This window comes from Homo sapiens, chromosome 5 (assembly GCF_000001405.40).
Source record: "Homo sapiens chromosome 5, GRCh38.p14 Primary Assembly".
NCBI lineage: Eukaryota > Metazoa > Chordata > Mammalia > Primates > Hominidae > Homo > Homo sapiens.
This window is the reverse complement of record NC_000005.10, coordinates 21,137,458-21,425,815: the sequence shown is the minus strand read 5'-3', so window position 1 is coordinate 21,425,815 and position 288,358 is coordinate 21,137,458. Positions and strand designations below refer to the sequence as shown.

General features: G+C 35.2%; 3 long non-coding RNA genes across 5 annotated transcripts, besides 2 other annotated features; 2 read left to right on the top strand and 1 right to left on the bottom strand.

Annotated features, from left to right (window-relative positions):
- The first annotated feature begins 84,139 nt into the window (after positions 1–84,139).
- LOC124900950 (uncharacterized) lies at positions 84,140–237,580 on the top strand. The gene is made up of 5 exons (XR_007058710.1): positions 84,140–84,631; positions 96,186–96,250; positions 154,037–154,101; positions 235,772–235,839; positions 237,261–237,580. It is a non-coding gene; the product is annotated as an uncharacterized LOC124900950 (long non-coding RNA).
- Positions 100,073–100,646: an enhancer, noted in NCBI's record as "OCT4-NANOG hESC enhancer chr5:21325279-21325852 (GRCh37/hg19 assembly coordinates)". NCBI's record gives its function as "activates a minimal SCP1, AML or CMV promoter by ChIP-STARR-seq in primed H9 embryonic stem cells {active_cell/tissue: H9 hESC(primed)}" and the evidence as "EXISTENCE:reporter gene assay evidence [ECO:0000049][PMID:30033119]".
- LOC124900951 (uncharacterized) lies at positions 143,137–150,146 on the bottom strand. 2 transcript variants are annotated; one of them, XR_007058712.1, is made up of 3 exons: positions 150,100–150,146; positions 143,285–143,380; positions 143,137–143,188 (listed from the first exon to the last, which is right to left on the bottom strand). It is a non-coding gene; the product is annotated as an uncharacterized LOC124900951 (long non-coding RNA). The 2 variants fall into 2 exon arrangements; XR_007058711.1 differs by having other exon boundaries at positions 143,285–143,390; positions 150,100–150,144.
- Positions 199,919–200,119: a silencer, noted in NCBI's record as "peak5181 fragment used in MPRA reporter construct". NCBI's record gives its function as "represses an SCP1 promoter by STARR-seq MPRAs in K562 erythroleukemia cells {active_cell/tissue: K562}" and the evidence as "EXISTENCE:reporter gene assay evidence [ECO:0000049][PMID:32103011]".
- An 11,879-nt stretch (positions 237,581–249,459) lies between the features above and the next one.
- On the top strand, positions 249,460–287,724 carry LOC102723561 (uncharacterized). Of its 2 annotated transcripts, XR_001742404.1 has the most exons (4): positions 249,460–249,546; positions 253,212–253,293; positions 286,599–286,734; positions 286,929–287,724. It is a non-coding gene; the product is annotated as an uncharacterized LOC102723561 (long non-coding RNA). The 2 variants fall into 2 exon arrangements; XR_001742405.1 differs by lacking the exons at positions 286,599–286,734; positions 286,929–287,724 and adding an exon at positions 256,842–257,282.
- Positions 287,725–288,358: the final 634 nt, after the last annotated feature.

The following is a 288,358-nucleotide window of genomic DNA, read 5'->3' as shown; positions in this document are numbered from 1 at the left end:
TCAAGGACAATGCAAAATAAATCAATAAATATAATTTAATTATTTTAAAAAATGAGTTCTAAAACCCTAGTATTTAAACCTTATTTATAAGAACACATCACATTTGTGGCGACCAAAACATTACTTTACCTCTTACCTCTGTGTAACATCAACTTTAAAAATCCCTGTGTGTGTGTGTGTGTGTGTGTGTGTGTGTGTGTTATTGCCTTAGACTTATGTGGTGTAAGACAATTAAAAGGTATAAGGATTTAGAAAGAAAATGAATGATATTTCCGGTTTGAAACTTGTACATGTAGATTTTTTTCTAAGTTCTTTAAAACCTACCTCCAAATCTCAGCGGTTTCACATGATATAATATATATTTAATGCTAAAAAGTTTAACATTGATTCTCCAGGCCAACTGTCTCACAACCAATGACTTAGTGATCCATGTTGTTTTGAATTTGCGGCTGTATCATCACAACAAAATAAATCTTCTGCAGTTACCACACTGCAAGTAGAGAAATATGGATGGTCTTTCACTATACTTTATTCTTTAGTGCCTGTATGAAACACATCCCTGCCAGGCACAGCTCCTCAGTGAGAATTAGCAACACGGCCCCACTCAACTGCAAGGCATAAGAAAATGTTATTCTCTTGTCTGCTCAGAAGGAGAGGAGAACCACAGATAGTGAGCAACTGAAGTTCTTTTCTCACCAAATTTTTCAAGTGGCTATTTCCTGTTTAATATGAATGAGCTCAGTGAAATTCTGTAGATTAAACAAATTACATAACCTTGAAACTGCAGTTGTCTAAGCATCTTTCCTCCAGAATTTGATAAAATGGATAGTGTTGAAGACCCCTTTGTTCACTTTCAAAGCTGTATATCTGTATTTTCTAGTTTAGAATAAATCATTCTAATATACTGTGTCACATGTCACAAATTCATGAATTATCAGAAAGTTGTGTTTCTAATTATATCTATAGAGAGAGTTGATCAGAAAAATGCTTGGGCCCGAAGGCGGTAAACTATTATCACATGTCTTTTTTCAGTAAGAAAAGCTCACTTGTTTGGTGACTGTTACTGGTGCTAACTATGTACTGGGCACTGAATAGGGTGGTAGGAAATTCCTGATTGCTATAATGTCTTTTATTGCTATGAACTGTTTTGAGAATTTTCCAACTTTAGTCCACTACTTCTACCTTCTATGCAAAATTCTAAATCAATATCAATATTTTAGCTTAATTTAAACAGTCGTGTGCATTTGAAATCCTATTATGATAGGGTTTTCTACACATTCAAAATTTTTATTTTCTTGAGACAGGGTGTTGGTCTATTGCCCAAGCTAGAGTGCAGTGGTGGATGTCAACTCACTGCAGCCTCCACTCCCCAGGCTCAAGCAATCCTCCTGCCTCAGCCTCCTGAGTAGCTGCAACTACAAGTATACACCACCACACTTGGCTATTTTTTAAAATTTATTTGTAGACATGAGGTCTCACTATATTGCTCAGGCTGGTCCTGAACTCCTGGGCTCAAGCAATCCTCCTGCCTTGGCCTCCCAAAATGCTGGGATTACAGGCATCACCCACCACGCCAGACTCTACACATTCTAAATTCACCTGCTACTTGGATGTGACTGAACTAAACATGTGCTGTTATCACTTAGGACTAGGCTCAGCTGTTTTCACTGAAGACCTAAAGCCCCAGGCATTTATAGGCTTATAATTTTATTCTTTTTAATAAAAGCCATCCGGAGGGAGGCTGTCTAGGACATGCATGGAAGCTCCAAAAATTCATTAGGTGTTTTTGCAGCTTCTGCCTCTCCGCACTTTCCTCCTTAAAGGGTAAACTCCACCTTCAGGGGCCAAGATGGCAATTGACAGTCTGACCATGGTATTTGAATTCTAGGTCAATCTTTAGAAAAAGATAAGGATTTACTCTCTCCCTTTAATGAAACTTACATCTCATTTGTTGTAACTTAGTCATATGGACATAATCCTTGTCATGGAATGCTGGGAAATATAGTCATTTAACTTGTTGGCAATGCATACACAAGAATATTGAGTTTCTCTTACTGAAAAAGCAATGGAGAATAGACATTTTGGTAGGCAACCGGAAATCACTACAGTCAACACCAATTAGAAGTTATGAAGTCTTTTTTGCAGTATTTTTTCTTCTTTTAGTGATTTAGAATACTGAAAATAGTATTTCACAATTTTAAATAATCATGCTTTTTGTAGTATTCTAAGAAAAGTAACAGATTTATATAAGTAAACAAAATCATAGTGCTCCATACAGATCATATCAGAGATCCATATATGGTGTTATCTACCTTTCTTTTAGTTCCAAATAGCAATTTAATCTGCATTACTTTTACAAACTAGAACAACTCATTGACCATGTGCTATGCAGGATAACTGAAATATATTAATAGATTACATATAAATAAAGAATATATGAATATATTAATATATTTTCCAAGCATGTAGATATTCAGGTTGTTTTTTTTTTTTTTTTTTTTGAGACAGAGTCTCGCTCTGTCGCTAGGCTGGAGTGCAGTGGCACGATCTCAGCTCACTGCAACCTCTGCCTCCCGGGTTCAAGAGATTCCCCTGCCTCAGCCTCCCGAGTAGCTGGGACTGCAGGCGCTTGCACCACGCCCAGCTAATTTTTTTGTGTGTGAGTATTTTAGTAGAGATGGGGTTTCTCCATGTTGGTCAGGCTGGTCTTGAACTCCCGACCTCAGGTAATCCGCCTGCCTCATCCTCCCAAAGTGCTGGGATTACAGGCATGAGCCACTATGCACAGCCAATATTCAGATATATATTATATAATATATATAATACATATTATCTGAATATAATATATATAATATACATTATTTTGAAGGATATATATATCCTTCCTCATCATGTAAAGGTATAAATATACTTCGAATAATTGTTTGGAGTGATTTTCTTGCACAAATCTGTTCTAAATATATCATGCTGTGCAATGGAATAAATGGAGTTTGAATTCGTTAGTAAATGATTGATATATAAGCCTTCAAAACACTATCTTTAGATACATATTCTCTTCCTTGTTAAAAAATGTGTTTCTGAAAACAGATCACATAAGAATTAATGAATAATATATTTGTATACAAAGTTAACCCTGATATAATGTCTACCTTAAATATTTTAATATACTTTTCATTTTTTAGTCTCTACAAAATTAAAAAGAAATAGCCGGGTGTTGTGGTGCATGCCTGTAGTCCGAGCAGCTTGGGACGATGAAGCAGGAAGATCACCTGAGCCCAAGAGGCTGAGGCCACAGTGAGCTATGATCACATCACTACACTCTAGCCTGGGCAATAGAGTGAGATCCTGTCTCAAAAAAATTTTTTTTTAAATAAATATGACCACTCTTGGGTATCATATTCATTACTGCCACCTGCCTTCACTATGTCATTCACACATTAAATCTCATTTACCCTATTCTGTATTTTCTTTTACATAGCACTTATTTCCTATTATACTAGATTATTACTCATTTATTGTTTTAATGATTATTGTATATTTGCCAATAAATGTAAGTCCCATGAGGATGCAAAGCTTTGTCTTCTTATTTTTCTTCTGGTATAAATCTAGAAGAGCACCACTATGGATAGAATGCTCGGGCCAATGCAAGTTTGCTAATGTTTGTGCAAAGAGCACCACTGCTCTTCACCATATGTTGAAAACCTACCTCCTGATGCAATGACATTGGGAGGTGGGGTCTTTGGAGTTAATTAGGATGTAAGGACATGAGGGTGAAGCCCTGCTGAATGAGATTTTAAAAGTCATGGGAGAGTTTTCCTCTTCTCTTCACCATGTGAGAACTTAGCAAGAAGGCACCATCTATGAACTAGGTTGCAACCTGTCACCAGACACTGAATCTTCTGGTACTTTGATCTTGGACTTCCCAGCCTTCAGAACTGTGTGAAATAAGTGTTTTCTCTTTAAGACCCTCTATTTGTGCTATTTTATTATAGCAGTTCAAACCGACAAGCACTAATTAGGTGTTCAATAAAAGTCAATTTAATGAAAGGTGTATATCTTTGCCCACCCCATTATAACTCTCTAAGGGGTTATAAAAAAATTTATAATGTTGTTTCCCTTTAATTCTCCAAATTCATCTGCCCTTAAGCTCCTACAACAATCCTATGCCTCATCCATAGCAAATTTGATCCACAAAATGTTTTTTTGTTCCTGCTCAGGCAAACTGATAATGGTTTGAGCAATTTCCTTTTGAGTCAAAGGTTGGGCAGCAAAGTGAGCTGTCACTTAGACCTGGTGCCTATTAACCAATAAAAAAAGTGCTACTGTTTGTGCGGACTGGTGTGTATATTTCCTCATATATACAGGAAGAGTTTGGTGATTCCTCCTCCGTATTTTGTGCTTCTTCTATTATTGCATTTATCATATCATCAAATTGTTTACTTACTTTTATATCTCCAGAACCAGAGTGTAAGTTCTTTGAAGAGAGGAGTTTTCTTTTATTATTTTGGTACTGCCTCCATCACCTGGACGGCATGATGCATATAAAATACTCTTTAAATATTTACAAAATTTACAAAAGTTGCCTTCAGGCAAACTCTTCTTTCCTCTCATATGGTAATACCTAAGAATCTTAAAATATAGCTTACCAATATTCACTGGAACCTATTCTAGGCTCAGGTCTTCACCAGTCCACTTTAACTGACTTGTATAACTTGACATGACATGCCAAATTACAGGTGCACTGTGTTCTTAGTTCCTTTAAAAGAAATTATGATCTCCGTGAAACTATTTAGGAAGGCAAATATCTATGTTAATTTAGTCTTAAATCATCATGTACGGCAACAAAAGGAACGATTTTCTTACTGGAGATAGTAGAATTAGAGGGACTAAATAAAGCAAAGTGAAATTTAGAAGTTACAAAATAGATTAGACACATTCACAAAAAAGTGATGCATTTAATAATAAATTTCTGATTTCTGCAGTTAACTAAAGTACACCTTTTTAAGGATTTGTATTAAGCACATATATTTCAAATATGTTTTAATTTAAATAATGTAAAGTAAATGGAACTATACCCTGTGATTTTGTGAATATCTTAGAAGGCATTTCACTCTGGCTTTTTACTTTTGATAACAATAGTATAATTATTGTTGAAAATTAAATATATATTGAATATGCAGTTAGATATGAACTCATCTAAAATAATGTTGAACAAATACGTGGATTTTATGAGATATGTATGCATAACAGATGCTAGTGTTAGCCTAACAAACTAGAATTAGCACTCAGTAAAGAGCTAATCAATTAAGTGTAATCACTTCAATCCATATTTTTTAATTTATATGCTAAGCAGATGAACTGAATGAATTGTTATTTCCCAACAAAGGACTCCTTACTACTAAAGTTTTTTCTGGATTTCAGATGGTTGTTCATGGCATCTAATCCATTGTTCTTAACTAGGCAAATGCTAGCTTTAAATATGCAGTATAAAAATCTAATAAAAAGCATACCATATATCACAAAATTTATGGAGTGATTACATCGGAATAATAGTATATTAGCTCAAGTCCTTTTAATATTTACTGTGGAATGCAGTTAGAAACTCTAAAATAAATGATATGTATTAATATAAGAATATAAACTGGAAAGTAACTTTTAGTGTTGATGGTATAAAATAAATTATTAGTCTATAATAACAGGTTATTTTAAGTGTAGTGTTTAGTATAGTTTTAGCTCCATCTTATCATAAACTATGCAAATAGGGAGACATTCGCTAGAAATATCTGTGTTGATTTAAAAAAAAAGAACAGAGAACAAACAATTATGGAGAAGCTTAAGACATGTTCAGCATGATTTTCAATATAGGTAGTAGCTATAGACAGAATTAACATATCAAATTGAAGTTTAACTAAATTCTCATTGTTTGAGTTTTACACCATGAGATTTTTGAAATGAATCACCAAAAATACATCTGTTTAGTTTTCTGCACACATTTATTCCCTAATTTTCCATTTCATCTTTTTAAATATTGGAAATAAATTAGGGCACTAATTTGACTAAATTCATTGTCAACCAATACCCCACTTACAATATTAGGCTAAAGGGTTGTGAGGCTTCAAATGCTCTTATATATGGCAATACAAGCTGAAACTTCAGTAAACTAGAGTTTCTTGCTCATACTTTGTCATCAATGACTAGTTTGTCCATATATCTTCTAAGTTCTCTTCCCCTAGTGGTCACAAAATGAGGTTTTCTCCCATAAACCTTTCCCAAACTTGCATTAAACACAGTGATAAAACAATATGCTGATGCCCTACCTGGCATTTAAACAGGTATTTTTTTTTTTCTGTTTTTTTGTTAGCTTTATCATGGAAAACAAAAACTTAACCTGAGGTCATGGCAAGAAATAAAGCCACTGTGAAATTGTTGTATTGTGATCAATGAAACAATAAATAGATAATTCTCACATATAATCTTTTTTTGTTTGCTTGTTTGTTTGTTTGCTTGTTTTGAAACGGAGTCTCGCTCTGTCCCCCAGGCTGGAGTGCAATGGCATGATCTCGGCTCACTGCAAGCTCCGCTTCCCGGGTTCATGCCATTCTCCTGTCTCAGCCTCCCTAGTAGCTGGGACTACAGGCGCCCACCACCACACCCGGCTAATTTTTTGTATCTTTAGTGGAGACGGGGTTTCACCGTGTTAGCCAAGATGGTCTCGATCTCCTGACCTCATGATCTGCCCGCCTTGTCCTCCCAAAGTGCTGGGACTACAGGTGTGACCCACCGTGCCCCGCCTATATTCTCTTTTGTATACCCAACTGCCTCCTTAATGTTTCTATCTGGAAATCTGTTAGGCAACCCAAACTGATCAGTTTCAAAACTCATTTCTCCACTGTGCTCCTAAATGTACCTTCTGCACATTCTCTCATTTCAGGAAGTGCAGTCACATTTTTCTAGTTACCAAATATTCATCTTTTATTTATTTTCTGTCACATCCTATCCCCAATTCATCAGTAAATCTATTAGCTCTACCTTCAAACTACACTGACACAACCATCAGATAGATCACACGGAATTCCCCTTTATTTCCTCATATTTCCTGTTCTTCAGTCTTTAAAAAGAGTAAACTAGAAATTGGCACTTCACTTAAATTTTTAAATGGTTTCACACTTCACTCACAATAAAAGATAAAGTTGTTAACAAGCCCTATAAAGCCCCTCACACTGTCTGCATCAGTTTCTTTGCTGTCCTTGAACTGGCCAAAGACACTCTCACCACACCACGCTCTTCCCCCTGTTTACAGAGCTCTCTTTCCACATATTTTCAAGCTTCTGTGTCCCTAACTGTGCTTTTCTTTTCATTGAACATATTGCCATCTAAGATGTAAATTTATATATATATCTGTATCTATAATCTATAGTCTATATATATATATAGACTACATAGACAATAGGGGTAGATATCTATAGGCTAAACATATAGTCTATATATAGATTTTATATATATTTATACAGATAGATTATATATAATTTATATAAATCTATATATTTATATATAACATAGATTATATATAAATTATATATAAATTATATATAATCTAAATACATAGTCTATATATAGATTATATATTTAATACATAATATATAATATATATACCTTTTAGAAAGTATATGTGTATACTTTCGAAAGTACAAACTTATTTGCATAAATGTATATCTACTAATTTACGTATCATAATGTAAATATGTGATGTAAACTTATCATTCATAAAGTCAATGATGAATTGCATATTTTCGCCAAAAACAGCTTGATATTTATCTCACAGTAAATTTCACAAATAGACATAAACAATTAAAAATATGTTTGAACATCTTAATGATTCTAAACAATGATCTAGAGACTGTTAATAATTGTAAATTGAACAGATAATGAATAGTTTCCCAGATATTTTAGCTTTGGTGTTTGAGATATAGAAATGGATCTCTGCTGTGTGATTTGCTATAGCCAAGATGTGAATTATATTTACTATGGTCTTATAGAATACTGCACAATAAATGCTTGGCAACTTTTATATCAATCAATTACAAATTTCAATAATCACTGGATGAATTTTATCAGGACTTGATTTAATGATAAGGCCAAAATTTTGGGTTAGATTTTTATAAATTTTGTCATCTTTACCGTGCATGAAAGTTAATGAAGATATAGATAATGTTTGCTTTTTTATATGGAATGTCCCATTTGGTCAAGACAGAAGTTAAAAACACAAATGTTTCATTGAGTAGTATTGCTGCAGTGAAACGCAGCCATAAACCACAAATCTAATTTTAGTGATTTCAAGGTGCATTTTGTCACTACACACCCTTCCTTCAGAGTCTGTGTTGTCTTTTATCACCTCCAAAATGACACTGAGGACATTGGATCAAGCTAAGGAGATATATGGGCATTCAGAAAGCAATGAATGAATGGATTTAGAAGTCAAAGCACAAAGATATATGTGACATGATTAGAGATGGGTTCAGTACTATGAATGACGTGAAAAGCATGAGATATCAAAGACTGAGATGATATTCCTTAGAAATATCAACTCTGCCATGGCCAGCCTGATGTCAAAATGCATTAAAGACTCCTTGCAATCTAGAGTATTTATCCAACTAGGAATATAACATTTGCTTAGATTTCAAATCTTATGTTTAATACACGATAATCATGGGTAATAAATTTTTCACAAATTAGATTTCACTTGACAGCTGGGATGATTTATTAGGCTCATGGATTCATTTAAAATTCAATACCTTTGGGTGCTGCATCATCACTGAACGTACTAAGCCAAATTCTCCCACTGAGTAAGTTGCTTTTCAAGCTCCTAGGGTCCTATTAAATTAAGTTCTTCAGTAGAGTAAATGCTTCCCTGGTGTTTCAATGAGTTAACATATCCTACACTGGGGAAGTACATAAGAGTAACATAAAAAATAGTAGCACATCATTTTTTTAAAAAAATTAAATAGTGCTCTACTTGCTCGATTATAGTCTCATTCTGTAATAAGGGACATAGCAGTATATTCAGGCAACCAAAATAGGTGACTTGTTTTCGTTCTATCATTCATTAAGAAGCCTTTTAACAAACATTATTCCCTATTTTATTTTTATTTCCATCCTTGCTATTATTAGGCTAATGTTGCCACCAGAAGAGTTGTAGAATCAGATGAATGCAAAATTAAGACTAAGTTCTAATTGTTTCCTGGAAATGCAGGTTAAGTAAAGGGTGGTGACTCCCAACTAGTTTCTTTCCGTGTGTGTGTGTGTGTGTGTGTGTGTGTGTGTGTGTGTGTGTGTGTGTGTCAGAGTCTCTCTCTGTCACCCAGGCTGGAGTGCAGTGCCGCGATCTTGGCTCACTGGAACCTCTGCCTCCCGGGTTCAAGTGATTCTTGTGCCTCAGCCTCCAGAGTGGCTGGGACTACAGGCACCTGCCACCATGCCTGGCTAATTCTTGTATTTTTGGTAGAGACAGGGTTTTACCATGTTGGCCAGGCTGTTCTCAAACTGAGCTCAAGTGATCCCCCCACCTCAGTCTCCCAAAGTGCTGGATTAGAGGTGTGAGCCACAGTGTCCAGCAGAAAACTCATAATGTTTTAAGAAAATTTACCATTTGTGTTGGGCTGCATTCAAAGCCGTCCTTGGCTGCAGGTTGTAGAAGTTCGCTTTAGATAGTGAAGAAGTGCTGCTGTGTAACTTTGGAGCAAAGGAAGGGAATGGAATGGCCTATGTTTTCCTTTGGGTCGGTTTAGGTTAGTTTTAGCTTGCTTCCAAAAAAAGATTTATTGTGAAGTGGTTTTGAGGGGGTGGTATCTAGGTTAGATTTTTGCATTTTCTGAATGGATCCTCATAGATCCCTGTTAGTCTTTTTAAATTAAGTTAAATTTGTTTAGAGATGGGGTATTGCCCTGTTGCCTAGGCTGGTCTCAAACTACTGGCCTCAAGTAAGCCAAAAGCTTTGTTGATTTTTTTTTTTTTTTTTCTGAGACAGAGTTTTGCTCTTGTCATGCACGCTGGAGTGCAAAGGTGCAATCTCTGCTCACTGCAACCTTCTCTGCCTCCTGGGTTCAAGAGATTCTTCTGCCTCAGCCTCCCACGTAGCTAGGACTACTGGCACCCACCACCGTGGCATGCTCATTTTTGTATTTTTAGTAGAGATGGGGTTTCACCATGTTGGCCAGGCTGGTCTCAAACTCCTGAACTCAAGCAATCCACCCACCTCGGCAACCCAAAGTGCTGGGATCACAGGCATGAGCTACCGTGTTTTGTGTCTAGCCTCCCCAGTAGTTTCTATTTGTAAACACTTTGTCAATTGGTGGGACAGAGGGTTAATAGTAACTAATGCTATTTGTTGCTTATATTCACATAATTTTGCCATATTAGAAAACAGAAGCAATAGACTAGTTTCACCTTGCCTAAAATTGTATACTGTTTAACATTGTTACACATATAAAAAATAAATGACACATTTGGTACCTCTACTATACTTTACTTGGATAAGAAATATTTATTCACACAGTATTTAATGAACCTTAGGAAATGAAAAGTGAAGAAATAAACAAGTAAACCCTCCTACTTATAGCCTATTCATACACACACACACACACACACACACACAACTCTTTGAACAGAGTTACATGCATATATGTTACAGATATTATGGCCACTAGGAAAGAAGTAGAAACATAATATGATATCATTTACTATAAACAGTAGGGCTATTATATTATTATACTACCTTGCAAAGATGTATAGTACATATATATTCTTGAATATTGTTGTATAAATTTAGTGAGATGTTCTGAATTATGAGTAATATATTCAAGAACTTCTAAAACTGTTTCAGTTTAGTGTGTTTCTTATATACATTTATTGAAGGAAGAATATTTTCCACTTTTAGTATTCTTTTTTAAAGGCAAATGTGACAGTGTCATTTTCCTTTCCAAAATGCCCTCTTTCTCCTTAGTCTAGAATAACTCTTTTTAATATTTTATATCTCAGTTTAAAGTTCATTTTCTTAAAGAAAGAGGTCTTTCTATGCCCCTAAACTAATTAGGTTCTTCTTTTATTTCCCCTCATTCCAATCAATTATAAAACTTAACAATACTTTAGGTGAATATGTTTTTAGTAATATATTTCCACCCTGATCACCCTGTGATCTACATGAAAACAGATGCTAACAAATAATCACTACTCTGTATTGGCACTGTATAGGTGAGTAATTTAAATTTTCATAACAAGCCATGCCTTAGAGTAGTACCCTTATGACAAAACAGCAGAATTAGTGAACTATCCAATATTTTAAGTATAACAAATTGATTTTATTTAGATTATTTTCTCTTTTTTTTTTTTTTTTGAGATGAAGTCTCTTTCCGTCGCCCAGGCTGGAGTGCAGTGGTGCCATTTTGGCTCACTGCAACCTCCACCTCCTGGGTTCAAGCAATTCTCCTGCCTCAGCCCCCCTAGTAGCTGGGACTACAGGCACATGCTGCCACGCCCGGCTAATTTTTTGTATTTTAGTAGAGACGGGGTTTCACTGTGTTGACCAGGCTGGTCTCGAACTGCTGAGTTCAAGCAATCTGCCCGCCTTGGCCTCCCAAAGTGCTGGGATTACAGGCATGAGCCATGGTGCCCGGCCTAGATTCTTTTTTTACTTTCAATCGATGTTAGAATTTGGTTAAGTGCAGTGGGTCTTTGGCCAATGTTAATTAAACTAAGCAATTTATTATTTTATTTTTAGACATTTCCTGAGTTTTATGTACTTACACTTTTTAATGTTATTCTTATACTTTTCTTCAAAAAACAGTATATGTTCACAGTAGAAAAACAAATTAAGTAAAAAAGAATGCATTGTATTATTAGTCCTCAGAATTAATTGCTGTTAATATCCTGGTATATGGTCCTTCAATTCTTTTTCTATTTATAAGTTTGCATGTAAAGAGCAGATTTCCTTTTGAGCTTAAATTTTTAAGCATTTATGAGCATGAAAAATAAGTTGGTATATGGTGGGGCAGGTATTTATGTCCACTAGTTAGTTTACAGCAGATATAAGACAGGGTGTGAGCTGAAGACAGCATGACACAATTTGCATGTTGTCATTTTTCTGCTGGGAATAATAAACTTGAGTCTAAAATCTATATTGAGTGGTTGCAAGAAGCAGACATCAAAGAGAGTGACAATAATGAAAGACGCTAGAAGAGTTTCTCATTGAAGAGGTGGAAGATGAATTTTCATATTATACAACAGGCAAAGCAATTCAATAAAATTTCAATATTTCATTTCGTGTAACTTGATTTTTATCTGCAATCTGGCGAATACGCATTCATGTATTACCACATGCATATATGCTTCATACAGTAGTTACTGTTTTAAAACATGCATTTTTTATTTACCATTTTCCATGCCAATATTTCCTACTATATTTCCGTTTCATTTTTAATGCCTGAGTTGAATTCTTTATCAGTATGCCTTTTTAAACATTTTCAATCAAACAGTTCTGTACAAATTCACAAACTGCAATGTTACAGCAACTTAGGAACTTGAAGTGCCTGAAAATGTGTCTATGTTTTTAAGTACAATTCAACAGGGCCAGAGATTAATCTTCTATTGAACATATTCTGCATTCTAAATTTAACCTCCAAGAATTCTATTTAAATATCGTCCTATGTAACCTTATGAAATACAAGGTTTTCTTTTAAATGGGAAGTTGGTATTCCCTCATTAAATGAAACCAAATATAGTTTGACATTATTATTGTCTACAATGGCAAGCTTTTATAACACATGTTGCATATAATATAGATTGAGCCTAATTTATTTTCCCCATGAAAGATGGAAGAAATTCAAGGAAAAGAAAAAAAAAGGCTTTGCTTCAGGTTTAATAATGAAGCAGTACACACAGCTTATGATAAAAGCTTCATCTATTACCAGAAATAAATGTTACATAATTACAGATTACAAACGTGACATCTTAAACCTTCCTAGTCAGAAAGAAAGCTAATGGACTAAAACTATAAAAGAAGTGTGAAAAATTAAGCAGAACAGTATTCACATTATGCTGCAGGTATTTATCTGATGGTCAGTTTCCTAATAGAATGAAGGTAGGTGCCTAGAATTTCACTGTTGTATTTGCTGAATAGACACAGTGTCTGTCATTCAGAAGTATTCAATAAAAATGTGTGGAAAGGCCAGGCACGGTGGTTCACGTCTGTAATCCCAGCACTTTGGGAGGCCAAGGCGGGTGGATCACCTGAGGTCAGGAGTTCGAGACAAGCCTGGCCAACATGGTAAAACTCCGTCTCTACTAAATATACAAAAATCAGCTGGGTGTGGTGGTGGGCACCTGTAATCCCAGCTACTCGAGCAGCTAAGGGTGGAGAATCGCTTGAACCTGGGAGGTGGAAGTTGCAGTGAGCTGAGATCGCACCACTGCACCCCAGCCTGAACAACAGAGCAAGACTCCATCTCAAAAAAAAAAAAATGTGGAAAGAAGGGAGTGAAAGAAGAGAGAATGGAAAAAGAATGGGTAAAAAGGAGAAGGATAAAGGCAAGCAATAGAGAAGTAACTAAAGAGGAGAAGAAGAAAATATTCTAAAGTGAGGTAATTTGGAAATAAACTCTATTTTTTAAAAACTCTGTACTATAAAGTTTTTCAGATGCATATCTATAGTAGTTAATATTTTATAGTTTTGAATTAGAAGGCTAAGGTTGTTTATTTTAATAATGCTAAATTTAAGATAAGATATTTTTATCTCATAAAAAAAGATGGTTAAAACTGTATGATTCCACAAACATTTACAGGGTTATTAAAATAGGAGAACAATTTCTTTATATTAGTTCATATGGTATTGGAATAGTTAAGGAAGATTATATTAAGAATCTGAGTTTACTTTAATGCTATTTACAAATTATTAAGTGACAGACTGGAAAAGAAAAATACTTCTAATGTATGACTCATACAATTATAAAAGTAAACAATTTACAAATATTTGTTTTCTGTTTAAAGCTTATTCTATGGATTCTTTGAACCAATAACATTTTCTTGAATATACTATTTAGTAATTAGGAAGAACAACTGAACAGGAAACATTTTATTGCATGTTTATTTATATTCGACCTTGAAAACAGGCATATTATAGTATAAATTATTCTAAACATATTGAAAATGTTGATGTCAGATAAATTTTTAGAATGCAATTCACCTTAAATTGGAATTTCTTCCACAATCAAACATATTCTACCCTTAGTCCACCCCATGGCTGAAGTCTTGGGGTAGCAGAAAACTCACTATGTCCAAAATTAGCCTTAAAAACCTTTAGCTGTAAATCATGATTTAAATGCTGCTTCTTCAGCTTAACCTGAATTTCCCTTTCTGCACTCCATAACTTGAAAGTTTCTCTTCCTGGTAATGAGCTCTTCTCTAAAAATATGTGAGAGAGTCCGGAACACAAAAAAGGAGCTTGATGCAAAAGTATTCTTCTGAAGTGAGATATGCTTAATCCCAGTTCAGGACTCAAAACACAGACACTGAAGAGCAAAGAGACTCAATCAAGAGCTGTTTGTTGGTTGATTTGTTTTTAAACTATCATGGGTGATCTGAAGAAATATCAGAAACTCACAATCTGGAAATAAACTGTAGAAGATAAAAAAAGATATAGATTTACTGGGTCAAAAATATTATTTTACAAGAATCATCACCCATCTAATTTATCTTATTATACCATACTTTCTTATGCCTTGCCGTGCTAAGGATGCTTTCTTAAACTGCCGTAACTCTTTAGGTACACTTCAAAATTTTGAGCAAGCTCAACATTTTATAAACAATACTTTATATATCTTGAGCTTTCACACTCTATCACCAATATATATTTTATACTTTTTCTTTCAAGAATATCACTTTAAGGAAAAAGACAGCTTTTTCGACAATTTGTTTTTCTCAAGATCAGTTGTGTAATCAAATACATTTCCTTAGCTTATTTATATTCCTAATGGGGATTGACTACTGTTAAAATGGCAAGCAACTCAAGCATTGCTATACACAATTATTTGTAACACCAAAGAAGCCTGCTTTGGGCAATACTTGACAGTATCATGCAAGACCAGCTCTAGCTTGGCATAAAAATTAATAGGGAATCAGAAAATAATAGGGAATTGAGTGAAAATCTCTAATTGGCCTTTGTCATTTTGTGACGTGCTATCTCTGTTTAATTCTAATTAAATAATTAAAGTTTGGGTAGTCTGTGAGATGTGAAATATACCTAAGTTTGGCTTACTCCAAATAAATAAAAACAAAACAATCCATATTTTTTATGAAGATGTTGGAGTATGATCAGAGTTGGCATGTAACTTCTGCAAATACAGGATAATTTTAGAATATTGTGAAAAGGGAAAATCATAATTACATAGTGAAAGTGAAAAATCAGATGAAATGCCTTGAAAACACATACACATGTACACACACACACACACACACACACACACACACACAAACACAGAGTTTAGACTGTAACTTAAGATATGGAATCCAGGACTTCTAACACCAAGGCCACGAATGATGGCCATTAGGTTGCCTTCTACAACAGAACAGGGACTAAAATTTCTCCATATCTGTCACTACTTGGGACCAGGGTTATTACTTGAGTAAGTACAGAATTTCTGAAGAACTTGGTTTAAGACTTGAGCCATAAAACTTGTATCCAGTGAATGTATCTCTAATAATCCAACCTGTGTTCAGGGAGAAGAAATTTGAAGTACACTACCAGATCTTGTGTTCTAAGAAGTTGTGCAGGAGTTTGTATGGACAACTTTGAAATAATTTTACAAGAAGGGTGTAGGAGATTAGTCAAAGTGGTGGGAGAAACTACAGGGAAAGGAGCATGCCTTCTGAAAGATCAGAAGGCTCTGCATAGCTTCAGGGGAGAATAGTTGAAGGCAGCTGTTCTCTGACCCTGAGGTAGAGGGCAAGGATTAGGTACAAGGAAGGGTAGGGGAATTTATCTTAAACAGCTTGTTTTTTTATGTTGACCTTGATCAGAAACCGACCTTTGATCATCCATGTGCATGACTGCTCCCTGAAAGGGAGAACAATAATGTTAATTACTCACAGATTGTGTTGTCTCCAGGCTTTCCGCATTATGTCTGTACTGAATAAAAGCAAGCGGCTTCAGCTGTTTGAGGCTGCTCACTACGGCTGCTAAGTGCGGGGCAGTCCCCTAGCTGCTCTTACATTGCATACCTGTGTCTGAATACTCCTTTCATCTGTCACTGAGCCAGGGTCTGTGGAATGGACCCGGCAGAAAGGATGGAAACAGAGTGAGAAAGAAGCAAACCCTAAACACACACTGTTTCCACTCCAAATGAGCCTACACATATACATTCTTCAGTATGAAAATAGACTACAGAAAATAACCATCAACATCAACGAGAGGATTGTGAATTTATACTAGTTGAATTTGCTTTTTAATTTTATTTTAGTTTAGTTTAGTTTCAGGATACAAGTGCCAAACATGTAGGTTTGTTACATAAGTATTAATGTGCCATGGTGGTTTGCTGCACCTATCAACCTGTCATTTAGGTTTTAGGTCCCTCATGCATTAGCTATTTGTCCTAATGCTCTCCCTACCCTCACACCCCACCCCCCGACTGACCCCGGTGTGTGATGTTCCCCTCCCTGTATCCATGTGTTCTCATTGTTCAACTCCCAGTTATGAGTGAGAACATGCAGTGTTTGTTTTTCTGTTCCTGGGTTAGTTTGCTGAGGATGCTGGCTTTCAGCTTCATCGATGTCCCTGCAAAGGACATGATCACATTCCTTTTCATGGCTGCATAGTCCTCTATTGTGTATATATACCACATTTTCTTTATGCAGTCTATCAATGATGGGTATTTGGGTTGGTTCCATGTCTTTGCTATTGTAAATAGTGCTACAATAAACATACGTGTGCATGTGTCTTTAGAGTAGAATGATTTATATTCCTTTGGGTATATACCCAGTAATGGGATTGCTGGGTCAAATGGTATGTCTGGTTCTAGATCCTTGAGAAATCGCCACCTTTCTTCTACAATGGTTGAACTAATTTACACTCCCACCAACAGTGTAAAAGTGTTCCTATTTCTCCACATCCTCTCCAGCATCTGTTGTTTCTTGACTTTTTAATAATCACCATTCTGACTGGTGTGAGATGTGTCTCACTGTGGTTGTGATTCACATTTCTCTAATGATCAGTGATGTTGAGCTTTTTTCCATATGTTTTTTGGACGCAAAAATGTATTCTTCTGAGAAGTGTCTGTTCATATCCTTTGCCCACTTTTTGATGGGGTTATTCTGCTGTTTGTTTGGTTTTGTAAATTTGTTGAAGTTCCTTATAGATTCTGGATATTAGACCTTTGTCAGACATGTAGATTGCAAAAATTTTCTCCCATTCTGTAGATTGCCTATTCACTTTGATGATAGTTTCTTTTGCTGTGCAGAAGCTCTTTAGTTTAATTAGATCCCATTTGTCAATTTTGGCTTTTGTTGCCATTGCTTTTGGTATTTTCATCATGAAGTCTTTGCCCATACCTATATCCTGAATGATGTTGCCTAGGTTTTCTTCTAGGATTTTTATGGTTTGGGGTTTTACATTTAAGTCTTTAATCCATCTTGAATTAATTTTTGTATAAGGTGTAAGGAAGGAGTCCAGTTTCAGTTTTCTGCATATGGATAGCCAGTTTTCCCAACAACATTTATTAAATAGAGAATTCTTTCTTCATTGCTCCTCTTTCTCAGGTTTGTCAAAGATCTGATGGTTGTAGATGCGTGGTGTTATTTCTGAGGTATCTGTTGTGTTCCATTGGTCTGTCTGTTTTTGTACAGTACCAAAACAGTACCATGCTGTTTTCGTTACTGTAGCCTTGTAGTATAGTTTGAAGTCAGGTAGATGAAATAATATGACTTTAAAGTAAGCATATTTGGAATGCTCAAGAAGAAAGACATTATTAAAATTACAAACAAAAACAAAATTATAAAATATATGCCCATGCAAAATAAGAAAACATGACATGTAAAATCTAACTAAAATGTTAAAATTTAAATTTAATAAATTTAATTTTGAAAATTTGAAAATTTAATACATTTAATTTTGAAAATTTGAAAATTTAATACATTTAATTTTGAAAATTAAATGTATTAATTTAGAAAAATTCTGTATTATGCACAATTCAAAATGAAATAGTGAAAAGAAGGGAATAGAAAAGGTTTCAGCAGTATACCCTTTCAAGCAAACAGAGTTAAAATATGAACTACAAATGTAAGGATTAGGAGGAGTGATTGAGAGGCTCTAACATGTATCTGATAGGAATTTCAGAAGGAGACAATAAAGAAATTGGTTTTTGGAAGACAGTTCTCCATGGAATTTCTGGATGTCTTTTATCAGTATTTGTTTCAGACTCTATTTTTAAGGATGTTGTATAGCAAAAAGCCTTCGAAGGTAGACTTCTTTCTGGGAAAGAAGGCACATTTCTTTTCTCATGCTGATAGTAAAGATAATGTTCTCTCTGGAGATATAGTTGGACAGATTTGCTTATAGCCTTCTTTATAAGATTGAGGATTTTCCAAATGCAGGGTTGCTCAGCTCTGTCACAAGCCCACTGTGTTCACAGCATCAACCTGACAGTTTAGCATGGTCCCCATGGAATTGCGGGGCACAGAGAATGAATCTAAACCTCAAGCTTATGCTGCCTGCTGTTGTGTGAGTGATAAAAGTTTTTTTGACTCTTACCCAAAATTGCATTTACAAAACTGTGGCAGGTTCATCCTTAGCTTGAAAGTTGGGTAAAATCTGAGACCTTGCTCAGTTCTTTATTATTATAGGAATAATAATATTTGGAAGAGGAAGGAAGTTAATAATTTTCCATCAAAAGAAAAATAGTACTATCTCTATATAAAGAAAGATGCGAAATACATTCTCCTGTGTAATGAGATGAGAGTGAAAATGCTGTGAGCATGTCTCAGGAATTGTCATAATATGGGGAAAGAATGTCTTTCTTCACCTACTTCTTCTTTCCTCTTGTTGAAATGAAAGAGACAATTCAACTGAGGGGCATAAAGCAGATAGGAAGACAGGAAGAAAAATAGCTAAAGTAGCCATATTGAATTACCAGGAAAAATTATGTATTTCAGATGGTAGCAAAATATATAATAGGAACAGCCTTGATCTCTGATGACTGGGGACCCTCATAACAGCCCTGATTGTTCCTCCAGACTTTGTTTCTGTTGGTTTCTCTCTTTGTTAGTTTACTTTTATTATTTAGTTTTTTGTTATCATAACTAAACCTATTTTATATTCAGCAGAATATAGAGAATAAAGACACATTTCTTAAACATTACCACAGAAAACATGAAGATTACCTACAACAAAATGACATTTAGAATATTAACAGATACCTCATCAGAAATAAGAAATGTTACAACAAAATGGAGTAACACTGTCTTCAAGGGGAATATGAAGATTCAAACAAGAACGTTATACCAGCTAAGCTATAAGTAAAGAGAGAATGATGAAAATATTATCAGGCATAAAACCATTCACACATTAGCACATAAAAGGCTTTGCTAAATAAATGATCAGTTACTTCACCCAAAGAAAAAAATTAGATCATAAGAAAATCAAGTGGTAAAAGAAAAAACAGGGGCTGGAAAACTTCAATAAAATATGCTGGTGGATTTTACAATTACCAGAAAAATTACAACAATATATGCTTTAAATTTTTAAAAGAAGTGAAATTGGCATTTTAGACAACGTTAGAAGGATGGGTGTGAGGTGAGTGTTTAATTTTAAAGCTTGCAAAGGTCCATTTTTGTGTTCGTGATGAGATTAATTTTGACTTTGTTGAAAAAATGTACAATTTAATATGTAGATTTAACATCATGTAAGTGGAAAAATAGTTATGAAGTTTTAGTGATTTTATGATTTGAAAAAACTTCAGATAATTTAAAGGTATGCATGTGAATCGTCATACTGTTACTGGTGGAAGACATTGTTACCTGGTGTTGCTGGTGACTGTATTCACGCAGGTCTGCAGCAACTTCAGTCCTTGACACCTCAGAAGACAGAATTCCACTGAGGGGCATAAAGCAGAAAAACAGACTGAGAAAAGGTTCAGAGCAGGAGTGGAAGTTTTATTTAAAAGGCTTCAGAACAGGAAAGAAAGGAAAGTTCACTTGGAAGAGATCCAAGAGGGTGTCTGAAGGTCAAAAAGAGAAGGGAGTGTTTAACCTTGACCCTAGGGTTTTATAGGCTAACCTCTTTCCCATGATTCTTCCCTTAGGGTGGGCTTCCCACACGCCGGTGCTCTCCTCACCCTGGGAATTGAGTACGTGCAGTGCAGTGTGTTTCGGAAGTTGTACGCATGCCCATGTGAGGCTTTCTTCCCTTTCCAGTGGAGTGCACCTGGCAGGTCATAGTTTGCCATTTTGTCTCTTAGTGCGCATGCCCAGGAAGTTTTTTCTTCCTGGCATCTGCATTCAATTAGCACTTTAATATTAATAGTTGTGGATCATCAGGAAATGGCCTCTCCCTGTTGCCCTGGGTGGGCTGCTGAATTATCATTTTTAGAGAGGCAGTGTGATAATTGTGAAACCATCACCTGATATTCCTAGTGGTTGGGGAAAGATCCCGCTTCTGCCCTGGTCATGTCTATCTAACTAGTTGGAACAATACTGTATGGACATTGTAAATACATAGTAAGATGCCATTGTAAACTCAATGTGGAAAAAAATATTTCTTTAAAAACACTCAAGGAAGCACTGACAAAAATATTTAATAAATTTGACAACTTTATCATGAAAATCATTGGTCTAAAAATCACCACCACCAACAGCGATAAAAGCAACAGAGAGAAAATATTGGCAAATTAACTGTGATTATATTTGTACTGTTCTATTTAGTAAATATTTCCACTTCTCCTATCAGACATGTGATAGGATTGACTTTCCTTGCCTATTGCCTACTTAGAACTTGTGAGACTTGACTTGCTTTAATCAATGAAATCTGAATCAAAGTGGCATGTGTGAGAGTGCAATTTCAGGGTCAGAGCTTTAAAAGCAAATTTTCAATTTATTTTCTTTTTTCTTTTCTTGCCTTTGATGGCTAGAAGTGTCCTAGACCAGACAGCAGCTGCTCTAGCCGTTGGGACCCCAAGTGAGGATGAGGTAAAACCTAGATCCAGCTGCCTCACAGTGAATTTGTATCATGAGTGAGATATAAACTTGTTGGTTTATTTCTGCTTTTTTTATCGTAACATAATTTAACCCATTTTAATATTCATTAGAATCCACATTAATATAAAGAACACCCAAAGCTTTTTTTTAAATTGGCAAGTTAACATAAAAATCCAATCTAAATATGAACAAACTATACACAGAAAAGCAAGCTCAAGGGGCTCATCAATATGTAAAACTACAGGAAAACACTCAGACTTTCCTGGTGGACCTCACTCAGTTTCAGTACCCAGGGTCACAGACCCTACAGGTGTTTCAGACAAACCTGGGCAACAAAATGAGATTCAGTCTCTACAGAAAAAAAAAAAAATTAGCTAGGTGTGGTGGTGCATATCTGTAGTCCCAGCTCCTCAGGAGGCTGAAGCAGGAGGATTGCTTGGGCCCAGGAAGTGGAGGCTGCTGTGAGCAATGATTATGCCACTGCAACTCCAGCCTGGACAATAGAGCACTACCCTATCTCTTTAAAAAATAAACAAATAAATAAATACTTTGTTAGATGTATTTTATAGAACATGTAACATTTCCTCTATAGGCTTCTCTGGAATATACACTGACCCCGTCATAAAAACTTCTTACAATATTTATAATGGTCTACTTAATATTTAGAAAAGATCTGCTTAGAAATAGCTTGCTCATGTATAGATAACATGTTTTCAACGAACTGTTATTTTTTTAACTCTACTGGCAATGAACAACAATGACAATAGACAATGTTTTTAAGAGTTGACTGTATGCCTTTTGCATGCATTATTTTATTTAATCCTAAGTGAAAGATATAATTATGTTCCATAATCTGCATCTGTGAAAAGTAATGATTATGACATAGCAAACTTAACAAGCTTAGGTGGTTAGAAACAGGTAGAGTTGGGGATTGAAATGCTGCCCTTCTTACTGCAGAAACCTAACTTCTAACTACTTGCCTCTACTCTCACTCAGTAGACCGATGGTGGGAAAAATGCTAAACATACACATGCTTGATTATTCTCCTTGAATATTTTGGTGCAGAATCTAATAATCTACAGTTTTATAAGTTTATCATGTGATTCTGTAAGTGCAAGGTATTAAACCTCTGATTTATGAGATTTAAACTTTCTAGTTGGAGTTCTCTGATGATCCTGCATTTCTAGGTTATTGAAAGCTCAGTCACATTGGAATTTATGATTTTTCACCATTCTCATCTGTCATATTTTAATATTATAAATCTATTTCAAATATTGCATAGAAACAATCCCCGTTCTCAAGCTCTGACACAGACAATTCTTTTAAAAGTTGGTAAAATGTTGCTGTTAGTGACACATCTATCATCAAAAAGGCCACATTTTCAAACAGTGTTGGGGGTTAGTCTGGAGAGCTTTAGCTGAAATACTGCTCTCCAGTTAATAGAGGCAGGGCTGTCACTGATAGGACAGAAAAACTGATCTGTTATTCTTTGACTTTCATGGTGGCTACAGATGCCAAAATGGACATTTGCTCACATATTGGAGCACGTTCTCAAAAATCTTTACTTTGGTCTTTAGAGTCTAGTAGAAGTACATGAGAAACTTAAAATACAATCTTAAGGACATTAGTATGATTTGTTAGAAAGCAGAAAATACAGTGATGACAGGGCTATCTTTAGGGGTGGTGGTGGTAATTAGTGTATTGGATCCTGAATTTAACATGAGGTTAAGTAGGAGTGAACAGTAATGGCAGTTTACTTTCCTTATTGATCAATTTTCTGACTCAAGAAAATATAAGTTGATGACAAACATCTTTTTGAGATTTCTGAATTTATATGACAGAAGGGCATGACATATATAAAAATTTCATTCCTTTCCTTCATTTCGTATTTAATTTAAGCATGCATGAGGGTAAAACTAAATGACTTGAGGATACTCCAAAAATTGGAAAGCACTAGGAGATGACTTGAGGAAGAGAATAAGAAGATACCCCAGGTATAGTTTCATAGTTTTATACTTATCGAAATTGTATATACCCCACAGCATGACACACAGTAAGATCAAAAAATGTTTTAGAATAATGGAATCATAAATCCTCTGTAAAATTACTGCCTACTTAAAAACAATGATTCTCATTTTCTCACAATTGCACTTTCCTCTCCTTCTTTTTCTTTTTTTCTCCAAAATTACCTTTCTTTATTTTGAACATATTTCCTTTTATAAAACTTTTGTGGATATGGGAAAGTCCAAACTGCATAACTTGATCTGGTTCCCTTAGCTTATTTATTTATTTATTTATTTATTTATTTATTTATTTATTCATTCATTCATTCATTCATTCTTGAGACAGAGTCTCTCTTTGTTGCCAGGCTGGAGTGCAGTGGCACTATCTTGGCTCACTGCAACCTTCACCTCCCAAGTTCAAGTGATTCTCCTGCCTCAACCTCCTGAGCAGCTAAGACTACAGGCATGCACCACCACTCCCAGCTAATTTTTTTATTTTTAGTAGAGATGAGGTTTCAACAAGATGGTCTCGATCTCTTGACCTCATGGTCTGCCTGCCTTGGCCCCCTGAAGTGCTGGGATTACAAGCGTGAGCCACCGTGCCTGGCCTACCTTAACTTTTTATCAAAAGTCGTAGGTGATGTTTCAGCTACTATGATGATAGATGATAAATCTTGGCAAGAAGTCTTTAGCCATTAGTCAGTATTTAATATCAGCATGGTAAACAAATTTGTTTGATAGATGACTTATTTATACCTTGGATATTTCAAATATTCTTTTATATAAGTGTCAGATGCTACTGTCAGTTGTTCCTCTGAAACATGAAGGTTGAAATACTGATTCCTCAGTTCTTGCACACCACATAGGTCATTGTTACTTGGTACCAACTATGTGTCTTTCATTGTACTAAGTGTTTTACATATATTATTTCATTTTCTCTGTAATGCTCACTACCTTGGTAATAAGCTATCATTTTTGTATTATAAAAATACTGATTTTAAAAAAGCCTTATTAACTTGGGTATGGTCTTGAGAAATTGACAGAAAAGGGAATGATCACGTCTAGTTTCAAACTAGATCAAATCTAGTTTCAGAGTTCACTTGTTTATACTGCACTGTACAAAAGCCATATGATCTACTTTACTATCTGGACAGAGCATCAACTTCAGAAATGAATATGCAGGCTGCAAATATAATACAATTTTAAATTAAAAGCAACAAAATTTAAAATATCTTGCAATCTTTTGATTAAACTATGCAAAGCAGATATTTTTAATATGAAACAAAATCAGTTATTCATAAATTTTTTTCTAGGTATTTATGTGTATTTTACATGAAAGAAACTCCGTATTTGTTTCCTTCTTTTAAATCCAATTTTCAAACTGTTCCCACCACTAAAACAATGAGATAGTAACAATGAGATAACAATGAGATAATAAGTACCTCATCTAAAAGCTTCTGAATGTAATGCATCAAGATAGAAAAATAATTTTCCATAAAACATATTTTTCTGTGGTTTTATGTCTTCTCATTGCTTAACTATCCTATTTCTCTGAAAAGTTGACTCCTTTTTGGGTTGAGCTTTTAGAATGAAATGGGATGTCAAATGCTCTGCTTCTGGTTCACCTGCTTCTCTTCTTTTTCCTTTGAAGAAGAGCACTGATCTGCTTTAAAGACAGCACTGTATCTCTAAAAGCTTTCACTAAGATTTTAGTTTATTTTCTATTCTTTGGAGATAGACTAGAAACAGATTTTAGTTTTCATCTTCCACGACACTTAAAATAATATTTTTTTCTGAACAAAACAACAATCAAATTTCAGGAATGGAAATAAAGATGGCATATGCTTTTTTTTTTTCTGGAAGAGAAAAAGAATGTGATTTTTGGCTTGAATAATTTGTCCTTTGGGGCAGCAAGTGATAAAATTAGATTATTGAGTAATATATGTGGTTACATTTATTAGACACAATCTTCTGATGCCTAAAATAATTAATGGAATTAGACTCAATGTTGATATGCAGACATTGTCATAGCTTTCTTCCTTTTAAGTTATGCTAGAATGCGGCTGAATGAGTGCTTGCTGCAAGAGAGAGCTCTCTGGAATAGACAGCTAAATGGATGCCCTGGAGGTGGAACACTATCCTTGTGTTGTAAAGATAAGGTATCCTTGTGTATAGCTTTAGTAAATGTGAACTTATAAATTCCCTGCATTTTCTTATAAATCATAGGTCAAAATATATTTAGTGTTTTTGGACATAAGGTAAAGACACAGAGCTACTTACATAGTTGAAAAAATATATTTACCTCAAATAATGAATCAATATTTATGGATGTTTGTATTTTTGTAATAATTATTAATTCTTATAAATTTAAATTTTAATATTGGGCTAGATTGTAGCTATGTAACTCCTCAAGCTTGTTTGATCAATGACAAAAATGATCTCTCAATAAGAGTCAGTATATACCTTCAGGATTTATTTGCACATTGTTATTCTCATAGAATCAAAAATAAAATTTATTTTATTCAAAATTTGTATAGTGTAATGATGTTCAACAAATTATTTTCTTTCAGAGTTACATATTTATATATATTTGAAATGATATAATTGATTCTGTATTAAAAGTAAAATGTTTTTGAAAAATATTGACATGGGTTGATCTATATCCTTTCTTCATTTGTTGATAAATTGAAATAAAAGCATACATCATTTGGAACAACCTGAAGGACATTATAGTAAGTGAAATAAGCTGGGCACAGAAAGACAGATGCCACATGATCTCACTTACATGTGAAAGCTAAAAAAGGTGAACTCATAGACGTAGAGAGTGAAATGGTGGTTTTCAAGGGCTTGCGCAGTGGGAGGTTGGGAAGACGTCTATCAAAGCATAGAAAATTCCGTTTACATAAGAGAAACATGTTCAAGAGACCTATGGTACAAAATGATGACTATAGTATAGTTAATTATGTTATATCATATTCTTGAAAATTGTTGAGTAGATTTTTAAGTGTTTTAACCACAAAAAATACATATGTGAAGTAATGCACATGTTAATATATGCTATGCAACCATCAACAATGTGTACATATTTTAAAACAAAATATTGTACAACATAAATGCACAGAACATTGTAAAGAACAATTATTATTTCTCAATTAAAAAATAAATTTTAAAAAGTTAAGAAAATAAAATACAATAAAAATACCCTGGCCGGGAACAGTGGCTTATGCCTGTAATCCCAGCATTTTGGGAGGCCAAGGTGGGCAGATCATTTGAGGCCAGGAGTTCAAGACCAGCCTGGCCAACGTGGTTGAAACCCTGTCTTCATTAAAAATACAAAAATTAGTTGGGAGTGGTGGTGCGCACCTGTAATCCCAGCTACTCAGGAAGCTGAGGTAGGAGAATTGATTTAACCCGGGAAGCAGAGGTTGCAATGAGCCAAGATCGCAACACTACACTCCAGCCTGGGTGACAGAACAAGACTCGTCTTAAAAAAAAAAAAAAAAAAAAAAAAAAAAAAAAAAAAAAAAAAAAGTACCCTTAATGTGCCAAGCTTTGATAATGGAAGAAAATGCTGAAATAAAGGTAACCAATCTCCACTTTGGAGTTATCTTGTAATTTTTCTAAATATTGATCTTACTTTATTCAATTTAGAATCACTAAGACTTTGAGTCTATACATCTTGCTATTTGGAAAATTCATTGTTTTATGATATGCAGACATTGTCATAACTTTCTTTTAGGTTATGCTAGAATGAGGCTGAATGAGTGCTTGCTGCAAGACAGAGCTCTCTGGAATAGACAGCTTGGATGCCCTGGAGGTGGAAGGGTATCCTCGTGTTGTGAGTCTCAAGTTACACAGAACTGTCTGCTTGCTGCACTTCAAGTGCGTGCAGCAAACAATTGAGGGGAAGTGCTGGGCACTAGAGTCATCTTCTAAAAGGTCATGACCTAATGCTCCAGACACGTGCTTGGAAGGCTGGACTTGGTAGAGATGTCAAAAATGTAATTATCTGAGGAAACTGTGTATTAGTTAGGGTTCTCTACAGGGGCAGAACTAACAGGGTAGATGCATATAGGAAGGGGAGTTTATTAAGGATTATTGACTCACAGATCACAAGGTGAAGTCCCACGGTAGCAATCTGCAAGCTGAGGAGCAAGGAAGACAGTCCAAGTCCCAAAACCTCAAAAGCAAGAAAACCGACAGTGTAGCCTTCAATCTGTGGCCGAAGGCTTGAGAGCCCCTGGCAAAACGCTGGTGTAAGTCCAAGAGTCCAAAAGCTAAAGAACTTGGAGTCTAATGTTCAAGGGCAGGAAGCATCCAGCACTGGAGAAAGATGAAGGCCAGAAGACTCAGCAAGTCAGCTCCTTCCACCTTCTTCTGCCTGCTTTATTCTAGCCATGCTGGCAGCTGATTGCACGGTGCCCACCCAGATTGAGGGTGAGTCTGCCTTTCCCAGTCCACTAACTCAAATGTTAGTCTTTGGCAACACCCTTACAGACACACTCAGAACAATACTTTGCATCTTTCAATCCAATCAAGTTGGCACTCAATATTAACCATGGCAAACTCTATACACTTTTTTATAGTGGTGGTACTAATTTACATTCCCGCCAACAGTATACAAGGGCTGCTTTTTGTCCACATCCTCTCCAACACTTGTTTATCTTTCATGTTCTTGGTATTAGCAATTCTTGGTAATAGCAGTTCTAAAAGGTCTGAGTTGACATCTCATTGTGGTTTTGATTTGCATTTCCATGATCATTAGTGAAGCTGAGCATTGACACGCAACTTTAGTTAAGAGGAATAAGTTCAGGTAATCTGTTTCCATCATTGTGACTGCAGTTAACAGCAATATATTGTATATTTGAAAATTGCTAACAGAATTTTTTTTGAGTGTGGTTGTTATTTTATTAGTACCTTGACCGGGTAAGTTATACTTCTGGAAAACACATGCAAGCTACAAGAGTGGAAGGGAAATCATAGTGGGAAATCATGCTTTCTTTCTTTCTTTTGTTTTCTTTCTCTCTTTCTCTGTCTTCTTAAATGAATGTTCTATTTTAAACTAATTTTAGACTTAGAGAAAAATTATAAAAAGAGTATAAACTGTTATTTTATATCCCTTATCTCATTTCTCCTAAAGTTAACAATATTAACATCTTACTGACTGTAACGCAATTATCAAAATCAGAAAATTTATATTGGTACAATATTATTAACTAAATTATATTTCTTTCAAAATTCACCAATTCTCTTTCTTCTTCTCCGCCTCCTCGTCCTCCTCCTTCTTCGTTTTCCTCTTCAAGGCAAGGTCTTGTTCTGTTGAACAGGCTACAGTGTAATGGCATGATTATAGCTCACTTTAATTTCAAACTCCTGGGCTCAATCTTCTTGCTTCAGCCTCAGGAGTAACTGGGATTACAGGTGCAAGCTGCTCCTGGTAATTTTTTTTTTTAATATACCAATTCAAGATCCTACATTGCATCTAGTTGTTATTTCTCCTTAGTCACCTTCAGTCTGTAACAGTTCCTTAGTCTTTCCTTGTCTTTCACGACCTTGACACTTCTGAAGAGTAATGATCAGTAAGAGAATAAATTTTAAATGTTCTTAACACAGAAATGTATATAAGGTTATACATATGTCAAGTAGCTTGTTTCAGTCTTTCCACAATATATATATACATCATAATATCATGTGGCATATCATCAGCATATATAATTTTTACTTGTAAATTTAAAACTAAAAAATTAAATAAATAATATACAACTTTTTGAAGCTTGTTTTATTGGGGGGTAAATGATATGTATGTTGTAAGGGCAAATACAAATTAAAAATTAGGAGTTTAATTCTCCCCATTAAACCCATTGAAAAGAGAAGAGACAATCTTCTTTTACTTAAAACATTTACTTTAGGGAATTTGTAATGGTTGATTACTTGTCTCTTTGAAATGTATGTACTTTTTTTTACAGGCGAAGTAAGACTCTTGCCAGCTTTACAATCCAGCAATGTCTTTCTAAAGGATTTTGGAGCCTCTCTTTGGAATGGAAATATCAAGGGAGATAATGTCCATATTTCCCAGTTTTTGTGGGAGGATAGGAGCCTACCTTCTGTGGGATAACTCCACTGAGTTGTCAAACTATCTCCTGAAATAAAGATGTGAAAGGTTTATTTTTCCTTTGGGTAAAGTCAATTAGCTAACACAGATGGTTATCTCAATTACCTAGTAAATTTTGATGAACTATAATGTGACAAATGGTACTGCTTTAGGGGCAAAGGGAAAACTTTCCACTTGTCCTCTGAAAATCAACTGGTAAAAGGCAGACTAGCAGGAGAAAGAGCCTAAAAAATTTTATTTTAATGTGCATAGGACAGAGGGATCGCATGAGATTATTCAATAACACAACAGGGTACAGATGTTTAATGCCCTTCTTCTTAGGGGAGGGGAGAGGGGAGAAATGTGGCAATTTGGGGGATAGTAAATAATTTTTAGGGAAAATGAGTGGACTTACAGAACATGCAGTGGCTTGGGACAAAGTCTGTTGGACCCACAGAGGTGTCAATGGTTTGTAACAAAAATCTGTCCGAGTTTGTTCAAACACTATAGTCTTTTTCCTGCTATATGAGATAAATTTATGAAAAATCAGGAAAGAGACAAGAGGTTTTTTTTTTCTTTGGTGGCTCTGGACTCAAGCGAGATCAGGGAATTTCAGAAAATAACTTCATCCTGCGCTTTGAAAGAGACAGAGGATTGACAGACAGGAGGGAACGAAGTCGAAGACCCTGAGGCTGCTGCTTGTGTACAGCATGTCAAGGTACCATATTTCGGAGGATGGATTTCTGATTTCCAACAATGACAATTCCTATACTTGAGGACTAATCATGGTTTATCTTAAGAATATAGATGCGATAGGTTATATCTGCTCGGTTATATAGAGTTTTTTTCTGTCTTTATTATCTCTTAAGTGCATTGTCTGTGATCCACATCACATATTTGTTTGAGGCTTATTCACTAATAAAACCATTTTCTTTCTTTTCTTCCTTAGCTGGGAGCTTTGTTGAGCTTGCAGAATACTTTAATTTAATTATATTTCTCCAGCAATGTACAATCTGTTATTAAATAATTATTTGCAGATGAATTATCCCCAGAATACTCAGAATCAGCTTCGTTTCTCTCACTGGGTAAATTGAGAATCACAATGGTAAGAAATACTGATCAGATGTAAGCATATGTAGGTAGATCCTGGTAGCTCATTTCCTGTTTCAGAGAAAAGTCAGAGTTGATACTGCAAACTGAGGATCGGAAAATTTGTGACAGCAAAGCAACTGTATTTTTTGGTGTCTTCAGCTTCTAGGAAATAGGTGCACTTGTTCAGATTAGTTGCCAGTTGCATTTCTCTCTCTTTTTTTTTTTTTTTGGTGTGGTACTCCCTGTTTATTTGTCAGTTGCCAAAACAAAGTAGGATGTGGTGTGAATATTTAACATATAAAGTTTAGATTGAAAAAGGAGGCAGGTAGATGCTTTGAGCAGTCTTGCAGTCTTCAGTGACAGTGTTGCCTTCAGCAGGCGATACTGATCATGAAACAGCCAAGAAATGGTATCAGAGGTGATTAGTGTTGGAAAAGATGAGTAATTGGAATACCAGATGGATAGAAGGGTCTTGGGTTACCCTTTACAGCTTGACCTATAGAATGTCAAAAAGAGAGGTCTGCTTTCATTTGCATTGAACTCTAAGATTTAATTCCTGTGTAGAAACCCAGAATTTGTTACTTCGACTTTATCAACCGGAAAATGTCACAGAAAGGGGACGAGGAGAATTCTTGACCCTCTTTTATAACCTCTCCAATAATTTATTTTACCCTAAAATTTATTTTATCAGCCTTGAGAATGAACAAGAGGAGTACAGAGAACTAGAGAAGCAATTGTTTGAAAGAGGCTAGGGAAATCTTCAGAGGAGGGGACATGTACCCTGATGAATAGAAGCTTATGATTTATGTGTTTCTGTGTTATTTGCTTGTCAAAGTATGCAAACACACCATATTTCTTTAAAAAGTGCCCAGTTCCCATTCTTGTAAATTACAGTGAAATATATAATATAGTTTAGGAACACACAAAAAAATGAAATAGTAACTAAATCAAGGTATACTGAGCTAGTAAATAATCCAGAGTTTATAAAAATCTGGCCTGTTTTTTCTCAGTGATTTTCTTAGACATGATATCTAGCTACCTATTTGTGGTAACCTTGATTCATTATTTTTTAAATTTCTGAATATTTTAGTGTTTAAAATTCTACTTTAGGTTTTCCTCTCCTTTTTCTGTCTTTTATTCCTACATTTTTTCCCCTAAAAAATTTTTCTTCATCAGATTTCCATGAAAATGCAAATACCAGTGTTTGAGGGTTGCAGTTAAGGTAAAGCAACATAATCCCTCATGAAGTTGGTATTTATCTAAAAAGCTAATGAACACCTGGCTTAGAAAAAAAAATATTTTACACTGGCTGATCCTGATCATTTCTTTGTTTTAATTTCTCTATAAACATACAATACAATTCTACCACGATATTTTCCTGTCTCGCATTCCTTAAGACAATCTTTTCTAGGAACTGAATATTTTCACTCCAGCTCTCTAATTACCTAATGAGAAGCCAACTCAGATACTTCTTGTGTTTTGTCTCATATATCCTTTATAGTCCCAAAATACAAATGTGCAACTTTTCGTACACTGACCAATATCTCTCTCTTACATATTTTCATTCCTCATGGCCCAGTGAGTTCATCCCAGCTATTCAACTTTTACTGAACCTCAGCACCTGGCTGCTCATAAATCCCAAATTCCATAATTCTCAGTGTGCTCCCTGAGAATTTCATATTTAGAGCATTCCTGTATGCTATGAAACTTGGCCCAGGCGTTTTCTCTACCTCCAGGACTGAAGAGTCTTCCTGCTCACCCAGAGATGCACCAGTAGTATAGTATCCCTCAATTTAGGAAAGCTGGACCATGCCCTCTGTCCTTCATTATCATTATTATTATTATTATTATTATTATTATTATTATTATTATTTTCATGTCACTGGTTCTCACAACCTCTTTAAAAACAAATAATAACACAAAGAAACAAAATATACAAGAAGAAAAATCCAGAAAGCTCAGAACAGTCAACTATTATCATCAGCTTCACCTTCATTTCTGCAATCCAAGGAAATCTGAGTTAATCTCTCCACTTCATAGGAGACTTTGGCTCCTGTCTCCAGGCCTTGTTCTACACTTCAAGTCTTTTTCTTTTTTTCTTGAGATGGAGTCTTGCTCTGTCGCCCTGGATGGAGTGCAGTGGTGCAATCTTGCTCACTGCAACCTTCGCCTCCTGGGTTCAAGTGATTCTCCTGCCTCAGGCTCCTCAGTAGCTGAGACTACAGGCATGCGCCACCACGACTGGCTAATTTTTGTATTTTTAGTAGAGACAGGGTTTCCCCATGTTGGCCAGGCTGGTCTTGAACTCCCCACCTCAGGTGATCCGCCCACCTCAGCCTCCCAAAGTGCTGGGATTTTAGGCATGAGCCACCACGCTCGGCCTACTTCAAGACTTTTTAACCCTGTAGTCAGTTTCAAGGTCAGTGAGAATGACTGGTGCAAGACTGTAGTCTTTTAGTTTCTTCACTACCTCAAATCTATTGAGATTCTCCTATGCCAACTTTAACCACGCATGTCTACAGTCATACATTTTCCGTTTTCATTTCAAGTGACTACTGGTTTAATTAAAGTGTTCTCCTCTTTGCACCTACAGCCTCTCATTCTAATATGTTATGAAATTTCTAGATTTGTTCTTCATTTCATCAATAATTTCAGTTACATTTTTGCCAATGCTCTAAGTTCATTTGTCCATATCCTGTATCTCACTTGCTTTGAAACAGCTTAACTCTAGGAGAACATGATAGAACATACTGGAACTACCATAAATCCATAAATAGCAAATTCACAGAGGATTTTAACACTATCTGACTATTCTCTTGCTAACTCAGTCACTTGACTTGTCTGCCTAATTGTCTCTCTTCACATATCAGAAATCCATAACCTATGATCCCACATCATAACTACCCCAGTATGTGATATAATCCTTTCCCTAATGGATCCCTTTCCCTACTACCTTCTCAGAAACCGCACAGTCTATTGCTCCTTATCACTTTTAGATGGTTAAACTCTTCCTCTGACACAGAGACTTACTATCTGTTTTTAAGCATGTTCAGGTGGCAAGGACAAAGCTGTGACTGTATTTTTATTTCTCATCTCATCTCAACAACAAAACTTATCAAAGAGTTCTATGCATTTATTGATTCCATTTCCACAATTCTTATCTAGTGTCCATAGATATTGGGCCATCATAACAAATTTTGTGGAGAGTAATAACTATAACATAAATGGATGTGGGAAGGGGTGGTGTTTTGTTTTCGTTTTTTTTTTTTTCTTATTTGACCTTTGCCATTATTCATTAATATTCAACATACACTCTAACATGAAGCATTCCTTTCCTTTTTTCTTTGTTGCTAAGATGTCATCTTCATCGTGTGTCCCTCCTACTCCTTAGATCATTCCCTCTCTGTCTCCTTTGTAGAGTCACTCTTCTTCTGTGCACAGTCATTGAATGCTCACTTCTTTGCCCTCTCCCTTGCCACTCAATGTAACCAACAGGCAATCTCAAACACAGAGCTTCACTGTTAATCTATATTATGTGACTCACAAAATTAAATTTCCTGTATATCTTAGGCCTCTCTTTAAAACCTCAGGCCCACATATACAATTTATTTTGTGACAGTTTCCCTTAGAAATCTGCAAGTCATCTTAAGCTCACCAGGAGATAATTAAATCCACAGTGCTCCCATTTGTAACAAGTCCCTTTTCAGTGTTTCTTATTCCACCAGGTGGCACCCTATGTATCCCTTTATGAAAACCAATATTTCAGATTATTCTTGATACCAATCTCCCTCCCTCTTATTCCATATTCAATCTACCCTTATTTCTTGCTGATTTTTTTCTATGTATTATACAAATATGTCCACTTATCATCTTCTCCACTCACCGTTCAGGTCAAAGCTGCATTTGTAGATGAACTATTAATATTTCATTAGCTTGATAACTAATCTCCCAATTCCTCATTGAACTTTTCCATTCTAAATTACATGCTGTAACCTGGGTAATAATTATGAAATTCAAGTCTGCCCTTCACCTAAGTATTAAATCATTTCAATGACCTCTCTTTGCCCAAAGGAAAAGATCACAATTCTTAATAAAGTCTGGTAGAGACCTACCCTGCTAGCTTCATTTTAAACTTGGGCTAAGCTACCTAATATCAAATGCAATTATTTCTGTTCTGCCCTAATGACCCCAGGTGGGGTTTGGAACATTACATGAGACTGGCTCTTCCCACACACCCTAAAACAGAAGAAAAACACAAACTGCGTTTTCTTTACAGACTGTGGTTTAAAAGTTTTTGTCCACAGTGACAGGAAGAAAGCCAATGGCTCTGATATATCACCTCTTACCGCTCTTTCCCTCATTTCACTTTCTGTCTCCCAAAACTAATTACTTTTTTTATTTTTCTTCAAGATACTTACACGAGAACATTTATTCCTCCATCTTTAATTTGCACAGACTTTCATCCTCCTAGAAATATGGTAATATTTCTAGGAAAAAAGGATAAAATAAACCTAATTTTCAGGAAGCAAAATAAAAAAGGAGTCAATGTTTTTTAATATATTATATGAATTACTTCTACCTTTCCAATATTCAAGCTGTATTTGTTTAAGTCTATTAATATAATATAATGTCATATGTACAGAAAGCATTTTGTTTTACTCAGGACTTAAATAGTGAAATCAACTAAGAGGCATCTTTTAGACTGACAAAGCTGATTACTGAAGCTCTCACTAAATTGTAGAAGCAATATTTTAATGGAGTTTTTATGGTCAATCAATGGTAAATATTATTGCCATTAGATTTTTCTATTAATTATAGTTTTACCTATCCTCATGTATTTTTCTATTTAAAAATTACCCTAAAACTTAATGGCTTAAAATAATAAATATGTATGACACAATTTATAGAAGTCAGGAAAATGATGGATTTGGGTAGGTGGTTCTGACTCGAGGTCTGTCATGAGTAAAGGTTGCTGTCATGTTGTTGACCCAGGCAGCATCCCCTAAAGCCTTTAACTTGTGTTGGAAGGTCCATGTCTTAGTTTGTTTGCACTGTCACTACAGAATACCATAGACAGGGTAGCTTATAAACAACAGAAATGTTTCTAATGGTACCGGAGGCTGGATGGTGCAAAATCAAGGTGCTTGAGGATTTGGTGTCTGGTCAGAGCCCACTTTTTAGTTCATAGATTGCTGTCCTCTAGCTCACATGGCAGAAGGGGCAAGGATGCTTTTTGGGGTCTCTTTTATAAGGGCACTAATCCCCGGCTGGGCACGGTGGCTCACGTCTGTAATCCTAGTACTTTGGGAGGCTGAGCCAGGCAGATCACGAGGTCAGGAGTTCCAGACCAGCCTGGCCAGTATGGTGAAACCCCGTCTCTACTAAAAATACAAAAATTAGCCAGGTGTGGTGGTGCGTACCTGTAGTCTCAGCTACTCAGGAGGCTGAGGCAGAAGAAACACTTGAACCCAGGAGGCAGAGGTTGCAGTGAGCTGACACGGCGCCACTGCACTCCAGCCTGGGTAACAGAGCAAAACTCTGTCTCAAAAATAAATAAATAAATAAAAATAAAAAATAATAATCAAGGCACTAATCCCGAACATGAAGACAGACTATCATCTACCAAAAGCTCCACCTCCTACTATCATTACATTGGGGGTTAGGATTTCACAAATTCAGTGCATCATAGTCTGCTTCTAGAATGTTTAATCATTTGGCTGGATATCAAATAGGATGCCTTGGTTCTTTATGTGAGCTTTCCAGAAAAGAGAGTTTGGAATTATTTGCATGGTGGCTGGGCTCGTAAAGAGTTGAAGGAGAGAAAGAGAGAGAAACACCAGTAAGGAGCAAATTAGTTCACTCAAAATTAAAACCCTAGCCTTTGTGACCTTGTCTCAGAAGGTAACATTCCAATCCTGTGGTGTTTTATTTCTTAGATGGGAGTCACTCAGCTTAGCCTGCCTTCAAGGGGAGGAGTATGAAGCTCCACTTCTTAAACTGAGGAGAATCAACAAATATGTAGACATATATTTTTTAATAGTATTACAGCTCATGAACCCATTTAAACCCATTTTAGAACTTTAAGGTAATATTTTAAAACGGAATTTTCAATTAAGCAGAAGAAATTCCCAGCTGTGGAACAGTGAACTTTATTGCTGAAATCACACACATATACACACACACACAGTGCAAACTCATACATGATCAAATCTATAACCTTATTACACAAAGTTTTGTGAGAGGAAAAATGCTTGACTTTTCAAAAGGGCTCATTTATTAAAAATAAAATTACCTTTGTGTTCATTTTAGCTGCAACCTTTAAGCAATCAATGACTATATACTTGCTGTAATCATCCTTTAAAATTAGAATTATTGAAAAGCTTTATGATCACTGATGAATGAAAGAAAGTAAAGTAATATTGATTTGTGGCCAAGAGAGATAATCTCAGGCAACAAACAGGTGCAGTCTTTGAAGGAATCATTTTATTTTACTACTTTCTGACATTATTGAAGCCAATTTTAAATAAATTCATCATGTTTTTAAATTTAATCACATATTATTTTATCATACATTAGGTAAAGTTTCAATCTAAGTAACTCCTGGATAAAAAATGAAGTATATCAATTTACAATTACAAATACCCAAATTGTACAGGCATGCATTTTTCAATGACATTTATAAATTGTGTTTTGTTGTTTGTGCCTTGTGTTTGTTTTATTAATCAAATTAATTTATATAGATATATGTATGGAAATGAGACAGATATAACCAGTTCTCTATAAGTAAGCACTATTTAATGGAGTCTTTCCTTTCACTAATGATCATCAGGACAGCTAGGGAAGTGAGTTGAAATTTTCAGACCATTAGGTTAATAGTTCCAGTAATTCTAGTAATGTGTCGACAGTCATAATATAAATGATACTATGTGGCTTGAATTAATGCATTTTCTTATGTAACAAATAATAAGACAATTTTTAAAAGTGGTAATTACTATTTTTAAATATGACAATTAAAAATAATGAAAGAAAAGAGGTTGTACATTGAGTAGCCATAACATTATCTTTAAACATATTTATTCTTCATTTCCTAACTTTTCCCACCTTTTGGCTAAATCGTATGTTCTTTCTCTAACCTCACTTCTGTTTTATTACTCTCTGGGAAAGATTTTTATATAAAACGTCTAAGCAATCAAACCTAACACAGGATGAATTTCTATACATTGCTATACCCTCTGGTCACTATTTTTTTCTTCTCTTTATTGCCCATTTCCCTGTTCCTGAAACATTCCAATTATTTGCCTTCCATGACATTCTACTCTTACTTTTACTTTTCTGTCTCTGATTACTCATTTCCAGTTCCCTTTGTCATCTCCTTGTCTTCCTACACCTGCCAATTAAATTTGAATTTCCTCTGCATTTCATCTTATGTCTCCTTTTCTTCTGCCAAATTCTCTCCTTAGACAAATACAGTCATTCCCATGGTTTTATATCCCACTTATATTCAGGGGCTCTAGAATGTATAGCGCCAGGCCAAATCTATCTTAAGAACTTACTTTACTTAACCAATTACATCTGCATCTGCTCAGGATCATGTAACCCAGATCAGCATTTGGCTCTTTTGTAGACCCATTTTTTCTTTTCCTGGAAGTCTATTTTGACACCTACTTTCTGTCACTACCCACATTTTAGCATTTAGCCTTGTCAATTTACTCTCATCCATATGTAACTCTATCCATTTTCTTCTCTCTATTATGAACAGCAGTTTGAGCCATCATGACCAATTTTGCAGTATCTTCTTAAATTAGCCTCCTGTTTTGCATTGGACATTTTCACCCCCCAGCAATTCCACCGATTTCATTCTCGGAAAAATATAAATGAAGAGTTACATTTTTCAATAGCCATAATCATTAAATTTCCATGCGTAAGAAAATGTTCAGAACAGTATCAGTGCATTTATAATAAAATTTTAAAAATTGACCCGCAAATCTCTACTTGTTCTTCTAGTTTTATTTCATTTGTCTCTCGTCAATCTCTACATTCTGATCACCACAATCTTTTAATTCATCTGAAAGCTAAGCTCTTTCTTAATTTAGATTCTCTATACTTGCAATTTTGTCTACCTAGAAGTGTTTTCTTCCATCTTTGGATTGTTATTGCAAATCCATTGAATAGTTCTCATCTGAATTGTTTCTTCCTTGGGATGACTTATAAACACCTCATCCTACAGCCAAATCAGAAGACCAATATCAAAATCTTTCATCACATCCTAAATTTGCTTATATGTAATTATATGGCAAGAATCTCTTTGTCTTTATAATCATTATTCACTTATCTATGGTTTTTAAAAACTCTTTTATGTGGTGATGCTAAGCTCCGTAATGTTGGGCTTGTTACCTGTCTCAACTATCTTCCACACCTACCACAGTACCTGCTACATAGATGTATTCAATATATATTTTTAGAATTAGTAAATGATGAGCAAGCGTGTACTTTTGTTCTCTTTCATTACAGTGTTAGAAATGCTATTACAGCATTACAAAAGATAATCAGAAAATTTAATAGATCATCAGAAAAAATCCCAAGATTTTTAGGCAAATGAGCCTATAAACACAGGTGGAATGGACTTGCAATTTACCAAGAAATAGGTTTGTCATACTTAGAAACCAACTGTATAAACATGTTTTTATCTATTAATAACTTCATTTTCCAAAACGCTCTACTTTATATGAGACAATTCTTGATGGAAATACCATTTGCTTCTAGGCTCGTTGCTTAAACATAAAGTTAAAAATCTTTGTATGACACATAAAATTGTGGTGACTGCTTAACTTTGCAACTATAGTGCTCCTGAAATGCTCATCTAACCAGTCTGTGTTCCAGACCTACAAAACTTAGATGGTGCTAAAATTGCGCAAAAATTGTGTATTTCTTCTACAACTAACTTCTGATAAAAAGGGGGCAGAGAAGGTTAACTCTCTCCCCCTTTAGCTTTATTTGCTTAGTGAATTTCTACAAAACATAATTTAAGTGCTATATTTTTCCAAGGTTTTAATAAGGAAATAAAAACTGCAATAGGTATCTTAAGCAGAAAGTGCATTTCATACATATACAATAGGAAGAGCTAAAATAACTAAAGTAGCTGTGGCATGGAGGAAGGTTTTGAGTTATTGAATTCAAAGGCACGCAATCATTTCTGCAATCCTGGGTCAAAAAGATGCTCCTACTATTAAAACTTTAAGCTTCTTATGCCCATGAAACTGGGGATTAGGCACAAGGATATTGAATCCTACCACTTCCACTACTTCTGAACTATTGTCTCCATGATTTCACTTGCCAGAATCAACAATAGCAAGACAGGCTTTGATCTTTTCCATTTTTCTAAGTCTGATTCATATGCAAACAATGGGTAAGTGGTCTAAGCTGCATTCATAAAACTGGCTCAAGGGAAGCTGCATTGCTTGTTTTGTTTTGTTTTAATTTTCTAACCTCTTCAAAGAGTGGAACGAAGGTTGAGGAAACCTGTCCACACAGTCTACCACACACCTTCCATGAAAGGTTCCCCAACACCTCCAACAAAATAATGTAAACACATGCTGGAACCTATATTACGCTCGCACCATAACACTTCCCACAATACTTTTTCTCTTCATGGGAATATCCTTCCAAAACATGCTGATATCTCCTAAGCATTATTCATCTGTCGAATTTTCCCACCTATTGTAAGGTCTTCCAATTGTTAGGTTCTTAATAAATATATTTTAAATTATTAGAATTCTGAACTAATGGGTAATCAACTGTACAACCCGAATTGCTGATTTGCATACAGCTGAAGTCCCTCCTCAAAACTTCTGTAATACATGTAACTTAGGCAAATGGTTGGGTCATTACCATATATTACTTTATATTTTTATTTATCAGTATATGTGATTACAGTTATGCTTATGTTAATTGATATGTATATGTTAACTTTTATACATATGTACATTGTATTATTTTGTTACATAGCACAGCGTTTTGTACTCAAAAAGTGACCAATAATAATAAGCTGCCTACTTTGGGAAGCATTGCAGGCTAGTCATACAGTTTCTTTTTTTTTTCCCCCTGCAGCCTGACAACCTCTTTAGTCATTCACTAAACCTCTCTCAGCTTCAGTTTCTTCATCTGCAACATATAGCAAATAATAAAACTTAACTCAGATGGTTCTAGTGTGAAATAATACAGAGTAAATGTGCCACCAAATACAAACCAATGGCTTGACTGACATAACTCATTGCTAATTTTCTTGAAATGATTCAAAGTATTTTCCAGACAAGCACACACTGAGGGAATTCGTCACCACTAAACGAGTCCTATGAGAAATACTCAAAGGTGTCCCAAACACAAAAATGAAAGGTCAACATTTATCATCATCAAAACACATGAAAGTAGCAAACTCATAGGTCTTGTAAAACAGTCACACAAAGTAGGAAGAGAAATCAAATAGCAACACAACAGATTTCCACCAAACCACAAAGACAAAGAGATAGAAAGAAAAACAAAAAACAACAACAAAATAACCCCAAAGAACTTATAAAACAAGTAGAAAACAAATAGCAATATGGCAGAAAGAAAACCTCATGTATTAATATTAACCTTGAATGTAAATGAATTAAACATTCCACTTAAAATATATAGATTGATGTTGGGCCAGGTGCAGTTGCTCACACCTGTAATCCCAGCACTTTGGGAGGCCAAGGTGGGTGGATCACGAGGTCAGGAGTTCGAGGCCAGCCTGGCCAACATAGTGAAACCCTATCTCCATTAAAAATACAAAAATTAGCCAGGCGTGGTGGCTGGCACCTGTAATCCCAGCTGCTTGGGAGGCTGAAGCAGGAGAATCGCTTGAACCTGCAAGACGGAGTTTGCAGTGAGCTAAGATTGCGCCACTGCACTCCAATCTGGATGACAGAGTGAAACTCCATCTAAAAATAAAAAAAAAAGAAAGGTAGATTGATGGAACGAACTAAAAAATGATCCAAAAATATTATGCTTACAAGAAACATATAGACACATACAGACTGAAAGTAAAGACACATACAGATTTAAAGTAAATGGGTGAAAAAAGATACTCCATGTAATGGAGACTAAAAGCAAGCAGGAATAGCTATACTTATATCAAGTAAAACAGAACTTAACATATACTTATACTTACATAGCATAAAATATAAGTATAACATACACTTATATCTAAAACAGTATAACAATGACAAAGGAGGTCATTACATAATGATAAAAGGATCAATTCAGCAAGAGGATATAACAATTCTAAACACATATGCATCCAACACTAGACCACCAAGATTCATAAAATAAATATTACTAGACATAAAAAAGGAATAGATAGCAATACGATAATAGTGGGGGACTTTACCATCTCACTCACAGCATTAAATGTTATCATCAAGACAGAAAACAAATAAACATAAGACTTAAATTCAACCTTAGATGAAATAGACCTAACTGACATTTACAGAAAATTCTACCCAGCAACTACAGAATATACATTCTTAATAAAACCGCAGTTTCACCCAACAATCCCACTACTGGAGATCTACCCAAAGGAGAACAGATAATTATATGAAAAAGGTATCTGCACCCATATGTTTATCACAGCACTATTCACAATAGCAATGTGTCCCTCACTGGATGATTAGATTAATAAACCTGGCATATATGCCCTATAGAATACTATTCAGCTATACAAAAGAATAAAATCATGTCTTTTGCAACAACATGGATGTAACTGGTCATTATTTTAAGTGAAACAAATCAGACACAGAAAGACAAATACTGCATGTTCTCACTTATAACTGGAAGCTAAATAATGTATACACATGGACATAGAATGTGGAATGATAGACAACAGAGACTTGGAAATTTCAGGAGGGTGGGAGGAGGGGATGATGAGAAATTATGTAATGAGTACAATGTACATTTTTCAGGTGACATATATTCTAAAACCCTTTCCTCAACACTATGTACTTTATGGAGGTAACAAAATTATATTTGCATCCCATAAATTTACACAAATAAAAAATTGCCTTCTGTACTTACTTTAGCCAAGTTATTGTTAGGTTCAACATTCAGCACTTAAATTTTCTATAGCTTTCTGGACCTTTTTTTGATATTTATATATAGTAGTGTGGCACAGAAGTGCTAATATTTACCAAAAATAAAAGTTATATTTTTAATAAAAAATTAATTAAAAGGTTGTAGAATCTCAGGATGGAATGCAGACTGTTACAAATTTATCTAGCTCTATTATGAACCATACAAAATAACTTCAGTGAGGGACTTAAGGGAAAGGGTGCTGGTCAAAGTGATATTGAAAATGAGTGCAGACTCTTACGATGAAAGGCAAACGAAACTTGTACAAAGGCATTTAATTTAGTTGATAAAGACGTTCTTCTACCAAGGGCAGGTTATCAATTCTGGTACAGCTATACACATATACTGGAAGTGAACAATTAACTAAATAGATGTCAGATAGTGAGAGTCAGGATTTTTATTGTTGGAGTGGGGGTTTAGAGATACAGGAAGGCATTGATGCTTGTGGGACTAGGTTAGAGGTAGTGACATCAGTAAGAACCCATGTTTAGCTTAATATAGACATAGATGGTGATATGGTTTACATTTTTGTCCCCTCTCAAACCTCTTGTCCAATTGTAATCCCCAGTGTTGAAGGAGGAGTCTAGTGGGAGGGGATTGGATTATGGGGGCAGATTTCCTCCTTGCTATTCTTGTGATAATGAGTGAGTTCTCACACAATCTGGTTGTTTAAAAGTGTGTAGCATCTCCCCCTTAGTTCTCTCCGTCGTTCTCCAGCCATGTAAGATGTGCCTGCTTCCTCTTTGCCTTCTGCTATGATTGTACGTTTTCTGAGGCTTCCCCATTCTTGCTTCCTGTACAGCCTGTGGAACTGTGAGGCAATTAAAGCTCTTTTCTTTATAAATTACCTAGGATCAGGTAGTTCTTTATAACAATGGGATAATGGACTAATATAGATGTTTACATATAGAAATATTTAAAGATATGTGTCTACATATGTGTAAGAATATACACATTGTTTCTTTGCTCTCTCATCTTAGAGAGCTATGAAAAAATTGATACTCCCTTAGCTACAGGCACAGCTAGCACTTAAATATTGATTTGTTATATAGAAAGCAGGGCATCTTTTAAAGTGGCTGATTCTAAGAATGGGGAAGAAAATACACAAGATGAGCCTGGGACATCCTCTAGTGCCAGAAATTATGAAAATACTAACAAAAATCTATTTGTGAGATATGTCAAACAAGCACAGGGGCCAAGTGAAAGGTCTTTCAATTTCTAGAATAATTTTAGCAACACAATAAATTAATTGGTATATTTGGATTATACCCAAAAATGTAATTTTCCTTAGTCCATATTGATATCAATAAATGATTGAATAAACAAGTGAATGAGATAAAAGAGGCAAATCTCCTCTGCAAATAATTTACATATGTATTCCAACTAAAGGAAGTGGCTCAGCTCTTAAAGACATCTTAAGCAATACTACAACTGAATTAACTTTCCAAAGATACTGTCACAATTCATCTATTCCAAGACCCATACATTTCATATTTTAATATCTCCTGAAAATATAATGCATTTTACAATTCAGTGGTATGTCTTAGTTTAATTAGCCATAATGCAAATTACTTGCTTAACGGGACATAAAATAGTGCATTATACAATCTATGGGCTCTTGGACTCAAGAAAATACGATAGAAAGGAGTTTATGTTAGAGTCTGCACACTGACTAAAAATCACAGCAGAAAGCAGATTCTAGGAACAGTCACATTTGTGGTAGTCACTGGTCTCGGCATGCAACAAAATTCAAAGTAAATAGTGGTAAGGTGGGAAATGGACAAAGCTATGTAGCTAGAATCAGAAGTCTTTGAAATCAAAACATCAAGATTCAAACTATTTAAGGGCAGTGGGGCTGACGTGGTGACCGTGGACCTGATCAGATAAAACCATTACAAAGAAACAGTAGCTCTCAGACTCACCTCCTGAGACAGAGTTGTTCTGAGGGGAAAATGAGTAAGTTTCTACAGTAACATACAGTACTTAAACATACAGTAAGATACAGTACTTAAAGTCCTGACCTGTCCAGTTCGCAACACATCTTTCTTGATGGGCATCTAAATGTCATCTTTTGGTTTTATTTTTGTGTTTTTCTCATCTAAGCTCTGAGAGCAAAGCCTGACAGGGTGAGCCCCCAAAGTGTGTTTATGTCTTAAGAGTGTCCAGAAGCCACATAGGGAGTGTGCAAGTTTTTCATTTTCATGCCAGGGACAATGTCTCTCTTTATTGAGCTAATGGCAAGGTATGGGCCTCAGAATATGTACAGTTTGAACATATTTGCATCTTCCCTTTAATTAACTGTGAAATCTGTGAGGCTAATGAGAAGAAAATTGATGGGTAGTCGGTGGAAGAATTTTTTTTCATTTTCATATCTTCAACTTTCCTGGGGTATAATAAGAGATGCACAGTCAATTCAGTATACTTGAAACGTGTGATGTGGTCAAATTTGAGATATATATATATATGTATATACTTTTGGAAATATCACTACATTCACAACCATCATTATGAAAAGTTTTCTTGTGCACCTCAGTAATCAGTCTCTCCCTCCATGCTGTCTCCAGGCAGCCATTTGATTTTCCATCAGGTAACATGAGTGAGAAGAAAATGTTTGTTGCAAGCTATTGAAATTTTGTGGTTGTTCACTTTTTAGAAACTCTTTGGAATTTTCTTTCTCATATCTTTATTAACATATAACGTGTATGTTTGGCATACTTTCAGATAATGTAAATAATATACTCAGCAATTGTTTTGTGCTGGGCTTCCATTTAATCTTTCAAGATCATATGGATTTTTATAGCTTTATATGTTGTGTTTGGCATCTTAAGCTCACTATCTACCTACTGACTCTTAAATCCCAAACTCCAAAGAGGTTCTGAAGATTCCAAACAATGGCTTGATAGCTTAAAGTAAAAAAAGCTCAGGATAACTCAAATTTTGTGACTTAGCATGCTTGAGAAAGTTTTTTTTTTTTTTTTTTGAGACAGAGTCTCGCTCTGTCGCCCAGGCTGGAGTGCAGTGGTGCCATCTCGGCTCACTGCAAACTCCGCCTCCCGGGTTCACGCCATTCTCCTGCCTCAGCCTTCCGAGTAGATGGGACTACAGGCACCCGCCACCGTGCTCGGCTAATTTTTTTTTGTATTTTTTAGTAGAGACGGGGTTTCACCGTGTTACCCACGATGGTCTCGATCACCTGACCTCGTGATCCGCCCACCTTGGCCTCCCAAAGGTCTGGGATTACAGGCGTGAGCCACCTCGTCCGACCTTGAGAAAGTGCTTTTAAGCTCCTTCCTAAATGAATGATTATTTAGTCTTGCAGTGTCCATAATTTCTTTAGGTCACTTACAGAAGTCTCAAACTTGTCTGTAACACCTGATAATAACTTCCAGTACTATTCTAAAATGTAGATTTACTTTATCACATTTTCTTCTAACTTCTACTTGCCCCTGTTATAACAATCTTCATTCTTCTTTTGTACTTATATTTTCTCCTTTTAAAACTCAATATCTAGCTCCTCTCTTATAATTGTGCTTAAAATTCATCCTGCAGTAGTGTTAGAGCAGGGTTTCTCAAAGTCATTGTGGGGAACTATCGTGTACATTGTAAGATGATTAGCAACATCCCTAGCCTCGACCACCAGATGCCAGTAGCACATCCTCTCTTTCAGTTTTTTTTTTTAAATCAGAAATATCTGTACACATTGACAAATGTCCACCAGATGGGAAGAAGAATGTGGGGTGTAAAACTCCCATTTTTGAGACCCACTTGCTTAGAATGTATTAAAGACCTATAATTGAAAATACCTTGGCAAAATCTCCCAAAATTGTCTCTCAAAATAACAGTATATACAGTGTAACATACACAATATCCTAAGTTATGCTAATGAAAAAATCCAAGAAAAACTCTATATGATGATATTTAGATATTAAAGTCACTATATTAACTATTAGGATAATGTGCCACTAATTCCAATCGTCACTGCTTTCATGTAGTGCTTGCTCCATATTGTCTTAATGTTAATCCTTAATATACACGGCCTAACATATTTATTGATGTGAAAGTTTTTGTTTTATTTTCAACAACACGGTCTCAACCAGGGGTGATTTTCACTACCAGGGACCATTTGTCAATGTTTAGAGACAATTTTAGTTTTTACTGCTGTAGGTAGTGGAGTGTGCTATTCACACCCGGTAAGTTTAGGGCAGGAAAACTGGTAAACCTCCTATAATACGAGGCTAGAGCCCACAACAAAATTATCAGGTCCAAAAGTGTCAATAGTATTGAAGGTGAGACAATTTCTAGGGAGATACTATACCTTGGTATTCTCATTTAATATGCTGGTAATGTAATCCAGCATTTTTCCGAAAATGAGAATAGCCTGGTGGCCTTAAATGTCATTGTTTTACTCTTACTTACATTGGACTAAAGAATGAGATCAAATGCAGCTGAATAATTTGGATATTTAAAGCAATAACATTTTTCACTAACGCGCATACGCTTAATGCCTGGGTGACAAAATAATCTGTATGCCTATTTGCCTATAGGTTTACCTATATAACAAACCTGCACATATACCCCTGAACTGAAAATAAAAGTTAATAAAGTAATTACATTTGTTTAGAAATAAAATAAATTTAGAAATGGAAAATATTGTTGAAAATATTCTAAGAATTTTAAATTTATACATTAAAATAAAAATAATCTGAATATTATTACTGATAGAAAATCTTTGTCTTAATCTCAAATTCCAAGTAGAATATCTTTAGACTATCTCTAGCAATAGCTAACAGAATAAGATTTACAAACCTTGATAGATCATTTTTCATGCCTGTGTCATTTTAAAATAAATTGATGGCTGTTAAAACTTAATTTAGTTTGAGTATCTTCTGGATCATATATATAGTTTTACAGATAGCCATGTTCAATGAAATTATAACATGTAATACAAGAAATATGCCAGATTTAAAGTAAGAATCTCTTTTAAATGCTCTGATATTCAAAAATCTTTATCAGTTTTGCTAAACTAAGGATTTTAAACAAAACCTTTTAGTTAAGAAAGCATTGGTCTCAATAGTAAATCTGCCAATATGAATTGCTGCATTTTATTTTTGAATTTTCTAAAGGACATCTGCCAGAGTAATTAGATATAAAATCCTGCATGCAATCTAATATTAGATGAAAAGTTTAAACTACCAATGATACAATATTGATGCACAGAGGAATGAATTGATTTTTTATGTTATTCTCAAATTGAAAGTCGATCTTTTTGTAAAATAAATTAAATTTATAAATAAATCCAAATAGTGATATTTTAGCTCACTTTTGACAGTAGGTTTTCAGTTTCTGATGTTAACAATGGCATAATTATGATTTGTTGAATGACTTTAAAGTGATCAGATAAGGAAATAATTAGGGTCTGCAGTAGCTGGAGAAAGAAAAAGAAGAAATATTTTGATATTGCATACTCAATATGGCACATTCTATGTCATAGGCTTTAATATCAGTTGACTACTCTCGGAGTACGGTTTGACCTAGACCAGTTTATTTATTTATTCATTTTTGTAATAATTTTTCCTCATTCTCTTTGACACATTGGTTAACCTAAAATTACTGTGTTACTTAGGACATTGACTAAAAATCGTAGTCTTTCAGTTTGTGGCTGCTCACAGGATTTTCTTTTTTTTTTGCTTTGGCTTACTAAATAATCTTTTATTGGAGTTAAAACAACAAAGCTAGTAAAGATATATAAATCAATGCCAAAAAAAAGGAGACAGGCCTACTTATATGCCATTATCTTCTGTTATTGCCATTGGATAGAAGACAGATATTATCATTTTTAATCAATTGTATACTTCATAAATATGATACAACAGATATTTTTACTTCCAAGATTATACACAGAGTTTTTATGATTCCTTTGTGAGTGTGAACTATATAGCTGTCCCTAAAACATAATTCAGAACAGAAAGGTTTTATTTTTAATTATATAATTTTCTTGCCCAAGTTATATGGATTCATAGGTTATAGAATGTATAACAATATACATGTTTTACATTTTTAAATTTACTACATATTTGTGAAACCAAATTTGATATACAACTATGTAAACCATTAAATATGATTTGGATTAAAATAATCTTAACAGACAAATCCAAAAACACTACATTTTATTATTTCTATTTCTAATGTTACCTCCAGGTTTAACCTCCCCTAAGTAATTGACTCTACCTATTATGTTTGTGTTTTGAAACATCACTCTATATTGTAACAAAATGAAAAATGACACAATTAGTTTCATATATGTACACAAAAATTTTCAGTTTTAAAGAAGGAAATATAAAGTTTTGAAATTTAAAAAAGTAAATATTATAATATTTTCTCAAATAATTTACTACTCATATTCCCATTGCTTAGTTTCATTAATTTTTACAATCACATTTTACATATACAAGATATATTTCCAGGTTTATTTTCTGAATGAACTGCTAGGATCTTAGATGAGTTTATTATTTTGTACAAGGCGCCACTGCTTGATAATTGATTGTGTGTATACCCCATTCTTTTTTTTTTTTCATACTTTAAGTTTTAGGGTACATGTGCACAATGTGCAGGTTAGTTACACATGTATACATGTGCCATGCTGGTGTGCTGGACCCATTAACTTGTCATTTAGCATTAGGTATATCTCCCAATGCTATCCCTCCCCCCTCCCCCCACCCACAACAGTCCCCAGAGTGTGATGTTCCCTTTCCTGTGTCCATGTGTTCTCATTGTTCAGTTCCCACCTATGAGTGAGAACATGCGGTGTTTGGTTTTTTGTCCTTGCGATAGTTTACTGAGAATGATGATTTCCAATTTCATCCATATCCCTACAAAGGACATGAACTCATCATTTTTTATGGCTGCATAGTATTGCATGGTGTATATGTGCCACATTTTCTTAATCCAGTCTATCATTCTTGGACATTTGGATTGGTTCCAAGTCTTTGCTGCCCAAGGTAATTTATAGATTCAATGCCATCCCCATCAAGCTACCAATGACTTTCTTCACAGAATTGGAAACAACTACTTTAAAGTTCATATGGAACCAAAAAAGAGCCCACATCGCCAAGTCAATCCTAAGCCAAAAGAACAAAGCTGGAGGCATCACGCTACCTCACTTCAAACTATATTACAAGGCTACAGTCACCAAAACAGCATGGTACTGGTACCAAAACAGACATATAGATCAATGGAACAGAACAGAGCCTTCAGAAATAATGCCGCATATCTACAACTATCTGATCTTTGACAAACCTGAGAAAAACAAGCAATGGCGAAAGGATTCCCTATTTAATAAATGGTGCTGGGAAAACTGGCTAGCCATATGGAGAAAGCTGAAACTGGATCCCTTCCTTACACCTTATACAAAAATCAATTCAAGATCGATTAAAGACTTAAACGTTAGACCTAAAACCATAAAAACCCTAGAAGAAAACCTAGGCATTACCATTCAGGACATAGGCATGGGCAAGGACTTCATGTCTAAAACACCAAAAGCAATGGCAACAAAAGACAAAATTGACAAATGGGGTCTAATTAAACTAAAGAACTTCTGCACAGCAAAAGAAACTACCCTCAGAGTGAACAGGCAACCCACAAAATGGGAGAAAATTTTCGCAACCTACTCATCTGACAAAGGGCTAATATCCAGAATCTACAATGAACTCAAACACATTTACAAGAAAAAAACAAACAACCCCATCAAAAAGTGAGGGAAGGACATGAACAGACACTTCTCAAAAGAAGACATTTATGCAGCCAAAAAACACATGAAAAAATGCTCACCATCACTGGCCATCAGAGAAATGCAAATCAAAACCACAATGAGATACCATCTCGCACCAGTTAGAATGGCAATCATTAAAATGTCAGGAAACAACAGGTGCTGGAGAGGATGTGGAGAAATAGGAACACTTTTACACTGTTGGTGTGACTGTAAACTAGTTTAACCATTGTGGAAGTCAGTGTGGCGATTCCTCAGGGATCTAGAACTAGAAATACCATTTGACCCAGCCATCCCATTACTGGGTATACACCCAAAGGACTATAAATCATGCTGCTATAAAGACACGTGCACATGTATGTTTATTGTGGCACTATTCACAATAACCCATTCTTTAGACTTTTAAAATCAATACCCACTCTTCCCCATGAAAAAGAGAAAGTAAAAACAACTAAGAATGGATTTCTATATCACGATGACTCATTTTCAATAGAACACTACCATAGGTCAAATGGATGAATGCATAAATAATGAATGGATTAATATCTTTTATATAATCATGTGCCACATAACAACGTTTACATCAATAAGAGACAGCATGTAAAACAATGGCTCATTAAGATTATAATGAGGTTGAAAAATTTCTACCACCCTTATAGATTGATCACTCTATGAAGTTTGCACAGTAACAAAGTCACCTAACCACACACTTCTCAGAACATATCCTCATTGCTAAGTGACACAAGGCTATATTTTATTTAATGATTGCGTAAATATTTGTTGAGAAAAATCTGCACTCTAAGTACCAGGATAAAAGAGATTAATAATAAATTAATGATTAAATGAACCATGATCAATCTTATCATTGAGGTCTATATGCTACATTTGGATTACATCATAAAGGCAGAGGTTAATCATCGCAACTTGCACAACAGGATACAGAGTGGATCAGCAGATAACTACATAATAGAATACAGTTTGTAACCTGCAAGATGCATTAGAATTAATTAGAATCAAACCATATGTGTGACTTTGGTTTAAATGTGCAAAACCTATTAATATAGATATAGCCAGGACATTTGTATTGTCTATATATATATACTTTTTTTTTTTTTTTTTTTTTTTTTTTTTTGTGATGGAGTTTTGCTCTTGTTGCCCAGGCTGGAGTGCAATGGCATGGTTTCAGCTCACTGCAACCTCCGCTTCCAAGGTTCAAGCAATTCTCCCACCTCAGCCTCCCAAGTAGCTGGAATTACAGGGGCCAACCACCACACCAGGCCTATCTTTGTATTTTTAGTAGAAACTGCTTTCACCATGTTGGCCAGGCTGGTCTCGAACTCCTGACCTCAAGTGATCTGCCCCCCTCAGCCTCCCAAAGTGCTGGGATTACAGGTGTGAGTCACTGCACCCAGTTTGTCTTTATAAATCTTATAGAAATATTTAACTTTTAAAATCAACCACATACAATTAAGACTTTTATAAAAGTAATTAAGAAGTAAAGCAACGGAAAAAGCAATTTTTAAAAACATATATGAATGATTGAAAGCCAGGAGTAAAATTAAGAATTGTATTAAAATATCAGTATTAAAATTAGCTATATAAATATTTAATTAATGCAGCTAAATTGTTAACAAAATTTACAGAAAAAAAGTATGTTAACATTACTGAATCATCTTAAAATCTTATTAAAACTTAAAGTTCTTCTAAACTGAAATTATATCACAGAAAAAAATAATGTCACCTTAAAAAGTTTAGGATTAGAAATACATAATTATTTTTAAATATAGTCTTTATATATTAATTATATTTCATTAATGTCTTATTATTTCTTGAATAAACTTTTTTCATGATGCTATTTAAGTGCCACATTCTACAATAATATGGAAAACAATTCTACAAAATGTGGCATACAGTAATTTATAGGTAGTATAGCACATCTTTTATCTCTTTATAGCAAAAACATAATGTGTAAATTAATATAACACTAAGTCCCATATTGTCACTTTTTGTCAAAGAACTATCTCCTTGAAAACCATCATCCTCAGATGCATCTCTAACTTAAAAAGACCTTAGAAACTGTAACAATTGTAAATGCATTATAACTTAAAGAGATATTATCTTCACATTAGAGGCTAACAGGCTTATACCTACTGATAGCAGACAAGTATTACAGGAATCCTGGCAGGCAAATTGTTGCATAAAAATTATGTAATTTACTAACTGTAAAATAACCTTTAGAGTTTAGAATCAGTCAAATAAGTAGAACAGACAATTGTTATCAAAGCCATATAAATGTCTATTAAAATTATTTTTTGCTACCCTCATTTTATCTCTGAAGAGACATCTTGTTAAAAAATGAGTAATAGACACATATAAATACCTAATTACAAGCAGAGTTAAGATTAAAATTCAGCCTCATTAGGGGTGGGATAGAAATCAGTACCGTAAAGAATATTTTGGTGCAGGTAGTTTGTTTCAAATGATTCAACCTTCAACATTACTTCACTTAAATTTTAGCAAACTTTCTGCTAAAATTTAAGCATACATACATATGACACTAGACATATGTCCTGTGTAAGCCTGGGCTAGGGGAGCTCTATTAAATACTTATATAAACCCCAAAGATGTCCTAAGAAACACAATTTGGAAAAACTTTGATGTGCTACAGCACAGATTTTCTCATACAGCAACAGAGCAGACACTTGAATGTAGTTATACTCCTGCTTTCCACCTCCCTGTCAAAACACTGCTCATGCTGTGTGACCTTCATGTCCCATATGCCTAGACTGTAAATATGCTTTCTGAATTTTAAAAGAATTAGTATACTATGCTTACATTAAGCAAAAAAGTACCCTTATTATGCAGGATCAAGTAACACTCTAAAGATTCATGTTTATGAAAAAACACTGATGATTCTATTTTATTATGTGTCTTCTAAAGAGAAAAATACTTGTGCTCTGCAGCATAATTTTACAATGTGCTATTCTAAATACTTTCATTTAAACAAGATCATTATGAAAACGTTTTGCACACAGAAATATATTTTGAATACTTTTTTAAAAAGATCACAAAATATATGGTCTCTGTACGTGTTCAATTATTTTAATGCTTTCACTATAACAGGAATTCTTAAAGAGGATATGTATTTGCATAATGCTGATAATCCTTTCTCATTTCTGTTTGTGCTTTGGCTGTTGTTATAACCACTGAAAGTAGTAATTATATGAGTGTATTATCCATGATTATCTTTAGATATATGTGCATTTTCTTTAATTAAACTATAAACTCTAAATGAAAAATAAAAAAGAAGTCACCTCCTGTCTCTTTGTACAATATTAAAATTTTTTTCTTATATCCAGAGTTTCCCAAATGCCTGTTGCAAAATTTTACTTAGGGAGTAGAAAGTGGAGAATCAATATGGTAAAAAAAACTGTGTTACAGGGAAGGAGACACAGGGTAAGCATTTTCCTTATCTTCTCTCCTGTATGTACGTGCTGCACAAGCATAAATGATAGCAGTCACATGAACGAGTACTTTTCAAGAACGTAGAATATTGTGATGGAAAAAAAACCCGCTTTGAAACATCGAATAATATAAAGGCCAGCACTACTACAACTATTTTTTACATCCATAGAAGGTAAACTATTTTTAGATATAAAATTCCTTCTAACAGTGGTCCTGATCATTTAACCAATATTTTGATAAAAGAAGGGAAAAATGGACATTCAGTCCAAAGATGGGCATGTATTCCCATGCCCAGTCAGGCAAAACTTGTGGATGCTCTTTAAAATAACAATTCATTCAACAAATAATTTTTAAATGGCTACTGAATACCTGGAAAGGTTCTAGACACAGGGGCTATACTAATAAACAAGAAGGAACTAATTGACAAGAATGTGCTCACTGACAATGAAACATCTCCTCATGGAGCTTGAGTTCTATTTGAAAAGACAGAGAACAAAAAAATATTATTGCACAGAGTGTTAGTTATGTGTGAATTAAAAGACTAGTCAGTACTTGAAGGAGAAGGAGTGACAACAAATCTCACTTCCAGTTCTATTTACCTGAACAGATTAATTCTATTTTGTTTCAATGCAACAATAGTCCTACTTTAACAAGATCCACTACACAAAGCAAACAACTTATAAAATGCATTTTTTCCTTATATTGCAAATCAATTTTAAGTGGATCTACAAATATACAATAAATAATATAAATTAGGGATCGTTTGTTTCTAAGGTAATAAGTAGATTTGTTAATTTCACATAAATAATTTCAGAAGGAGAGCAAATGTAAAAATGTGTTTTAGACAGTGGAGATGCTATTTTATTGTAAGACTATTTATAATCAAAGGTCAAAGTAATGAGCTTTCTATGTCAATGATCATCCTTCTCTATTTCACCCAGTTCCAGACAAACCCAAGTCTTCCAAGTCTCTTCATACATCTGATCCAATAAAATCTACAATGAGTTCAGTTAGCATACACACACACACACACACACCACACACACACAAGCATACACACACACACACGACTGCATTGAAATATTTGCCCTAAGGAAGGAACATAGTGTATATGCAACTTGTGTACTTTCTAAGTATGGGAAGACTAATCCTTTAACAACTGCATTTACTTTCTTTCACTTCTATCGTTGCTATCTACTCCTCAGAAATCTACTTAAACAACCAATAAATATATATGATGTTGTTATGAGAGTTTTGGAAATAATTCCTAAAAATTTACATGGCTGCCTCTTTATATTTGGCAGCTTCATTAAGTATCACCCACGGGAACAACCCCTGCAGAATGATCAGAATATAAAGCATGTGAGCCCTGGGTTTCTCAGGCACTGGAAGGACCTGTCAGAATCCTCCCAGATGGGTCAAAATGGCCGGGCTTTATACCTCATCTCCATTCATGTTTGCATGTCTGGTGCTCCAGGATGACCTAACATTGAGCCAGACAATGGTTACAGCTGAGGCAAACTTTGAAGGAGCTGAGAGCTGAAGGCTGCTTTGTAATATCGCTCCTAGCAGCCAAGGGGGAAAGAAATCTTTTCTTGAAGAGCGATCTGTGTCCATCGCAAAATGTTTCTTTCCTAGCTCTTGTAAAATAGAAATTGTTTGCTTTTGAATTTTTTTAAATGATTCCTTTAAGATTCTTAATACCAAGATATCACAAGGTCAAGGAATTTTATAAAGAAGTATTTCTATTTATGTAATTTCCTAAATTTATCTATACATAAATCAGCACTAAAACATGCCTTTGATACTAACAACTTGATTGGTTTGTGAACCAAAACTGTCATGCAAATACATACGGCTGTTTTTAGATAAATTCTAAAGGTATTACCAAATAATTTAATTTTATTGTGTATCTCAATATTCTGGTTGATGTATAAGTTTAAATAGAACAAACTATTTGACATTGAAATGTTCTTTATCAAAGGAGAAGGAATACAATTTTAAAGCCACAACGAGTGACACATAGTTCTGAATGATTTATTGGCTGTCTGCCATTCTGAAATGGCTGCCAGTCAATGTTACATGTGACATCTTTCAGATAGTGTGAACTCTTTTATGCAAGTACCTTTCACTATAAAATTACAGCTGAAGATCATGAAGAGAAAAGTGTGGTGTTTATCTTAATGGGCTGAAAGACCTATTTCAACAGTTACAATAATTCAGAAAAATAGTCTCAAGTCTAGTATTTCAATAATGTTATTTTCATAGATTTTAGTCTCTAAAGACAATGCTTCAGTTTTGTAGAAAATGACTTTTCTAATCATCCTGGATTTCAAAATTCTTTCCATTACTTAATATTTAAATCACTGGCAGAACTTGGCATGAGGACTAGAGAGCTGTCACCAAGCAGCCAGTCATTTTTCTTGGCTTCCAATATGCCATGGCCAGCAATAGAGCATTTCTTAGGGGCTGAGGAATAGCAGCAGTGCTAAACACAGAGATGACATTAACAGGAATGAGAGGGTCCAAGCTGTTTTCCTAGACTAATTCTCATTCAGCCTGAATCAAAGCATTTTCTTATCATTATTATAGATATTTCGCTTGTGGTATTATCTATCTTTTGGCAATGTTGATTTTTTTCTGATTATCCAAATAAGTAATGTTAATGGAAAAAATCAGATACTAGGGGAAAAAAAACTCTAGAAATAAATGTTAACCCAAGACAGTAACAATTCAATTAATTTATATGATACCTTAGGGATTGTGTCAATTATTTTTTAAATGAAATTCTAAAAATTCAACACCTGTGTTTTCTCCTATGATTACATATTCAACTAGGGCACAATTGTAAATGGTTGTATTTGGTTGAATTTTTAGACTGTTTATAAGTTTTACTCTTGCAGACAATAATAATGGAGTTTCTTTGAAAATAAATTTAGTTGTTCTATAACCAAGGCATAAATATTCAATTCAATAAAATTAGCAAAAATATTAAATGAAAAGTATATTATATATAAAATGCATAAATAAAATAAAATATCCTGCACTGATCATTTTATGTCTATGGTTACCCTATTGATTCTGTGCACATTTGCATATGGGTATATATGCAATTTTATAAAATGAAGTATTCATAGTGTACATTAATTTAGTAATTATTTTACCCCTTAAAAGTATATGCAATGAGTTTCATTTATATATAAATTTTGTTAACCTGGAAGAAGAATGTTAGTCAAAAAAACTACGAATTTAACCATATTCTGGTTAATTCAAAGGGCTTTCCAAAAATGTCTTTTAAAATTTAATTTCATTTATTTTCTCATAGCACAATATGAGAATGAATCTTTTTTGCTGCAAATTGGCTAGCAATAAATTTTTATTTTTATTATTTTAATTCTGTGAATTTGGGGAATGGAGTCTCATTCTGTATAAATATTATAATACTAATGAGATTGACTCCCTCCTTCTTATTAACAGTGTGCATTTTTACCCTCAGTGATTCAGTGCATGGTGTAGTGCTATAATTAAAAATGAACATTTCGGTTAGTTACATATGTATACATGTGCCATGCTGGTGTGCTGGACCCATTAACTCGTCATTTAGCATTAGGTATATCTCCTAATGCTATCCCTCCCCCCTCCCTCTACCCCACCACAGTCCCCAGAGTGTGGTGTTCCCCTTCCTGTGTCCATGTGTTCTCATTGTTCAAATCCCACCTATGAGTGAGAATATGCGGTGTTTGGTTTTTTGTCCTTGTGATAGTTTACTGAGAATGATGATTTCCAATTTCATCCATGTCCCTACAAAGGACATGAACTCATCATTTTTTATGGCTGCATAGTATTCCATGGTGTATATGTGCCACATTTTCTTAATCCAGTCTATCATTATTGGACATTTGGGTTGGTTCCAAGTCTTTGCTATTGTGAATAGTGCTGCAATAAACATACGTGTGCATGTGTCTTTATAGCAGCATGATTTATAGTCCTTTGGGTATATACCCAGTAATGGGATGGCTGGGTCAAATGGTATTTCTAGTTCTAGATCCCTGAGGAATCGCCACACTGACTTCCACAATGGTCGAACTAGTTTACAGTCCCACCAACAGTGTAAAAGTGTTCCTATTTCTCCACATCCTCTCCAGCACCTGTTGTTTCCTGACTTTTTAATGATTGCCATTCTAACTGGTGTGAGATGGAATCTCATTGCGGTTTTGATTTGTCCTCTCTCACCACTCCTATTCAACATAGTGTTGGAAGTTCTGGCCAGGGCAATTAGGCAGGAGAAGGAAATAAAGGGTATTCAAGTAGGAAAAGAGGAAGTCAAATTGTCCCTGTTTACAGATGACATGATTGTATATCTAGAAAACCCCATCGTCTCAGCCCAAAATCTCCTTAAGCTGATAAGCAACTTCAGCAAAGTCTCAGGTTACAAAATCAATGTACAAAAATCACAAGCATTCTTATACACCAATAACAGACAAACAGAGAGCCAAATCATGAGTGAACTCCCATTCGCAATTGCTTCAAAGAGAATAAAATACCTAGGAATCCAACTTAAAAGGGATGGGAAGGACCTCTTCAAGGAAAACTACAAACCACTGCTCAAGGAAATAAAAGAGGATACAAAGAAATAGAAGAACATTCCATGCTCACGGGTAGGAAGAATCAATATCGTGAAAATGGCCATACTGCCCAAGGTAATTTATAGATTCAATGCCATCCCCATCAAGCTACCAATGACTTTCTTCACAGAATTGGAAACAACTACTTTAAAGTTCATATGGAACCAAAAAAGAGCCCACATTGCCAAGTCAATCCTAAGCCAAAAGAACAAAGCTGGAGGCATCACGCTACCTGACTTCAAACTATACTACAAGGCTACAGTCACCAAAACAGCATGGTACTGGTACCAAAACAGAGATATAGATCAATGGAACAGAATGGAGACCTCAGAAATAACGCCGCATATCTACAACTATCTCATCTTTGACAAACCTGAGAAAAATAAGCAATGGGGAAAGGATTCCCTATTTAATAAATGGTGCTGGGAAAACTGGCTAGCCATATGGAGAAAGCTGAAACTGAATCCCTTCCTTACACCTTATACAAAAATTAATTCAAGATGGATTAAAGACTTAAACATTAGACCTAAAACCATAAAAGCCTAGAAGAAAACCTAGGCATTACCATTCAGGACATAGGCGTGGGCAAGGACTTCATGTCTAAAACACCAAAAGCAACAACAACAAAAGACAAAATTGACAAATGGGATCTAATTAAACTAAAGAGCTTCTGCACAGCAAAAGAAACTACCATCAGAGTGAACAGGCAGCCTACAAAATGGGAGAAAATTTTCACAACCTACTCTTCTGACAAAGGGCTAATATCCAGAATCTACAAGGAACTCAGACACATTTACAAGAAAAAAACAAACAACCCCATCAAAAAGTGGGCGAAGGACATGAACAGACACTTCTCAAAAGAAGATATTTATGCAGCCAAAAAATACATGAAAAAATGCTCACCATCACTGGCCATCAGAGAAAAATGAACATTTCAAAGACAGATTATGTGCTTCCAAATGCCAAATCATCACTAAATAGCTCTGTGGCATAGAGGAAATTTCACAATCTTTTAGTGCCCCAATTTTGTGGAAGAATGGTTAGGAGGCTGTTGCAATAACAAAAGAAAAGTTGAATAGCTGTATCCAACATGAAAAAATTGCTAGTAGAATTAAATGATTTACTATAGGTAAAACAATCAAGGAAGTAATTAAAGAGAATCTGCACTAACATTGTTTTATTAATTTAAAATATCTGTACACAATCCTTTGATTCATTTGGAATCAGTTTTAGTGTATTTTAGAAAATAAGGTTTATTTTTTATTTTCTCCCAAAACAATTCTTCAAGACAACTTTTCGAACAGTAAATTCCTTCTTTGTTTATAATATGTATTTTAATAAAGTGACTTATCTTCATGATTTCTAGGACATCTGTTCTATCTAATTTATTGTTCAGCATTCGTCTGAGTATATTCTGGGCAGCAATTAACCCCTGTGTACCTCTGAGTGCCCACATTTCCTTGATCCATTTCACCTTGCTGATCAATCCTTCTTTACTCATAGTCTAAATTTTTTTTTTAGAAATTCTGAGAGTGCCCCAAACCTTGGTCTTGGGTCTTCCTTCAATCTTATTTGTCTTTCCACCTGATCTTAATTATTTACATCACATCATACCCTATCTTTATGGTGACAAATCTCAAAATTATCTCTCTGACCTAAACTTATCATTAAAGATTTGGTTGCAACTTATTAAGAAGTCAGGTTCAATGTAATACATGCATTGTTGATTTAATATGCTCATCAAAATATTTAAAATTTTATTTGAATGCAAAAAAATAAAGCTCTTAATTTTATCTCCTATATAATAATTTTGACAAAAACATTATACCAATCATTACTAATTATTGCTGGGTTTTAAAATATTATCTGATTAAATATTTTTGACTTTGAAAAATGGTAACAAATGCTTCTCTCTTTCTTGTCCCCTTGAACCATACTTGATATTGCTTTTTCCAAATCCGGGCCCCAAGTTCAGAATATAACCTGTTAAAATATCTTCTGTGTATAAACTATCTTTAAATTTTCTTGAGAGAATACTGAGTAACCAAAAGCATTGCTCCTTCACCCTATGAAAGAGAGAAAAATTTAAAAATCCCATTAATTTGTTATTTTAAATGGTAATTAAAGCTATTGTGAGGGCTCTTTTATCGGCCAAACTTGTGAACAAAAAACAGCTCAAATTTATGTGTAAATAAAATATATTGAGATGAAGCCTTTCATTCAATGTGTGATTTTCAGTTCAAAAAAACACACTGATGTTCAAGAACAAAGACCGGTACAATAACTATCTACAAAATGCTTTTGTTACTAGATTTTAATTCCTTCATCAAACAGACACAGTCAAAGTTGATAGTGTCACTAGATCTAGAGGTCTATGAATATCCTTCCCAGGATTTAATATGTTCTTAATCTCAGGGAAATTCTAAATCATATTCTTCTCAATTGTACAGTTGACTCCTGAACAACACAAGGTTTAGGGGCATCAAACCTCCCTAACCCCTCCCCACCACCCCAGCACAGTCAAAAATTCACATATAACTTTGGACTCCCCAAAACTAAACTAAGAGCCTACTGTTGACTGGAAAATCCTTAACACATATTTCATATGCTGTATTTTACACTGTAGTTTTACAATGAAGCTAGTTACAGAAAAGAGTTATTAAGAAAATTATAAGGAAGAAAAAATACATTTACAGTACTACAGTATATTTATTTCTCTCATAAGTTTACAATCCTGTGTTTACAAGATGGAGCCTTCTTCTGAAATGGCGGCACACACAGCTGCAGACCTCAATCTAGGGTACCTATCAAGCAATTCATTTTTTTCCTGTAATGTCAGGACCCTTCTCTGTTTCCTGGAAGAACTTTCAGCATCACTAGCAGCACTTTTTACAGGTCTGAAGGTGTTATTCAAGGTTTATGGTATTGCACTAGACATCATGAATAATACAGGAGAAACATGAGAGATCACTTTTTACTGTGTTAATTTACTGGAGAGACAAGCTACTCACAAGATGATGATTAGCATTATGTGGCATTTTAAGTGAATACTCACAACACCTGAGTTCACTGCAAGAACAACAGGTGGAGGCTAGGAAATTATCCCAGTAGTACAGTATGTACTACAGTTAATTTTGTGCAGTTATGATTTACTTATGTATATTTTTGTTTTACTTTTCTCTCAACTTCAATTGGCTGCATGTATGCTCTGTGTGTGCCTACGTCTTGATAAATTTTAACTTTTTATAATAGATGCATATATATTTCATTGTATTAAATGATCGCTAGTATCTACATATAATCTATGCATTCATGACAACATTTTCTTAGTTTTTTAATATTTCTTGTGTAGATGGGTCACCTGTTATCTTTTTCAATTTTTCATAAATCTCCAAAAATTTTCTAATATATTTATAGGAAAAAATCTACATATGAGCAGACCTGCATAGTTCAAACCTGTGTTGTTGAGGAGTCAACTATATATTATAATTTAAGAGAGGATTCAACTCTTTCATTCTACTGGCAATGGATTAACATAAACTTTAGTCAGAACTGCTGAGCTTTTCTGGCACAATGAGGACAAATTGACCAATGTATTTAACCAATAGCTGGGGGAAAATTTTGTTAAAATTGGTAAGTATATCTTTATATAACTATACCCTTATAACTTGTCTCAACCTTCGTCAGATTAATCCTAGCAAAACTGTAAAATGTCTCAGTAAAAATCTAAATGAATTTTTCATAACAAGTGCTGGCAATAGATTTTAAATATGTTCTGATCATTATTTGTCTCTTGTTGGCATGGAGAAAATCCTTTTTTTTTTTTCAGCCTGGGGAATCCCAAACTATATCTCTAGTAACAAGGAAACCATTTTACTGGAATTTTTATTAACTAACGTGGCAAAGTTTTGTCAATTAATCAGACTTCACTGTCCATATCAGTTTCAACCTTTTGGGAAGGTAGGAAGATGGAATTCTGAAACTAAAGTTGGTAAAGTTCACAGAGATGGTCAAACTTGCATGGTCTAAGGTATTTCTTCTTTCTGTGGTTCATCTGTGGTTCATGAGTTAGTAACAGCTAAACCAAGTGTCTAGGAATATTAGCTCTGATTCTAGAAATCTACACTTATTTAACTAAATGCTGTAAGGACTCAGGAAATCCATTCTTTCAACAAAAGTTACTGAAGACTTTCCCCATTAGTATCCTAAACAATGTCTGCAAAATTGGTTTTCATACCTGGATACCTTGTCTTCTAAGAGACACGGCAGAGAAAGATCATAGGAAAAAAGTCAGTATCAGGCACAGCTAACAACTAGCAAACCCATAGTCTTTAAAAGACTGATCCTTTGATTCCTATCTCTCAAGTAAAGAGGTTTAGGTCATCTTCATATTACAGGAAAGTATCCCTACCAAAAACTTCTAACTAATGACTCTTAGGATTCTTCCAAAAGCAAATAGTCTTTGGGAGAAGACAGCTTCCATCAAATGCCTTTGGATCAAGTGAATCACTATATGAGATATCGGTATCTGCAAACCAAGATCCACATAAAAAGATCCATTGTTTGTCATATTTAATCTGTATATCTTGAGTTTTCATTTTCCTAGTTAACTTTTTTTATCTTTTTATGCTTAAGGTTACATTTAATTACTTTACCTATAAAGCTACTATTCCTAATTCCTCTATGCTGTCCTTAGTCACTCTCTAGAAGAGTCCGGAAGCTGGCTGTAATTTGTTCACAATTTGGCTAAACATGCAGTTGAATCAGTGCTAAGCTGCACACATTTTCCTTAGGATGCCAATTAGTTTTTTTTTTTTAACATCGATTCCTAAATATGAAACATCTGGGTTTATCAATAATTGGACTCACTATTTATTGTTATTTTATCTGACAAACAGCAGAGTATTAGATAAATAGAAATCTTAAATCCTAACATGCTGCACCCAGGAAAGAAAGCTTATGCCTACAGCAGAACAGCACTTAGGAATCTTTAATAGAATGCAACTTCTGTCACTAAACCTTTAGAAAGAAATGTCTTAAGAGAACAAATGGCACATACTTAATTCATTTCTCACATTTACATATCATAAAAAATTCTTATTACAAATTCAAGCTCCTATCACATCTACCTCTTCCTCTATGTGATAAGGTCTTCATTTTATATCCCCAAAAGTGATTAATAGCAAAATGGAGCTGAAAGCAATCAATAAACTCAATCAACCTTAATGACTGCTACTGGATTTGTGGTACCAGAACCTATTGATTATTACAGCAATCTTGACATAAACTAACATATTGATGTGGTAGTCAGAATAATGGCTCTTCAGAGATGATGGGGTCCTAATCCAGATAATTTATAAATTTGTTAGCTTACCTGGCAGGACAGAGTTTGCAAATGCAATTAAAGTTAAGGATTTTGAAATGGAGAGACTATCATAGATTTTTAGATGGCCAAATGCAATCATAAGATTCTTTACATGTAGAAGAGGGAGATATAAAAGGAGAATGTGAAGACTTGCTCCTTCATTTGTAGCTTTGAAGGCGAAGGAAAGGAACTGTTATGAACTGAATATTTGTGTCTCCCTAAAATTAATCTATTGAAGATGATTGGCATTGTTCAAATATTAATAGATTATTTTCAATAATCTATTAATTGGCAGTGTGATAGTATCTGGAGATGGAGCTTTTGGGAGGAACCTAGGTTGAAATAATGTCATAAGTGTGGTGTTCTCAGGATAATGTTAGTGTTCTTATAAGAAAAGGTGGAGATACTAGACCACCTCCCACCCAACCACCCTTCTTTTTCTCTCTCCATAAACATGTATCCAGGAAAGGCCATGTGAACACAGAGAGAAGGTGGCCATCTACTAACCAGAGAGGGAGTGGGCCCTCACCATGAACCAAATATACCAGCACCTTAATCTTGGACTTCCCAACTTTCAGAACTCTGAGAAATAAATGTCTGTTGTTTAAGTCACCTGGTCTATGGTATTTTCTTACAGTATTCCAAGCTGCCCAAGACAGGGAACATGCATCAAAGAATGCAGCTGGATTCTAAAGCCTGGGAAAGGCCAGGTCATGGATTATTCCACAGAGACTATAGAAGGAATGCAGTCTTCCAATGCTTTGATTTTAACTCAGTAAGACCTGTGTTGAACTTCTAACCTGGAATACTGCTAGACAATAAATTTATGTTGTTTTAAACTACTAGGCGTATTGTAATTTTTATAACAGCCACAGGAAAATAATACATTTGGCAAATCAGTGCATGTTTCATGATGGTCAATGATATGCCCCAGGGTCCATCTTAGCCATGATTTCTATCCCTTCAAAAACCAAAACAAAATAAAAAAGTAAAACAAAAAGACCAATTTTACTATATAACTTGATTTTTAAAAATATTTTATATTTATTTAATCCAGTATATCCAAAATATTGTCATCTCAGCATAAAACAATATTAAAATTATTCAGTTTTACATTTTTAAACTAAATCTAGTTTGTATTTTACATATAGCATAAATCAATTCAAATTCACCATATTTCAAGTGTTCAATATCTACATGTCACTAGTAATGACTGTAGTGGACAGAATTGATCCAGATTTCCAAGTGTACTGGTATAAAACTAACCATATTTTTATCTTATTAAAACAAAACAAAACTCCTCCATAACTATGTCTATGTTCCTTTTGCTTTTATTAACATTGAACATATTCTTGTTTTTAATCTAATTTTGTCTGTATTTAGGTCTATTTTTTGGTGTTGTTATTTCTTGTATGCTTGGCATCAACTTTTTTTGCAATTTCTTAGACTATCTAAACTATTATGCTCTAAGTTTAGCTCAATTTCAATCAGCTACTCACTTTGAAAAACTCATTTAACTCTCTTAAGCCATTCTCCACAAACATGAAAAATCTTCCTCTCACTCTTCCCTGCTGAAACACTGCAAAAATATGTCAAAATGGTGTACTTTCTTGGCACAGGGTTTCGATAAACTTAGTTTTGCTTTAATAACAAATTATCTGAATATATTTCAGGGAGTTCAACTGGTAAAAGCATAAAATAATGTTAGTTCAGGTCATCTTTTGTAAAGTTATGATTGTGCCATAGTATCAATTCTTGTCAAAATTTATGACTTCAAAATCAACTTAATATGCATCAACATAGATATTTTTTAGTAATTCTAGACTCCAGGTGCTCATTTAAATAATATGGGTACAAGACTGAACAAAAACAGTTGCTATTGAATGTACATTCTAGAGAAATACTTCATACACAGCTGTGTTTTGTTAAATAAGGAACTTGATGACATAATCAATATCATGGCAGCATACAACTGTTTGGTTAGTATGTCTCTTTAAACAAGCACATACGCTCATTCATGGAGTGTGTATTTGTATCTGTGTCTGTGTCTGTGTGGTGAAGCAGCAAGCAATAATTGGATGTCTTCATTATCTAACAGGAAAAAACACCTAAATAATCAAAAGAAATTTTGATTTATTTATTAGTTCGACTGAGCTTTTCTCTTGAATGTAACACAGATGGTCCCAGATTTACAACGGTACAACTTTACAGCTTTATCATGGTACAAAAGTGATAAACATTCAGTAGAAACAATACTTTTATTACCCATATACCCATTCTGTTTTTCACATTCAGTATTTAATAATTTACATGTGATATTCAACACTTTATTTAAAAATAGGCTTTAGGTTAGATATTTTTTTCGGACTGGCTAATGTAAGTGTTCTGAGCACATTTCTTAAGTGTATTTTTTTTTAATACTTTAAGTTCTAGGGCACATGTGCACAACTTGCAGGTTTGTTACATATGTATACATGTGCCATGTTGGTTTGCTGCACCCATTAACTCATTATCTACATTAGGTATTTCTCCTAATGCTATCCCTACCCCATCCCCCCACCCCACAATAGGCCCCAGCATGTGATGTTACCCACTCTGTGTCCAAGTGTTCTCATTGTTCAATTCCCACCTATGAGTGAGAACACACGGTGTTTGGTTCTCTGTTCTTGCGAAGGTTTGCTCAGAATGATGGTTTCCAGCTTCATCCATGTCACTACAAAGGACGTGAACTCATCCTTTTTTATGCCAGCATAGTATTCCATGGTGTATATATGCCACATTTTCTTAATCCAGTCTATCATTGATGGACATTTGAGTTGGTTCCAAGTCTTTGCTATTGTGAATAGTGCCGCAATAAACATACATGTGCATGTGTCTTTGTAACAGCATGATTTATAATGCTTTGGGTATATACCCAGTAATGGGATCACTGGGTCAAATGGTATTTCTAGTTCTAGATACTTGAGGAATTGCCATACTGACTTCCACAATGGTTGAACTAGTTTACACTCCCAACAGTGTAAAAGCATTCCTATTTCTCCACATCCTCTCCAGCACCTGTTGTTTCCTTTTTAATGATCGCCATTCTAACTGGTGTGAGATGCTATCTCATTGTGGTTTTGATTTGCATTTCTCTGATGACCAGTGATGATGAGCATGTTTTCATGTGTCTGTTGGCTGCATAAATGTCTTCTTTTGAAAAGTGTCTGTTCATATCCTTTGTCCACTTTTTGATGGGTTTGATTTTTTCTTGTAAATTTGTTTAAGTTCTTTGTAGATTCTGGATATTAGCCCTTTGTCAAATGGGTAGATTGCAAAAATTTTCTCCCATTCTGTAGGTTGCCTGTTCACTCTGATGGTAGTTTCTTTTGCTGTGCAGAAGCTCTTTAGTTTAATAAGACCCCATTTGTCTATTTTGGCTTTTGTTGCCATTGCTTTTGATGTTTTATTCATGACGTCCTTGCCCATACCTATGTCCTGAATGGTATTGCCTAGGTTTTCTTCTAGGGTTTTTATGGTTTTAGGTCTAACATTTAAGTCTTTAATCCATCTTGAATTAATTTTTCTATAAGGTGAAGGAAGGGATCCAGTTTCAGCTTTCTACATATGGCTAGCCAGTACCATTTATTAAATAGGGAATCCTTTTCCCATTTCTTGTTTTTTCAGGTTTGTCAAACATCAGATGGTTGTAGATGTTTAGTGTTATTTCTGAGGCCTCTGTTCCATTCCACTGGTCTATATCGCTGTTTTGGTACCAGTAAAATGCTGTTTTTGTTACTGTAGCCTTGTAGTATAGTTTGAAGTCAGGTACCATGATGCCTCCAGCTTTGTTCTTTTTGCTTAGGATTGTCTTGGCAATATGGGCTCTTTTTTTGATTCCATATGAACTTTAAAGTAGTTTTTTCCAATTCTGTGAAGAAAGTCATTGGTAGCTTGATGGGGATGGCATTGAATCTATAAATTACCTTGGGCAGTATGGCCACTTTCACGATATTGATTCTTCCTACCCATGAGCATGGAATCTTCTTCCATTTGTTTGTGTCCTCTTTTATTTCGTTGAGCAGTGGTTTGTAGTTTTCCTTAAAGAGGTCCTTCACATCCCTTGTAAGTTGGATTCCTAGGTATTTTATTCTCTTTGTAGCAATTGTGAATGGGAGTTCACTCATGATTTGGCTCTCTGTTTGTCTGTTATTGGTGTATAAGAATGCTTGTGATTTTTGCACATTGATTTTGTAACCTGAGACTTTGCTGAAGTTGCTCATCAGCTTAAGGAGATTTTGGGCTGAGATGATGGGGTTTTCTAAATATACAATCATATCATCTGTAAACAGGGACAATTTGACTTCCTCTTTTCCTAATAGAATACCCTTTATTTCTTTCTCTTGCCTGATTGCCCTGGCCAGAACTTCCAACACTATGCTGAATAGGAGTGGTGAGAGAGGGCATCACTGTCTTGTGCTAGTTTTCAAAGGGAATGCTTTCAGTTTTTGCCTATTCAGTATGATACTGGCTGCGGGTTTGTCATATATAGCTCTTATTATTTTGAGATATGTTCCATCAATACCTAGTTTATTGAGAGTTTTTAGCATGAAGGGCTATTGAATTTTGTCAAAGACCTTTTCTGCATCTATTGAGATAATCATGTGGTTTTTGTCTTTGGTTCTCTTTATGTTATGGATTACATTTATTGATTTGCGTATGTTGAACCAGTCTTGCATCCCATGGATGAAGCCAACTTGATCTTGGTGGATAAGCTTTTTGATGTGCTGCTGGACTCGGTTTGCCAGTATTTTTGTTAAATGTACTAAATGCATTTTTTACCTAAAATATTTTCAACTTATGAGTATATCCAGATCCATCATAACACATCTTGGCCTGTGGTTATCAGGATGTAACTCATTATAAGTCGAGGTAGATTTGTATTATATCCCATGTACACACACACACACACACACACACACACACACACACACACACAATCTGTTTACAGAAATAAAAGGAATAAAATACCGTTTCTATTATACACCAACACTAGCCATCTTGATAGATACTTCACTCTGAAAAATAACATTTTATAGCTACTTTACAGATTAGTATAATAATTTGGTGTTTCTGTTTCAGAGATTCGATTTCACATTTCAATAAGTAGGCCGCTCCCTCTGCTAAGCCTGGGAATGTAATTCTTTTGAAAAATTATCTGTGCTGTAAAATTACATGTCATATCAGGAAAAGGACAATCGCAAACAGTAGTCACACATAAAATCAAGCAACACAGACATCCTTTTCACATACAGTGAAGACCCTTGTCAATTTTGAGATTACACAGGAAAACAGAATGGGGGACAAGTGTCTCTGACACACAGAAAATCCCTTGAAGAAGAACTCAGCTAACACAATCAAAACATACACAAAAACTGAAAGAAACAAGGTGAGTGCTTTTTATATTAGTTCAGCTGTCAAGAAAGTGTAAAATAAACCTAACATTTTTTTACTAAGTGAGTATTGTCTTTTTTGAAACATCATCATTTATATTTATCCAGTTTGCAACTTCATCAGCTGAATCTCAGGATGTGTTCCATGACACTGAAGGACAATTAAATCATATCCATGACAATATATGAGAAGCTGACAGGAGAACATGGTGGCATTTGAATTAATGTCTATCATTAGACAGAATTTCTGATCACATAATTTAAGTTGTAGTTTTCCATACAATTTAATCAAGATAAGCACTTATTAGGTTAGTGATATAGTTTGGCTCTGTGTCCCCACACAAATCTCATGTTGAATCGTAATCCCCACGTGTCAGGGGAGGGGTCTGGTAGGAGGTGATTTGATCATGGGGGTGGATTTCCCATACTGTTCTCATGACAGTCAGTGAGTTCTCACAAGATCTGATGGTTTAAAAGTGTGTGGAACTTCCCCCCGGCTCTTCTCTCTACTGACACCATGTGAAGAAGGCGCCTGCTCCCCCTTTACCTTCTGCCATGATTGTTAGTTTCCTGAGGCCTCCCAGCCATGCTTCCTGTTAAGCTTGCAGAACTGTGAGTCAATTAAACCTCTTTTCCTCATAAATTACCCAGTCGTTCTTTATAGCAGTTTGAGAAGAGATAAATACAGAAAATTGGTACCAGAGAAGTGGGGCATTGCTATAAAAATACCTGAAAATATGGAAGTAACTTTGGAACTGGGTAACAGGCAGAGGTAGGAAACAGTTTGGAGGACTCAGAAGAAGACAGGGAGATGTGGGAAAGTTTAAATCTTCCTAGAGACCTGTTGAATGGTTGTGAACAAAATGCTGATAATGATTTGGATAATGAAGTCCAGGCTGAGGGGGTCTCAGATGGAGATGAGGAACTCATTGAGAACTGAAGAAAAAGTTACTCTTGCTATGCTTTAGCAAAGAGACTGATAGCATTTTGACCTGGCCCTAGAGATCTGTGTAATGTTGAACTTGAGAGAGATGATTTAGGGTACCTGGTGAAATAAATTTCTAAGCAACAGACCCTCCAACATGTGGCCTGGCTGCTTCTAAAAGTTTATGCTCATGTCCATGAAGAAAGAGATGGCTTGAAACTAAAACGTATATTTAAAAGGATAGCAGAGCATAAAAGTTTGGAAAATTTGCAGCCTAACCATATAGTAAAAAAGAAAATCCCACTTGGGAGAAATTCAAGCAAAAATTTGCATAAGTAAAGAAGAGCCAAATGTTAATAGCAAAGACAATGTGGAATATGTCTCCAGTACATTTCAGAGATCTTTGAGGCAGCCCCTCCCATTATAAGCCTGGAGGCCTAGGAGGGAGAAATTGTTTAGTGGGCTGGGCCCAGGGCCCTGCTGCTCTGGGCAGCCTCGGGACATGGTGCCCAGTGTTCCAGCTGCTCAGCTCCAACTATGGCTAAAAGGGTCCAAGGCACTACTCAGGCCATTGCTTCAGAGAATACAAGCCTCAAGCTTTGGTGGCTTCCACATGAGGTTGGGCCTGTGGTTGTGCAGAAGGGAAGAGTTGAGGTTTGGGAACCTCCATCTAGATTTCAGAGGATGTATGGAAATGCCTGGATGTCTAGGCAAAAGTCTGCTGCAGAAGTGGAGCCCTTATGGAGAACCTCTACTAGGGCAGTGCAGAGGGAAAATGTGGGGTTGGAGCCCCCACACCGAGTCCCCACTGGGGCACTCCCTACTGGAGCTTTGAGAAGAGGGTCATAGTGCTTCAGACCCCAGAATGGTAGATCCACTGACAGCTTGCACAGTGTGCCTGGAAAAGTCACAGGCACTCAATCCTAGCCTGTGAAAGCAGCTGTGGGGGCTGTGCCTTGTAGAGCCACAGAGGCAGAGCTGTCAAAGCTCATGGGAGCCCAGATATTGCATCAGTATGCTCTGGATGTCAGAGATGAGGTGAAAGAAGATTGTTTCAGAGCCTTAAGATTTAATGACTGCCTTGTCGGGTTTTGGACTTGCATGGGGCCTGCAGACCCTTTGTTTTGGCTAATTTCTCCCTTATGGTATTGGAGTGTTTACCTGATCCCTGTACTCCCATTGTATCTTGAAATTAACTAACTTGTTTTTGATTTTACAGGCTTATAGGCAGAAGGGATTTGCCTTGTCTCAGATGAAACTTTGGACATGGACTTTTGAGTTAATGCTGGAATAAGTTAAGACTTTCAGTCTGTTGGGAAGCCATGATTGGTTTTGAAATGTGAGAAGGACATGATACTTGGGAGGGGCCAGAGGAGGAATAATATGGCTTGGCCCTCTGTCCCCACCCAAATCTCATCTCAAATTGTAATCCCCTCATGTCAAGACAGGGGCCTGGGTGGAGGTGACTGGATCACGGGAGCAGATTTCCGCATGCTATTCTCATGACAGTGAGTGAGTTCCAAGAGATCTGATGGTTTAAAAGTGTGTGGCACTTCCCTCCTTGTGCTCTCTCTCTCCTGGTGCCATGTCAAGAAGAACCTTGTTTCCCCTTTGCCTTCCACCATGATTTTCTGAGTTTCCTGAGTCCTCCCATTCATGCTTCCTGTAAAGCCTGAAGAACTATGAATCAATTAAATCTCTTTTCTTCATAAATTACTCAGTCTCAAGTCATTCTTTATATCACTGTGAAAATTGACTACTACGGTTAGCAATTTTAAAGAACACTTGTGACTTTGAGAATCAGGCACATATTTTTTTAATAATCGGACTGCTTATAATTGTTTAACTCCTTGCAACTTATAGTTAATGCCTAAAACTTTGATGACTTTCATTACATTTCAATGGCTCTGTTCCCTTATAGCAAACTACCATTTTTACTGTACTTACTGTAACTACAGTGCATTTATTTTCAGCCCAAATAGTATTCAGTAATAAGCATTTCTTCCCACATAAGAATAAGTTATATTCCTATTCACTATATTCTAGAATTTCTATTTTCCTTCCACAGTGCCAGCTAAAATTAAAGTGGAATAATCTATTGGGGCCCTGTGTATTTAATGTTTGTTTTCTTAGTATATTATAAACACTGTGAAGGAAGGAAATTCTTGCCTCTTGTTTATACTTTTATCTCCATTATAGAAACACTCTGCATTATTTTCTTACTGCTGCTGTAGCAAATTACTACAAAGTTAGTGGTTTAAAATAGCACAAATATAGTGTCAAACAACTGTGTTTGTCAGATGTCTGACATGCATCTTATGAGGCTAAAATCAAAGAGTGAGAACTGTTGTGTTCCTTTCTGAAGGTTTTAGGGGAAAATCAGTTTCCTTGACTTTTCCAGCCTCTAGAGGCTGTCCTGATTTGTTAGCTTGTGGTCTTTCATTTGTTCAAACCAGAAATGCTGTATCTCTCTGACCATTCTTTTGAAATCATATCACCTTATGTTTCTAGCCAAGAATGTTTCCCTATTTTAAACCCATTTGATTACACTGAACTCAAAAGGATACTTTTTCATCTTACCATCCTTAACATTATAATACTTGCAAAGCCCCTTTTACCAGATAAAGTTAACATATTCACAGGTTCCAGAAATCAGGACATGCGTTTTTTTTTGTTTGTTTGTTTGTTTGTTTGTTTCGTAAACCATTATTTTGCCTACTATACTGTCTTAATTGGAGGAAGCAACTTCTTCGAATAGGTAAATTAATTTCAAATTGATAATGTGGTGATTCTGAATGAACATTAAAGAAATCAACTATTACACCAAACATTACTTTATTGAGCTAAACAAATATTAACTGACTATATAAAATTCATTACACATTTGGAGATAGAATTTTGTACTTTTTAATAAGACTTTTTACATTTTTTGCAATCCTTTTTCTTATGTAAAAAATCAGTATTGTATTAGTACCCACAATATAAGTTTGTTCTAAGAATCAAATGAGATAAACATTTCAAACACCTATCATAGTATCAAGTTCATATCGTAAGCCTAAAATATCAGATGACTTTTATTATTTTCAGAATGTAGTCAAAATCAACATAAAATTACATTAACACTTGGTTTACTGTATTATAATGCTAGCTTTGTGTCATATCTATCTAGAGAGTAAACTGAATGGCTTAAACCAAGTAGAAGGTGATTTCTTGCTTACATATCAGTTTACCATAAGTAATTTTGGCTAAAGACGCATCTTTCCTGCAAAAAATAATTCAAGTTAATGAAGGATCTACTATTATCAAATTGTATCTTCCCAGATTACTTTGTATATATCACCATTCCAGAAGACAAAAGACTACTCATGAAATACAATTTGCACACTTCTTTATATATGAAAAATTCACTTCTCTTCACTCTGTAAACAACTTAAAGTTTTGCCCAGTTACTGCCTACAACTTAGAGTTCAGGATGTTTCATGACATGCAGTTCTCTCCCTTAGGCCACTATATGACTTAACGAGGACTAGTGTCCTATAAAGTCAAAAGACAAATTATCTGTAAAATCTAAGTTACCATGGTGAAGCTCCTATCAGAAGACAAAGAAGTCTGCATAGCACTGACAAAAATATTTCTGAGCAGTACAAATATTTATTTGATGAAACCATAAACATGTCCTGTGGAAGTAACTTTAAGGTCCATTGTCCCTGTGGCTCATAGATTTACTTTCTGAGGTAATTTACATTTTCTCTTATTCTCCATGCCTCCATCTTAAATTAGAACAATGAGTGTTTTCTCAGCATGACTAATCAATTGCACTGATTAGTGCAATTTGGGATGCTTGAGGATATTTTAAGCCTTAATTTTTTTCTCACAATAGGCTTATTATACCTTTACCAAGTAGTTATGTGGAAAACATTTATTTATTTATTGGATCTAGTTTATAACCAAACATACAGTTCTTTCCTAGGTATAATTCTAAAGTCTGCCTCATTTCCTTGTTTTTTCTCCTCCCCAACACACATATGCTTCTCTGACTGTAAAGATGACCACTTTAAGGTCATTTGAAATCATAGACTTGAAAGAGAAAACAACTTCCCTGATTAGTTCTTTGCTTCAGGGCTGGGTTCCTTGTTTTTTATGAACACAGTAGGATTTAATTTCTGAGCAGCTTTTTCAACCTAATCAGAAAAACCTGAGCTTTTCTGTCACTGTATAATTCCACCATTACTGGACTTTTTGTTTACAAGTGGTTTCCAACAAGGAATGATTTTGTTTCCAAAGAACACTTGTCAGTGTCTGGAGACATTTTGAATTATAATGATTAGGTGGTGATGCTACTGGTATGTAGTGGTATGGCCTAGAGATACTATTAATATCCTACAATGCAAAGAATAACCTCCCACCGAATGCAGGAGTATCAGGCATAAAATGTCAATAATGCTAAGGTTTAGCAACTCAACTCTATCCACTTTCTTTCCACTCTAAAAACAGGATATTTCTTTCTTTTTTTTTTTTTTTTTTTTTTTTGCCTGTGTTTATCTATTTCTTAGATTATGGAACAGAACAAACATGAACACATTACCTTTTGCCTTTCCTCATTTCCCACACTCTTTCCTTGAGTTAATATTAAGCTTCCAATTAATTTTAGATGGTAGTTTCAATAATTTTTTTTCACTGGGTATTACAAGTCTTCATTTCAACCCTCTGAGTTTGGTTTACTTGTCCATTTAATACTAATTTAGTGGATATGTTTTAGGTGCTGTTATGGCAGACCCAACTCAAGCTGATGATTTCTATATTACTTGGAATAGTGCTAGTTGCTTTGACAACTACACTCAACAACATATAATATCTTAAACAGAACAGAAGTTTCATTCATATAAACTGTTTTTTTTAAGATAGGAAAAGCATTGCTCCTTTATGTCCACATTCAAGAACATAGGCTACTAAGGTATTTAATCTGCAGTATGTTGCTTCCAAGACTACTGTAGAATTGGCCATTCCAGTCAAGCATACTGAAAAATGTATATAGAAGAGTACATGTTGGGATTTTGGAGACTAAATTGGATATAAAATATGTTATTTCTACTAATTTTCCACTATTTTGACTTTAATCTCATGCCCTAATATAAAGTATATAAGAATGAGAAATATAGTTTATGTATCTATCAAAATGGAACAGAAATGTTTGTGAACATTTGAATCTGTCAGCTTCTCTTGTTCATGTGCCTGTAGTGCCTGTACTCGGGATGCTGAGGCAGGAGAATCGCTTGAACCCAGGAGGTGGAGGTTGCAGTGAGCTGAGGTCACACCACTGCACTCCAGCCTGGGCAACAGAGCGAGACTCCATCTCAAAAAAAAAAAAAAAAAAGAAGAAAAAGAAGTGACTCAACTGATTGACGTGTAAAACCTCATTGTAAAATAATGTTTTATAAATGAGACATTAATACAGTTAAATTTTTGGATTAAAAAAGTCTGCCACTTTGTGAATATGTTTATTTAGGCTTGATTTAGTTAATTTTCTTTTTTCTTTTTCTTTTTTTTTTTTTTTTTTTTGAGGAGTTTCACTCTTGCTGCCCAGGCTGTAGCGCAGTGGTGGGATCTCGGTTCACTGCATCCTCCACCCCGCCAGGTTCAAGTGATTCTCCTGCCTTAGACTCCTGAGTAGCTGGGATTACAGGCACCCACCACCACACCCGGCCAATTTTTTGTGTTTTTAGTACACATGGGGTTTCACCATGTTGGCCGGGATGGTCTCGAACTTCAGACCTCAGGTGATCCGCCCACCTTGGCCTCCCAAAGTGCTGGGATTACAGGCATGAGCCACCGCACCCAGCCAGTTAATTTTTCTATTAACTAAGACCTAATTAAGATTGAGGCAGAAGAAATGGGTCCTTGGGATTTGAAAATTAGTATTCAATTTGGAAGTTTAATTTGCAACATAGATTGTTATTAAATTACTAGATATAATATCACAAAGGCGGAAAGAAAGGTTGCTTAGTTAAAGATCTAAGTTACTAGTCATGGTGTCAGATGTAGAGAATGATTGAAGGTTATTAGAGTCACACACCAGATGAGTAAATTGTTGTTTTCAAGGAAGAGGTTACATAAAGGTAAGCGGAGTAATATTTTAGCATTTTTGTTAATTAAAAATTTGTAAAGTTATTTCCATTTCAAGGAACTTACTCTCAGTAATTTTACGGGTAAAAAGACAAATTCCAAGTTTAATTTTCACATGTAACACCCTCCTTGAGCACTTATTTTTATAAAGCTATTAGTCTATTTTGGTCTCAATTTACGTTTCTTTAAAGAGATTTTAAAATTTTCTGAAAGAAGTTGGGATCTGGAAGTGTAGCTGTTCTATTTTTCAATTTTTAATTACATATTTAATTATCCTTTAATTACTTAAGGTTATTCTCAAAAGTGAAGAGATAGCTGGGATCACACTGCGTAAGATTTTACTCCTGAATGTAATATTCAAAAATGTTACAAAGTCTATCAAAGAGGTTTTCATTCTGCGACAATAGATGGTCAATTTGACATGGTCAGGAAGCACCACCCCCACTGACAGATACCAAATTATGGAGTAAACCACCGTAATTTAGGCAGATCTTGAGAGAGAAAATGCTGAGTGGATGGAGAGGCAGCAATGAAGCTGAGTTGAAGAGGGAGGAAGCCTGTGCAGGGAACCCAAACACTACAGCTAGTTCCCCAGAATGGCTCCTAGGAAATGGCCTCTGCCTGAGAGAGACCTGTGGCCTAGAACACCTAACACAAGAAACACAGTGATTGCAGGAGACTCCCCCAGGGCCCAGGAGCAGATCTGGTGATAGAGGCATCTCTCCCACCCCCACTATAGAGCACACCTGCAAACAAAAGGAAGTATAAAACAGCCATGCCACTGGGTATTAGGCTAGCCACTGGCCATTACTCTTAAGCACCATGCATTGGATCACATCCCAAACTACAACATCAAAATTTATCCTGCTACATATACATAACCTGTGAAACCAAACACAAGAATTACTCATACATAAAAATCCTGGACAGAGAAAGCCCTGGCACTTTGAAAGCATCCAGAAACAAAACCAATTGCCTATACTCAACATACACTACAGTTAATGGAACACTAACCCTACCAGAAGAGAAAAAATCAGTGCAAGAACTCTGGCAATTCAAAAAGCTAGAGTGTCCTCTTACCTCAAAATTAGCCCACTAGCTACCAAGAAATGGTTCTTAATCAGTCTAAAATAATTGCAACAGACATAGAATACAGAACCTCGATGGCAGGGAAGCTCATGAACATTAAGGAGAAAGTTGAAACCCAATCCAAGTAATCCACTAAAGCAATCTAAGTAAGTGCTGAAAGATGAAATTGCCATTTTAAAAAATAGCCACAGTGAATTTCTAGAGCAGAAAAAATTCAGTATAAGAATTTTATAATACAATAAGAAATATTAACAGAAGGTAGGCCAAGCTAAGGAAAGAATCTCAGAGCCCAAAGACTGGTTCGTTGAATCAACTGAGTCAAAAGAAAATTTTAAAAAAGAATTAAAAAAAGAAAATGAACCAAAGCTTTAAGAAATATGGAATTATATAAAGAGACCAAATCTACGACTCATTGTCATTCCTAGAAGAGAAAGAAAGAGAAAAGGCAACTTGGAAAATAGATTTGAGAATAGAGTCTATGAAAATTTTCCTAACCTCGCCAGAGAGAGTGACATGTAAATCCAAAAAATACAGCAAACCCAGCTAGGTACTATACAAGGTGACTATCCCTAAGGCACATAGTCATCATATTCACCAAAGTAAATACAAAAGAAAAAAAAAATCTTAAAGGCAGCTAGAGAGAAAGGTCATGTTTTCATACAGCAAGAACTCCACTAGGCTAGTAGTAAATATCTCAGCAAAAACCTTACAAGCCAGAAGAGATTAAGGGCCTATGTCCAACATCATTAATGAAAATAAATTCCAGGCAAGAATTTTATATTTCACTAAACTAAACTTCCTAAGTGAAGAAGAAACAAACTTCTTCTCAGATAATCAAATACTGAGGGAATCGATTTCAACTTGACCAGCCTTATGAAAGGTCCTTAAGGGAGTGCTATACATTGAGTAAAAAGAATGACACCTGCTACCACAAAAACTCACTTAAGTACATAGCTCACAGGCACTATAAAGTATCTACACAATCAAGTCTACCTAAAAACCAGGTACAAACATGATGATAGGATCAAAATCTCATGTATCAACATTAACCATAAATGTATATAGGCTAAACACCCCACTTAAACGACGTACAATGGCAAACTGGACAAAAATGCAAGGCTCACCATCTGTAGTCTTCAAGAGACCCATCTCATATGTAATGACAGCCACTGGCCCAAAATAAGGGGATAGAGAAAATCTGCCATGCAAATGATAACAAAAAAGCAGGAGTAACTATTCTTATATCAGATAAAACAGACTTTCATCAAAATTAAAAAGAACAATTGAAGAATGAAGAACATTATGTCATGAGAAAGTATATGATCAAACAAGAATACTTAAGTACCCTAAATATAAATGCACCCAACATGGAGCACCCAGATTCATAAAACAAGTTCTTTTTGGACTACAAAAAGACAGACGACCACCCAATAATTGTAGGAGACTTCAACACCCCCGCTGGCAGCATTAGATAATCAAAGCAGATAACTAAGAAAGAAACTGTGTACTTAAACTTCACACTTGACCATTTGGACCTAATAAGACATCTACAGAACACTCCACTCAATAACCACAGAATATACATTCTTCTCATCTGCACAGGGAACATATTTTAACATTGACCACATGCTTGGTCATAAAGCAAGTCTGGATAAATTTTAAAAAATGAAATAATATCAAGCACACTCTTAGATCTCAATGTAATCAAAATATAAATAAATATCAACATCTCTCAAAACTACACAAATAGATGAAAATTAAACAACTTTCTCCTGACTAACTTCTGTGTGAAAATCAAAATTAAGGGAGAAATTTTAAGAAAGTGAAATTAATGAAAATGGGAACACAAATTACCAAAATCTCTGGGATGCAGCTAAATCAGTGTTAAGAGGAACGTTTAAATGCCTTTATCATAAAGTTAGAAATATTTCAAATTAACAATCTAACACTACACCTAAAGGAACTAGGAAAAAAAAAAAGAACAACCCTACATCAACGCTAGGAATGAAAAGAAACAACTAAAATAGAGAAGATCTGAATGAAATTGAGATGCAAAAATCCATACAAAAGATTAATGAAACCAAGAGTTGATTTAAAAAAAGAGATTGATAGACCTTTAGCTAGATAAACAAAGAAAAAAAAGAGAAGATCTAAATATATAAATCAGAATGACAAAAACGACATTAAAAATGGTCCCACAGACATACAAAATAATCCTCAGAGAATACTAGGAATAACTCTAGACACAAAAATTAGAAAATCTAGAGGAAATGGATAAATTTCTGAAAACAGGCAATCTTCCAAGATTGAATCAGAAAGATACTGAAATACTGAAGAGACCAATATGAAGCTCTGAAATTGAATAAGTAATAAAAAATCTACCAAGCCAAAAAGCCCTGGACTATATGGATTCATAGCAAAATTCTACCGGAAGTATAAAGAAGAACTAGTACAATTCTACTGAAACTATTCCAAAAAAGTTGAAGAGAACGTACTCCTTCCTAACTCATTCTGTGAAGCCAGAATCAGCTTAATACCAAAACCTGGCAGAGACGCAAAAAAAAAGAACATTCAGGTGACCACTGTTGATGAACATAGACTCAAAAATTCTCAACAAAGTACTAACAAACTGAATCCATCAGCAGCATATCAAAAAATTAATCTACTATGACAATACAGGCTTTATTCCTGGGATGCATGGCTGGTTCAACATATGCAAATCAATAAATGTGATTCACCAGATAAACAGAATTAAATCAAAAACCATATGATCATCTCAATGGATGCCGGAAAAGCTTTCAATTAAATCCAGTGTCCCTTCATGAAAAAACAAAACAAAAAAAAACCCTCAACAGTTGAGGCTTCAAATAAGCATACTTCAAAATAAAAAGGAGCTATCTACAACAAACCCACAGCCAATATAATACTCAATGGGCAAAAGCTGAAAGCATTCTCCTTTAGAAATGAAACAAGCCAAGGACATCCACTCTTACCACTCCTATTCAACATAGTACCAGAAATCCTAGTCAGAGCAATCTCGCAACAGAAAAAGAGAAAAGCACCCAAATAGGAAGTAAAGATTAAGGCAAACTATCTGTCTTAACCCAACAATATCATTCTACACCTAAAAAACCTTAAAGACTTCAACAAAAGTCTACTAGAAATGATAAAGGATTTTAGCAAGGTTTCAGGATACAAAATCAATGTACAACAATTAGTAGCATTTCTATACAACAACAACATCCAGGTTGAGAGTTAAATTAAGAACACAATCATATTTACAACACCTAGGATGAAAATAAAATCCCTGCAAATACAACTAACCTAAGATGTGAAAGATCTCCACAAGGAGAATTACAAAACACAGCTGAAATCTGAAGCTGGATGCAGTGGTTCATGCCTTTGGGAGGCCGAGGCAGGTATATCGCTTGAACCCAGGAGTTTGAGACCAACCTGGGCAACATAGTGGAACCTCATCTATACAAATTTTTTTTTTTTTTTAAATAGTGAGGCATGGTGGCACATGCCTGTAGTCCTAACTACCCTGACGGCTTGAGGCCAGGAGTTCAAGCCTGCAGTGAGCTATAATAACTCCACTGCATTCCAGCCTGGGTGAAAGGGTGAGACCCTGTCTCAAAAAAGGAAGGAAATAAGAAAAGGAAGGAAGGATGGAAGGAAGGGAGGGAGGAAGGGAGGGAGGAAGGGAGGGAGGGAAGGAAGGAAAGAAGGAAAGAAGGAAGGAAGGAAAGAAGGAAGGAAGGAAGGAAAGGAAGGAAGGAAGGGAAGGAAGGAAAGAAGGAAAGAAGGAAGGAAGGAAAGAAGGAAGGAAGGAAGGAAAGGAAGGAAGGAAGGAAGGAAAGGAAGGAAGGAAGGAAGGAAAGGAAGGAAGGAAGGAAGGAAGGAAGGAAATTTTGATAACACAAATAAATGGAATAACATTCCATGTTTACAGATTAAAAGAACCAATATTGTTAAAATGGCCATACTGCCCAAAGCAATTTGTAGATTCAAGGCTATCTCCATGAAACTACCAACATCATTCTTCACAGAATTAGAAAAAACTATTCTAAATTTATACGGAACACCCCCAAAAGCCAGAATGGCCAAAGCAATTCTGAGCAAAAATAATAAAGCCAGAGAGGCATCATACTACCCAATTTCCAGCTATACTATAAGTGTACACTAACCATGATACTGTTACAAAAGCAGACACTTAAGCCAATGGAACAGAACACTCAAAACTAAAGCTGCACACTTACCACCATCTGATCTTGGACAAGGCCAACAAAAACAAACAATGGGGAAAAGGCACCCTATTCAATAAATGGTGCTGGGATAATTCGCTAGCCATAAGCAGAAGAGTGAAACTGGATGCTTACCTTCCACCATACACACAAATTAATTCAAGATGGATTAAAGGTTAAAATGTAAGACTTCAAGTTATGAAAACTCTAAAACAAAACCTAGGAAATATTTTTCTCGACGTTGGCCTTGGCAAATAATTTTTGGCTAAGTTTCTAAAAACAACTGCAACAAAAACGAAATTGACAAGTGAGAGTCAATCAAACTAAAAAGCTTCTGCACAGCAATAGAAACTATCCACAGAGTAAACAGACAACTTACAGAATGGGAGAAAATATTTGCAAACTATGAATCTGATAAAGATCTAATATAACAAATCCATAAGGAAGAAAAAATGACAAGCATAAAACAACCCCAGTTAAAAAGGGCAAAGCTAATACAGGAGCAGAAAATCAAACTCCGCATCTTCTCACTTATAAGTGGGAGCTGAACAATGGGAACACATGGACACAGGGAGGGGAACAACACACAATGGGGAACAACACACAACACACACTATAATTTTCTGTAGGGGGTTGAGGAGAGGGAGAGCATCAGGAAAAATAGCTACTGCATGCTGGGTTTAATACCTAGGTGATGGGTTGATAGGTGCAGCAAACCACCACCACACACGTTTATCTATGTAACAAAACTGCGCTTCCTGCACATGTACCCCAGAACTTAAAATTTAAATCAAGAAAAGGCAAAGGACATGAACAGATATTTTCTCAAAAGAAGACACTCAAGTATATGAAAAAACACTCATCCTCACTAATCATCAAATAAATAAATGCAAGCAAAAACCACAGTAAGATGCCAACTCACATCAGTCACAATAGCTATAATTAAAAAGTCAAAAAATTAGATGTTGGCCAGGCTGCAGAGTAAAGGGAATGCTTATACACTACTGTTGGTGGAAATGTAAACTGGTTCAGGTACTGTGGAAAGTATTTTGGAGATTTCTCTAAGAACTTAAAACAGAGATACCCTTCCACCCAGCATTCCCATTACTGGGTATATATTCAAAGGAAAATAAATTATTCTACCAGAAAAATATATATGCACTCGTATGTTCATCAGCATGTTATTCACAATAGCAGAGACATGGAATGAACCTAGGTGCCCATCAACGGTGGATTGGATAAAGAAAATGTGGTACATATACACTATGGAATACTATGCCTCCATAAAAAAGAATGAAATTATGTCCTTTGCAGCAACATGGATAGAGCTAAGGACATAATCCTAAGCAAATTAGTGCTGGAAAAGAAAACCAGATACCACACATTCTCACTTATAAGTGGAACCTAAACATTGAACACACAGGAACATTAACATGGGAACAAGACATGCTGCAGGCTATGGGGGTGGGGGAGAGAGGGGAGCATGGGCTGAATAATTACCTACTGGGTACTATGCTCACTACCAGGGTGCACTGTACAAAAGTAACAAATCTGCATATGCACTATCTGTGTCTGAAAAAAACTGAAATTATAAAAACCAAGAGAATATGTTTCTAATGAATGTAGACTTTATTTGATGGACTGGATTAGAATATAATATTTTTTTAAGGGGAAAGGCATTGGGGGATGCACAATGTCTACAGGTTTCTAAATCTCTCTGGTTTCTCACCTAATTCATAGTCTCTTATGTCATTCTCATAGTTTTCATATTCTGCCTTTCCACCTCTTCTTTTTAACAAGTAAAATTCCTCATAGCATACAAAAAACCAATTTTATAAAAAACCCATATTATAGATCAGGGACCTGTGGATTATATGCTATTAGAACTATACAAAATGTCTCTATATAGTTTTCTGTATCTTTGGAATATCTTTGGGTGAAGCTGCAGACCTTCTTGGTGAGTGTTACAGCTCTGTGCAGAGCCAAACAGTGAGCAGCAGCAAGATTGCAAAGAGCAAAAGAACAAAGCCTCCACACTGTGGAAAGGGACCCTAGCACGTTGCTGTTGCTGGCTGTGGCAGCCGCTTTTATTCCCTTATCTCACCCCACCCACATCCTGATGATTGGTCCATTTCATAGAGAGCTGATTGGTCTGTTTACAATCCTTTAGCTAGACACAAAAGTTCTCCAAGTCCCCACCAGATTAGCTAGACACAGAGCACTGATTGGTGCGTTCACATACCTTGAGCTAGACACAGCATGCTGATTGGTGCATTTACAATCCTCCAGCTAGACGTAGTAAGTTCTCCAAGTACCCACCGGACTCAGGAGCCCAGCTGGCTTTGCCTAGTGCATCCCGGCCGCGGGCGGAGCTGCCCGCCAGTCTCTGGCGCGCTCCCGCACTCCTCAGCCGTTGGGCGGTTGACGGGACCGGGTGCCGCGTAGCAGGAGGTGGCGCCCGTCCCCTCGGGGTGGCGCGCGGGAGCCCGCGGTTGGGGGGCGGGGGGCAGGGGACGGGGGCGGGGGGCAGGGTGAGGGCTCCAGCATGGCAGGCTGCAGGTCCCGAGCCCTGCCCCCTTGCCCCGCGGGGAGGTGGCTGAGGCCCAGCGAAAATTCGAGCGCGGCGCCGGCGGGCCATCACTGTTGGAGGACCCAGTGCACCCTCCGCAGCTGTTGGCCCGGGTGCTAAGCCTCTCACTGCCCAGGGCCGGCGGCGCCAGCCGACCGCTCAGAATGCGGGGCGCGCCGAGCCCGCGCCCACCCGGAAGTCGCGCTGGACCTGCGAGCACCGCAGGCAGCCCAGGTTCCGGCCCGCGCCTCTCCCTCCACACCTCCCCGCCAGCAGAGGGAGCCCGCTCAGGCCTCAGCCAGCACAGGGAGGGGCTCCCACGGTGCAGCTGCGGGCTGAAGGGCTCCTCAAGCGCGGCCAGAGTGGGCTGAGGCCGAGGAGGCGCGGAGAGCCAGCGAGGGATGCCAGCAAGCTGTCACCTCTCAGAAATACAGGAAGAACATCAATAATGTTCGAAGTTATAAAGTAGGTTTCTATCAAGAATAAAACATAAACGATCAAAGAATTCCTTATAAAAACATTTTTTATTTCTAGGAATCAAAACATAAATATAAAATTTGAGAGTCCACCAAAAAAAATTAGATGCCAGATTTCACTATAATTATCAGGGAAGCGCCCAAACGGGTTGTTTACGGCGCCTCGGGGAAACTTTCTGTTTCGTGTTAAGGGTCTTGAACCATGATGTTTAGAAAACCATGGGCTGATGCTTTCAGAACCTCTGTGATTGTTGCCTCTGACACTGCATCCAATAGACTAGCATGTTGATTAGGGAAAGCTAAATTCAATAAAATACGACTGTTAAGTGGGGTCACCACCTTGAGGGGTTATGTTAGAAAAGTAGATGATAAGGTGGTATTGATAGAGTATTGAAGTCTGGGCTCAAATGGTTGCCCGGGGCCTTTCAAGACCAATGACTGATAAGAATAGGTAATGTTCAGGACATAGAGTTTAGGATTGGGGGACACTGTGAGTTAAGGGCCATGACAGAAGTCTTCATAAGTAAACTGTTATTGACACAAGCTGCTACCTGCCCAGGTGAGCAATCTGTTGGCCCAGAGGAGAGTTGCTTACTGACATAAATTGATTTGCAGAAATTTCCTGAAGCAAACAATAAGTTATTTATTGGTTTGCAGCCTTACTTTCCTGAAAAATAATTTTCTGGAATGAATTGTGAAATCGTGTTGACACAGATGGCCTCAGGTTTCAGTTCGGATAATTAAGCTGTGTAAATATAGAAAGTCTAAGGTTTCTGTGTGCTGTTGAGTCACAGTATGCAACAATGATCATATTACTTTTATTTACTATGAGCTTCAGCTGAAAGTCCAAAAGAAACTTTAATTTCAGATATTTAATGAAATCATTATAGCTGTGGTAATTTCCTTTAGCTGGGTGTGAGTGTGTGATGTGAGCGTGTGATGCGTGTGTGTGTGTGTGTGTGTACTCTGGCAGCATATTCCAAATAATTTCTGTAAAATTTCAGTTTGAAATTAATAGAAGACATATTAAATTGTTTAAACTCTTTGTTATTTAAATTCTATATTACTTTAGTTGATTACTCTGTATTATTACGGCAAAGCTTTGATATGTTGCCCTGAATTTAAATGAAAAGGCTGTTCGGCATAAAAACAGGAATATTTTATTACCAAAAAGAATTAACTACCATATGTCATTTACAGAAAAGAGTAAATTCTTCAGGGCATAGAAAATACACATTTCCTTCTGTTTGTGTGGAAATAAGCAAAATACCTGTTATAATAGATTCCTCACAGAATTTTGTAAAGCTTCAGGTAAACTTGAAAGAGAAAAATTAAAATGCTAGAGTTTCATAATTACAAATTGGGATATAAAAATAGAATAATTATTTGAATTTTGTATTTCTCTCCAGGGGATCAAAAGTAATATATAAACTTTTAATAAATATTGATATAGCTTCACGTTGACTCCATATGTGAGCAATTTGCTTTCTGTTAAATTCACAATTGCATAATTTTTTTCAGGCTGGAATGCACTTGGATACCAGAGATTTTGATTTCTTAATGTGAAATAAGGTGATAATACATTCCAAAGTATATATTTTTTCAACTTTGAATATATCTGGTGTATTTGGAGTAATATCTGAGTAAATACACTTATATGTAAGAGAATCAAAGGAATAAGATATTATTTTATATCCAAGGAAATTAAAACACTTAGAACATAAATACGTATTGCATTACTTCATATTAAAGAAATGTTTTACAAAAGAAAATAAAGGAGCTTATTTTATAGCCCCATTTCCACAAATAATAGCAAAGGTACATACACATATCTAATGTTTTACACACTCATTATTGTTTCTCTTAAAATTTGTTGCTTATACTATTTTAAAAAGCAAGCCTATAGATTGTTGTGTGTATATACATATACACACAACATATATATATGAGTATATATATATATATATATATATATATATATATATATATATAGCAGCAAGCAAGAGAATGAGCCTCTTCCTACTGAGGTTTAACATTTGCATGTATACGTATATTTTGATTCACATAGACTTATTGTTCTTTAATTATATGAACAGTGATTCCTGGTTACATTATTGGAAAATGGAAGCAATGCTCAAAGAGCATCACCTAAATTTCCATCATATTTTGCTCTCAATATATTTTGTACATCCAAATATATTGTGATTAATCTGCATACATTTTTGCTGTTCTAGGTGATGCTGATATGAGGCTAGGTAATACACGACCTTAGTCTGCATGTTGTACTTGTGTAACACACATAATTTTACAGTGCTAACAGGTGCTATAATAACTAACTATAGTTAATGATGAATGAAAGAAGGAAGATGTTAAGATGTTAGGGAAGGACTCAAAAGATGCAGTGCTTGAGTTAGAATTTTAAGGGAGATTATGCAAAAGCAGTCACTTAAGGTGGGTTGGGGTAATCTAGAATGTGGGAATGAGGTATGCAAAGTCACACAGGAGAGATACAGCATGCATGTTTAGAAAATTGTTAATTACATATGGAAAGTTTGCAGGACTTGCATCCTAGAATGTCAGGATTTTAAGCTAAGTAGGGTTCAAATTAAATTTTTCACATACTTCGCTGCATTATAATAACTAGTTTATGTTTAACTCATCCACTAAACTAAGTTATTTGAAAAGAGATGCCAGTGTTCACTCAATCTAGTTGTCTGTCATTAATAATTTAAAAATAGGCCGGGCGCGGTGGCTCACGCCTGTAATCCCAGCACTTTGGGAGGCCGAGGCGGGCGGATCACGAGGTCAGGAGATCGAGACCATCCCGGCTAAAACGGTGAAACCCCGTCTCTACTAAAAATACAAAAAATTAGCCGGGCGTAGTGGCGGGCGCCTGTAGTCCCAGCTACTTGGGAGGCTGAGGCAGGAGAATGGCGTGAACCCGGGAGGCGGAGCTTGCAGTGAGCCGAGATCCCGCCACTGCACTCCAGCCTGGGCGACAGAGCGAGACTCCGTCTCAAAAAAAAAAAAAATAATAATAATTTAAAAATAATTGAGATTTTAATTTTGGTCTGCTAAGCCTGTTTAATTAAAATTTGACATTAAATAAGATTTTACAGGCTTCTAATTTTTTTTTCAGTCATCACAGTTTGAATATTAAACATTACTACTTTTATCTCCCTCAGTCAGCATAAAACATACTACTTATGGTTTTAATAACCAAATTCAATGAGCACCAACAAAATTTGATGTAACTATTAACTTTGAAATTTTATTGAAATAGAACTATGCCTTGGGTATCATTCAAAGCATTTAATTGTTGCAATAAAAAACTTTGAGATAAATTGAAATGATGGACAATATGGGTCGAAAGCAACATTGGCTTGAGGGAAAAGGCTAATGTTTGAGAACGGAATTGTTAATGACAAGATTGGATGTTTATATTATTTTAGGAAAGATACACTCTAATGGAGTTTAATTCTAAAATGTTTAATATTATGAAAATATTATATATTATATGATCATTATAGAAAATTAAAAATATAAGAACATCAGAAGCAAAATAGTCAAAGTCTACCTAAACCCAATTAGAAGTGAATACTATTAATCTTGATTTGCATGTTTCTAATCTTATTATTATCAAATTAATAAACAGCTTTCAGATATTCTGCTTCCCCCTGTTACTAGATCAGGATAATGTCATTTAAGTACAGGCATCTCCTGCTTACTCAGTTCAGCATTGATCAATAAATATTTTAGACTTCCATTCAAAACACTTCCATTTTTCTTTTGCCCATATTCTTTTTATTCAGTGCTACCTATTTTCAAATACACAACACTTTGTCAAACAAATTCCAACATTAGATTGGATATAGTTGGTATCAAAGTAGTAATACACATTGCCATTCCTAATCCTCAATGCATTGATCCTGAAAATTATTTGTAAGAATAGAAAAATACTGGATATTTCAAAATAAGTCTCATTTTGTTGCTTACACATGAAAGACTGGAATTAACCGACATAACCATTACAAGGTGATTGAGCAAATGAACAGATGGAAAATATTATAGAAACTTTACTGCAGTTCATCAACCATTGTGGTCATTAGGCCATAGGAAAATACAGTGTGATAGTACCCCTGTCTTCTTTTCCATTTGTTAAGTCTCATATCCAAGTAACAGTGGATAGACCTTATGAGAATACAAAGTGAGATAAAAATAATTTTTGGCTTTTCAATGTATCTTATTTGATCTAAGAGGTATTTCCCCGACTTTGATGCAATAATTATTGTCACAAAATTTGACTTTATTAAAGACCATTTTAAGGATCTTTGCAGCTGACAGCAGTGACTTTTTTACCTCCTACAAAGTTTCAACTGACAGTCTTATTGTCTCTGACTTTCCCAAATTAATGACATAATTAGTCACCAGGGCTTTGGCTGCTCAATAGGGATTTAGTAAGCAACGAGTCATATGTTGGGGAACACTTCAACAAACAAAATATTGGCAGAGAAAGATGTATGAATCAGCTAGGAAGAAACACTATTCTATCATTGAGGATCTTTCTAATATTAGATATCACAGAAAAATTTTCATATAGATTACCATATGAATGAGCCAAAATCTCTAGGAACAAAAAAGCTGAGTATAATTATAACTCCTTGCCATGATTTAACTTAAAATTTCTTTACTTATTTAGCAATTCTATAAACAAGAATCATTTCTGTTAAGGATACTAAGGAGAGTGTTCCTATTGAATCAGAACATTTAAAAGAAATAATTGAGGAACTCACCATGTAAAACGTCATTAACCAAACTAAAATAAAATGTGAGGGCATAAACTTAACCAGAAATGTTTAAAACCTATATATAAAAAAACTAGAAAACACTTCTGAATGGCACACATTTGGACTTGAGCACGGGGAAAGAAATTCCATGCTCTTGAAAAAGCCTTAAAATCATAAATGTGCCAGTTCTTTAAATAAACTTATATCTTCTATGTCATAACAAAACAATATTTTCTAGAATTTCTTTTTCCAGATTCAGAAAAATAGACAAATTTACTTGGAGGAATAAAGAAGCAAGAATAGCTAGAAATATCCTATAAAATCAATGGAATTTGGAGTCAATACAAAATATTAAGCAATTCTTAAAGCTTCTATGATTAAAATGAGTTATAAATACAGATAGATGAAGATCATATAGAAAATCAAGACATTGACAGATATGGAAAGGTGGTATATAATGAAAACATTTCAGATCAATGAGGGGGAAATGTTAACTGGAAAAGAATATTAAAAAGGCAATGAACTCAATAAGACAACAAGAAGCAAACCACAGAAAAATAACTGGACAGGATTAAAAAGAAAATATTTTAGACACTTCAAAAATAAAATATTCAAATAACCAATGAACTTATTAAAAGGTTTTTATTTATATTGGTTATCTGAAAAAATAATTCAAACCACAATGAGATGTAAGTACTTGTCATTCAGAATCCTGAATTTGAAAGGAATATTTTAGAATTCTAAGTTGAAGAGAAAATGCAAAGTATTGATGAGAATGTTGACTAATTAGAACACTCAAATTGATGTTATTGGCATAACTTAGTTCAAATAATTTGGATAAAGATATGTATTAGGCCCCAAAATTCTGTTTGTAAAGATGTTTCTCCAGAAATGCATGCATATATATAGCTAAAAAAAAATGTGTACTCATGAAAACACTTTTCAGAATAACACCAAAATAACCCCAAACTGTGGGCCAAAAGTAGACTAAAATACTTATAAAGAGTACAGTAAACAAATAAGTTGTAATATGATCACCTAATAAAATATTAGAGGAATAAATGTAAATAGTTTCATTTGCAGGTCATATAATCAATTAGTCTCACAAATAAAATATTAAGCAAAAAAATGTGGTTCAAAACACTACTCACACTATTTGATTCCTTACTGGTAAAAGTTAGAATAGTGTTATGTTAGGAGGGATGGGTGGAAATCAGGTGTGTGACTATTACATTTTCTTATTCTGGATGATCATAGTATTTTAAAACTCACTAAGCTTTAAACTTATGTGCATTTACCCATGTGTATACAATACTTTAATAGAAGCTTCAAATCAATGAGAAAATATAAAACTGTCTGATGGAAAAATAGCTTGAGGAAATGAACAGGTATAGCAGAAAAGAAGGGCTGCATATAGTTTAAAAACTTGAAGAGATGTTTAATCTCTTTGCAAATAGAAAAACATACGCATTTAAATTGAAATACCATTTTCATTTTCCAAAGTTAAAATTATTGGAAATATGATGGTATACAGTGATGGTAATATGGGAGAAAGGAAACATCCTAGGCAATTTGGCTAAGCTTTTCTGAGAAAGATTTAGGCAATATGCCATTAAGATTTAATGTCAACAAATGGGAAATTTGCCCACATAAATAAATGGAAAGATACTCTATTTTTCAAAATTTAATCTGAAAATACCTAAGCCCCTGATATTTTTCTAAAAACTGGAATGTCCCTTTGGTCATTGGGTTTTAGAGACATAATTTTCACTGTGATGTTCATAATTTTAAAAGGTTGCATCATCCATTTTTAGTTAACATATATTGTACTAACATCACATATCTATGTAATAGAAAAATAGAGTCAATTCATGTAGGGACAGACATGAAAATGACAAATACATATAGAGATAGAAAGGTATCTTGTGCATTATACTGAGAAAGACAATAGAAATAAACAATTTACATGGGTTGATTTAATTAAGATATATAAGTGGTTAGATAAATGTTAAATAGGTCAGTATGTAATTACAGAAAATGACAAATTGTTATGTATGGTACATTTGCAGGCATAACACAGACATTACATTTTGGAAAATTGTGTTCTATGCAACAGTGCCAAGTCTAATGAAAGTAAGAGGAAGAGGAATTCAGCCAAAGTACCAACCCCTGTTATCCATTCCTTAAGAAAGGAACTTCTTTATACACTCAAAAGAGGGGATTCTTTTTAAATTTGTTTCCAGAGGGGCATCTGCATACACATACACATGCACACACACACACATTTACATTATATTTAAATGTGTGTGCATGATATATACATGTATTTATTTATTTAATATATATGTGTTATCCAGGTCCTATATAGGAACACACACACACACACATTTTGAATCAAACACTCTTTCGTATAATTTTGGTGACAAATGTATGCAATAAATGAGAATACTTTAACTTTCCAAAAAGCTATTCAAAAGTATAATTTTCAAATAAAATATATGTTTGTATGACAACAAATGATTTTTTATAAATAATATATTCTGCATTATCAATCTGCCACTGGTTTTTATTAAATAAAAAAACCCATAAGTTTGTATGCTCCTAAAATACATATAACATTTGTAAGAATAGTTTTTATGTAAAAATGATTATAGTTCACTATAACTATGTTAAAAATAGACATAGCCAGGCAAGTCGCTCATGCCTGTAACCCAGCACTTTGGTAGGCTGAGGCGGGCAGATCACTTGAGGCCAGGAGTTCAAGACCAGTCTGGCCAACATAGCGAAACCCCATCTCTAATAAAAATACAAAAATTAGCCGGGCATGGTGGCCCATACCTTGTAATCCCAGCTACTCAGGAAGCTGTGGCAGGAAGATTGCTGGAACCCGGGAGGCGGAGTCTGCAGTGAGACAAGATCATGCCACTGCACTCCAACCTGGGTAACAGAGTGAGACTCTGTCTCAAAAAAAAAAAAGAAAGAAAAGAAAAAAATAGACACAGATGAAGGGTGTCTTTGATTATGCAAATAGATTACCCATCTTGTACTCACTGTGTTTATTTCAATAAATGATCCACAGAATATGCTACTTTTGATTTATAGTTTTCTTCTCCTTCACCACTGTGGACTGGGAAAATATTTCTTATTATTTCTGCTGCAGAGTAGCAAAAAATTATGAGCCAGAAGGAAGACCACTACAACAAGCAAAATCTCTGAGTAATCATAAAATGAAGAACTATTTCCTGTTGGGATTCATTGTGACGAATTTGATTTTAAACTCTTGGTGTTGGCATTTTATTTTTAAAATTTAGCTTTCTTGCCTATTCTGAAATTGTCAAAAATTCAGAAAAGCAATCATGATCATTTGCTTGCTGATCAATGGAGACCTAATGATTTTTTAGGCTGTGAGTCTACAGTAATAAATGAATAAATAAAAAAGTTGATACTTCCTTCTATCGAGGGAAATTGAGCATTTTTCTCATAGTCCTAAATCACCAGATCAAGGGATATATGTAATGCTTGAGTGTTGACATTTTATTAATTTTTATATTTAACTAGAGCTGTAAAGTTGAAACAAATGGGTCAATGCAATAGCCCATAAAATATTTTAAAAACACAAAAAAGAAATATCACTAAAATTTAAACATAAAAAAAATACAAAAAAACCCTGAGCTATAGGAAGGGAAGTATCCTCTAAATGCCCAAGTTGAAGGTAGTCCTCTTAGAAAGGCAGAGTAAGAAGCAGTGTTTGATGGGAACGTGATTTTTCAAGTATTTTGAATTTTCAAACTCACCACATTAACTGAGTAAAATGAAAAAAATATATAAACTTCCTCTGAGGCAGAAAAAACATTTGGCATTTTCAAGATAGAATTATAATAAAAATATCTCGCCCCAATAGAATACAAAGAAGCATCCTTAAGCAAATAGAAGGCATCTATGGAAATATCACACTGAAGTTTGAACTAATAAATTATTCATTTAAGATCCAGAAGAAGACAAAGTGTCCTCTTTCACTATTGTTCTCTCTACTGTATGGGAGGAATTAACCAGTGAGACAAATCAAATAAATAAGTAAAACATACACAGTTAAGAAATGAAAAATACAATTCTAAATTTTTAAACAACTCCATTACCTATACATAAACTTCTAGTGACTGTAAAAATCAGCTGCTGGAATAAACTAGTAATTTTAGCCACATCATAGAAAAAATAAGTCAACCCATTAACTTATTTCTATATATTTCCAATGAGCAATTAATGATAAAAATCAAATCCATGTAAAATACTAATAAAAATAAAATATGTATATATGATTTTAACAAATTACATGCAAGATCTCTCTAAATAGGAAACTAGCAAAAGTGTTGGGAGATGTAGGAAAGTTCTAAATAAATGGAGTCACATACAATAATTGATGGTTTTGATGTGTGTCCCTGCCCAAATCTGATATGATGTAATCTCCAATGTTAGAGGTGAGGCCTGGTGGGAGGTGATTGGATCATGGGGTGGATTTCTCATGAGTGGTTCAGCATCATCCCTCTTGATATTGTTCTCATAATAGTGAGTGAGTGAGTTCTCATGAGATCTGGTCATTTAAAAGTGTGTAGCACCTTCCCCTTTCACTCTCTTGCTGTTCTGGCCATGTGGCGTGCCTGTCCCCCTTTGCTTTCTGCCATGATTGTACATTTCCTGAGTCTTCCCAGAAGCTAAGTAGATGCCAGCATCATCCTTCCTGTATAGCCTGCAGAACAGTGGGGCAATTAAACCTCTTTTCTTCATAAATTGTTGAGTCTTCTGTATTTCTCTATAGCAATGCCAGAACAAACTAATACAATAATCATGGCTTGAAAGTTCAGTGAATTTTAGTGTGTAAAAGGTTTTGGTTTTTCCAAATTAATCATTCTAGAAATCCTCACCATAATCACAAAAGATATTTTTATATAAATTGACACACTGATTTAAAAATGTACATCAAGAGAGCAAAAACAAATGATAAAAAGCTGAAAAAAAAGTTGGAATACTCACACTTCCTAACACCATGCAATAACTTAAAGCTATAGTCATCAAGAGAATGTGTTATTAGTATATGGATAAACAATTAGAGTAATGGAATGGAATAGAGTTCACAAATAGATCCATGCTTATATGAATAATATAATATCAAAGATACTGCAGTTATTCAAAGGGGAAAGATAATTTTATTTAACAAAGTGTGCAGAACTATGAGATAAATGTGAAGAAAACAAACCTCAAGTCCTTCCTCACAACAAAAGCATGAATGAGTTCAAAATTAAATGAGTCCAAAATATATTATGGAACAATATGTAAAAGTGAAAGCATAGGCTTCAAATATAAAGCACAGAAAATGTCTTAGTAAACTACATGAAAGCATTTCTTTTTATCCAAACTGTGGAGAAATTTGTTTTTATTCAGAAAGCAATAATTATATAATGATAAACTACAGAAATGTATAAATATATTTATATTTTAATGTTTATTTTTAATTACACAATTATATATACTATTTATTATGAATAAGAGCAAGAATGTATAAATATAATGTACAACATGGAAACAAGAGAACTATAAAAACTAACAGATGCTACACAAAAATGATATAATAGCAAATAAGCAAATGAAAAATTTCTTAATATCATTAGTAATAAAAAATAAAATGAGATAATTATACACATCTACTAGAAAAGCTACTATTTTAAAAATTGTGTTACCAATATTTGGCATAGATGTCAAGAAACCACAATCTAGAGTTTGCATACATTGACGGTGGGAGTGTAACACAGTATAGCTACTTTGGATAACTAAATCTACCTTACATGTACCAATTCTACCCCTAGGCATTTATCCTAGGGGGGAGAAAAGCATAAGTCTATAAAAAGGCTTGCACAAGTACCTTTATTCGTTATTGTCAAAAACAGACACCATGCAACTGTCCACCAAGAGCGGCGTTCTCAAGTTCAGCACTATTAGCTGTTGAAGTGGCTTAATTCTTTGTTGTGCGGAGCTATCCTTTGTGGAACCCTGGCCTGTGCACACTCCATCCCCTCCTCCACAAACCTCTGATAACCAAAAGTGTCCCCAAACATTGGAAATGTCCCCTGGCAGGTAAAATGTCCCTCATTTGAGACCCTCTGGTCAAGAGTTTAGTAAATAAATTATAGTGGTATGTCTATGAAATGAAATAATATGTAACAAAAAAAAAGTGCTACTTAAACATGCAAGAAATTGTTGAATCTCAAAAATATTATGCTTAAGGAAAAAAGACAAAAATAATTCATACTCTATAATTCTACTGATACATAATTGTAGAAAATAAAAGCTAATATATGGTAATAAAACCAGATTAGTACTGGATTGACAATGTGTTGAAAGTCAAAAGAAGAGGCTTGAGATCTCTCTATAGTGTGATAGTTTTACAAGTATATACATATGTTAATGTTTAAAAATTTCACACCTCAAAAAAGTGCAGTATACCAGATGTTAATTATATCTCATAAAGCTATTAAAATTTTATCTCAAAATTATAGCTTTATTGCATTTAAGGCATTAGCCAATTTTGAATCTAATCCAGTTATCATAGCTTAATGCAGTATTATGAAAATAATGCCTATAAAGGTCCAGTTCCTCAAACACCCTTGGAGCCAGTTTTGTCATCTATATTAGTTACCTTGGGCTGCTATAATAAAGTACCACAAGCTGTGTGTCTTTAAGCAACAGAAATTTCTTCTCTCACAGTTGCGGAGGTCAGAAGTCAGAAAACAAGGTGTCTGCAGGACCAACCTCTCCTCTGGATGCTCTAGGTGAGAATCTTTTCCATGCCTTTCTCTTAGCTTCTGATGTTGCCATCAGAACTTCAGATGGTGTTCCTTGGCTTCTGTTAATATTAATACATAAATCCTTTTCAGTCTCAGCTTCTGTCTTCACATGGTCCTCTCCATATCCTATCTGTTTCTGTTCCCTCTTCTTATAAAGATAACCCATGTTGTTTTAAGTCCCACCTAAAGACCTAATTTTAGCTTGATTACATCTGCAAAAACTTTGTGTCCAAATAAGGTTTCATTTACCTTGTGTGTATAACTAGGGGTTAGGGCTTGAACATACGGGTTTGGGGAGGGGAACACAATTCAGACCATGACACTCATTGTTTCACTCATTAATGAGTTAAGGGTGCTTTGATATTATTACATTTGAATGAGAGTGGTTTTTAAAATTACATTTTGTCGCGTAGTTTGTTCCACCCTGATGCTTAAAGGGAGTCACCTGCCTCAGCCAATTAAACTGTGTTGTCTCTGCAGTGCGTTTTATCACAAGAACATGACCTTTAAGCACAAGAACACCTTGTATTCCACCACTAAAAACAGAAATGACATCTACCTTCACTGCTTCCCTATTTCTCTCCATCTTTACTGACTTGGTATTTTGTTGTTGCTGTCATTTCTGGTTGTTGGTCAATTTTCATTTCTATTCTTATTTTGCTGATAATTCTTATAAATCAGTGCTGAATTTTGTCAAATTATTTTTCTGCATCTCTACAGATGATCATTTTATGTTTTTGTCTCTGTGATAATTTGGTGAATGTCATTGATCAATTTTTAAATAATGAATATCTTTGCATTTAAGATAATATTTTTCACTATTAATGTTATCTCTGAAATGAAAGCTAAACCTAGTCAATAGATATTAGAGGTGCATGATTTTTAAAATTGTATAAAATTAGATAAAAAATACAAAGAAATATATATAATTTTAAAACCATGTAAAAATGTAAATGCCAAATGATAGAGCATTAAATGAAGCTTGTAATATTAAATACAATCTTTAGAAACTCTTTTGCAGTGCAGGAAAAAAATAGAACTGAAAACAAACCAGAAGAAATCACAGATATAAAATTAAAGAGGATAGAATTAAGCACCTGAGTTCCCACATCTAAAGTGAAAATCTAAGAATTTAAATATCATTCAAATACAGACTAAAATACAATATAAAATAAAATTTCCTGAGCTAATTTTTAAAATACTGCTTAATTTGTAGCTAAAAATGCAGACTAATTTTCTGACTATATTACTATAAAAACCTTCTACAAATATTTTTTAACTAAAATTATAAGAAAAACATCCACCATAAACACGTAAGATTAATATTTTCATTTCTGAAGTATAAAATGTCTGGATAGACTTGAGCTTGTTGCTTTAGTTTTATATGTGAAGACTGGAAAAATTCTGTTTTGTTTTGGAAAATATTTTGAGCTAGAAATGTTGTATTCCACATTTGTTAGGAATGGAAGTCTTTAAAATATGAAATATTTCCAACTGAAGAAAAATAGTGAAAATGAACTTTATCTGAATAAGATTAATGAAAATTATATGTTGAAAAAGTAAAATAGTTATGTGTACTAACAGTGACTACTAACCCAACAATATAAAATTAAGTAAAAATATTATTACCATGTTAAATACAAATTAAAATTAATTATAAGAAAGTTAAGATCTATGATTAAAGTATTAAAATAAAATGAGACTTCACAAATTTAAAAGCAAATTGGTGAATGACATATTTTTTGAAATAATAAATTCTTTGGCATATTTTATATTTTTTATTATAAATGAAAATTATTTATTTGAAATATTTAAAGGAACAAAATATTTGCAGCTCTATTTTATTGAGAAAGTAATTACAAAACAAAAACAAGGAGTTTTTGTAATTACAAAAGAATATATTAATAATATTATTTAGAAGCACAAAACCAGAAAAGCTTTATATTATTTCTAACAATAAGTGTAAACCATCTAATTTTCTGAAAAGGGGTGGAAATAAATATTTAACAAAGAAGATGTTATTCTTAAATTGTAATATGTACATTGCCTAAAAATAAAAAGGTAGTTGAAGATATATTGTGAACAACAAAAAATGAAGAGCTGATAATATTAATGTGCGAAGGAAACTCATAACATATTGTACTAATTATAAATCAGTGTATTGACAAAACCTAAGTCCTCAATTATTATTGACTGTTATTGACATATTAATGATAGAATATTAAATATAGAATATAATAAAGTGATTTAGAATAAAAAAGAGAAAGCGATAGACATGAATAGAAACAAAATGCAACTGTTCAATATTAAAAGCCTTTCTAAATTGCTTGTGTTTTTCTAGTGACCTGTTTCGCTATGCAGTGTAGGCTCAGGTGTCTAGATTTTAGTTGCAGATAAACACAGGTAGTATTTTCCAGATCTCAGAATGACCAGTTACATAAAAATAGGCCATAAACCATATATTTCATTCTTATGGTTGACAAACCTCTAATTCACCTGAAAATATTAAAAAGAAAGAAGACAGACGTGACAGTGGTTGGAAGTTGAGGATAAGAAGAAGTTGGCAGAAATAAGCTTTCTTCTTTTGGACAGCAATGCATGATAAAAAAATTAAACTAAATTCAGTTCATTTCCACTAACTGGGACTTATTTAGAAACTTTAAGGAAGTCTTTGAAGAATTTCAATTGAGGAGTAAATAAGGGCCAATTTATTTCATAGTATGGACTCTCAAGACAATATACAGCAGTGCTTCTCAAAGTTAAACAGTATATGAGTGACCTGGAAATGAAGATGCAGATTTAACAGGGCTGGAGAGAAGTCTGAGATTCTAAATTTCCAATGAATTAAATTACAAAGAGGAGAAAATAAGGTTATTGCTTACTTTATATACATTCACAAACACAGGATAATCAAATAATTGTTTAAAGTATTGCTCTGATAAGAATTAAATTACATATTTCATAGGAAACATTTTCTTTACATTCGGGTTTTATCTATTATTAGAATAATAATAGAATCTTGACTTTATGTAACTCTATATTCCAAACAACTAGAAACTTTTCGATAGCAATTGTTCACCATTTAATAACATTTTTCCAAGATATCTAATGCACTCAAGGACAAAATAGCTGCCTTCCAGTGATTTCCAATTTATTCAATTTTCAGGCAATCTGTCTGCCCACACAATGACAGATTGTAGTTACATTCTTGCCACGCTCCAAACAGCTAAGCCAATTGTTTTCAATCTTTTTTCTTCAGCAACTCCATCTCTTAAAGTACTTCAGAGTAGTTCATGAAAGGATTCCTCTTTAGTTAAATGGCTATACAGCTCTCCCATCATCCAAAATAATCAGTGGAGAGATAGCAATATTTTTCATTACATTAGGCCAAGTTCCATTGCTTCCTTCATGTTGTAATCTGATCAGAAACACCACTATAGATTCAATAATTGAGTTTAGAGTTTCAGAGAATTTGGGGTCACAGAACATCTATGTCTATTTTGTAAAGATTATTGCATATTACTGAAATAGCTTGTCAAACACTGCAGTCTGCTTAAAGTATCAAAATAGAAATGTTGAATGCTGTGTCTGCACAGAGTTCATTTAAGCAAAGAATCTACTAGGCTCTTAAGTCTGTTAATGCAAATTCCTGAATACAATTGACCCTCCATAACCCCATTGTGGGTGGATTTAACTAACATGAATCAAACATATTTGTTAAAAGAAATACCAAAAATAATTTTTAAAAAGAAATACAACAATAAAACAATGCAAATAAAAAACAATCCTTATAACAATTATGTGCATAGCATTTATATTGTATTCAGTATTATTAATGTAGGTAATCTGGAAATGATATAAAGTATACAAGAGGGTGTGTGTAAGTTATATGCAAATACTAGGCCATTTTATATAAGAAACTTGAGCATCTCTGGCTTTTGCTATGAAGGGATGATGGTGGTAGGATTGGTGGTGGTCCTGGAACAAATCCCCAGCAGGTACCAAGGGGGACTGTAGACCCCAAAGCTGTTAGGAATGGGTCACAGCAGCAGGATTGAGGTAGGAATGCTCCCCACAGAAAACATCAACCACCTGTTGATTTGTGAATCTGCTCTTCTCAGGCATGCCTTCAAATGCTATAACCTGGAGATTCAACTCATTTTCATGCTGCTAAGTAGGAATAGGTGATTCAATTCCCCAAGAAAGTGACAGAGGTCCCTGAAATATAGATTTAAAGTTACATAGTGTCAAATGCTAGTCATTTTCTCTTTGCTCGATGGTATCCTCTCAGAAAAACCTTTCATAATATTTCTAATTCATTTACCAGATTTATAGAATCATCAAATTATCTATCAATGTGTTTTTCAAATATTTTGTGAAGTGCCTAGGGTAACAACCTATTGTTCGAACATATTTTGTGAAGTGGCTAGGGTAACAACATAATGTTAGAACTTATGTTCGTATTTAAATACAAATGTATTTTGGTTGAGTGATTACTCAAGGTCACTGAGGAGTCCACAAGGTTAACGTCCTGACTCTAGAACCATTGTTATATAGAGATATATAAATAGCTGATTTAATATTATAGGCTTAGCAAAATATTTAATAAATAAGGTCTTAGTAAAACAACACACATGTATTTATCCACTTATTTAATTTTGTTTTTCCATTTCTTCTGAACATAAGTTCCTGAGGACACGGGCCTTTTTTCACAGTTCATTTTTGGATTCCAACATCTAGCCAGTACTTTGCAAAGAGCACTGAATTTGAAATAAATTTCTCAGTTAATGATTTGAATCATATAAAATATTTAGTAAATTTGAAAACTAGTAACCGTGTAAAGTGATTAAAACAAACATACTAGAGGGTAATAATCCCCCACCCCTTGCCTTCTTCCTTTACATCCACTTCATTCTTATTCTTGTCTACTTCCCCTGCTCCACCCAGGGAACGTGGTTAGCCCATCAACTGCAAAGATTGTTCTCATATAATATTGTTCTGATGGATAATGAGACTCTGAAAGTGGAACATAAACAGATAAAACAAAAACAAACAGAAAAAAACCCAAAAACCTAAACTCAACTTCAGTTAAAGCAGAAAATATCTGTCCAGCCTAAACCAGGCATACTCAACAGACTTCTTCTGTTAGAAGCCTGATCCTACTTCAGTCTGGAACTACCTAGTCTTCAGGTTTGCCTGGTGCTCACCAGCTGAAGAAATCCTTTAACGACCTTTATTCAGTCAAGTAAATTGTTTTATTTTGGCAACTTGCATGTTATTTTTTAGGTTTTCATTTATTTTTTTTTATATTTAAAGTCATATTTTCTTCCTTTTATTCACTTTGCTGGTCTTTCTCACTTTGATTTTTTTTTTTTGCCTTGTTTTGCATTTGTTTACTTTAACATTGTTTGTAACTTATCTCTTTTATTTTGGAAATTATTCACATTATCAGTTTTCTTTTGCTAGGCAATTTTGATATTCTAATAAACATTATTAACATAAAATATAAAGTTTATTAACACCAAGCCCAAACAATACCAAGTCTTAGGGCTCTTTAATTGCAATTATTTAAAAATATTTGCTACAAATTGTTCATTATTTTATATTTACATTGTTTTTCTTATTCCCACAAATCACATATTGTTGGTGTGTTTGTTAAATAAAATTGTGATTGCTTATATATATTTTTTCACATCCTTTCTTCTTCTAATATTTTGGAATTTACATCCAGTTAATTATCCTTTATTCTATGATATATACTGTAAAAGTTACTATTCTTGGTAGTAAACCCTCAGTTTTTGGGTTGTCTGAAGATGTCTCTATTTTGATCTGCTCTTGAATTCTAAATCTAATTGACATAAAATTCTAGATTTGCCATTATCATTTATTAGCCCTTCAAAGATATTCCACAATTTTCTGACTTTCAATATTTTTGTTGGTAAAAATGGTGATTGTTAATTGGCTTGCATATTCTGTTTTGGATATTCCGTTGTTTCCTTATAATTTGTTTATTTATAAGGAAACTTATAAACAAATTATAAGGAAACAATAGAATATCCAAAATAAAGAGAATAGTTATGGGTTCATATAGATAATTCTTCAGAATCTACTAATTTGTGTCTTTCTTCTTTACTTCTGTAAACTTTTCAGCTACTATATATTAGAATATTTCTTAACTTTTTTATATTCATTCTGAAATTTCTTACTGAAATTTGTTCAAAAGGTGAGTTAACGGAGCTATACATTTTTAGTGTCATGTGCTCTAAATTGCAAAATACATGTATTTTTATTTCAGACAACTTGAGTAACATTTGTGCAAATGTTTTATATACATGTACTTAATTTGGTAAATTTAGGCATGTGGTAGACAAATTTAAAAATGTATAAAAATCATGGGCAAGCATATGAACATTCTATTTTTGCTACTATAAAAAAATAGCAGACTATCCAACTATTTTATGATACTCAACGATACATCTTACTAAATGGTCATGACTCTTGCCTCTCAGGGTCAGAGTTTGCAATAGTGAAAGCAAGAGAAAGCCATGGAATAAAAACAGGGAGAGGGAAAATATTAAGCGCTGGAATATGTACATTGTTTTGCTTGTGTAAATTTAGAACATTCAACACATGTTTACAATGAATACATATAAAATACCAATGACATGAGGAGAATTAGAATAGAAATAAATACAAGGATTCTTTCATGATAACTACAAAATATCAGTGAAGGTTTGTACATAAAATTTAGGGATTTTATATTATTACCTAATACAATTCTGGCTATAACATCACTAAAGGATTGTAAACGTCTGCTGGGAAACCTATGGGAAAAAATGCAAGTGGAACTGGTGTCATACAAACACATTTTCTAATGGGAAGCTTAACTGGTGAAATGTAAGTTGGAAACATTACTAAATTTAGGTCTATGAAAATGTTTTCCCAAATACAATCTTTTCTTGTTGGATAGGAGGTTTTACTGTGATGTATTATTTCTGACAGCCTTTTTTTTTTAAAGCAAACGAGTAGAATTAAGTGAATTAATTATCATATCTAACCTGTAAGTACAAATTACTTTCCCTTGGAATTACATAATTGATAATTGTACATCCTTAGATGTGTTTGAATCTGAGATTTACTCTAAACTCAGAGAAAAAAAAAGTGAAATTTTGTTTCCATTGTGACACCTTTGTTTCCTTTTTAAGTTTTCAAAATTTCTTAAAAAATATTTTTCCCTTTCATAATTTATTCAACAAGTATCTATTGTTAGGTGTTGGGAACACAAGACCTGAAACTCCTGACAAATATATTCTATTTATGAGGTCAATTTGTACATTAATAAATGCATATGTAATACGAGACAAGATTGTAATGCTAACCAGTTTGACTTTGAGGCACAGTATTCAGAATGTAAATGCCCCTGGAAAAAACATTGAATATAAATGCCCCTGGAAAAAGAATGTAGTTGGAAAAAACATTCTGAGGTAAAATTATGCAATATTGGTGTGAATAATTATAGTGACCAGAGGTTCACACATTTTTGTGACGTGCCATTGGTAGAAAAAGAGCCATAGCTGAAAAAATATGGCAGTCATAAGATGTCAGTGGAAATGAAGACAAGGATACCTTTTGGTCAATTTTCTTGAAAATATTGGCTTTTTCAACAGTGTAGTTTATTTAAAATTTAGTCCCAGTTCTTAGCAATTATTTATATACTGATGGACTTATATCCAGGGTCTTCTTGAATTAAAAAAAGTCAAAAAATAATTTTATAAATTTAAAATATTTTAAAATTATGATATATACAATTCTTACTCTCTCTGTCATATTTTTCCAATGTTTTGTCTGTCTTGTTTTTTCTTGCCTTTTCTTCCCTGTCCTTTCCCTTTCTTTTCTTTTATTTTTGTTTTCTTTGTCTGGCCTTGCTTTGAGTTTCTTTTCCAAACGAATTCACTGGAGGTGATATTTGTATGCATAATATACACAGCAAATTTCTAGGGCCTCTCATTTTTACAAATCTTTGTAAGAAAAGGCTATCTATTAACCCAATGACATTGTCATAACCTTTTCTAAATTTCAATGATATTCAGTTTCTCACAGCTATTACATTACAAAGTATACCTCAGTAAAACTCTAGTAAGTCACAGGGCTGATGTTGCTGATTGCTCACTTGCTCAAGCCAGAAGCTTAGAATACATGCTTGATTCTTCACTTTCCTGTGGGTTTATGCCAAATCAATTTCAAATCTGTAGATCTTATCCTCTAAATAACATACATCATGCCTACTTTTTTCTCTCTCTCTACTACTGTCACATTAATTCAAAAGAAAAAGACTGATGATTCCTAACTTCCTGGCTTCAGTAATTGGCAACGATGACATCACTACTGGAATGAGAAAACTTGGGGATAGTAACTGATATCTGAGGAAAATCAATCTCCAAAAATATTCTCACTGCTTCCACTTCCTGCATCCCTTATTCACTTTTATTTTTTCCCAGCAGATTCTACTGTGGTGGAAATTTGGCCATATTTCTTCTTCTTTTAAAATTATTCAATGGATCTCCATGTCACACAGAATACAATCAAAGTCTTTATCTCAACCTATAAGGCCATGTATAATTTGTCTATTTTTATCTCTTAACATGTATGTGAAAACATTATGCTCTTTATTTTTAAATTTGTTTTAAAAAATACATATCATCTGATTTTGTTACTATCATCTGATTTTCTCAAATCACTAGCTCATTATGGCAAGCAAAACTGCTCTTAATTCCTCAAAATGTTCCTGGCTTACACTGTTTCAGGAATGGTGCATATGCTTTCAAAGTCTTTTCTCCATCTTCTCTTTAGTAACCTCTTCTTATAATTCAAGGTTCTGTTTAAATGGCACTCCCTCACAGAAGTCTTCCCTATTCTACGTGGATCTTCACTACTTATTTTCTGAGGCCCTGTCTGCAATATGACTAAATTAACAAAAGAAGGAAGGAAAGAAGGAAGCAAAGAGGGAAGGAAGGAAGCAAGGAGGAAAGAAGGAAGGGGAGAAGGAAGGAAGGAAGAAAGGAAAGAAGGAAGGAAAGAAAAAAGGGAGGGAGGGAATGAGGGAGAGAGGGAGGAATGGTAAACAGATTTGACTCAATTTAATACCTGAACTTTAGAATATGACTATATAATATACATATTAATATTACATATGAATATTACATTCATATATTATATATTCACATTGTACAAAAATTTAGACATTGTATATTATATATATAATATGTGTGTATGTACACTGCAGCATTATTGTATCTAGAAAAGAGAATTTGTAATATGTGAGGTTGCTAAGATCTCATATAAATATGTAATCCATTAAATACCAAAATATTTTATTTCGAAGAATTTTAAAATAATGTCCTGTACTAAGATCACAGAACAACTTAGCAGGAATCTTTATTGATTTTCCTTATTTTTATTGTGAAGATTTTTCAGACATAATGAAAATTTAAAAGAATATTTCACACAAGATTAATATAATATCCACCTATATTTAGTAATTGCTAACATATTACCATATATTATTAATTTCACTAAATATCTCTTTAGATAGGTAGAACCATGGAGATCTGAATATTTTGGCCCAAAACATTTCAGCATGAAATTCCAATAAATTAGGGCATTCTCCCACAGTGCCGATGGGTAAGATTTATTTTTTACTGCTGGACTGAGACAGCTCTATAGTTATCTCCCAGAACATCTGAAAGTCTGGTACTGATTCCTGGCCAAAATGAGGGCAAGATTAAATACAGTCTGTTTAAAGTTTGAAACTCCTGTGGCTAGTTTACGTATTGATGGCTTACACCTGGTATAACCAGGCATGCAGCCTGACAAAAGGTTCACCTGGAAATTTGGGAGACCTTGCTTCTAAGTCAAAATTCCTCACAAAATCTTGATGAATTGTATTTCAGAGATGAAGTATGTCCTGTGCAAACACACATACACAACACACAACACTCACAATACAACACACACACACAACACACGACACACACACACACACACGCACCCTTACAACCGTGGATAGAAGCACCTGAAATATTTGCCAGAGTCTATGGTGCTTGCCTTCCCTTGCTTGCTTTTACTCCATCATCCTCTGCTGCTGTAGTAAAAGCCTCGTGTGCATATGCTCTACAGAGTCTTATGAGTCTTTTCAGTATCCCAAACTGTGAAAACACTGACAATAATCATTTTAACAACTATGAAAATTTTATACTAATTCCATAATATTATCTAATATCTTGTCTACATCCAACTTTTCCTAGTTCTTCACAATTCTCCCTTATATACTTCTAAAAAATAGTACCTCATCAATTTCATATTTTACATTTGTTTGGTAAGTCATCATATCATTTTGTCTTTTTATCTGTAACAATCTCACCACTTTTTAAACTAAGATGGACTTTTTGAAGTTCAGGTCAGTTATTATTGCGCAGAATGTTCTACATCCTGTATTTGTTTGATAATTTCCTGCTGGTGTGGAGTAACTTGCCATGTGTTCCTGCATTTCTTGCACACTGGATGTTAGGTTTAGAGGTATAACCACCCTTAGGTTAAACATTTTTATGGAATACTTTTCAAGTGGTGTATTATTTATCACACATCAGAAGGTACATGCCAAGTTGTCCTATTATTTCTGAAACTAAATTACATTTGTGATTCAAGTTTTTGCACTTCTAATTTTCTTTTGTAACTCATAAGTAACTGTAGGATGATGCTTTTTTGGTCATGTTGTAATCTGGTGCTGATTCTCTACATTTTTGAAGTCACTAGGTCTGCTACCTAATTATGCCAACTAAATTAAAATTTAAATGAAATTAACTGGTTTGATAGAGTAGCATTTTTAGTCAGAGCTCTTTCAATTGCCAACACTTCTAACTAAAAGACCTTTAGGCTAAATGAGTAGTAACTGGAAGATACTGGAGATATCAAGATTCAAAGGATGCTCTCTAGGAAGCAGAACAGCTCAAGGGTCCTGGCAAGTGGAACCTGGGACAGGACTCCATAGTGACTAAGGCTTCACTTCTCACCTCTGCTTCCATATGAGTGTAATGTTATTTTCTCCTATGACAGATAAGTTTATTTTTCACCATTAAAAGGTAAGAAACTCACTCATAACCAAAGCTGGAGGAGACAGTTATTTTTTTTCCCCAGCTTGCCTGTTAAAACCGTAAGGAATGATTAATCTGCCATGGTGCTTGATGTGGCCCAGGGATGTGCTCAGACTCAGTCATGTAGGGGCAGGTGGTATTAACATTAGTTCAAACATGGAACCATGGCATGTGTTAGAAATAATGGCTTATAGTAGAAACTGGACATAAAATTGTTGTGAGCAAGAAAGTTACCTCAATTTGAGTCTACTAGAAGTTTCAGAGTGCCATTTCACATGGCCACAAAGTTCAAAAGTTCCAAAAGAAGCAAAAGTTTGACCAAGAAATCAGTGATTTTTTTAAAAAGAGAAATTGAGCTCAATCATGTTTTTTATATCTTCTACTGTACTAAAAGTTTTTTTCTCAATAATTGACTAAAAGATCATTAACTACTGCACAGACTTCAATATTTAGAAATGTAATACGGGCTTGCTAACTAAAAGTGAAGTTATTTTATTGTTGGAACTAGCTATTGTTAGAAAGACTCATTTGCTTTTTATAATAAAATTTTACATATGATTTATAGATTTACAGATTATAACAATTTATAGATAATTACCTCATTAATTTATTGAATAACCTGACTAAATTACTTAGTCACTGAATTAAATACAACCCAGCCTTAATACTTTGGGTCAAGGAACATTGACCAAATATATATTTATGCCACAGATTCCTTGAAATTTCTTACCAAAGTAAATTGTTTCATGAAAAATACAGAAATAAATTGGTAACTAAATAAAACATGTTCTATATTTCAACTTGAAAAATTAAAGAAATTCATAATTCTTAAAATCGAAGCAATGATCATTTGTTTCCTAATTATTATTATTGTGAATGTACTTAAAATTTTTGCTATGCTTTTAAGAAAGATGTACTTCTATTAAAAATTATTAAAATAAACAGCAGAGAGACTGACTTTTCAAAATAGTTTATCTGGGAAGAGCAATGAACTGCAATTTGGGATATGTGTACCGTAGTGAACCATAGGCACATTTGAAAAAGCTGGGGGATCCAAAGCTTTTTTAAGGGTAAAAGGTGAAGTTCCCCATCAAACTACCATTGGCATTCTTCACAGAATTAGAAAAACCAATTTTAAATTTCATATGGAATCAAAGAAGACCCCATATAGCCAAGACAATCCTAAGCATAAAGAACAAAACTGGAGGCATCACACTACCTGACTTCATTACTACAGGGCCTCAGTAACCAAAACAGCATGGAACTGGTACCAAAACAGACATATAGACCAATGAAGGTGAACATAGACCTCAGAAATACACCAAACGTCTACAACCACCTGATCTTCAACAAACATGACAAAAACAAGCAATGGGAAAGGATCTCATATTCAGTAATAATGTGGGAAATCTGGCTAGCCATATACAGGAAACTGAAACTGGACCCCTTCCTTACACCTTATACAAAAATTAACTCAAGATGGATTAAAGACTTAAATGTAAAACCCCAAACCATAAAAACCCTAGAAGAAAACCTAGGCAACAACATTCAGGACATAGGCATGGTGGGCAAAGACTTCATGACAAAAGTGCCAAAAGCAATTGCAACAAAAGCCAAAATTGACAATGGGATCTAATTAAACTAAAGAGCTTCTGCACAGCAAAAAAAAAAAAAAAAAAAAAAAAACTATCATCAAAGTGAACAAGCAGCCTACAGACTGGGAGAAAATTTTTGCAATCTACCCATCTGACAATGATCTAATATCTAGAATTTACAAGGGACTTAAACATGCTTACAAGAAAAAGACAAACAACGCTATCAAAAAGTGGGCAAAGGATATGAACAGACACATCTCAAAAAAAGACATTTACGTGGCCAAAAAACATACAAAAGAAGCTCAACATCACTGATCACCAGAGAAATGCAAATCAAAACCACAATGAGATGCCATTTCACGCCAATTAGAATGGAGATTATTAAAAAGTCAGGAAACAATAAATACTGGAGAGGATGTGGAGAAATGGGAACGCTCTTACACTGTTGGTGGGAAAGTGAATTAATTCAACCATTGTGGAAGACAGTATGGGCATTCCTCAAGGATCTAGAACTAGAAATACCATTTGACCCAGCAATCCCATTACTAGGTATATACCCAAAGGAATATAAGTCATTCTACTGTAAGGCAACATACATATATATATATTTATTGCAGCACTATTTACAATAGCAAAGACATGGACCCAACCCAAATGCCCATCACTGATAGACTGGATAAAGAAAATGTGGTACATATACACCATGGAATACTATGCAGCTATAAAAAGGAATGAGAGCATGTCCTTTGCAGAAACATGGATGAAACTGGTAGCCATCATCCTCAGCAAACTAACACAGGAACAGAAAACCAAATACCGCATGTTCTTATTCGTAAGTGGGATTCGAACATTGAGAACAAATGGACACAGAGAAGGAAACAACACACACTGGGGCCTGTTGGAGGTTGGGGGGTGAGGGGAGGGAACTTAGATGATAGGTTGAAAAGTGTAGCAAACCACCATGGCATACGTATACCTATGTAACAAACCTGCACGTTCTGCACATATATTCCTTTTGTTTGTTTTTTGAAGAAGAAGAAGAAATAAAGAAAAAAAAAAGGTGAAGTTCATGTAAATTATTTTAAAATAAACCTCTTTGGCCCCAGAAGCTTACTGCTTGGTGTGGACAAATACTCATTGGTGATACTGGCTGTTGCTGGGAAGATGTCTTCATAGAAGCGTCGTATCTAAAATTTTTGTGGTTTTCAGAGAGTCCTTGCAATAATTCTTTTAGAGACATCCATGCATGAAGGGCCTTCTTTTATACTCTCCGAGCTCCATTTTGTTGTGGTTTGACTTAAGTGAGTCAACTTCTTTGCTGGTAACTTTAACATTTCCCCCTTTTGACCAAGACTTTTTTCTGAAAGCATTGCAGATTAATCAGCCTATAGTTAGGTTTTGATTGTTTCTTGGTGCTGGAGTGGACCTTTCCTAGTTAGTCTGATCCTGCATCAGAGATGAATGGCCAGCAACTAAGAGCAGATGTCAAAACCCTTTTAGTCACATTTAAGAAACAAAGAGGTTCAGAAGGAGTGGCTCTCAGGATAAATGTGCCTGGAGTTCATTGCTAAGTTCAATTTTGTCAGTTCCATAGGCATTGACTACCATTTGGAAGTTCTGGACCAGTGTTATTCTGTTAGATGCATCATTTCTGCAGAGGTTGGACAGGAAACAGATAAAAAGTTTAAAAAGAATGATGCGGTACAAAATTAATAGTAACATGAAATATTGTCTATGAACATGGACCCAAAGGCAGCCAACTAATGAATCAAAAGTCTATGTGAGACTGAGTGAGATCTGTTGTAGCCATAAAGCCTGTCTTGCTATTTTATGCAATTAGGTCTTGACTTCCCCAGAGAAATATATTCAGGTACAGCATGTAGTTATTAGCAATGGCACAGACATTCTTGTTCAACCAGTAGATAATTGAGAGTTATCTCATCCTGTTCTGTTGTGTTATCTACGGCTACTCAGCAAGATACTTTAATGAGCACTGCTGGGCGGCAATAGCCTTTGCAGTGAAGCCTGCAGTGAAACCCAAGGTGGCAAATAAGTCATTAGGGATGTTGCCATAGTTACCCACTGGGTGGACTAAAGGATCCCTTAGGTCATGTAAAGATGTGGGTTTGACACAACAGATCCAAAACTTCATTCAGTTACGGAAGCTACTGAATGTGAAATTCTAACCACAGCGTTATTCTGCCAAGTGAAAAATGTAGGCATAAGCAAGAAAAAAAAATAAGAAGGATAAGAGTCCAGTTTTGTTACAGTGTCTTGGGAAAAGCTTTCCACACTGTGATGTCATCAACTTCTTACTCTGGTTTGTAGTTTGAATGTTCCTGGGTATAGCATGGGGCATTTTAGTCAATTCTCTTTGTAGCCCACACAATAGCCATGAGATTTCTCTCTTGAAATTTACATGGAGTTTTCTGGCTCCAACTTATAGGACTTTAGGAACAAGGCAGTTTATGTTCTTAGTTGGAGAATCGTAGCCAGATGTTGGAGGAAATTAGAATAATTAAGTGCCCTGTCTAATTTAGAGTTAGATGACAAAAACTTGAAAACAACAAAGAAAACTACAATCTAATAACAGGTGTACTGCAGTTTTTCTTCAGAAACATAATTTTTCTCTGTACAATCGTCCCTATTTCTACTAAAGATAATCAGAGTAAGACTAATTTGTCTGCTGAATAAGTTTAGTCTCATTAAACTTGGCATGATTATTGACAACAGTGTAGCAAGAAAAGGGATGAAACATGGGCTGTTTTTAAGTTTATTTTGATGGAACTTTTGATAAGAAATCTCAGATTCGACTTTTAAAAGCCTTTCAAGGGTCAGAAGTCAAAGGAGGGTGAACATCAGACTTTGGCTGCAGTATCTAAAAATTTGCATGAATTTCTCTCTTCTTGAGGTCTCCAATATATCTGAAGGTTCCTGGCCTGTCAAGAGGTAAAAATGTTTATTCACTCACTGTGAGCTTGGGAATCCTTGAAGCTAGGCATCCTATGCATAGTCTCAAATATCACATTCAAGTCAAGCCATTTATAATATAACCAATGTTTCTAATTCTATCCTGTTACAAAGAGAATAGATTTTTATTGAATTTATGCAAATAACTATGTTGCCATAAAATAAAAATATCAATAAGAGCTCTCTGAAGACTGCAGGCTCAGGTAGGAAGAAAAAATAAATATTTCCATTTTTATTTATAAAAGTGTACTTTACCAAATTGCTATATACTATCGATAGCTTTTTAAAAGTTTTCTCAAATCTGGAAAACAAAAAATTTTAAAAAACAGCAAAATGTTAAACAGAAAGTCACTTGAAAATATTGCCATCAGTTTGTTTAGTCCCATTCATTAAACTTATTCTACTTGATCTGGGTTAGATGTTTTAAGAAGCCATCGTTTCTTCATTAGAGTTCTGGAAATTCTTTCCCAGTCCAGTGGTATAATCGTAAACTCATAAGAAATCTAAATTCCAGCATACTTGTTAGAATCCTTTTCATGATCCTCCTTGAAGAGGAAGTATTTTTCTTTATTCATTTTAATTTATTCTCTACAATACTTCATTAGGGAGTTCAATGATTTGCACTCAGAAGTTAAATAGCCAAGAGACAAGCAAGTATAATAAACTTCAGAATTGGACTGAGGTTGTTGCACTGAAGGCCATGTAGTCTTTTGCTTCAGGGAAATAACAACAAAAATAACCAAAATGAACACATAGCTCCCTAGGCTTCTGAATCTCAATAGAAAATAACATCAACATTTAATGAAATTGTAGATATTAACACATCATGGGAAAAAAGATACTGTGTAAAATATTATAATTAACACTGGGCACTTCTTTTGTCTAGATTTTTATTATAAACAATAAAATATATGTAATATCTTAACTACAAACCTTTCATGTTGAAAGGGCATCTAACATAACTTGTTTTAACATTATGAAGGGAAAAAGTTTAGAAATTTCAAAGTGGAAACAATCCAACACTAACAAACTATAGTGATCAAAAGTATTAACTTTTAAAGAAAAACAAGGACAATTCATAAAAGTAGAACTACCATTCGATCCAGCAATCTTACTGGTTATCTACCCAGAGGAAAAGAAGTCATTACACAAAAAAGATACTTGCACATGCACGTTTATAACAGCACAATTAGCAATTGCAAAAATGTGGAACCAGCCTAAATGCCCGTGAATCAATGAGTGAATAAACTGTGGTATATATTTATGTGTGTATGTGTGTGTATGCGATATGTATGTATATATATATATGCATAAATACATATATGTGATGGAATACTACTCAGCCATAAAAAGGAATGAATTAATGGCATTCATAATAACCTGGATGGGATTGGAGACTATTATTCTAAGTGAAGTATCTCAGGAATGGAAAACCAAACATTGTATGTTCTCACTCTTAAGTGGGAGCTAAGCTATGAAGATGCAAAGGCATAAGAATGATACAGTGGACTTTGGGGACTCAAGGGAAAGAGTGGGAAAGGCATGAGGGGTAAAAGACTACAAATTGAGTTCAGTGTATAGTGCTCGGGTGATGTGTGCACCAAAATCTCACAAATCACCGCTAAAGAACTTACTCATGTAACCAAATACCTCATGTTCTCCAAAAACCTATGGAAATAAAAAATTTAAAAAATTACAGAAAGGGAATGTATTATGAGACAAGCCAAGTTTGTAGACCAAAACATGCTCATAGCTAGGGATGAAACAAACCACAAACCAAGCCAGCAAAGTTGGGTTGATTCATTGAAAAGAATGGTTACCTATTGTCCAGATTGAGTAGCCCAAAGGCAAAGGAAACACTGAGCGTAAAACGTTCCCTTTTTTTTAAACCTACCACTCACACCACATGCACTGATCACTCTCATCACTGCTTTGGTAAAGCATGTAGGATGCAGTTCAGTTTCAATTTGGAGCTGTTACCTCCCCAGGCAAAGCTGCCACACAGATGATCCAGACTTGGTGTTTTTCCTGAGAGCCACCTGCCACACATTTTCATGAGGTGAACATGACTATACACATCCAGGCTACTTCCTGACTAGGCCCTGTTCAGGAAGCATCCTGAGGTGTCCATTCCTCGTGGAGCCAAATAGTTCCCTTGGTTGACTCCTGAGTCCCCTTGGCAAGCCAAGCAGAATTCAAGCATTTCTACTGCTAGCCTTGTATGGGAGCATGAGCGAATGTAAAGGGAGCAAGGCTCTTCACTCCATAAACCACAGCCTACTTCGGGGTGGTGCTGGACTAGCCCTATTCTTGGGTACTGAATTTCTTTTTCTCATTTGTTGGGATTTTAAATTTTCTATTTATTTTCTTAAATGGCAGGTATCCTACTGCATCTTCAATAAAATAAAATATATACGTATATATGTTATACGCTGGAGAAAACAAATAGGGGAACAGTTTGATAGTTTAGCACCATTTTTTTGCTTTTATTTAACCTTTAGAAGTAAAACACAATTATTAAAATAGAATGCTTGAGCAGTAATAAGTGTAGCCCTATGTATCAATATTATTGTACAAATTGGATGTGGGTGGCTTAATCCAGAGCTGACCACCCTGATAATAATCCAGAAAAAAACTATTGTTACACCTGTTTGTAACAAGACATTTATTATTCTCAGCACCAGGACATCATAAAATGACTCCTTGATCTTCATTTACTTCACCAAGGGAAACATGGCAGGCTACAGAAACTCAGCACAGCAGTTAGTGGGGCTGTGCCCTGGGTGCCCTGATGTCACCCACATTTCCCTTGCATGTCTCAGGTCCTAATGAGCAGTGCAGGACAATGTTGAGCCAACCTACTCACCCGTGCCCATTCCTTCCCAGAAACTTAAAGGTGATCCCTATAATAGCACATATATCCTTTCCCAAATTGTGTCTTTGCTCCCCTAACCCCATTCTTGGCAGAAGAAAAAACAAAACATCTCTTGACTTGAATATTTGCTTATTTTAGAAACCTACACAATCACCATAAACTTTAAAAAAAAATAAATCAAAATGTTGTTTTCACTGGGTTGACACCTATCTGCTTCAAGAATTCTCTAAGCATGTTGTTGAAAACCAGTGTAACATCTTTAGGATCTTTCTCCCAACTGACCAGTCTTCCTGTGAATCATTTCAGCAGTTCCTTTGTGGCAATGTTTACAAAGCATCTTCTAAGTCCTCTAATTCTATGAGCTTTGCTATCAAAATAGTGAAGAATAGGAAAGGGGGAGGAAAAAACTAGCTGACAGCTATTTGGAAATCAGCAACAATGTGAAAGAGAAATGTATCACATGAAAGTTTGAAAGACATGGAATAAATGAGCTCCTTGGAAATTTGCCCTGGCGGAGTGAAGATTCCCACTTTATCTTCTTAGGCAAGATAAAGATTCACCTTATGTAATTACACAGCTTTGTTTAAGCATCCTGTAAAAGACTGAAAAATCAACTGTCTTCCTAACTCTACAGGCAAACTAGAAAAAGGATCTCCCTGCTTACTGGTCTCTCAGGATGTTTTCCTGAAAAGAAAACCAGCTTAGAGATACTGGATTTTCTTCTATGACAAAGTGTCCTCTTAAAGTCCAACCCAAACTTGTTTGCACACTTACACTTCTGAAAGCCTAGGTCCAACTATAGGGCTGATATCGGGAGAGAAGTGAAGTAGCTGGGTGGTGAGGAAGTGGTCTCTCCTTTCACATCTCTGGGCAGTAATGATATCAAGACCCCTTGTGGACATCTCTATTCCATTCCTCAGTCAGTGACACCACAGAGCTCTGTTTGATACCAGGAGACTTAATGCAGGAAAAGTGACAGAAAGTCCAACTGATAGTAGGATGAAAATTATAATCTTCAAGGATTATTGAGCCATGAGATCTGCAATGCTATCATAGGGTTTCTGATCCTGATGTGGGTCTCTGTCCAGGATCCTTGAAGAAATTATGGCACCCACATCCAACCCTAACATAGCTTCCACTTATGAAACAAGGAGGTTGTAATCAACTCTTGGTATGTAATAAACTGGAAGTTCAAAAATGTAATTTAAAACAATCTAAAAGAATTTAATGTTGGTCTCCATTGCACAGACTGCTAGGGGAATATATCAACTTGATTTGGGGAGGCTGTAGAGGTATATAGAGGAGTATATGGGTTAAACCTTGATGGATCATCAGTTTCAGAGAAGAAGCAATTTTTTATTGTAGCTGATTGCAAATGCTTTTAGAAAAGAATGAAAGCAATCGGTCCCTGTGGATGACAGACTTAGAGTGGCCATGGTTAAAAATCTCATGGAGTTTATTATAATAATAATGTAATTGACAAAGAAATTTGTTTATTTCTGTGGCATACAAAACTTGAAAATAATAACCAAGATTATGACCGATAACATATCAGATTTTGAAGAATTTAATATAATTTTGTAACACATATCAATAACATTCTGAAATACAACTTAAAGAAGGTTTAGTACCACTTAGTTTTTGACAATACTCCCTATATAATTTAATATATCAAGTAAGTCTTATTAGTTTAATATATCTCTTTACAATGTGAGATACACATTCTTTGATCTTTCCAGGGGTCCAAATGAGAAATATCAAAATTAACTTGAGGGCAAAAAGAGTTAATTTAAAATATTATTTTGGGAAGTTTGTCAAAAACATCAAACAGTTTAAAACACTTTATCAGAGTACAATAACAGGTAACCAAAATGAAAATTAAAAGATTTCAAAAAATAAATGTAGAAATTTACATAATTGTCAACAAAAACATAGCTTTTTAATACTGAGAACACTTACTTTTCTCTTTTTTTAACTTTTATTTTAGGTTCAGGGGTACACATGTGGGTTACTGACGCATTTATATAGATAAATTGTGTGTCACGGGGTTCGGTGTATAGATTATTTCATAACCCAGATAATAAGCATAGTACCCAGTAGGTAATTTTTAAATTTTCATCCTCCTTCCTCCCTCCACTCTAAAGTAGGCCCTAGTGTCTGTTGTTCCATTTGTGTCCATATGTACTCAATGTTTAGCTCCCCTTATAAGTGAGAACATATGGTATTGGGTTTTCTAGGATAATGGCCTCCAGCTCCACTCATGTTGCTGGAAAAGAGATGATCTCATTCTTTTTATGGCTGCATAGTATTCCATGTTGTATATCTACCACATTTTCTTCATCCAGTCTACCACTGATGGGCATTTAGGTTGATTCCATGTCTTTGCTATTGTGAAAAGTGCTGCAATGAACATACACGTGCATGTGTCTTTATGGTAGAATGATTTGTATTTCTTTTGGTATATACTCAATAGTAGGATTGATGAGTTGAATGGCACTTCTGCTTTGAGTTCTTTGAGAAATTGCCACACTGCTTTCCACAATGGCTGAACTACCTTACATTCCCACCATCACTGTATAATCATTCCCTTTTCTCCACAACCTCACTAGCATCTCTTATTTTTTGAGTTTTTAATAATAGCCATTCTCATTGGTGTGAGATGGTATCTCATTGTGATTTTGATTTGCATTTCTCTAATGATTAGTGATGTTGAGCATTTTGTCATATGCTTTCTGGCCACATATATGCCCTCCTTTGAAAGTGTCCATTCATGTACTTTGTGTACGTTTAAATGGGATTGTTTGTTTTTCACTTGTTGATTTTTTTAAGTTCACCAAATGCACTGTGCTGGGGTTCTGTGATAGTCCCTAATTGCTGTGCACCCTCCCAAGCCTGAGAGCAGCAGGAGGGAGGGTTGCGAGACAGCAAAAAGGTGGACTGCCTCTCTCTTTGGGAGCTTCATGCCAGAGAAGTGTAGAGCTGCTCCCAGCTGGAGAACTCAGGAGGACTAGGGTGGCCTCACTAGCATCCCAGGCTAGTGGGACTTATCCTACAAGGTTCAGTGGTGGTGAGGTCTGCAGTCTATCACTGCTCAGCCCCATGGACTTGGCCCCTTTTCTGGGGAGCATGCAAGAAAACTTGGCCTTCCCAATTGCTGGAGCTGCAGCCCCTGGTTTTGGGGTACCCAGGGAACAAATGCTACTGGGACTCCACACCTACCTAAGAAGCAGCTCTACCCAGACTCCACATGGCTCTCTGTTTTGGTCTGGAGACCCCAGTTGGGGTATCTCCTGAGCCCAGGGATTCAAAGGTTCGTGGCAGAATATGCATCCCACAGGACTCTCACTCACTGACCATTTTCTTGTAGGGGGATTCCCCTGGGTCTGTGCCACTCCTGGGTGAATGGTTGATCTGTCTCACTCTTCTCCGTGATCCGAAGGTCACACTATGTCACTGATGAATCCTTATGTGTCCACCTGGATGTTCCGGTTGAAGAGCTAGTGTCTACTCACCTCACCACTCTTTCTGCTATTTGTGAGAGTGGCATACACTAGCTGCTTCTAGTCAACCATCTTGGCCCCACCTCACTCACTTTTCTCAAGTAATCAAAGACCTAATAAAAGAGAGCATAAAGCATAAGAAATTACCTTGATAAACAAAAAATCGTGGTTTATTAGGCCAGTTATCTAAAAGGTAGAGAAAACATTTCACTATTTTCTATTAAAAGCAGGTCAATACTCAAAGAAAACCTTGTTGTTTTAGCACAGGGGACAAATTTCAAGTTTTCCATTCCTGTACTTTTGATAATAATGCTCAAGTTTTCAGAAATATTTATAAATAATTTCCTTTTAACTTTAGCCAACTTGGTCACACATAAAATTCTTTTCACAAGATTAATCTTCCACAAACTTTCTATAAATTTGTCATCCAGTTATCTTATTCAGTTTTTGTCTATATTTTTTCTCTTTTTCTTTTTGGAACAATAAGACATTCTACTTTTAGACAAAAAATACTCTCTTTTTCCCTTAACAAAAACACAACCTCTTACTTATAACTTTCTTTATGTGTTTTCCTTCCCTCACATACAGATTTGTTTCCCTTCATTATTTCTAGTTTAAATTACTCTAATATTAATTTTAATTAACTCTTAGTAACCTTAATTTCTAGTGAAAATTAGTAAGCATTTTGAAGTGCATCATGTTAGTATTTTGCAGATGAACACCATCTCATAAAATAATTTTTATGCCTTTAATTAACAGGCCCAAATATGTTTAGCTTTTCCATAACATGTGAAACCAAGATGCCAAATTACGTATATTTTAAACTTCTGTTAAGCAATTGATATTTCAGTATTTTCCTTAGAAATGACTCAAATATTAAATCAGTAAAGTGTTACTTAATTTAAATAACATGATTTTAAGATTTCAAGTCACACTAAATTATTTTTGAAATTCTGACAACTTTATTATAAACCTTTTGTCAATTTATATTCACCTAATTCACTTGTTCTTAACAATTGTGCTTCAGTTCCTCCTTAAACACAACTATGAGTGGATTTATAGCTTTAAGACATTCATTATACATCTCAGTAATAGCAAGCTTGTTTCACCAGTAACTTTAGGTTTAAAAACTGTATCTGTACATTGTAATTAATGCTGACAATTCTGAAAATATTTGTTTTTATTTTCCCAACAAATTTTAAAACTAGCTTTATCTGCCAAAGATTATTTCATCACATAAGCCAAAAGGCAATTGAGTTTCTGTTTTTCTGAGAGAATTCTTAGTTTAAACACTTATGTTTTCTCTGTAAGCCAATTAAGTAGAGCGGTTTATGAATTTTGGTAGAAAAAAATTATACATACACACACAGACACACACACGTAGAAAAATACAGACAGAGGAAGAACTTACAACTTGCATTAAGAATTGTTATTTGCCTGGCTTGCAAATAGTTTTACTCCCTCTTTCAGACTATCTGTCTTTTAATGATCTGTTCAATTGGCCCATAGATAAGTGTTAAGTTAGGCCACCCAAAATTTGTACTTCCAAAGAGATGATTTTTAGGTGAAGGAATGTAGAAAATTTGAATCTCAAAGGTACAGAACTTAAACACCACTATTTGTTGAGATGAAAAAAAGCATATATAGGAAGCATTCGAAATGAAATGGTCAAGGGTGGGTTTACACAGATAGATAGATTTAGGTCTCTTCCTTTTGCTTTGTGAAAGCATCTAGTGTTTTAGGTGTCAGAGAGGGAGATATCCTTACAAAGCAGAGATTATCATTACAGGTTTACATTTCTTACAAAGAGTTTCAAAATAAACAGATAAATGCCAAAAACATATATTTTGGAGACTGATTTAGTTCACTAGTTGGTCTATTCAACTTAACTTGTTTCCTAATGAGATTAAATTCATGCACAAATAACCAAACCAAAAATTAAACCAAAAGAATACTCACCAGAAAGGATGTCCTTTACAAGAGCAGATCCCCCAAAATGTAAGAGTTCACTGAAAAGGTGGGAGCTCAAACCAAGAGAGGACTTATCTCGCAGCATAAAGACAACTTGTACAAGTGAAGATCACAATGGGCTCAGGTGAGTATCATACACAATTTCAAGTATCACCAGTCCAAAGAAGGCTTGGAGCCTTTGCATCTTGCTTCTGACATTAGATTATGTCAACTTAAACAACAGAGATACTGACTCTCTAAAATAAAGAGTGTATTCAGGAAATAGCAGTAAATTGCAATTTGAAATACACATGCTATGGTGGACCTTAGGCACCAAAGAAGCTGAGGGACTGTATTAGTTTGTTCTAGCACAAAGAACTACCTGAGACTTGGTAATTTATAAAGAAAAGAGGTTTAATTGACTCATGATTTCATAGGCTGTACAGGAAACATGATTGGAGAAGGCCTCCGGAAACTTACAATGATGGCAGAAGGCAAAAAGGAAGGAGGCATGTCTTACATGGCCGAAGCAGGGGGAAGAGGGCAAAGGGGAGATACCACACACTTTTCAACAACCAGGTCTCATGAGAACTCACTATCACAAGAACAGCAAGGAGGAAATCCACCCCCATGATCCAATCGCCTCTCACCAAGCCCCTCCTCCAACATTGGGGATTACAATTCGACATGAGATTTGGGTGGGGACACAAATCTAAACCATATCAGGAAGGCAAAAATCTTAAAAGAGAAATTTTATGTAAGTTTTGTAATAAACCTCATGGGCCAGAGAAGCTTATTACAAGAGTTGGCAAATACTCGTTGATAATATTGGCTGTTGCTGGAGAGATGTCTTCATAGAATTATCATATCTAACATTTTTGTGGTTTTTGAGAGAACCATTGCAGCAGTTCTTATTATAGACATATGTACATGAAGGCCGCTCTTTCATGGCCTCCCAGCTTCATTTTTTTATGGTTTGATGTAAGTGACTCCATTTTGGTGCTCACAACTTCCACATTTCTCCCTTTTGGTTGAAATATTTTTCTGAAAGCATTTCACACTTAAAAGATACAGATTGGCCGGGCATGCTGGTTCACACCCGTAATCCCAGCACGTTAGGAGGCGGAGGTGGGTGGATCACCTGAGGTTGGGAGTTCGAGACCAGCCTGACAAACATGGAGAAACCCCATTTCTACCAAAAATACAAAATTAGCTGGGCGTGGTGGCACGTGCCTGTAATCCCAGCTACTCAGGAGGCTGAGGCAGGAGAATCACTTGAATCCAAGAGGCAGAGGTTGCAGTGAGCTGAGATCACGCCATTGCACTCCAGCTTGGGCAACAAGAACGAAACTCCATCTCAAAAAACAAAAACAAAAACAAACAAACAAAAAATGAAATAATTGTAAAAACCAACTATAGTTCTCAGTAATGATAGTTTCATTACTGTCAGCTATTAGTAGAGTTAATTAACTCCTATCAACCTCACATTTTCCATTTAAAAAATACAGGAGAAAAAGTTTGATGTGGGTTTAATGAGAAAATTTATATAAAGTAGATCTAACTACTATATTTATCACAAAACAGATGCACAAACTATGTTTTTTTCCTCTCACTTGTTCTTATTTTATATATCATTTTAATTGAGGAAATCATTGAGCATAATGTAACAAATATTTTCATAAGTTATTATAAAGAGGGTTTGAAGGACTTGTTAGAAAGTGTCTGGCAGTGGAAAAAACATCTGAATAGAAAATGAAAATAGCATGTGAATGCTGAAATAGCGTATTAAATAGCTGCAACTCTAATATAATTTATATTTGGATTTTAGTATAGACAGAATAATTAAATTTATTTCTGCAGTCTTTTCAGTTGTTAAACATTTTATTGAACTCTTCATGTGCCTTTCAGATGTATTGTGCTTCAAGTGTGCTTGTACCAGCTTTTTCTGTTTAGAAATGCTTGAGTGTCTCCATTGTCAAAACGATCAGAAGGCAGTAATTGTATTTCCAATGTGAGGACAAACAATACTAGATATCCTGCAATCCTACATTATAAAAAATATTCCCATCAAATGCCCCAATGGATAGCCACGTAAGTGATCATCTGTAATTATTTAGTCAAGAAATGAATATTTTACATGTAAATACTTTGAATGGCTTAATACAAACTAAATTTTTCAGAATGCAACCACTATGTAAATTGAAGAGAAAAAGACTTTTTATTGTAGAAACTTCCAAGAGTCTTTCAATATTTACAAAAATTATGTTGCTAATGGCAATACCTTAGTTATTTGAATCACCAGTAGAACACAATATAAAAACGTGCATTGTCACATCTGTACCCTGTCACATCCAGGATAACGATAATACTGAGATATATAACTATTTAGCCCTTATTTTAAAACATCAGGTAACAAGCATCAATCAATTTCTATCAAGTGTTTCAACTTGGGTATTATAGCATAAGCAGAAATATACTGTTACCAATATCCCAGCCAATTTCTTTTCCTAATGAAACAATAAAACTGAGAATGTAGAGACCATTTAGTAAAGTTGATATATATATGTGTGCATATGTGTGTGTGTGTGTATATATATATATAAATGTAATTAATACAATAGATGAGGTCAAAGAAGCAAGTGATACACAACTTTTAATTTGGATGGGATGTCCTTGAAGATTCCTGTATTAGTCCTTTCTCACATTCCTATATGCAAATACCTGAGACTGAGTAATTTATAAAAGAAAGAGGTTTAATTGACTCACAGTTCCCTATGACTGGGGAGGCCTCAGGAAACTTACAATTGTAGTGGAAGGTGAAAGGGAGGCAGGCACTTTCTTCACAAAATGGCAGGAAAAAGAAGGATGGAAGGAGGAACTTGCCGAACAGTTGTAAAACCATTAGATCTCGAGAGAGAACTCACTCACTATCATGAGAACAGCTTGGGAGAAACCACCTCCATGATTCAATTACCTCCACCTGGTCTCTCCCTTGACATGTGGGGATTATGGGGTTTACAATTCACCATGAGATTTTGAGTGGGGACACAGCCAAACCCTATCAACTCCTAAATCTTAATACACTTTATTACTAGCTGATATGATTTGGATCTGTGTCCCTTACCAAATCTCATGCTGAATTGTAATCCCCAATGTTGGAGGTGGGGTCTTGTGGGAGGTGACTGGATCATGGGGGCAGATTTCCCCCTTTGATGCTGTATCATGATAGCATCCTCATGAGATATGGTTGGTGAAAGTGTGTGGCACCTTTTCTCTTCGTCTCAGTCCTGCTTCTGCCTTGCAAGATTCGTGCTTCCACTTTGCCTTCTGCCCTGAGTAAAATCTCCCTTTAGCCTCCCCAGAAGCAGATGCTGCTATGCTTCCTGTTCAGCCTGCAGAACTGTGAGCCAATTAAACTTCTTTGCTTTATAAATTACCCCATCTCAAGTGTTTCTTTATAGCAGCAGTGTGAGAACAAGCTAATACACTAGCCTTCTTGAATACATATTAGCAAGCTCTTGAGCAGCGTAACCACATAGATTAGAGAAGGCCAAAACTGACAGATTCCCATCTTGACCAAAGTTTAATCATTCTTCTCTAGTCCCTCTTCTCAGGCCCAGTTTTAGCAAAGACTCCTGCTAAGCCAGTTCACTGAGAATCACTTCGCCCTTGATATCTTATCACTTTGGCATGCCTTTAGCAATAATGCAGTTTTAGCAAGAACCCTGCTCCCCACCACCCCACCCCCCGCCACCCTTAATATCTAATTAGTTTCTATCCACTGACTCACTCACTCAGCTCTTTGCTTATAAATTTCCAGCTCCATGCTGGGAGAAATTTTAGTTCAATCTCTCTCTACTATAGCTATATTATTCCCCCATTGCTATAGTCCTGAATAGTCTTCCTTGCTATTTTTAACAAGCATCCAGTGTACACATTTCCTTTTGACAAAACATAGTGTCCATATGTAGAGGGAAGAGGAAAGCTAACAAAATATAAAGTCATCCAAACCACACACACCTTGGACAAGCTTATCATGTGTGGGAATAAAATGCTGGAGGTGGGTTTGGCTTCCAAAAAAAACAAGTGTGTAATTTGAAATTCCATATCAAGAACAGTTAAATTCCCAGATTCTTTGTCATTACTGAATACCTTAGTAATTATTCTTCATTTAACACAACAGGAAATAGGAGATTTATTTTCTGGAGAGACTTGTCCAATTAAGGTGGGGATATGGTTGCTCTGTTGAGCAGAAATTTGGCTTATATAGACCCAAAGCTCAGAAAAAGAGTTATAGATCTAAAATGACAATCATTGAGACAATAAAGTTCATGGAAACCACGATGGGAAGCATCTACGTGGAAATAAAAAGTTGGATTTTCAGTAGAGAAATTGGTAACAATGTAAATTTCCTCTTAATGTCAGGTGAGAACTAATTCTGAAGTCAGAGGAGGAAAGTAGCCTACAACAAAGAGTAAGATCATCTTGACAGGATCAGGGAGAAAGATAATAGTTGTAAATGGAGACAGGTATATTGATTTAGTGCCAGGTAGTTGAAAGACTATGAATATAAAGACTTATATTTTCTCTGTGTTGCAGTAGCAAAGTCATCTGCAGAGAGAGAGAAGTGAGAAGGGAGAAGAGAGTGTCAGAAATTAGAGGATTGTAGAGATTGAAAAAGTTATGTCAGGCACAATTGAAAACCCAGTTTCCAATGGTGATCATTGTCTTAAAATATTATGTTTGTTTTCTTGCATGACATTCTTCAGCAGCAGTCATGGACTGAGAAATATGCAGAAATCAGATAGTTGAGTTCATCTAGAGAAGAGGTTGCAATGTGCTTCTAAAAAGGACAAAACCAAAAGCAACCGAGAGAGAGAGAGAGAGAGAAAGAGAGAGAGAAAAATGAAGATGTGAAAGGGGATAGGTCAAAACTCAGTAATTTTTTTTAAGCAAAGGGCCAGATAGTAAATATTTTTATTTTGTGAGCCATATTGTCTCTGTAGGAAGTACTCAGTTCTCCCATGTTCTGCAAAAGCAACCATGGACAATAAGAAAATGTGGCTGCGTTCCAATAAGAATTTATTTAAAAAATAGGTGATGGATTGTATTTAGCCCAAGGGAAGCAGTATGTCAATTCTGGTTTTATGTTACTGGCAATTACATTTTAAAATATTCAGTAATGGAATCTACAGTATTGATTCCCAACTATTGCTGCATATTAGTATCACAATAGAATGCCAGGTCCCAGAGACACTGGGTCAGCCAATCTCAATTGGGGCCAAGGCACTCATATGTATCTTTGGAACCTCCTCAGGCAATTCTAACATAAAGCCAGTGTTGAGAAGAGCCATTGTTAGTTTGCTTGTGGGAGTAACTGACCGCAGGAGGATCATAATGCAATAGGCGAAGGCTGAGGCACCAGTGGATTGAAAGTCTTAGTGAGGCAGGAGAACAGCTGCAGTGGGAATTGTTGCCACACTGAACAGACAGGAGATTGATCAAAGAGTGGTGTGCTTATTTAGTCATTTAAGAGGAATATCATGTTTTGTCATTATACATTTCATGGGTTTGGTAAGCAGCCTCTAAAATTGCTCCATGTCACTTGTACCCCTGGTAGAGGTAACTCCTTGAGGAATCTTCTACTCTGTTGTCCTAGTTGAATTTATCCCACTTCACTATCAAATCGACTGTGGCAGAAGTGATGGATATCACTTCCAACATTAGGTTGCACAAAGACTGTGGCTTCTGTCTTGGGAATCCTCTCTCTCTCTTTCATTGTAAGGGAAGCTGACTTCTATGTTGGGCGCTGCCTATTAAGAAGTCCACATAGCACGGAGCCAGTGTCACCAGTCACAGCCAGCAAGGAAGGACCTGGGGACTGCCCCCAGCCACATGATTAATCTTAGAAGTGAATCTTCCCTAAGTAAGGCTTTTAAATGATGGCAGCCTTATGAGAGTCCTTGAGCTAGAGGGCCTTACTAATTCTGATATAGTTCTTGACCCAGAGAAGTTGGCATAATGAATGTTTGTTGTTTTAATCCACTAAGTTTTGGAGGTAATATGTTAAGCATCAACAGATAACTAATAAAAGGAGTGATTCTGAGCAAGAAAGGCTTAAGTGGAGGGAAGCTAAGGTCGAATAGTTTATGAATATCATCCTGTAAGAATACAGGGCTTGGAGCTTTGAAGGTGGGAGCAGAAAAAAATTTATGTCAGCTTGTCATTAACAGTGTGACTAAAAAAGTTCGTTATACTGAAGGATAAATGCTTACATGTGCCTCAGAGAATAGATGTTTTTATTCCTGGGAAGAAAGATAAACTTTTTCAAAAAACATAAAGATTAAGTAGGATGCAGTTTCCAGCTTTGGATTCTGACATTCAGGACATGGGGAGGGTGATGAGCTTCTCCTGGAGGACTGAATTTAGGACACAATCAAGTTCATGATGGAAGCCCTTATGAGGTAGAGAGGGAGTGCATCTCAGCTCTTTTGATTAATTAAATGATTGTTTGAATTGGAGAAGGTGTGGGTATTTTGTGTTGTTTGGGTGAGTACATTGGAATGGTTTTCTAGCATTCCTTTGAGATTTTCCACAGTATAAGTTAAGGTAAAAGAACATTTTTACTTGTTTCAGAAAGCATACTGAGGAAGCTTTAATGTTACTATTAAGTAGGTAGGGAAATTGCCAATATTATAAACGCAGATTTCCAGCCTCTCTTTTTAATGCTTTCAGAATGATTCCAGAAGAACCTTGAAAATGTTGAGTATTTATATTTATTTTATGCCCTTTTATTGTGATTTTTTTAATAAATAAGTTTTTTTTGGTAAATACTGGAAGTTAATATTCTATAGTTTAGAAAAGCAATTTTGAACACTCAACTAGTGAGCCCATATAAAACTACATAACAGCACAGAATATAGTAAAATAATAATATAATGAACTGGGAGACAAACTAGGCACTTTGTGCCAAGTTTTTCAAGGAAGATACAATTTCAATACCAATGAAATAAACTCCCACAAATTGATTTTTCTTTGTGTGCACTCATCAGTGTAAATACAATTAAGTAATAAAGCCTGTACTTGTTCAGGAAAGATGTTTTCTATTCATAGTCTGATATCTGGGTGCTTTGGTTTCTGATAATTTGTTATGTAAAAACCCTGCAAATTTAAAAAAAAAAAATCAGCAGCTCCAAGTTCATGGGCCCTTATCACAGAGGATTTAAAACCTGTGCATTTTCTTTAAACTGAGAATATTATTACATTTTTTAATCCAGTGATGAGACCATAATAGTTTTCTGAAATAATTCAGAATAATTATATACCTAAAAGTTAATTTGCATGTGCTGTAATTTAAATAAAAGGACAGTTAATTTTTGCATTACAAAACATGAAAAATAAAATCAAATGTTGCATCTTTACTTTTGTTATTACATAAATTCCTTTACATTGTAGTGCCCCCTAGCACCACGCAAGTTTATAAACTGCTTTCAATATTAATTGTTATTATAATAATAACTAATTTAAGAATGTATTATTAAAGTCAGTAATTTAATAATAATAATTTCAATAATATATGTGTCACAAAAATACCTGAACTTACAATTAGTATATCTGGTTTACTGATGGGAATACTGTGGCTCAAAAACATCATCTCAGGCAGGGTGTGGTGGCTAACTCATGTAATCCCAGCACTTTGGGGGTCCAAAGCAGGTGGATCGCCTGAGATCAGGAGTTTGAGACCAGCCTGGCCAACATGGTGAAACCTCATCTCTACTAAAGTACAAAACCAGTCCGGCATGGTGATGCACACCTGTAATCCCAGCTACTCGGGGGGCTGAGGCAGGAGAATCACTTGAACCCATGAGGAGGAGGTTGCAGTGAGCCAAGATCACACCACTGCCCTCTAGTCTGGGTGACAGAGCGAGACTCCTTCTCAAAAAAAAAAAATCATCTCACCCAAATCATGTAGCTACAAAGTTATGGTTTAGAATAATTCAACTATTTTACTGATATCAAAACTTTTACTATTAACCAATCAGTTACACTCAGCTTTGTGTAACTGAATACCAAATAACATCAAGTTCCAGTAATTTTCATTTGAGTGAGAAGGGATCACACTGGTACCCTGGATACACCCAGATACACTAAATCAGAATCTCTAAAACTTGGTGACTGTAAAAATAATTTTATTCTGAGTCTGAAACATATGCTCCGTGTTTCTTAGCAAGTTTCTGCAGCACAGGAGTCAGCTGAGGGAAGGTAGCGCCCCACTCCTGGTTATGGAAGGCAGAGGGTGAGTGCTGCTGCACATATGAAGCTATGGAGAGAGCAAGACTGCATAGGAGCAGGGTACAGTCTCTGGATATAGAAGACAGATAAACTTGGGTTATAGTTGACCCAGTGGAAAATTATAGGCCAAGAATAAGTTTCCAGATACCTTAATAGGAATGGGCATTTGATAAATTTTGAAAGTTCTCTGATAATTCGTATGTGCAGTGTAGGCTAAGAACTCACGGAAACAATATAGACATTTTTTGCCTCTCAGGGATATGCACACACCCCAGTTCAGGTATGATGTCTTCATGATCATCAGAAATCCAGATGCCTATTATCTTGTTGCTTTGCACCTCCAAGTACTGCTGCTTCTCATGTTGCCCCATGGCTGCCCCAGATCTAGCCATCACAGCTGCCTTTCCAAGAAGGAAGAAAGCACAGAGATAGGACATGCCTCCTGCATGTAAGTCAGCTTCTCAGAAGTTACACGTGTTACTTCCCCTTACACAACATAGGTCAGAAATTGGTCACGTCATGCCCTATGTTAAGAAAAGATTGGGAATATAGCATTTATTCCTGGTGATCATGTGTCCAGCTAAGCATTAGAGGACATTTTTACTGATGGCGAAAGGGTCAATGGAGATTGCAGTTAACCAGCCATCTCTGTCCAATAGGCACTTTATTTGGTGACAATAATTATAGGAAAGGCAGCACTAGACAGTTTTAATTCATTGAAGTTATTTTGGGTTTTTCTTGTTAATTTGTTTGTTTGCTTATTTGTTTTATCCTTCAGAGAAATGCTAGAAATTTAGTAATTAAATTAAATATTTCATTGAACACAAAAGCATAATATTATGGAAAAGAGTAACTGTTGTTTGGTTTTATTTATATATGTTAGTGTTTATACTGACTAATCTCACCAATGGAGACAGACAATTTCTAAGATTTATTATAGGCATTGTGTTTAGATCTTTCTTTCAGAAAAGTAAAAATCAGCTTAACCCAAAAATTATTTTAATAATAATTGGCATATCCAGCTTCATCCATGTCCCTACAAAGGACATGAACTCATACATTTTTATGTCTGCATAGTATTCCCATGGTGTATATGTGCCACATTTTCTTAATCCAGTCTATCATGGATGGACATTTGGGTTGGTTCCAAGTCTTTGCTATTGTGAATAGTGCTGCAATAAACATATGTGTGCATGTGTCTTTATAGCAGCATGATTTATAATCCTTTGGGTATATATCCAGTAATGGGATGGCTGGGCCAAATGGTATTTCCAGTTCTAGAAGCTGGAAACCATCATTCTGAGCAAACTATCGCAAGGACAGAAAACCAAACACCGCATGTCCTCACTCATAGGTGCGAATTGAACAATGAGAACACCTGGACACAGGGTGGGGAACACGACACACCGGGGCCTGTCGTGGGGTGGGAGGAGGGGGCAGGGATAGCATTAGGAGATATGCCTAATGTAAATGACGAGTTAATGGCTGCAGCACACCAACATGGCACATGTATACATATGTAACAAACCTGCACATTGTGCACATGTACCCTAGAACTTAAAGTATAATAAAAATAAATAAATAATAATTGGCATATCCAGAAGCCCTTTGCTATCTTCTGCTACATTTGCACAAATTCACAGCTATTTGAATACCAGTCATTGTCAATCCTGGTCAGCTTTGAAAATACTGTTCCTTAGTTTTGCTCTCTGCCTGATTTACTTGGATTTAGGGGAAACCCAGGAATCAGTTGATTTGAGTATGTAGCCAATGTTGTAAAGAACTAATTGCTTTAACTTCTAATAGAAAAATATCACTATTTTTTTAAAAAGTTACATAATTCATGTGTAGGAACATAATCCTTTTAGCCTAGAAGTAAAAAATGATATAGTCTTGCCCTATAGCACTGATCATGGCCATATATAATTTATAATAACCAAAATAATGACAATATTTTGGTAAAGCATGCTCGATTAATTTGAATGCTCACGAGTTAACACATAATTGAATGTGATATGTATTAGGTTATAGAAAACCATGAAGTAAAAATCATAGGCTGCATTGAACTTTCTACTTTCCCAACTTTGCCTCATTATAGGGAGGGATGCAGCCCTAGAGTTCAAGAATTCCATAAAGACCAACCTGAAATTCTGGTGCCTGGCATCTTGTCACACCTCCTTCCAATACACAAACATCAAGGAGTGTAGAAGTTGAACATGGTCTGTTGTCACTGCCTCATAGAATCCACTTCTAGCTTGTTCACACTAGGGTGTGAACATTTAAAGAGGGTAGGGAAGAACCACCTGGGTGGATTTTCACTGGGGATCTTATAATAAACTCTCAAAATCCCAGATTGAGACAAGGGAAGGGATGCTCAGTCTTATGTAATTAGGAAAAAGAGAGGAATTTTGAACCCACCCCTGCATCATCTAAGTCAAATAGAGCCAGTGTAACTGTTGGGACCGTTGCAGGTAGGGTGTGCTAGGTACCAAGCCGCAGTTAGGTAACCAATGACTTTTACAAGCTTATTTTCATCTCAGTACACCACATGCTTCATGTGCCACTTGCATGTATGTAAGTTACACATCTAAGATTATATTATTGGGTTACACTACTATGAATTATCTAAGGAAAATAGAATGATCATCATTGTGTGTGCAAAGACGACTTCTGAAATTAATACCAACAAGAGATTTCTTCTTTGCATATTTTCAAGCAGAAAGTGGACTAAATTATATCATTGGAGCATGACGTCTCAAAAAATATTTATTGCCAAATAATTCTCTACTGCTAAAAATTATTTATTGCATGAAATAGAAAAGATCTGAGACTGAAACTTCCATTTAAAAACATGAATTATTTAAAAAAATAGAGTAATTACATAACAATTATGAAACTCAGATGCCAGAGTCAGAAATCAAGAAATTAACTATGTCAAGCAATTACAATATGATTACAAAGGCCCTTATATATTCATACAAGCTTTTTGCATTTTTTGAGCTAATTTTATGAAAAACATCAAAAGCCAGAAAACTAATGCTTAATGTATATTTTAAGGCCAAGAACAATATAGAAAAATTAATTTTCTCCTTAAAGTTTTTTAAGATATTTAAAGTAAACATTTTAAAAATTATTTAATCTGTGACCCAATTTGAATCACTTTGCTCTTCAGATTCCGATGTCTCCACAAAAATTCCGATGTCTCCTTGAAATTAGCTGATACATTATAAGAAATGAATAACTGTCCTGTCCTATTTGGGACACACATAAAAGTTACCCCAAAGGTTTAATTAGATAGTGAAGTACAAAAATACAGATTTGTAAAATATTAAATATATAAACAATATAAATCTCTATTTTGACAAGTGACTTGATAAACTAGGTTAAGTAATTGTTAATAGAGTTGGGTAAAGGCAGTGATGTTGGTAAACTAGTGATCCAAATGAAAAGAAAGTCGGCTGGGCACGGTGGCTCACGCCTGTAATCCCAGCACTTTGGGAGGCCAAGGCGAGTGGATCACGAGGTCAGGAGTTCGAGACCAGCCTGGCAAATATTGTGAAACCCCGTCTCTAATAAAAAATACACAAATTAGCCCAGCGTGGTGGCATGGTGCCTGTAGTCACAGCTACTCAGGAGGCTGAGGCAGGAGAATCGCTTGAACCAGGGAGGTGGAGGTTGCAGCGAGCTGAGACCACACCACTGCACTCCAGACTGGGCAACAGAGTGAGACGCCATCTCAAAAAAAAAAAAAAAAAAAAAAACAGAAAAAAAGAAAGTCTTGATACATGGTGTATGCTGCATGTATGTAAGCTACACTTCAAAGAGTAAGTCCTCCCACCATAGCTGTTTTCAAGTTATTACCATTTCAAGATACTAACTCCTGTGAATAGGAGGGTGAAGTCTTTAAATTACAGGAAATTGCAATAAAAGCCTGAGGCAAAGATATTTCAAGGGTTTTGGTTAAACAAAAGACACATTGGCTGGCATGAACAAGAGGAATCCACTATTGAAACCATCTTAGTCAATGGCAGGAAGACAGTGTTATGAGTCTACTGGTTACAGAAAATCTTTGTTTTAAAAACTCAGGTTTATCGAATTAAAATTTATATATGGCAAAAGTCATCTTTTTAAGTATGCAGTGTGTTGAAAACATAGATGGTTATATAACAAATACCATCCTCAAGATATAGAACAGTAACATCACCTAGAAAAATTCCCTTTTGTGCCTTTTGAATCAATATTTCTGCTGCCCTCAGTCTTTGGAAATCGCTGTTCTCTGTCCCTATGGTTTTATATTTTCTAGAATGTCATACACAAGGGAGCAAACAGCATCCTGAATAGGCCTTTAAATCTGGCTTTTTAAATAGCATAATAAATCTGAGACACATTCACGTTGTTATGTTATCAGATTTGTTTCTTTTTCTTCCTAACATGATATTAAATAGAAACAGTATATAACTTTTTGACTATTCACCAGTTTTTGAAATTATGAATCATATGGTTAAAGTCACCAACAGATATACATATGGATATTACATATATGTATATAGTATACATATAAATCAGTGGATTCCTCAATTTTTTATTGTCAAAATGATTTTTCTATTATAATTCCTTTGCTTCTCTATTGAAAGTTTTAGAATGAGCTTGTTTGTTAGTTGCAAATATCCTGTTAGGAATTTTAACTGGATTGAATTTTTGTATTGAATTTTTGGATTGGTTTGAACAGAATTAATTTATTGTCAATATTGGCTACCAAGCTCTTTACTTATTTACTTCTTCTTTGATTTCTTTTACCAGTGTTTTTTTAGTTTTTGTTACCCTTTCTCCATGTTTTTTTAGATTAAGAATTTCATGTTTCTTGTGCTACTTTAAATGTAACTTTAAAAAATTCTAATTTCCAATTGTTCATTAATAGTGTTGTAAAGTAGTGGGTCCCCCACCAGGGAATTTAAGGGCATATGTTGACTGCTTGAGTCCTGAAGGCTAGATGGTGAGCAAAGTTCATGGTGCTCAGCCGAGGAGCAGATGTCCCTGAAAACCAAAACATCCGGGAGCATATCTAGGTACATACCAAGAAGAACAGTTTCATCACATGTAGTAAGCAAAGACCCAGAAGAGTAGCTTTGGCCGGGCGCGGTGGCTCATGCCTGTAATCCCAGCACTTTGAGAGGCCAAGGCGGGCGGATCACGAGGTCAGGAAATCAAGACCATCCTGGCTAACATGGTGAAACCCCGTCTCTACTAAAAATACATAAGATTAGCCGGGCGTGGTGGAGGGCGCCTATAGTCCCAGCTACTCGGGAGGCTGAGGCAGGAGAATGGCGTGAACCCGGGAGGCGGAGCTTGCAGTGAGCCGAGATCCCGCCACTGCGCTCCAGCCTGGGCGACAGAGCCAGACTCCGTCTCAAAAAAAAAAAAAAAAAAGAAAAAGAAAAGAAAAGAAAAGTAGCTTAAAAGCAGCTTAGAGGAAGATGGTGGGCAGCAGGCGGATCTCTGGAGTTATCCCGCTGCCCTTTACGTAAGTCCTAATAAACTCATCTTCTCATGAAGCTGGACTTGTCTGAGTCCTTCTTTGTTATTCCAGCTCTATCTCTTTGGCAGAGGGATGTTCTTCTACACAGGTCTGGGTTTTTCCTGCAACAATTACATATAAAAAATAATTCTGTATATTAACATTATAGTGTTATAGTGCATAGTGTGAAATTACAAAACTCACAATTTATTTCTAGTAGCTTCACTTTTAATAATTTTAATTATTTTGTACTCACAATTTATTTCTAGCAGCTTCACTTCTAATAATTTTAATTATTTTGTACATAATGGAATATTGTGCATAGACCATCCACGAATCAAATAGAGTTTTATTTCTTCGTATCCAATTTGTATGCCTTTTGTTTATTTTTCTTACTTTAGTACACTGGTTAAAATTTCCAGTATACAGTTAAATAGTTCCTGAGGACAGGTTTCCTGTACTTCTTTTCTTCGTGCCTCTGTATAACGTATATTTAACTATATAATACATACAACACAACTATGTTTGTCTTCATATAATTTTTTTACCTTTTTTTTAGTTTGTTTACATAGCCCCTATATCTCTAGAAATGTTTCTTGGATTTACGATTTGATTGCCTTCACTTCTTTTGGAAAATTCTCATTCATTTTGTTATTAAGTATTTATCATCCTTGTTCTCTTTCATGAATCCGTTCAAGTTAGGCATCCAGAGCTGTCCTTCAGCTCTTGGATGCCATGTTCTGCTATTTATCACTCTTCTTGTTTCTTACTTGTATTTGTTATTCAATTTCTGTGTTTTTTATCTTCAACTTTACTGTTCCATTCTTTATTCATATCAAGTCTTCTGATGAATTACTTCATTGGTGTTTGCATTTTGAGGTAGATACAACAGTATATCTATTGAGACATTAATTAGTGCAATTAAACCGAAGTTTAACACATTTTAAGTAAAAATTTATCCCCCTATCGCATAAAACTTGTGAAAGTTAAAGTCATCAGCACTTAATATTGTCTGTCATGTGAGGCAATCGGCACTCAAGTGGCAAATGCACTCATTTAACTCTAAATTGCTACTTTAGTTAATCTCTCATATTGATTTTTTTAACCCTTAAACACTGGCAAAGAGAAGCATACACATAAAGAGAGATTTTTTACATTATTGTTTATTTAGTTAGTTTTTAGAAACAAGGTCTCCTCTCTCTCTCAGGCTGGAGGGCTGTGGTGCAATCACAGCTCACTGCAGCCTCAAAATCCTGGGCCCAAGCATACCTCCCACCTCAGCCTCCCAAGTAGCTTGGATTACAAATGCCTGCCTCAGTACCCGGCTACTTTTAAAACATTTTTTGATACACATAGGGTCTCAGTTTGCTGCTCAGGCCGGTCTCAAACTATTGGTCTCAAGCAATCCTCTTGCCTCAAGCTTCTAAAGTTCTGGGATTACAGGTTAACCAGGACACCTGGCCTAGAGGTTATTTTTTGTTGTTTTAGTTTCTTTATTTAATAGTCTGTGTATTTAAATTTTGTTGACAATAATCTTAACAGCAACAATAGTATCTACTTGAAAGGTATGCATTCTATATATAATTCCTTAGATATAAATTTAAGTATAAATATTTGAAAACTCTTTAATTTTTTAATATTGTGTCCCATTTCTTAAAAAAGAGAGAAGCTATATTAACTTTTGAATTCAGTACACAGTTAACAGTTCTTTCATTTAATATGTGATAATATAAATTTAACAGTGAAACTTTCAAATACTCATATTAACTTACCCTGATAGATTTTATAGCTTTAATATAAAACTTCTCATAAATGTAAAATTTGACAAAGCACAATATTCTCCAGGAAGTCAGAAAAGTAATATAATTTTCTGTCTCTCAGAATGTGTTTTCTAACCTCTAAATATAAATTGATGGACTAATCTTTTAAAATTCAGAATCAAATATAATTGCTTTGGTTTAATCATTGAGAATTCTTTTTCCATTCCATCATTTTATAGTTTTTGCCTAAATAAAATACTTAAGGAAGTTATTGTTATGTTGTATTTGAAAGATGCCTGATGGAGAAACATTCATAGCTCTTTTCTATCCTTATGAAAGGTTATATGAAAACATATATATATATATATATTTATATATATAAATGTGGATAAAGTACAGAAAATCCTATCATTGCCTCTGACTCAAATGGTAATCTTTAATATAAAGATTTGAAACTTTCATGGAACAGTATATCAGAACTTTATTTCCAATTTGTTTATGTATACTTAACGTATATCCTAAGTATCAAGAAATCACATTCAATTAACATATACATTATAAAACAATTCCTATATGATAATTCTAATAAGTAAACATGATTTTAGTGGTAGTAATTATTCAATCAAATATTCATATTTTAAAGATTAAATCTTCATATTTTAAAGCACATTACATCAGTTTACAATTCGATATTGACTACTGGATAGAATTTATCAATGAAATTTTGAATATGCCATGGTTAATGCAGATCATGTGAATTAAATTGCAAGGCAGAGAGCTTTTAAATTAAAAAAATAAGCTGGTTTATAAATCCAGTGCTAGATAGTTAGTAAAAGCAATACATGTAAATCTCCCAGACACCTCCCAATCTTGGTATTTTGAAATATTTTCCTCTTTTTAATATTATTTAAATAAAAAAATTATCTGCCTTTAAGCAACAAAACATGAACTCTTGGTAGAAAATTCACTAATTGACATAGGTATGTAGACTTATAAACCTGTAAAAAATGTGAAATAGAAGGCATAAAGTATTTGAGTCAATAAATTACTAACTAAATATTTTAATTAAATCAGCTTTATAAAAAAAGTAAACATAAACACATAAGTCTTTGTATAAGCACCCCTACATTTTTAAAAGTATATTTGCCTTTTCATAAACTCAGTTGAGTAGTGGTAACATTCATCATCACAACTTTTTAGAGGCAATGAAATTGATGTCATTTGAGATCTTCATCTTTTATTTTCTTATTTTGTCATGTTTAGCAAAGGATAGTAAAAGTAGAGGATCATTCAACCCAGAAATACAGGGAAACTGATCCTTGTAAATAGCACCCTTTATAGACTAATGGATGTTTTAAGAGCAAGATGTGCTAGAAAGGAAAATAAGGCAATCTCTTAATGCTGTGCCTTTTCTTCCATTATATTTTTAGATTATATATTATCCCTTGTTTATTTCTGTAGCTGGGGAAAATATTTTTATTGAAATAGATTGTTTTTTGAAGTTTGCTATATTAGGTAAAAATAAATACCAAACTTCTCTGTCTTCAGTTTAATAGAAAAAAAAAATCCCTTGTTACTCTGTTTCTGCCTTACTGTTAGTAGAAAGATTTATGATTAAGTAATTTTAGTAGGACAACATTAAGAACAAAAACATGAACCAAAATACTTTTTAAAATAAATATACACATTTTTACTATATATAGACACATATATAAAAGTATATATACATATATGTATATATGTGACTTCAATAACAGGAAAATAGATTTTCCAGATGAAGAATCTAAACATCTCATCCATAACAAAAGCTTAGGCTCTATACCAATGCTTGAATGAAAACTGTAATATCATCCATTTAAAAAAATGCCAACACATGCATAATTTTAGGCTGTAAAAATGAAAATATTTCAGAATTGATTAACAAATGGTGGAAGTTAAAGTTGTCTCTTCCCGACCTGCACTTTGTTTTCTGTCTCTTGCCTTTTCTCACATTTTATTTTTCCTTCCTATCTCAACAATATACCCCACCTGCAGTGTGCCCAATGTGGACACATACCTGCTTTTTTCAGGCACTGTTTTGGACAACATTTCCCTACTGAGCATTAAATCACTTTTTCTTAAATATGTACTAAAGATTTCCATGGCTGAAAAGCTAGTTCCACATACATTAATAATCCTTGAAGAATTAAATCAGATACAACCTCTACATCAGCACAATATTTCAAGGTGGTAAGGGAGTGCTACTGCTGGGTTTGTCTTCACTTAATAACTTTATTAATGATGTGGATGAGTGAACAAATATGAAAAGAAAATTTATAGGTATTACATATGTAGATTCTGCAGAAACAAATAGGCTGGAAGGTAATGACTGTAGAATGACCTAGAGAGGTTAAAAAAAGAAAATAGTAGTCCAATATTATTCCACTTTTAAGTAAATGAGACCATTAAGCTCTTTAAAATAACCAGTAGATAAAAACTCAAAGCAATGATAGCTACATCAAAAAGTGAGGGAAGAGGGGAAATTATATGTTGCAATGTTACAGAGTACATTAAAGCATTCAGTATATTTCCTGAAAATTTCGTAAGCACAGTTCTTAATGTTTATTCATAAATAAACAAAACCAAACCAAAAGCCATAGTTCATTTGTTTCTAACTAAGAGTACAAATTATTTATGCGGAAAAGTACATATAAGCTCACATAAATAACATGAATAATGTTTTCATTGTGAAGATATTCATAACGTTAAAATGACAAGGTCTTAGGAACTCTGCACCTTCATTAATTTTAATCAATATTTAACATCAAGATTGTTTTCAATAAATCATGATCTAATAATGAAAGGGGGAAACTATTTGTTTTAACTTTCATTTCGGTTTTACCCTTTACTCACAAGTTGAAATTCATTCTCACTCTTTGCAAACTATTTTGAAACATTTCCAGGTAAAATTCATATAAATATTTTATTTTTCCTAATTTTTGGAAAAATTTTAGACTATTACAATCTGAGTTAATAGCCTAGTTCCTTTGTTGATCCAGTGTAAATAAATATTTCTCTTTTCTTGCTGTATTAAAAAACTCAGTCTCTATAACCAAGTCTATATCTGTATCGATATCTATCTGTATCTGTATCTATCTATGTGTATCTCTATCGATGTATGCATACACAAATAATATCTGTGGAAGAATTTTTTTTCGTGTAGTGTAATATCCACAGCTCTTCTACTTTAACCATAACTCAGGTTAATAACATTTTATTGTCTTTTGTTAGTTTTACCTGGAAAAGAAAGCACATCATATACAATATTATAAAATAGAAATAAAACTAAATATAGTGTTTTAGAAGGTAACAAAGTTTTATGTTTAAGGATATTAAATAAAATCTATTTCTTCCAGTATATTTTTTCACAATCTGTCTTAAATGGAATCTGCAGTTATCTTAACAAGTTGACTACTAGATTTTGTAGTGTATTCCAATCAGTTATCTATCTGAGGCCACTCTTTTTTTAATAATCTAGGCTTCTGTAGACAATGTGGAAACATTTTTAAAATGATGACGCCCTCCTTTTCCTTCGTAGCTAAATCAGTACACAAAATTCTAATTATTTCCTTAGTTTTAATAATAATAAAGCAATATAAGATTCACCCTCTGTATTCAATTCTTTGTTACCAATTCTGCTATAATTAGAATTTTTGAAATTCTTAGTTATAACCTTTATTTTTGATAATTGCATTTAAAATGCAATGATAAAGCAAATAATTAAAGTGCTAGGAATAAAATTGTCCTTTATTAGTTTATCATAAAGTTCCATAAATTTCAGCTCTCCTTGATTTCTCATTATTCTAGTTCATCAATTTTGTAATTAATCATTAAACATTATTCTTTCTCTGTATTAAAAATATTAGCAATTACAAAATCCCTATTTAATATTACATTTATTGTTTTAGTTTGATGCTTTTTTTTTAGTGATATGTACAGATGACAAAAAAATGATGTGCAGCCTTTGTGTTCCATTTATTGTTGTGTAAAATAAAATTTCATCAATCTTGGATAAAAATTCTTAGGCCTATGATTATATTTGAAGGAAACACTAACTAACTTCTGACATGATTATTTACAACACACATTTTCTTAACTTGTCTTCCATTTTAATGGAGCTATAAATAGCTTTGGCAAATTTTTCTGCTTTGCTGTTAATTTAACTCAGTAGATTTATTGAAATTTTAAGACACCATGTTATGCAAGATTTAGGGTATGTGACTACTCTTTCCTCCTGTGTGGAGGTCGACATTGCCACAGGCTAATACCATAGTTCCCCTAACTGGTCCCCTCCCAGAAGTGAGTTGCAAGTTCCTGCTGACTTTCAGAATTATTTCTCCATGTTTATGTCATTTTGATGCAAGAGAGGTCAATACACAGGTATGTCATCAAAATAATATTTAGACTATGTCGTTCCCACAAAAATCAACTTATATGCCATGTTTTACTCACTACCAAGGTCTTGTTGAATACTACTTGTTTCATTCCTCTAGCCAGGAGACAACCTAGCAGGTATACTGCCTGAGCACCAAGAAGTTATCATATAATTTATGTTTCATTGACCTCTCTTACCTTGTCAAATTACCCACAATAATTTTGGTAAAGTTGCATCTAACTTGGTATGGACTAAAAATACTTGCGTCGCCCCCAAAATTTGTATGTTAAAACCCTAATTCCACTGAGATGATATTTGGAAACAGGGCCTTTGGGAAATAATTAGGTCATGAGTCTCTCTCTTTCTTTCTCTCTCTCTCTCTCTCTCTCTCTGTCTGGTCTCTCTCTCTGTCTCTTTATGAGGACATGACAAGGATTGGAGGTTTTACCTGTAACCATTGACTGGCACCTTTATCTTGGACTCTCAGCCTCCAGAACTCCGAGAAGTAAATTTCTATTGTTTAAACCAGTCAGTGTATATTGTTTTTGTTGTTGTTATAGCAGCTTGAATTAAGACACAATTTTCCTAAAACTTAAAAATGTCAGATTGGTGGATAAAATTGTATTTCATTGTGCTTTTTTCTTCAAGCCTTATACCTCTGACTCCAAACTCATAGTAACCAGTGTAAGACATGGTAGAATCTTTCCACTAGTGCTTGGGACACTATTTATAGTATCTACCCAATCTAATTTTAATGAAAAAGTTGAAGGTTGGTATAAAAAAATGTTTATCATCTAGGAGTTCCAGGATCAATTCAACATACTTGTGATGGTCTCATGTAGTAGCAGTGACAGTCAACTACAAATGGTGCCTGAACAGGGACATTTCAGAGACTATCAGGGACATACAGAGACCTGAAAGGACCTGGAGGGACCTGAAGAGGCCTGCAGGGATAAACAGAGATAAGTAGAGATAAGTAGAGAAAAGTAAGTAGAGATAAGTAAGTAGAGAAAAGTAGAGATAGGTAGGGAAAGACGGGGACTTGCAGGAACTTGCAGGAACTAACAGGTACCATAGGGACAGACAGAGACAGATAGGAATAGACAAAAGACTAGCAATATAAGATCAGTGCCCTGAAGAGGTACTAGTCAGTGTCCTAAAGAGGTACAAAAGTAGAGACTAGCAAAGACTAGGAGAGATTTGGAGGAACAGACAGGGACAGATAGGGACAGATAGGGTCCTATAGGGACTAGAGCGAGGAAGGTCTGCTGGAACAGAAAAAACTAAAACCAACTAGATGAACGAGAAAGCCCATTACAACTCTGTTGGCAGCAACATAAGGTTAGTGCTCTAAAAAGGTACTGGTCAGTGCCCTAGAGGTACAAAGAATGGGAAGTTTTTAAAACAGGGAAACATGAGGAAGAATTTGGCTATTTCTTTTCTCTTTTTTGTTTGTTTGGAGTTTTGGTATGTACCATCTTTTTGTTATTTAGAATTTTTTGCCCCACCTACAGTGCCTATCGAAAATGGTGAACAGAAGAGGGAGAATGAAAATTGGCTTGTATCGTCTTCTTTTGTGGCTACAGAAAGGCTAACTTTAGCTTTGGCTTTCATGGATTGTAAACGTGCACTGGCACCTGTGAGATGTGCAGAGGACTTGGGAGGCTTTCTCAGAGCTTGTCAAGATGTGGGAACTGAGCTTCATTGCTCTGCACTATTGACTCAGGCAATAGCAAATTTGGTAGCTGACAGATCTAAAAGAAGCCAAGGGTCAAGCCCTAAAGTGGGAAAGTGTTATAAGTGTAGAAAACTTGGACGTTTCAAAAGAGAATGCCATCAGACCTCTGTGAAAAAGAGATCTTGTAACATAGTCCCCCTCTTAACAGAAAAAAATGCCGGGACTTTGCCCTCGATGCAATAAAGGAAATCATTGGGCTAATCAACGCCACTCAAAATTTCATCAAAACGGCACCCCCCTGTTGGGAAGCAAGAAGGGGGCCTGGACCCGGGTACCTCAAACTATGAGGGCGTTCCCCGTCCAGGCCACAACTCCGTTTCAGGGGTGGGTTTCCAGAGGCACATTGATTCCCTCGCCCCAGGAACACCTGGAAACGCAGGATTAGATCTTCTAGAGAACCAATTACATTAAATGAAAGAAACAAACTCACTAAGATTCACATTAGTATTTGGTGATCTTTGCCAACAAGATACATGGGATTGATTTTGGTAAAAGCTCTCTTAACTTACAGGCCCAGGAGTTGTTGATTTTGATTGTGAAGGAGAAATTCAGGTAGTGGTAACGTCACAAGATCTTTGGGTTTTTGAACTGGGAGAATACGTTGCTCAATTTTCGCTTCTTCCCTGTAAATTGTACCCTTCTCCACATAAGAAGAAGCGAGGTGGTCAGGGATTTGGAAGTGCAACTAGGAGAGAGATTTATCTATCACCACCCATAGCATCTAGTGGACCCACCTGTACAGTGCAAATTGAAGGTTTAAGGATTGCTTTTTGCTATACTGTTTTACGAGAAGGATAAGCCTCGATTTGCTTTCTCTGTGCCGTGTGTTAATCAGAAAGAGCCTGCTTCTTGTTATCAGTGGAAAGTTTTACCCCACGGCAATTAACCAAAGAGGCAGAAGGTGAGTTACAAATGTTTCAGCAATGGCGTGCCTCCCGGCTACAGCAAAAAAAATAAAAAATAAATAAAAAAGAAAACACTTTTGATTCTGTTTGGTAGATTTACTAATGTGGGGACGAGGGTATACTTACGTCTTTGCAGAAGATGAACAAACCGAGTGGGTGCTCTCAAGGTGTGTACGACCGTGGAACAGGAGACTGGAGGGACCCATGGATCCCAACCATGGACCTTGTTCCCCCAGTATGAACCATGAACCAGTTGAATCTGAATGCAAAGATGGAATGAGGACCACTAGAAGCAGGGAGCTCTCTTCTTCCCCATGCTAGCCTTTCCTTAAAAGTTTCTTTTGTTTTTTGTTACCATTTCTATGTTCGTCTCTTCATTCAGTCTAGTAATGACGGTCTCAAGTAGTAACCGTGGCAGTCAGCCACACTTAAATCTTAATGCTTTTGAATTCTAGAAGGAACTCAAAAAGAGACAAGTCAGTCATAGTAGTAATACACGGAGAATGAATTGTGAAATCTAAGAGACTGAATATCATGTCAAGCATAAGCTTTTTCAAAGCAATTAAATTGGGCTTTTAATGACATTACTTAGACTTTCCAGACAAAATGTGTAACAATACAGCTAATTTTAATAAAATGACTTTGAAATCCCCAAACTCAAATATAATCTCATGAAGTAATTGTTTGTGATAACGCCTTAATATGTTTTATACCATCATTATGAAAAACAGTGCAAGAGAAAGGAGAAAAAATTCTTTATTGTGAGTTAAAAACTTTGAAACCTAAATCAATCATTTTTATTGTTTCAAGAAATATTTCCCCACGGCTACTTTAGTAGCAAAATCAAAGTCAGGAGCCCAGGCTTCTGTAAACAAAGTTTAATTTTATCCCCTCCCCCTTTCTTCTCTGTCTCATAATTTTCTCAGTACTTTTTAAGGAGCGAGAGGCATCCCCATGAATGACGCTGTTATAGGTTCTAAGGCAGAGGATGTGATGATGATGATCTTTGGGAAACGGTGAGGTGAATGTTGTCCACAAAGCTGCTTTCTAGTAGGGTGTCTGTGGGAAACTATACCCCTTCTGTGGGGTCTTCTGAATGTAGCTAATACTATTTTTGTTTGGGCTGGAAGTTTTTTATTATTATTATTTTTACACTTTAAGTTCTAGAGTACATGTGCATAACGTGCAGGTTTGTTACATATGTATATATGTGCCGTGTTGGTTTGCTGCACCCATTAACTCATCATTAACATTAGGTATTTCCTCTAACAGGCCCCTGTGTGTGATGTTCCCCACCCTGTGTCCAAGTGTTCTCATTGTTCAATTCCCACCTGTGAGTGAGAACATGCAGTGTTTGGTTTTCTGTCCTTGTGATATTTTGCTGAGAATGCTGGTTTCCAGCTTCATCCAAGTCACTACAAAGGACATGAGCTCATCCTTTTTTATGGCTGCATAGTATTCCATGGTATATATGTGCCAGATTTTCTTAATCCAGTCTATCATTGATGGACATTTGGGTTGGTTCCAAGTCTTTGCTATGATTAATAGTGCCTCAATAAACATATATGTGCATGTGTCTTTATAATAGCATGATTTATAATCCTTTGGGTATATACCCAGTAATGGGATGGCTGGGTCAAATGGTATTTCTAGTTCTAGATCCTTGAGGAATTGTCACACTGTCTTCCACAATGGTTGAACTAGTTTACACTCCCACCAACAGTGTAAAAGTGTTCCTATTTCTCCACATCCTCTCCAGCACCTGTTGTTTCCTGACTTTTTAATGATCGCCATTCTAACTGGTGTGAGATGCTGTCTCATTGTAGTTTTGATTTGCATTTCTCTGATGACCAGAGATGATGAGCATTGTTAAGTTCTATCCTCTCCATATGTCCATGGGGCTGTTGGAAATATTCTTTTTCTGGGCTTCATGCTGTGCCCAGAGCATTTCCTTTTTCCTTCTCTTTTTTAAGGCGAGGATGCATCTGTTTTCATAAGGTTTGTGATAAAACAACACTCAAGTTTTGCAAGTTACATGATTGTCATCATCATCGCACTAATTTTTTATGAAATATGCATTTTAATTACTTCCAAGAGGGTTTATTTCTAATGAAAAAATTAAACAATAAATAATTTTAGACTTACCCCATGCAAGAAATGACAAATTCACTGAAGCAAACATGTTTAGGCTACACTGTATACAATCTACAAATTGCCTGCTCAGTCTCAGTTTCTTGCATATATTTCTCATACATCTAAATGTTAATTTCCACACTTCTGTCTCTCTGAATCCCTGGCAAATGGCAATAGCTAGTGACTTTGCATTCACATATCAGAAAAACATGAATCCGGACACACTTCCGGGAGCATGGGACGTGCTAGGAATTTACTGGATAATAGGAACTGGTATGTTATTTTGAGAGTGCTAAAATTCTCCCAGTGAATGTAACTTTGCCTATATTTTATATAACTTATTGGTTTTGGTTTGATAATTAAAAATATCAAAATTATCCTGGGGCAGGAGCCAAGGATGGTATTATACAGTGAGAAGTGAGTCCTACATGTCAGTCTTGTCATTTTCTTCCTCAGATAAAGTGCAGAATTTTGTCATCAGTAATATGAAAGAGAGATTTTACAGAAAAATTGCCAATTTTTGTCCATGAAGATGAGGGCAATATGCTAACTATCAATGGACTAAAAGATGGCATATATTTTTTAGTAGGACATCCATGCAAGACTGCATTTCTTACCTGTTGACTATTACAGTAAATAGAAAATAATTATTTTAATTAAGTGACTACAATTTAGGGCATTTGTTGTAGAAATTTACAAATGTTTCACATTGCTTGACTTCAGGGGGCACCATTTTTACATCATCCATTTCTAATAGCATGGCCAAGAGTATACTCCAAGTAACAAATGAGGTATAGCATATGAGACAAAGTAGAAACACTTAAGGGGTTAAAGAAATTTTCACCCGTATCTCTATGATGCAAAGGAAAGCAAAAGACAAAGAAACAAGCAAAAAAGAACAAGTGGTCGCCAAGCTGGACTGCAGTGATAAAACCATGGCTCACTGCAAACTCTGCTTTCTGAGCTCAAGCAATCCTCCCACCTCAGCCTCATGGGTAGCTGGGACTACAGGTGCCCACCACCACTCCTGGCTAATTTTTGTGTTTTTAGTAGAGACAGATTTTTGCCACATTGGCCAGGTGGGTCCCAAACTCCTGAGCTCAAGCAATCCATCCACTTCGGCCTCCCAAAGTGTTGAGATTACAGGCATAAGCCACCACACCCGGCCGCTGCATTTTTTTTTAATGGGAAATAACAAGCATATTCATTACATATAAAATGACATATTTAGAAATTTTGTAGGCTTTATAAATTCTGTTGGATAATGGAAAATTTTTTATTGTATTTTTTGTGTATGAGAATATATGTTATAAAGTAAAATCTACATAGAGGGAAATGGGATTGTGAAGATAGTAACTATAGGTGAGGAGATGGATGAAAGAAAGGTCTTACACTGCTGTAAGGAGCTGTTACTATATCTTCTTCATATTTTTGTAAAACATATCTTATTAGAAGACTTAAGTTACTTATTTTTTTCTGATATGTATATATTCACCTCCATTTTGAAGGCTATTAGTCTGGGAAACCTACAAGAACATTGCGTAGGCAAGCTCAAGTATGTTAACAACAACAAAAATAGTTCTGTGAATGCCTTTACATAATATAAGGTCTACATATTCTCTCTACATCTGTGCGCCGTAAGACTGGATTTTGAAAAGCTAAGGCATAGACTGATAGCTCTTTACCACACTTGTTTTTTCTTCTTTCTGGATACATAGCTTGGCTATATTTCCATGCAACTGTGTCCCGGTTAATGTGTACCACTTTTAGAGGGTGGTACATATAAATGTTTCTTCCAGTTCTTTCAACATGTGTCATTTGAAAAAGGAGAACTCTGAAGCCCTCTAGGAAGTTGGAGCTATAATACTGGAGGCCAGTTTCCTGAATTACTCCCTGGTAAAAGCCACCCAGACAAGAAATGCCTTTATTTGAATGTTATTAATGAGAAACACATTTTAAACTTTCAGCCACTTTAACTTTGAGGATTGTTTGTTAAAACAGCTGGTGTTACCCAAACTGTTATAGGAGTCTACTAAATGTCATTTCATTTTTTTCCCTTCTCAAACTCAGAATGAATTGGGAGATAGCCGTGGGCGTTAAAACTGTTTCAAGAAGTGCAACTTAGCGTTCAGGGCTGACCTCATGAGCTTCCAGAGACATTAGAGTAAGTGACCCTTATTCTAGTTTCGAAGCTCTGTTCTAGTTCTAAGCATGCAAATAAATTTTAAGCAGGATTTCTTAGCCTGCAGGAGCTGAGGATGATTAATAAGTCCTGCTGTTATGCATAAATGCACTGACCTATACTGTGCCCTTCAGTCAAATTGTATATTGTTTAATTGTGATAAATGAAGTGCACCAGGCACAGATAAGCTAGTCCCTGGAATATGTCCAGATACACCTGAAAGAAGAATGACTCAAGCTGGGTGTGTAAAGCTACACTTTGGAGGATAGAGCTTCCCACAGGTGCAATGGAACTCTCACTTCTCACTTGCTCAGAAATTATGATCTGCAGTGTGAGTCTCCCCTGGTAAGGAAACATGTCCAGCTCCTTGAAACATGTTCTAGAGAATAGCATTCATTACCCTCCCATGAACTTAAACATGCTTCTTGGCTCCTGTGCATTTTAGGTAAGTAAGCTTTGATTTCCCCAGGTGGTGTCGGTGTCTAGTCTTTTCATAAACTTGCACTTACTATTAACATGGAGAGGACATCCACAGGCCAAGACACATTGCCATGTCTTGCATTAGAAGCAAATGAACCTAAAGTTTTTTTGTAAACAACTTATGAAGTTTCATTTGATTTGATTTGATTTTTAATAATTCCCTGAAATGCTGTGATAATTAGAGTAGTGAATTCATTTCTGGTATGTTTTAAAAGTAATTCAAGGAAAATAATTTTGCAGAATCCTGATTTAGATAACATGAATAGTGAATAGGAAAATGATGAAATTGTTGCTGCTTTTTATAGAGGCTTAGAATCATGGAAATCATTTGCTTTAAGGTATAAAAGGGAATAATTTCATTTTCTACTTTTTACTTTAAATTTCTGTTATCTATGTCTACATGCTTCTGTCCATTTCTTCATAGTTTGTTTTTAAATAATATGCTTCTACCATTCTCTTAAAGCTATTTTAATTTTTTAGCTTGAATATAAATTGGTTGATACTGGCTGCAAATTATTTTTGGTATTCTAATTTGTCTATTTTTCTTTTTCTTGAAATGGAATAAATAAGCTTCACACACACACACACACACACACACACACACACACACAACCCTAAACAAAAAAAAAATCACACAGCACCAGCAAACTACTAGGATTTACTGTAGGATAAAAGCTCTACATGGCCCTGCATACAAACTTTCTGCATACTTCTGCAAATTTTTATGCATTACTCAATCCATTAAAAATCACCTTGGAAGAAATTGCAAACACAATAGAAACTAAATGAGATAGTCACAGAGAACAACAAAAATAGTAATTTAAGCTCCCATACAACATCAAGGGTGTTCAGTCTATTTTTGGTTCTTCGGGTTCTCTTTAAAATTGAATTGAGTTTGTATATGCATATGTATGTAGGAGTGGAGGATGGAATTAATTATCCCAAACATCCTACACTCACTCCTCTAATATTTATTTTGTTAACATGCAAATCTGTTCTCTTCATTACGGTGATACTGCATTTAAATTACAACACAATTAGAGATCATTAACTTTCTCCTTTATAATCAGCCATTTTCATAGGCCTTTGATATACAAGCACCTGTAATATATTCTTACCCATCTCACACTTTGATTTACCGAAGTGTCAAAACAACATTTTTACATCATTGATATTTGTTTTAGTTTCTGCAAGCTGGCTGTTAGAGGATGATTACTTCTCTTAAATTACCTCTTACCCTCATCTTGCTATCTTTTTAAAAGGAAAGAAAAAGCACTATAAAAATCAGACACTTTGGGTTCTGAACCTTTTATTTTGTGGGAAAAGATACTTATTTATGTATGCTAAATCACACTGATGCGGAAGACAAACTGGCTCTTCGTTATTTTTTTTTGGCACTTTATAGAGGAAATGTGTGGAGAACAGATCTTTCCTAAGGTATTATATTCATGTGCCTTAAAGATTAAGAATACTCAATGCGCCAAGAAGTGCTATATACCAGAAAAGTTTGTATCGATTAATGTATCTAAATTCAGTTAAAGTTTCTTTCAATTTAATGTGCTTGCAGATGTATAATTGCATGTTTAAGTTTTGCAGTTATGTACTAAATCTGGTGCTACACTTCTAATGTCTAAAGGTTTTATTCAGTTTCAATTTATTTGTTTTATAGTTTGCCAGAATGTGCTTATGAAAGGCACTCTCAGTCATAAAAATAAAATTATAAGCAGACTGGCACATAACTATTTTTTAAATAATAAACTTTCTGATTTTAGAGACTTGTATTCTTTTATAGGTCCTGGTTCTCTTTCACTCTCTGACCTATAAGAACCCATACAGCATGCGTTGCTGTGTATAGAAAAGCAGTAAAGGGAAGTACAGCCACCTTTTAGGTCCCATGAATAGCAAAATCTCTTTGACTAATCTCTTGTTTCAGGGTACGTCCACTCCTTGTTTAAAGAATGTAACTGGCTGGGCATGGTGGCTCACTCCTGTAATCCCAGCACTTTGGGAAGCCAAGGCGGGCAGATTACAAGGTCAGGAGTTTAAGACCAGCCTGGCCAATATGGTGAAACCCTGTCTCTACTAAAAATACAAAACCTAGTCGGCCGTGATGGTGGGTGCCTGTAGTCTCAGCTACTCAGGAGGCTGACTCAGGAGAATTGCTTGAACCCAGGAGGCAGAGGTTGCAGTGAGCCAAGATTGTGCCACTGCACTCCAGCCTAGGGGACAGAGTGAGACTCCATCTCAAAAAAAAAAGAATGTAACCACACTCAATAGTCACTAGCACATTGTTTTAAATAGACTATATACTGAAAGATATCTGCTGGATATAGAATGACCTCAGGAAAAAGTCTAGACACTATAATCCATCTCACTTGCCAGCATTTAGCGACCTTTCAGCTTCATTACTGACTTTCACCCAATGTCCCTTAGGTGAGTGACTTGAGTCCTCTTTCATAATATTTGGCAGGAGAAAAGATGAGGTCATTGCTCCATCAATCCCATCATGTCATGTCTGCTCATGTGTCATAGCTTATAAATAGTCACATGGTTCTGTCCAAGTGCAAGGGGGGCATTGCAGGTAGAGGTCCGTCTCCATGTGCCTTGAAAAGAAAATAACCAAATATCAGGGGAAAACAATAATATGAGCCATAGTGCCTGATATATACTATGACATTCATAGAGATTTAATGAGTATTAATCAGGATTCAATGGCTGCAGGAGACAAACAGTTTCACAAACGAGGGTAATTAACTGGCTCATAGGCAATATCTCAAGAAAGGTGGGGTATTGTTATACTTTATGTGTTGCAGAAACATAGATGCTCCAATTTTACATGTTCTTTCTGTGTATGTAACATTCTTTGCCTTCTGGGTCTCAGCTTTATCTCTCAGGTTGACGTCTGTCACAGCTGTAGAGATACTCACTGTCAATTCCTAGTTTCACAGTCTCCCATTTTCCAACGGAGTCTTACTCTTTCTTTGTTTCCAGTTCAAATATATTATTGAAGAATCCTGGTTCTTAATTTAGCTTCGGGACCTATTGAATCAGTCTGTGGAAGCTGGAACAATATGATTAGGGCAGCAGAAATGAAGAATGCTTCTTTAGACCAATCACTATGTCCATGAGGCAGACTAAGGACTACGTGACCCTAATAAATTCTAATTTCTAGAGCTTCTTATCTGGATCCTGAAGCAGTTTCGGCCTTTATACTATGGGAGACTGAATACACTAACAGACAATGGTGGTTCCACACACAGAAAATCAACTCTGACCTCTGCAGCAACCAGTCTGCAGCGATCGGTCCAAATGCTCAGGAATTGGTGGGTAACTGCCAGCTTCCCTAAGTGTTTCCCTCCAGCTTCCAATTTAGAACCAACCAGAGAATGCTAATTATGCAGCTTCACCCATCAAATAGGATGTTTTGCTTCTAGTTATCCAACCTTTAGATTCCCCATGACAATAATTTCCAACCAGGGCATTCCTGTAGCCTTCTGGTTTTCCCACGATAAAGCTTTCTCACTGCCTGCCTGCCTTTGATTCATTGCCATATTGCAAGTGATGGTGGCCAACTCCCTGGCTACAGCAAGCTCTGACTGAATAACCTGTATTTCTTTTCATTTGAGCAGTCTTAGCTTATTTTTATAACTATTAAGGAAACGTTGCAGCAACCCTTACACTAAATGAACTTAATTATGCCAAACCTTTACTTACTACTTAAACAAATACTCTTCCAGACAATGTTACCAAACAGTGTCCCCTTTGTTGTGAAATCTTGTAGATACTGTTTAATTAGTAGAATCCTCTTACTTTCTTTTCCCTGTCAGTTTTACAGTATCCAACTGGTCCCGTGTATGATAGAAAACATTTCTATAAGGTAACACAGTATATTTCAACACACACTATTACTATTGATGAGATTACTTTGCTATTCACATCTCATAACATTAGCAAAAATGCACAAATCTTAAGCTGCCTTCTTTTTCCCCTCCAGGATGAAGGACAACCACATATTTAGCTGACAGTGATTCAAACTCTCATCTCGTCCAAAACTGACTTAAATGGCATAACTTTAATTAACTCTGATCTTAAATTATCTGTTGACAGTTTTCACCTAGAATAGAGAAAATTAACCTTGTTTTGGATATTCTCTTATCTCTGAAGACTCCATCTGCCTGGGTTGCTGAATCAATTTTTGTAACTGGAACTCACAATCCAGCCTGAGGCAAAAAGTGAAGAGCATATAAGAGAGAGAACATTTATGTAGATAGTAGACAAGCACTAGAAATTGTGCATGATTCTGGAATGAAGGGCTCTTAGGTTCATTTTCGACTCTTAGCTGCAAGTATAGAAATTACAAAGGAAGTTAATGTTTTATCTGACTCCTTAAGAAATTATAAGTTAATTTAAACATATCTACTCCAGTGAAATAGAAATGAAATCTAAAGTTAATTCTCAGGCATATTGCTTTGCAAGAAATGCTTCTCTTCATAGAAAGCTGCCCAAGTAAACAAAATACTCCCTTACTGTAAACATTTATTCCTCTTTATGAAAAGTTACTTGTAAAAGAATTTTAACTAGGTATTGAGATTTATTTGACAGTTCAGTGATAGCCACTTGGTGGCTCCTAAATCCGTACAAATAACATCAGCAATCACACTGTGTGGATCTACCTAAAATACTAAAGGTAACTCAGAATCAGTGTTACTAAGATATCGTGGATGAGTTTGTCTAGAGAAGAGCAAGCATGCCTTATCTGGAAATTCTGTAACCACCACAATGCTGATTAATCTGTAAAAGTGGGTCAAAACTTTCAACCACTATCACAGGCACTTTAACCCCCTATAAATGGACATTGTACAAATACCTTAGTCCCAAGGAAACCAATATGTCCTGGAGATTGTTTGTGAATGTCCCTGGTGGAGCAAAGCCTAAGTATAAAAATCTTTTTGGTGTGTTTTCCCCACCTGGGATCTCCTGTCAACGCTGTCAACTGAAGGAAGGGCTCATTTTACAAGGAAGTGTTTTTGATGATTTTGCATGGTTGTCCTTATCTCTAAAGCGTAATTATGCTTAGAATCTGAAAAGTATATAAAAGATAGAGATATTAAGTTGTTTGTTAAAAATAAGTAATCTGAATGTTCAGAATGACTTCATCTCCCTTGTTCTATAGTGCTTCTTTCAGTGTTACTAGCCATGTGATCCTCAGCTTTAAATCTTACAGGCTTTTTCTTGTGAAGTGGTAACTGTAAGAACCATGAACTTGGATCTAGTTACTACATTCGCCAATTCTTCATTTTGTGGTAGTTGTTGTTATTTTTCTTTATGAGACAGGGTCTTGCTCTGTTGCCCAGGCTGATGTACAGTGGCATGATCACGGCTCATTGCAGCCTTGAACTCCTGGGCTCAAGCAATCCTCCAACCTCAGCCTTCTGAGTAGATGGAACTACAGGCATGCACCACCATACCTCACCATTTTCTTTTTTTGTATATATACATTTTTTTTCGGTAGAGAATCAGTTCTTCATTATTAAGTTCATAAAATACCAGCCAGAGGCCAGGCGCAGTGGCTCACGCCTATAATCACAGCATTTTGGGAGGCTGAGGCAGATGGATCACTTGAGGCCAGGAGTTCAAGACCAACCTAGACAACATGGTAAAATCCTGTCTCTACTAAAAATACAAAAAAATTACAAAAAATTAGCCAGGCATGGTAGTGCCTGCCTGTAGTCCCAGCTACTTGGGTGGCTGGGGCATGAGAATTGCCTGAACCCAGAAGTCAGAGGTTGCAGTGAGCCGGGATCATGTCACTGCACTCCAGCCTGGATGATAGAGAGAGAAGCTCTCAAAAAAATAAAAATAAAAATACAGCCAGAGATCGATTTAACTGTTAACTATTGTTTGATGTAATTAGCTACATACCTATCATATAATTAAAATTCAGTATTGAGATGGTTGTCATAGGGACACTTCAAACCAGATTAAGTTTATTTTAAAAGTGAATTGAGAGATTTTACTTTACAAAAAAAAAAACCAATTTGGTTAGTTTGCCATTTAGGCTTCTAATTTTGATCTGAGGCCTGCTAACCCTGGAGAGTACACAAAGACTTTGTGAGGCGTACTGTGGCCAGGCAAAGACTTTTAAAGAACAGGTTTCCAGGTGTCACATTCGAATACTTCTTTCATCATTCTTGCTGTCCCTCTTTCATTTCTTCTTTTTCAAAAGAATTCTTCTCCGACAATGTTTCTTTTTTTAAAAGAGAAAAATATTTCTCCACTTTTTTTAACTTTACCTTGGTGCTTTGTCCCCAGGTGTTGAAATTTCCAGGATGCAAAACGAAGGGGCAATTCAAAACATTCATCTCCACTTCTCAAAAGTAAGTCACCTTGATGACTGGGTAACAAAATCTTGCTAATCATTTGTGTTTTTTGTTTTGTTTTGTTTTGTTTTAGATTTTTAATTACTTTTAAAAATTTGAAGAAATACCTAGTTGAATTGTCAATGGACACCTGCAATTTTTGTTGTCATTCTTCAAAGGAGTTCAAAGAATCAAATGTCATTGTTATAACAAAGCCCTTCCAATCCTATCCACTTATTTCTGAGAACAAGATTTCTCAGTTCTTAGATCTTATAAAAATAATGATATAGGAATAAGAATGATGTGGAACCTGCCACCTTCTAGCAATAAAAAAGATTCATTTATAAAAACATGAATTTATAGGCAAAACATTAGGAGGTAAATTTCAAAAAATGCTTTTGAAAATAATTGAATTTTAAAATCTGTCACGTTTATGTTTTAATTCAACTTTTAATAATGTAATTCAAAAGAACTGTAAAGCAACAAAAATTAAATATAAATTTACTTTTGTAATCCATATAATTAATAAATTATCTTTACGTACTAAAACAGTAAATTATACTGATAAACATTTTGTTTCGAAAGTAGAAATGAAATTCAAGTCAAGAAAACAAGATTTTTAAATGTAAAATTTCTGACCGTAAAAGAAGCACTTCTTCCTTCCTTTTCAAAATGAATAATATTGAATATAAATTAACTATAATTTCTAGATTTCTTTAGAAATATTTAAAAGTGTCATAGTAGTATTATTTTAAAATTTTAACATTTTTAATTTACTGGGAATTGCAACTACTTAAACCCATGATGAATATAATTTAGCTACCAAGATAAATATATGTAAATATATATATTAAAAATTACCTTAGTGATACAAGAGAAAAAAATGTTTGAAAATGACTTTTGAATCTATGGGAGTGGGGGAAGACTTTTCTGTATTACTAAAAGGTAGATACCCTTTCTGCCTTCCTGGTTGTTAGAGTAACTTTTCCTCAAGAAATCATGTATTTGCATATATTTTTGTCTAAATCCTTTATTTGTTCCATTAATATACATGTGACCCTTTTTTAAAACCGAAATGAGGTTATTGACAGAGTCATAACACAGCAATGTTTTGTTCTCAAGGTCCTCAGAGCCATCATTTTGAAATATTAACATCAAGAAAGATAGCACCCCCACTCATTTCCCTGTCATTGTTTGAGTTTAGCCAAGCTACCTTGATAGATATTTTATTTTTCCTCTGAATAAAGCAAATAAGTAGGTCAGATGGGTACTCTGATTACCACATACATTTAGGATGGAGTAAGAAAGAATGTATAGCAAATGGACTGTCGGGTCCTCTTACTAGGAGGACAAGTTGTCATTAATGTTGAGAATGTGCATGTAGTCCCCTCGAGGTGGATCACACCTATAAACTCAGCACTTTGGAAGGCCAAGGTTAGAGGATCGCTTGAGGCAAGGGGCTTGAGACTCATCTGGGTAAATTAGCAAGACTCAGGACTCAGTCTCCACAAAAAACAATTAAAAATAATTAGCTGGATATGGTGGCGCATACCTGTAGTCCCAGCTACTTAGGAGGCTTAGTCAGGATGATTGCTTGAGCCAAGGAGGTCAAGGCTGCAGTGAGCCAAGATCGTGCAACTGCATTCAAGCCTGGGCAACAGAATGAGACCCTGTCTCTATAAAAAGTGAAAAAGAGGCCGGGCGCGGTGGCTCACGCCTGTAAACCCAGCACTTTGCGGGGCTGAGAGGGGCGGATCACGAGGTCAGGAGATGGAGACCACCCTGGCCAACAAGGTGAAACCCCGTCTCTACTGAAAATACAAGAAAATTAGCCAGGCGTGGTGGGTGGTGCCTATAGTCCTAGCTACTCAGGAGGCTGAGGCAGGAGAATGGGTGAACCCGGGACAGGGAGCTTGTAGTGAGCCGAGATCACGCCACTGCACTCCAGCCTGGGCGACAGAGTGAGACTCCATTAAAGAAAAAAAAAAAAGTAAAAAAGAGAGAGCAAGAGAATGTGCAAGTAATTATTATATCTTCTTGGCTATATAGAAAGGTGAGGGTTCCTTCCTTCTGTCTTTGCAATCTCATTAGTGGATTGCCTGTCATGCACATCACACTTTGGTTAAATCCTTATTCAACAATAAAACTACAATAAAATGGAGATAATTTTTTTTTCCTTTTCGACATTTGAGAGAGGATTTTCTGACTTGGTAAGAGAGTTTATTCTTAATATTTCCCCCAATACCTATGGAATGTAGAGAGATCTTTGGGAATGAATGCAATAATGTACAGGAAGATTCAGAAGGAAGATAGGGAAATGACTGTCTCATTACAGCTAGCGGAAAGTCTTGATTTCTTTGAAACTTTTAAGAGAACACCCGGAAAGTGAAAGTTTGAAAAGGATACTTTTAGGCCTCCTAATCTCAGTCTCTGAATGTCTAAGAAATTAAAATCCTTCTTATGGAAGTAGAGACAAATAGTAATTTACATTGCTAAAGCCCTGGGATGTGGAGATCTTCCCACCACCATTATCCCAAATCTAGGTATGCTATCTGAGATGCAAATTAATATGAATGACACATAGGCAGTGCAGGATGCTTTGGGTTCATTGAAGGAAGTAATACATTATTACAAATTTAGATCATTTGGCAAGAATGACATTTTAACAAACATGTCTTTAGAAAAGCCACTTGGAATTTGGATAGAGCATACTGTTAGTAAATAAGAGACCTAGATGTTATCACAACCACTGGAGAGTTAAGAAAGAAAAAAACATCATTGAGGCCAATTTCTGTGGTTAATTGTCTAAATACTTCATAAAAAGGTTTTCAACAAATAAACTGAAGAGGAGTGAAGGTCAGATTCCTGAATAGCCAGAAGTTTGGTGAAAATATCCATATGCTTACACATAGATTAGACCAAGCATTGCAGAGAAGATGCATATCAGTATCCAACCAAATATCCTTCTATCACCTCATGTAAGGGATACTGAGATGAAAGGTTTTATTATTATTATTTTTGTAAACAGGGAGTGCACACTAGAGAAAAAATATGGCAGGATAATTGATTGAGTCAATAACCATGACTGTCATGACTGTCCCCAGCTCCAGTGAATGAGAGATGGTATTTGCCAAAGAATGAGAAGTGATATTACCTCCCCCTTCCAGAAGGATGGTCAGGGATTTGTGTCCTAGAAATGGGAGCCTAATTTTCCCTGCTAGGGGAAAACAAAAGGCTTTTGAAAGCAATCAGGATAATGCAGCTTTGGAGATAGCTTTGAGATGCATGTAGTCTTATAGGGCTAAAGGAGCAGAGAAGCTTGATATGGAGGATAAGGAGTTAAGTAGTCACAGAGGAGTGTGGGTCTTTTCTCACTACTCCACTTAGCACCCCAAAGGCTGCAAGATGTCCAGAAGATTTGCCTATAGAAACTTGCCAGTGGAGCTTTCAGGGGCCAGGCTTTGGGTGCTACAAAGAAATCTGACTGTGGTAATAACTGTGCATAGGCCTTGTATTCTGAACCTGTTTCCTTTTGAATAGCTCAGAAAGACTGTATGGTGGCCATCTTAGGGATGGTGGCAATAGTTTAGAAAGGCTTTCTCCATTTGTCTGAATTACAAAACTTCTGAAACTTTTTACAATATTAGGGAAGGAGAGCAGGCTTCAAAATAACAGATCTAATTTCTTCCAAAAATAATTCCGGTAGGGAGAGAACCACATTTAATTTTATTTAACATAATAAACAAATGTGACATTTTTGCATTAAGAAACTTCATAACTCTTAATAATAGAGTTGCTAGCTTTTCAGTAGCAAACTTGCTCAGTATTGATGGCTGCATATGCATCTACTTGGCCAATTTCAGTAATCGATAATTATGAAGCCTGGCAAATGATGAGAGCTCCTAACTGGAGATGAGGGGGAAAGAATCTGAGTGTCATCACTGTAGAGATCATCTTCGGGCATCTTTTTATGGGGGCCCTCCTCCTTCTTAAAAACCTCATTTTCTTTCTTAAGTGGTTAAATGGGCCGTGGTTTTATTTTCAAATGCCTTCTTGTCTGTAGTTCTATATTTGATATTTCTAAAAATTATCTCATTGACTAAGAATATTTGACAGCAGAAAGCTTTTCCTGTGTCTATTCTTATTTAATATAGCTGTCTGGAAGGATGAATTATTATTTTCAGGAAGTGAAAAATTGGATATGGATTTATACACTTATATATCACTACATTAATGTATGGAGAAAGCAAAGTGGCACAGTACAAAGAGTGTGGACTTTGGATATAAGCAGTATTAGAGTTTGATCCTGATTCTGTCACCTTCATTGAACCGTTTTCTTTAGATTATTTGACTAATTGCTATGTAACTAGAACGTTATAATTTTAAAATTACTATTAAATAGAGTACTTTATGAAGATTAGGTGGAATAATTTATGAATATATATATATTTTTGACAATAGGTTGTCAAAGTAATAGGAATTAATATTAAATGTAACAGTTTTAAAATGTTGATTATTTTACATTAATAATAAATTGATAGAAAATAAATTCTTCCAAATTATAAGAAATAACATAGTGGAATAGTTTCTGTGGGAATGGTACCAGCTCTTCTTTTTATATATGGTAGAATTTGGCTGTGAATCCATCAGGTCCCGGCCTTTTTTTGGTTGGTAGACTATTTATTACTGATTCCATTTTGGAGATCATTATTGATGTGTTCAGAGAATCAATTTCTTCCAGGCTCAGGCTTAAGAGGGTGCATGTTTCTAGAAATGTATCTGTCTTTTCTAGGTTTCCTAGTTTGTGTGCATAAAGGTGTTTGCAGCAGTTTCTGATGGTTGTTTTTATTTCTATAGGGTCAGCAGTAACATTCCCTTCGTCATTTCTAATTGTGTTTATTTGGATCATCTCTCTTTTCTTCTTTATTAGTTTAGCTAGTGGCCTGTTTTATAATTTTTTTCAAAAAACCAACTCTTGGATTCATTGATCTTTTGAATGGTTTTTCATTTCTCAATTTCCTTCAGTCCAACTCTGAGTTTTGTTATTTCTCATCTTCTGATAGCTTTGGGGTTGGTTTGTCCTTTCTTCTCCAATTCTTTCCGTTGTGAAGTTAGGTTGTTAATTTGAGATATTTCCAAATGTTTGATGGTGGCAGTGCTATGAATTTCCCTCATAAAACTGCCTTAGCAGTTTCCCAGAAATTCTGGTATGTTGTATCTTTGGTCTCCTTAGTTTCAAAGAACTTCTTGATTTCTGCTTTAATTTCATTATTTATCTAAACATCATTCAGAAGGATATTGTTTAATATCTATGTAATTGCATGGTTTTGAGCAATTTTCATAGTCTTGACTTACATTTTTATTGCTCTGTGGTTTGGGAGTATGTTTGGTATGATTTTGGTTCTTTCATATTTGTCAAAGATTGTTTTATGTCCAATTATGTGGTCAATTTTAGAGTATGGGAGTATGTTTGGTATGATTTTGGTTCTTTCATATTTGTCAAAGATTGTTTTATGTCCAATTATGTGGTCAATTTTAGAGTACATGTCATGTGATGACGAGAAGAATGTATATTCTGTTGTTTTGGGGTGGAGAATTCTGTAAAGGTCTATCAGATCCATTTGGTCCAATGTTGAGTTCAGGTCCTGAATATCTTTGTTAACTTTCTGCCTTGATGATCTGTCTAATGTTGTAAGTAGAGTGTTGAAGTCTCCCACTATTATTTTGTGGGAGTCTGTGTCCTTTGTAGGTCTCTAAGAACTTGCTTTATGAATCTGGGTGCTTCTTCCTTCCTTTCTTCCTTCCTTCCCTCCCTCCTTTTCTCTCAATACCCCTTCTTCCTTCTCATAAGGCTGTAATCAGTGCTTTCTTTGGCTGGCATAGGTGCTTATCTGGAGGCTCTGAGGAGAAATCTCCTAGGCTCATTCTGATTGTTGGAAACATTAAATTATTTCTCATGTGTTTTCCAGGTAGTCTCTTACGTCAAGATTGCCATACAAATCAAATATTTCTCATATTTCTGAGCTCTGACTTCCCTTTCTGCCTTGTTTCTCTGACTTGGGCACCTCTGCCTTCAGCTCTTTTGCTTTTAAGAGTTCATGTGATTATAGTGGGAATATCTGAATAGTTGAAGATAATTTTCCTATTTTAATGTCATCTGTAAAGTTTTTTTCTGTTTTGGTTGTTGTTGTTTGGTTGTTATTTGGCCATCCACAGGTTGAGCAAGAGTGGGTGAATGTGATAGGGGACAAAATTATGCCTATTGCAGCCGCTGAGACATTGTGTTTCATGCTTGAGTAATTCTTATCCATGCTGGACTAGCCCAACTCTCTGACCCAATCTCCCCCATACAAAAAAAAAAAAAAAAATACTCACCCTCTCACCCTGCCACCTACCACCACCAGGGGTAGGAACACTGTCAGTAGAGTCTTCATGCATGTCTTTTCCTTTGGTCCTACCTTCTTCCTTGGCGTTGGTGTACTGAAGAAAGGAATGCTTTTTTATATTCATCCTTACTCATTTTATCACAAAGATCACAGTTACCACCAGTAGTATATACTATATGCAGTGTACATTGAGAACAGCTGGCTTTGCAGAAGATGTCACAATCTAGTGAGACTATCTTTTGTGCAGTTGGGAAAAAAGCTAATGTTCACTATGTCAGAGCCTGTGCTGCATATTTATCAATAATCTGGCTATTAATTAGTAAATTAAGGATTCAAAATCAGGTTGACCTTGATAAAAATCAGGTCCTTCCTCTTGCATTTGATAACACAATTTTTATTAAATTATACTAAAATTGTGGGCAGTATCATGATTTCAGAAATTGCCATCATATGCGTATACTAGATTGTATCTAATGCTGTGTATTTGATGAAAGCTATGGCCTAGCAGATGTGAGATATAAAATAAAACAAACATGGATACTGAATAGATAAAACATTTATCAAGACCAACTCTTATAAAAATATTTATTTCATTTTTGTTTTCCATATTATAGTCATAGGTTAACTATCCAGTTGCTGATTTGTTTGATTTGTTTTATTCTATAGCACTTTGCATTCAATCGTTTGTAAGCAAGAATGCCTTATTACTATACAATGACGTCTTTGAAATTAGGAATTGGCCATTTTAAGTCGGGATTTCTACCTTGTAATTAGCACATTCATTGTGTTTATCTGAATGCCTGCAACTCATAAGGCATTTGTTCAACAACAAATATTTCTGAAAGTACAAATCATGTTTAGATCTCCATTAGATATCAAAATTTCTTGGATAAAAGTTATAATTTTTGCCTTCAAGGAACCCACACCCCTGTATTCAGACCCTCTTATAATGATTTATGAAGTACAAAGTGTGCGTGACAGTCATGAGAAATAAAACTACTGTGTTCTTTATGTCCGATGCCTGAGTGGTCTTTCTTATAGTGAGTTAGGTACTATAGCTTCCCAATGTAAGCCCTTTCAATGGCTTCTACCACTTACTGAAAACAATTATCCATGACCCTCATTCATTGATGCATTATTCATTCAGCAAGCATTCAAGCTCTGTTATGCCCCAAGAAATGTTCCTAATGATAAACACGGTTAATAAATTGTTTTAACTTTCCAGCTTATGGTACATGGGGCATAAATAGAAAGACAAGCAAATGTTTGAACAAGAAAATAAATAAATACACATACTTTGAAATATAATTGCATATAAATATTACAAACTCAATAAATATGTGTATATAGAAATTAATTTCTATATATTATACATACATAATAAATTAGTGCTAAGTACTCTGAAGAAAATTAAAAGTTGATAGGTAAGAAAGTTGGAAGAAGGAGTTGTTAGTTTGGCTACTCTGGACTGGAAAACAGGGAAGATCATTCTGAGAAAAGTATCCTTTAAGCTAAGATGTGATCCCAACATTCAAACTTCTAGTAGAATAAAGTTTCATATACATTACATGGTTCCATATAATGAAAGCAACATCCTTAGCAGAAAATGGGCTTATTTTCATGACAAGAATCGATGAACATTAAGTTTTCCTTAAAAGGCAGTGCCCACAGAGGGCAGTGGCCTGAGTTAAAGGCAAAAATATGTTTTTGTATTTGTTTATATATTCATTCCTCTGGAATGAGAAGTTCATGCAAGCAAGGATTTTGTCTTTTTCACTTACTGTTTCACACAGCTAGGACAGAGTAGAAACATGCATATTATAAAAACTAAGTAGACATTTGTTGACATAATAAATGAGTGGATTATAGTTTGGGGCAGTTAAATTTGCCAACACATTAGAAAAAATAGAAACAAAATATTAGTGTTGGCTATGTTTTCGGATAGTATTGAACACTTAGTCCCTAAGAGACAAAATTCCATCTCACCAAACTCTGCCTGAAAGTAAACATAAAAACTCAGTAGGCTGGGCACAGTGGCTAACGTCTGGAATCCCAGCACTTTAGGAGGCCAAGGCGGGCAGATCAGGAGGTCAGGAAATAGAGACCATCCTGGCCAACATGGTGAAACCCCGTCTCTACTAAAAATACAAAAATTAGCCGGGTGGGATGGTGCATTCAGGTAATCCCAGCTACTCAGGAGGCTGAGGCAGGAGAATGGTGTGAACCCGGGAGGCAGAGGTTGCAGTGAGCCAAGATCACGCCATTGCACTCCAGCCTGGACGACAGAGCGAGACTGCAGTCCTATTGAAATCATTAAGTTGTGGACAATTAAAAGAAAATGTAGTGTAATAACTAGATAAAGAATCAGAAAAGATGGGGGCCCATCTCCAATTCTCCTCTTCAGAAAAAGGGAAAAGATAGCTATAATATCTAAGAAATATCTAGTTGTTATTTCATGTAGCCCTGTTTTTAGCAATCAATAAATACTACCTTAGTCAGCATCAAACACACCTTTACCCAAATAAAACTCTAAATTGCTAATGACCAAAAAATTTCTAAATTTTACATTATTTTTAAAACTAGTAAATTGTAATTTAGGGATTGTTATTAAGGCAGAATCAGAAACACATGGGAAAGTAATTTACTTGAATCATGCAAGACCCAAGATTGCTGTTTTGGGAAATAAACACTTTTCTCGATGCCATTGAATAAAAATTTTAGAAAATAAATCATTAAAATTTTGTCTTGGGCCAGGTGAGGTGTCTCAAGCCTGTAATCCCAGAATTTTGGGAGGTGAATCCCTTCAGGCCAGGAGTTCAAGACCAGCTTGGCCAACATGGCAAAACCCTGTCTCTACTAAAAATTAAAAAAAAAAAAAAATAGCTGGGCATGGTGGTGAGCACGTGCAATGCCAGCGACCCAGGAGGCTGAGGCACAAGAATTGCTTGTACTCAGGATGCAGAGATTGCTGTGAGCCAACATAGTACCACCGCACTCCAGCCTAGGTGACAGAGTGAGACACTATTTCAAAAAAAAAAAATTGTGATATCAACTTTGAAATTTTTAATTATATGGATTAGATATTGAATTAAAATGTTTTAAAATTACTTTCAAAATTTAACTACATCTTATGTCTTAATTAGCATTAGAAATTAATTCTTATGAATGAGCCTTTTAATTTAATATTATCCATTGATGCATCTTATTTCTGTTATCCTGTTTCAGTTGTTACTTTTAGTCCGTCCAAGTAAACCTATAGGGACGTATATTGAAGGAAACGTAGTTTATTTCACTCAACCACTTTTTTTGTTGTTGTTGTTGTTTTTTTTTTTTTTTTTTTTGAGACAGAGTCTTGCTCTGTCACCCAGGCTGGAGTGCAGTGGCACGATCTCGGCTCACTGCAAGCTCCGCCTCCCGGGTTCACGCCATTCTCCTGCCTCAGCCTCCTGAGTAGCTGGGACTGCAGGCACCCGCCACCACGCCCAGCTAATTTTTCATATTTTTAGTAGAGACGGGGTTTCACCGTGTTAGCCAGGATGGTCTCGATCTCCTGACCTTGTGATCCGCCCGCCTCGGCCTCCCAAAGTGCTGGGATTACAGGCTTGAGCCACCGCACCCGACCTCAACCATTTTTTAAACACATTCTTTCTTACTTTTAGTTTCAACAAAAATAAAAGCGTAATATAATCTAGAATATCTTTTCTTATTTTACTTCACATTTATAATGTCTCTGGAAATTTGTAGTTTTATTTGTAGTCAAATGTTTTATTGTATTTGTCCAGATACACAGAGTCACATGGATGAAAGAACCCAAGAAATCAAATAGCATCTGGTGACATTCAACAGTCATAATTTAGTGCATTTTCAGAAGCTACCTAAGACTCAGATGTTCATATTGGATGTTATATTATATAAAATGAAATCTCAGCTGTTAGTCTTCTTCCTGAATACTAGGACAGATGGTCCCCAACTTATGATTTCTTGACTTTATGAGGGTATGAAAATGATAAGCATTCATTAGAAACCATACTTCAATACACTATTCAATAAATTACATGAGGTATTCAAATGTTAGATTATTTTGTCCAACTTTAGGCTAATGTAACTGTTCTGAGCATATTTATGGTAGGCTTGGTGAAGCTATGATATTCAGTAGATTAGGTGTATTAAATGCATTTTTGATTTCTGATATTTTTAATTTATGATGGGTTTATCAGCACGTTAACTTTGTTGTAAGTTAAGGAGCATCCGTATTAGGATGCAGACAATGATGGAGGTAATTACCCAAATGGATATTTACAGAAGCTTTAATTTGTGTCAAATTCCCTTTCAATAGTTTAGACAATTATAACCTGCTTAAGAACATACAGTCTGAATAAAAAGAGGTTTATATTTACATGATTTTATTTTAATGAAATGAATGAGTAAATAAATGCCATACCTGAAAATAATATGATAAATGTCAAACGTGAAAAGAGAATTAGTAGCTACTTTTTTCACAATTTGAAAGTGCAAACATTTTTCCAAATGTCATGCTCCTACACACAGGAAAATGAAAAACAGATTAACTTTTTAAAATTCCTGATATTTTAAAGCACCTATATTTAGTCAATAATAAATACATGGATTGATTATTTCTGAAGGTGTATTTCCAAAATGTATTCAGAGTCACAATACCTCAGAGATTTAATTTGACATGTATTTATATGGGTCCTTATAAAATTTAATTTAATGAAGAGTCTAAAGTAAATTTTAAACCTCTGATTATCATTCATAGTGATTGTTATTTCTAATGATAATTGCATGCATTATCATTAGAAAATCTGTTATATTCATGTAAACAGATAACTCAAAACTTTAAAATATTTGGTTAAATGAGACCTCAAAACAATGCTTTGAAGTAGACAGGGACAACATGCTTCAAATTAGTCAACCTGGAAAAAAAAAAAAAAGCCAGGAGTAGAAGTAAAATTCTAATCCAATATTCTTTCTGTTATTTTTTAAGTGTTTAATTGCTTGATTCATTTCTGAGGACAAGTTAGTTAGATGTTCTCTTGGGCTTCAAGGGAATACATATAGCTGATTTACACATGAACATCTATAGAAATTGTTCTATAACCAAAAAACATGCAAATTACCCAGAATTTGCTAAGTGTGTATTTCCTTTCAGTCTTGTTTCCTCTCACCTTGGTTTGTTGGAAAATGCTATGATCCAAATGTCCATGTCTTCCCAAATTTCATATTTCAAATTTCTAATCCCCAAGGTAATGGTATTAGGAGACAGGGCCTTTGGAAGGTAATTTGTTCATGGGATTGGGTCCTGGGATTAGTGTCCTCATTCAAAAGGTGCAAGGGAACAGAACTTGCCTATTCCATCATATGGCAAAATAGCAGAAAGGTGCCATCTGTGAACCAGGAAATAGATCCTTACCAGACATCAAATCTGCTGGTGCCTTGATATTGGATTTGGTGCCTACAGAACTGTGAGAAGTAAATTCCTGTGTTTATAAGCTATCCAGGTGATGGTATTTTTATTACACGCTCTAAGACCACAACTTGGACAACAATTTCAGCAAAATTACAGCTGAAATATAAATAAAAAATTTGTAAAGTTGGAATAAATAAGTACATTTTGATATTTTTTAAGAAAATTATAGAGAAGAAAAAAAAGTGGGCTGTATCAAAAGGGCACTTTCTAGAATGGGCATGGTACACATATATAAAGAATGAATAGTAGTTTTTTTCAAAAGGGGGAAGGAAATGCAAAAGAGGAAAATAAAAAACACTGGGTCAGTTTTTATGACAGAATTTGTAGAATGTCATAGATTTAAGGAAAAAGAAAATCGGAGTTATAATTAGAGTAGAGAAAAAAATCAGATGAATCTCCAAGCCAGTATTAAACTGGTAGACTCACCAGGGTATGAGCTTAAGTGTAGTCACCACTTGGAGAGGATTGAATAAAAAATAAAATTAAATAAATAAATACATCAAATCTGGACATTTGATTAAGGCATTTACATTTATGTCAACAGGGGATGCTTTCTTAGAGGGCTCAAGGCAGAAAAGAGCATGAAATAATATAAATTTAGTAATAAGGATATAAGTGCCATAGATGATGTGGTAGGAAGAACAATGGCCCCCCAAAGGTGTCGGTATCATAGTCCCAGGAACCTCTGAATATGATAGGTTACACTGCAAAGAGGAGTAAGGTGAAAGTTTGCTGATCAGCTAACTTTGAGATGGGAAGATTATCCTGGATTTTCTGGGTGGACTCAATGTAATCATAAGCCTCCTTCTAAGTGGGAAAAGGAGAGAAACAGAAATAGGCAGAGAGGGATTTGGAGATGTTGCTCTGCTGGTTTTGAAGACAGGAAGGTGCAATAAGCCAAGGACTTCAGGCAGCCTCTAATAGCTGGAAAACATAAGAAAACAGATTTTCCTACAGGCACAGAGAGAATTCAGTCTTGCATACACCCTGATTTTTAGCTTAGAAAGATGCATTTGAGCTTCTGAATGCCAAAACTGGAAGACAGTAAATTTGTATTGCTTTTTGGCACAAATGTTGTGGTAGTTTCTTAAAACGGTTAATATTAGAACTATGAGAAATTTGAGTACCAAGAGTATATTTATTATTTTCTCTCCTGTTATGTGAAAAACCTTATGAAGTAAATAAGTTCTACTTGATTGATTATAATTGTATCTCCATCATCAAAACACTGTATTAGTTTTCTATTGCAAGAAACTGGCTTACATGATTGTGAGGAATGATGAGTCAAGAATTTTTAGTGCAGGCCTTCAGGAAGGATAGACTGGAATGCTTAGGCATGAGTTGAAGCTGATGTCTACAGATTATATTTCTTCTTAATTAGGAAAGCCTCACATCTGCTGTTAAGGTCTTTCAACTGATTGAAACAAGACCTCTGGTAGCTAGGACAATTTTTTCTCATTTAAAGTCAGTTGATTATATACTTCAATCGTATCCAAAAATAATGTTCACAGAAGTAACTAAATTCGTGTTTGGTTGAACAACTGGAGACTGTAGCTGAGCCATGTTAACATATCAAAGGAGCATACCTGTGGTGTAGCAAGATTTTGAATTTAAGGGAATGAAGTTGATAAAAATAAAATTAAATGAGCACAGAGGTGAATGTAATTAGCTATTAATTAAAACAGCAAATAATGTTTCCATCTTGGCTTTACAATGTAGAATGTAAGGGATGTACCCACTGAAGGAACAGTGTGTGCAAAGAGAAGTGTGTGCATAGACTTGTGGCGACAAAGAAGCTAACGCTCACAATTTATAAACTTAAATTTTCCTTCTCTAAAAACTGTGTTGAAAGAAGCCAAATGTGAGGGTGCCACATGAAAACATCAGAGTCTAAGTATTTATTTTTTATATGTGTAAACCATGGACCATTTCCAAAAACTTATTTCAGTGTACTCAAATGATCCTTAGATTGGAAAGATGAAACTTCATGACCTGAGAGGAGAGAAGTCATAATAGTCATAAACTGACAAGTTTCAGAAAGACTATTTAAAGGGACATTGAAAACCGATACTTGAAGATCATAGATTTTAAGCAGAAAAAAACCATACGATGCATAAAAGCCTTATAAATTTTTCCTGAGGATTAAACACTGAAGATCTATTTAAGGATTAAACACTGAAGATCTATGTTTGCGGTAGTAAAACAAAAAGGATCTTTTTGCTGCCTGAGATGTAAAAGTTTAAAATATGTAGCATGTGTTTCTGCTGATTAGAGACTGATTTCCTATTCAGAACCCTTGAATCTCAGCAATGATCAATCTTGGTGCATCCTAGAGTGTTTGGGGGATGATAAATAAGGTCCAGTTTTTCTTTCTGGTCACTACTCTCATCATTACCCCAAATAATAAAGAAACATCTAGTGCAAATTAAAAAGAAACATCTGGTGAAAATGTCTAGTGAAAACAAGTAGACTAAGTCCTTCTTTTGTTTTTTTAATTTTTTTTATTTTTTTGAGACGGAGTCTCGCTCTCGTCGCCCAGGTTGGAGTGCAGTGGTGCGATCTCGGCTCACTGCAACCTCCGCCTCCCTGGTTCAAGGGATTCTCCTGCCTCAGCCTTCCAAGTAGCTGGGATTACAGGCACATGCCACCACTCCCAACTGATTTTTGTATTTTTAGTAGAGACAGGGTTTCCCCATGTTGGCCAGGCTGGTCCCAAACTCCTGACCTCAGGTGATCCACCTGCCTCAGCCTCCCAAAGTGCTGAGATTACAGGGGTGAGCCACTGTCCCCAGCCTTTAAGTCCTTATTTTCATTATCATAACTTGACAGAGGGCTCTGGGAATGAAAGCAATGTGTAGATGGCTGGACCTAAGAAAGATGAGGAGAAAGTAGTAAGACAAATGGATGTGGAGGCACATTCTTATATGATGGTTTTCTCCATGGCCTTAAATAATACTGAGGATTGATAATAAGGTGAAGGGTGTAAGCTGATGGCTTCTCACAGATAATCACTTCACTAAACATTGCCGCAATATTCTTTATATTGCTTTTGATATAACCAAACATGCCCTCATATGATAATTATCAACTTAGGTTTTAGACTTCTTGTGTGTTTTTGGTGATGCTTGATGTGAAAGGGAAAAAAATTAGAAATGATAGCCATTAGAGAAAGGTAATGCTGAATTAATCATATTGCGGGTGGTTTATGTGGTTGTTGACATTTTACCAATTTATGCATTTTCATCTGATGATATAATAAATTGTATAGATCTAGACGATGATGACTTTAGGCATGTTTAAAATTTAGTTTATGAAAATAGATGGAGTTTAAGATAAATGTGTAGTCTCTAGAAGCAGAATATTTAAATGACTATTATAGTAATGTAGCCCATAATATAAATTATATCATTTTGTTCAAGATAGCTAACATAGCTAGACCAGTTCCATTCCACAAAGAAGGCAAATAAATCCTTCTGATAGCCACAATGAGAATTTACTGGGTGATATTTGGGTTTGAAGATCATATAGTAATCTTCTGTATCTTCAAGATTCAGCATAATAAATAGTTGTCTGATTGTTGATGAATCTAAATCAAAAACATTAAATTACAAGATGATGTTTGTTTTGTTGAAAACTGTTTTTATAAAAGTAGGCTTGACCTAAGTCAGAATCAGCACTCTTGAGAAAAAAATGCAGGGATGGAGATGGCTTTTCTTGAGGTAAGTTGCAGTATGATGTCACCTGGAAAAGGCTATGAATTATTTATTTTGATTATGTAGTTCTGTCTTGTATCTGGATGGGAATTGGTAAAAAAGAAAATAAAAAAAAGAGAAAACACATATTTATATGTTGTAGTTATTGTATTATACTACAATGTTTCTCATTTTTCTTTTTTTTTTCTTTAAAAGAACATTGGGGCCACTTACAGAAAGTATATGTCCTTGTGAAACCTCATCAAATGTCTGGTCAGATGCAGACCTGATGTTAAACTACGAAATTTCAAAATCTCTAAAGTCTTATCCAAAGAAGATTTGGGATATGCCCCTTAATAATATAGGGTGAGATTATTTAAACTTATCTATATGGCTTCTCCAATTTCAACTCTTTTGGGAGTCCAACTGAACTCCCTTCTTTTGGGGGTTTGATTTATGCTAATCTCAGGTTAACAAGGTTGGGAGAAAGGCAGAAATTTTGTGAATAAAACAAATGTCGTAGAAAGAACCAATTTTTTACAGGAAAAAAAAACCCATGGGAAATATGTGGTCAATCTTCAAAGCAAAGCGTTTAGTTTTCTCATATACTTCTTCTATGACAGTCTGTTGAGGACTGTTTTCCATCTCATCTAGTCCATGCTCTGGATGGTAACCTTATCTTCATCCTCATGTACAATAGACCTGCTGAAATCTGAACAAGATAACTAAAAGCCTAGTATGATGATTGTGAAGAAATTAAGGGGAAGGAACTATAGTTTAAAAGGCTACTGGGATTTGGAAAAGGAGAAAAATGTAAATCATTCAAAGAGGGTGATCTCTTCTAATCAGGTGTGAAATATTTATACAATAGTAGCTGTTAGAGTTGTGTGCCTCAGGATGAATTTGGGCATGAGATAAGAAAGTCATAGGTCACCTATAATTACTTGACTCTTGTGGATTCTGGGTGTTTAGGAATGTATGACTTAATTGTGAAGAAAAAGACTATTATTATTATCACTTGGATAAAGACAGGATAGATTTTAAATTCTAACTCTGGCGTATGTTTGGTTTGTGATTCTCAAAATAGCACAAGTCTTCAACCTAGCTCTCCAAGCTAATATTTTCATCTTTATCACAAAGGTTATAATTCTTTCCCAAATGACTACTTTAATTAATTTAAGATTGTTTCTAAATAGAATTTGTCATTTAGAACATAAGGGAAAATTCATTTACACCAATGAGGAACTAGATATCTGATTTAACTGGTTTTAGTAAAGTATAAAAGTGAAGCAGTCTAGTTAAAATATGTAGAGATCCTATCAATTATTTTTATAGGTTTAATTGATATGTGCACTTTTAAATCCTTTACTTGAAGTGACTTCGACTCATGTGCTTCCAAAATTGGTCAGGGTTTAAGGGAGTATTACTAACAGAACACTTCATCTGCAAATTCTCAGCTGTAGTCCTGCGGTGGGAATTGAGGTGTAGGGTGAGAAGAGACTAGTTTTTCAGGGCACTTGCAAATGTTCCTACTTTATAATCATCAAGAACTTAATAATCTTTATTCCCTCTCTGCATTCATTTTTAAATGGTACCAAAAAAATCACCTCAAACAAGTAAACAGCATCCGAAAACCTAGCTTAGGTCCAGCAATAGAAAGTGGCATTCGAACAGTGGTGCCAGCTAATTTCACCTTTCATCTGAAGACTGAATACTACAAGCCCTGTTTCCAGCCCCTGTGGCAGATGGTCAGCAGTGGAGAAACTGTCCCAGTCAGCATATCTCCATCTTTAAATCCCCACATTCAAGTCACAGATGGCAGTGGGAATGCCACCTGGAGCATCCAAGCTCTGAAAACAGACCTCAGTCGACCTGAGACATGCTATTAAAAATATGCCTGCCTTGTTTATAAAAGCCAAACCAAAGCCTTGCCTGGGATCATCAGAACACTAAACAAAAAGTAGTGTCAAGTTTTAAACTGTACATTTGTAGAGTGAAGAATTATATGCATATGGTAAATTTAAATTTCTACTCCAACATACATAAAAATCACCATGAATATGAGAAAAAATAAGCAAAATTTTATTTATTTACTTTATTTATTTATTTATTGAAATGGAGTCTCACTCTGTCTCCCTGGCAGGCGTGCAATGGTGTGGTCTTGGCTCACTGCAACCTCTGCCTCCTGGGCTCAAGCAATTCTCCTGCCTCAGCCTCCTGAGTAGCTGGGACTACAGGCGCATGCCACCACACCCAGCTAATTTTTGTATTTTTAGTAGAAACAGGGTTTCGCCATGTTGGCCAGGCTGATTTCAAATTCCTCACCTTGTGATCTGCCTGCCTTGGCCTCCCAAAGTGCTGGGATTACAGGTGTGAGCCACCATGCCCAGCCAAAGTAAGCAAATTTTTAAATATCTTCTCTTTCTCTTGGAATTTACTAGCTCAAATTTTTACAGGCATAGGGAAATAAAAATTGTATCATACTACTCTCCTCCAAAATGTCTATTATTATTGTAATTATTATTAATGGGAGGTCACGCAGGATGGAACTGTCCTGCAAGCATGTTTTATTTGGTTTTCCAACAATGGTTAGAATTGGGTACCAGTATTTAAAAGTCAGGAAATATCCTCCTAAAAAATCCATTTCTGGTAACTGTGTCAAATTCCACACTAATCAGCCAGTTGGCTGGCCTGACCCCAGTGGAGATGCCTTCCCTAATTTGCCATGGTGCCAGACCTTTCCTGTTTTATTACACCTGGGCTGCCTCACTTATAAATGGCACTCAGCTGAGCTCTAGTTCAGTACATTTGAAACACAGGGTTCTCAAACTTTAAGGTGTATCTTAAGGTGTGATCACCTAGATGGCTGGCTGAAACAGATTCCTTCCCCCATCCCCAATTGCTGAGTCAGTATTGCCTTGAAGCTCACAAATTTGCATTTCTAAAAAGTTTCCAGTTGACGCTGATGCTGCTTCTCTAGACACCACACTTGGTGAGCTAATACTTTAAAATTGAATTTCATATACTATAAAAAGTTTTTAGCCCAATATCACATTTTATGGAGCATAGGAGAAGAGAGAGTTCCCTCAAGTACCTTTATCTTCATTAGTGAGTATATCTATTTGCTAGGGCTGCCATAACAAACCACCACAGACTGGGTGGCTTTAACAGCAGAAATTTATTTTCATCCCAGTTCTGGAGGCTGGAAGTCAGAGATGAGAGTTTGGTAGGGTTGGGCTCTTTTGAAATCTCTCTTCTTGGCTTGAAGATGGCCACTTTCTTGCTGCCTCTTCACGTGCTCATCCCTGGGTTCAGGCCCTCTCAGTGTTTCTTCCTCTTGTTATAAAGGATGCCAGTAATCTTGGATTAAGCTTTTACCCTAGGGGCCTTATTTTAACAGAATCACCCTTTAAGGACCTTGTCTGCAAATATGGCTGCATTCTGAGGTACTGTGGGGTGGGACTTCAACATATGCATTTTGGGAGGATACAGTTTATCCCGTAATGTTGAGGTGAAACGATTAATAGGAAGTAGAAGTGTAAAATAAAACTATAGCTGTTTTTTTTTTGGAGGGGGAGTTATTAACAAACATTTATTAAAATTTGATTCTGTTTTAGTTAATCACATATTGAACATTTCTAAAAATTAAAGGTCTTTGAAATATCAAATGAGCAGAAGCCCTCAGGTTCCCCATAATTCCTTGTATCCTTTTTCTTAAGAAACTACATTATTATATTTAAGAAATGAAAGGTTTTAAACTCACTACTTGTTAATTTGAAGTCTACATTTGTTGTTTTCTATTTACACAATAATGTTTTTATTGTTTTTTAAATTTTTATTTTATTGACAAATAATACTTGTATATATTTATGGGTTACAATGTGATGTTATCATATAGGTATAAAAATGAAATACTTGGCCGGGTGCAGTGGCTCACACCTGTAATCCCAGCACTTTGGGAGGCTGAGGTGGGTGGATCACTGAGGTCAGGAGTTCAAGACCAGCCTGGCCAATGTGATGAAATCCCATCTGTACTAAAAAAAAAAATTGGGGAAAACCACCCCCGATATTTCAATGTAGGTTCTTTTCTATTTTCCCTAAGTGTTGGCTGGTCTAAGAAATAAAGGGAAAGAGTACAAAAGAGAGAGATTTTAAAGCTGGGTGTCTGGGGGAGACAGCACATGTTGGCAGGTTCTGTGATGCTCCTGAGCCATAAAACCAGCAAGTTTTTATTAGCAATTTTCAAAGGGGAGGGAGTGTACGAATAGGGTGTCAGTCACAGAGATCACATGCTTCAAGGGCAACAAAAGATCACAAGGCAGAAGGTCAGGGAGAGATCACAATGTCAGGGTGAAACTAGAGTTACTAATAAACTTCCATGTCCCGCTGTGCACGCATTGCCATTGGTAAACATCTTTACAGGGTTCAAGAGCAGAGAACCGGTCTGACTAGAATTTGCCAGGCTGGAATTTCTGAATCCTAGCAAGCTTGGGGGTGCTGCAGGAGACTAGGGTGTGTTTCATTCCTATCTACAACTGCATAAGGCAGACACTCGCAGAGCGGCCATTTTAGAGGCTCCCCCTGGAAATGCATTCTTTTCCCAGGGCTGTTAATTATTAATATTCCTTACTGGGGAAATAATTCCGTGGTATTTCTCTTACCCGTTTTTGGTAATAAGAGAAATATGGCTGTGTCCTGCCTGGCTCCCAGGCAGTCAGACCTAATGGTTATCTCCCTTGTTCCCTGAACATCGCTGTTATCCTGTTCTTTTTTCAAGGTGCCCAGATTTCATATTGTTTAAACACACATGCTTTACGAATAATTTGTGCAGTTAACACAATCATCACAGGGTCCTGAGGCGACATACATCCTCAGTTTACGAAGATGATGGGATTAAGAGATTAAAGTGAAGACAGGCATAGGAAATCACAAGAGTATTGATTGGGGAAGTGATAAATGTCCATGAAATCTTCACAATTTATGTTCAGAGATTGCAGTAAAGACAGACGTAAAAAATTATAAAAGTATTAATTTGAGGAACTAATAAATGTCCACGAAATCTTCACAATTTATGTTCTTCTGCCATGGCTTCAGCCAGTCACTCTGTTGGGGGTCCCTGACTTCCCGCAACAAAAAAATACAAAAAATTAGCCAGGTGTGGTGGTAGGCACCTGAATTCCAGCTACTCGGGAGCCTGAGGCAGGAGAATCGCTTGAACGTGGGAGGCAGAAGTTGTAGTGAGCCGAGATCACACAACTGCACTCCAGCCTGGGCAACAGCAGCAAAACTCCATCTCAATAAATAAAAAAATAAAATAAAATACTTAGGAGTAAATTTATTCAATGAGATAAGAAAATCTGTATACAGAAAACTGTTGAACACTGATAAAAGAAATTTAAAATGAATGAATAGAAAGATATCCTGAATTCTTGCATTTGGAAGAACTAATATTGTTTAAATGTTCATACCACCCAAAGTGATCTGTAGATTCAATGCAATCCCCATCAAAATTCCAATGTCATTCTTCTCAGAAATGGAAAAAAAAATCCTAAAATTCATATAGAGCCACAAAAGACCCCGATTAGCTAAAAAGAACAAATAACAAAAGAAACGAAGCTGGAGGTATCACCCTACCTGATTTCAAAATGTACTACAAAGCTATAGTAATTAAAACAACATGGTGTTTTAGCTGATTTTTATACAGATTTTAGGCTTGCTTAGCCACATCCTCTGAGGAACTGGAAATTCTATCTAGGTATCTAGCTAGTGTTTGAGAAAGTTATGACAAGCTAGTAGTGATTGTTGCTATATGCTGTGATTCAATTTTCTTAGAAAATCCTCTCCTTTTTGAATGCCCAACTATTCAGATACATAAAAAAGAATTAGATTCTCTCATTTGCAAGAACATGGATGGAACTGTAGGTCATTATGTTAAGTGAAATAAGCCAGGCACAGAAAGACAAACATTGCATGTTCTCATTTATTTGTGGGATCTAAAAATCAAAACAATTGAACTCACGGAGAATAGAAAGTAGAAAGATGGCTCACGCCTGTAATCCCAGCACTTTGGGAGGCCAAGATGGGCAGATCACGAGGTCAGGAGTTCAAGACAAGCCTGACCAAAATGGTGAAACCCTGTCTCTACTAAAAATACAAAAATTAGCTGGGCGTGGTGGTGCATGCCTGTAATCCCAGCTACTCAGTAGGCTAAGGCAGGAGAATTGCTTGAACCCAGGAGGCGGAGGTTGCAGTGAGCCGAGATCGTGCCATTGCACTCCAGCCTGGGCAACAGAGTGAGACTCCATCCCAAAAAAAAAGAAAGAAAGAAAGACAGTAGAAGGATGGTTACCAGAGACTGGGAAGGGTAGTGGGGGATTTGGGGCAGGGGATTGTGGGGGCAGGGGATGGTTAATGAACCCAAAAATAAATAGTAAGAATGAATAAGACCTAGTATTTGATAGCACAGCAGGGGGGCTATAGTCAATAATAAATTAATTGTACATTTTAAAATAACTAAAAGAGTATAATCAAATTGTATGTAACACAAAAGACAAATGCTTGAGGGGATAAATACCAAATTACTCCTGATGTGTTATTATTTTATTCATTGCATGCTTATACCAAAATATCTCATGTACTCCATAAATATGCACACCTACTATGTACCCACGAAAATAAAAAATAAATAAATAATACAGTAAACTATAAAAAAGAGTTTGCATAATTATTCACCATATTCTTCATTAATTCTTAGAAGTGGTAAATTTTGATTAAGATTATGTATATTATATTTCCTTTCAATCACCACACTTCCATGTAAATAAGTTATAACAGCTTTGAATCTCATCAAGAGAAAATGAAGAATGATATAAATTCTTTATTTAGGATGGATTTAATAATTTTTTCTTTTTTAGTTATATAATATATGATAAATACGTGCACTATGTCAAAACATTTAAGTAATACTACACTCAAACACATATTTAAATACATTTTTACGAAGACATTTTATGTGTTATATGCCACAGCAAATAGTTCATACAGTGGTTGTTTTAAGTATCCTTAAAGGGAATTTGCTAAGAGCTGGATTTACAAGGTAGAACAAAAAAGTGAATAACATATAGATGTCACTTTTAAAGTACAAATATAAAAAGAAAGACTAATGCATTAAAGTATATAACTTTTTTTCAACATCAAAGTTAGTTGTAAAAAACAAAAGTGTCAAAACAAAAGAAAATATGACTAAGGTTTGCTACAGCTTACCCATTGACAAGAAAAGCATAATGGTACAAAAAGATAAGCAAGCAACATTTTACAACACAGAAATATAATTGATTATAAATATAAAAATATTGTCATGTTTAGTAGTACTCATGAAGAAAAAGACCTGTGAAATTGACAAATACATTCAAATTATAATGTCAAATGCTGGTGAATTAAGCGATACAACACTTTTTATGAAGTATAAATATTTATAAAGCAGTGGTCCCTAATCTTTTTGGCACCAGGGATCAGTTTTGTGGAAGACATAGACAAAGTCGGTAGGGTATGATTTTGGAATGAAAGAATTCCATGTCACACACTAGTTAGATTCTCACAAGAAGCATGCAACCTAGATCCCTCCCATGCACAGTTAATAATAGATTCCCACTCTTAGGAGAATCAAATGCCACCATTGATGTGACAGGAGGTAGAACTCAGGTGATAACGCCAGCTCTCTGGCCGCTTACCTCCTGCTGTGCTGCCCCGTTCCCGGCAGGGCAAAGACGTGTAGTGGTCCGTGGCCTGGTAGGGGTGGGGGCCCCTGTTATAAAGTATTCATCAAAGGTAATTTGGTAAAGATATACAAATATTAAACAATGAGTATATCCTTTAACCCTTTTCCCATTTGTCTTGAGAATACTCACCAGCAGTACTTGTGGTTGCAGTGATTATCCTGAGATAAGTTTGCAATGAAATATCTCTCTTTTATTGTTATTTTTGCACCGGTCCAGTATGTCAACTTTGGAAATAAATACATAATTCTGTTTATACCATTTTGTTTTTAGTAGTGGTATTGATACTTACAAAATATAGTAATTCTTGACAGCTGAAAATGTCAAATCCTAGAAACTCCCAGCATTTCTACACAATGTTCTCAAAACAGTGGTTGGCTGAAGATTAATTTGATGAATCTGATTTTTCCGTAGACAATTCAGATGATTCAGATGATTCTGATGTTCTGTTTAGAAATAACTCCAAGAACAGTTTTTATATTTTATTTTCACATTGAAAATTAATCAAATTTGCTTCAGTTTCAAAGAGCATGTGTATATAAAATTAAATGAATGCTGACAGCAAGCTGCACTTTTTTTTCTAAGTGGGAAACAGGTCAATTCTATTTGTAGAAATGTATTTCAAAAAATATCCCCAAATATCAAGAGATGTTTATCATTTTATTGGAAAATGGGATTTATATTTTATTATGAGACCCTGATGTATATACTTATTCATAAAATGATAGAAACACATGGAATGGAATGTTATTAAAACTGCACATTTAATCTGGAAAATGTAAAAACAAACATATAGTGTTTTAGGTTACATTAAAAATAAAATATATGCTTAGAAAAAATTGTCTAGATAGAAATATATAGAAATATTAAGTGGTTGTCTTGTGTTAGAAGAAATACTCATATTGTTTAGCATTTCTAAAATTCCTATAATTATCAGGGAAAAATAAATAAGACAAAGTTTATAGTTGATAGAACCCTTTTCCCTCTGATTGTTTTTGTTTCCTATTCCAGTAAATAGGCTCTGAAGAAATGTAAACCAATCAATGATATACTTTAGTGAGACACAAGGATTTTTTTCTTTGCTTGCTTGCTTGCCATTTCCCTTTATGGATAATGGTAAGAAGCTACTTGTGAAGACTCGCTGCCATTAAATTTCTGTGCGATATTGTGAACTTAGTATGTTACATGTTTGAGGCATCCTTTTGTTGTTTAATTTTCAATATGAGTCATTTTTATTTCTTCACTAAACTTTAGGCCATTTTAACGCATAAGAATTTACATGAAAGAATGTTAAGAATTTACTCCAGAATCATTCATGTTGTTGAAAATGGTAGAAATTAAAGGATATGTAAAATCAGAATATGTATGGTGACCTATATATACGTATAATCACAATATTTCATGTGTGTGTGTGTGTGTGCGTGTGTGTGTGTGTGTGTGTGTGTGTGTGTGTTCCCCATGGAAATAAACTCTGTAAATATGTCAGATATTAGAATTCATACATCCAAATACATTCTCTTCTCACAACTCTGCACGGTGGTTATTATTCTTCTACTTCATGGAAAGAAATTAGATTTCAATGAGGTTAAATGGATTTCTCAATTCACAGAATTATTAAACTTTAGACCTGTGATCCAACTGTCTTTCTGACATAAAAACCATGATATGAAAATTGAAGATTAGAGTCTTAAAGCATTTGAGTTTGTAACTCTATGATAGTAGTTTATAACTATAATATATACAAGATTCCTAAATAATGGTAGTGGCAATGGAAAAAAAAGAGAAATGCGTATGATATAATGATACAGGATTCTGTCAGCCCGTTCTTGTGCTGCTATAAAGAAATACCTGAGGCTGAGTAATTTGAAAAGAAAAGAGGTTTACTTGTCTCATGGTTCAGCAGGCTGTAAAAAAAAGAAAGCGCAGCACTGCATCTGCTCCTGGTGAGCGCCTCAGGAAGCTTTTAATCATGGTGGAAAGCAAAGGAAGAACAGGCATGTCACATGGTGAGAGCAGGAGCAAGAGAGAGAGAGGAGTGGGAGGTCCAGACTCTTAAACAATCAGATCTCATGTGAACTAACTGACTGAGAACTCACTTATCACCAAGAGTATGGTGTCAAATCATTCTTTAAACACCTACCCCCATAATTCAATTACCTCCCACCAGGCTCCACCTTTAACATTGGGAATCACATTTCAACATGAAATATGGAGGGCACAAACATCCAAACCATATCATTCTGCCCCTGGCCCCCCAAATCTCATGTATTTCTCACATTTCAAAATAGAATCATGCCTTTGCAATAGTCCCCCAAAGTCTATTGTTCCAGCATTAACTTAAAAGTTCAAAGTCCAAAGTCTGATCTTGAGGTGAGTGTGTTCCTCCTATAAATTCAAAAATAAGTTATTTACTCCCAAGATACAATTGTGCTACAGGCATTACTACTGCAAACATTCCTACTGCAAAAGGGAAATGTCAGCCAAAAGAAAGGAGCAATTGGCCCCACAGAGGTCTAAAACCCAGTGGGGCAGATACTAAACCTTAAAGCTTCAACATCATCTCCCTTGGCTCCTTGTTCTGAATCTTTGGTACCCTGGTGAGAAGAGTGGGCTCCCAAGGTCTTAGACAGCTCCACCCCTATGGTTTTGCAGAGTGCAGCCCCCATGGCGGCTGTCATGACTTGGAGTTGAGTGCCTGCAACTCTTCCAGGCTCTACATGTAAGTTGCCCTTGGCTTTACAATTCTGATGTCTGGAGGACAATGGCCTTCTTCCCACAGTTCCACTAGGCAGCGCCCTGCTGAAGACTCTTTGTGATGGTTCCAACCCCACATTTGCCTTCTCCACTGTCCTGGAAGAGGTTTTTAGTTTGGGGTCCACCCCTGTGGTAGACTTCTGCCTGAGTACCTAGGCTTTCTCATACATCCTCTGAAATCTAGGTGGAAGCTGCCAAGCCTCATTCACTCTTGCATTTTATGCACCTTCAGACTTAACACCACGTGAAAATCTTCAAGACTTATGACTTGGACCTCTGGAGCAGCAATCTGAGCTGTACATGGGCTCCTTTGAGCCAAGGCTGGAGCTGGAATGGCCAGGATATAAAGAACAGTGTTCTGAGGCTAAGCGGGTCAGCAAGCAGTGTCGCAGGCCTGGCCCTTAAATTCTGTTCTCCTAGGCCTCTGGGCCTGAGATGAGAGGGGCTGCTTCAGAGTTTCCTGAAATGCCTTTGAAGCCTTTTCCCCATTGTTTTGGATATTAGCATGTGGCTTTCTTTTAATCGTACTAATAGCTCTAGCAAGTGGTTGCTCACAGTCTGCTTGGATTCATCTCCCAGAAAAAGTATTTTCTTTCTGTGCCACATGGCTAGGCTGTGAATTTTTCAATTTTTTGACTCTGCTTTCTTTTTAAATATAAGTTCCAACTTTAAGTCATCCCTTTGCTTCTTTATTTGGTCATAGGCTGTTAGAAGCAGCCAGGCTTCCTTTGGAACACTTTACTGCTTAGAAATTTCTTCTATAAGATACCCTAGGTCATCATTTTTAAGTTCAAACTCCCACAGATTCCTAGATCATGAACACAATGCAGCCAAATTCTTTGCTAGGACACAATACAGGTGACCTTCCTCCAGTTTTCCAATAACTTCCTCACTTCCACCTGAGACGGTGTCAGCTCGGCCTTCACTGTCTATATTTCTATCAGCATTTTGGTCACAACCACTTAGCAAGTCTCTAAGATGTTCCAAACTTTCCCTCATCTTCCTGTCTTCCCCTGAACCCTCCAGACTCTTCCAACCTTTGCTCATTACCCAGTTCCAAAGCTGCTTCCACATTTTCAGGTATCTTTAAAGCAATGCCCCACTTCTCAGTACCAATTTTTAGTATTAGTTTTTTCTTGTGTGTCAGAGAAAGAAATACTTAAGACTGGGTAATTTATACAGAAAAGAGTTTTAATTTGGCTCCTGATTCTGTAGGCTGTACAGGAAGTATGCAGCTGGGATTTGTTCCTGGTGAGGGCTCAGGAAGCTTATAACCATGGTGGAAGGGAAAGAGGGAGCAAGTGTGTGACATAGTGAGAGTGAGAGCACAAGAGAGAGACGGGGAAGGTCCCAGACTGTTTTAAACAACCAGATCTCACATGAACTAACTGAAAAAGAACTCACTTATCACCAAGGGGATGGTGCTAAACCATTCATGAAGGATCTAACCTTATGACACAATCACCTTCCACCAGGCCCCACCCTCCACCAGGTCCCACCTTCCATCAGGCCCCACCTCCAATATTGTGAATTACATTTCAATATAAAAATTGGAGGGGACATATATACCAACCACGTTAATGATGCACAGTGAAATGATACTCAACCACCCACCAAACTATTTTTTCTTCAGAAATATGAATTTTAGCAAATGGCACCATTATCTGTTTGTTCAATCTAAATAGAATATTAAACACACACATAAAAGGAAATTCCAAAAGTCTCTTAATGACTCTCTTTGGCTAAATATATATTCTATCAGAGAGTCTTTAATAACCTATTTCCAAAATACAGGCTTCCCTAATTACATGTCAAAAACATCCTTGAAAAAGTTGAAGTTGAATAGTTAAATTTTGTTTGTTTGTTTGTTTGTGTTTTTTTTTTTTTGAGACAAAGTCTCACTCTGTCGCTCAAGCTGGAGTGCAGTGGTGCAATCTTGGCCCATTTCAACCTCCACCTCCTGGGTTCAAGTGATTCTCCTGCCTCAGCCTCCCTGGTAGCTGGGATTACAGGTGTGGCCAGCATTCCTGGCTATTTTTTTTTTTTTTTTTTGTATTTTTGGTAGAGACAGGGTTTCATCATCTTGGCCAGGCTGGTCTCAAAGTCCTGACCCCAAGTGATCTGCCCGCCTTGACCTCCCAAAGTGCTGGGATTACAGGCGTGAGCCACCACACCTGGCTGAATAGTTAAATTTGGCATAGTGAGGCTTTATATTCCATTCCATTCCATTGACAGAGGGAAAGAGTAATGCAATGCCAACTCATCCAACGACCCAATCCTATTTTGCCTAAATATCAGGAAAACAGCTTAAAATATCCAAATATTCACTATTCTGTATTAAATATTTTCAAACTTTCCTTTCTATCAACACCAGAAAGTACTGCATGCATGGTAGATTAGATGTGCACCTCCAAACTTCGGCCCTTAAACTTAACCTCAGGTAAACACATTTTATGTTGTTCAAAATATTCCTAATGTTTGAGCCTTCCTATGACTCTGTATCTCACCAAGTTTCTTCACTAACTTTTGCAAGTTCTTAGGATATATTTTCACATTTCCTTGAGGTAGGGAATATTATAGGTATGCTAAGCAACATACTTAATGATCACAAATATGAGACTGATTCCAATCGGGAAGACAGTAGAACTAAGTATGCAGAGTAGTCTACAGGCTGTGCCTAGACGTTTGCACAATCATATGTTTTGGGGATTATCTGTGTCTCAGTCTGCTGGGGTTGCTGTGATAAAAACAACAGAAATATATGTTCTCACAGTTCTGGTGGTTGGAAGTCCAAAATCAAAGTGTCAGGATGGTTGGGTTTTAGTGAGGGTCCACTTCCTGACTTACAGATGGCTGCCTTATTCCTGTGTTCTGACATGGCCTTTCTTTTTTGTGCACACCAAGAGAAAGATATTCCTGGCCTCTTATTTCTTTCTACAAGGACATTAATCCTATTGAAGTAGGGCTGTACCCTTATACCTTCATTTAGCCTTAATTACTTTCATAGAGGTCCTATCTCAAAATAACAGTCTGACTGAGAATTGGGGCTTCAAGGTAGGAATTTTGTGGGAACACAAGCATCCCATCTATAAAAACCTGGAAAAACAAATTTATTATAGCATTTTTCAATACAAAATATAAGTTTTGGACAACCATTATTTCAAATGTGCTATTGGAAATATTCAGAGGGTCAAAGATCAGATCACCAGGTATACCAATACCTATAGGATTTTTGCACCATCTCTGTGTCTCATCTGGATTAATGCAACGTCCTCCAAACTGGTCCCTGCAATACTTAAAACTTCACAAGAGTTTCCCATTTAACTTCCAAAGATATTGTAACTATTTCATATTCAGCATAGTCTTGCTCGTCCCTGCCCGTCTCTGCAGCTCCACTTCTTGTCTGCCCATGGTGGACTTCTTCTATTGTGTTTATGCCTTCAGTCACAAATTGATGCCATAACTCAATTTTTGCATGTTCTTTTCTCTTTATTGAAAGTACCATTTTCTTTGTGTAACAGATTCTCTCTATCTATTCAGTTCTCCAGATGCCTGTTTCTGACTATTGTACTGGGACTTGCATGCCATATTGACCAATAACATAAGAACCCTCCCACCTACTCACACACATGACAATAGTTTACACTTCTTCAAATTTCTTCTTTCTGTCTTAGCTTTTTTTGTGATTTTTATGGTATAATTATTTTTCCCACATTAAGTTGAGAAAACCTATAATACCTATTTATCAACTGTTTTATTTCTAGTGCTTTTCACAGACTGAGCCATCTGAACCATAATAGGCATTCAATAAAAAATTGATACATTAATAAATGAAGAAAATAATTAAATATTTAGCATATAGATATCATAGCGCTTGGCTGTTAATTTCATGTAGTAGCAAACAAAACAGCTTAAAATATTAAAAGATTAATGTCCAAATGAAAGTGACCATTATGACAGCTGATGAGAAAACTGGACAGGCTAAAAGTTAAGATTCCTCTTGGGAATTTTTAAGAGATGGATTTGGATAGGTAAAGTGGGCAAGGGGATTTAAGAACATATACAAGCAAGAATTCATCATTGTCAACTTTTTTTGTTAATATTCTATACTAATTATGTGTACTTACTGTTATGTATCAGGCATTGGGGTAAGCAGTTTAAATGTGTTATATCATCTAATAATGAGATGTGATTGGTTTTATAGTTCTCGTATAGATAGGAAAAGTGAAGCTCATAGAGTCAAAGTCACAGTCCCCAGGTACTTGACCTGAAAGGGTGGGGCTTCCAGAATGCTGGGTCCTTCTGAAAAAAAAAAAATTGTCTAGTCTTCAGCTCTTTGCCATTATGGGAAGGAGACATTGAATGATGAAATATAATCAGACTAGAAGCATTATTTCAAAATAGCAAAACAGCAGCAATAGCAGTTCATAATTTTAAAAAGTACTTTCAAATTATCTCATGGGATCCTCATAGCAACCCTGTTAGCAGAATGGGAATTGTGACTATGAAAAAGAACCAATTACGATTTTTAAAAATTCCAATTCTTCTACCTACCAATACTGCTGATTTCGAAGAATAATGTATTTGTAATTAAGTTGTCTTTATTGGGACTTAGAACTCTATCATTTCCTGTTTGCTTGAAATGTACCAAATTAAAAAGGTGAGTATTCATTTGACAGAAAGAGTAGTGCTGGGCCTTGCTGCACATCAGAATCACCATGGGAACATGAACATATTGAGATCCATCAACCCTACGCTATGCAATCCTATCAGGATTTTTGAGATATGGTAAAACTTAGAATTAAAAAAAATGAGATTTCTGCTGGATCTAATCTTTGGCACTAATGACATATTTGTGATAGGCTTATTTTGGCCTTATCCTGTGTTCTTTCCTTCAGCTCAATATCCTACTTGATATTTGGCATGCTGTTTAAGAAACACAAAAGATCATAGAAACAGCCAAAGGATAATGCATATATATAAAATCCCTTTCTCATATTAGAAATTTTATCCCCAATTCTGATGGCTTTATCTTTGTCCACTTTACTTTCGCCATGTAATTGCAAATGTATCATTAACAGTAAATAGAACAGATATTGATATTTTATTTTTATTGATGGGTATGTGAGACAAATAAAGATTAAAATTTTATACATTAATTCAATAACTAATTGTTGAACACTTATTGTAGGTTAAACACTGTGAAAGATGCTAGAAATACAAAGTCAAATAAAATGTGATGTAGATCCTGAAGGGCCTTAAATTTCATTAACACAAAATTCCATTAAAGTGTAGCAGGTAATGTGAAAGTATTCTATGCAGGGCACAGTTTGCACAAAATGTAGGTTAGAATTAGGAGGTGGTATAGTATTTAAGGCAAAAAAAAACTGTGAGCTTGGACAGTCAAAGTCATACAACTTTTTATTGATCTAATAATGATTAGTAGCCACTTCTTATGAATCTGAATCCAAGATTTTCTATTTTATTATTGTTAAGTTTTATGGATAGGGGAGCTAGCTGTAGTGGTTTAGATAATACAGTTAGACAAAAGTAGTTGAGGTGGCACTGAAGAAAAAATTCTCAAAGAAAATTCTACAGATAAAAGAGATATAAGTTTGTAATGCAGAGAGAGAAGAGACAAAAATGAATCTGAGGTAGCAAGCCAGATAAACTTGTGGAATCTGTTTTCACACCTGAACTTGGGTTGAGGACTTGATATTGGGGAGAAACTCTCTTGCCTTGAAAGTGCCATCCCTTAAGAAATCCACGTGTATGTTCAAAGTGGACTGCAAAACATTCAATGAAATAAGTCTATTTTCAATTTTAATCACTCACTCAACCCATTGTTGCCGCTGAGGAGGTACTGATTAAAACACTCCTACTTCCCACTTAGGTTCTGAACTAATTGAGAGACAAAAGTAGGATTGGTAGATGAAGACCAAAATATCTACTTTATCACTGATGGGCAGAATTGGAAGACAGAGCCTAAAAGCACTTCCTCACCCAAAACTCAGGATTAGGCAGACCCACCCACCCAGTTGCAGGATGGACAGGGACATACTCATTCTGTGGCACCTTGTTTCCAAGAGGAAAAAGATGAAGTTGATCACATTGTTATATTTTCCCAATATATATCATTCAGATAAATCATAGCTTCCTCTCAGGGGCTCAGGGTAGGAGCATCTTCAGAGGAGTCTGTCTATAAGTCAGAGACTGTGTCTAAATTTTTGTGTCTCTTACAACGTGCTTATCACATATCTCTTACAATATGTTTATCATGTTTTCCTGCAAAAAAACAGAATATTCTACTAAAAATATTTTCATCATTAAGGTTGTTGATTATTTCACTGAATAAAAGTTCTGGAAGGAGGCAGTTCCAGAATCATTGATTCATTAGCTCAGCAATTGAAGAATGTAATTTTCTGTTATTGCTTTTGGTTCACAAAGTTGTCCCAACAGACTTGCCAAAGTGCCAAGTCTTCATGTGACAGCATCCATACGTTCAAAGGAATTAAGTGGTTTTCTTTTTGTTTTTCTACTTTTACTTAAATATGCAAATGTTATCTTTCCCAGAAGCCCCACATCACATGTCTTCTGACGTCTGAGTCACTAGAATTTGTCATTTCCTAATCCTTATCAAATAACAGATAACTGGAAATGGAATTACTGCAATTGACTGAGACTCATCATAGTGTATCCTTGGACCTATTGAAGGAAACTATTATTCCTGAGCTCTCTGTTGCTCTTGGTATGTCTGAAAAGCGCTGAAATAAATCAGAATTCTTTTGGCAAGGAAGTTAAGAGCTTGAATCATATTTATCAAATAATCGTTTTGTTCCCTTTGCCCTATTTACCTTCCTATAAAAAATATTCAACTTTTTGGATGAATGTAATATTATTAATTTATGGATAGAGTAAAATGCTGATGTCTGTAAATATTGTTTCATGCAAATGCAAAATATTAATACAATTCAATTTTAGGTAATGTTGAATTATTCCAACATAAATGAAAATTAAAACATTATCAAAATGGATTTAACTAACTAAACAAACAGAATATCTTTGAAAAATAATGTTGCCGGCCCTGCATGGTAGCTTACGTCTGTAATCCCAGCACTTTGGGAGGCAGGGGAGGGCAGATCATGAGGTCAAGAGATCAAGACCATCCTGGCCAACATGGTGAAACCCCATCTCTACTGAAAATACAAAATTCAGGTGGGCATGGTGGTGTGAACCTGTAGTCCCAGCTACTTAGGAGGCTGAGGCAGGAGAATCACTTGAACCTGGGAGGCAGAGGTTACAGTGAGCCGAGATCATGCCACTACACTCCAGCCTGGCGACACAGAGAGACTCTGTCTCAAAAAAAAAAAAAGAAAAGAAAAAGAAAAAGAATGTTGCCTATACAATTGATTCATTTGGTCATTTCATCATTTATGAACAAAGTATTCCTTTCTTTTTCTTCAGGCAGTCATCTAAAACATCTAATATAAAATAAAAGCTTCTTGGTAATATATCAAAATACAGATGTATATCTGAAATTCTGTATTTTTGACACAAGGATCTAGAGGAAATTTCCACATATATTATAATAAAATGGGTCAGAATTAAGTTGTTAATTAATTAAAACTATATCACATTATGACTGATTATAATACTTGACCAAGGAACAATATAGTAGCTATCTTCAACTTTCAAGTGTAAATAGAAAATAAGCACTTTTTGATTTAAACAAAGCTTTTGCAAAATGTGTATTAATATAATTGGTATGCTTTAAACAGGATGTTGCAAATGTTCAGAATACCATGCAGTCAGGTGATTACCACAGGTCTTTGGTTCTTAATTATCCATAGGAAAGCCAAATGAATCAGTAGTCAAATGAGGGCAATTATCACGTTTACAGAAGAACATGACTCTCTGGATGAAGCTTTCTGCAAGTCTCATTTGCTATTACAAATTCAGTAGTAGAGCATTTCAATACAAGTGAGGTTTGAATGATGCAATATAAGCCAAATGCTGTCAGTTTTGGGGCTGCAGACAATATGGTACAGAGTCACACATGTTTTCCAAAGTTTATTTTGGCAAATTTCTGAATATAGAAAATGTGATAATTTCATTCTGAAAGGCTTACTTGTGGGAACAGAAATTACTGTTATTATGGATTCCACTAAGATATATCATTTCATTAAGGCACAATTAATGAAGGAGGATTAGAAGAACTTCCAGTTGTAAATTGCCCTCTTCCTCTTTGTTGCCTAGCTGTGTAGAATATACTGAAAAGATTTTCTGTCTGAAGTAGCTATAAAAATGTAACCCACATGTCCCAAACGTCCAGCTAAATAAACTCTCCGTGGCAATTAGCATGTGTGTGCAGTTAGAAATCAAAGAGAAATACAGGCTTTTTCTTCTAAAAAGTATGCTTTGCTATTAATCAAGAGTAATGACTCTCAGCAGCACTGTTTCAGTAGCAGTTTTAAAGATTAAAAATATAATTGACTCATTGATGCCTTGGATGTCCAAACACTTCTTATGAGTCAGTATATTAAATGTCTAATTATAGACAATGATAATTCTTTTCCTGAGACATGTCCCAGCAGTGTTTTGGATTGTAAAAGGAAATAAAAGGACTAGGAATAGCTACATGACTCATGTTTTAAAATGAGTGCCTCTTTTCCTATGGAACAGATTAACTTTTCTAAATAGCCACTAGTACCAGATGCTGCTTGGTTAATCCTATGATATGGGAAGACCCTAAATAACATCCAGATATCAATTACTCTCATTAGAATGGATACTTTTCTTTATCATAACAAAAAATGTCAAAACTCAAACATCACTCACAACCCACCACCAACTTCAACATCAACAAGAAGAACTAGCAAAAGGGCATTTGAGTAAACACACACACACACACACACACACAAACTTCATATATATGTGTGTATGTATATATATAAACTACATATATGTGTGTGTTTGTTGTGTAGTTTACACACACACACACACACACATACTTGTCAAGGGACATGCAATTCTTGAGAAAGCTGAAATATGTCAGTACAGACAAGATAACAAGATGTAAAGGGTATTGATTGAAGTTCTAAAGCCATTTAGATTTTATGTTATCTAGGGTCCACATTTTTTTCAAATCCACCTAAACTTATATTCTTTTCTCGCTTCTGCCCATTTTTTTCTTGATTTTTCTCTGTCTTTTCAAAATCAAAATTTCATTGTAATGACAATTTTCTTGATGCCAATCTGGCCAGTCATGGTTGACTGAGTCTACTTTCATTGCCATGTGGTTTATAATTCTAGTTGCATAACTCACTCAATGTTGTCAAAACACTGATGATGTCTAGTAAAAAGTACAGTAGAAGTATATTGAGACATTAAGAATTAAACATATTTGTTGACTTGATGAGTACTCTCTCTGTAAGACTATAACTCAAAAGAAGCATTCATTGTTTTATGTACCTCTTAAAATATCCATGATACATCATTAACAAATAATTGGTTCACTGAAGGAAATGAATATGATAGTTTTTGAATTTAGTAATCAATTTTATTATTTCTGCACTGTTAATTTTCTCTTAGCATATTTCTGAGTGAAATAAAAAATAGGCTCCTTAGATTTATCAAGTTACAATGACTGCATAAATGTTCTATTTTTCTTGGCTTTAAACAAATAGCAGTCTAAAATAAGGAATCCATTTCAATCTAATGTATTGAGTATCTTAAACTTTCATCCAACTTAGGCCTGATCAATTTTGTAGGCCTGACAGAAAGAGCAAAGACTTGGCAGAAATGATGACAAATTGATGTCACTACTTTTCTTATTAACTAGGCAGCCAATGCTGACACTTAAACAGACTCCTTGGAGAATGCTGCAAAGACAATCTTTGACCAAGTTTTTTTGTTTCTAGCAATGTTTTAGGCTAGCACCTTGTGACATTGCTCCTCAGTACTCATGGTTCTTGTTCATTTTATCTCCAGGCTCTACTCTTGGCATTAGTCCATCTGTCTCTCTCTTTCTCTCATAAGGGATGCCTGTTGAAAGACACAAAACTTTGTCCATCTCTTAGTGGAAGCACAGTGCATTCCTAATGATACTCCCCTCCCCTTTATTCTGCCCCCAGGAAAGGGAAAATGTCTTTAATCTTACGAATTAGGAGTCGCATATGGCTCCTCTGCATCTATCAATATCCAGTGCCACCCATGTCAGCCTCTTCAGACAGTCTCCTTGAATGCCTCTCTCTCAATACATGATATTAAGGACTCATTCCAGATTTCCCCTTCTCAAGGACTGGGCAATAGTGCAACTGCAATGAAAATCTCTGCAATAAAATCCTCTTCTCCTCAGCACTCTCAACTCACATATTTAATATAGATGACAGACTGACTCTAGCCGAAGTACCTCTACAAAGTCCAGTGCACCCTCATCAGCTGAATTAGCACCACGCTTTAGAATTGAGGGTACCTGGTATGGACTCAATCATTCTGTCTTTAGGCTACAGCCTAACAAGTTATTTTTGTTAACATCTTTTCATGTTAAACTGATTAATACTTTGTCGAGCTATTATGTATAATAGGAACTCTGCTAGTAACTTTACGTGTGATATCTAACCCCCATAATAAACATTTAGTGCCATGATGATTCTTTTATAAATAAAAACCAAAGATCGTGGATTTTTACATAATTAATTCAAGATCAAAACACTTGTAACTGGAATAGCTGAGATTAGTCCTCAGGGTTCCCATCTTTCCCATAAAAAATAAGGAGATTTGAAATATTATCTTTGGAAGGCTTCTTATGTGCCAGGCATTTTAGATTCTTTTACATTTGGTTACTCAGTCTTACAGCAACCAAGCAAAAATGATGATATTCTAATGTATGAAAAAAAGGAGTAATTATATTCACTTTTCAATGTCATAAGGTACAAATTGTGCAACCAGAGTGGGATAATTTTTAATATAAAATCCATGCACATTCAATTACACAATTTTGCCTTCTAGCAATTATGTCTTATTTACTTCATTACAAATCCAGCCTATTGCCTTAGGCTTCTTTGCAATTGACTACTTTTATTAATATGGGTAGGCAGAGGTTTTCTATGACATGATTCATGCAAAGCAGCAGCATTCATTAGTTTATTCACAGTACCAATAATTGATTTTGAATTCTATCAAGCACTATGAAAAGGGATAGGTATATCATAATAAAACATTCTATTGGCCTCAATTTGCTCACTCCTATAGGAGTAAGAGACATTAAAATAATTACAATGTAACGCTAAAAAGATTTGGTAGAACTTGGAACTATTATGTTGTGAAAGCACCAGGGCAGGGTGCCTTAGTAATAAAACTGATATTTGAGGTGAGATTGAGAGAAGAGAAACTATACAGGTCAGACAAGAAGGCAGAAAAGGGAATATTCAGAAAGTAATAAGGGCATGAATATGAAATTATGACTAATTTGTTATAACTGTAGCATCAAGTACATGGACAGAAGACAAGCCTGGTTTTCACAAAGGAAATAAAAAGTAAATCAATCTGACTTTTGATGAGATTTATTTTTTGTATTCTTTAATCAGCCATTTTTTTCCTTCAGTCTTTAACATATGTTTCCTGAGTTCTTGCTGGCCACCAGATATGAAATGAAAGCACAATATGACAATTCTTGTAACTGTCATGAGTGCTGTAAGAGCGTAGGAAGAGGTAGAAGATTTTTCATGTGTACAGCACCTCACTGGAATGCCTCTTTCAAAACATGGGAGTGTCTCTTGAAACATGTGAACATGGACTGGTGATTCTAGTTCTTTAAAGAAATTCATGAATAGACTTTATTTGTTGGAGTAGTTTTAAATTTATAGAAAAATTCTGCAGATAGTACAGAAAGTTTCCATATACCCTCTCTCCTCTACTATTAATACCTTGCATTAGTGTGGCGCCTTTGTCATAATTGATGAACCACTATTGATACATTATAATTAACTAAAGTCCAGGGTTAACATTAGGGTGCACAATTTGTATTTTACAGCTCTCTGGGTTTTGATGAATGCATAAGATCACATATCCAGAGGACAGTACAGAATAACTTCACAGCCCTAAAATCTCTCTCTGCTTCACCTGTTTATTCCTCTCCTTTCCCCTGAACCCATAGCAATCACTGACCTTTTCCTTTTCTAGAATACATACAGTTGGGATCATATAGTTTGTAACCTTTGCAGACTGGCTTATTTCACTTAGGAAATTTAGGAATATGTATTTAAGGTTCCTCCATGTCTTTTTGTGGCTTGATAATTTCTCTTTCTCTCTCTCTCTCTCTCACCTCTTCTTTTTTTTTTTTTTTTTTTTTTTTTTGAGATAGAGTTTCACTCTTTCACCCAGGTTGGAGTGCAGTGGCTCGATCTCAGCTCACTGCAACCTCCACTTTCCAGTTTCAAGTGATTCTCCTGCCTCAGCCTCCCAAGTAGCTGGGATTACAGGTGCCCACCATCATGCCTGGCTAATTTTTGTATTTTTAGTAGAGACAGGGTTTCATCATGTTGGCCAGGCTGGTCTCAAACTCCTGACCTCGTGATCCATCCACTTCAGTCTCCCAAAGTGCTGGGATTACAGGCGTGAGCCATCAAGCCTGGCCTCCACTCTCTTTTTTTGTTTTTTTTTTGTTTTTGTTTTTGTTTTTGTTTTTGAGACAGGGTTTCACTCTGTTGCCCAGACTGAGGGTAGAGGTGACATCACACCTCACAGTAGCCTCAACCTCTCAGGCTCAGGTGATCCTCCCACTTTAGCTTCCCAGGTAGCTGGGACTACAGGCATGTGCCACCAGGCCTGGCTAACTTTTTGCATTTTTTCTAGAGATCAGATTTCGCCATTTGCCCTAGCTGGTCTCAAACTACTAGGCCCAAGCAATTCACCCTCCTCAGCCTCTCAAAGTGCTGGGATTACAAGTGTGAGCCACCATGCCTGGCCAAAACTTGATAATTTCTTTGATTGTTCAACAGTATTCTATTATAAGGATGTACCACAATTTGTTTATCCATTCACCTATTGAAAGACATCTTGGCTGCTTCCAGTTTGAGGCAATTATGAATAAAGCTACTATAAACACTCAAGTGCAGTTTTTGTGCAGACATAAATTTTCAACTCATTTTGGTAAATATCTAAGGAGTAGCATAGCTGGAACATATGTTAAAACTCTATTTTTAGCTTTGAAAGAAACTTGTAAAGTTTCCTAAGGGGCTGTTCCATTTTGCATTCTTATCAGCAATGAGTAAACATTCCTATTGCTCTGCATCTTCATCAGAATTTGGTGTAGTCAGTTTGGAGGATTTTAGCCATTGTAATGCATGTGCAGGTGTAGCACATTGCTGTTAATTTGCAATTCGCTAATGACAAATGATGTTGGGCACCTTTTCATAGGTTTATTTGCCATTTGTATAGATTGTTTGATGAGGTGTCTGTTCAGATTTTTTGCCCATTTTTGATTGGATCATTTGTTTCTTATTATTGAATTATAAGGTGTTCTTTGTATATTTAGAATAACAGTCCTTTATCAAATATATGTTTTGCAAACATTTTCGCCCAGTCTGTGGCTCATCTTTCATTCCATTCACAGTATCTTTTTGCAGATCAGAAAATTTTAATTGTACTGAGCTCTAAGTTATCTTTTTTGTTCCTTCATAGATTGTGCTTTTGATATTGTACCTAAAAACTCATCAAAAAACTCAACATCATCTAGATTTTCACCTATGTGTGCTGACTTTAGAAGTTTTATAGATTTGCAGTTCACAAATTGATTTGGGATCCATTTTGAGTTAATTATTGTGAACAATATGAGGTCTGGGCCTAGATTAATTTTTTTCTGTACATGTCTAGTTGTTCCTTTCAAAAAAATGACTGTCCTTTCTTCATTGAATTGGCCTTGCATTTCTGTCAAAGATCAGTTGACTATATTGGTGGGGGTCTATTTCTGGGCCACCTCTTTTGTCCCCTTGATCTATTTGCCTATTATTTTGCAAATACCAATGTATTTTGGATACTATAGGTTTAAAGGAAGCGTTGATTCTTTGGAATTTTTTACGTAAACGATGACTTCTGTAGAAGAAAAACAAAACAAAACAACAACAAAAATGTGTTTCGTATTTCCCAATCTGTGTATTTTTTATTTTCCTTTTTGTTTCTTTTTTTCTTAAGATGCATTATATTTTCTATAAAATGGAATTTTATTTTATTTATTTTTTTATTATACTTTAAGTTCTGGGGTACAAGTGCAGAACGTGCAGGTTGTTATATACGTATACATGTGCCATGGTGGTTTGCTGCACCAATCAACCTGTCATCTACATTAGGTATTTTTCCCAATGCTATCCCTTCCCTAGCCCCCCAAGCCCCGACAGGCCCCAGTGTGTGATGTTCCCCTCCCTGTGTCCATGTGTTCTCATTGTTCACCTCCTGCTTATGAGTGAGAACATGCAGTGTTTGGTTTTCTGTTGTGTTAATGTGCTGAGAATGATGGTTTCCAGCTTCATCCATGTCCCTGCAAAGGACATGAACTCATCCTTTTTTATGGCTGAATAGTAGTCCATGGTGTATATGTGCCACATTTTCTTTATCTAGTTTATCATTGATGAGCATTTGGTTTGGTTCCAAGTCTTTGCTATTGTGAATAGTGCCATAATAATCATACGTGTGCATGTGTCTTTGTAGAAGAATGATTTATAATCCTTTGAGTATATACACAGTAATGAGATTGCTGAGTAAAATGGTATTTCTAGTTCTAGATCCTTGAGAAATCACCACACTGACTTCCACAATGGTTGAACTAATTTACACTCCCACCAACAGTGTAAAAGCGTTTCTATTTCTCCACATCCTCTCCAGCATCTGTTGTTTCCTCACTTTTTAATGATCGCCATTCTAAATGGTGGGAGATGGTATCTTATTGAGGTTTTGATTTGCATTTCTCTAATGACCAGCGATGATGAGCATTTTTTCATATGTTTGCTGGCTGCATAAATGTCTTCTTTTGAGAAGTGTCTGTTCGTATCCTTCACCCACATTTTGATGGTGTTTTTTTCTTATAAATTTGTTTAAGTTCTTCGTAGATTCTGGATATTAGCCCTTTGTCAGATAGAGACATTGCAAAAATTTTCTCCCATTTTGTATGTTGCCTGTTCACTCTGATGATAGTTTATTTTGGTGTGCAGAAGCTCTTTATTTTAACTAGATCCCATTTGTCTACTTTTGCTTTTGGTGATTTAGTCATGAAGTCTTTGCCCATGCCTATGTCCTGAATGGTATTGCCTAAGTTTTCTTCTAGGGTTTTTATGGTTTTAGGTCTTATGTTTAAGTCTTTAATCCATCTTAAGTTAATTTTTGTATAAGCTGTAAGGAATGGATCCAGTTTCAGCTTTCTGCATATGGCTAGCCAGTTTTCCCAACACCATTTATTAAATAGGGAATCCTTTCCCCACTGCTTGTTTTTGTCAGGTTTGTCAAAGGTCAGATGGTTGTAGATATGTGGTGTTATTTCTGAGGCCTCTGTTCTGTTCCATTGGTCTACTTATCTGTTTTGGTACCAGTACTTGCTGTTTTGATTACTGTACCCTTGTAATATAGTTTGAAGTCAGGTAGCGTGAGGCCTCCAGCTTTGTTCTTTTTGCTTAAGATTGTCTTGGCTATGTGGGCTCTTTTTTGATTCCATATGAAATTTAAAGTAGTTTTTTTCAAATTCTGTAAAGAAAATCAATGGTATTTTGATGGGGATAGTATTGAATCTATAAATTACTTTGGGCAGTATGGCCATTTTCACAATATTGATTCCTCCTATCCATGAGCATGGAATGTTCTTCCATTTGTTTGTATCCTCTCTTATTTCCTTGAGCAGTGGTTTGTAGTTCTCCTTGAGGAGGTCCTTCACATCCCTTGTAAGTTGGATTTCTAGATATTTTATTCTCGTTGTAGCAATTGTGAATGGGAGTTCACTCATGATTTGGCTCTCTGTTTGTCTGTTATTGGTGTATAGGAATGCCTATGATTTTTGCACATTGATTTTGTATCCTGAGGCTTTGCTGAAGTTGTTCATCAGGTTAAGGAGATTTGGAGATGAGACAATGGGTTTTTCCAAATATACAATCATGTCATCTGCAAACAGTGAAAATTTGACTTCCTCTTTTCCTACTTAAATGCCCTTTATTTCTTTCTCTTGCCTGACTGCCCTGGCCAGAATTTCCAATACTATGTTGAATAGGAGGAGTGAGAGAGGGCATCCTTGTCTTGTGCTGGTTTTCAAAGGGAATGCTTCCAGTTTTTGCTCATTCAGTATGATATTGGCTGTGGGTTTGTCATAAATAGCTCTTATTATTTTGAAATATGTTCCATGAATACCTAGTTTATTGAGAGTTTTTAGCATGAAAGGCTGTTGAATTTTGTCAGATGCCTTTTCTGCATCGAGATAATCATGTGGATTTGGCATTGGTTCTGTTTATGTGATGGATTATGTTTATTGATTTGTGTATGTTGAACCAGCCTTGCATCCCATGGATGAAGCCAACTTGATCACTGTGGATAAGCTTTTTGATGTGCTGCTGGATTTGGTTTGCCAGGATTTTACTGAGGATTTTCCCATCGATGTTCATTTGGGATATTAGCCTAAAATTTTCTTTCTTTGTTGTGTCTTTGCCAGGTTTTGGTGTCACGATGATGCTGATCTCAAAAAATGAGTTAGGGAGGATTCCCTCTATTTCTATTGTTTGGAATAGTTTCAGAAGAAATGGTACCAGCTCCTCTTTGTCCCTCTGGTAAAATTTGTCTCTGAATCTGTCTGGCCCTGGACTTTTTTTGGTTGGTAGGCTATTAATTACTGCCTCAATTTCAGAACTTGTTATTGGTCTATTAAGGGATTTGACTTCTCTCTGGTTTACTCTTGGGAGGGTGTATGTGTCCAGGAATTTATCCATTTTTTCTAGATTTCCTAGTTTATTTGTATAGAAGTGTTTATAGTGTTCTCTGATGGTGCTTGTTTTCTGTGGGATCAGTGGTGATATCCCCTGTATCAGTTTTTATTGTGTCTATTTGATTCTTCTCTCCTTTCTTGTTTATTAGTCTTGCTGGGGGTCTATCAATTTTTTTCATCTTTTCGAAAAACCAGCTTCTGCATTCATTGATTTTTTGAAGAGTTTTTTTTTGTGTGTCACTATCTCCTTCAGTTCCACTCTGATCTTAGTTATTTCTTGTCTTCTCTTACCTTTTGAATTTCTTTGCTCTTGATTCTCTAGTTCTTTTAATTGTGATGTTAGGGTATCAATTTTAGATCTTTCCTGCTATCTCTTGTGAGCATTTCGTGCTATAAATTTCCATCTACACATTGTTTTAAATGTGTCTCAGAGATTCTGATACATTGTGTCTTTGTTCTCATTGGTTTCAAAGAACATCTTTATTTCTGCTTTCAATTCATTATTTACCCAGTAGTCATTCAGAAACAGGTTGTTCAGTTTCCATGTAGTTGTGCAGTTTTGAGTAAGTTTCTGAATCCTGAGTTCTAATGTGATTGCACTGTGGTCTGAGAGACGGTTTGTTAAGATTTCCATTCTTTGCGTTTGCTGAGGAGTGTTTTACTTCCAATTATGTGGTCAATTTTAGAATAAGTGTGATGTGGTGCTGAGAAGCATGTATGTTCTGTTGATTTATGGTGGAGAGCTCTGTAGATGTCTATTAGGTCCACTTGGTCCAGAGCTGAGTTCCAGTACTGGATATCCTTCTTAATTTTCTGTCTTGTTGATCTGACTAGTGTTGACAGTAGGGTGTTAAAGTCTCCCACTATCATTGTGTGGGCATCTAAATCTCTCTGTAGGTCTCTTAGAACTTGCTTCATGAATCTGGGTGCTCCTGTATTGGGTGTGTATATATTTAGGATAGTTAGCTCTTCTTGTTGCATTGATACCTTTACCATTATGTAATGCTCTTGTCTCCTTTGATCTTTGTTGGTTTAAAGTCTGTTTTATCAAAGACTAGGATTGTAACCCCTGCTTTTTTTTTTTTTTTTTTTTTTGGCTTTCCATTTGCTTGGCAAATATTCCTCCATCCCTTTATTTTGAGCCTATGTGTGTCTTTGCACAGGAGATGCGTCTGCTGAATACAGCACACCGATGGGTCTTGACTCTTTATGGAATTTGCCAGTCTGTGTCTTTTAATTGAGGCATTTAGCCCATTTATATTTAAGGTTAATATTGTTATGTGTGAATTTGATCCTGTCATTTTGATGCTAGCTGGTTATTTTGCCCATTAGTAGATGCAGTTTCTTCATAGTGTTGATGGGCTTTACAATTTGGTATATTTTTGCAATGGCTGGTACCAGTTGTTTCTTTCCCTGTTTAGTGCTTCCTTCAGGAGTTCTTGTAAGGCAGGCATGGTGGTGAGAAAATCTCTCAGCATTTGCTTGTCTGTAAAGGATTTTATTTCTCCTTTGCTTATGAAGCTTAGTTTGGCTGGATATGAAATTCTGGGTTGAAAATCATTTTCTTTCAGAATGTTGAATAGTGGCCCCCACTCTCCTCTGGCTTGTAGGGTTTCTGCCGAGAGATCCACTGTTAGTCTGATGGGCTTCCCTGTGTGGGTAACCCGGCCTTTTCTTTCTGGCTTCCCTTAACATTTTTTCCTTCATTCAACCTTGGTGAATCTGAATTATGTATCTTGGGGTTGCTCTTCTCGAGGAGTATCTTTGTGGTGTTCTCCGTATTTCCTGAATTTGAATGTTGGTCTGCCTTGCTAGGTTGGGGAAGTTCTCCTGGATAATATCCTGAAAAGTGTTTTCCCATTTGGTTCCATCCTCCCCATCACTTTCAGGTACACCAATCAAATGTAGATTTGGTCTTTTCACATAGTCCCATATTTCTTGGAGGCTTTGTTCGTTTCTTTTCACTCTTTTTTCTCTAATCTTTTCTTCTCGCTTTATTTCATTGAGTTGATCTTCAAACTTTGATATCCTTTCTTCCACTTGATTGATTCAGCTATTGATACTTGTGTATGCTTCGTGAAGTTCCCATGCTGTGTTTTTCAGCTCCATCAGGTCATTTATGTCTTCTCTAAACTGGTTATTCTAGTTAGCAATTCATCTAACCTTTCTTCAAGGTTCTTAGCTTCCTTGCATTGGATTAGAACATGCTCCTTTAGCTCAGAGGAGTTTGTCGTTACCCACCTTCTGAAGCCTACTTCTGTCAATTCGTCAAACTCATTCTTCGTCCAGTTTTGTTCCCTTGCTGGTGAGGGTTTGTGATCCTTTGGAGGGGAAGAGGTGTTCTGGTTTTTGGAGTTTTTAGCCTTTTTGCGCTGGTTTCTTTCCATCTTCGTGGATTTATCTACCTTTGTTCTTTGATGTTAGTGAGCCTCGGATGGGATCTCTGAGTAGACATCCTTTTTGTTGGTGTTGTTACTATTTCTTTCTGTTTGTTAGTTTTCCTTCTAACAGGCAGGCGCCTCTTCTGCAGGTCTGCTGGTGTTTGCTGGAGGTCCACTCCAGACCCTGTTTGCCTGCATATCACCAGTGGAGACTGCAGAACAGCAAAGATTTCTGCCTGTTCCTTCCTCTGGAAGCTTTGTAACAGAGAGGCACGCGCCAGATGTAAGCAAGAACTCCCCTGTATGAGGTGTCTGTTGGCCCCTGCTGAGGGGTATCTCCCCATCAGGATACACAGGAGTCAGGGACCCACTTGAGGAGGCAGCCTGTCCCTTATCAGAGCTCAAACACTGTACTGGGAGAACCGCTGCTCGCTTAAGAGCTGTCAGGCAGTGACGTTTAAGTCTGCTGAAGCTGCGCCCACAGCCACCGCTTCCCCCAGGTGCTCTGTCCCAGAAAGATGGAGGTTTTATCTATATGTGCCTGACCGGGGCTGATGCCTTTTTTTCAGAGATGCCCTGCCCAGAGAGGAGAAAATCTAGATAGGCAGTCTGGCCCTAGTGGCCTTGCTGAACTGCTGTGGGCTCCGCCCAGTTAGAACTTCCCTGCAGCTTTGTTTACTCTGTGATAGTAAAACTGCCTACTCAAGCTTCAGCAGTGGCAGACACCCTTCCTCCCACCAAACTTCAGCATCCCAGGTCAACCTGAGACTGCTCTGCTAGCAATGAGAATTTCATGCCAGTGGATCTTAGCTTGCTGGGCTCTGTCAGGGTGGGACCCGCCAAGCCAGGCACCAAAGGGAATCTCCTGGTCTGCCAGTTGCAAAGACCATGGGAAAAGCGCAGTATCTGGGCCGGAGGGCACTGTTGCTCCCGACACAGTTGCTCCCGACACAGTCTCTCACGGCTTCCCTTTTTTCCTTTTCTTTTCTTACTGCATTTGCTAGTTCTTTTAATAATGTTGAATAGGCGTGAAAAACAGAACATACCTTTTGTCACTCTTAGAAGGAAATAATGAGTTTCTCACCATTTAGCATGATGTGAGTTATAAACCTTCTGATGATTAATGTATCAAGTTGAGGACACTTCCCTCTAATCCTAGATCACTGAGAGTTTTGATCATTAATGGATATGGATTTTTGTCAAATATTTTTCATCAACTCTTGATATGCTTGATTAAATTACTTATTTTTGCATTTGAACCAGCTATACATAGCTAGAATAAATCCCATTTGGTTGTGATATGGAGGTTTTTTTTTAATAAATTGATGGATTTGGGCCTCATAGAGCAAGTTAGAAAGTGCTTATCTCTGCTTCTGTTTTGTGAAAGAGCTTGTAAATGATTGGTATAATTTCATAAATAAATGTTTTGGGGCACTCACCAGAGAAACAATCTGGTTCTGGTTATTTCTTTATTGGGAAGTTAATTATTGATTAAACTGTTTTTAACACATATAATAATATTAAGATTATTTTTATAGTAACCAAAGTTTCAAATGATATTGCCTTTTTACTCTTTCCATCCTTTTTTTCTGATGCCCTCCAGTCTCCTCCATATTCCATTCACTTTTAGAGGAACTAGAGTGGTCTAGGCAATTTTAGAATATTTCTAAAGAGAAGATGGGCTGGTAGAGTTTGGGTGAAGTGGGATGTAGCTATCAGTCAATTTACCATTTAGTGAAGTTATTGACAGCTGTCCAGGATAGGACAAGCACCTCCCACAAGACACTGGGGACTAACATTCAACATGGGATTTGGGCAGGGGAAAATATCCAAACTATATCAGATGATATAGATGTAATTCTTTAAATTTGCATGGAAATTACACCAAATGGCTTTATAAAGTCTTTCAGTTCATCACACTATAGCTTAGAAAAATTGTGATGGTGCATTTCCTCAAGATATTAATTATATGTTGGATAGTGTTTTTATATGTTCTTATAGACAACCTAGGATATGAAATAAGCTTCCATTAAATACAGTGTTAACTGCTGGAATGCATTTAGTGAAACCAGTGCTTCTAAGAATGATGAATTGCAATGTAAAATTTGTAGTAATTATCTTAATCAATGTTTCTTTTGCTACCAATTTAATTAATTTTCTGGTTTTGACTTCCTTAAATGACCCATTAGTGTGTCCCAATGATGTTATTTCATACATGCATTTTAAACACTTGCGCTAGAAATATACTTAGAAGAAATGATTTATTTACATAAATTTCCATATGAATAGCAATACAGAATGATGTCCTCAGATAATTTCAACACTCAATTACAGTAAATAGTTCACCTAAGACGAAGGACTATTCTAGAACAAAGAAGCTAAACTGAAAAAACACCCAAATAATGCAAGAACTAAGATCAGATCTTAGTTTAGAAGGAAATTAACAAAGCTTTAGATCCATTTTTCAGACTCTAGAAAATTTGAATTTATACTCAACTTTAGATGGTATTATGGTTTATTATTAATTTTCTTAAGCACGATCTTAGTTTTGTTTTATATAGAGAGATACTTTCTCTCAAGATATGCTAAAGTAGATGATATAAAAAGATAACAATTTAAAAATTTTGAGTCTATGTAGTGAGTATGAGTGATACTTATACCCTTCTTTTTTTGTAGGATTGGAAATATGTATACTAAAAAAGCTTTGGGGAATTTTTTTTTTCACCAGGAGGTTTTTGAATCTGCATATCAGATTCATTTTTCTTTGTTTTCAATAGGTTTTGGAAATTATCAACAAGTAATTTCTCTGTCTCTGTGCTAAAATATTAAGGTTGGGAGAAAAACAGCTTAGTTCTTCGTTCTAGGAAACATCAGCTCTTGGGAGATGAGCCTGTGAGCCAACTAAAGTATCTTACTTTTCAGGACTAGCAGCTTGTGCACCAAGTCTCACTTCAAGATTTCCACCTTGGCTGGGCGTGGTGGCTCATGCCTGTGATTCCAGAACTTTGGGAAACTGAGGTGTAAGGATCCCTTGAGCTTAGGAGTTTGAGACCAGCCCGGGCAACATAGTGTGATCCAGTCTCTTCAAAAATAAAAAAAGAAAAAGTTAAAAATTGGCTAGTCAAGAGGCTAACAGGGTTTGGGGCTCACGTGAGCCCAAGGAGTTGAGGCTATAGTGAGCCATGATCATGCCATTGCGTTCCATTCTGGGTGTCAATGAAACCCTGTGAAAGAAGGAAAGAAAGAAAGAAGAAGGAAGCAAGAAAGGAAGGAAGGAAAAGAAAGAAAGAGAAAGAGAAAGAGAAAGAAAGAAAGAAAGAAAGAAAGAAAGAAAGAAAGAAAGAAAGAAAGAGAAAGAAAAATTCTACCTCAATCTCAACTAGATCTAGCTGCAGAGTAAAATAAAAAAGTTTAAAACAACTGTGTAGGTATCGGGAAATTTAAACATTATATGAATATTAGATGATATTATAATATTGTTATTCATGGGTATTATATGTGGTTCATGAAATATGTGGGAGGCTTTTTCTTTAACCTTACAACATGCTGAAATATTTTGTGGCAAATTATTATTTATTTTTAGATGGCACAGAAAAACCAATGACATATAGATAAATAAAACACAAGTAAGTATATACAGAACAAATGTGAAAATTATAGAGTGTAACTGGAAGATATACATACGTTCATTGCATTCGTTTTCAACCTTTGTATGAAAACTTTCATAATAAAAATTTTAGGAAATGTTTACACTCAAAAACTTTCTAGGAAAGCATAGCAAACTTACTACTTCCTCATTGTTAATTGTGTCTCTCAGATGGTTATTTTGAGATTCCTGCAGTTTACCAAAAATCTTGTGAATATTTTAGTTTGAGAATCTAAAGTAAGTATTTTTAATATCCTACCAAAGAGCTTTTCCAGTTTATTCAAAATCTCATTCTCAGAAATCTAAAAATAGACATTTACATTTTATATCAAATGTTCTATGTTATTCTTGAGTAGATTCTTTGGGAAAAAATGCACATACACACCTATGTTTACATACACACATACACAAACACATATACATATATATATGCATAATGACACATGTATTTAAAATTAAGCAAAACTCCCTTCTAATATTTTAAATGAGAGAAGAAAAGCAAAATAATAAACATAGCTATTTTAGCATTTAATGAAAGAAATGGTATTTTAGAAGCTTGAAAATGATAGAGTTCTCTGCTGAGGCACTCCATCAAATTCATGAATCACTGCCTCTGCTTCAAGAGTGTTATTACAATTTGAAAAGGGGAGAAAGAACAAGAAAGAAAAAGTTTTAATCCTGATCTGAAAAAAGGGAATAAAAATCATGGCATTGACATCTGAACTTTCAAACAGGTAAATGAAGGCCTGTTTTCAATTGACAGTCCCCTGACTTATATTTAGTTCAAAATTACTATTCTTGCCACTTCAAATTTCAGAGAAATTGGCAATCTGGTGTTGCAAATGCTGAAAGTGAACAAGATCGTCACAGAAAGGCAAATACCATATGTGTCAGACTTAAAATAGAAGCAATTTTATTCTGAGGCTTGGATGATAAAATATCCACTAATACTAACTTTGCTTGGCATTTACAATGCTTGATAATTCTAAGAAAATAATAATAATGTCTATGGCTTATATTTTAAACATGTTTTTTCAACATTTATTTATTATGAATGGATAATTTTATAGAGATAGAACTGTACATAAACACAGATATGTATATGTGTATGTATGTATATAAATGCATATGTTTATATATGTATGAATATATATATGCAAACCATATTTGTGTAGGCATATATGTAAAAATTATATGTGATATATGTACATTATATATATGTATGTACATATGTTCATGCACATGCACACATTATGTGTGTGTGTTTTTTTTTAGAGAAAGGGTCTTGCTATATTGTCCAGGCTGAACTTGAACTCCTGGTCTCAAACAATCCTTCAGTCTGATCCTCCTGAGTAGCTTGAACTATAAGCATGAGCCACCATACCTGGAATCATGTGTATATTTTTAAAGCTTTATTTTGTCAGGTTTCAACTTAAGAGAACAGAATCATTTTGAGTTTTTAAAACAGAATTCAAAAGGGCATTGCTTACGAAAGTAATCCAATGCTGAGAAGTCATCAGGGTGCAATCCAGAGAATAACGAGAGCAGAAAACCACTCTTAGGAGGCCCTCTAGGAGGCTAGCAGAACAAATGAAAGGGCAGAGTTATTTTCAAACACAAAACCCAATCTGGAACAAAACTAGCAAATTCTGCTTATTCTTAAACTTGCAGCCAGAAGGAAACAAACTACTGTCACTTTTGCTTCAGCAGGAATTCAAAATGTATGAGAGGACAATAGTTTCTTGGAGGAAAATGAGAAAATATTGTGATAGTTACATGTTCTATTAGGGTTTATTAGATGGAATTCATAGGAGGCCATTGTTTTGAACTGAACATTTACACTAGGCCCTAACAGACCAAACCAAACTCGAGATGCCACACAATCAAACTGAACTTTAAAACAGGCCAGTTTTAGATAAAACAGGAGATTCACAACAACCAATCAGAAGGGGCCCAATTTACCTGAGCCAAGAAGATAAGGAAGTCCCTTCTGTTTCAACCCTATGATAAAACCAATTTTGAAAGCCCAATCCACTTGTTTCTTATTCAGCTCTTTTCTGCCTCTAAAGCTGACTCCCTCTGCTTAGTTCAGTAAAGCATCTTTCCAAGTCTTTAGATGAGATGCTGCCCTCTTCATAAATCACTAAAAAAAAAAAAAATCCAATTATATCTTTCTTTTTTAGTAGATGGGATATTTGGAAATGAGGTAGACTTTCTAAATGGCTTTCAAATATGTTTAGCAGCCTTTTATTTGCTTGCTATTAATTTTTTCATGACTGGGAAATGTCCGTGATGGGCAGAAAAAGAGGTTTTCCTGTTTTTTTAAGATTATCTTAAGATATTTATCAAACTCTGGGTGGCAGGAGGCAGGAAATATCTGGGCAGTAGCAAAAGCCAGGCAGGGCTTTCTGCCTTTGTGCAAAAACATGTTGTTCTTAGTTCCCAAAGTGAGATATGCCTCAGGAAGCAGTTGGATACTGCAGTCAATGGTCCACATTGGGTCCATACGTACTGTACTGTGGGAGCCAGAGCCAGATCAAACACTCAGTTGAGGCCAGTTCAGGGAAAGGATGTGAGCATGGTGGTGTGGGTGGTGGTGAGGATGTCAAAGATAACCCAAACTGGATATCTGGTAAAACTGTAACTTGTGAAAGTAAGGAAAAGAGGTAAGCTTCATTCCGATTTTCACAGAGGTGATTTAAAGAGAAATAAAGGAGGATAAAGCGGGGAGTGATCTGGGACTCAAGAAGAGTGAGAGAAGTGAAGAATTACTAAGGGTTGGTTAGCATAAACGCAGTGAGGCCAGCAGTGTCTGCTACCTGGCAATGATCAAAGTTAGGACTTTTTCCGGGCATAAAGAGTGGAAAACACTGTCCTTTCTGACAATTACACTTCAAAGGAATGGTTTTCAGGTCCTTGAGACAGCACTCCTGAGCTGTAGGAAGTACACATAAATCTCAAATGGACACAGGAAGGATTCACAATTGTAAGCCCCTTTTAGTAAATGGTCTATTTTCTAAAAAAAGGGCCTATATCAAGTGCTAGCTAGAATAAATAGTTGTTTACACAGCCCTAAGCTTTACTAGACAGAAACTCAAAAGGAGTCTCCCCAGGGACACAGCCTTAGGCTGCTAGAAGCCAAGTTAAAGTTTGGTCAAGTCTTAGAGCAGAGGTTTGCGTAGCAACATTTCCATTGCTGTGGGATGTCACCTCCTCAGCATAAGATGGTATGGAGTAACTTAATACCAGGTGAGTCAGCCACTGACAAACTACTTCAGTCATGAAAGCTTTATTGATGGCATGCTGTGATGGTGAATAAGGCATTTTGGAAAATACAAGAATTGTTAAATTAAATTTACAGGAGGCTCTTGGTTTGGACTGAGCTCCTGCACTAGACCCTGCAGACGAAAGCAAAATGGAGTTCCTCATAATGGAGTTCCACACCAACAAGCCAAAATGAGGCTGTTTATCTGACCTTCCAAGGAATCAAGAGAAGAAATAGCCAAATCCCTAAACAGGACAGTTTAGCGAGCATGAAAAGGAAGTCCCTCCTGCTTTATTTAAGCTTTACAAAAAAAAAGTAACTGAAACAACCAATTCACTTTTTATTCTTTGTTTCCGCTTTTGTCAAATATTTTCTATCTATAAAGCCAGTCTCTGCTCAGTTCATCAGAACACTCACTACTTTATAGAATGAGGTGTTGACTGATTTTAGAGTTTCAAAGGAAAGCCAGTTAAGATCTTTAAACTAAATATTTGTAATTATGTATTTTAGCAGACATATAATGCTGTCAGAAGAAAGGTAGTGAGAAAAGGTAAATACATCAGTAGAAAGATAAATAAAGCTTCCTCCATGTTAGAAAAGTTCAATGTAATCAATTATTCATCAAATAATGGTTTTATATTGGGGTTTACCATTGGCAATAGATTGGATTCTAAGCAGTGGAATTAGCCAGATCAGGCTGTGTGAAACAAGAATCACATTTTGACCTCATTATGGCTGATGTTGTGTGGCTGTGTCTCCACTCCAACCTCACCTTGAATTGTAGCTCCCACAGTTTCCCTTGTGTCATGGGAGGGACTTGGTGGGAAGTAGTTGAATCATGGGGGCAGGTTTTTCCTGTGCTATTCTTGGGATAGTGAATAAATCCCATGAGATCTTACAGTTTTATAAATGGGAGTTCCCCTGCACACGTCCTCCTGCCTGCTGCCATGTAAGACATGCTTTTCTCCTCCTTTGCCTTCCACCATGATGGTGAGGCCTTCCCAGCCATGTAGAACTGTGAGTCCATTAAACCTCTTTTTCTTTATAAATTACCCAGTCTTGAGTATGTCTTCATTAGCAGCATGATAACTGACTAATACAATGGCTACACAAAAAAATGAACCCATCGAAGGAGTACCACAATGTCTGTTGAAAACACTGATGAAAAGCCACAGAATAGGTCTAGTTCTCCATTAGATTTGTGAAATCCTCCTCTACATTCTCTATGTTGAGCATTCACATGGGATATAAATGTCTCCACAGACCATCCATATTGTGTGAATTACTTCACATATCTAGAACCCAAAACTCCTTGTTATCAATCTTCTAGCCTTCCTTTTTTAAAAGCCTTTGATGAACAAGATACAATATTATTAACCACTGCCCGTATAGGATTATAAATCCATATACCATGAGCTACCACTTTTCCCATACAAAATAAGACAACTGGATACATCAGTTAAAGTTTAAGGAGAGTTGAAAAAAACTGTAAAATAATGCCTCTTTTACATTTATAGATTATTTGAAAAAAGTTTCATAATCATATTTATTTACATGTTATGAATTTGTTATTTTAAGTGAATTATAAATTATAAATTAAAATATTCAAAATAAATATTTTTAAGATATCTGAATTTTCTTCTTAATATGATATACAGGAACAATCAGAAAGATTTAAGCCCACTTATTTGAGTTCCTGGCCTTTCTGCTAGCAATTGTGAGTTCCTTGCTTCTAACTTCAAAGGCCTTCAATTTGTTCCTTTGGAATTATTCTTTCCTATTTTTCTATCCTATTGTTCCCTATCTGTTGTTTGCTTTTCTTTTTTTTCTGTTTCACACTTCACTTAGAATAAAGTGCAGCTCTAGCTACCTCTTTCTTTTTAGTTTCTCATAAAGTGGCATTCCTCACTCAGGATCCCTTTATACCAGTGGCTCTACATTAGGTGCTCTTTTGTTACCAAAGTGAGCATTTAACAATATCCAGATACATGATTCCTTTTCACCAATGTGGGTGTGCTACTGAGATCTAGTGAGTGGAGACTAGGGATTCTGCTAAATCCTGTAGCACATAGGACAGCCCCCAACAATAAGGATGTTTCTGGCTCATAATGTCAGAAGTGTCTGTTCTACACTTTTAAGCATCCGAGAGCCCCATTACTCGTTAAACATTTAAGAGTGCTTTCTTTGTTACAAGAATTATATATTTAGAAGGAAGAAGAGTTTACGATGATTTCTGTCTTAAGGACCACACATATGAAATACTGCAAAGGCTTGAGTTGAGCCTGAGTAAAAGAATTAGGGAGGTTCATGTGAAAATGATAGGCATGAAATCAAGTACTGATAAACAATTTGTCAGAACAGAGAGAAGAAACTATGTTCAGAAATATGTATAGGTTATCCACTGCTGCATAATACATTTTGGAAAATTCAGCAACTCAAAACAGTAGACAATTGTTATCACAACTTCTGTGAGTTCGGAATCCAAGCAATTTACTTGTTCATTATTTCAAGGTCTCTCGCGAGACTGCAATCAAGGCTTCTGCCAGGGTTACATTCCCATGTGAGGATCAACTGGAAAATAATCTGCTTTCAAACTCATGTGGTTGCTGGCAGAATTCAATTCCTTGTGGGGTGTTGGATTGAAAGCTTCAGCTTGTGTGTGGCAGCAAGCTGGAGGTCATCCTCAGTCCCTCGGTGCCTGTTGGGAGGGGGCTGCCCTTCATTCCTTGACATGTGGACCTCCGTTACACGCCTGTTTGCTTCATCAGAATATATAAGCTGAGGAGGCAATAAAGACAGCCTGCTAACAAGATGCTGTTTTCATCCTAACATAGAATAAGCACAGAAGAGTTATCTCATCGCATTTGCCATATTATTTTGGTTAGAAGCAAATTATAGAGCATAAGGTCTCACCCATGCTCAAATGGAGGATGTCACACAAGGGCATGGATCCCAGGATGCAGAGATCACTGGAGCCATTTTAGAGCCTCCTTGCAGTATAAGATATAAAGGAGTATTTGATCCAGAGAATCTCCTAAGCTATCACTTTTTGAACATTATGGAAAGGAGGTAGGAAATAAGGAATATAATTAGGTGAAATCAGCAGAACTATGCACACTGAGTTAATTGTAAGGAAGAGGATATTTCTAGTAGTTGCCAAGGATTCTATATTACATGATACATTGAATAAGATGGTCTAACATAACACTTAGAGTCAATGATACCATAAACAAACCAAAGTTTGTATCAGTAAGAAGCCTAAATGTGTTAACATACGCGTTTCAAAACTAGCTGTTATAATAGAGTATGTGTTAGCACTGACATCTATTATACATATTTTTAATCAATTATATCAGGGTTTTTTGAGATTTAGGAAAAGATACTCAACATATAATTGTTTGTGAAATACCATGTCCCTCTGCCTTAAAGAACTAACTTATGAATAAATTAAATACAACTGGAGCTACTGGAAAGATAAAAGTATATTGACTAAATATTTGTCTGTATAAGCAGGCAAGAAAATTTATACTCTGTCATTGCAAAAGCCATAATGTAACATTTTATAAAACCGGAAAAGTATATTTTACTTATATGTGAATAAGAATGCATTATGAAAGGCCTTAGGAGATAGTTACTTAGTATTATTTCTGCCAAGACTTTATTTCTACACTCTGTCTCACTAGGATCTTACCAGGGTTCTCCATCTATGATTTAAGTGGTGTGTGTTTATGATTAGTAACGAATAATCTTGCATTCATACCAGGACTGTGATCTTTCTTTATGTTTCCTTGTCTGCAGCCTTGATGTTTGATTATTCATTCCTAATCATATTTAATCATTCTTCAGCCTCTTATTTTGCCATTTAAAATCTGTTTGATATTGACGACATAGAGAAAAAAAAATATTTTCCACCATGACTCCTGCTTTAGGAACTTTATTTTTTAAAACACTAAGCTTGTGGTAATTTGTTATTGAAGCCATACAAAATTAATACCCTTGTCTTCTCTGTCTCTCCTTCAAACTCTTTCATCTATTCGACACAGAATGCCGTTTGCTGTGGTCCTTACAAAAGTGTATCTTTTTTCATCATGTTGGTAACATCTCAAAAGTTTCTTTCCAGAAAATGTTTTCCTAGCCATTCTGGATAAATAATATCTGTCTTCCAATAACCTGAAATCACAAGAATCCTGAGTGAGACTTTTCCTTTTCTTTTCCTCATAATGGAACACCCAGAAAGTACCTTACCTGTTCTGTATTTAATGCCTATCTTCCTCCACAAGAATATAAGGTCTACAGTAATAACTTTTAAATTTTTCTTATGGTAATTGACTTCAGTTACTAAAATTTTGTCCTCAATCTAGGTTACTGAAGAATGAGTAGAAATAGTTTCACTGAGAAATGTCTGTATCATGTTTGTTTGTTTGCTCTTCCTCTAAATATTGGCTTTGCTCAATAGTCAATATTGTAGGTACCAACCTCCCTGAAGATGTTTTGTGATTGTGTAGTTCCCAGCTTACTTAATTCTTTTGGTTATTGCCACTGACTCTCCAAGAAAGTTGATACTGTATTTAAGAAAAAAGATGAATAAGAAGTAATTATATGCCTTACTTTCTGAAACATTAATGAATTTTAAAATATCTCATGTAGGAAAATAATATAATTATGCTTTTCCTTAATTATAGTCTTATACTACTTGTTTTTATAAGAAGCTCATATAATTAGCCATTGTTATTGGACCATGCAATATGGGATGTTATTTAGTTAATAATATTTCACCTAGCCCATCCCTCCATTTTTTTTATTTCAGTGTAGTTTGTTAAATGATTTATTTTGTTTTTCATTTCTCCTTATTTCCCCCTTTTTCTATTTCAAACAAATTGCCAGACTTTTCATAATCTCTCACTAGAGGGATATTGCCATATCAAAAGCAAATGATCTTGATTTAATTAATAGTTGCTGCCTTTTAAACCCCAAGCATAATGAATGGTATACATTAGGTTTGGTTAGGGGTAAACAGATGGGGTCGGGCAGGGAAGTTAATGACCTTTAAAAACAGTATAAGCTGAGAATGTGTCTTTTTTGACTTGGAAGGGGAGAGAGATCTCCTTGTCTTTTACCAGGCAGCACCCAGATGACTGGTCCTAGCATCTGGACCTGACATTTCCTAGTATCATCAAAGTTTCTTTTGCCCCATTAATCATGCCAAAGCAGAATATTCCAAGAATCTGATGGAAACTTTTAAACTGGGACAATATATTTCTCAGTACGAATTTGTGGGAGGGGATCAAAGAATCATCACTATGCTTTAGTGATGTGTGTAAAATCTTAGTTTTTCTTTTTTTTCTTTTCTTTTTTTTTTTTTTTTTTGAGACAGAGTCTTGCCCTGTCACCAGGCTGGAGTGCAGTGGTGCGGTCTCGGCTCACTGCAACCTCCGCCTCCCAGATTCAAGTGATTCTTCTGCCTCAGCCTCCCACGTAGCTGAGATTACAGGCATGCAGCAGCACACCAGGCTAATTTTTCTATTTTTGGTAGAGACGGGGTTTCACCGTGATGGTCTCGATCTCCTGACCTCGTGATCCTCCCTCCTCGACTTCCCAAAGTGCTGGGATTACAGGCGTGAGCTACCATGCCCAGCCAAATCTTAGTATTTTTATCATCTTTAAGCAGAAAGCCTCCATCATGAACAGGATTGAATTTGTCATCAGCTTAGTCAAATGTGGCATTGGAATTAAATGAATCTAGATTTAAATAAATTTTAAAACAAATTTTACTTCATTCATATCATTCATACCTAGGTTTGTGGTTATAAAAACCATTTTTGTTATTTCACCAAATATACCCTTTATTGATATAGCTCATCATGTATTTTTTCTCTGAATGAAAAAGGTTTTTTTTTTATTTCCTCTGACACTAAATTACCTATAAGCATCACAAACTTCTAAGGCATGTCAACAATATAAAGCTCTAATTAACTAACTGGCCCACATAAAAACCATTTATAGGGATAGAGATTAATAAATCTAATGATGAATGAATCATTTATGAAAGCTGAGTCTGAATTAGCATCAAGTAGTCATCCAAAGCTCAAATTATATGCATTATGTGAAGTTATAGAGTAATGTCTGACATTTGAAGGTCATATAAAAGACAGTCTTCAAAAAATGGTGATAATTTTACATATATCTATCTATATGAGATTGGAAAGACTGCCTATTTCTCCTATAGAGGTCTAAAATTTGAAGGATAGTGGAGATTGTTGTGTATTCAACAGCTTAAACTGCTTCTTATTATTTGTGACTATTTCCTGCTTCATTACCTTTCTTCAGAAAGAGGTAATAAATGCAAAATCTTCTGTCAAGACGCAACCCTTGTTCTTACATTACTCACACCTGCTTTCAGCATAAATGTCATGCAGTACGTAATGTGAATTTTTCAACAGAACTCAAGGCAGACTTTTTTCTAATTGAAAGAAAATGTGCCTACCTTCATCTCTTCTTTCTCAAGCTACTCATCCTCTCTTTTTCTGTGTGATTTTTAGCATGAGGCTTTTTGTAAAATTCAGTTCATATATGCACAATAGCATACAAACTAATTATAAGAAAATAGTGGAAGCTTTGAAAAATGACGTATCAAAACATTGCTACTCCGCAATGTAACTTTTATTTAGAAACTTCCCACATAGGCCCTGTGGCAGCAACTTACTCAATAGGCCTTCTTGTCTGATCCAAAGCACTTACTTGTACCTACACTGTGAATTCAATAATGGACTATAAAGAATTCTTCCCAAACAACCATTGCATAACCGTTTGCACATCTTTATGAGAAATATGTCTTTAAGGAGGAAATTGGAATTCAATATTTAAGACATTTGAAAGAAGAAAGTCAATAAAGTGATAAAGATGAGATGGATGGTAAGACAAAAGCAGTGACCCTGTGTCTTAGCAGGCTGAGCTTGTGCAGTGTTGCAATCAGCTTATTGAAGACGGCTTTTAAAAGGTTATTATTCTATTCTACTGTAAGTGTTGAGAAACTGTTTTTTAACTGCAAGTTTTTAAGTCTCAATTTTTTATCTTACATGCCTGTTTCTTCCATTTGTCAACAGTGAAATAATACACTGTGAAGTTATTGCTCTTACTCAGCATTTCTGTGTCTGGGAAATGGTCCACTTGAAAAATGTCCAAGACCTCCTTAGGCCTGTTTCAGTGGGAGAGGTATAACCCTTCTCTTCTCCCCAATGCACAGATGCAGTGTTACTAGGAGGGCACTCTGTACCATCTTTATATGGGTGTAAAATACCAAGAAGGCAGGTCTGAGCAAAGTTTATTGACTATTAGAAAGTGGAAAAGAGTAGAAAGTCTCAAATGCCAGCCAAGATCCTTCAACTCTGCAGACATGACTGTAGGACATTTATAATAAAATGCAAGTTTGATCAAATTGGAAATATGAAAATTACAAAACAAAAAGATCACAGATGTTCACAAAAGATTGATATATACCTGAGGTTCATAAACAAACATGGGATTGTATATATTTTTTTCAGATAGGTAAATTATTTGGATATTAAATAGTACAAAATCTGAATTTTGAAGGAAACAAAAGTAGTTAATGTTTTTTAATAAACTAGAACTTGCAAAGGTTAGGTAGCTTTTTCTAGATCATGCAAATAGTAAATGGTGGGGTTTAAGATGTGTGGAAAAAAGATATAAAGAGATATATAAAATTCAAGCTGAGATTTAAAACAATGAAATAGCTTATAAAAATTAGCTTATGGTCCTAAAAATAGCTTTTGCATAAATTATATTCTCAGACTTATAGCTTTATTATCTTATTTTATGGGATTTATTATAAATAAATTTTTTATACAGTGATTGAATTTTGGGTAAAAATATAACAGTCCCTTCTTGTGCATATATTACTTAACCTCATCAGTATTCAAAAGTTCTGATCATTTTTTCCCTTTTCAGATACATTCTTTTTAATTCTCATGCATCACTACGTGGTTTTGCTCATGCAGCTCAGTGCACTTCAGTCTTCTAAAGTGCCTCCTGTATCAAATAAAATTTTACGTTCTGCAGTGATCTCCTGTAGTCACAGTTTTAATCTCATTCTACACATCTCCATGTGACGATGAGAATCTTCGGTTTCATGGACAGTATCACTACCAAGTTGCAAAACCAGAAAAGGGGGCAGTGTAATTTTGTCTCTCTCTCTCACTCATGACATTTACTGGCATTAACCACCACATCTCCATATTTAACTAATGCATTCCCTTTTCTTTATCCTTACACCCAATCACCTTGAACTCTTGTCCAAGCCACCATCAACTCTTGCAGAGATGACTGCAAAACCATCTTCTAATGCATTCTTCATACAGCTGGCATAGAGAATAAGGGATAATCCAATGTTATAATTCTTCAAGGGCAGTTTTTAAAATGACATTGTGTGAAACTTTTCTTCTTAAAAATATATTATTCATTTTTAATTTGATTTTTGGCAGTAGTATTTACTTCATTAAAATTATAATTTCAAACTCTGAATTTTTAAAAATTTTTACATTTAGCTTTCACATGTTCTGTTTTATTTATGTCTAAGAACTGTAAATCACATTTAATATTCTAATGCTTATTGTCCTTAACAGGGTTAATTACTTAAATCCCTTTAAATATTTTAAATCACACATATTTTTAATGTATATGATCTCTTGATTAAGTGCTTAAGTAATGGTTTAGCATACAAATCTACATAATTAATTCTTATAAATATAATAAATTATAGTTATAAATATGATTATTATTTGTAGCTTATTTAAGTGATACAAGTATATTTATAAATTTAATGTGATTTTGGCCTAAAATCACAAATCATATATTTTAAAGTGAGATCCAAAGACTGATCTATTATTCAAATTTTGCACATTCTCACATTACAAATGCAAGTAACTTCTGTTTAAGATCAGTAATAAGGTCCTATCAAATCAGATGTTTTGTGTGAAGACAATAACCAGGAACTCAATTCTACTTATTTATTTATTATTATTATTTTTTTTTGAGATGGAGTTTCACCCTTATTGCCCACACTGGAGCGCAATGGCACAATCTCCGCTCACTGCAACCTCCACCTCCCAGGTTCAAGTGATTCTCCTGCCTCAGCCTCCTGAGTACCTGGGATTACAGGCGCCCACAACCACGCCTGGCTAACTTTTTTGTATTTTTTAAGTAGAGACGGGGCTTCTCCATGTTGGTCAGGCTGGTCTCAAACTCCCAACCTCAGGTGATCTGCCGGCCTTGGCCTCCCAAAGTGCTGGGATTACAGGTGTGAGCCACCGCGCCCGGCCAGTTGTATTTATTTTAGGCAGATACATGTACAATACATGTCTAATTAATGCAACACTTCCAATGATAATCAATGTAAAATGAAAACACACTTGGGGAAAATGCCTATGTATAAGTAACAAACTATTATGTTAACATTTAAACATGCTTTAAACAACATTTTCTCTTCTCTAAACATTTAATGTGGTTATTTTGAACAGGTTCTGTGCATTCATTAGCATTTACGTAGTTGGCATACCATCCCCAAACCTTTACATTTTCAATATAGCTTGGCAAATAACCTAAGACAAAAAAAATACATCTGTTCAAAACATTGCACACAAAAATTCACAATAATAGACCAGGTGATTTTCTAGAGGGAATGACACTCACTAAGTGACTGATGATTGAAAGGGTGAAGAAAATTGAAAAGAGAGGAAGGAAAATCATTGACACAGCCATCATAGTTGTGAAACACACGGTGACAGAATGTTGGCAAATTCAGACAAGTTGTCATACTCCGAATTAAAGATAGACAGGAGAAATAATAAAAAATCAATCACTGTAATTAAACACCTCAACAGAAAAAGTAATGCATGCAGAAAAAGCATTTGACAAAATGTATTACCAATTCCTCTCACAACCCTGGCCAAATTCAAATAATCACCTATTAATAGTAACAATACTTGTAATCACTAGATAAAGGCAATGTCTGCCAAGATTCCCCTTTTTATTTTGAAGTTTGTAAGTATTTTGGGGGGGGTTATTTTTTGATTCTGTAAATATCTAAATATCTACAATCTCATGAAACCCCTAATTTATCCATTAATGTATGTTTATATCTGTAGACTGTGGATTCCTGTTTTATTCAATAAGTTATAATCTCTTACTTTTATAATCAAAATTGTTTATTTTGATGCTTAAATTTTCCCACATTTGGTCAGTGGGAGTCACTTTCGGCTTGCTGCTTCTATTTTTACTTTTTGCTTGTTTTTTTTTGTTTTGTTTTGTTTTGTTTTTTTCCTATTGGATGCATCTCATTAACCTTTCTGGCAAAACAAAGTGACTCAGGCTCCTCAATTTGTACCTGCAACTATATCTAAATATCTAAACATACTGAAAGTGTTGATTACCAGTGGTAGGTCCAATTCTTATTTAACAAGATAGTTCATTCTATTAATTCTAATTTTCTCCTTTTTCAGATTTGTGATTCACCTAACTGATATAAGAAGGCTTGCTACCATTATCCTCAGGGTGTTAATGTATTTGACCAATCCTTCTGTTTGTAACCAACCTCTCTTTGTAGCTGACACTCGCAATACTCATTTTACAAACATTCTGATGACCCCATACATGTTCCAACACCCAAATTCACCTCTGTACCCCACCACAGCGACACCCTTCTCTCACTAATAAGGCCTTGAACACCTCATCCACGGGATCAACCTCACAAACAGAAGTCCTCCTCATTTAGCTCAGAATCTAAATGCCCAGTAGGGGCTACTGGAGTTCATTCTTCCCTTTAAGCCAATACCTACATGTCTCAGCCACACGTAGGCGTTTTTTGGACCAAATCACTTCAGAAAGAAAAAAAGTGGAAAGATAAAGAGGAATGGATAAAACTGAAAAAATTTTCTATATTTTAAATGATGGAGTTTTTAGATGATTGAGAAGTGCAAATAGCCAGCTGTAAGAAGGAAGCAGTTATAATGGTTTAAACGAAGGCTAAGCTAATGTAGGAAAAAATAACGTATTCCTTCTTTATTTCCACTTAATTGATCATACATGTGTGGACACTTTTTCTGCTTAATTATGTATTTGACTTATGACTATTCCATTGATTAGTACTGGTCAGAGAAGGAAAAGGGAGTCAGACAAAAATAATCGCCCATATTTAAGTATATAATGGAAAATAACAAATAAGATATTCCGTAGAAGTACTTATAGGACTAAGACACATATGAGCATGGGGAGGTAAGAGGGTGAGAAGGAGAGATAGAGAGAGGGAGAAGGACAGATAGAGAAACAGACAGAGACAGAGGCAGAGAGACAGATGGACTTACTCATTGCAGCCTTTTTTATCTCTATGCAGTGTAAGAATTCTTTGGTATCAACACCTTCTAGAATAGAAAAGTTAGAAAAGAAAAACTATTTAAAGCATTTTTAACCTGTATCATCAATTTCATGAATGTACTTTTTATTTACCTTATGATCCATGTCAATAATGAGGTCATGTTACATTTTCATGTTTAAGATAAATTAAGTTGGAACAAGAGTAGGCTTTATCATTCAAATGTTCTGAAATCAGTAGCATTTTTTTGCTTATTTGTCAGTCTAGCTAAGAGATGCATTTGTTCTAGGGTGGGTTATTTTGTTTGTTTTCAAATCTCATTTAAATATTATAAATGTAATATAAACACGACTTATTGAATATAACTACATCATTTAATATTGAAGGAATTTTAAGTTATTTTTATATGCTTCAGAAAGGTGGACGATTTTCTTGTTGGAAAATATTATGGTTGATTCAGTTTTCATTTCCAAAGTGGAGAAAGGTATATCTACTATCTAAAAGTTATCATCCTCTCTACCTGAAATTTTAATCTAAGTTTTCAACAAAAAAGGATAGATTTGTTGGGCTGATTTTTTCAAAATGTCATGGCACTCGTGAAATGCTTTAATATATATTTTTTCTTATTAAAACCATCATTGTTTTAAAATAGCAACATACTTCAACTAATTGTAACTTAACAAGATATGACTAAATAAAAGGAATATAAGAAAAATATAATTGAATAATGGTGGATCTGCTTTTAAGATAAATCATAATTTATTCAAATAACACTTGAATAGAAGTTAGATAAAATGTATGGGAAGCTTAGGCAAGACATTACATAACAATAATTTAGAATAAATAAATCTGAACTTTTTTTTTCTGTAAGAAATCAAATAGTTAAAACAATGTGTTTTCAAAATTCCCTTAGCTCCAGAATTCTTTGGTAGCCTTTCTATACCTTAAATTTATTTATTTTATTATTTTTTAATCTCCTTTCTTTAATTCAATGCTGCTCTGCACATGACATAACAGACCATTCTGTTTCTCCTTTCCTTTAGAATCTGACTCTATTTTCTAAATACAGTTTATTAAGTCTACTTTTGGCCATTGTTGCTTTTCTTAGTGATAATGAAAACAGGGTGCATCATCCTATTATTTAATGTATTACTTATTGCCCCATTCTACATAATGAACCAACTTCCAAATTCACTAGCTTTAAATGACAGTCACTTTTTTTCTTAATACATCTACATGTCAGCTGTTGATTGGTTGATCTAGGTAAGAATGGCTGTGATTGTCCCAGAACCGTAAGTCAAATCTAGGTCTGCTTCACAAGTTTCTCATCCTCTTTGGACAGGCAGGCTGGTAGGAAAGGTGCTTTAGATAGCATCACACAAGTACATTTGATACCTTTGTTACATGACAAATGCTAGTATCTCATTAGCCAGAACAAGGCATGCAGGGTCCAAATTTGAGTGTAGGAAGGTACACTCCACCTCTATTGGGAGAAACTATCAGCTCTGATGCTGCAGGGCATGGGTATAGGGACGCAAGGGTGAATAATGGTGGCTTTTCATTCCAGTCGCCATACTTTTCATGCCTTTTGATATTAGGTATATTGTTTGTAAATGTTAACCTAGCCAATGTCAAAATTGAGGCAATTTCTCCTTAATTTATTTTTTTCATCCGTATCTTCCCCTGGAGCCATTCGTAGCCAGCACCCCTTCTCATCCTAGAATCAATTAAATCCTGCATTACAAGACACCAATAGTTTTTACTCAATTTTTAAGTGGTATTTGTAAATAACATATTATTTTTGTGAGTGTTGCTCATGTTCAAGAGCTCACAGTTGAACTGACCACTTGTTTCATGGATAAAATCATGCAAGTGCAAACAGTCTTTCTAGTGTTATTTCTGCTGACACACCTCGTATACTGCTTAATTATGCGAGGGTAATTAGACTCCTAGATATGAGGCCAAGCAAGGGGTGCCTTTATGGTCTAATAACGGGCAGACAAAAAAAGTTATTGTGTTTGTTGACAATAGCCACATATTCGTAGGTCATTTCAGATGTATTTTGAAGAATACACATCCTAGCCATTAAAAGAGTTTGGTTTTGTTTGTTGTTTGTTTTTTTAATCTGGAACACAAGCTATTATTTACCTTCGGAAAATAACTATTAGGTATACGCTTAGTACCTGGTTGAATAAATAATCTGTACAACAAACCCCGTTACACGAGTTTACCTATAAAACCTTCACATGTACCCCTGAACCTAAAATAAAGTTAAAAAAAGAAAATCATTTATAGGCAAAAAAAATCTCAGGTACCCTATAGATACATATACCTACTATGTACCCACAGAAATTAAAAATTTTTTAAAAGAATATAGAGAAAATGGATCCAGTTTTTCACTCAGAAGTCAATAAAATCTTAAGATATTTTTCTGAAAAATTTGCTTGCTAAGTCTTTTTCTTATATTAAAACATAAAACACTCACAATATTAATATTAAATATTAGGAGATTTTTATAATGTTAAGCAGGATAACTAATCTGTCTTATAGACTCTGAAATGGATGAATTAATTGAACACTGTGATTAATATATTTTCTAATGAATACCATTTAATACTTTACAGACATTGCTTCTCAACATCAGAATGCATTAGAGCAGTGTGTGTTAATTTGTCAACTGTTCTTATAATAACTTCTGTTGAATATGTTATGCATGTAATAGACTCATAAAGATCAATATGTTTCAAAAAATGCTTAAATCTAAAAATGTGAAGAAATAGTGTAAAATTTCAGTGATGCACAATTTAAGAACAATAGTTCAGATTTGACTCTGCAATGATAATAATGCTGAGACTATTGAAAATATGGTGAAAAAGTAGAATCACATTGAATACTATATGAAGTAAATTTCAGATAGATTAAATACTTAAGTATTAAGCGATAAAATAAGTAAGATAACTCAGGGAAATACATGAATTAATAACATTTTTAATCAACTGGAAACTCTGAAATTACTTGCTAATAATCATTAAAAAATAAACTATATGTTATTGCAGTTTTAGATGTGCAGAAAAACATAAAGAGAATATGGAGAGTTCTGATACACTTTGCTTCCAGCTTCTCTGTTATTAGTATCTTACAAAAGTCTGGTTCATTTATTACAACTAATGAACCAATATGGATACTTTGTTATTACTAAAGTGCATACTTTTTAGATTTATTAGTCTTTACCTCATTTCAACTTTATTTTCCAGGATTTCATCTAGGATTCCAGACATTTAGTTGTTCTATCTCCTTAGTCTTCTCTTGAGTATAAGTTTCTCAGACTTTTCTTGTTTTTGAAAACCTTGGCAATTTTGTGGAATACTAGTCATATATTTTGTAGGCTGTTGCTCTATTTCGATTTGTTTATTTTTCTAATTATTAGACTGGGGCCATGTGTTTTGGGGAAGAAAAACATAGGGTAGAAGTGCCATCATCACAGATTATCAAAGGCACATGCCATCAACGTGACTATTACTGCAGATATTTACTTTAATCAGTTGGCTAAGGTAGTGTTTGTCAGGATTAAGTTATCTCCCCCAAGGGTTTTTTCACACTGTACTCTTTGAAATGCACTTGCTCTGCACAGCTCACACTAAAGAAGCAGGAAATTATGTGAGCATAGAGTATCTACATAAATTATTTTAAATTCTTCTGCATGGGATATTTGTCCCTACTTTCCCATTCACGTATCTATTCAATCATATATTTCTATCATTGCAGATTAATGAATATTTATTTTATATTTTAAGTTATAATCCAATACTATGTCAATATTACTCATTTTAAAAATTTTGTTGCTGAAGTTGTTTTAGCTTTGGCCATTGGAGGTATTAGAATTGTCACCGGTGTCCCTTTGACAGACTCTTATCATATGAGTATATGTGTTTGCTTGGTTTGTGTGTGTGTGTGTGTGTGTCTGTACTTCTTTTCTTTTTGGTACAAGACACTTCAGGCTCATCTTGTATGCTTTCTGTAATAATCCTAAAAAGCTGTAAATGATCCAAGGAGCTTCATATACTTGTTTCCACTTGGGTTGTTGTTGCTTCTAAGCCTTCAACAGAGATAGCAAGTTTTATGTGTGTATCCTAACTTACGTATATATGTTCATATATATCAATATTTCTGTATCTAACCATCTCTATCTGTATTAAACTAAACATGAGTTCCTACTGATGTCTCAGACTCTAATCAATTGCCATGTGAATAATTCTTTCTTTCCTTGCTCATCCGTGCACTCTCACCATTATATTAAGAAACTAAGATCCTATCATCTGCCATCAATTTACTTAATTGTAGAATTCCAAATTACATGTATAGTAATATCAGAATTATTAACCCATACCCTTGTGTGAAAAAACTTTATCAACAAGATCACTATATTTATACATTGTGTGTTTGCCTTTCATTTTACAGACTCCACTTATTTCAAAAATTATTTAGATTATCTTTTTGTTTCACCCCCTCAGTAAGCTTGCTTCACACATTTGTAAAATGGTTGAATTGTATTTTTTAAAATATAAATAAAAATAAATCTGTTTTATGGTGAAATGTAAAATAAGCAAATGTAGTTTAATAATGTTAGATATGAAAAAATTTGATTGGTATACTAAATGTATCACGAGCTCTTAAAATTGACAAGAAATATACAAAAACTCCGATAAAAATATTTGTAAGTGGAATGAGTATAAAATTTGCAGAATAAATGCTAATAGCCAACAAAAGTATGAAAAGATGCTCAAATTCCCAAGTAGCTAGGGAATTTCAAAAGAAAGTAACAGTAAGTTATTATTGGTGAGGATGCATACACTACAAAATAATAATTAAGGCCTTTTTTTGTGGATAAAAGGGAAAGGCCATTCATATAGATTACTTATGGAAATCAACCTGGCCACCAATTAAAAAAAATAGTTATACCCTGCCTCTAAAAAACTTCCCCTGAAAATTCACCTAAAAATCTATTTTTTGTTAAGGATACATATGCAAGAATATGTATCTCATTATTCTTCATAATGGAAAGAAAATGAAACATCTAAATATCCATCAGTTAGGGAATGAGTGAATTATGCTACATATGTAAAATTTAAGAGCATGCGTACATTTAAAAATTGAATTCTATGCCATTGATTTGGAAGAATATTCAAAAAATGAGGAAAATAAAAATGTAAGAAAAACAAGATGTATTAAGTTTCTTATAATGGTATTTCTTTAAAGCAAAATACACTTTATATGTATGTGAGCATTTCATAAAAATGAAATAAATCCTACATATTATTTTGTATTAAGTGTATTTGCAGTATTGAAGTAAGGGATGATGAAGAACGTGGATAATTTCAGTGATGGGAGAAATTTATGGTAGGTAAATAAGTCAAACTTAAAAAACTGCAAAAAAGCAATCAGAAAGGATCAAATTTATGCATATATATTAAATTATGTGAGTGGTATGCATATGAAAAATTAGATAAAATAGCATAGAATAAATTATATTACAGGCCCCTATTACTGTATTTAATTAAATATTTTTGTAATTATTTGTTACATGGTTTGCCATTTGACAGAGATTGCATATATATGGATGTGTGTGTGCTTGTGTGTGTATTTTAAGCCTATTTTATTTTTGTCTATATAGAGTAACATTGTTTCTCTGTATTATTATCATATAGTAAAAACATCTATACAAAATGTTTAATAAAAACTACAAGAAAATATGCAAATTACAAATGTATAAGTAGAAAAATATCAATTTAATTTGAATTATAAAATAATATCATACCTGAGCTAAAGAGCAACTGGGAAGTAATTAGCCATTAATTTTCATGTGACTTTTCTCAAAATATTGGTTGGCTTAGAGCAATTAACTTAATAGATGACTTCATTTTAAAACACCACTTTAGACTGAACTGAAAAGCATAATACTAGTATGATCTATAAAACCTTTCCAGAAAACTTTAAAAAAAGTGATGAACTCATTTCAATTATAGTAACATATACAGCCACCTTTCTATTATAGATAGAAATGTGTGCATGTACTATAAAATAATCTATATATCCACACACTGTAACATCTTCTTTTTCTTTTTTATAAAATATTTTCTAATTAGAAATTCAGTGAGTATTCATCCCTTAAAGTGTTATTAGCCTTTCTAGACTCTGGGATTTATCTCGTTCCAATAGTTATTCAAAATCAGTGCATTTCTTTTTCCAATAAAAATGGCTTATCTCAGGTAAATAGTATGTCATATCTAGAACCTCAAACATATTGCAACAGAGAATCTCAGAAAATTAAAATAGTGTTGGTTAAATATATGAAGTTCATATTATTGGCCCTGTGAGCAAAAGACAACGGAAAAGTTGGTCTTGGTAATCAGGGTAACAAAAAATGAATGTGATGTTTTCATTAGACATTGATTATATGGACATTAAGAAACCTCCATCATTCATTTGGTGTATTAACATTTTCCCAAATGTACAAGAAAATATTACTGAAGAACACTAGTGCTGCGCATGTGCACGTGCATGTAGTAGTGTTTTCCAGTATTTCAGAATTGGAGTCGACCCCTGGACAAGGAAAAATTTAGAACACTGTTGTTTTAGGGGAAGTGTTTACAATTTTTAATGCCTTCAATCTCCAGGCAAGTAATATGATGCTACAGCTGAGTTGGAGCTGATCACAAATCAGCGTGCGCATAACCTGTCTCAGGACATTACAATTCAATGTAAATAATAAAAAAAAATCTTTCACCAAACAAAATAAGCCCCCAGGATGAACCTGCTTTGCAGTCCTCAGATTTGTAAACTTCTGCCTCATAACAAGATACAGCTCTCTGCATGTACTCTTTTGAAATTTTCACGAAGTCAAAGCTTATTAGCAATGTTTTCACAGTGATATTATCCAATATGTCACACTGACATAATCAGAAATCATGTGTTAGGCCTATTTGGCAGAAATATTCAGGAGTTATTTAGTATGCTCCTATAAGAAAATATTCTACTTCTGGCTGAGATGAATTGACAGAAACAAGATATACACTCTTCTAACCTTAAAGAGTAAAATATGGGGAATCAAACAATTTTGATAACATTAAAGATAGAAACCAAATAAGTTAATCCTTACGACTGCCCTAATTTTTTGCTAAGAGCGATTTTCCAGTATGCAGAGAAAAATGAGGAAAACAGGTGAAGCCTGGCACACTCTAAATTTAGGAGATTTGAGACCCCAAAGAGCCTGTAGTTCACAGGAGAAAATACTGGTGTAACACAAACAGAGAACTCCGAGGATCTGCAGAGGGTACACCTCAATTACTGAGATGAGTAATGATTGGTATGTGTAGGAGAAAAGAACCATCCAACATATTTGAGGTTACAATGCCTGTAAAAGTGCCTGTTCTCATTAGATTCTCTAAATAATGTATGATTTACAAAGTGTTGTGTACAGAACACACAAGGGTCATGCCTCACGAATGGGGGATCCTTAGACTGAGAATTGATTTAATTCAGCTTAACAAACCTTAAAAGTAAGACTTAAAAGAAGCAGCCTGTTTTCAAATAGTGTAACTATGTCCCAAAGTAAACTCAAACTATTTATAGAAATAAATAAAAAATATCTCCAGAAAAGTTAAGACGATATTTGGCAACCAATTAATAATTACCAGGCATCACGTTCCCAAAAAAAAAGAAATAAAAAATAGAACTTCCGTATGATCCAGCAATCCCACTCCTGGGTCTATATCCAAAACAAAGGAAATCTCTATGTGAAAAGATATCTGCACATCCAGTGTTTATCACAGTACTATTCATAATAGCAAGATATGCAATCAGCCTCAGATATCCATCAACAGATGAATTGAAAATGTGGTGTATACACACCAAGAATGGAAAGAAAATGTAGTATATGTACACAATGGAATATTATTCCACCATAAAAAAAATGAAATACTGTCACTTTCAGCAACATGGATGAGCCTGGAGGACATTATGTTAAGTGAAATAAACCAGACACAGAAAGACAAAAATCGTGTTTTTTCATTCATCTATGGGAGCTAAAAAACAGATCTCATAGATGCAGAGGGTAGAATAGTGGTTACCAGAGGCTGCAAAGTTTATGGGAGGGGGCAATGAAGAGAGGATGGTTAAAGGGTACAAAAATACAGTTAGAAGGAATAAGTTCTAGTGTTCATAGCACAGTAGGGTAAGTATAGTTATCAATAATTTATTATATATTTCAAAATAGCTACAAGTGAAGATTTAGAATGTTCTAAACATGCAGAAATAATAAATGTTTGAGCCAATGGATATCCCAATTACTCTGATTTGATCATTACTGGTTGCGTGCATGTATCAAAATACCACATGTAACCCATAAATAAATACAATTTTTATGTATCAACAAACAAAATGTCCAGGCATGAAAAAAACTTTGAAATTTGACTCACAATGAAGATAAAAAACAATAAAATACAAATGATGTTGAATTAACACATACCTTGGAATTAGCAGGAAATAGAAATTGAGTCTATCACATATGTTAAAAAAAAGTTAAGTTGATATGAAAACTAGCTTTAAATGCAAATAGAATTGAGATGAGAAATAAAACTTGTAAGATAAAAATTACATTAAAAACTATTTAAAATTAAACATAGAAAGGAAAAGGGAGGAATCTGGCTCCAAGCCAAAATCTTGTGTGTGATCTTTGAGGCCCTGCCAAAGGTCATTATAAAAGTTTTCCATGCAGGTCTTGATGAAGAAAACTGACCTCCACAGCTTGGTGTGCACAGTCAGTGCAGCGCAGAGTCTGAAGGGAGTTACCAACAAAGTTTAAGCCCACAGCCTCCACCCCACACATGCCCAGGCTGAAGCTGGCCACAATTTTTCGTTTTTACTTAGATCTGCATTTCTAGCTCGAATGCCTCCCTAGAGGCCTCCTTATTAGGAGAGCTTCAGCCCAGGCCAATCCCAGGTATTTCCTTGTGGGGAGATATTTAACTACTAACAACATGAATTATTATTAAACAAAGAAAATTTAATTTATTTTTGATTCTGTCTTGGTAAAGCTATACTTATCTAGAATTTTAATTCGTTTTCCAACATATTAATTCCAACATTAATCATGTTCATTAATTTTATTTATAAGATATATATTTATGTATAAGATATACAATATTTCGTGTCCCTTCTTTCATGCCTCATGTCTTTATCTGTGCCTTCCCAATTAAGTTAAAAAGTAAATTTTTTGTGTGGTCACTGCATTGTTTTTTCAGCTGCCATCCTCTTAATTTAACCTCTTTTTGTTCCCTGACTTGCTATTCTCTGGATCTTTGGGTTCTTCTACTTCAACCAACGTTCCATATTGATTTCAGATTGTCTTAAAGTGCATCTTTCATCACTTAACTTTTCAGCTCAAATACTTTTACCATTCATTTTTTTTAAAGAAACATTTTACTCTACCAAAATCTAACTTCCGTATTATAGCCTCAAAAGTTTCATTCATTTAATAGTAATTAATATGTGCTTATTATATGTCAAGTATGAGGTTTTGCTGGTCAGCAAAAACATAATCTATTCTTTCATGTCCTTTCATTATAGTGAGAAAGTAAAATGTCAATTAAACAACTACAAACTCATGAAATTTCAGAAGTGCCATGATACAAAGGAGAAGAACCAATTCTATGACTGTGAAATAGAAGTATTTAGCTAGCAACATCAGCAGTTCTTCCCTAAAGAAGTCATGCTTCTATTAACAGCTGAAAAATAAATAACATTGGACTAGTAATTAACAATGACTGATAGCATTAAAGAGCATGGGCCGGGCACGGTGGCTCACGCCTGTAATTCTAGTACTTTGGGTGGCCGAGGTGGGCAGATTAACTGAGGTCAGGAGTTCAAGACCAGCCTGGCCAACATGGTGAAACCCCGTCTCTACTAAAAATACAAAAAATTAGCTGAGCGTAGTGGCACACACCTGTAATCCCAGCTACTAGGGAGGCTGAGGCAGGAGAATCGCTTGAGCCTGTGAGATGGAGGCTGCAGTGAGCTGAGATCATACCACTGCACTCCAGTGTGGCCGACAGAGAGAGACTCTGTCTCAAAAAAAAGCATGTATGAAGATCCTGTAGCGAAGTGGATGGGGAATAGTGTTGAAAAGAGAAGGAATGCTAGCATGGCTGGAATGGAGCAGGCAATGTGGTGATGAGTTTGGGGTACAGGCAGGAGTCAGACTCCGGAGGGCTTTTATGGCCATATTTAGAAGACTGCTCTTCAATGATTCACAGTTGTAAGTCAATGATTACATGTGTTTTGTAAAAAGTACTTTATTAGCAGAGAAGTAATGTTCAGAAGAGGCCAGAGAGCTAGAGTCAAGTACCTGGGGAAGAATTCAAGGCAAGAAATGATTGTAGCTTAGACTAAAGTTGTAATGGTACAAAGATTACTGGAACCAGACAAATTATATTTTAGAGATGTAAATAACAGTACCTGCTAGGACCTGGGTTTAGGTACAGTTGAGGTGGTGACTTTTTAGTTGTATCTCTCTAATATATTTCAAGTTTATTCAATATTCTCTATGCTATCTATATTATCTGAATAGATTTAACATAATCTATAAAATACACTTCAGTAAAATGTTTTATTATTTTCAGTCATATCACTGGTTAACTGACTCTAAAACTAATCATCTATAAAATGTATTGTCCCTTCTACCAATACTTCCCAGTTTAATATCATTCTATACTTTAAAAAATGACATAAGTTCCCGAATATTTTATGTAAGCTTTTTTTTCATACTTCACCATTTTCACAATGTAACTTCTCCAAATAGATACTAATTGCCATGTTTGGTTCATGCATGTTTTTCTTTGCCTTTGGATATTTCTGGAAAGTCTTCTTGCTTGTCAAACAAGCACATTCTGATTATAACATTCACCTAACAGTTTTTGTTGTTATTGTTGTTTTGGCTTTCAATACTTTTGCATTTTGAAAGAATATTGTACTGGAATGGGTTAACATCATCATCTTTAGCATCCTGGTAGCATTATTCAGTAGTTAATAAACAGACTTTAAACTTCCGCCTGGCTGGCTTTTGAAATAGGAACCTGAGAGACCCCAAACTCAGCCACTCTTGTAGCTTCCATCTCCAGTTCTTTTAATCCTGGCCAAGATGGCGGCCGTGGAGACTTTCTTCCGGTCATAGTCCAGACTGAGGGCAGCCATGCAATCAATGAAGAATGTGGTTAAGTTGATGTGACATTTAATTCAAGTAAGTGAATGTCTTTGCCAAAGAACACTAAGCACTCTTTCCTTTGCACTAATTCTGTATCTTGTAAATTCTTATATTATACCTGGAATGTTTAAACACTGTTTTTATTTTGTTACAAGTCTACTCTCAAGCAAACAAATAAAAATGCCCTTTTTGTACATTATTGGTGTATTTCTAGAAGATATATTTGTTACGTGTTAGATGCTCATTAAATGTTTATTTCTTATAAAACCTGAAGTACATGCTAAGTGTTTACAAAAAATATATAAAGATTTCACTCTTTTATAAGGCGATATTTTAAAATGCAAAGTCTGAATCAAGGTTGCAGTACTCAATTTAAAATTTTGTTGATGAATATCATTTTTCCTTTGAAGGTTTTATATATAAACAAGAATGCATATATTCATTTAATTTACCCTTTAGAGTCTAATTATAATCCAGTGAGATTAAGTTCTCCGTTGTGATGTATTAGACACTGTGGAAAATTTTCTAGAAATTTCAGGCATAAAATAATTAAAATTGCAAAAGTGTAATTGAAGCCATTGGATTTCTTTAGTATATTGACTTCACACATATAGAAAATTAAAGTTTAATTGCTATTCTTGATGGATAACTCTGCTTCTATTAGCTCTGAGGAAGGTAAAATAGGCTTTTAGTAAGCAATAGAAATCCATCCAAACACATGTAATAGCATTTTCTGGGCTTGCTCATTATATTAGCAGTCATTGGAAATACAGTACTGATTCCATATATATTTTATATGCTCCAAATGGATGTTTTAAATTTTATATTAATGATATCAACTAAATAATTTTGAATACCATGGATGGAATCAAAGTCATTCTTCAATGTGTTTCTTATATATTAAATAATACTTTAGAAAAACATAGAATTCTTCATGTTTTCAAATCTATCCTATTCAAAGAAAGTGTCTTTGATTGCTGGTATGGAGACGGTTATGTGGTGTAGTGGTGCAAAGGATAGAATTTGACTTAACTCTGGTTCCTACTCTCCTAAGTGTTGATATAAGGGAAAACATGCCAAAGAAATTTTTCCAACAATTTTTCAGCCCCTAGACACCCACTCTGGGTTTTTCCACAGACATAGAAAAATCAATGTTCTAAAATTGGCACTTCTGTTTATATTTTCCCATAACCTCTAGAATTGATTTAGAAGTCTCCGTACCATGTAGATCTATAGACTCCAACTCAAATCATTTTTATGGGGCAGGGAATAAGATGCAAAACGCCATGGTTTTGCTGGTTCTGTTGACTTTCATTTTACTTTTGACCTATCATATAATTGGAATGCATAACTTACGTTTTCAGTGACAACCACTTACACAGTGTTTATTTTATCTTGAAATTATAAATTGTATAGAGTAAAATAAACATTGAATCATTGGTTAGATTCATGCCTCCCTTTCCCGTTTGTGAATTGCTTCTGCAGCACCACTGAATGATTTCAACATTAAGCCACATTTCATATTCTATCCTAGGAACCCATTACCATGTTTCAAACTCTCTCAAAATATGGGAAACTGAAATAATAATTACTCTAAAGTTGTGAAATAGCCACTGTAAGCTCTAATTATGGCTGCAATTGAGAATGGACATTCATGTTTATTAATAATTATTTATGTTAAGGGCTTTGTTTTGTTTTGTTTGCTACAACTTTTCAAATTTAGCTTATGTTCATAACTACAACTATAAAGCTGCTTGGTTATATTAAATAAATTGACTTCCTAAAAATTAAACAGTAAATATATTTTTAAAACTCATATTTTTATGTGTTCTAATTTTTGCTTCTTGACTCCCTTTTCTATATGGACAATGCTTATGGAATTAGAATAATAACTAGTGAATAATCTTTGTTATGTTTTATCTCTTTTGTTAAAATATATATGTGACAATCCTTCCTTCCTTCCTTTCTTCCTTCCTTCCTTTCTTCCTTCCTTCCTTCTTTCTGTCTTTCACTCAGGCTGGAATACAGTAGTGTGATCATAATTTATTCAGCCTCGACCTTGTGGTCTCAAGCAATCATCCTGCCTCAGCCTTCGACTAACTGGGACTACAGATGTGTAGCACCACACCATGTGACAATATTAGTAAAGTTTTCCATAGTGAGAGAAAGACACTTTAAAATATGTCCAGTTCATAATTAAACTTGCTATTTAAAATAAGTTTTTGCTACTTTTTTGCAGTGCTTAGAAACAAAACTCTTTATCTTTCAATATATTATACCCTAAAATATGTTTCAGTTTATGACAGAGATTTTATTCTCATTAATAAAAAAATACTATCCTCAAAAAAAGATTGAACATAAAGAAAACATTTTTACAGGCAAACAAAAAGGACGCCGATATGTGGACCTAAAATTAGAGATAATTGTATTTAAAAATATTAACATTAGGCTACATAGAAAGCTTACTCATCATTCTCTTGACATCATAATAATGGTTTATTGTCTTTAAAGACTGTGATCATATCTACTTAGACATGGTCATGAGCACTTTTTACAATGCAAACAACTGGTAATTTGAAGTTCCTGGGTTGTGATGGAGGTGTGTAGTCTATTCTTTACTCATTTGGCACAATGAAGTAATCAGCCCAGAGCAATAAATTATGTAATTAATCTCATGAAGCCAACAGTTTTATGTAAATGCTAGTGATTTATTTCTTTGCACATTTGAAAAGTTTAATTTCCATTTTTGCTCTGAAAATAGTTTTGAAGTAAATTGATATATTAAAATATATATCTAGCTTAATAAATTATTATAAATATAGTAGATATGCTAATGTTATTGTGTATCTTCAATCCATATTTTAAAGAGATGTACTTTAGTTATTATCTTTAATATATGCTTCACTTTGTATTTGAGAGAAAAATTTTATATATCATTTAAAGGCTCATGGCTAAGTGTTACCAGCAATCACAGAATGAATATGGATGGACATTTTGGGCAAATATGTTCCAATAAAAAAAAGAAACAAAATGTTGATGTATTAGTTTCATGGCATATTTTCGTCTTTTTTTTTTTTTGCTTTAGTAAATTCTTACTTGTCAAGAAAGTAACACAGACATATAGAGGTATTTCGTTTTGTCCAGTGCCTCCTAGCAGGGAAGCATGGGAGGAAAAAAGATGTCTTTGCATCTTTATTTTTTTATTTCAATAGGTTTTGGGGGAACAGGTGGTGTTTGCTTACATGAATAAGTTTGTACTGAATACCAGACTAGAAAAATTACTGAAGAAATGGGGCTGATAATATAAATACAGATAAATGGCAAAGTACTTTTAATTCCATTATGAATTCTGGTTAAATATCTCCATTTCTCCCATTAATGACAACTAGACAAGCTGGTCATTTTTAAAAAATCAATTTGATGCAGTCAGAGAAGAAACATAAAGAAGAATTTTTTTGTCCCAGGTCTACAAGATGTCCAGATAGAGAAGTGGCCAGTATCAGGTGCTGCTTTGTCCATGGCAGCCATTGCTTTTATTAGAAAAGGGGCTAAAAGGCTCAGAAAATGTTTTGAGATCTTCCCGTGTATAGACAGAAAGAGGTTGGAGACCAGGTCCTGTCCAGGTTTGGGGCTCTAATGGCACCACGGTGCAGGTAACACCTTGGACAGCTTGAACACAATGGATTGATATTTTCATGCTCTGGAGAAATAAATGTTATCCTAGAGCTCTATCAGCAGTGAGAAATGCCACTATATTTCATGAATGAAGGTTAAACAAGGACATATTTCATATACACATTAAGATGAACTATGAAGATTCAAGAAGGCATGATTAATTAGGTAAGAGGACTAATACTGATAGTATTGATAAGTAAAAATGCTAAAAATAATATACACCTACATACTATGAAAATACACAATAACACTAGCATATAAATCAGGAGGAAGTGAATTGTTTCAAAATGTCTTTCACAGTTGCCAAGAAGATAAAGGTGCTAAACTATAATAGACTTAGAAGAGTCAAGTATACATGTTTTAATCTCTAAAACTGCTAATGGAGTAGTAAAAAATATGAAGCTCTTAAGATAATGGAGTGGCAGGTGAAATAATTAAAATATTCAGCCATTCTAAAATACAGTAAGAAAAGACATAAAAAAGGTGATCAAGCAGATAGAAAAACTAAAAGAACATAACACATTTTAAAGCCACATGTTAATACTTATGTTAAATGCAAATAGACCAAATTTCCTAGTTAAAAAACACATATTTAAACTGAATAAACACATACACACACACACACACACACACACACACAGAGGGCAGTGAGATTATATATTTAAAGTATTGAAACAGAATAAAAATGCCAGCCAAGCCTACCACATCTAACAAAACTCTCCTACAAAAATGAGGGGGAAATTAAGAAATTCTCAGATAAACAAAAGCTGAGGGTATTCATTACTAAAAGACTTGCCCTACTAAAAAATAAAAATAAAAAAATTAAGTGGACCCTTTCATTTGAAATGAAAATATGCTAGACAGCAATACAGAAGTATAAGAAAACTTATATAAAATTCTCCAATAAAGGTAAATACATGGACAAATATGAAACTTGTATTATTGTAATTTTTGTTTATAACTCAATTTTCAGTTATTTTAAAAAATTTAACTACAAAAGCATAAAAATAACTTTAAATCCATATTAATTGATACACAATATATAAAGGTGCAGTTTGGGACATTAATAACATCAAGCAGGAGAGGGCAGAGCTATAAAGTAGTCATTTGTCTAGCTGGGCATGGTACACGCCTCTAGTCCCAGCTACTCGGAAGGCTGCAGTGGGATGATCACTTGAGCCTAGGAGACAGCCATGATTGTACCACTGCACTGAAGCTCAGGTGACAAAGTGAGACCCTGTCTCAAAAAAATAAATACATAAATTTTTTTGTGAGTTAGAAATTAAGCTGCTAACAGTTTAAAATAGATTGTTATACTTTTAAAATGTTTAATGTAATCCCTGTGACAGTTTGACGGTTACAAATTGAATATTTTAGGTAAGTTTGACATTTGAACTTCAGCTAATAATATAATAATTAAGTTCATTATTGAGTAATTTTAATAATTTTTGGAGATATTTTCTGAGACTCTTAAAGTGACAAATCTTGCACTAATTTTTTTGTATTAATTATTATGTTGATTATATTGCTTTATATTCAAATAAGCCCACTTTTACTCTTATTAATCCAGTAGGTATAATAGAAAAATTATTCATTGAGTCATTCATTTGTCTTAACAATATTCCTTCATATATTTTGAGCATAAAATATATTTTTGACATATATCATTGGTATAAAAATAATTTAGTGATGTTTTAAGATGAACTTATATATTTATTTACAATATTTTATGGTTCTGTGTTTACATCTACACTCACTTCCAGACACAGGACTACCTACATTCTATCTAATTTTCTTGTTTTTACAAGGTATCATTTTACTCAGTGTTTTAGAAATTGAATAGAAACTACAGTACTTATATTTTGGTCTAATTTTGATAGGCTTGTATTTATTATAAAATATCTTGAAAACAAATATGTCTTGAGAATGTATTTTTATATATAATGTTGTAAGTTTTCAAAAATAATTATGAGTTTTTTCACAGAAGCTTCTATTATGAAATATGGAATATGATTCACTTGTTAACATTAAATATATGTGTACAAACAAGGCTAACGACTTTAGTATTAAGAATATATTATTTGTGAGATATTGATTTAATAGCTCATTAAATATACAAATTATTCTGACTACATATATCACTGAAACTTATCTCCTTCTCAGGCCAAATAAATAAAATATTGCCCAAAACAGCTAAATAGTAAACTTGAATCTTTTAAAAACTTGACACATTGTGTATGAGTCTAGCTTAGACTTAAGAAATACAGAATATTTATTAAGGTATTTATAAATTTCTTCTCTACGGCTAAAATTCACAGGCATTTTTAAATATTTTACCCAGTGGGCTATCCCAGTCTTGCTTGTTATTATCCTTTCTGCAATTCAAACCTTAAATTCTGCCATTAAATAAAACAGTTTCATATTTGATGAAAAGTACTTTACATCCCTCTACAAAAGCTATTCAGTTATTCCATAGTGGTGATAGATTATAGTTTAAGAGCTTATCAAAGTGAATGGGCCATTTTATAGAATCTATTGTAATTTTTAGACTTTTAAGTATTTAGTTAAATTGTAACAATGTATTATTTAGAGTTGAAAGTGAAGAATTATTGATAAATGGAGACAATCCAACCTCAGATCTACCCTTAGCTTGTATCTGTTACATCTATATACTTCTCATCAGAAGTCAATTTAATTGATAAACAAGAGTATTTAATATCACCTCAGAGTCACATTCCATGTTTATTGTAACAGTGTGACTTTCGTAACATAATAAAACTCTTGAAGGCTTAGTTTTCCCATCTGTAAAATGGGATAAGTTCTACCCAGTTTTGGTGAGGATGTAAAAACCAAGATAGCTGTGGGTCTCTAAAGTATTAGGTATTGAAAAAATGAGAGTATTTCTCTCTCTCATCATTGTGAAAGTCAGTCATTGTATGTGTTTGTTTTCTGATATCACTAACACATCCCATAAGTAGAAAGGCAGGATCTTTTTTTTCTTCTTCTGATATATTTTTTTGCTTCAACCCCAGACATGGTCCCTGTCACCATCCACCTCGACTTCATGTATCTTCTGCTTCTACCCGTGTAACAAGTACATGTATGTAAATAATACTATTAATAACATTTGAAACTGTCTACGTTGTATGTAAAATGATGCCACAGGTTTTTAAATACTACAAAATCTGCAGCTCCAATTAATACATTAAAAAATGAAGAAAATTGTTTTAAATAATCAAATATTAGTACCTAAATGTTTCAGAGTCAGATTATGGAACAGCCTCAAAGAAATTACATTTGCTGAAATTCATTAGTTGATTATTAATTACATGTCTCCTTTTTGGGGACTCAGTATCAATGGTGAAGTTTAAAAACATATCTGGGTATCCAATTGGTCATGTGTGCACTAGCTAAAATAAACAGTTTTAGAGTTCAGCGTACTTGGGTTGAAATTTCATCCCAGTCTTGTATGTCCTGTATGACATTGGGAAAGTACTAAATCTCAGTTTTCCTATCTATAAAATGGTCTAGCAAAAACATGTATCTCAATGGGTTATTGTGAGGAAAAGAGTCAACAGGATAGTGGTATATGCAAAGAAAATATACGGTTGTTTGTTTGTTTGTTTGTTTTGAGAGGGAGTCTCGCTCTGTCGCCCAGGCTGGCGTGCAGTGGCGCGATCTCGACTTACTGCAAGCTCCGCCTCCCAGGGTCACGCCATTCTCCTGCCTCAGCCTTCCGAGTAGCTGGGACTACAGGCGCCCGCCACCACATCCGGCTAATTTTTTGTATTTTTGGTAGAGACGGGGTTTCACCGTGTTAGCCAGGGTGGTCTCGATTTCCTGACCTCGTGATCCGCCCGCCTCGGCCTCCCAAAGTGCTGGGATTACAGGCGTGAGCCACCGCGCCTGGCCATAAGTTTTAACTATATGTAATTTACTAAAGCCTTTTACTGAATCATCTGAATTTAAAAAAATAGCTTTATCTACATTAAAGTCTTATGAAAAATGTTATAGTCAAATTCGGACATCATAGAATTTAGCTAGCATAGTAGATGAAGTAAATAATAAAATCTAATAACAATAAAATCTACCTATAATTAATCCCTTGCAATGCGATAGACCTCTTAGTAAATCGAAGCATTTTTTTTCCCCTTTGGATTCTTTGTCAGACCAGTGCTAAACACCAGTGTATATTTTGGTGTTAACTTTGGTTATTACAATTGTTGCCTCTGCTGCATTTCTTTATAGCAAGCTTGAATTAAAAGTGCTTGAACATTGAAAAATTTTAACTGATGAGAAGATTCATATTTTATTCATCATGTGTTATAGGGTTTATATGAGACTGAACAAAATGCAGCTAGTGTTAAAATATTTAGTCATAAGGTAACATAAAAACTTTAAGTCACAATATTATTCTATGAAATATGCATGACTGTTATATTTAAGAAATATATATGGATTTTTAAAGTATGTATTTTCAGTTTTCTCTGACAGTGTTTTCATTTTCATTTTTTTTTCCAGATTGACTAGTACTTAAAACAACCTCAAAATACGTATATTTTCTCAAAAATAACTGCAAGAGTAATGGGCATTGAGATAGAAGGTTCTTATTCCTCTTTATTTAAATCTGTAAAGCAAAGTGGCAAATTAAAACTGAGATACTATTATATTCAATTCATAACATAATTTGATACAAATGAAAACTTTTTTTACAAGGTAACAAAGTAACTGAAAATGAGTAGATCCAGCGCAAGTGAGACAATGTAACCATCTTGAGGCATTAACCTAGGAGGCCACTGTTGTGAAAACAGAAAATGTGAGGAACACGAGGATTGACTTAACTATGGGGCTGCAAACTTAATATTTTAAGTCATGTTACTCATACACTAAGTATTGAGGTATTTTTATGTTTTTTTCAAAACTAAATAAGTTCACTGAAACTTAATCAGCCTGAATAGCCAGAATGTTTTAAATAGAGCATTGTAAATTTTGAGACATCATATTTTCTACTTTTTTTTTTTTTTGCTAGGGTCCCAAGTTTTGCTATATTCAGGCTCATGGTACAGTAGTTTTGTTGTGAGTTTACATTCCTAATTATTGTGTGTTATCATGATGCGTATTATTCCACTCATGATTTTCCCTATCCTCCTCCTCTTCAGCTATTTTTCTCTCCTAATATCATTAAAAAGCAAAAATTAAACAATTGAACATATAATAATAATTAATGCATCCATTACTAATAACTCCATCATCATCCAAACCATCTCTTGTTTTTTATGTTGTGTAAATAAAGTCATATAGATGCCTAAGAATGTCAAATGACTATGAATTAATTTATTTGCCTTTGAACAACAAAGTCCTAATGAAATCATGTCATTGTGAGAGAACATAGAAATACTCTCAAAGAAAGTATCACTTATTTTAATGTTTAAATACAAAACAGCTGAAAATAACTGTCTCAGTGAGTGATATTGTACTGGGAAAAGGACAATCAGATTCAGAGAAGTACTTTTATGTGTACTTTTTAATTTTTTTTTTCTGTGTTGTCATATAAATATATACACATACAGATATCTATATAGCAATTCTGGTAAAATTAGTGGATTTAAAATATGTGAGCATTTGATTATGTTATTTTAAAGTTGTGTATTCATTGTTCAAAATATAACAGTGATTATAATTGTGGTTAAATTAATTGTTGGTTTTAGCGGGTGTTGTATAATTTAGCATGGTACATGTAAGAATATTGGCAGGCTTTATACTGATATGATGAGCTATTTCTGTGGTAGAAGGAAGACGCACAGCCACAAGAATTGTAGAATTCTTTCTGAATTTTTTTTTTGTAAACTAATATAATCTATATTGCCATTATTTCTGTCCCTGTCCCAAAAAAATAATTCCAATAAACAAAGACCTGCAGGCGTCTGATCTTATCCAAAAACTGAAACACAATAAATGAGGTGATTAAACTAAAAGGCAAAGAAATATAGAAAACTAAATGAAGTGTATACTGATCTGAGATAATGCTGGTAACAACGTCAACATTCATACCATAAAATAAATACATGATTACTAAATAAATTTTAAAATAATTTCACCATATTTGTGAAAAATGTTGATTTGCTGTTTGGATAGATGTTGATTATAAAATGTAGACTGTGTCCAAATTATCAAAGAATGATTTAAAATATACAGTGATTCTGACCAGTTTATTGACTAATATGACTAGTTGCATATTCAATATCTTTTTTGAAACATTGTGTACATAGTAAAGATTTAAGAGAATCAAGGTTACGACTATTGACTCTAAAGCTATAGGGGAACAGTTTGCCAGACCTAATTGTCTTCAGGAACTGGTCTGAGCAAAAATTGAGATTTGATTCCTCTCATTTCTTCTTCCTCATTTCTTTATTGCTTTAATCTTTGTGATTTCTAATCACTTTTCTAAAATTTAAACAGACAAAATACATTTATGTATAATTAGAAGATAATATTCTTGCTTTTCAAATGTATCTGAGTCATGTATTTTATTACATATATTCAGATTATTTCTCTTATGGAAATTATATAATGAAATGGATGGAAACTTAATGTAGTGCAGACGTCTAGAAAATGAAATGAGTTATTTCATTTAATTGAAACGTTCATATGAACTTTTTGGAAACTGACAATTAAATGCATACTCACTGTGATTTTCACCGTCTTTTGATACATTCTGCCAGTTCTAAACCTTACCTGCATGTACGAGATAGTAGATAAGGACGGTTTCCTGCAGTCTCTTGATCTCAATTATCTTTTTCATTCCCTTTTCTTGAAGATTTAATTAGATCTCATTGTCTCCATCATCACTGTTAATTTCATATTTCCAAAAGTCAACTTTTTAGCTCCTCCTTATGTCATAACTGCACTTGGATATTCAGCTTAACACGATAAATATCAAAATCATTTACATATTTTAAAAATCACATTGCCGTGACCCTATTATCTTAATGATCCAACTAAAGTTCATGGGGAGAAATTCTGACCAGATCCCTATTTTAGTACCAGTTTTTCTACAAATTTTACTCTTAAAATTTCCTTCAGACCATGTTTCCTAGGTCCTGTTTCTCCATTCTATGGTTTCTTTTTCAAATTATTTGTGTAAATGCATTCGTGTTTACATAAATTTGTTTATCTTTCAAGACACAATAGGAGTTCTCTCTTTCTGGAAGCTATGTCGGAATTCTAAATTAATTTATGTTACCACATTTGTACTTTGCTAGTTCCTTTTGCATGTCTTTATCACAGCAATCGCCATATTACATTGACATACGGTTTTCAAGTATGTCATCACCAATGTATGAGTTGTTTAGCAGCCAACAGACAATCTGGAGTTCAGTAAAATTGGATGAAGTAAACTGAATTAGACAACAAATGTACTACGGCTCTATGGAGCCTGTCATTATTCCACTCAAGAAGTAAATCACTTTAAACTGTTCACTTTGTACTTGTCCCAAGCCCTCCAAATGTAATTTATTTTTTGAGAAACAATATTGATATTTAACCATTATTTTAATTAATCACTACTTGTTTAGGGAAATTGTACTATCAGTTGCTCTTGCAATAAAATTATTATACAGCATTACATCCTTTAAGAAAGCTTAATTTTATTCATATGTATCTTTTTTGTCACTTCTAAGAACTCATGTAGTGCCATAACTAAGTAAAAGACTGCGTATCCCACGCTTTCTCATTCTCTTTTCCCATCATACAATATTTAGTCCATTATTTAAGATGTTATTCATGAGTCACCTTTGATGAGAGGAGGTCTCTGATATTGATATTCTAATATACTCTGAACATATAAAAACATAAATCTGTAAGTTAGAATTAAATGATTAAATAGACATGTTTCTGAGGACTCAACATGGGAAATAATATTCCCTCTAACAAATAATTTTTACTTATAAAAATGATTAAACATGTAAGTCTTTAAAATTTTGGCGAATCCTCAGTATTTGGAAAAAGTAAACCTAACCAAAATGAAAGGATTAACACATTCCCTAGGAGATGGGTCTCTGCTTTTGAAGAAAGAGTAGCTTGAATTAACTTTAAATTGCTTTATTTCCCAGAGCTGGAATGTGGTCCCCAAACTAGGTTTTTAATTGGTTCCTGAAGCTCTTTTTTCTCAAATAAAATCATCAAACTCACTCTAAAATGGAATTTGAAACCACATTAGCCCAAGGCAGTAAAAAGCAAAACAAAACTTAAGTTCAAAGTTTTTTTTAATCTATTTTTACTTGTTGTGAAATCCCTAAAAATGAAAAATCAACATTGTTTAGTCTAATGTTTGTTTTTTTTTCTTGAGCGGTGACAATCACAGGAGGAAACTCCTTTTAATATAAGGCAACTTGTACTGAAAATATGTACGAGGTTTTTAAAACTAAGGGAAAACAATTCAAATATAAGTAAGAATTTTAAACATAGGCCAGGCGCGGTGGCTCAGGCATGTAATCCCAGCACTTTGGGAGGCCGAGGTGGGTGGATCACTTGAGGACAGGAGTTTGAGACCAGCCTGGCCAACATGGTGAAACCCCGTCTCTACTGAAAATACAAAAATTAGCCAGGCGTGGTTGTGCAGCTTTTAGTTCCAGCTACCCAAGAGGCTGAGGCAAGAGAATTGCTTGACCCCTGGATGTGGAGGTTGCAGTGAGCTGAGATCACGCCACTGCAGTCCAGCCTGGGCAACAGAGTTAGAATTCATCTCAAAACAAAAAGAAAAAAAAAAGAATTTTAAACATATTTGGCAGCAGCTTTACAATATTAAATTAAACAGATTAGTGGAAAGAGTAATTCTATTTTAGCATTTATTTTATCTATTACTTTCTCTTGCCATATGTGTATTGTGCCTGCCATGAAATAAGTCATTATTTAACTTAAAGAGGGTCAATGAGGTGTTGAAGATGGAGTTTTCTTCTTTTACTCTTAACAATGGGTATGTATAATTTGTTTAAAAGAAATTTAAACCTGCTTATTAAAACCAGAAAAAAACAGAGAATACTCTCCTAGCTCTCAGCATTTATGTATTGCACAAGGTTTATTCTATTACATTGGGTGTAAAACATTACCATGCACTGTTTTAGTCCATTGTAAAGTTTTAGTCCACTTCTCTACACACCACAAACCTTTTTGTTTCTTTTCTTCTTCTTTTTTTTTTTTTTTTTTTTGAGACAGAGTTTTGCTCTTGTTGCCCAGGCTGGAGTGCAATGGCGCAATCTCGGCTCACCACAACCTCCGCCTCCCAATTCAAATGATTCTCCTGCCTCAGCCTCCTGAGTAGCTGGGACTACAGGCATGCACCACCATGCCCAGCTAATTTTGTATTTTTAGTAGAGACGGGGTTTCTCCATATTGGTCAGGCTGGTCTTTAACTCCCGACTTCAGGTGATCTCCCCACCTCAGCCTCCCAAAGTGCTGGGATTACAGGCTTGAGCCACTGCGCCCAACCCACAAACCTCTTTCTGAATGATGCAAAAAGTGAAGTAAAGTTTTTACAGAGCCTAGCTAATATCATCCTTAATTTCTGGCCTTTTATCATTACTTATGCTTACTAATTAGCTATATTTTTTGTTTGTTTTAGAAAATTGAGGGTACTGTTCATGTTACTAAACTCTAAGCCATTCATAATGCTATTACTGCAGGACAACTAGACCATTTTAAACAGCAAAATCAACATCAAAGAGCATATATATATATATATATATATATATATATATATATATAAAGACAGAGAGAGAGAGACAGAGAGAGGGATTTTAAAAAATGGGGAAATTCAGAGAGTTGATTCTCACCAATTGTTATGGCCTCAAAGTCACTGTAAACACTACGTAACCAACACTAAGCTATTGCTCCTAAGGGAAATACAGGGTGAGGTTTCTGTGAGCCTCTGATCATAACATTTTTTAACCTGATAATCCATAACTTTGTTTTATGTGCATTTCTGTTTAATTTTTGGGAAAAAGCTAAGTGTTGGGAGAAGCTGAGGCAGGGCTTGCATGTCTGACATAATGTAAAAGAGTCTTGGAACATGTCCGGGGTCCAGGGTCTGAAACCCCTTGTGGCTTTTGGAACACCAAGCTTTGTGCTAAAGGATGGAAGGCTACCCTGATGTACCATAATCTCAGCCCAGGGCATAAAATCCCTTGTGGCTTGAGTAGAATCCAGGGCTCATGGCTCTGGAATGTGTCTAGATTTGCTTGCTCCTTGCTCTCCCAGGATCAATTGTATCTTGAGTTAAAAGAACCTGCTCTCTATTATCTCAAGTAGCAGAGCAAATGCTAAACCATCACAGCTGAAAATCATATGCTTAATACAACGCGTCCTTTTGACCTCCACATTCTCACCACCTGTTTCTCTGTTGGATTACCAATAAAGAGCATGGGCTCCCAGAGCTCAGGGCCTTCGCAGCCTCCATACACTAGTGATGGCCCTCTGGTCCCAGCTTTCTCTCTCAAACTGTCTTTTTCTCAATCCTTTGACTCTGTCGGACTTTGTCACTCCCATGACCTGGTGTCGGGTCTGATCACCCCAATATTTAATGACACCTTATTTGATACATATGGTGTATGCTTAAACTTTGAACTTATTATCAACAGTGCTGTAACTCATGTCTGAGCAAGCTTATTTAACACACGTATTTTTTCTGTAAGATGCATCACAGCCTTCCGGGTATGATGCATTCTTATGATTTTATGTTGCCTTAGTATCCATTCTGAATTTAGGTTTTACTTTCTCACAGCAGAATTGGGACTTAGTCACCCTTGACTCGGTTTCCAGTTCACCATTCCCTTCCGGTCCTTCCATGTGGTTGATCTAGATATCTGCCTTAAACATCTGCATCCAGGTGACCACTTTTCTATGGGATAGCTGGATACAACCTACTTGACAACCCCCACTGACCTCCACACCCCACACGGACTAAGCAGACATGCAGCAGTGCCCACCTCTCAGTCACAGAATGATTCCATGGAACTCAGGCCATCAATTAGAACTCTGAGAAAAACATGCTCGGGCAACACACCGGACTCCAATAGAGGCTTTGACCTACAGGGCCCTCACTTTCTCTTTTGCTCCCCACATGCTGGCAGAGCTTGTGTTTCCTGAATGGCTTCCCCCTTCCTGTTGAAACTGCAAGGCCTGCTGCCCTTTGCTCTCTGGGATCTGTAAGTAATCAACAGCTTCTGTTATTTCATGTGATTTATTGAGTTGCCTTCTCTAGGTCTCACCCATCTGACACACACAAACCTAACTTCTTTCCTGCTCAGGGCTGTCTTAGAGAGTGACTATCTTGGTAAGAATAAACTGGACACAGATCAGAGAATAGCCACAAGGGCATCTCCCAGTATCAACTTTTCTGTGAGAGGAACATCTTGTCATGGGTTGACATTTGGGTATCAGGCATTTGCCATAATAATTAAGAATCCTATGAAAGGCACACTGTAAACCATGCCCACATTCCCTGGAGCCGCATAAGGACAGGGTGAGAGTTTGTTGCCACTGTCCTGAAAGACCTCAAGACCAAATTATTAGAAAAAAAAATACAACACTTGAGCTTAGGAACACTAGACGGCACATCAGCGCTGCACTTCGGGACCATTTTAAACAGTGAAATCAACATCAAAGAGCATATAAATGTGAAAAATGTGACACTCAACAGGCCTCAAAAGCGACACTTCTTTGCAGTGCAAAAGTTAAAACAAGAAAGTAAATTGTCACCTTGCTCAGCCTCACCTGGAAAGATGCACATCAGACAATTCAAAGTTTTCACTGCTCTAAGCATGTCCACAAAAGACCATAAAAGTGATGTGAGCATTGGTTTGGACTTTGTACATAAATTGTAGTGAAGAGGCTATTTAGCCTACTGTCAAATACAAAGCCTCAAATACAGAAACATGAGAATAAGGAGAATAGACTCTCTCTCTCTTTATATATATATATGTGTGTGTATATAGGTGTGTATATATATATACACACACAAATGTACACATGTGCTATATACATACGTGTATATATAAAATAAAAAATATTTTCTGTATATGTATAGAAGCGTATGTGTATATATGTTTTTATTCATGCACATACATATAGGTGTGTAGTATTTGGAAATATGTATATGCATATGACTTGAAAATTTAGATGAAGGGGTGTAGAAGAGATTTAATTTTTTACAGTTTAACAATGCCTTCATAAATATACAGTAGTCCAGTAAACTTGGTATGAGCTTTACAAATATGTCATCTCATAATTGCCCTTTCAATAAATTGACATTCTCTATAGTTCTTAATATTTAGGACAATATTTACCTGAATTAAGAAAAACTTGTACATTCTGTAGAAGATTATACAACAGCAATCTCCCTATGTTCTTGGAACTTTAACAAGAAAGCATTTATAGAAAACCCACTTCCCCAAATGTAGAGTATATACTGTGTTAGGCTGAATGCTGATTCCCCCAAGGATACCCATGTCCTAATCCCCAAAATGTGTAAATATGCTGGGTTACATGGCAAGGAGAAATTAAATTTGCAGATAGAATGAGTTTGCTTATCAGTTGTTCTTAAGGTAGAGAGATATCATGGATTTCCTGTCTCTAATCTTCTCACTGTGCAAGAGTCAACTGTACATATATTTTCAGTTGATTCCCATGCAGCCAAAAATTCACTGTAACATTTGACTTCCCAAAGACTTAGCTACTAATAGCCTACTGTTCACCAGAAGTCTTACCAATAACGTAAATAGTTGATTAACACGTAGTTTGTATATTACACATATTCTATGCTGTATTCTCACAATAAAGTAAGCTGGAGAAGAAAACGATATCAAGAAAATCATAAAGAAAGAGGAAATATATTTACTATTTATTAAGTGGACCATCATACAGTTCTTTCTCCTGTCACCTTTAGCTGAGTAGGCTGAGGCAAACGAGGAAGAGGAGGGGTTGGTCTTGCTGTCTCAGGGGTGACAGAGGTGGAAGAAAATTCATATATAAGTAGATCCACATAGTTCAAACCTGTGGTTCAAGGGTCAACTGTAATTATAAAGGTCCTTAAAAATGGGATGGCTAAGCAGAAGAGGAAAGTCAGAAAAAGAGGTAAGATGACAAAACAGTTTCAGAGTAATATGATGTCAGGACTTAACCCTCCATTGCTGGCTTTGAAGATGGAGGATAGGGCCATAGACTAAGGAAGATGGACAGCTTCTAGAAGCTGGAAAAGGCAAGGAAATGGATTCATCCCTAGAGTCTCCAAAGGGAATGCAGCCCTGCTGATTTTAGCTCAGTGAGATTTCAGATTTCTGACCTGAAGAACTATAAGATAATAAACTTATAAGACAATAAATTTAGTTGTTTTAAGCCATTAAATTTGCAGTGATTTGTCACAGCAATAGAAAATTAGTACATCTCTTCACCCTCTGTTCTGTCTCTCTAGCTCTGTACATATAAATATGCTCATATATGCACATTGTACATATATTAAAATATAGAAAACATGTAAAATTTTTTTGAGATGGAGTCTAGCTCTGTCACCCAGGCTGGAGTGCAGTGGTGCGATCTTAGCTCACTGAAACCTCCTCCTCCTGGGTTCAAGGGATTCTACTGCCTCAGCCTCCTGAGTAGCTGGGACTACAGGTGCACACTACCCTGCCTGGCTAATTTTTATATTTTTAGTAGAGAGTGGTTTCACCGTGTTGGCCAGGCTGGTCTTCAACTCCTAACCTCCGGTGATCTGCCCGCTTTGGCCTCCCAAAGTGCTGGGATTACAGGTGTGAGCCACCGCTCCCAGCCATGTAATTTTTATGTGTAGTAAACAGATACATTAGCTACATTAGCTACCTGTTATTTGTACTACATATTAGCATGCCTTTTAATATTCTGATTCAGATAATTCTAAATAGTAACTCTACTCATATATGAACACATGCTTCCTTTCAACCTGTACTTCTTCAGTTTTATATTTTAGAGAAGAAAAGCCTGAGTTGGTTCCATGAAATGAGGAATAACCATTAATATTTGGCACATAACTTAAATTCAAGGAGATTTGAAATCTGGCTTTCTCAACAGCAAATTTGCTCCTCATACCAGTATTAGGCCTTCTATTCCCTGATCGAACTCCTTATTACAGAGAAGTCCATGAAACCTGTGTAAGGGAGGGAGGGGAAACTTACATTACTTCAAAAACTGACCTCAGAATTCTTCTCAGGAAAGGAGCTGTGTTCATTGAACATGTTTTGAGAGGACATTTGGAACAAGTAAGACTCTGAAGATGTGAGAAGAGAACAGGAACTTGAACAGTAAAGACAGATGGCATGGCTGTACTAAGTTAAAAATAGGAATAATGATGGAGAGATACCAAGCAACCATATTAGCAATTTCATTAAAGATATTATATCCCCATAGGACAATTTATTGTAAGACTGTGTTGCTTTGGTTGAATATAGTCTCAGTTTCTGAAAGTTGTGTTGTCTATAGCAGAAGGGGGCAGCCTCTGCCTCAGGGATTCTCTCTTCTAATCTCTCCACATCTACCACTCACTAACTTACAAGGGCCAAAGAGTTTTATTAATGTAACAGAAAATTGGAAGATAATTTTATTTAGAAGGAAGGAATTTTTACACACTGAGACTTGTCTTCTCTCTTCCCAATACCAGCCATTTCCCACTGGTTTTCTGTTGTTTGAAACATTTCAATTCAATGACTTGTATAGATCAAGGGTGCATTGCATTGGAAAGTTTTTATAATATTTTAATTTTTTCCATTTTGCTATTTATTTGGCCCTTAATTTTACATTTTGTAAGTATTTTCATCTTGCAAACATGTCTGAAAATATAACTTGGCCATTTTTAAATGCAGGTATTAGAGGAAACAATTATTTGCCTAGGTCTATAGAAAATTCTGAGGTTCTTCATGATGAAGAGCACCTCTAAGTTATTAACTAACCCCATGAACAAGAGACTGCAAAAAAGTTAGTCTTTACAATGAAAGCTATTTATCAATGACTTTTATATGTGCTGGTAATACATGTTATTGAAGTCCATTAAGAAATAACATGTAAATATGGCAATGGCTGCAGAAAAATTAAAATTCTCTAAACTATGTTTCATAACCAGTTGAGAAATGATGGAGATATTGGACTCTCAAAGTGAACAAAATAAAACCTTTGTTTACAAACTTCTATTCAGTGCAAATGATAAGGAAAAAAGTCATTTAGTAACAATAAAAATTATCATCTGAAATATAAAATTCATAATTTGTGAGAATCTAATAATTTTGCATGTGTAGCAACTAAAATGCTAGCAAAAGATGCAGTGTGAGAAAATGAAGAGTTTTACTCTCAAATAGTACTACATATTGAAGTATTGATGATAAGTTACATCCTATGAAGATGTTTTATAATACACAGGAAAAAAGCAAAGAACAAACCCAAACGTCTTACTCCATTTATTACATCCATTACAAAATACCTTAGATAGAGTAATTTATACATAATAGAAATTTATTTCTCCTAATTCTGGAACCTGGGAAGTTCAAGATCAAGATGCTGGCAGGTTTAGTGTCTGGCGAGGGCACCATTCCTCATTGATGGTGTCTTGTAGCTACATCCACATGTGGATGAAGGGCATAAAGCTGTATTCTTATGTGGTAGAAAAGCAAAATGGATAAAGGTGCAAAGACTGCCTCAGGTCTTTTTATCGGGGTGCTAATTCCATTCATAAGAGCAGAATCCTCATGATCCAATTACCTATTAAAATCCTCACCTCTAAATTCTGTTGCATTAAGGACTAAGTTTCAACATGTATTTTGAAGGTACACAACCATTCAAAGCAAACACCAAATTCCATAAAACATGTCAAGCTAAGCACTCAAATAATTTTTAAATAATGATGAATGTTAAAAAATATGCTTTCTTGTTACAAAGAGCTGGGCACAACAAGCACAAGACAAAATTATACTTAGATTTTTATTCATAGCTGAAAACAAAATTCATTCTTGGAGGTACTGTGTTGGCTTCTGTACTGACAGTGCATTACCAACCACTGGGTCTAAGGAGGATTATGCTTCTTGTAGAATCAAGCAAATCCTGCATCTTCCCAACAAACTGAATGCTTTGTCGAGAGGCACTTGTGCCAAAGACATTGGAGATTAAATGAAAAAAATATAGATAATGCTACAAAAAGTCATATGTATATTATTAAAGAAAAACAAGTACACCTGAGAATTTTTGAGGAAAAAAAAATGCCTGAATGTTTGAGAGAAACCTCCTGTACATGTAGAAATCCAATAGGTTACCAAAGGATCTGTTTTTCACAGGGTGTTCAGCTGAAAGTTGAAATGCGTGAATACATACAAGAAAAAATAAGCCACATTTTGCTGAGTGCTTTGATGATTAAAAAAAAAATGGCTGCAGAATTTAGCCCACATAACAGACATTTACCATCATATGATACAGTGGAACAAGCATCTGTAAGACTCTGGAGAAACATTTTTATAATATAATGAGATTTTTGGATTTTAAGCGAAATTGAATCTATGTGAAAATCAGGTTGCAAAACGAAATTTTGAAATGTTCCTATTGCTGCTTGGTATTCAGAGAGTAGGTGGCTATCAACAAGACATTAAGTCTTATTGTAAGAAAACTGGATGATTTGCCCAATGAAGTTATACAGTTTTTTTTCCCTTTCAACACAAAATATGCTTGGGTGGAAATTCTTTTCTCTGAATCTTCTGCTCAGCCTGAAAACTTGATTTTGATAGAAGAGGAAGAATTTTGCCTGGTGAGTAGCTAAAATAATATTTTGAGGTCTTTATGTTCTAATGCCAATATATGTCATCTAGAATTTTGTCTGTATTGATTATTTTTTTCTCTTGCAAATGGATCATGCTTTCCTATTTCTTGATACATTTCATAATTTTGAATTGGATTCTGGACATTTTGAATGTTATGATAGGGAGAATATGGGTTATCTTCTATTTCTCTTAAGAATGCTAATATTTTTCTATTTCATTTTAGCAGGCAATTGATTTGACAGTTAATCAAATAATAAAACTCTTATTTTCTGAAGTAGGTGGCAGATCAAATTTTCATCCTTTTTTTTTAGCTTTGGCGGACCTATGAGAAGGCCTGTGGGAAGTTGGCCCCATGCTTTTCTGGTTCAGGAGTGAGCTATATATTTGGGCAGAATTCATACACGGAATTCATAGATCCACTTCCCTGGCTCTCTCCTTTCTGGAATTTTTCCCTTTAGATTCCAGTGGCTGTGATTGCCGTAAATTCTGGCTTCTGGTGTTTTCAAAACGATGAGACTGTGAGTTTTTCTATTGAAATGTTAGCCTTCCTGTCAGATATAAATTTGGGCTATCTCATGATAAAAACAATGACATGAGTAAATCACTCTTCATCGTATCTTCATCCCTGTTTCCAAGTGTAACACTCCTTCCAGTGTCTGCTTTGTTTTTCCACAATCTTCCACTTTCAGGTACTTGTTTTTATATATTTATTTTTCTAAAAACTACAGTTATCTTTCTTTACTCAGTTTAAAATTACTGAAATCAACAGTAAAAATGTAAAACAATAAAAATCTGATCTTTCACATACCATATGTTAGAAAACATATTTCATTAGAATATTTTTAGTACAGGCCAGAGGCTGTGGCTTATGCCTATAATCCCAACACTTACGGGGGCCGAGGCCAGTGGATCACTTGAGACCGGAAGTTTGAGACCAACCTGGGCAACATGGTGAAACCTTGTTTTTATTAAAATTACCAAAAAAAAAAAATTGCCAGGCATAATGTTGTGTACCTGTGATCCCAGCTACTGGGGAGACTGAGGCACAAGACTAGTTTGAATCCAGAAGGCGGAGGTTGCAGTGAGACGAGATCATGCCACTGCACTTCAGCCTGGGTGACAGAGCGAGACTCTTGCCTCAAATATATATATATTTGAGGCAAGAGTCTCGCTATATATATATATATATATAGTTTATATATATATAGTTTATATATATACAGTGTGTGTGTATATAGTGTATATATATAGTTTATATATATATATAGTGTGTGTGTATATATATATATACATATATATATATGTAGAAATTAGTTATAGGATATTTAGGCCGAATAGAACACTACTCAGATAAAGCAAGGTATCAAGCAGAACTTTTTTTTTTAACTAAAACACTGTGGGAGGGTGAAGTTTTGTTTTGTTTTATTCCACACTAATGACTTGCCTTGCAGTCGATGTCCTTCTGAGAAAAGAGAACCAAATAGAAAAATCATATTTATAAATTGACCAAATAAATAAATCTGGAGGAAAATATTATCTACTTAAAAGATAATTGAAAATTGTTAATAGATTATCATGTCCTCAAGCATATATCATTTTTACATATTGTATGCTATAGATAGAATGTTCTTCTTTTACTGCAGAGATTTTCTGAGACCTGACCAGTTTTTAAAGTATCTCTCCAGGATTAAAAAATCATTCACTTTTGATCATTTGAAAATGACTTAAAGTTAATAAAGATCTATAAAATATCATTAAGTAGGACTGTGAGATGGCAATACTTTGGTTTTGATTATATAGAACTCAATACTTACTTGAGAAAACAAACACACAGAAAAATGATTAAATAGAAAAATCACCATTTTGGTACCACGGCAGTCCTGTTAAAAATGGGAAGTGTTGGCCTGGCACAGTGGCTCACGCCTGTAATCCCAGCACTTTGGGAGGATGAGGTGGGCGGATCACGAGGTCAGGAGATCGAAACCATCCTGGCTAACATGGTGAAACCCCACCTCTACTAAAAATACAAAAATTAGCTGGGTATGGTGGTGGGCGCCTGTAGTCCCAGCTACTTGGGAGGCTGAGGCAGGAGAATGGTGGGAAACCAGGAGGCGGAGCTTGCAGTGAGCAGATATTGTGCCACTGCACTCCAGCTTGGGCGACAGAGTGAGACTCCATCTCAAAAAAAAAAAAAAAGAAGTGTTAATTGACATGTGATGGGTATTTTCATTTTTTCATGTAGTTATTAGAATTTTTTTTTTTACATTTCAAAAAACTAACTTTCTTTTTACTAACATGTTTCGACAGTAAACCTACCTCATCAGTCTCTTTAACACAAACATGACAGCAATGCAACTGGAAGGTTTTGGAGATAATGATGCAGACCCATGGAATCGGATGTAGTTGGACTGGGGTGGGAGACACAGGTGTATTATTTATGCTTGCAAAGGAGTGGTGACAATTTACCATGGTACTAATACTTCCTGGCTTGAATTGAATATGTTTTGAAATATGAATGATTCATTTAAAGGCTGAAACATTTAACATTGACATCCAAGCAGCATTTCCTGAATTCCTGTTGGTACAGAAATAGAAAATATTATGAAATATCACTATCACATTATTGGGGTAACTTTCTTTTTTTGTATTTGTGGATTGATACTTCAAATAGAGTGCTGTAGATTGCGTTGAGTGCATGCAATTGATTTTGATACCCTTTACATTCCTAATTACAATGTTTAACTTGCCATGCGAGGCATATTTTATGCAAAAGAAAATATTTTTGTTTTACATAGGCATTAGTTTAAATAGTAGATTGACATTAAAAAAAGAAATATTCAAGCATAAAATGAATTTGAAAGTAATTTATATTAAAGATTCACAACACCATGTTATTCTTAAGTGCTAAAACAAATATTCTCTCATATTTTCCCGATGGCTAATATGGCTAACATATGGAGAACTAAAGCATTGATTTGACAATGACCCAAATAATGACGCAATTATAACCTTTTCAAGAATGATTTAAAACATATTCTAACCTTTTCATCATTTCATTTTTTACTATGAGAAGATCATTACTCAAAAGGGAAGGGAATGATTTTGTAGTTGGCTCTTGCTAAGAGTTATATTTCAGTTTCTCATTACAATGAAATGTAAAGCACAAGAGGAGGAGGATGGGGGAAACTCTACCACCTCCCCCCCTTGCAGTTTTTCATGTGTGATACTCAATATGGTTTAAAAATCTAAGAGAACAACCCATTTTGTTTCAGCCCCAAATCTGTCAACCTGTTGATGGGGCAAATGCACAATATATTTCATTGGAATGCTGCCACATGTAACATTTATTTGCAAAATGCAAGGAAGATTTTAAAGGAAAAACTTCATAACCTAGGAATTTAATTTAAAAATGCCGAGTGAACATTAAACTAGATGAAAATTGCAAACCTTGATCATGAAAATTAAATTATAACACTCCTTGATTTGTTGAACATAATAATGCTTATTGAAATGAGTCAAATGACATTTTTCTTGTAAAGGTCTTTCTGATATACAGCATTTGAAACTTCCTCCATTGTTCATGATCATTAATGCTTAATTTCAAAGATCATTTAATATGTACTTTGTAAGAAGTCTGGATATCGATTTTTAGGTTTTCTTGGCTTGATTGATTTGGTGAGCTGAAAGAAAGACACTGCTTCATCAGAATTCAAACAACAGAAAACATCTCCCAGGTGAATTTTCAATTCTATATAACTTGCTCATTTTTAAGGAAATGTAAAAATAGATCGTATAACTTTTGCTCATTTGCTTCCTAGGACAATTAACACTTTAATACCACTACTTATATTAAGACAAAACCATGCATTTTTTCTCTATTTTTATGTAATTCGACTTAAAACTGTATGTATTGAAGGCCTACAGTGAGTCAAGTTCAACTCCATTTTCCTAAGATACATCAATGAACCAAACAAAAACACCTCCTTTATGGAGCTTACATTCTAGAGGTGACAAGGAGACAGATAACAGTGCACCTAACTCACCCAGGATATGTTACATTTCAAAGCAATGAGCCTTCTGGAGCCAAAGCTAAAGTAAAGCAAGGAAAGGGCTTGCAGTTGTTGGTAGGGCCTGGGGGTGGGTTACCATTTATTTAGGCCCATAAGAGCAGGCCTCTTTTTGGTGATATTTGACAATAATGTTGAACGGCACATTTGGAGAGAGCTATGATGAGGCCAGTGTGGTTAGGGAAGAAGATGAATAAACCAGAGGAAAAGTCAAGATGTGGACAACTAAGGGCAGCATGATCACGTTGGTGGTTAAGTCATTATAAAGAATTATACTCAGACTGAAATAGGGAGCTACATAAAAGTTTTTAGCAAAGGAATGAAAAGATTTCATGTAGGTTTCTCCCCTCGCCCCCCTCCCTTTCCCTGCCCTCCTCTCCCTGTTTTTTGACAGAGTCTCGCTCTATTGCCCAGGCTGGAGTGCAGTGGCGTGATCTCTGCTCACTGCAACTTCAGCAACCCCCGCCTTTCGGGTTCGAGAGATTCTCCCACCTCAGCCTCCAGGGAAGCTGGGATTACAGGTGTGCACCAGCAGGCCTGGCTAATTTTTGTTTTTTGATTAGAGACTGAGTTTCAGTATGTTGGCCAGGCTGGTTTCAAACTCCTGACCTCAGTTATCCACCCACCTCAGCCTCTCAAAGTGCTGGGATTACAGGTGTGAGCCACCACACCCGGCTTGATTTCACCTAGGTTTCTAAACAAGATTTCTGGCTATCATCTAGGAAAATTATGAAAGACAGATAAGGATCAAATCAGTTCAGCTAATTATAAGGCTATTGCTTTAATTTAGACAAGAAATTATGGAAAATGTAGCAAGTCCAAATAGATACATCTACTTAAGGAAACATCCAAAAGCATATTTGAATAGGAGAATATCTTGTTTACATACTGATCATATCTAATATGCAAAGAGTTTTTATTACTTTAAATTGCAAGTTTTGAAAAACCCATTCACTTCTCTTATGTGATGAATCACTTTTGACAACACCCCTTTGACCTAAATAACTATATTTCAGTGTGACTTTATTTGATGGGCAGATTATATAAAATACTTTGAAACACACCACACTGGTACACAGTAAAATTAAAGAGGATAATTTAGCAGGGCTTAATTCATAACTCTGGTATTGCAAATTTCTTTTCATTTTATTCTTCCAAAACATGTTTCTTGGAGTTAGGCCTAATAGGTTGAGGAACAAATACAAAAATTAGGTGTGGGTCACAGGTCATTCCAGACTTGGTTTATCATCTTAAAGAGGATTTGAAAGATAAAATTCCCTTTACCACAGTTTCTTGTTATGGCATTCTTGTGCATGTCATGTTTAATAAGTTTCTGTCTTCTTGAAAACCTTTAAAATATTTTTTATAAATATCTAGTTGAGCACTCAGTCTTATTCTATCCAGTCATGATTCTAATCTGCACCTCTATGATTTCAAACCTTGTTATTCAATATCTTAGCTATTATACACTTTTTTATCTGCTAAGTGCAATAAGCCCCTATTTTCACATGAATTCTTACATCAACAGTTCAAGGAAATTGCATACATTAGAATGGTCCTTTCTCCTGAAAACTCATGGTATATTTACTATAAAGAAAATAATGTCATCATTCGAACTATTGCTAAATTTTTTACAAGATTACAAGTACATTATAATTAACAAAAAATTTGAGAAATCCTTTATAAAAATATAAAATTTTTTTAAAAATGTACAGGTTGCATTAGTAATTAACATTTATGGATAATTACTTGAAACATAATTTATATTTGACAAATCATGGTGCTGTAACTCAGAGACACACATTTTTGGGAAGGAAAACAAAACATAAGAAAATATCATAAATATCATCTGGAATGCAGAGCCCCCTCAGCTCCGCCACTAGCTAATAATACCTGCTTTCCTTAAGTACCTCTGAGATTCCCTCCAGTTCTCAGAATTCACTGCTAGCAACACTCTTTCTATTTCATTCCTATATATGTGTGCCAAAGGCCAACCTGAGTATATTTAGCTAAGTTCATTCTGATATTAGATCGTTATGATTAATACTGAGTGTCAACTTGATTGGATTGAAGGATGCAAAGTATTGATCCTGGGTGTGTCTGTGAGGGTGTTGCCACAGGATATTAACATTTGAGTCAGTGGCTGGGAAAGGTAGACCCACCCTTAATCTGGGTGGGCACCATCTAATCTGCTGCCAGCATGGCTAGAATTTAAACGGGCAGAAAAATGTGAAAAGAGAGACTGGCCTAGCCTCCCAGCCTATATCTTTCTGCGATGCTGGATGCTTTCTGCCCTCAAACATTGGACTCAAATTCTTCAGTTTTGGAACTCGGACTGGCTCTCCTTGCTCCTTAACCTGCAGACTGCCTATTGTGGGACTTTGTGATCATATGAGTTAATACTTACTATTATATATACACATATATATATATTTATATATGTGTATATATACACACACACATATATATATACACATATATAGTTCTGTCCTTCTAGATATATTAGCTGTGTCCCTCTACAGAACCCTGACTAATTCACAGATAAAGAGTAATATGTGAATAAACATAAATCAGTATATCACATTTTATTGTGTTTCCCTTTACTGCGCTTTACAAAAATTGCATTTCTTTAAAAATTGAGGGTTTGTGGTAACCCAGCATGAAGCAAGACTATCAGTACCATTTTTCCAATAGCAACGGTTCACTTCTGTGTCTCTGCATTACACTTTGGTAATTCTCACAATATTTCAAACTTTTTTTCTACATTATATCAGTTATGTTGATGTGTGATCAGAGATTTTCGATGTTACTCTTGTCATTGATTGGGGGGACACAAACCATATAAGATGGCAAACTTATTTGATAGACATTATGTGTGTTCTGACTGCTCCACCAACAGCCATCCCATTTCTCCATTCCTCTTCTTGGTCTTCCCTACTCCCTAAGACATAACAATATTAAAATTATAACAATCACTCTACAATGGCCCTGAAATATTCAAGTGAAAAGAAGGACCATACATCTTTCACGTTAAATTAAAAGCTAGAAATCATTAAGTTTAGTGAGGAAACCATCCTCACTAAAATGGAAATTATCCTATTTGAAAAGAAGTTTGACTACAGGTAAAATGCTATCAAACAGAATCAAGTGCTACAGATAAATCTTTCATTAAGGGAAAAACAATGTGACAAACATCATTGTTGTCTTATGTTAAGACATTGCCACAGCTACTCCAACCTTCATTACCCACCACTCTGATCAGTCAACAGTCATCAATATGGAAGCAAGACATTCTACCAGCAAAAAGATTCTGACTCGCTGAAGCTCCCATGGTTTAACAAATCATTTTAAAGTAAGGTATATACATAGCTTTGTAGACATAATGCTATTGCACACTTAATAAACTACAGTATAGTGTAAACATAATTTTTTATGCACTGGGAAGCCAAAAATTTTGTGTGACTCACTTTAATGCAATATTTGATTTATTGCTATGGCCTAGAACTAAATCTGTAATATCTCTGAGGTACGCCTGTAATCAAGGGGATAAGTTATTTATCAACTCTTATACATCATACAACCTCCTGACTAAAAAAAACTAACAAAACACAATACTTAATATTAGGGAAAAAATAAAGAAATTTATTATGAAATTCAATCATCACTCATATTCTAAATGCCTGCTCCTTGAAAAAGCTTTTGATAAGTCACACTTTCCATTTCTAGGACTTTGCAATTTATTGAGATAAAAATCTATGAAGAGATAAACAGCTCATTTAACTAGAACACAGACAATGAGGGAGGGGAAGTGGCAGTTAGTATCATAATGCTCTAGACTTTAATAGAGAGTTATTAAATCTTTGTTCATAGGATATGTCTTTCATTTTACTAAATGGCTCTCTGTAAACCTGGCAAAATGAATGATTTGCCAGATATTGTGAAAAGGGTAGAACTAGGGTATTTTATAAAGTATAAGTTCAATCTATTTGCCTGGCTCTCATTGCTTATAAGCCAGTCTACTGAAGGCTTATCAGCTACATTATAATGATTTTAAAAGCAAAGCAGTTATGAATTTTCTACATTCCATGTCCTTGTATCCCTAACCAGAAGTTATTGAGAGGGCAGAGATAGCAAAACATCATGCTATTGAATAGCAAGTACTGCTTCTGTAATACCTATAATAACTGGACCTTGGTTTATAAAATTCAAACAAATTACTTAGAAATATATTTTTATTTTAATCTTATTTTATTTTTTGGGGACAGACTCTCACCCTGTCACACAGGCTGGAGTGCAGTGGCATGAAACTCAACTCACTAAAACCTTTGCCTCCCAGGCTCAAATGATTCTCCTGCCTCAGCCTCCCGAGTAGCTGGGACCACAGGTGCACATCAGGCCTGGCTGTTTTATTTTTTATTTTTGTAGAGACAGGGCTTTGCCATGTTGCCCAAGCTGGTCTCGAACTCTCTGCCCATCTTGGCCTCCCAAAGTACTGTGATAAGAGTCAGGAGCCACCACACCTGGCCAGAAACATATACATGTATATATATATTTTTTTCTTTTTTTAAAGTTATACTTTAAATTTTGGAGTACATGTGCAGAATGTGCAGATTTGTTACATAGGTATACACATGCCATGGTGGTTTGCTGCACCCATCAACCTGTCATCTACATTAGGTAATTCTCCTAACACTATCCCTCCCCTAGCCACCCACCCCCTGACAGGCCCCGGTGTGTGATGTTCCCCTCTCTGTGTCCATGTGTTCTCATTGTTCAACTCCAACTTATGAGTGAGAACATGCAGTTTTTGGTTTTCTGTTCTTGTGTTAGTTTGCTAAGAGTGATGGTTTCCAGCTTCATCCATGTCCCTGAAAAGGACATGAACTCATCCCTTTTTATGGCTGCATAGTATTCCATGGTGTATATGTGCCACATTTTCTTTATCCAGTCTATCATTGATGGACATTTGGCTTGCTTCCAAGTCTTTGCTATTGTGAACAGTGCAACAATAAACATACGTGTGCATGTATTTTTATAGTAGAATGATTTATAATCCTTTGGGTATATACTCAGTAATGGGATTGCTGGGTCAAATGGTATTTCTGGTTCTAAATTCTTGAGGAATTGCCACACTGTCTTCCACAATGGTTGAACAGAAATATATTTTTTAAATAAACATAAATACTTTGGAACTAGCCTGAAAAGTTAGTTACCTTGTACACAAATCAGCAAAATTTTCTTTCATAAAAATATTTTATATTAAAAGCCAAGCCATTCACTAATGTCAGACAAATCACTGCCCCCTTGGTGACTACAGTACCTTTTGATTTTATTAATTCTTTACTGATTCCAATTAATAAAGATAAATCTGAGAAGGAAATTATATGATGTTTCATTTTGAGAATCTGAGTTACATTTAGAACTAAAGAAGAAATGAAGGAAGTCCATATTTCTGCAATTATTCCCTCTGGTTGCCTCTATTCCAAAGACAAGGACCGCTCCCAAGACCACACTATGAATTAGGCTGAGAATAACAGCTAAACTGAACTAACAGGATCCTAGCGAAGATAGACCTAGGTAATCAAAAATCACTTGGGGAATAGTTGAGAATGAGGATCAGATATTGAGGGGGTTCAGATGTCAAGGATAGGGGATTCTTGCTAACCTGACTTAGCAGTGTCCTTGCTAACATTGGATTTTACAGAAGAGTGCACAAATGGACCTAGGAGAAGGATCAGGAGCCTAATTAGTGTGGTCAAGCAAAGAGTCTGTCACCTCCAAACCCCGTGTTCTGTTTTCCCTTTCTTCCAAACTGTGAATCTGTCATCCATAAGAATGTCATCCGTAAGAATCTTACATATACCCTTAAACCCTTTGCCCTTATCGTCTTTTTTTTTTTTTTTTTTTTGTGTGTGTGTAGATGGAGTCTCGCTCTGTCGCCCAGGTTGGAGTGCAGAGGCCCAACCTCGGCTCACCGCAACCTCTGCCTCCCGGGTTCAAGGGATTCTCCTGCCTCAAACCCCTGAGTAGCTGGGACTACAGGTGCATGTCATCATGCCCAGCTACTTTTTGTATTTTTAGTAGAGATAGGGTTTCACCATATTGGCCAGGCTGGTCTCGAACTCCCAACCTCGTGATCCGCCTGCCTCGGCCTCCCAAAGTGCTGGGATTACAGGTGTGAGCCACCATGCCCGGCCTCGTTCTTTATACTATATGCCTACATAACTGCAACCATGATTGATCTAACACTTCTAACTTTTCTAGTGTCTGCAGGTGGCTGAGGAAGAAAGTTAAATAATATTACTTCAAATTTATACATATTTTATCACTGACTTCTGGGACTCCACATTATATTATCTCCCTTATTTGTACGATTCATCTCTATTTTGTATTTCTTGATAGTTTTCCTAATCTTCCTATTCTCTAAATAATGGGATGATACAGGGATCAATACTTAGAAATGAATGCTTCATGCAAGTTTCTACAAAGGTTTTTCCATCTAAGCATATGACAACACCTTTCTTGTGCTTGCAAAATCTTTGGCATCCCTATCCACATCCAATCTATCCACAAATTGTCCCAGTTTTATCTTGAAAATGTACCTAATATTTAACCACTCACTCATTAACAAGTATTCAAACACCAAGTCAACCTTACCTTTCAATTGGGTCTCTGCAGTAACATATTAACTGAGTCCTACTTCCTAATGTTGTACCTGAGCGAGTTAGAGAAAACACCACACTTTGAGACAAATTAAGAGTCCATTTATTTAGCCGGCGGCCAAGAGACGGCTAACGCTCAAAATTCTCTTGGCCCCGAAGAAGGGGCTAGATTTTCTTTTATACTTTGGTTTAGAAAGGGGAGGGGGGCCTAGTTAAAACAATTTTACAGAAATAAAGTAGGCAAAAAGTTAAAAGGATAAATGGTTACAGGAAAGTAAACAGTTCCAGGTGCAGGGGCTTTAAGACTATTACAAGGTGATAGACTCGGGGCTTTGGGCGTTATCAATCAGACGAATTCCTGGGAATTGCAGATGTAGCTTGCCACAGTATCTTTATCAGTTAATTGCATTCTTGGATGTGCTGGGAGTCAGCTTGCACAAATTAAGTCCTTGAGGAAGGGGCTGCCAGTGACAGAGCCAAGATGGAGTCTGTCTGGCTGTCTTAGCTAAGGGAGAGTCAATTCAGGTGGAAACAAGGCTAGGTGATTAAAGGAAAAGGGAGAGTCTAAAAACAGGGTTAGTAAAAACAAGGTTGGGCATTACACTTATCTCTTACCAATGTCATGTTCTATATACAACGTCTGAACCATCCTTTCTAACGGCCCCTCCCAGTGTTTTCCTATTTCTCTTGGAGTAAAATTCAAAGTCTTAGTTCAATATGTCATCAAATATACCTCCCAACCTGGAATATTCTCCCACCAGATATTTGCATGGCTTCCTTCAGGCATCTGCCTAAACATATCTGATATGATTAGGCCTACTGGCCCTGCACAAATCTCATCTTGAATTATCATCCCCCTAATCCCCATGATCCCCACGTGTCAAGGGAGAGACCAGGTGGAGATAATTGGATCATGGGGGCGGTTTCCCCCATGCTGTTCTCATGATAGGGACTGAGTTCTCATGAGGTCTGACGGTTTTGTAAGTGTTTGGTAGTTCTTCCTGCATTCATTCTCCTTCCTGCCGCCTTGTGAAGAAGGTGCCTTGCTTCCCCTTTTCCTTCCCCAATGATTGTAAGTTTCCTGAGGCCTCTGCAGCCATGCTGAGCTGTGAGTCAATTAAACCTCTTTCCTTTATAAATTACCTAGTCTCAGGCAGTTCTTTATAGCAGTGTGAAAATGGACTAATACAATATTTGTGTCAGAGAGTTTACCACTGATCACCCTATATAAAATGACGGATCCTCCTACTCACTGATAGCATTTGCCATTCCCTTCCTTATTTTTTTTTAATTATTACTACATAATATTGTGATTATAGATTCTATATAACTAATTAAATTGAATGACGAGTTGAGCATCTCTAACCTGAAATTTAAAACGCTCCGAATTTCAAAACTTTCTGAGCGGTGACATGATGTCGCAAGTGAAAAATTTCACACCTGACCTCATGTGATGGGTCTGTCAAAAGACAGTCAATATTTTGTTTCATGCACAAAATTATTTAAGACATTGTATAAATTATGTCCAGGCTATGTGTTTTAGGTGATACGAAACATAAGTGAGTTTCCTCTTTAGACATGGGTCCCATCTCCAAGATATCTCACTATGTATATACTAACATTTCAAAAGCCTAAAGAAATTTAGAATCTGAAACACACTTGGTCTGAACCATTTTGGATAAGGGAAATTCAACCTGTATTTGTTTACTTTTGTCTATAACCTTGAGAATGTAAGGCCTCCTAACGTTAGTTCTTATTTTTATTGTTAGTGTTAATTAAAGCTTCATTTAAAAAAAAAAAAACACAGACTCTTCCAAGTTGTTGTGGCCAGATCCTAGAAGTGGCTCCCAGGGTGTTCGTATCATCTAGAATATTCTCCATCTGAGTGTGAGCAGGACCTGTGACTTGCTTCTTGTCAATAGAATATGACAAAGAGAAAGGATTTTGCAGATGTAATTAAGTTTTACAAATCAGTTTATGCTGTGAATCATAAAGGGGATTATCCTAGGTAGGTCTAATATAATCAGGTTTAAGCTCCTAAGAGAGGAATTGGACCCTCTTTAAGGTGACAAATCTTTATGCTGTCTTAATGAAGAAAGTGGTCATGTTAAAGAAGCCCAAATGGCAAGAAATTATAAGTAACTTCTAAGAACTGTGAGCAGTCCCTAGCCATCAGCCAACAAAATGCTAGAGCCTTCAGTAATTGCACAGCCACCAGGAAATAGATTCTACCAATGACCTGAAGTTTAGATGTAGATTGATCCCCAGTTGAACCTCTAGCTGAGAATGAACTCTGGGTGGACCCTCAGTTGCAGGTTTATATGATTCCCAGTGGAATATCCAGCTAAATTATATCCAGATTTCTGACCTACAGAAACTATGAGGCAGGGCACAGTGGCTCATGCCTGTAATCCCAGCACTTTGGGAGGCTGAGCTGGGTGGATCACCTGAGGTCAGGAGTTCAAGACCAGGCTGGCCAACATGGCAAAACCTGTCTCTACCAAAAATACAAAAATTAGTCAGGCATGGTGGCACGCCCCTGTAATCCCAGCTACTCAGGAGGCTGAGGCAGTAGAATCGCTTGAACCTAGGAGGCAGAGGTTGCAATGAGCTGAGATGGCACCACTGCACTCCAGCCTGGCGACAGAGTGAGACTCCGTCTCAAAAAAAAAAAAAAAAAAAAAAAAAAGAAACTATGAGATAATATATGCATATATTTATAAGCTGCTGAGATTGTACAACTTTGTAACATGTCAATGTGGTATATATAATACTAACATGACAGCATCATGCATTATAATTATTTTTAAATGCATGTGAATCCCTTAGGTAAAAGGACTGTTATATTTTTCTTTACCCCAGGCTCAATTCTAACATTTTAAGATGTATAATACTTGATCATTGAATAAACGGATGGATGAATGACTGAATAAATTGACAAAGTAGCTCTTCTTTCAATCAGGTGCAGGAAGGAAGGACAAGCACAGAAATCTTCTTCTTAAAATTGATTGGAAGAAATAGAGCAAGTAAATAGTAATGATAGTTATTTATTCATTTGCAGTTCAAAAATATTTTAAGATAATACCATTTCACTGAAGCCTTACAACTATTTTGAATAAGAGATGATCATGTATATATTAGTCATTATAAATTTGAATCCGTGTAAATGCTCTGAGATTCAAATTAGCACAAGATCGGTCACACACATGCAATTATGGAGCACTACAATTATTTCTTTTGACCTGGGATCACAAGCACTATTTGCTACATCACTTTGTCTATTATCACAGTATTAATTACACTGGTTATATAGGGAATATTAACAAAATATTCACTTGGCTGATATCAATGTTCATGTGCTAGTAAGATTTGTTCAATTTATTGGCATCAAAGCAGAAAACGTCTTGTTAGGAAAGTCAAGACACATATGAAATTAAGAGGTTAAAGGGCACTAGATACTCTTATCACAAACGCAGTTGCCTCTGCCCCAAACCTTGCCTTTTTGTCAATGTGAGTAATTAGTGCTTCTAACTACATTTAATAATGTTCAATATTTTAGGAACACTAATTAACCCACACAACATTGTCTCATCTGCATTTTATAAGTTGAAGAAACTAAAGCAGATAAAGGTTAAGAACCTAACCCAGGGTCACAACACATTAGTAGGACAGTAAAGATTACTGTTCCAGACCTCTTAAAATTCCTTTTGCAAAAGGAACCTGGAGTCATCTTCTTGCCGTGAACACTTTGCTGCTTGCAATTCCTATAGTGTTGCAAAGAGTTGTTGCTAATTCCTATTGATAAGCCAAGTAGCATTAGAGTCTTCATCTGTCATCTCACATTAAGCTGCCCCCCAAGTTCTTGGCAGGAGCCCTAGACCAGCTATACTAGGCCTTCATTTCTAGCCATGTTCTCTTGCAGCATTCACAGTGGAAGCATTTTTTGTAAAACCTGCACTGAAAGAATTTAGAAGACTACATTGTTTGGATGTCCTCTTTGGTCCCCCTTGTGGTTTTCTGTTTTTCTTTCCTTCCCCTTCATATGTCCTATCTCTATGAAGTAAATATTATCCGCCTAAGTTCCCTACAAACTTTCCTGTTATTCCCAATCTTCTACTTATGATTTTAGCTCTTCATCATAACCATCAAACCCATTATTATTATTATTATTATTATTATTTGAGATGGAGTCTTGCTCTGTCACCCAGGCTGGAGTGCAGTGGTGCGATCTCGGTTTACTGCAACCTCTGCCTCCCAGGTTCAAGTGATTCTCCTGCCTCAGCTTCCCAAGTAGGTGGGACTACAGGCTTGTGTCACCACACCCAGCTAATTTTTTTGTGTTTTTAGTAGAGACGGGGTTTCACCATGTCAGTCAGGCTGGTTTCGAACTCCTGACCTCAAATGATCCACCCACCTTGGCCTTCCAAAGTGCTGGGATTACAGGTGTGAGCCACCATGCCTGGCACCCCATTATGTTTTTAGCAGTGTCGGTATCCACATAGATAATCTGATCAATACTTATCACCATTTTTTGCTAGCCACACATCAGCAAATTACTCATTTTACTTATACTCCAAGCCTTCCTTGGAGGTAAAAACTTAGTTTCACTACCTCTTAAATCTCATTTCTATCTATCATCATCCAAGAATCACTTCCCATCTTTCCAAGTTACACACTTTAGTATAATAACTGAATAAAGTATTTACCTCTACAATTATTTTAATCCAGGGTCCTCAACACTTCACTTTCCATGACCCCTCTCTGTCCTGGTTGGCATTCCACTAAAGGAGACACTGCAATCTAAGTGCTTGGGTGTGTGTGGTTTATTTCTGAGGTGATTTCAAGAAGAAAAACTCAGGATGTGGGAAAAGTGAATTAAAGAAGAGAAGAAGCAAACACAGTGTGCAATAATAATCCATGTATTACAATAGACAAATGCAGCACAAGCTTCCTGAAGATCCACTGTGGAACTATGCAAGACACACTTTAGAATTTTCCATAGAAGAGTGTAGAAGTTGGTGAATTTACTCAATGACTCCACAATTTCATTGGTTGAGATTTGTATGGGGGCTCAATTCTTGTTGTCAGGTGATAAATATTGTGAATATAAGCTGAGAAAAATATTTAAGTGTTAGAAAAAGCCTTGACCATGAGCAGTGGCTCATGCCTGTAATCTCAGCACTTTGGGAGGCTGAGGCAAGCAGATCATGAGGTCAGGAGTTGGAGACCATTCTGGCCAAAGTAGTGAAACCTTGTCTCAACTAAAAATACAAAAGAAATTAGCCGGCTGTGGTGGTGGGCACTTGTAATCCCAGCTACTTGGGAGGCTGAGGCCTCCCGTTTGAACCAGGGAGGCAAAGATTGCAGTGAGCTGAGATCATGCCATTGCACTCCAGCCCTGGGCAACAGGTGTGAGACTCCGTCTCAAAAAAAAAAAAAAAAAGAGAGAGAGAGAAAGCCTTAAGGCAGATAAGGCAGATAAGCTGAGAACCAGTGGCACTTGAGGAAGGAAACTATCAGCACACATGTGAACGGTTTACTGCCCCTGTAGTTATAAGTTGTAGTCAAATGAAGGAACATGAGGTAGAGACATGACACCCCTCAGATTTTCATCTTATTACCTGGCATAGGTTGCACAGAGCAGATCTCTCAACACTGACTTGATTCACTGTTGAGTTCTTCTGTTGAGTCATCCTTCTCTTGTACTCCTCTGTAAGAAACTCAGAGGAGTAAACTTACAGATCAATTTTCCGGAATTACACCCCAAATAGCTGATTATTGCCAAATACCTGATGACGATTGGATGGATTTCAAATTTAGGATGAATCACATTTTGAAATTTTAACTTCATAAACCTAGACAATTATCTGACAGTTTCCTCATATGTAACTTTTCCTATTTCCCAGAAGAATGTTTCATGCCTCATGCCCAGTTATTACCTCACACCACAGTTCACAGACAAAGCATGTAGACCCAGCCTATGTGCCTCCAAACTCATATAATCAAACACATCTTCTATTACTCAGAGAAGTAGCCCTCCTCGATTTAAATCCAGACATTCCACCAACCTCTGGATTCATCCCTTCTTTCCTTTCATGGACCTCAGTTTTGCAGTCATTATCTATTTTTTTGTCCATAGTCATATACACATCCTGAATATCCCCCATTTAAATAGCAAAATAAAATACACAAAAGTACATTGAATGCACATAGATGTCTGGCTATCTCCTCATTTGGCTCGACTTTTTACAACAAAACTTAGAATAACAGCTATGAATATGTACGATTTCCATTTCCACATATTCTCTATCACAACAAATCCAACTTTGACGTCATAAACACTAAAATATCTCTTAACCAGCTCTTAAATATTTTAAAATTTTGCCAGAACCTGTAATCAGTATTTATCCTTGACTTCATAGTGGCATTGGACATAATCAACCCATTTTTCTTGAAACATGTTTCCTTTAGCTTTCATTGAGTCCCACTCATTTAGGTGGTTTTGTTGTTGTTGTTATTATTTTGGTGGAGGGTCGGGGGAGATGTTTTTGCATTTGTGGTTATTTTCTGGCTTTCCCCCATGGTCACACAGAATACTTTTTAGTCTCCTTTGATGAACCTTTTCACTCTGTCATGCTGTTAGGGTGCCACAGGGCTGAGCCCTAAGCCCTCTCCACTACTCCATCTTTACCGTCTCCTCAGATAAAATGATCCAGTCTTTGAGACTTATGAAATATTTTCTTATGACTCCCATTTCTCTCTCCAACTCCATTTCCTCCTCTAAGTTCCAGACATTTACAAATCTAACAGCTTGTTCTTTTCCACTTGTATATGTAACAACTCCCCAAACCTAAACTCTCTCCTGGCCAAGTCTTCTTCATTTCAGTTAAAGATTCTGTGTGTGCATGTGTGTTTGTGTGTGTGTAAATAAAACATATTCATATAATAAAATATAGGGGTTATTAATGTAAGCAGAAACAAAGGGAAATAATAGAACAAATCTTTTTAAAAATCATATCTTTTTAAATTGACAAAAATTGTATATATTTATTGTGTATGATGTGATGTTTTGAAATATTTGTGTATTGTGGAATGACTGAATCAAGTTATTTAACACATGCATTACCTCACATAGCTTTTTGGGGCAAAGCACTTAAAATCTACTCTCAGCAATTTTCAAGCATAAAATACATTGTTATTAACTATAGTCGCCATATTATAAAATACGTTGCTTGAATGTTTCCTTCTGTCTAACTCAAAATTTGAATCCTTGGTACTACATCCCCCCAACTAGTGCGTAAACCCAGTCCCTGGTAAATGCTATTCTACTTTCTACTTTTATGTGTTTGACATTTTGGGATTCTACATATGAGTGAGATCATGTGGTATTTTTCTTTCTGTGCCTGGATTATTTCAACTAACATAATGTTTAATGATGCAATTTGTTATTGCAAATGACAGGACTTCATTATTTTTATGGCTAAAGAATATTCCATTGCGTATATATACCACGTTTTCTTTTGTTCATCCACTGCTGGACAACTAAGTAAATTCTATAACTTGGCTATTGTGAATAATGTTGCAATAAACAAGGGAGCACAGATTTCCCTTTGATATACTTATTTCCTTTCTTTTGGGTATACATATATATATTTGGATCATATGATAGTTTTACTTTTAGGTTTTTGAAGAACCTCTATAGTGTTTTTCACTATGGTTGTAAAAGAGTTCCCTTTTCAGCCTGGCGCGGTGTCTCACGCCTGTAATCCCAGTACTTTGGGAGGCCGAGGCGGGCAGATCATGAGGTCAGGAGATAGAGACCATCCTGGCTAACACGGTGAAACCCCGTCTCTACTAAAAATACAAAAAAATTTAGTCGGGCGTGGTGGCGGGCGCCTATAGTCCCAGCTACTCGGGAGGCTGAGGCAGGAGAATGGCGTGAACCCGGGAGGGGGAGCTTGCAGTGAGCCGAGATCGTGCCACTGCACTCCAGCCTGGGCGACAGAGCGAAACTCTGTCTCAAAAAAAAAAAAAAAAAAAGAGTTCCCTTTTCTTCACATCCTCTCTTAACACTTGTTATTTTTTGTCTTTTTGATAATAGCCATTCTAAGAGGTGTGAGGTGTTACCTCATCGTGATTGTAATTGAATTTCAATCACAGGTGTGAGGTGTTACCTCATTGTGATTATAATTGAATTGTGATTGTAATTTGAATTTCCCCAATGATTAGTAATGTTGAACATTTTTTAATAAACCTGTTGGCCATTTATAAAAATCAAGTTATTTGTTTTATTCCTATTGAGTTGTCTGAATTCCCTACATATAGAATATTAACCTTATTAAATGTATGGTTTATAAATATTTTCTCCCATTTGTAGGTTGTCTCTTCATTCTGTTGACTGTTTCCTTTTCTGTGCAGAGCTTTTCAGTTTGCGAATCCCATTTGTCTACTTTGCTTTTGTTGCTGGTACCTATAGACTCAGCTCCAAAAAATTTATTACTTAAGTCAATGTCATGGAGCTTTTTTTCGTTCTATTTGCTTCTAGTAATTTTACAGTTTCAGGTCTGAAATTTAAGTCTTTAATATATTTTGATTTGATTGTTTTTCTGTGTTATAAGAGTCTAATTTTATTCTTCTGCATGTGGATATCCAGTTTTCCTAGCATCATTTATTTTCCTCTAATTTATTTATTTTAAATTAACAAATATAATTGTATATATTTATCAAGTACATGATGTTTTTCTGTGTATATACATTGTGGAATATTTAAATCTAGCTGATTAAAATATGCATTACCTCACAGTTATTATTTTTGTGGTGTGAACATTTTACATCACTCAGTATTTCTCAGCACCATTTATTGAAAAGACAATCCTTTCTCCATTGTGTGTTCCTAGAATCTTTGTCAGAAATCAATTAACTGTAAATTCATAAAATTATTTCTGGGTTCTCTATTCTGTTCCATTGGTCTATGTGTCTGATTTTTGTACCAGTACCATACTGATCTGATTACTATGGCTTTGTTTTAGATTTGAAATTAAGCAATGTGGTGCAATCACCTTTGTTCTTTTTGCTCAACATTGCTTTGGCTAGTCAGAGTTTTTTGTGGCTTCATACAAATTTTAGGATTGTTTTTTCTAGTTCTGTAAAAAACTGTCATTGGAACTTTGATAGCTATGGATTGAATACATAGATTGTTTTGGGTAGTTTTCAGTGTGCAAGTTTTTTTTTTTTTTTTTTTTTTTTACCATCTTTGTTGAATTTTTTTCCTTAAGTACTTTATTTTTCTTGATGTGGTTATAAATGAGATTGTTTAATTATTTCCTTTTCAGATTCTTTGTAGTGCATAGAAACACAGGTGATTTTTGTTTATTTTTTATTCTGCAACTTTACTGTATTTGCTTATTAGTTCTAACAGTTTTTTTGGTGGAGTCTTTAGAGTTTTCTTTTTTTTTTTTTTTTTTTTTTTTTGAGATGGAGTCTCTCTCTGTTGCCCAGGCTGGAGTGCAGTGGTGCAATCTTGGCTCACTGCAAGCTCCGCCTCCCAGGTTCATGCCATTCTCCTGCCTCAGCCTCCCAAGTAGCTGGGACTACAGGTGCCCGCCACCACGCCTAGCTAATTTTTTGTATTTTTAGTAGAGACAGGGTTTCACCGTGTTAGCCAGGATGGTCTCGATCTCCTGACCTCATGATCTGCCCACCTTGGCCTCCCAAAGTGCAGGGATTACAGGCGTGAGCCACTGCGCCCGGCCTAGAGTTTTCTATATGTAAGATCATGTGTCTGCAAGCAAGGACAGTTTAACTACTATTCCAGTTTAGATGCCTGTAGTTTTTTTCTCTTACCTAATTTCTCGGGGTTAGACTTCCCTTTCAGTGTTGACAGAAAAAGGGAAAGTGGGCATATTTGTCTTCTTCCTGATCTTAGAGGATAATGTTTCAGCTTTTCATGGTTGAATATGATGTTAGCTGTGGGCTTGGCATATATGGCGTTTATTGTGTTGACTTAAAGAAAATCTTAATTTAGATAAAAAAGCAAATGAGTAATGACAATTTAACTCTGAACAAATGGAGAGGTGAATATCTAATGTTATGTTGAAAGTTAAAAGTTAACCAAAGTTTGTTGATCATAGAGCAAGGCTTTCTGATATATACTTCACAAATAAATTTTGCCATGATAAGTACAACAAAATGCATGGAATCACGAAAGCAAATTAAGAGGTAAAAATGTTAAGCAATTTTTCTTAAAGAGCATATATACATATATTATAAAGCATTTTTACTGAGTTTTACTGTCTAACTTCATTTATTGCATCTAGAATGAACTTTTAGAAAAAGTAAACTCAAATCAATCTCATTTTTTTCACATTTATTATGCCTTAAAAATGAACACATAATCACAGAGTAATAAAGCTGGAAGAGGCATGAGACATTAAAGAGAAAATCCTTACTTTTTGGAAGAGAAAATGGTCAAGGGTGTTAATTTCATGAAAGTGGCTGGGGAAGCTTTCTGAGGGACCTACTGTGACCCTTCCTCCACTTTGCTAGCATCATTGACGGCTGGAAACCTTTATTTGCACTGTAGTTTTTCCTCCATGGAGCTTTTCTGCTGCAGTTGTGTAGCTTTGTTGGCAAAACAGATCCTTGCCAGTGTCTGTTTGTGTTTTTGGAATAGTCACATCATTCACAATTTTATGTTCACATTGCACTTTTCATGTCATAAGAGTCAAGAACCTCCATGCTCAGATGCACTCTGCACCTGTGTTGGGAGTTGGCAAGAGGCTCAACTCAGCTGAGTCACCCACCAAACACACTTTGGCACTGTCAGAATAAGGCAAAGACTGCTGCTGCCACAGACTTCTTCTGGTGGTAACTCACACCCGGTATGGAGGGTGGCAGAGGTCAATGGGCAGAGCAGCAAGGCTGGGGTCCTGTGAGGTGCAAATTCCAGGTGTCAGGATCATGAGGGAATAGCAGCTTCAAGTCCTGGACACATGACGCATTATCCCATCAGAATTTACTTAAAAATACAAATTCAGAGATATCATTAAGAATTAGGCCAGGCTTGGTGGCTCACGCCTGTAATCCCAGCACTTTGGGAGGCCAAGGCGGGCAGATCACGAGGTCAGGAGATTGAGGCCATCCTGGCCAACATGGTGAAACTCTGTCTCTACTAAAATACAAAAAATTAGCCGGGTGTGGTGGTGTGTGCCTGTAGTCTCAGCTACTTGGGAGGCTGAGGCAGGGGAATCACTTGAAGCTGGGAGGCAGAGGTTAAAATAAACCGAGATCATGCCATTGCACTCCCGCGTGGAAACAGAGCAAGACTCTGTTTCAGAAAAAAAAAAAAAAGAATTAAAAGCTTGCAATGAAGATCATTAAACTCTTAAGTGCTGGCCCTTCTAAGAGTTGGGCGCTGTGGAACTGTACTAGTCACCCATCCAAAGATTCAGCCCTGCCTAGAGATGGTGGAAAATCTCAAGAATGAGAATATATTCATCTCGCATATTGTTTAATGGAATTGGGGACAGAAAATGGTTGATTACATTTTAGCTATAAAGTAAGATTCATGCAAAATATGCATATATATAGACACTCAGTTGTTTTATAATAAAGATTATTAGTAACAACTTTTGCCGTATAGTTTAAATAGCATTAGTATTCTCTAATTCATGAATATTTAAAAAGTCAGATTGTTTGTGCTCAAGCAAACATGCAGTTTCTTCATTTTCAAAATGCATATAATACTTGAACCTAACTTATTAGGTTGTTGACAAGATTAAATAATACAGAGCAAGGCATAGACGTGGGTCAGTCATATAGAGCTCAATAAATATTAATAATTTGTTATTATTGTTACCATTACTATATTTTGGATTTATGTTTTCTATTAGTAGCACTGCAATACATTTTCTTATACCAAACATTTTTAATAATGTCTCACTCAAACAGATTTCCAGGAGATAAATGATTAGATTAATGATTGTGTTTAAGACCCTTGACAAATCAGTCAACTCATGTACTTCCAAATGGACTTCAAAATACAGTACATGTATAATTAATTACACTTCTACTTGCTGCACAGGAAACACTCTACTTTATAGATGACTAGTTTAATACTTTAACACTCCAATATTTGGAAAAGAGTGTGTGTTTGTCTGTGTGTGTGTGTGTGTGTGTGTGTGTGTGTGTGTGTGTGTGTTGCCCCTAGGTTCCAGATGAGTGAAATTCTGGGAGGCTTAGCTTCAAAATTAATAGCAGATGGCTCTAGAGGAGATACACTGGTTCTTACCAAGTGTCACTGGAATAACACAGGATGCTACACTGATGATATGAGATTGATGTAGAATTAGCTCAAGCTATTCTGAAGCAGCTAAAAGAATCAAGTATTCATGTGAAATGTACCTATAAAATCAATATAAATTTTTGACAGAGTAGTTAGCCATTTTCCATATTTGTATCAAGTAGTTTGGTAAGTGCCTTAGTCGTTGATATTCTTTTGAATATGAGGATCTATTTCAGGCATCAGACACACTTCAGTGTAATGATTTCATAATAGCAATTCCTGTTTGCTACTGATCCAACACATAGCCAAGATAACTTTATGATCACCTTCTGGAATTGCAAAATGCTCCCAATAAATATGGGATTTATGAGTAAATAATGCCTGCTAATGCATATGACTCATTTCAACACCCCTGGCAATCTCTCAGCTGGACATTCTTTTATTTCCTGCTTAAGTCAAGAGTAAATTGAAAACCACACAGCTAACATGACAATTGTGTTACCCTAAGAGATGAGTCATAACTGTGACATAATAATGAATCAAACTCTGGCATATCCTTTTGCAATAAAAGTTGCTGTCATGTGAGTAGACCAGTGGATATTTTATGTAAGATATTTCTGGCATTAAGTGGAACAATTTGGAGTAGGAAAGAGGATTTAATTTTAAAAGTTAATTTCTATAAAAAGTGCCTCTTTCAATAATTCCGATGTGTAATGATATGGAAATATTTTCTTGGTTCAAAATAAACATATAAATATTAAAGAAGTAAGTATAGGGTTTGCATTTTAGCTTTATCTGCATGTCACCTAACAAGTACATTAAATTTCTCAATTGAGAGAGATGATATGGCTCTGTCCTATTCATTATTAAAAGGTGATTTTTCAGCATACAAAAGAAATGTAGTGAAATATAAATTATTTTACACAGACCACATAGTAGAGGATGTCACTGTTTCTGAGAGTAGATTTGTATTGTTTGCTCTTATTTGATTTTCTCAAAAGAATGTAATGTTAATTATCAAACAAAATATTCTGGCTAATAAGTAAACCAAAGCAAAATAAAAAAAAGGTAATAATAAAAAGAAAAGGGGAGACATATAGATTACTTTGCAAAAGCCTTTGGCAGGCTGAGACTGGCAGAGCACTTGAGGTCAGGAGTTCAAGACCATCCTGGCCAACATGATGAAACCCCGTCTCTACCAAAAAAAATACGAAAATTAGCCAGGCATGGTGGCACACGCCTGTAGTCCCAGCTACTTGGGAGGCTGAGGCATGAGAATCGCTTGAACCCATCAGGCAAAGGTTGTGGTGAGCTGAGATGGCGCCACTGCACTCCAGCCTGGGTGACAGAGTGAGACTCCGTCTCAAAAACATAGTAAAATAAATAAAAATTACTCTGCAAAATGTTCCTAAATAAATGTTCTGTTACAAGTATTTTTCAGTGACAGAACATTTGTAGTAGTGATATATTTAAAACTGTGTTCTAATATCCTTTCTGTTGAGGATTATAAAAATAGCATTTGAAGTTAAACACTAGAAATGTTTATTTATAAAATATTTTCTTAATTAAAGAAATGTTAAAATTGGCATGTATTATGTTGGGTTCTTCTGAAATATGTTCTGAAGTTTCATGATAACAAAATAGATTTTTTTCTATCTGAAAATATTGAGATATGTTTCTCCCCCAAGTAGGTATGTTAAACTGTACACATTTGTAAGACTTTGGTTGCGTTGCAAGCAGATATCTTTCAAGAGACAGCTAATAATATCTGAAAGATGTTCTTTAAATCTCTAAACTAACTGTGCTGTTTGGGTCCATTTTCTATTTCAAAATTTTATTGATGATTCTGTTTCTTAAAAAATAACTTGTAATCAAATTATTCATTTTTTTAACAGTTTTCCCTTTTAATGTTACTCATAAGTTCATAGTTCCAAGTATTATATCCTATATATTAAAAATTTTAGTACATTGTATTAAAAAGTCTTGGTAGCATTGCCACATCCATCCCTCATAAAGAAGGACATCAAAATTTCAAAACATGCAGGCAATGGTACTAAAATGTTGCCTGAGCCATTATCTACAATTACTTATGTAAGACTTTATAAAAGTGAACATTCATTTAAAAATGGAATAGCATCATTTTGCATTGTGTCTTAAGTTTTGTGAAAAAGTATATTTTCCATGCTTATAAGGATTATCCGAGAGAAGTTTCCTTTATGCAGCCTTTCTCATGCTTCTTTCCTTAATTCCTAATTATATAACCATCTATATATTTCATTGACTTACATTGAAATGTTAGCTGTCCTGATATGTCTCAGCCTAATATCTAAAATTATGGTCAACTATCTTGATACTAATATGACATAACCCTTGACAATTCTGACTTTTAAAAAAATAGAGAAAAAAATTAAACTATGAAGACACTAGTTGTGAGGAGAACATCACATAGGATTTAATAAATAATATTATATAGTATAAAATCACTTTTAATACTTTTCTAAGAAAGACTTTGTGATTAGTACATAGCTATAAATCCAAGATATTTTCTGATTAACAGGCAAGATATAGAAGTGGCTTGATCTTTTGTCCTTTATGCATTATATAAAAAATTGGAGAAACATATTATTACAACAATTTTAATGTTATGTTCATTGCAGAAGTAAACTAACTACAGATTTCATAATGCTAAATTTGTTACTTGGTAAAGTAAGAATCATAATAGCCAGCCATCAGTTTATCTTTTGTGAATGACATTATATCTAGACACTACAATTTCCTAATCGATCATACAGTTTATGTAATGTTTATACTAATTAGTTAACTGATACACAAAATCAAAATGGTTATAAAATCCAATATAAAATTGACTGGAAATGCACACCTAGATATAAAGATTAATAGTAGTCTAAGTTTTAGTACTTACCTTTAATGTAAGATAAACACACTTTCTCTAGTCTAATTCTCCATGGCTATACTAATTTTTTCTTTTTGTCTGTGAGGTTACCAATTTCTACATGTAATATTAGAGGATTTTTAAGGTGTTGTTGAGAGAAGGGTATATAATTCACCAATTAAGTGTCATTTTCGTTAAAAGGACACTAAAACCTAGACATTGTCCTTCACAGGGTAAGCTAATTCTAGAGGCAGTAGATGGACCACTATTTCTAATTTCACGAATGTAGCATAGTAATTGGGAATTATATTTTTTAAAAAATAATTATTTTTAATTGATAAATTACAGATTACGTATCTTTGGTATACAATGTGATGTTTTGATTTATATGCATACAAACATAGGAACATAAACATAGTGGGATGATTAAATCAAACTAATAATCATATTCATGACCTCACATATTTATCATTTTTTAATGAGAACATTTCAAATCTACTCTGAGCAATTTTAAGTATATTATACATTACCAATTATGATCACTATACTGTACAATGTATCTCCAGTACTTATTTCTCCTATCTAACTGAATGAAACTTTTTACCCTTCAACTAATCTCTCACACTCTGTAATTAAAGAAATGCTGCTTTTAACTTCAGATTGTGAGAAGCAAAATTCTGCCTCTACCACTTAATAGCATTGCAACATAGGGAAAAAAAAATGTGGTTAATGTGACTAGTTAAATATTTTTGTTAGTTATTAAATGGAAAAATAAAATGTACCCCCAGTTATTGTTTAGTGGGGAAAAATGATAAAAATAGTTTAAATTTTTGGTACATATTAAATAATAAATAAGAGCTAATCATCATCAATTATTTGAGAATTTACAGAAACTTATTTTGATAAATTAACCTGTAAAAATGCCATGATTATGATTATCATTGGTGTGTATATATAGAGAGATACATCTATCTATCTATCCAAACACACCCCTCCCACACTGCTACATATAAATCTATATATTTAATGGATACACAACTTCCAAATAAATCCAGAGATTAAAAAGGAGACTTTATAACTGATACTGCAGAAATTCAAAGAATCATTGGTGGCTACTATTAGCAACTATATGCCAATAAATTGAACAATCTAGAATAAATGAATACCTAGATAAATACCACCTACCAAGATTGAACCAGAAAGAAATAAAAAAACTGAACAGACCAATAAAATGTAATGAGATCAAAGCCATAATAAAGTCTCCCAATAAAGAAAAGACCAGGACTTGATGGCTTCACTGCTGAATTCTACCAAACACTTAAAGAACTAATACCAATCCTCCTCAAACTATTCCAAAAAACAGAGGAGGAGGAAATATTTAAAAAGTCATTATGCAAGGCCAGTATTACACTGATACCTAAACCAAAGACATCACAAAGAAAGAAAACTACAGGCTAATATCTCTGATGGATATTGAATCAATAATCTCCAATAAAATACTAGCAAACCAAATTCAACAATATGTTAGAAAGATCTTTCATTATGACCAAGTGGGATTTATCCCTGGGATGCAAGGATGGTTCAATACATGCAAATCAATCAGTTCAATACATCATATCAATAGAATGAAGGATAGAAACCATATGACCATTTCAATCGATGCTGAAAAAGCATTTGATAAAGTTCAACATCGCTTCACAATAAAAAGTCTCAAAACTGGGATAGAAGGAATATTCCTCAATGTAAAAGAGCCACATATTCAGACCCACGGCTAGTATCAAACTGAATGAAGAAGAACTGAAAGCCTTTCCTCTAAGATCTGGAACATGACAAGGATGCCCACTTTCAACACTGTTATTCAACATAGTCCTAGAATTCCAAGCTAGAGCATCAGACAAGATAAAGATATAAAGGGCATCAAAATTGGAAAGGAAGAAGACAAATTATTATAGTTTACAGGCGATATATAGTCTTATACTTGAAAAAACCTAAAGACGCCACAAGAAAACTATGATAACTGATTAACAAGTCCAGTAAAGTTTCAGGATACAAAAATGAGTAACATTATGCCAACAGTGAACAATGTGAAAAGGAAATAACAAAGTAATCCCATTTACAATAGCAATGCATAAAATTAAATACCTAGGAATTAACCAAAGAAGTAAAAGATCTCTATAATAAAAACTATAAAACAATGAAGAAAAAAATTGAAGAGGATACCAAAAATGGAAAAATATTCCCTGTTCATTGATCAGAAGATTCAGTATTGTTAAAAGTCCGTACTACACAAAGCAATCTACAGAGTCAATTCAATTGCTATCAATATACCAGTGAAATTCTTTATAGAAATAGAGAAAACAATTCTCTAATTATAAACAAAAGACCCAGAATAGCTAAAGCTCTCCTAAGAAAAAAAAAACAAAAGAGAAATCACATAACCTGACTTCAAATTAGACTACAGAGATATAGTAATCAAAACATCATGGTACTGGCATAAAAATAGACATGTGGACAAATGGAAAAGAACAGAGAACTCAGAAAAAAATTCAGACACCACAAGATGCCAAGAATATACACTGGGGGAAAGACTGTCTCTTTAATAAATGGTGCTGGGAAAACTGGATATTCATATGCAGAAGAATGAAACCAGACCCCTGTATCTAGTCACATACAAAAATCAAATCAAAATGGATTAAAGACTTAAATCCAAGACCCAAAACTATGAAACTTCTATAAGAAAACATTGGGGAAAGTCTTCTGGACATTTGTCTTGGCAAAGATTTCTTGAAAAATACCATACAAGCACAGGTAACCAAAACCAGTGTGGACAGATTGGTTCACATCAAGTTAAAAAGCATCTGCAGAGCAAAGGATGCAATCAACAGAGTGAAGAGACAACCCACAGAATGGGAGAAAATTATTTGCAAACTACCCCTCTGACAAGGGATTACTAACCAGAATATGTAAGGAGCTCAAACAACTCTATAGAGAAAAAAAAATCTAATAATTTGAATAAAAAATGGGCAAAAGATATGAATAGACATTTCTCAAAATAAGACATACTAATGGCAAACGGACATATGAAAAGATGGTTAATATCATTGAATGTCAGAGAAATGAAAATCAAAAAACTTCAATAAGATATCATTTTACCCCCAGTTAAAATGACTTATATCCAAAGACAGGCAATAACAAATGCTGTTGAGGATGTTGAGAAAAGGGATTCCTCATACACTATTGGTGAGAATGTAAATTAGCACAACCACTATGGACAACAGTTTGGAGATTACTCAAAAAACTAAAAACTGAGTCACTGTATGATCCAACAATCTAACTGTAGGGTATATACCCAGAAGAAAGGAAATCAGTACATGAAAAAATATCTCTGCTCCTATGTTTGTTGCAGCACTGTTTGCAATAACTAAGATTTGGAAGCGACCTATGTGACCATCAACAGATTACTGGATAAAGAAAATGTGGTATATATACACCATGGAGTACTATCCAGCCACAAAAATCAAAAGGATCCAGTCATTTGCAACAACATGCATGGAATTGGACGTCATTACTTTAAGTGAAGTAATCCAGGCACAGAAAGACAAACATTGCATGTTCTCACTTACTTGTGGGATCTAAAAGTCAAAACAATTGAACTCATGAACATAGAGAGTAGAAGGATGGTTACTAGAGGCTGGGAAGGGTAGTGCGGGGCTGAGGGGAGGTGGTGATGGTTAATGGGTACAAAAAGAAATAGAAAGAATGAATAAGACCCCTATTAGATAACATAATAAGATGACTATAGTCAATTTTAAAATAACTTAAAGAGTGTAATTGGATTCTTTGTAATCCAAAGGCAAATGCTTGAGGGGATGGATACCCCATTCTTCATGACGTACTTATTTGACCTAACATGCCTGTATCAAAACATCTCATATACCCCGTAAATATATATACTTACACATAAAATTACATATATGTACACATAAAAATTAAAAATAAAAAAGAATCAAAAAAATTTGGAGATATACTCGTATCCCAAAATGTTAGATAAAACTGATGTTATTATTTTCAATTAATACAATTTATGCACAGACAGGCAGGCAGTTATATAACAAATCTGCTAACTGGGTTTTGCTCAGAATGAAATGTCTAAAACAAAGTGGGACATGAATAATCATCAATGGCAGGAATAATCAGGTTTTTTATTCCTAAAGAATTTTCTCTCATGCTAATCTCTACCCCACCACCATATATGCAATTTCTGCTTACAAATGTGAACTTCAGAAAATTTTTATTTTTGTAAAACTCATGTTTACGTCTTATTTTTTATAACACTGTATTAATATCATAAAGGTGCAATCTAGGTGGTTTCGTACTTGAAAATTAGTTACAGAGCATCTTGTTAGAATGCAAAGAATGAGTGTTCTAAAAGCAGTGGTTCTGTTACTGGCAGAGCATCCATATGGGTCTGCAAAAACCTCAATTCTTGCCTACTCAGGAGAAAGAATTTGACCAAGGAGGCATGAGGCAGAAGGAGAGACTGAGGCAAGTTTTAGAGCAGGAATGAAAGAAAGTAAAGTACACTTGGAAGAGGGCCAAGCGGTGACTTGAGAGATCAAGTGCTTAGTTTCACATTTGACTTGGGGTTTTATATATTGGCTCACTTCCCATGTCTTGCATCCTTTCTCCCCTGATTCTTCCCTTGGGGTAGGCTGTCCTCATGCACAGTGGCCTGGTAGCACTTGGGAGGGGAGCATGCACAGTGTGTTTACTGGAGTTGTACACGTGCTCACTTGAGGCATTCTTCCCTTACCAGTCTAGCATTCCTAGAGGAAGGTCAGATACCGGTTAAACTACACAATTTTGCCTCTTAATGCACATGCTTGAGCCCATTTGCCCAGTTCCTGAGATCTTATTGGGAAGCTGCTAATCACCAGTTTCAGTTCTATCTATTAGGAGACAGGCCATCTATGATTAACTAGTATTTTAAAGAGACAGTTAACAACCACCTGGCCCTCACCTGATGGTCACCTGACATTCCTAGTGTGTGTGTTGAGCGGGGGGAGGAGCCCTCTTCTGTGCTGCTCATGCCTGACTAGCTACCTACTGTAAATAACAGTTCTAGGCACAAACTTTGGCTCTGAGACTTACTAGTTATTTGGCATTGAACAAATAAATTAACACCTCCAGAGACAACTGTAAATTGGAATGGCACATTTGTCCAGACCATGGCAGAGAAAAGGTAAAGGGTAATTTGGGGTGGGACTATGGCATTAACCAACGTATGGAAGTGAATATTCAATGCCAGGCTTGGCAAAATATGAACAAATACTGTGGCAGAAAGTGGTTCCAGAAGAAAGACATTTGAATCTTGTCCTGTAGATACTAGTGGTGCTTTAAAATTTATTAAGCAAGACATGAATAAAGCAATGGAACATTAATTTTGTAGAGATGCACAAAGTAATTTGAAGCTGAATATAATAAAACCAGTAATGGCATCTAGAAAAAACAGTTGCATTGAACATATGTGTTTACCTCCATCCTCCTCCAAGACTCAGTCAAATAATAATAAACTTATAAAATAAGAAAACATAAACAAAGAATTACAAAAACCCATAGGAAAACAGGAACAAAATCAGTAAATCTGGAAAGGGAATAGGCAAAAGGTAGTAGAAAATTCATAAAAGGTAAGCCTTCCTGGAATAATCATGGAAGAATCCTGATTTGTGTAAATTAATTCCAAAATGATGCACAAATTAAAAGAAGCAGTCATCACAGAGTTGATGGAAAAGTGAAGCAGACAAGTATTATTTGGAAGTCTGCTTAACAGGCAGACAAAATTTTCTATCAATATTGACAGAAAGAAAATTATCCCTCCAAAGCAAGAGAAAATATTAGAGCCTGTTCCTTGCAGTCAGTAAAACATGAGAAATATGAAAATGGGAAAACTTTGCACAGATGTGAGTGGGGTACCTTACACAAATAGGCATAGTCAGAGAAGTCTATCAACCGAATGGTGAGAGCTACCCTAATCTCAGTTCTATTCCCTCAGCAGGCTTTGAAAAAATCATTGAGGATTATACAGTCCTTTCAATCAGAATATTAAAAACTTCCTTTGTAGAAAGCCCAACCTGTGGGATAAAGGAAGAAAGAAAAGAATAAAAGATGAAAAAAAAGGAAAGGAAGGAAGAAAACTTGAGAATTTGCAATACCCTAGTGACACAGCCTAATCAAATACCCAATAAAACTCTCTGCTCTTCAAGCCATGTTATGCACACAGAGTTCTTCGATTAGTGTGCAGCCAAAGAGCAGAAAACATTTGTAAAACAAAACAAAATAAAATAAAATGTCAATTAAAAGGTAAAGATATACAACCAAACAGACAGGAAAATCAAACCAAGGCTGTAAGGACAGTCTGTCAAACAAGAGATGACCTCAACACATGTATACACCATCCATACTACGCAGCCTCTAAGAGTGATCCCTGTCCCTAGCCTTCGTGACTGTTTTAATCTGTTTTTATACTGCTCTAAAGACTGGGTAATTTATAAAGAAAACAGATTTAATTGAATCACCACTCTATGGCTGGGAAGGCCTCAGGAAACTTACAATCATGGCAGAGGGTGAAGGGGAATCAAGGAGAAGTGCCCAGCGAAGGGGGAAGGGCCCCTTATAAAACCATCAGATCTCCTGAGAACTCACTATCAGGAGACCAGCATAGGGGAACCTCTCCACGATTCAATTACCTCTACCTGGTCTTTCCCTTGACACATGAGGATTATGGGTATTATGGAGATTATGGGGATTACAATTCAAGATGAGATTTAGTGGAGACACAAAGCCTAACCATATTAATGACCTTGCATACATCTCTTTCTTTGAATAACTTGCTACCAAAATCAGTATAGGAGGCTTGCAGCCTGTGCACGTGGGGTGAGTGGGGAGAAAGGAAGGATTCACTTCCTTCCCTCTTGGGCTAGGAAGGCGTCACCAGGAAAGCACCCACAGCAGGTAGGGGCAACCTCAGGGCTCCCAAGGACCAGAGATCCCACAGGACGATCCTGCCATTGCAAGAGGCTACCGACTGAGGCCCCTTTCATGCCTCCCCGACCGCAAATATTCCCCCTACAAGGCCCGTCCCAAACAATTCCTGCTGTGCACATTGATGTTCTCATGCCTTGTAGCATGTCGAGCTCTGTCTCGTCTTGCACGTGGGGACTTAGCATTTAATCACCCTTAAAAACCCATCCAAGACCTGTCCCCATTAAATGATGCTGCCACACTGCAGCGACCCGAAGAGGAGGCCTCCATCTCTGACCCACCCACTACCTACCACAGAAACTCCACAGTGGCTTCCCAGCCTAGGCGTTATCCTGAGATGCCACTCAGTGAATCTGACACACGTGGGGGCGACCCTTCGAGGCCTCCCTCCAACATCCCACCCACCCTCCAGGGGAGACCAGGCCTCCCACTCAGATGGTGGCTCCCAGCTACCACAAAAGTAAAGTAAAATAAGTATTTTTAAAATGTCACTTCTGTGATTAGGTATTTATCATCTTGCTATTGGACTCTCTCTATTGCCCAGATTCTTGACCCACAAAAACTGTGAGGTAAGAAATGTAACAAATATGTGTTATTTAAAATGACAAGTTTGGGGTGTGTTTTGTTGTGCCCCATTAGTTAACATGCACACACAAACAGACATACATGCACACACATATACACATACATGCTGATAAAATACAATACGTGCTTTCAGAAATTTCTTAAAATCCAAACAAAGAAGAGAGAAAAAAAGATAGAAAAGGGTATACTATCTCTTATTTCTTTGAACGTTCTACATTCTGGTATGAATATTTTATTATTTGATTATATATAAATAAATATACACATGCATACATACTCACATATTTATATATAGGTAAACATACACACGTATATATATTATATATAAAATACATATACCCATTATAAATATGTATTATATATAATATATATAAAATATAAAATATATATAATATATATAATATATACTCATTATAAATATATATTTATATATGTAAATTATATATATTTGTGTATAAATATATTATATATTTTTATATATTTGTATATAAATATATATTATATATTTTTATATATTTATATATTATATATTATAATATATATTATAGATTATATTATATATTATAATACGTATTATAATACATATTATATATTATAATATGTATTATAATATATATTATATATTATAATATATAATATATATTATAATATATAATATTATATATTATAATATTATATATTATAATATATAATATTATATATTATAATATATATTATATATTATATATTATATATTATATTATATATTATATTATATATATTGTATTATATATTATATTATATTATATATATTATATTATATATTATAATATACATTATATATTGTAATATATATCATATATTATATTATATTATATTGTATTATATACATTATATATTATAATATATATTATATATTTTATATTATATTATATTATATAAAATATATTTTATATTATATTATAATATAAAATATATTTTATATTATAAATATTATAATATATTATCATATATTTATATATTATAAATATTATAATATTTATAATATTTATAATATATTTATATATTATATATTATAAATAATATTTATATTTATATATTATATTATATATTAATATCTAAATATACATATTATATATTATACATGTATATATTATATATACATATTTACATATAAATATATATTATATATCTAATATATTAATATAATTATATATATAATATATAATATATATAATTATATTATATATTAGATATATAATTTATATATTATATATAAATAAAATATATATTATATATAAATTATATATAATATATTTATATATTTTTATATATTTATAAAAATACATATAACATATATATCATTATAAATATATATGTTGTATATATATATAATGGGTGTGTGCGTATATATGTATATATACATACGTATATGTATATATGTGTGTATATACATATACATACATACGTATATATGTGTATATAGACATATATACACATATATACGTATATATACATACATATACGTATATATACATACATATAAGTATATACGTATATATACGTATATATATGTATACGTACATACGTACGTACGTATACATATATACATATCGTATATACATGTATTAGGTCATTCTCATGCAGCTATGAGGAAATACCCCAAACTGGGTAATTTTTAAAGAAAACAGGTTTAATTGACTCACAGTTCTATATAGTTGCGGAGACCTCAGGAAACTTACAATCAGTCTTCACAGGGTGGCAGGAGAGAGAATGAATGCCAGCAGGGGAAATGCCAGATGCTAATAAAACTATCAGATCTGAATCTCGTGATAACTCACTCACTATCATCAGAACAGCATGGGGGAAACGGCCCCCATGATTCAATTCCCTACAGGATCCCTCCCACAACACATGGGGATTATAAGGATTACAACTCATGATGAAATTTAGGTGGGGACACAGCCAAAACATATCAACCCATATGTAGAGAGAAACATATAGAGAAATATTTTTTGTCAATGTTATATTTTTAGGGAGTGTCTTCTAATTTCTTTCAACTAATCTTCTTCTTTTTTTTTTTTTTTTTTTTTGAGACAAAGTCTTGCTCTGTCACCCAGGCTGGAGTGCAGTGGTGCAATCGTGGCTCACTGCAACCTCTGCCTCCTGGGTTCAAGTGATTCTCATGCCTCAGCCTCCCAAATATCTGGGATTAGAAGCATGTGTCACCTTTCTCAGCTAATGCTTTGTATTTTTAGTAGAGACGGGGTTTCTCTGTGTTGGTCACAAACTCCTGGCATCAAGTGATCCACTTGCCTTGGCCTCCCAAAGTGCTGGGATTACAGGCCTGAGCCACCACAGCTGGCCGTCTTCCTACCAATCTTCTATTAAAGATTTTATCTGTGAATTTCTCCAGTCTTTTATGTCCCTGTCTTTGCCTCTGCCGTTGCATCATGATCAATTATTAGATATTTAATATGATAGAATAATCATTGGGAATAATTTCATTCCAATTCTAAAATCAATATCAATCAATGACAAGTATGTTTATACCTCCTATTAACTCAAAAAAGTACCTTCCCTCATTGGGACAACGCCATGGGGGTGGTGAGCAAATACAGGTGATGTATACAAAGAAGATGGCAAAATACATCCTCAGAAGCTAAAGCGTATCCTCATATTGGGGCTGTATGTGTTGAACTCCAGCAAACCATAAGATAGAATACTTTTTAATGTATCTTGGTTTTCCAGTACTTTATTTGGGATGAGTTTGATCCATGGAAATAGATTATTTCAGCATGTCTTACATTTTGGGTATCATTGAAAAATTTGTACAGTTTTATGATAAGCATATCCTAAATTTTTCTCACATTTTACTGATTAATTTCTACTCACCTTTCAGTACTTAAGTCAAATTGTACATCCACCAAAGTTCTTTTACTAATCTTTAGTAAAGACTTGGAATCACTGGCTGGGTTGCTAATTATTTTTCTTGTATTCTTTCTCTGCATATCTTAGAATTATAAACAGTTAAGTTTGGTACTTGGCCAATTGCAATGTTCTGCTAGTTTCCCATGAAAGTGATTCTGGTGTCCTTAGCTGGGTTAATAACACCTTTTCATAATGTTACTAAATATCCAGAACAATAATCTATCATTCACGTAACACACAATATTCCAGGACATCTAAGGCCTTGGAGCTGGTGTTGGTTCAGCCACCCCAAATGTTGTTACTGAATGACGAGAGGTGAATGCAGTTAAGGTATTTTGAAAACACAATGTTGTATCCCATGAGAGATGATTAGTTGGGAATATATTCTGCCAATAGATTCAGTTCTGTCTGAGTATGTCATAAAGTTTCTCATGACTGTCTTTCTTGAATATTAGGTGTAAATAATGAGATATTTGGCCAGCATTTTATGACAATATTCACCTACTCAGATCCTACTGTGATTCTGTAGGTGCCTGATTTTGTAGTGTTCAAACCCCATTTTTTACCTAGAGTAGTCAAAACAGCTTTGTTGTTGCAGCCACATCAAGCAAGCAGCAGCGACGTGTTTCTCTTCAACACGGATAATTGCCTTAACAATACGTCATCCTGGTTCACAACAACGCAGTAGATATGCTGACCACTGACAGTAACAAAATGACCTGCATGGTTCAAAGGTAGAAATTTCAAGTCTGTAAAAGAATGCATATAATAAGCATAATAACCAAAAAATAACTCAATCAACATCAAACAGCTATTATTTACAATGGTGATTAAATGATGTTTGGTGCCATCTTTTTACTAAATCACATATATAGGTACCTTGAAAAATCCTTTTAAACTGATTTATATAAAATTAATCTTCTTATAGGAAATCAAACCTGTGAGCTTTCCCAGCAGCAGCTATGCCATGGTATCACATCTGAAAGTAGCAGTGAAGTGTATTATTCTCCTGTCGTAAGATTGTATTATGAGAGAGAAAAAAAAAAGGTATTTTCTCAACCAAAATTTCTCATTAATATGGGTCATCAACTGCTACAATTTCTCCATGTTCTTCCCATTTATTACCTATCTTAAGCCAGAATCAGTACCCAAATGAGAGCCTCTTTTTTGAGTAGCAGGATTGGAACTGCTGTTTCTTGCTATATTTTCTATCCTCAATATGGAGACAAAGGAAGACAAGGCTGCTTCTGTGACTAAAAATCACTACTTACCATGATTTAGCCAATAAGATGGGATTACTCTCTGACTCATTTTACTTTAGAAAATTCACAAAGTTCATAGGCACTGAGAAAGTACTCTGCACACCAGTGCTTATTCTGCCAAGCACAAAATGAGCAGTCCTAGACCACTCTATTTCCATATAATGGAATAATGTGCCTGTTGGGAAAAACAGGGAACTGGAAGATTCCATCATCCTCCACGCCTTCATTCCTAGCACTACATCCCCACAATTTTTCCAAAGATATCCTCTTTTCCACCCTCACATTTAGATGAAGAACAAATTCACCCATTTACACTAACCAACACTTCTCACCCATATTACGTTTTTATTTCTATTAACAGATATTTGTTTTTTAACCCCAATTCTCAAAGAAATGCCTTTTAGACCATAAAGAATAGCATTCATCCGATGGGCGGGGTGGCTCACACCTGTAATCCCAGCACTTTGGGAGGCCAAGGCGGGTGGATCATGAGGTCAGGAGATCGAGACCATCCTGGCTAACACGGTGAAACCCTGTCTCTACTAAAAATACAAAAAATTAGCCGGGTGTGGTGGTGGGCGTCTGTAGTCCCAGCTACTTGGGAGGCTGAGGCAGGAGAATGGTGTGAACCTGGGAGGCGGTGGAGCTTGCAGTGAGCCAAGACCGCACCACTGCACTCCAGCCTGGGCAACAGTGCAAGACTCCGTCTCAAAAAAAAAAAAAAAAAAGGATAGCATGCATCTGCTTGATGTAATTCTTTTTAGAACATTTTGGATTGCTGGCAGGAAGGAAATGCATTCTTTGTTCTGTTAATATATAACTGGGGAGAACAAATTGATGCAAAATACTTTATTCTATACTTTTAATAACATTCTCTGCTGCTGATTCAGGTAAGCAGTAAACAGAGCCCAAAACGGATTGCATAAGTACTACAGTGACAATCCATTTGAAGCCACCTGGATTTCTTTATAAAGCTCCTGTAGAGTACCACTCCCTGCTAAGTGTGAGAATTTCTCAGGAAATCTTACTCAAATTCAATTTCCTGTTAACAGTCTATATGGTCTTTTATTACATTAGCAGCATTAGTAGAGGCTAG